This window comes from Triplophysa dalaica, chromosome 1 (genome assembly GCF_015846415.1).
Source record: "Triplophysa dalaica isolate WHDGS20190420 chromosome 1, ASM1584641v1, whole genome shotgun sequence".
NCBI classification, from domain to species: domain Eukaryota; kingdom Metazoa; phylum Chordata; class Actinopteri; order Cypriniformes; family Nemacheilidae; genus Triplophysa; species Triplophysa dalaica.
In genome coordinates this window covers 3,197,313-3,439,801 of record NC_079542.1, presented here as the reverse complement: position 1 = coordinate 3,439,801, position 242,489 = coordinate 3,197,313, and the positions used below count along the sequence as shown (strand labels likewise).

Below are 242,489 nucleotides of genomic sequence, written 5' to 3'. Positions count from 1 at the left end.
ATTCAAGATCACTTTTTAAAAACACAGAATTGTTTCATCATCCTAAAGGCTCGATATCAACACTCGTTGACCGGCGTGCGTGAACGTCTCTGCTGTTTTATGTGATTATTACTGTTACTGCATCTGATTGATATCATTTTTGCACCCTCCCCCTATCAGCTACATACCCCCAATGAATGTTAGGGTTTTTTAGACGTACCCATCTGCCGTCTCACAACTTCTAATCTTCGTTCTGCACACCCACTCCAACACGCACACACATATGCGTGCACACGTCCCAACAGCAGATCCGTTACCCAAGATACCAGGGATACGGCATGTTGTAAGACTTCATGTAAGCGCAAATGTAAACTTCAGACAATTGAATATTGATATATGAAGATATGTATTGTGCTCTGCTTTTGTAAAGTGTGCCCCACACACCTGTCTTATTTATAGTACTGATTTTATACAGTAGCTCTGATCCGAAACATGATCATTTAATCATCATTTCTAGATGTATTGTGGTAATTTCACTCCGGTGTCTGTTGAATTTCAATACAATCAAACTTCAGGAGTGAAGTCCATCCAGCAGCAATGGTAAGACAGCATGACAAGACACATGCAAATAAGCTATTTTATCGCATAAATATTAATTTTGAACTCCTAAATACATGTACAAATCTTTTTGTTAATACTGTCGGAGCCCTTTTTGACCCTACACATGAAAATGCATGTTGGAACTAAAATAGTGTTAACTCATGAATTCTTTGGAATACAGACTTACGGTTGGTCTCGTTTGAAAAAATAAAAGTAGCTGATTATTGCAAAAAAACACACACACAAAAGGTTTAGGTTTAGGTTATTGTAAAAAATGAAAAGTTTATGTTTTTCTTTGACTAGAAAATACATTTAAAAAATATGGGTCGCAATAAGATAACAAAAAATCTAAGCACACTCTTTATAAAAAATAATCAATTACTATCCCTACATAAATTATAAAAAAAAAAAATCTGTATTCTAGAGTCTTAGACCTTTCCAATGATATATTGTTTGTCATGATTCGAGTAGAAATTAAATTCACAATATTGACGCAAACTTAGGTGTCCCGTACACGGAACAGGTGACAGTAAACAGGCTACAGGAATCCAGGAACTTAATTTCTTTGGAGTATTTGGGATAAAAAATACAGAGCATGTTTTTTTGTTATTTTAACCTGTTTTTTTAACCTGCAGTTTTTATTTTCTGCACATGCAAATAGAAACGATATTTTGATTAGAAATTGGGAGAACTATTCCTAGAAGTTCACAGAACGAATTGTTATTTGACCTAACACACACAAAATGTTTTTCTGCGGCTTTATAAACACATTGCATTCAATACTAAGGAAATCTGTTGAAATCCATTAAAAAAGAAAAAAATTGAATAAAAGTGATTTACCAAATATTCATGTGTGGTTTTTGGTGTATTTTTTGTTACATGACTACATAGCAATGTGAACTTCATAAGTTTAGTGAATTTAAATAAATGTTTTTCTTGAGTCAAAAGAAAATGCTACAGAATATAAAAACACTCTTTTTCATAAATTATGTCAAAAATAAATTTATTGGATGTGAACTCTGTTTAGTCAACAGCTTTTTGTGATTCAGCAAACGCACACGGCCACATGACAGTTTTACTTTAATTCATTATAAAGCCCGGATCTTCAGCCAAGTAAAGCGAGGGGTGTAAATTAGATTGTGTTTGACCCGCTCCAAACCCTAATCCATGTAATGCCAGCGAGCTGAAGGCAGGGGGTACGAGCTGCTCCACATGATCAGAGAGAAAAAAGAAGAGAGGAGCAATAGAGGGGGAGGAAGAAAGACAAAGGAGGTGCAGGCGAGTCTCCGGTGAGGCCGAGAAGAGAAAAGAGAAGAGGAGCACGAGGCGGACACGAGGATGCTGGAAAGAGACCGTGAGCTGTTTTAGTTTCACGCTTACCTTCGCGCTGTCATATTCCCACATCATTCCGTTTCACTAAATAATATCTGAAAAGGGAGAGCGCCGCAGAGCTGGATTAATTGGCTTTCAGCATTCATAATTAAGACGATGCCTCAACATGCTGCTTGTGTATCGTCCTCCATTAATTTCCGATTGCTCTTGTCATTTTGCACATTATGCTTTTGCAACACCAAATGAAAGTGTGTCAGACGTTCCCTCCCTAATTCTCTCTCTCACTGTCTAATGAGAGATCTTTCAAAAGCTCGACGTTAAGGTGGTGTGGATAATTACTGGAAGAACAAAGAGAGAATCCGAAGATTTTATTGTTCAGAAGAGTGTGCCGGAATGGTTGTAGGGTCTCTCACTTTTGATTGCAGACACATAAGAATCCAAAAACACAAATGAGATCACGTAACTATCTCAATTGTTTCGTACAGACATTAAAAGGAGAGCAAATGGAAACTTTGTCTCAAGTCTCATTTGCGTCTTATATCTCAGATATCTGCAGTTATCTCAGAAACGTCTCCATTAGTTTCAGAAGAGATGTCAACGATGTCTCAAACTGAGTTCGGATTTGTCAAGTCTGCAATCAGAAGTCATTGTTAGTATAATACAATGCAAGTCGCTTTGGATGAAAGCGTCTGCCAAATGCATAAATGTAAACATATTGAATATTCACTCAATATGAAAGTCCAAATTATTTGAACTCCACAATCTACATTCAGTTCATCCTTCACGTATTTAATCAACAGTCTCCAAGTAATCTTAGGAGAAACATCTCAGACTAAATTGAAAAAGATAAATTCTTTAATATATATATATATAAAGTAAAGCAAAAGTCTCCATTCGCAGAAATATCAAAAGGATCTCAAGTGTGTTTTTTTCTGTCACGTGGGCCAAATGTCAAATCCCCTTTGACTTCAGAAACTCTGAGGGGGTTCATCTGAGGGGCTGAATTTGGAGGAGGGATTCGGGTTGTTTACAGGATACGCTCAACAATAGACAGAATTATTCCAATTTGCCGCAGGCGGTCAGCAGCAGCACCTCCCACTTTCCACACATCCTCTGTCCGTAGGGCGGACCTGAGACATCTTTGAGGAGAACGTACCACCCCAACTTCCACAATCCCCCTCCGGTTCAGAGGGTCAGCTCGGCCACTGCTGTCTGTATAACCCCCACCCATCCCCGAGGGTCCGGCCCTCAGATAGGACCAACGTGCGAAGCAAGACATCTGGAAGCTTTCTGACCTCCGGACTTTCGCAAATCCTGTCAGGCTGATCACCAGTGAACCAAACTATTGATGAATCTTAAACTGCACTTACTTCCTTTAACAAGCCAAATTTTTCGCGTCTATTTCAGCTATTGTCTCTCCCATGTGAAAGGTATAATAACTTGCCCCCCGAAATATCCCTGCCAGCTTCTAGACCCCGTCACGCAGCGCTGGGCACGTATAATTTAATTTGAATTCATTATGCTCTTCTGTTAATATATTCATGACTTCAATTCCCTGAGCTGTCCCACCACCTGGAGTGTCCTTCGTGATCTGTGTCACCGCAGCCCACTCCTCTCCGCTCGGGGCCTTGGGGGGTCCATGAAGGGGGGTTAAGGCAGAGGTCACAGTGGCCCCACGGTCCCCACTGTAATTAGGCTGCGGTGGAATGTGTTAGCGGGACCAGCTGGGACCACCGCGGACCCTCGCAGAGGTAAAGAGGGGGAGGGTGGGCACCTGCACCCCCACCTGATAAGAGACAAACAGAGCTGGATAAAGGGGTTCCTGGGGAGTTCACCTGGAAACAGACAAAGTGATCAAAGAGAGGCTTTGGCGTACGAGAGGATCAAGAAAGAGGAGAATGACAAACTGAGGCAGGATGAACCTGGCAGGGAGTGATTTGTTGGTTACTGCGATAAAGCTTTAGTGGAGATGAAATTTATGTTTTATGTATTAAACGTTGTCAGGTAAAGAAAAAGGAGACGATCGTTCAATAAAACTAAAGAGCTACATCATTTGAGTTCATATTAAAGTTCAGACTGCATGTTTCGAAAGGAACAGTTCACCCATGACATTTCTTACAATCTTGTGTATAAAGTATTAATGAAAAGTGAGAATATTAACTGACAAAAACGTCCAAAGTCTCAGAAAAAATACAGTTTAAGCAGATCACAATCTTTTTAGGATGACAATAAAAATTGCAATATTACAACCTACCCATGTGTACGCTATACATTTAATGCAATTTAAGAAAAAAGTCAAGCAAAGGTAAAATCATTTTCAAAACCATTGTGTCCGACAAACATTTCCATAAAGAAGAGAAATCACAGATGAGATCTCTTTATTATTATTTCACCATGACATTAAATAGGTCATATGACGCGGATAAAACAAATGATAATATTTGTAATATTTGTAATAATATTTTGATGTAATGATTTAAGGTTCAAAACCGTTTTATTTTCCACACACCGTGCATGCTTTTTACAAAACTCATCGCTCTGAAAAGCGAGGTATGCTATGATTGGCCAGTTTACCAGAGCGTAGGGATTGGTCGAATGCTGCAAGCGTGTGAAGGAAATGTAACGCCTCTTACCATATTTTGAAAATCAATTCATGTGTCTAATACATAAATGGACAACTTATAATACGCACCAAAGACACAGAAAAACACGTGTTCGCGCCATATGACCCCTTTAAAGAGATCAAATGGAGAGAAAATGAAAACCTTTGCTTACGTTTCTTGTGTCTCGGATATTTCTCCGGAGGAAAAGAGTCTCAAACCAGAAGAGATCTCAGCATTGTCTCACACTGAGATCCTGTTTACCAAGTTTATCCTACCGTACGCATTTTAACAGGAAACATCTGAAACTAAGTTGACACTTTGAAATTTATACATAACACAAGTGAGAACTCTCAAAACACCCTTAGAGCAACCTCTGAGCAATAAAAAAAATTATTTAAAAATGGCAGGAGACATCTGAGACAAAGTTGATACCTAAATGAAAATAAAATCTCCTGAGCTATAAAGGAGCATTAAATCTGTGTGCATGTGTTTGAACAGAAGCAGGGATAGGGAGGGTTGTGGGGGTGCATCGTACGCAGTGTGAGGCGGTCCGGATCCCCAGAATGCACTGGGAGAACAGTGCAGTTGTACGGGCAGCCTATAATTATAGCTCATTTACTGTCATTAATAGACATGGAGAGGGCAGAGCTTGATGAATGATGCAGGCCCCCCCCGCATCTGAACCTCACACTTTTACATCTTTCACAGGTCTGAGAGCCTCACTGAAGAGTTGTAATGCTGTAGTGTTGTATTGACCCAGTGCTGCATGCACAGTTAGTGTTCGTGTCTGTTATTCATCCCCAACACCCAAGAGGTTTCACCCTACAGCTACTGGAAATTATACATCATATCCTCCGGCCATGTTTTCTTTCTAATCTATGAGGGAAATATATTTGTGTGAGATGTGTGAAGTGTTGATCCCCCAATCCAATTTCATCTCTCTCTCTCTCTCTCTCTCTGTCTATGAAGATAAACAAAGTTGGTTTTGTACTCAAATATTCAGAAGACAGTATGTAGATTCATATCAGAAATGTGAGAATAAGAGTACAACCAGGTAAGGCCATGAACACACTTGACGTCTTTTTTTGACAAGAAAAAGTCGCCAAAAGCGATGTTTTATGCTGGAATTGGCCATTGGCCACAAGTCTTTTTGGATGACAAACAGAGAATGTCTTTGCAAAAACTAATAACATATTTAAAAATTTCAATAATAATCAAAAGTCATTGAAAGTGAAAGTTCAACTTACATTTATGCAAAACTATGCTCCAACTGCCATTTCGGACGGCATTTAATTTTTTCGAGCTTGATCCTGCTCGACCAATCACCTCCCTCGTGTTGTTACGGAAACGAAACCCTACTCGCTCGTCTTTGGTTAGCTTTGAAAAGGAGCTGTGAACATTTATTAACTTAAAAAGACGCCCTGAGCTGCAGAAAAAGAACGACGGTGCTGGCGTTTTAAAAAGCGCTCAGACGTGTTTTGAAAACACGGTTTACTCCACAGGATTATAATGTAGATCAGACGCTAGCAGCTTCAAAAAAGATGTCAAGTTTGAACACGGCCTATGCCATTGAAAAAAAGCAGCTCAAACCATTTGTACAAGATAAATTTGCAACATTGTTGATGGTTTTTCACTGGTCTGAGATTGTGTAGAGTTAACCTGATCTGACCCACCCATCAGTGGTCCACCTTATCAATCACCTAAACCAGTTCAAACCAACAATCAAAACCCTCGCACCAGGATCTCCTCCTCATTTTCCACACATGGTTTTCTTTTGACTCTTGCTTCGGTTGATCTTTACGTTGACGATAAATTAGCTTGTGTGTAAAGCGTTCTGATTTCCCCCGAGTGGGATCTCTGTCTCTCTTTCTCTCGCTCTCCCTCGATTCTTCTTCAAATACGCATCTATCTCTCAATCACAGACTGAAGGGATCTACAAGAATACTTTGTCATTCTGGAATCTGGTACTTCTTATAAAATGCAATGCAACTCCAAACTTTTCTGCAAGATCTGTATTTGGCAAATACTTCTGTCCAAAATGACAATTGAACCCATGACCGTGCAAATGAACTGCTCAATTGCTCTACAGGAACACTCGACATCATATGCACCTCAATGTCTTTCAAGTGCACGCGCCTCCTGTTCGAGAGAAACGTCACATTAAACTGAAAAGACTGCACTGGCTACACTTTCTTCATGTAAAGTGCGTGGTTGATGTCTCCAGGGCCTTTAAAATTCGGTAAAGCTGCTGAGATGTCCAAACCTCTGCTGGAGGTGTTAAAGGAAACAGCTATTATCAATTAATCTCGCCTAGCCTTCCTCTTGCAAAGACTCGGAGCATATGGTTGTCAGCCTCTGCTTTTAATTTACTCATCGTGTCTGCTGTGAAAACAGAACGAATCTTTATCTGAATTGCTGATTTAATCAGGAGTGCCAGAAGCCGCGGAGAAGACCAGAACTCCAGCGCACACAGCCGGATACATACTTCATACAGAGTATGGAAACTGACACGTGTCTCAACATCCGTCCAATAAACATAACCTCTCTCATGCAAACATAATCACAAATACAAACCATAAACATGGCTGTTAATAAAATACACAATAAAATACAAACATGCTCACAAGGAAAACAAACTTTACAAACTCAACCCCACTCACTAACACAACCAGTCCAGAAAGAGTTAAAACCCCTTAACATATAAGGGGCCATTCACACTAAAGGCATTTTTCCATTCCGATGCGCTACGTTTTCTTTATTTTCACACACGTACACCACGTTTTTTAAGACGGCGTGTCAAATTAAAAGAATGTCAACTTTTAAACGCAGTGCTTTTTTAAAAACTCATTCCTGAGCGCTGCGTCTCGCAGAGACGGGTTCTGTGTGAACAGGCCCTTACAGTTACTGTTAGTGTTAGTTACACAGTGTCTGTTTGATTTTTTCCTAGAAAGACTAAACGATTAATAGAGGGTTTAATGCAATACCGTTTGACAGGTTAAAAGAGAAAGATAAACTTAGATTAACAGTAAAAACACTCATACTTTACTGTGTGCTGTAATGTGTTAAAGGCTAATAATGGACTCTGCAGGTGTCATATATTACTGCATGCTGACAGCACACACTGCGCCGCACTTTTACTCTGGTACCGGTGTCTTAAACTCAATTATTTATTCCCAGACATGTGATTTGTAGAGCTACTGGAGCTGTGCCGATGTATTGGAAACTGTAAAACCAGGGGTGCCCAAGCTCCAACCTTCTTTAAAAACACTGTCTGTTTTGCTCCAGTAATTCTAGGTATCTTTTTAGCTTGTTCAAGTGTGTTTGATTTGGGTTGGAACTGAACTTTGCAGAACAGTAGATCTCCAGGAGCAGTATCCCTGCAGTAATACGTTTAAAATAAATACGTTTTTGGGCATTTTGTTTATTTTTAAGCATGTTTTTCTATAATCAGATAAGTAATGCTTTCAGAATTGTCACACTTATAGCGGTTCATATTCCTACAGACTTGATTTTTTTATAAAATAACTATTGCCTATGGTTTGTCATTTTTCCTCACAGAAATCCTGTGCCATCTCTCAAAAACTGTGTATTTTTTTTCTCACATCCCATGTAAATTTCCTTCAGCTTAAATAGAGAACATGTATGTGTTGTGTTTCTGATGTCTGGAAAATATAAACAGATGGTTCAATACATCAGCAATAAAAACATTCTCTGAGAGTTTATCTTTCTAGTTTGGACTGCACATCATCACGTCCATACGGCTGGATTAGTTTGATATAATATTACAAAATACGATTAGGGTAAAAAGATTGTTTGTGTAGTGGCATGGTGGGTGAAACACATGCAATCCAAATCTTTCATCAGACACACAATCTGTCCTTAAATGAACACATCTGTATTTGAGGACGGCAAAAATTCCCAAAATGTGTTATTATCTCATCCTTTTTGAGAGTGTAGATAGAGACCGGTTAGCGGAGAGGTTAGAGAGAGAGGTTAGAGCATCTAAATGACTAAAACAGGGTACCGTTTAGTTTAGTGATGGTAAGTCTGAATTTATAAACATGTAGAAAAATTGTATTTATATAATTATACAGCAGGTCTGGCATCATTACTCTTTTTGAATTCAACATGCATGTAGTCAACACTGAGAGAGGATTAACCTTCTGGGTAGGCCTCCCTGTTTTATCATGTACCTCTATACCTAAAATAGCAGAAAGAAATCCTTCAAAAACTCAAAGTGCAGAACTGAATACATAAACAATGTCCTTTGAAGTTGAGGGAAAAACTGTCAGACGAAACGACTGCGATCCTAAAAACGCAGCCGTGTTTTTAATGAAGGCGGTACTGCCAAAGTTATCACTAACTAACCTCCCTCTCTAAAACAGCAAACTTATTTTCTGAAGCATCTAGTTTAAAAACCTAGTCTGAATAATTGAACATGCCCACTGGCAACATCCCCACGTCTCAAAACAACCTCCGGTGCGAGCGACGCTCCAAAGACGGTTATAAAAACTAACAAGCTTCTAAACAACAGAAACCACGCACGTTTGCGCTTCCCATCACGAGAAACACAGGCAGAAAGCACTTTTATCTCCGTCTTGTGAGCGTTTTATCGGCTGAACTACTGCAGGGTTCCGCTTTGTGCTTTAGCTTCACCAAGTGCACGCAATTCATTCCTGAAAAAAGAAACGTCTTTAATTTGAAATGTTGTTAGAACAAGAGAATTGAGGGAAAGGAGGGGTGGAGACAATAGAGAGATAAAAACAGCGAAAGAGAGAAAGAGAGAGAGGGAGGCAGCTGTGAGGTTGTTGGTAAACAGAGGGTGGCCGCTGCGTGCTGTGAAGTCTGATTAAGAGCTGACCAGGGATCTCATTCACGCCTGTGGGACACTATCTCACCGTCTGCACCTGTGTACCGAGAGAGAGAGAGAGAGAGTGAGAGAGAGATAGAGAAAGAGAGAGAGAGAGAGAGAGAGAGAGAGAGAGTGAGAGAGAGATAGAGAAAGAGAGAGAGAGAGAGAGAGAGGGGGTGTGTGTCAGAAAGCTATAGTCGTGTAGAATCAGCCAAAGCAAGTGCAGAGTACTAGAAACGATCAAAGCCGAGCTCTCCATGCTGTCGACAGACGTCGAGATTGGATTGCATGTCCTTTAGATATGATTGTATAAGACTTCAAGAAGGCTTTTGTGATGTCATTTTAATCTCATCTGTATACGGAGAGAATTCCAGGCCGCGCATCAGACTCCGTGTCGATCGGGAGATCTCAATCCTCCTAACTAAGTCCGAATTGATCCAATCAAAAGAAAATCAATGTGATCTCAATGAGAGCTCTTGTGTCTCTCTTAACAGCCTGATGGATTCATCAGAGAACAATATGTGTTAATGAATCTGCGTCTTGATTTTCTCTTTCTATTGATTCCGAACAGTTTTCAGAGATCGGCCTATATGAAGAGTTAATTTGCAAAACGAACAACTTATTCACGTTTTAAAAAAGTTTACTTTTTTGTTGTGCATTCCATTGTTTTGATTAAGTAATAATAACTTAAAACTTAAACAGCTAACTACACTGCAAAAAATGACTTTCTTACTTAGTCTTTTTTTCTTGTTTTGCAGTAAAAATGTCTACACATTCTTGAATCAAGATGCATTTTCTTCATGAGCAAACTGACCTAAGAAAAGAAGTCTTTTTAGTAAAAACAAATGATATTCAATTGAATTTGTGCTTAAAACAAGCAAAAATGATATTTTTTTTGCCAATTTAAGCACAAATTCACTGAAATTTCATTTTTTTTTACTAAAATCAAGACTTATTTTCTTAGCTCAGTTTGCTCATGATGAAAATGCATCTTGATTCAAGAATGTTCAGACATTTTTACTGCAAAACAAGAAGAAAAGTCTTATTAATAAAGCGTTTGCGCCTGTGGCCGACTTGTTTTTTCAATTCTTTTCAACGGAAAAGACATCAGTTGACTTTTTTTTCGTGCTCAGCACTGGTGGCATGTATTTTTTCTACGATCAGCGCTGGCGTTCGACCAGGCACCCAGAGCTGAAAAATGCTCGGGCAGAACGCTGCAGCGGGCGTTTTCAGGCAACCTCCTGCTGTTTTCAGCCACATAAATGCCCCTCGGTGGACACTGCCCCTGACATTGTTTTTTGAAGGAAACTCTTGCTTGTGTTAAACAGATGATATAAATGTAATAAAATCTCATTTAATGATATGAATGAAACCCACAAATTGACAAGGTCACACTCCATAGCTTAACTATGGTATTTGTAGTAAAACTATGGTAATACGTATGGTAAAATAAATATTTAGTCAAATAAATATAGTCAATTCATGTTTCCTATAATCAAACCATTGTAAAAAATATATAATCACCAAATGCCGACGTATACATCTATAAACGTAAGCATGTCTCATGCCGTCAGATTTAAGGGACAGAGTTCTCCAGAATCTAATAATAATTTTGACGAACAAGTGCTAAAAACCACAGACTTTGAATCTATGTCTTGATGGCCGTCTGTCACATCACAACATCGACTCACACGACTATAGTAATGACTTCTTTTACTCGTGAGGCAGCGAGGAATGCGTTCACACAAAGCTCCTTCACCTTATTTACACATCGGAGGTCAGCGGAGATTAAAGTGGCCGTTTGGCCCTGACACAGCTCTCCACCTCAGCAATGAGTTCACCTTTCATTCAGACTGTTCAGTTTACCGTTTTAATGCCATTGAGCGTTACAAAGACCTCCAGTCTGACGCACAAAACCACACATACTGAAAGGGTATCTGTGTGTAAACGTGAATAAACAAGGCCATTGGCAACGTGCAGCTGTAAGACATTTTCGTTCCAAAGTGAGTCAGGGCCTTCCTGCTCCTCCCTCATATACACCGTCCACCTCTCAGACGCCATGATGTTCTGTGGAAGTGGACAGTAAACGTTGAATTCTCTGGCACGTCCATTTAATTCAGCATGGACAAAGCTGGTCATAAACGTACAGTAGATCCTTTAAAAGAGAACAATGTCAGAAAAATTATTCAAAATAAATAAATAAAATAAAGCAGCCTCTGAATTTTCACTTGGAGGTAAATGAAGCTTTTTAGTATTTTGCACGGGTTAGCTTGAACCTGTATCCCTACATGAGATATCTGCAGTGAATACCTACCGGTGGCTTCTGGTGTGTAAAATCTAATTAGCAAAACAAATCAGGCAAATAATGCAGAGCTCTTTTTTATTTTATTGGCTTTTTCATTGGAAGTTGCTGTTTCTCGCCACAAGGGTCCCTGCGGATGAGACCAGATGTTCCGAGCTGCACTTCCCCGCTCGCTGCCCTAATGTAATATTCATGGCCAAGCAGGCAGACGTTTATTTATATATATATTTCATCATCCTCCACAACAGCAGGCCATGCACAGAGCCATCCTCCTCTTCTCCAACTCTTTGTGTCTCTCAGCCTTCCAGTGATTATATTTCGCTGTCAAAAATACGCCTGCCACTATAAAACTGTTATTCGCTTGTATGTTGATCCATCACCCGTTCATCTTGGTTTTCTGGCTCTTCTGGTTTTAAAGGTTTATGGCGTGTACTGTGTGCCATCATGAGAACAGAAGGCAATAAACTGGTTTTAGTAAATCAAACAAATCTTCCGGTGACAGGCTGTGCGCACGTCTGGAAAACGTAAGCAGCTTTTTTCTTTACAAAATGACATTTTTGTGATGTGCTGTTCATCCTTCTGTCTCTTGAAATACACAATATGGCTTTATTTCCTTTATGAAACACAAGAGAGATATTTTTAAACATCAAAACTTCGCGCGCAATGTTCAAGCTCTTCTAAAGCCATGTCTTTGTGGCAGAAAAATACTTTTCAAAAAGATTTTTTCAGGCTTGTTTCAAATATCAGAGAAGTTATGAGAGATTGAGCTACAAAGTTTCTTGCATTCCTGCTGATAGACAAAACCCTTTTTGTTTTCTAAAAAGTACCCAAATGTAAACGTCACGAAGAGAAAACATCACATAAAGTAAATAAGTTGTTACTTAAGAATATGTGGCTCAATTTTGACAAAAATAGATAGCAGAGTTATCATAGTTTTATTTTATGAATTGCTTTATGTTGATTTTTGTTAAAGTTTTAGCAATTTTGTGTTTATGCTTTTGTCATTTCTTAATTTTTGGTTTATTTTTAATGTTGCAACTGTATATAAGATTAATTAGTTCTTATTTCAGTTTTTTTAGTTGTTGTTTATTATTATAATTTTAGTGCTTTCAATTGATTTCATCTTTGATTTGAACCACCATTTCAATTTTTCCTTTAGTTAAGTCTTTTTAATAATGTCTGTGTCAATATTTTATTTCATTTCAATGAACAGAAATGTTTTCAAAGTTTGAATTATTGTAAACAAGCAATCCTTGTCAGATGGTACCTTATAATTCTGGTGATGAATCTGGAATGAATGAAATTCACTTATTCATTAAACATGAATATACTGTGTTTTAATGTTGGTATTGAATTGCGTTTCATCTTTTTTGTCTTCCATAAAGAAACGTCACATGGGTTTCCAGCAACTGGAGTATTTTTTATGTGAGGTGAACAGTTCCTTTAACACATCGGTTCTGTCTCACTTAACTGAGCTTTCTATAGTAAATTGGCCCGCTGTTTTACGAGAAGTTAGCCGAGTAGCCTGGACCGTGTTTTTCCATCACGGATCCCACAGAGTCTGGTATTGGCTGACAGGTTGATCTCTAAATCTCCCGCTGGTTTGGACCAGTGATGCTCTGCTCCTCTGCTGTGCAGAAACAAGCTCAAGGGCCCGTCTCTCTGTCTGACCCAATATATAACAAGCAGAGTATGGTTACCAGGCCATGTCTCCTGAGAATCACGTGTCCAAACCCTCACGGTGTTGCTGGAGAGGTGAAGATGAGGTGGGATTCATGGGGAGCGATGATGAAGATCTGGAGAACTGCAAAAGGTCTCGGTGTCCAGATAAAGAAATGTAATGAAATAACCTTTCCAGACCCAAATGTGATATTTTACTATTTGAAAATACGTTCTGGTTTTATTGTGAATGATTTATTACTGAACATTATTCTAAGTAAAAAAATCTGTATCGTAATCATAAAATCTGAAATCACATGTTTCTGCCCAACATCCTATCATAGAAAGATGTAGAGATATAATCACAATCCAGTTAATTCTGGAATGGATAAAATCAAGCAATTATTTTTACGTAATTTTCACAAAAAAAATGCTTTAGTGCACATATGCAAAACCATCATGTCCATTCAAACGGGTGTATTTAATTTAAAGCCAAGCATCATTTTATGCAAATTCCAAAAAGAAATTGTTGGAAATTGATTTGGACGATAACTGTCGATAATAAAATGTCTGTCCAACACTATGGCAGAAATGATCCATGTACATGTATAATATTGACATCATATACAGTAAAAGGGACAGTTCGCTTCTGATAAAAAATATCAGAGGTCAAGATTTAAACCCAAACTAACTTTCAGTAAGTAAAATTTCGCAACTTGGACCAAAAAGTGAAACGGATTTTAAAGTCGATGCTGAGGTTGCTTATTGGGACCAATCTCACTATCACAGCGCTTTTACACTGAAATGATCTCGTGACCTCTTCCTTTGTACCACAAACAAGTTGTCCCGCCGGAGAGCGACGTGTTGAAAGCGAGGAAGAGCGAGAATTCGGGAGAATGCGAGCAGAAACAAGCAGAGGTCCACAGAGAGAGAGGCGATGAGGTTCTTGACTGCGGTCCAAGCCGACAGCTGACAGCCCAATCAGTGACATCATGTACGAGCAGATGTGAAGGCAGCTTTCCAAACGCCGCTCCACGCTTCCCCTCCTTCCTTTCTCTCCCCCTCCTTCAGTTGCATCACCTCTTTTCCTGCCCGCCCATCCATCCCTCTCTCTCTCTCTCTCTCTCCACCTGTGCGAGCGATTTCACCTGAGACACACCTGACTCTTCAGTCCACTGCTGCAGAATCTCCTCCCCACCGCATTCATTCCTAATTACCAGCTAATAAGTCATTACCGCTGTGTGCATGAGGGAATACTGGGGCCTGCTCATGCCATTATTAATGCTGGCACCCACCCGACCACACCATCCGTCCACTCCGAGTGGGTGGCATCCATGTGCTGGCATTGCACTGCTGGTGTTTGTGTACAAACAAGAAAACATCTACGACAGGGCCGATGAGTTCTTTTCCCATTAGAGAAGCCCACCTCTTACAAACCTGCCTGTAAATTGGATACATATTTGCACAAAATGTTCAGGTTTGCTCACAAGAAAGTGAAACCACAGATGAGATCTCACTAATGTCTCTCCTGGACATCAATGAGAACAAATGAGAACTTTTCTAAAGTCTCAAAGATTTAGACTGAGATAAAAAAAGTCAGAAATCTCACAAAAATCTCCATCAGAGTTTCAACAATGTTTCACACACAACTCTTCATTTCACACCTTCATACTCCAATTTTCTAATTTCTTTATTTCCCTTTGGCAATTTTGGGAGAAATGTCTGACACTTGTTGATCCTTAAATGAAACACAACTGAGAACTCCATCAAATCTGTCAGGCTATAAAAGAGCAACATCTGAACGATACACATTTTCCTCTGGGTGGAGCTAAACTCCTTAACCAGCCCTGATCTGGGACATAAACCGTTTCTACGTCTCACATAGTAGAACCGGGGAAAAAAACTCTTTAAAAATGAAAATTCTGTTATAATTTGCCTCATGCAGTCCAATGAACGTCCTGGGCTTTCTTTTTCATATAATGAAAGTGAGTAGAGTCTGGAGCTGTCACACTCCTAAATGACAAAAACAAAATAAAAGGTTTCATTGTAAGAGTCTTTGTGGACTAAATCTATTAAATGAACGTTACTATCAGAATGCAAGCATGTACCATGTGGTTGTGGACACATCATAGCCAAATGCATGTACCACACGTGTGTACAGAAGATTTTAGATTCGCATTTATAGGCATTTTGTACGATCTGTCAATCCATCTCAAAAAAGATGGGGTAAAGAGGAATAATAAACAAGAAGTTAAACATAAAATATATACATAAAAATAGAAGAACACCAGGAAAAATAATATGAACAAAAACAATTCAATACCCAATATCAATAATAACAGTACACAACAATACAAGTAGATATGTGTTTTAAATAGTTTTAGACTAAAGGATTAAGCATGTAAAATCTGTCTGTTGTTTTTAGAATTCACCAGCTACACAACAAATGCTATTTGTGTCCACTGTATGTCTTAAGTTGCACATTAGAGGAAAGCATTTGGGGGGGTACAGAAGACACTGAAATGATGAGAGAGAGAGGGAAAGAGAGAGAGAGAGAGAGAGAGCAGGCAGCAGCTGTGCTGGAATTAATGTCTGCATGCCAAATTAGAAACACCATGCATCTCCGTCAGAACAATAAAGAGAGGTGGGTGTGTGGGAAGGGTATACAGACAGATTTCGAGCACATCCTGCGGGTGACAGGAACACTGACTCTAACACACCAACACACACACACACACACACACACACAGGTAAATGATACAGCAGAGACATCTCTGCAGTGAGGTCACTGTGTACAAAACAGGTTATTACACATTTCACTTGGAATACATAGCAACGCCCTATCAACCACCCAAAACCTCCTAGCATTCACCTAGAATACATAGCAATGCCCTATCAACCACTCCAAACCTCCTAGCATCACCTAGAATACATAGCAACGCCCTATCAACCACCCAAAACCTCCCAGCAATCACCTAGAATACATAGCAACGCCCTATCAACCACCCAAAACCTCCCAGCAATCACCTAGAATACATAGCAACACCCTATCAACCACCCAAAACCTCCTAGCAATCACTTGGAATACATAGCAACGCCCAATCAACCACTCAAAACCTCCCAGCAATCACCTAGAATACATAGCAACGCCCTATCAACCACCCAAAACCTCCCAGCAATCACCTAGAATACATAGCAACACCCTATCAACCACCCAAAACCTCCTAGCAATCACTTGGAATACATAGCAACGCCCAATCAACCACTCAAAACCTCCTAGCATTCACCTAGAATACATAGCAATGCCCTATCAACCACTCCAAACCTCCTAGCATCACTTGGAATACATAGCAACGCCCAATCAACCACTCAAAACCTCCTAGCATTCACCAAGAATACATAGCAACGCCCTATCAACCACCCAAAACCTCCTAGCATTCACCTAGAATACATAGCAACACCCTATCAACCACCCAAAACCTCCCAGCAATCAACTAGAATACATAGCAACGCCCTATCAACCACCCAAAACCTCTCAGCAATCACCTAGAATACATAGCAACGCCCTATCAACCACCCAAAACCTCTCAGCAATCACCTAGAATACATAGCAACGCCCTATCAACCACCCAAAACCTCCCAGCAATCACCTAGAATACATAGTAATGCCCTATCAACCACCCAAAACCTCCTAGCAATCACTTGGAATACATAGCAACACCCTATCAACCACCCAAAACCTCCTAGCAATCACTTGGAATACATAGCAACGCCCAATCAACCACTCAAAACCTCCTAGCATTCACCTAGAATACATAGCAACGCCCTATCAAGCACTCCAAACCTCCTAGCATCACTTGGAATACATAGCAACGCCCAATCAACCAATCAAAACCTCCTAGCATTCACCAAGAATACATAGCAACGCCCTATCAACCACCCAAAACCTCCTAGCATTCACCTAGAATACATAGCAACGCCCTATCAACCACCCAAAACCTCCTAGCATTCACCTAGAATACATAGCAACGCCCTATCAACCACTCCAAACCTCTTAGCATCACTTGGAATACATAGCAACGCCCAATCAAGCACTCAAAACCTCCTAGCATTCACCAAGAATACATAGCAACGCCCTATCAACCACCCAAAACCTCCTAGCATTTACCTAGAATACATAGCAACGCCCTATCAACCACCCAAAACCTCCCAGCAATCACCTAGAATACATAGCAACGCCCTATCAACCACCCAAAACCTCTCAGCAATCACCTAGAATACATAGCAACGCCCTATCAACCACCCAAAACCTCCCAGCAATCACCTAGAATACATAGCAACACCCTATCAACCACCCAAAACCTCCCAGCAATCAACTAGAATACATAGCAACGCCCTATCAACCACCCAAAACCTCTCAGCAATCACCTAGAATACATAGCAACGCCCTATCAACCACCCAAAACCTCTCAGCAATCACCTAGAATACATAGCAACGCCCTATCAACCACCCAAAACCTCCCAGCAATCACCTAGAATACATAGCAACACCCTATCAACCACCCAAAACCTCCCAGCAATCAACTAGAATACATAGCAACGCCCTATCAACCACCCAAAACCTCTCAGCAATCACCTAGAATACATAGCAACGCCCTATCAACCACCCAAAACCTCCCAGCAATCACCTAGAATACATAGCAACGCCCTATCAACCACCCAAAACCTCCCAGCAATCACCTAGAATACATAGCAACACCCTATCAACCACCCAAAACCTCCTAGCAATCACTTGGAATACATAGCAACGCCCAATCAACCACTCAAAACCTCCTAGCATTCACCTAGAATACATAGCAATGCCCTATCAACCACTCCAAACCTCCTAGCATCACTTGGAATACATAGCAACGCCCTATCAAGCACTCCAAACCTCCTAGCATTCACCAAGAATACATAGCAACGCCCTATCAACCACCCAAAACCTCCTAGCATTCACCTAGAATACATAGCAACACCCTATCAACCACCCAAAACCTCCCAGCAATCAACTAGAATACATAGCAACGCCCTATCAACCACCCAAAACCTCTCAGCAATCACCTAGAATACATAGCAACGCCCTATCAACCACCCAAAACCTCTCAGCAATCACCTAGAATACATAGCAACGCCCTATCAACCACCCAAAACCTCCCAGCAATCACCTAGAATACATAGTAATGCCCTATCAACCACCCAAAACCTCCTAGCAATCACTTGGAATACATAGCAACACCCTATCAACCACCCAAAACCTCCTAGCAATCACTTGGAATACATAGCAACGCCCAATCAACCAATCAAAACCTCCTAGCATTCACCAAGAATACATAGCAACGCCCTATCAACCACCCAAAACCTCCTAGCATTCACCTAGAATACATAGCAACGCCCTATCAACCACCCAAAACCTCCTAGCATTCACCTAGAATACATAGCAACGCCCTATCAACCACTCCAAACCTCTTAGCATCACTTGGAATACATAGCAACGCCCAATCAAGCACTCAAAACCTCCTAGCATTCACCAAGAATACATAGCAACGCCCTATCAACCACCCAAAACCTCCTAGCATTTACCTAGAATACATAGCAACGCCCTATCAACCACCCAAAACCTCCCAGCAATCAACTAGAATACATAGCAACGCCCTATCAACCACCCAAAACCTCCTAGCATTTACCTAGAATACATAGCAACGCCCTATCAACCACCCAAAACCTCCTAGCATTCACCTAGAATACATAGCAACACCCTATCAACCACCCAAAACCTCCTAGCATTTACCTAGAATACATATTAACACCCGAACAACTACTCAAAACTTCCTATCAACCGCCCACTCTACACAGCAATGGCCTAACAACTGCTTAAAACATCCAATAAACATTCAGAAAACCTAGCAATACAATAGCCACTACCCAAAAATTTCTAGCAATCACCCAGAATCCCTTGCAGCGCCATTGCAGCTTAACTGCCTAGTAAGATAAGAACACAATAGCAGCCCTATTGAAATGGCCTGGCAATGACCCACAAAGTCCAGGCAGTAAGTCATTGTACAAAAGTAACTGTATGTGTTTTGCTTGTGTGCATATGAGCGCATGTTGGTGCATGTGTTGGTATTAGGTGTTGTGACCGCGGGGCCTCTGGGACAAAGTGACACTGTGATGGAGGAGTCCGAGTGCAGAGGTGTAGGGCCACCAGTCTGAGCGCAGTCCCCCCCCCGGGAGACGGCCCTGAATAACATTAGCAGCCAGTGGATCAATAATGACTTTACAGGCTCTTTCTAATGATACCTGCAGGGCACAGGGTTACACGCCTGGGGCCATGAACTGCACACCGCTGTGGCCATGAATAGTGGATGAGCGTGTATGTGTGCACAAACTGTATACAGCATTCTGAGAACTGTTGTGAATGTTTACTCGCTCGGGTAAAAATGGTTTGTGTATAACCGCTGTGTGTTTGTGTAACCAGAACATGTCCTGTAAAAATACTAAATGGAAAAGGATGTCCCAGAATGCACAGCACCAAACTTTTCAAAAGAGGCATGTGCATTTTTAAGAACGCAGCCCTACATCTCCGTTTCTGTTTTTTATTTCTAGCACGCATTGATGTTTCCGGTTCAGTTGTGTGTCACTAGTCTGAAGCTTTTCCAGTTCATCCCTAATGCAGAATATTCTGCATCAGTCACTTATGATGTAAAACGTCTCGGTTAAAATGCTTTCTTCCAAAGATGCATGTACACAGTAAACAGAAGACAGAGAGGAAGCACATTACACTTTAAAACATACTGAAGGCTATTGCATGTAGTATGAATTTATTCATCCACACAGAAATGCTTTGTGTGCATAATGGTGTAAAAGCTTACCTGGCCTGAGGGATGCAGAGTGCTGTGTGTGTGTGTGTGTGTGTGTGTTTGTGCGTGCACATGTGAGTGTGGTGTAAAGGGAAGGTGGGAAGGGAGATGTCAGCTGAAGGACACATGAGCATATGGTGGGTCGGTTTGGTGTGTGTGTGTGTGTGTTTGCGAGTTAAACACGATACAGTCAGATTTTTCAGCTAAAGCGAGACACAGGGAACAAAGCATATCTGCAGCAGGCTTAACGTAATGCGCACTACTGAACAATAGAAATAAAACAATGAGAGTTTTACACACTATTCAAGATTAATGAGGACGCTAGACTACAAAAGCAAAACAGTCACTGTTTCCAGCCTATGAGATGACTTGAAAACACAAAGCATCACTTATTAATGATCGACGAACAATAGGTTTGATTATTTACACCACTGTATATGTTAAAGATATAGCCAAACAAATGAAAATGATTTCCTTATGGACATCACTTCACTTTCTCTCTTCTCCAGAAGAATGTTGGTAACCAAAACGCTGAACCTCATTGACTTTCATTTTCTCAAAATATCTTCTTGAGAAAGACAATCATGACATCAATTGACATTCAACCTGTCTCAGCATTTTTGACAAATCTGCATTACAAGGAATCCAAGATTGATTCTCGAACGAATCAGGATCCTTGGTGTCACCCCAGGGCTCTTGACTGCTGCAACAGAGATGTGTAGCGTACGTCTAAGTGCTGCGGATTGGGAAAGAAAGCACTCTACATCCGAAATTACTAACAGCCCCTCTAAGTGCATGTAAATCTACAAACACACACACACACAATCATGCACGCAACAAAGCACGATGCTCTCAGCGACATAATCGCTCTGCGGGCACTTCCACCTTTCAAACATTTGAACCACGCCCCTTTAGAATCGCCCGGGGTCAACGGTTCACCCGCGCACTATTGATCACACAGTACAAGAGCGGCCATTTTGGCTCATGGATGTTTCGTTCTTTTTGTCCTCTGCTAAAACAAAGCCCTTATACACCTACTCCCCTCTTAATCCCCCCCCCCCACTCGGGACGGACCGATCACCCCCCCATCACACACACAGGCGCACGCTCTCCCTCGACACCCCCGGGAGGTGACATCTGCCGGGCCGTGCTCGGCTGGTTCCAGATGCAGCGAGCGCTCATTTCGATTCCATCATCCTCTTCCAATCAGCTCCTCTCTCCCCAGTGCAACATTAATGAGCCTCTTTCATTTGAATACGTAATTAGCCGCCCGAGCACTCTGCTTCACTAATTTCCAGACAAAAGGATCGAGGGGGGTGTGGGGGGGTAGATAGCGACGATAAAAATGAAAAAAGAATCCAACAACATTTGCATGCCAATTTAGCAAAGGGGGATGTTTTGCGTCGTGCGAGGGGGTTGCGGGTATTTTTAGGGTGTGTGTTGCGATCTCTTTGTTTCCTTCCGCTGTTCCTCTCTTGCGCATATTAAACCTAGTTAGCGGCCAAAACTATTTTAAGGTATCACGTACTGTGTGCAGTCACAGTCCAAATGCAAAGCTGTTCCAAAAGATGATACTTATCCGGAGTTATTATAGTTTTGAATTTATTTTGATTAATTGTTTTAATTAGCTTTTATTATTAGATTTTTACTTTTGTGTTAATTTATTTAAAGCATTTTTTTTTATATATTTGTTCATTTTATAATTCATTGGTTTATATTTTGTGTTTCTGTATAAGATGAATACATCTTTTTATTATTATTATTATTATTATAACTTTAGTGCTTTGAACTTATTTCATTTTCTTTAACATGATAATTTTCAGGTCAATGTTTTATGTAAATTCAATGAACAGCAACTTTCAATTTGATTAAACTAAAATTTCCTAAATCTAATAAGATATCTTGTCTGGCTAAATGGTAAGGTTGCATATGCTTTGAGCAATCCCAGAATGCATTGCGACAAACTTCAGAATGAAAATAGAAATGCAAATTTAATTTTCAATGAAATAAAATATATATGAGCAAAAAATATTCATGTTTTATACATAATGTTAAAAAATAAATATTATTATATATAAATGATTTATTTATATATTGAAACATATGTATATTATTTATTTATTCATATTAGATATATATATATATTTATTTATATATATTACATATTCATTTAATTACCTAAATCACACTTAAATTAAAAAAAAATTATTAGACATATAGCATACACACACGTCACATTTAATTTCAATATGAACGCACCAATAAAAAATATTTCTGTGTGTTCATGGAAGAAGAGCGATTGTGCAACATTTTAAAACTATCGCTTTGGTGGTGTCATATTTTTTCGTCTCATGAAAGCTCACTAGATTTTAAATCAGACCTTCAGTCTCACTAATAGTTCCTATCAATGTACGAAGCCCTCGGGCCGTCCATGTAAATGCTGACAAAACAGTCTGGCATACAAATAAAAACATGCAGCTGCAAAACACGGCAATGAACATCCCACTGGTCTGTCGCAGCAAAGGTCAGAAGAGAAAGAAATGATATATGCAAATGCACACGCAAAAAAAGCATCACACCTGCGCGTGATGAGCGGACGCTTTGAGAGGCGGGCATTTCTGCAGAGATACGGTGATACCCTGAGGTTCTCACACACCTGGAAGGTGCGGAAGAGCAGCTTCACTGCGGAAAGATTTCACTTTTTTTGCCTAATCGAATATTACTCACGCGTGATTGTGTGAAAGCTATGCCACACACACACACCTGTGCATGAATATAACACTTCTATGAGCATGTATGTCATCATAACAGCACATGTGTCGATGGCATGTCGTGTTGATGTGCGAGAGCGGTACAGTAGTGTCATTCCACCATATGTGCAGCGTTCTCACGTTCTCGGGTTGTGCACATGTGTGTGTTTGTGTACTGTACACAGTCTCTCTCAACTGGCTCTCCCTCTGGTCTCATGCCAACCTAGCGTTGTTGTCAGTCAGCTGGAAGCCAAATGGGCTCTTTGATCCTATTAGGGCCCGTGCCAAATCAACACTCCCCTCATTAGATCCAGCACACGCCAGCTAAGCGCACCGCTTTCCTTCCGTCCCGCAGCAGACAGACGGGCATCACCTGCATTCATCGATCGGCTCCATTAAAGCCTTCGTATCGATTATTGATCAATCACGGGGTGGACTGTAGCTCGATTTCTACGATCGCTTCTCTGGAGCTGTTCGGATCAACAAAACAAAATAAATTCATTTCACAAGCAGACCTTATTGAATTCACGACTTTCTGAACTGAACTCCAGGTGATGTAGATAAAACTGACCGGTTCAAATCAGAGGTGCTGACCCTCGCCTCGTGACAGACTGACATCATCGTGTGTTATTTACAGCAGCGGATGACCTCTCGCCGTGACCTCCAGACCACACGCAGTACCTGAGGAGAGAGTAAATGTCCACCACAGCTCCCCGGAGGATTCTACAGAGGATTTTTCCATGAATTGTCTAAACACACGCACACGTTTCCATGTTTTAAGGAGACTTTCTATAGACATGACTTTCATTTTGTACAAACTGTAGATTCTAAATTAAAAACACGATTTAGTTGTAGAAATGGAGAATAAATGTTTGATATCTCATTCAATGGTACAGACTTTAAAACAATATTTTTGTTGTTCTCTGAGCTGCAGGGATGAAAGAGTTAACGCACTTCTGGCGTGTTGTCTCTGCATCAGTGTACATTATATACTCTTCATTTGCATACTGCAGCGCAAGCTCAATTAAAATGAACTTTTAATTTCTTAAAAGTAAATTAGTTTTGCATGTGATGCGTGCAAATGTCGGGATAATGGCTGCTTTATAATGAGTGCCAAAGCTGAGCGCATCCGATAATCTCCAGCAGAACGGGGGGGATTGGGGGATTCAGGGGGTGGGCTCCACGCTGCACCCGCACTCTCCTCCCAGCACGCCTCTTTTCTCATTGTGACCTCCGGGCCAGAGGTGGCCTTTGTGTAGTGAGTGTAGCTGATGTCACGGCTGAACAGGTGCACACAGAGAAAGGATTTCGTTGTTGTGCCGCCAGGCTGCGTAAACAAACGTGCACTCCAGCCTGTCCACTAGCCGCCCTGGGTTACCATTGTCATCCCACGGACATAATGCTGCTGAGTACACTCACACAACACACACGTGCATAAACCCACACACACCTCGAGTGAGTGTTGAGGCCGTCTTGAAGGGATATTCACATATCTGACCCTGCAGGGCACACATGAGGATGGTGTGTGATGCTCAGCTGCAGGTGTGCTCGGTGGAGGTCTGCAGATCTACGGAAAGAAAGTGTGCTTTCTGAAACAGGTCTAGTGAAAATGATGCTGTTTAAACTGCACATATTTCAATGAGGATGGTTCAAAATCCATCTTGCAGACAAAGGTTGAGAAAAGTATTTTTTTGCTTAATTTTACAATGACCCGGGTCATTTTACCAAGGTTCATGTTGTTATCCAAATCTATACCCAAGAAAAATGTATTAATTAATGAATTAAGAATATAAAAGCAATAATTAATAACTATTGTTATTATTGTTGTTGTTGTTGTTATTGTTATTATTATTATCCATAATAAAAAATGAAATAGTACTAATAACAATAATAGCAGTAATGATAATAATATAGTAATAAGTGCTATTTTTATTATTAATAAAATATTTATTGTTATAATAATAATAAGAAGAAGAACAATAATAATAATAATAATAATAGTGAATTATTTTTATTTGTATTAATACTAAACACATTGATATTAACAACAATAATTGTTATTATTATTGTTATTACTTACATACTACTAATAATAATAATAATAATAATGTTGATAATAATAATAAAAAAATATCATTATCATCATTATCGTCTGTATTTGTATTATTATTATTATTATTATTATTTGTATTACAATTAATGACAACAGGACTTACTCCAAAAATGACAAAAAAGTAATAAGCAGTTTAAGAACAGAAGAAATAAAAGATCTGATGAATTAACAGAGAAAAATATCAAGGTTGTCAGATTTAAGCTCCTAAACCTGACTATGAATAGATAATCGTGTCAAAAAGTGCCACCCAATGAGAAAGCATGCCATCTTGATTGACAAGCGAAATAACCAACCACAGTTTGCTTTTTAAACTTACTGTCACCAAATGAGAATGCACTCATTTGCAGTCCTGCTACTTAAACTAAAATAAAGGCAAAACTAATCTAGAAAACCTTCTAATAAAAAGTGAAATGTTCAAAACTACATCAACTCTACTCCCATCCATCCCAAATATAGTATATTCACCCAAACACACATCCGCATTAAAATCTGCATGCATTTGTACAGTTTGACGATGTTATTTATCAGACGTGATGCATTCAGAGCGTGATGTGGTGAAGGGTCTGTCTATTGTTTCTGCATGGAGACAGTCTAGCGCTCGCTCATTCTCTCACCCACACAACACAGCTGCACGGGCCCAGATGAGGACGGCTGTACCTGAGAGGCAGTACCGCCACGTTCTGAATGCTGAAACCTAATCAGCTAATGTTGATAAAGGAGGCGGGGTGGGGACATCTGTTCACACAACACGACCCTCATTTGAATCACAAGATGAAATGACTCACATCTGGTGAATTGGAAAATATTCTCCAGCTCTTCTCCTCTCGACTTTTCTGCTTTCAGCTATGCCTGAATTAATTTGGGTATGGAGGTGGGTGACATTTGATGAAAAGCTCTACGAGTGTCCTACAGTCTCGGGCAGCCGAACCTGACCGTTAGCATCCAGTCTGGTCCACATAAAGAGCAATAGAAGTGAAACTCATTCATTTTCTTAAATGATATTAATTCATAACATATAAACCGCCATGAGTTGTGAGGTCGTGTTATTTTTGCATTCGTGGAAGCCGATGTGATTATCTTTCTTTCAAATCAAGTTGCATTGGTTCAACTTTTTAGTACTGTGGTATTTAAAATCTTAATGAAGAAAAACGCTTCCGTAACCAAATATGTTAAGGAAGTGACGGGTTAGAGGCAAAGAACAGTCCTTCCTCTTTTTAACCCGAAAAAAAGTGTCAAAACCGTGAAAAAAAGCATGCAAGCAGAAGTACAAACTTTCGCAACTGCATCCTATTATCTCTCTCTTTTTTTTAGAAATCGTTCTTAGAAATAACAGCCATGAAATCACACTGGTGACTGCATTCTCCGAATTTGGCAGGCCGTCTGAGTTTGAGAGCAGAATGGCTGATGGGAATGCTCACAGGTTTTATAGCTTTATGAAAGCACATCTGTGCTAACGGGACAATTCATTTGTGCTGAATGCTAACTGATGCTGCTAATAAACAAATAAGTGTCCATCACTAAAAGGGAACAGATTGCATCCACCCCTGGCATATGTTTATGAAAAGGTTTTGTTTTAACAATTCCAACATTCTTTGCTAAGACAGAAAAAAAGATCTCATCGTGCCAACAAAACAACGATTACATGAACATGAATGTGCATACCAAAGAAAAACAGGTTAAAAAGCTCCAAAGAAGATATTCTGTATTCATTCAGCATTGCTGCTTCTACACACACATATTGTGCAAGAAAGATGGAAACGTGTAAAAAAACTATTTATTATTAAATTATTGATAAAAAAACACAAACTACTCACCATACTATCACCCAAAATCGGCATATCTGTACTCTCTTTCAGCAAAAAACTTGTTTAAAAGGTCCATTGCATTCAGCGCCATCTAGAGGTGAGGTTGCGAACTGCAAACAAAGGCTCAATTCACTGCACACCTCTCCCTTTCGAAGCGCTATGGTGGCTGACACAAAACTAAGATGTGGCGACTTTATTCACCTCTGAAGACGTAGTCATGTACACAGTTATATAATGCATTTCTGTCAATAGATCATTTAAAAAATGACACACTGGACCTTTAAAGAAGTCTTATATATTCTTTACTGAGCAAAATTTCTTCCAAATTGCAACTTTGACTTAGTTTGTGTTTTTTTTCATTGGTAAACCTATTGCACAGTCGTGGCATAATCTCGAGATCACACTTACATTGTTTCTCATATGTGAAGAAAGTCAAATGAATTTGTGGCTATTCCCATGTCATTTGTACATTTTCATACAAGCTTATTTTTGATTCACATTATACAAATGTGAACAAAAATCACCCTCTTATAAAATAGTAACCATCCCCTGATCTTGTCCTCTTATGAAAAGAATTTTAATGAATTTGGTACGCATGTATTCATTTAAAATTGACTTTTTATCAGCATGTGCATTCCCTGGGATCGAACCCATGACCTCCCAACACGCTCTACCAATTTGGAGGATGCCATCGGTTTCCCATAAGATCAGGCTGGATCAAGGTAAATATCAAATCAACAATCGATCCTTTTATGTTGAATGTTTTCAAATTAAGCTGTACTTTTGCAAAAAACGTGAAACACACATGTCATTTTAACACGCTTCGAAGTACACGTCCCACACATCAAGCTTTGAAATGAGCTGAAGTGAAAGACAGGTATGAGCATTTAAGGTCTCTCTCTCTCGTTCTGTCTTTTCTTACTATGAGTGGTGAATTATGAATGGCTCGGTCTCTTCTCCTCGGGCAGTGAGCCCATCGTAATTGCATCCTGGACAGCTGGCATGTGGTGTTTCTGTTTGTCTCCATCTGTGAGGAGACATGTGTGAAGACATAGCACATGAGAACAGAAGAATACGAGAGGACACAAAGACGCATTAACACACATGTAGCATGTTTCTCACCGTAACGCAGGACCCTCGGATAAATGAAAGCATCATCCAATGTTTCACCTGCTGGTCAAGAGTGTGTGGCTCTCATAGTCATGTGTGTGTTTGTTTGTGTATTTGTGTGTATATTTTCTCCACACACGTGCAGTGATTAGCATAGCTGTGCCAATCACTGAAATTTACATTAAACCTGAAATTAATTTCATACTTTTTTTCTCTCTTTAATTATGCCGACATCTGCTGTGAAGCTGAGCCGTGCACATGAATTTTAATAACTCTTGATTTTTTTTCTCTCCAATTCCCTCTGAACTTTGCGGGAATACGGCTTTGTTGCTGATGTTTATGCCCCTCCTTAAAGACAAAGAACTGGTGGAGAGAAAACAGTGGCTCGTGTATCTCTAATTCACAAACTCTTATCCTCCGAGTATAAAATGAATCATGAATGCTGCACCTTCTTTGTGTTCACCGCCAGTTTAAGAACTGATATATAAATCTTGCATAAAACAATGCAATGGATGCTATTATCATGTAAACACTGGGACAGGGAGATCCGGACTTGAGTGGCTGTACATATTTAAATATGCCTTCAGAAGCTTGATATCTAAGTTTGCGTTACAAGTGCACAGACATAAAACCACTCAATGATTTTAGAAAGGAAATTCACAAATATACAAATATACATAGTTGATTGTTTACCAAATCATGGCAAGATAATAAATGTCAAAGTGAATAAATATGACGTGCAGATTTAAGGTGGATCCAAATTGATAAAGATGACATTTAGATGAAATTCTTCCATTTATTTACAGTAACGATACATTTTTAAAAAAGAGCTTGTTTATGAGATGTAAAAAAATGTAAAAATGCGTTGTCAACTTAAAAGTAATATATTAAAAGATTTAATACTAGCTTTTATATCTTTATATACGTCTTTAATCATAATGGCATTTTGCTTATTCAGCAGGGGGAACTTTCTAAAGACACGACTGGGAAAAGGCCAAAACAGGATAAATAATGGAGAGCAAAAAACAAATAAAGGAAAACAAAGATGCTATTTTTCTTGCTTTTTAAGGAAGAATATTAAGTAATGCATAAGCGTGATCAACGTTGGCCTCGGCTATTTATCAATGAAGTTATTATTTATGCAAGTGTTAAAAGGGGAAAAAGCCCAAACTAAGAATTCTATCATCATGCACTCATCCTCGTGTCCTTCCTAACATCACTTACTTTCTTTTGCAGAACACAAAAGAAGATATTTAGAAGAACGTTGATAACCAAACAACACGGACCCCCATTGACTTTAATTGCATGAACACAAAACCCCTGAGACATTTCTCAAAATATCTTCTGTTGTGTTCCACAAAAAAACATTGTCATATACAGGTATATGTTTTGAATAAATATTGACATAATAACATTTTCAAGGGTGTTATTCCTTTAACAAGGGATACGATGGGTCTAGATATTATCACAAGACTTAATATCACATCCACAGCTGTTCTGATGTAGTCTTTACACTACTGCAGTGAAGAATCACTCACTTGCTCCACTGGGTGCTTCTGTGTTCAGCAGGGCTTCATTTGTCTTTATTTCCATGTCCTCTCCTAACAAGTGTTTAAATAGGGCACCTGCCCGCTGCTTCAACAAAGCCACCCTGCAGACTGCCTCATCCCTACATGAACTCAGCTTCCCCTGCTGTGGACGGCCATTCATCACACACAAGAATAACAGTCAATGCTCACACAACAGGTCAGCCGTCGGGTCAGCTCTTTACCGCAGGCTGTAAAACAGCTTTGTTACATTATAGATGCTAATCACACACATACAGTCGTACTGAGAATGACCCGCAGAATCACAACATAAACACAAAACACTGTGATGTAACTAACGGGAGATATATGCAAGATTTAAAAAAATATTTAAATGGGAGAGTGTATTCAGAATGAGTTAACATTATTGAAATCGTATACAAACACTTTTGATCTTAAGGAGTCCATTAACATTTATAAAATTAGCTTTATACAGTACATACCGTGTAAATATTTATTTGTTTTTTATTACAAAACGAATACTTTATTTAAAGGGACAGTTCACCTAAAAATGATAATTCTGTCATTATTTACTTACACTCGTGCCATTTCAAACCTGTTTGACTTTCTTTCTTCTGCAGATCACAAAAAGAGATATTTGAAAGAATGTTGGTAACCGAACAACCGCGGTATGACATTGACTTCTATTGTATGGAAACAAAACCAATGCATTGTAAATGGGCCGTCGTTCGGTTACAACATTTTTCAAAATATCTTCTTTGTGGAGTTCTGTAGAAGTAAGTAAGTCATACCAATCCCCATTTACGAAAGTGATGCTACATACTTGCAACGCCTGTGGGCAGTTATATACACCAGGTAACAGTCTTATCTCCTTGAATGGTGGAAGGCAGATGTTTCTAGACAAAGATCACAATTAAATAGCATATTTCATATTTCACACTAGGTGATATGAACTGTACAGTAACTTTGGTTTGCCAAGTGTTAAAAATCATCTTCGCTATAGCGGCCATACTGAGCATTGCATTTCACGCCATTCATTGATATAGCAGTGGCACATCTTGTTAATATCTATTATCTTTGGTCATTTCAGGTTTGAAATGAAAAGAGAGTGAGTAAATGATGACAGAACTTTCTTTTTTTTTCTTTGTATGAAATGTTATAAACTGTTGAATAAAATGAGAAATAAATGACTTATATAAAATAGTGAAGAGAAAGCAGTCAATAGGAGGTCTGAATAGATGTGAACTCCCTCCATCACAATCTCAGGGTGTGACCTCAAGAATCTTCCTGAGAAAATGACATGAAGACATTATATATAACCATGACAATCATTAAACATAACATGAAATATAGCGTTTGGAGTTACATTGCATTTTTTAATGAGTTCCCTATTATTCTAAAAGGTGAAAAATATATAACATAACACTGCCACTTGTCATGTTTTAGTTTATTAAAACTCTTTGTTCCCCCTCAAACTTAATTTTCTCTGGCTATTATTTATTTGATGCTTGCAAAAATATTTTCATTTATATCTATGTATTTTTCGCAAATATAAGTGGCATTAGTTTGACTCCATACACAATAACAACATAAGGAGTGGCTCAGAGGTCATGGGGTCAGAGGTCCTAATCAGGTCAAACCAGTTAAGTGATTTTTTTAATGCTAGCTGGTTTGTTACCATTAGGGTGGCTTACGGAGCAAGAATACAGTCCTGGGCCCAAATTTAATAGTAGAAAACAGTCACAGACAAAACACTTGTCCGGGACCTTATGATCAACCAGCTCCACGTATCATGACTGGACCAGTTGACCTCTGCCCCACCAGCTGGCCGTCCAGCTGATCATCTATGTGGACCAGTTTGAGACCAGCTAGGCACTCCTCCCCATCAAACAAACCTCAGCTAACACATAAATAATCCCTCTGACGGCTGATGAAAGAGCAGCGGCTACCAGACATCCGGCCTGTGATCTCTCCTCACCTCAGAGCACCTGACGTCTGCAGGCATCGTCTGAAGGATTGAAGGTTTTTAAAGGCTCGACCGCACAAGAGGAGTGATGATGGGTGTGAGATATGGCAACCCCGCTCTGACAACTCAATCACGCTCCAGTCACACAAAAGATCTATTGATCACGTTCTTGCTCTCGCTCTCTGACTCTCACGTCCACTCAGGTATTAATGAGGAGACTCGGGGCTGTGGTACTGAGCTACTGGCTCTCTGCTCTCATCATCAATCTCTCTTATTCCTCCACCCAGAACACAGAAGAGACAATGAGACCCTGACGACGGACTCTCTGGCTGTATGTGATGTGAACATTACTGTGAAGAAGATATGAATGCTGCCGCGGGTTCGATACCACCCCTGGGCTCTTTAGTATTGTATTTTAGGGCCTGAACGGCGATACGTTCACATCAATAACACAAGTACGAGCTACACTCTAAGAAGTTGGGTCGAAAGGGGACGAGCCGTTGGGTTGTATATTAACCCATGAGTGGTTTCAAACCAGTGTTGGGTCAAATATAAACCATTTGCTGGGTTAGTTTAAACAATGGCTGGGCTCGTCCCAAAGTCAAAATAACCCAGCTTTTTTAAGAGTGTATGGTATTTGTTTACCGCGGTATAAAGATCTGGGAAAGAAAAGATGCCATCTTTGAATTCATTCCTAAAATCAATGAATGCTTCTGCATGTGAACATGTGTTATTGCATTGTGCGAATAAGTAAAAATGTATTAATATCAGGTTTTCACTTCACGTCTTGAACGAAATGTTTGATATACATTTTTGGATTTGCACGTAACCCCTTTTTCAACTTGTAAAAGTGATATATATTAAGTCCAAAAAACAAAACCTTGTTTATCTCATGTTATTAGTTTACTCGTTTGCAGGTAAACAAATACTAACCTGATATTTGATGGTTATCAGCACTTGTAAGGTTTACACAGGGCCACATGAAGAAAAAATATGTTTAATATCACCAGTTATTTATCATAGACGTAAATAAAATTTAAATGAAATAGAAACTAATGCAGAAGTCTCCTGAGAAGATGAGTCAGAAATCTCGCAAAGTCTCCATCAGAGATTCAGAAGAGACCTCAACAATGTCTCGCATTTTTTGGTCAAGTCTCCAATCAAAAGTCAATATTATTGAAGATCTCAATATGAACTCAAACATTTCCGATCAGATTTACCCGAATCCAGATGATTTGACGTCTACATTCATGTGACACCTCCAAACACATGTGTTTGATCACTTTATTTGTTCAGTTTTATTTTCTCCTATTTTAGAAAAAACATCGGAAGACAAAGTTGATACTGAAATGAAACACAACTTAGAAGCCCAACAAATCTCCTGAGCTAAATCCTGAAAGAGCTAAATACTAAAATCTTCCTCTGGGGAAATGGTAGACACTAGCCTCCATTAAGTCTCTCTCTCCTCTCTTCCATAATTGTCCCTGAATCCTCATAGGTCAGTTAATCTTGGGGGTGTCAGCATTCCTACATACAATTAAACACACCGCTGCTCACCACGTATTCCACACACGCACGCACACACACGAGCAGTCAATCCTGCAGGTTCGAGCAGGAGCAGATGCATTAAACTCTGTTTAGAGAGCACTGCGACCTTTTCCACTCGCCCCGGCGGCCCACTCATCTCTCCTCTGCTCCATCTGTCCATCACACACACTCGCTCAGGGGGGGCTGTCATCGGCCCATCAGCCTTCACAGGAAAGATCTCGCACCCACCCACCCAACCGCTCTGGTGTATCAGGAAAACACAATTCTTCCTCTCACCTGCATCTCTTTTGCATCATGATTAGCAACAAATAATACCACGGACATTATGATTTCAGGACTTTAATCTGTTATTATTAATCGCTGTCGTCTCTTCGGGACAGATTTTATAAGATTAAACCGATAATAAGGTATAAACATCCTAATCGCTCATTCGGTGATGCAACGCTGGAGAAAATGTGAGCACATTACAAACAACATTGCACAGAGAGTTTGGACATTTTGGTGCATATTGTAGTTGTAGCTTTTTAAAAGTCTATTACTGCCATACTGCATACTTCTATACAATAGTGCTTTGTAGATCTCACACAGTATACAAAAATGGGAATGCCACAGACAACACACACTCACAGATCCCGAGGATACACTCTTCCACACAAGACGATGTGAAAATATGTTTGGTGGGATTTCTGTACTAGCACTGTATTGGCGACTTGATAAATCGATGAAATAAATCCTTACAATTTAATAATAATAAATTCAGTGTAGTGTTAATGATGTCTGTTCCTGACAGAGTGTGTGTGTGTGTGTGTGTGTATGATGAATAATGGATGAGTGTTCATTAAGCTGTGTGTGTGTGTGTGCGCGTGTAAGTATGTGCGTGTGTGTGCCCCTCCTCTTGTTGTGCTGAGCCGCTGCCTTGTGGCTGCCATCTGGATCCATGCCACGACTGCCATCCACTACAGAGACAGAGAGAGATCATGAGACATCCAAAACAGATTTAAGCATATATTTAAAAAACATATTCTTCAAATAACATATTCTTTAAAAAAGAGATTTTTAAACAGTCAAATATAAAGAACTGACATTTCGTGACACTAGGGTTCTCATGTGCACATGATGCTGGGCTATAGCCCAGCCATCCCTCTCCTTTGCGTGAATATTTATATTATTTGCATTATTTATATTGAATATATATTTTTTATATTATATTATTATTTTCATTATTAATATTGGATATTTATTTAACTATTATATTATTATTTGCATTATTAATATTGAATATGTATTTATATATTACATTATTATTTGCAATATTAATATTGGATATTTATTTAACTATTATATTATTATTTGTATTATTAATGTTGAATATTTATTAAAATATTATTATTTTCATTATTAATATTGAATATGTATTAAAATAGTATATTATAATTTGCATTATTAATATTGTTTATTTATTTAAATATATTGTAATTTTCATTATTAATATTGGCTATGTATTTAAATATTCTATCATTATTTTATTAATATTATGTATAGAACATCATCAGAAAACCTTGTTTTTCAACGCACGCTATTTTAAGCGTTTCAGCTTGTGTCGCGTTCCATCGTGTCTCTGTTTGTCTGTGAGCTGCAGTTGACCCGTGAGTGCCAGACCCACAGCGGGCGTAAAAGCAAAGCGTGGGCCTTCCCATAAACCACATCCACGTCCAATCCGTGTGGAGCTGCCTGCTGTGTCAGCCTTATAAACACACCACAAAGTCAAAATGTGTTTCCATACAGATCGTCCAAAGCTACCTCAGACCTCAGTTCAGCTCCTCTAGAATCTTCACAGTAACATTTGCAACATTTGAATACATTCAGGCATATCACATATATGCTTGATAGAGAAAACAATCCCATAATGCATTGCAACAAACACACGGAGAGTAATGTGTGATAATTAAAGGACTATTTTATATATGTGTGCTGTGTATTTTAACATGCTTAAGTATGAGGGTGTCGGCGCGGTCACCAGACATTACATCATGCGTGTAAAAGTGGATTGCATGGAAGCATTCGCCGTTCTTTTCCTGCCGTGTTGTCAGTTCGTCAGCAGTTCTTCTAAGTCCTCTGCGTTTACACAAAATAATTTCAGCAAATATTCTGCGGATGAAATAACAGAGATTAATGAAATACGACAAGACATAATCATGCCACTTTGCGTTTACAGCATTGATTGTTATAGTATACATTACATCTATGTCAGTTTGATCACATTAACACACAATTATACAAACACACTACATTCATACACACTGCCAAAATACCAAGTATACAACACTGGGGGAAAATCACACGTTTGCCTGAAAGAGGGAAACCGTCTGCCACATGTCTGTTTATCTCCAAATGTTTAAGTGACAGAGCAAAATATATGTGTGTGTGGACCTGTTCATCTTTCCTTGTGGGGAGCAAATGTGAATGATTCTTATTTGAAAGTGTAAAAATGCAAACAGGCTTTGTGGATGTTAGGGGACAGAAAATACCATTAGGTCAGTATAGAAACAACGGAAGTGTGTGGCATGCCCCTAAGACACCAAAATAAGCTTGCATGTGTGTCTTTGTGTTTAAAAGAATAAACTATCTGTACAAAGTACATGTGAAATATTGTTTAAGATGTTTAAGAAGATGTTTGTAGTCAAATACATTCCCCCCTAATATCTATATGTTCAAGGCATATATTTATAAAGAAACTTAAAGGGACCGTTCACCCCCTCAACAATCTTTAATTCATTATTTACTCTCATGTCATTTAAAACGTGTTTTTGACTCTTTCTTCTGTGGGACAGGAAAGGAGATATTTTGAGAAATGTTTTAGTGGATTTGTGTTTGTGTATTGGAAGTCAACGGGGTTCAGTGTTGTCTGGTTACTAACATTCTTAAACATGTCTTCTTTTGTGTTCTGCAGAAAAAAAGTCATACAGATTAGGAATGACATCATGGCAAATGATGACAGAATTTAGATTTTTAGGTAAACTGTCCCTTTAAGGTGATACTACCATACTCGTCCTATCGTTTCTGTAGTATACATTGCAGTACACTGTGTACAATATGCAAATTTTCTGCATGCGTGAAATTCCCAGATGATCAAGTAATTTGCAAAACACAAACTAAACATTAGCAGCACACTGTGCATGTGAATCATACAGTATCCCACAATGCAATGCGCTCAACCTGACTCATTATTTGACTCCCATGAGTCAAGACAAGTTGGATTAATAATGCAAATCAATTTTGTAAGTAAAGTTAATGTTGTGACGTCACATAACTACACTGTTTGCTGGCTTTTCTTTATTATATTAGTTTTTTTTCAAAATAGTACAGTACAGTAGTTTATACATATGCAGTGTGCTATATTCTATTCAGAATTGTCGTTGTACACCAAATGAAATCTTCTGCTCCTCACAAACCACCGCGGGTTGTTTTACTGACTGTATGAATATTCAGTGTGTGTGTGTGAGAGACAGAACAGAAGTGTGAATGGGTATCAGGGCAGCAGTCAGAGCTCTGGCCGTAAGCCAGTGTGGGACAGTAGATGCCCCGCGCCAGCTGGCAGACCCCTCGTCCCATCTGTGAAGGCGCGCGAGTGTGCGGTGATCTCCGCTAGAGATCTGCTCATCCCAGACCAGATTTACTGAGGGAAACTCCAGCTGGACCAGACACATCTTACTGTGTGTGTTTGTGTGTGTGCGGGTGCATGTGTGAAAATTATTTCAAACCTGTGTCTCATGATGTAAATCATCATTTATTCACCTTAACGTTGTTCAAAACCAATATAAGACTCCGTGGAACACAATAGAGGATATTTTGAGAAATGTCACAGTGGTTTTGTATCCACACAACGGATGTTGATGGGGTTCAACGTTGCTGCGTTACCAACGTTCTTCGAAATATCTTCTTTTGTGTATCGCAGATGAGAGAAACTCACACAGGTTTGGACTCACACGTGGATGAATTTTCAGTTTTGGGTGAACTGTGCCTTTAAGTGAAAGATGTGCCACAACGCCGGCGAAACATAAAACAGCTTACAGAGTTTCAAGCTTTTATACTATTAGAACGTAACCATTACAAAACATGTGTGATATTGTAGCATCCACAAGTTTACTAATCCCACAATAGTCATTTCCCAGCAGACTGTGCCGTATATTCTTCGCCAGGCCGTACACATAAAACATTTTGAGTGTGTGCACGGAAAGGAACTTCAGGATGCCAGCTGCGACCTGCCTGAGGTGCTGCGTAATCCGCAAACACACACACACACACACTGTCTTTGGCATCCTTATCTGTGTTTTGTGTGTGCATCTGCCCTTGCATGCAGATGTGATGTATGTTTATATGGGCACATTTGCGTGTGTGCGTGTGTGTTAACGGCTCTTTAAAAGCAGCGGCGAGCGCAGGCAGATTAATATAAACAGAAGGTAATGGCAGAGGGAGTCTATATTTATTTTTTTAATCTTAAATGGTGCTTGTTTGTCAGGCTGGATGAATATTGAGTGTGAAATTGGGATCAGGGGCGACACATGCCAGTGCTCAGCCTTATCTCAGCGCTGCAGGCAGACGCAGCTGCATTATCAGGCATCCGCAGGAGCGCCACCTCTCTCCAGCGCTCTCCAAACCGCCGCGTTCCCTTTGTGTCGGCCTGGAGAAGCCTGTTTACCTTTCAGTGCCTTGATATTCCTATTAGAGTCCTGCTCCTATTTACTCGCTCCCTTTATGCTGTGTGCAGTCGCTCATTTCTCTTTCTCCTTGCATCTCTGTCTTTCTTTCTTTCTTTCTTACGCCCGTTTCGACCTCCCAAAACACCACTGGGTGGCTGGATTGGTCTCTGTGATGGAACTTGAGTTTAGACTTTCATATTCCTGTCTGTCTGTTACTCTCGCCATCTCTCTCTCTCTCTCTGCCTCTCTCTGCCTCTCCCTCTCTCTCTCCCTCACATTTAAGAAATCTCTGGATACATTCATTTATTTTGAAGTTCGCCTTTAATACGACTTAAAAAAAAACAAAAAAGACTGTACACACCTCTACATATATACATACAAGATGTATGTTTCTTTATGAAGTTTAACGTGCTGAATACATAACAGTTACTAAAAATGAGTCGTCCAACAAGTTTCATACGCAGTCGTCCATCAATGCTTGAGAAATATTGAGAAATATTAAATATGTAAAAATTTGAACAGTTTTTGTTTACATTTACATTTGTACATTTGGCAGGTGTGCTTTTTTCAAGCGACTTACATTGCACTATACTATACATTTGTTTTTGAGAATGTGCAACCTCTGGGATCGAACCCTTGACCTTGGCGTTGCTAGGACCATCCTCTAACCACTGCTGAGCTACAGGAAAAGCTTGTTTGTTAGCAATATACACTAAAACATTGATGCTACATGAAAATAAATATTACCACAATAATTAGCACCACAGAATTGTATAGTTTGTACAGTTGTATAGTATGTGTGTGTATATATATATATACATACAGTTGGTATATACATATACAGTATACACAAAAACAAATGTGCACACAATCTGACATACAGAATGTTTTGTATCTAAACAAGTGACGTCGCAATTCAATATGTGCCATTTTTGAAAACCGTGTAGTGTATTAAAACATGTTGCAAGAATATTACTTTTTTTATATCTGTGACATTCGCAAAAAAGCATGAGCATTATGATTGTGTTTTACCTTTATTTCTATCGGATTTCTGTAAAGGAAGGGTATGCGAGCGGAGCAGAGATGTGTGTTTTTGGGTGAATCAGTAGCTCCGGTTGTCTGGGGAGGGTTTGCTCTTCATGTGCGTGCTCTCCTGAGAGTTAATAGGACATATACCGCCTCAGGACCAGGAACACAAACCACGTTTATACAGTCTCTCTGTAGCAGAGGATCACAGCAGTCCGACAGAGAGAGAGAGAGAGAGAGGTCACAGGGGACAGGGTTTGTATAGCAATGAAAAGAGTTTTTCTGCATTTTTACATAAACAGTTTGACTGATAAAAATCATTACACAAATATGTTTCGAAATGTTTTCTAAACGCCACAAGAACAAGAAAAGGAGGTGTCGTGTCATTCATGTAGCAAGTGTGTAAAGACCGTGATGGCATTTCTATAGTGTTTGTTTGTCCTATCCGCTGGTGTGAAGGGTATTTAGATTTCTCTGGCAGCGGTCCTGGTTGGCTGCAGTTTGGCCAGCAGTTGTTTAATCAGAGTTCTTCACACCAGGCTTGTCTCCGGGCACACGGCCCATGGAAAAGCCAAACAAACACAACCACACCGAGCCATGTGGCTGGAAGGGGTCTGATAACCAAACAGTCTGAAGAAGGGCAGCAATGGACCCCTCAGGCAAGACGCTGCTCATGCTGTCCCGAGAACAGATGGGGCCACGGGGCTGAAGGTGCCGGGACCCTCACACATGAGGACTTTAGAGGCCTGCGTCTTTCACGCAAATGCTTTCCGAGCGCTTGCAAAAGTGCTGCTCTCCACATGAGAGGACTAACATTGGCACCAATATGGTTATAAATGAACGACTGTAAGAACAAAGAGGTTAGTTTTTGCACAGATGAAGGCTTTTCTACATCATTAGATCACATATGCATGAACTTGACGTCATTGTCAGATGAACAGTCCGTGTTGAGCGTGTCTATACAATATTGGTAGCACAGGAAAACACATTTTGCAAACACCCGCAATGCGATATTGAGATCCCACTCGCGAATCAATTACGTCAAATGACTTTGGGCTTCATTTTCTGTCCCACTATCGATTGTAGTTATGAGCCTGGACGCAGAGTCGAGCTAATTAAAGAAAATATAATTGATTTTATTTCACCCGTGGGCTGGAAGGAACCAGTTTAGGCAAACTAGATCGAATCAAAACAGGTTCCCTGAGCTGAGAATCTTTTAATGAGGGAACGAAACAGAAAATAGATTCCCCCACTTTTAAAGCACGTCATAAAATTTTCAATTCATTAATCATGCGAATAGAACATTGACAACATTGATGCATAAGAGAATATTTACACTTATCACACTTATATATTTTTATGTATTATTACATTTCTACTTGTGTTTTATCGTTTTATCATTATCATTTTAATATTTCAATCAATTTCAATGTTTTTCTAAATTAATACTGCAAAAAAATGTGAGCCAATCGGAGTAAAACTGTGTTTATAAAAAATATACAATGCGAGTCACATAAACATACGATTATTAGAAAAATCAAAAAGGAGATTGTACTGAAATGAATAAAATCGTTGAAATTTATACAAATTAGCCACATCGTTAAATTCTCATAGAAGTTTCATAACTTGTAAAAGTTATGAATTGCCATGAGATTGTGTTACTATACCAAGTAACATTGTCGATAAAGATGCACTGGTCCTAAATTTCTCCACAGATACCGATAGCCAGTAATATCTGCCGATACGGACTCTGAAGATTGAATTAATATTTCTAACATTTACATTTGTCCGTTCGGCGGACGCATTTATCCAAAGCTACATAAAAGTAGGAGAGCATATAACATTTTGTCAACACGCTAAGGCCATGCTATTAGGAGGATTAAAGCTAGAGTAAGCAAAGGAGAGAATGATACTTGATGAAGATCTTTTTTTAGACAAGAGACATAGACAGTTATTGGTTAACTTTCTGAACGTTTTTAATTCATATAAAGACTATTGATATTACAAATCAAACAGGTGATGTTTCTTAACATTTTCTACATAGAGAGCACAAATTCATTGCATTTTTCTGTCCTCTTTTGATTGACAGGATATATATCGGCCCTGATCATCGACTGTTAATAAATTATCTGCCGATAATGTAAAAAATTGCTTTTACTGACCGATAATGGCCGATATATCATAACATCTCTAATTGTCAATAAAGAGATCCTCTGCCCAAAAATTACAATTCTGTCATAAATGACTCAACCTTCAGTCATTCATCATGCCTATAGAACCTCAACATCGCCATCCACTGGCCTGGCGTGCATACTAAAGCGTTTTTATCCGTATTCCTGGATCGGTGTAAATGCAGACCGTTTTGAAAACGCTGTCATGTGTATGTGAAACTTTTCGAAAACCCAAAGGAAGAACTTTTTTTATTTGTTGTGGTTTGTTCAAACGTGGCCTTTCTTATTGTGAATAAACAAATAAAATATTTTGCATGTAGATGTATTAGGTTGTAAGCGCATTATTAAGTTTTCTTCAAATCGAATTTTATCGTTTAAATGTAAGCTTGCCTACATGTATGAAATAGTTCAAGGTTATGAGAACCATGAGTCCAAGTCCAAATGTTTGACTTTTGTGCACATTGAAGTTCACACATACTGTAAGTGTACATACAGTGCGTCATTAAAAGGGTTAATCTCTTTGTAAAAATTGTACCCACAGAGCCCGTCTCCCTCACACGGTGGGCCGTCATCCTTTCCTGGCCCTGTGGATGGCACACAGCTGCGAGGAGCCTCTTAGTGGGGAAACATAGCTTCCATCTGTCTGCAACCCAGGGTGGCGTCTATCTAGAGCACCGCATGCCCTGAGAAAAAGGTTCAGTGTGTATGGAAGACTATAGAGAAACTCTTCCATGCACCTGTTCCAGATTGTCCAACTCCATCCATTTGTCATGGTCATTTTGTGCCGCTAAAGGAATTTTACCCACCTGCACCTGGTTTAAATGGAAAAGCTCTTACGTGCAGAGAATTTCTCCCAGCGCCGTGTGAAATTATGACACTTGTTAACAGCATTTTGGCTGGTGGTATCCAGCGCACTTTGTAAGGGAATGCACACTTCTCGACATCTGCTGACTATCGACAGATGCGACGATAGACGTGTTGCTATACGCGCTCGCAGAGCCAAGCATGGACACCATCCAAGAGCACCATCAACACCAAGTCAAAGTGTGTGTGTCGCGTGAGTTTGTGTGTGTTAGATGCCGCACTCAATTTGGCAGGTGCGCATCGATAGACTTGAATTCGGGCCAAGCCGGCGGTGAAAAAACCAAGAGGGAGATAGAGGCCGTGCATCTGTGTGAGGTGACATATGGAGAGGCTTTAACTTCCAGAATTCGGTTAAGATCTTGAGCTTCTCTGGGCAAGTCTGAGCCAAGCAGGTGTGCGGAGAAATACCGGAGAGAATGAGAAAAAGTTCAGCCGGGGGCTGTCCAGGAGTCATTCATAAAAGCCATTTTTTCAGAGTCGGAAAGGGAGGCTTTAAAGAGACAGTTCACCTAAAAGTGAAAATGTTGTTATTTTTTACTCACCCTTGATAGTGACCCCCACATGATAGTTTTGTTTTACCTGTGAACACAAAATAAGAAGTTTAGCAGAAGGATTTATCATGTTTGGAGTCTGACTTTGCTTGATTTTTGTTGGATGACATGTGGAGGGGGTGGTAAAGCATTCTCCATTAGAAGTATCTGTATTTTTGTTACGGTTCTATTCAGGGCTGTACAGTTGGATATATATGTCGCACATGCTACGAAAAAAACGGTCTGTGCCAATAATCTATTTAATAGTGTAGCACGCGTGAGATAAAGTTTGGCAGGTGCATCAGACAGAGCCTCTTGTTTGTGTGAAGTGTGTTTGTTTTGATTTAGTTTCGGAAATTAAAACTTGTTTTCTGGCTTCATCGAGTCCATTGATCTAGAGACGTATGATCTGCGCGAAGCGGGAAAACATGGAAGGAATCACGAAAGCGGATTTCTACGATTTAAATATGTCCTCCACTTGTTCTGCGTGTCTACGAGCGAATGAGCTGCACACTTTAACATGTTACAAGCGTGACACTTGAACTTCATCCACAGAGTTGTTCTTAGTTTATTTTACAAGCATTTCACTGATTGAATGGAGCTACTGTCAAACACACCGAAACTCAAGCGTCTTCGAGACAACCCGCCAAAATAAAAATCTGCTTTATTTGAAGCAGATGATAAAATAATTAACTCATAAAGTTATAAACTGTAGGAAACACTATAGTATGCTTTTATTTTTACTATAGTAAGGTTCAAATATACTATAGTACACAAGAATTTTACAGCAGTTTAATGCAGTAAATACCATAGTTTCCAGTATTTTTATGGACAAATGTAGTGAAAAAAAGTTAACGTAGTGCCCTGGTTCTATCTAGTCTTTCTGGGAAGCTCATATTTACATTACTAGTTTAATGTAACAAATGACATCAGGTGTATCTTTCATTAGAAAAACATAAAAATATAAACTATATGCCAATGCACAACCACAAAACATATAATGCACTCTTCACGTTCCATTAAACCATCAATGTACCCAAAAATGTACTCAACTATACCCAGCTCAACCGTAACCCAACCATCCAGCTTGGAAGTGCTAATGGTCCACCCAAACCATGTAAAGCTGGATTTACCTGGATTTTACAGCAGGCCACACTTGGAACCTTCATCTTGCTTCATGTGAGCTCAATATGTGTGCAAATGGAAAGCAGTGTTATTTTGTCATCGAGCTCAGCTACCTGGTTAAAATCCTAATTAAGCTCTCGCCTGCGCTGACGCTCTATCTGTTTTCAGAGGAGAGCCTGTACGCCGCTGATATGCGGATCTCACTGAAGCGGCTGCTCCGGTCCGGTTCTGCCGTGGGCTGGAGGAGATAAGACACGCCGGCTGCTCGCATAACGCTCCCCTCCATCCTGACCTTATCGTCGGGAGCAAAGCAGGTCTGGGTCACAAACTGCCATCATCACACCTGTGCAGGAGACGACAGTAGAGCAGAGATTATAGAGAAATCATTATCTTACTTTTGCCAAAAAACGCATTTAATAGATGACAAACAACTGAGGGATACACATACACTTTACATACTATACACACACACACATCGGTCAGGCTGACTTTAAGATGATTGACATGAACCAACATCTGAGCCCAAAATGTAATAACGAACTTTTCAGTGGATACTAGTGGATTCATTTCTGTCTTCATCTTTTTAAGTGCATTTTAAATTTTAAATCGCAGTTTGTCCTGCTTTCTAGATGTGAGAATTAACATTTGACAATGAAACAGTTTATATTCTCTTGAAATGCTCAGTCTGAAGTTGGATGTCATATTTTTCCTATATCTAAGATTTGGAATGTGACATCTTAGAATATTTTATAAAGAAACAAAAATATAATGCTGAATTTGCGTGCAACTTAATAATGCACCATTTTCAATAAATAACATCGTACACATTTGTAAAAACCACCAGTTGCAAACATGAAATAATTATTTCTCGTCTATGCATTTTGTTTACTTAAAAATGGAATGTTTATCATTCAATATTTTCATTGTTCTGCGTGCCACGTTCTTTAATGCCTATTTCAACTTTTCCAAAAGAAACATTGGAGACAAACCGAGTTATGAAAGAGCATCTTCTGAGCAATAATACTGTCCTTTGCATACAGGCCGAGGAAAGTCCCTGAAATATTTGTGGTAATGGGGATAAAAAAAGACGCTACAGTCAGACCTCTGTTACATAAGTTCCACCTGTAACACATAGCCGAACTCCCACACACACACACACCCATACACACACGCACACACACACACGCAGACACACACGCACACTACTCTCATATCCACTCTGCTGGCCACCATCTGTGGGAGTTTGGCAGTGACAGCCGGTACATCTGTGTGCACATCCCCTTTCACTTCTGCGCTCAGTGTGTGTGTGTGTGTGTGTGTGTGTGTGTGTGTGTGGGGCCAGTGGGTCACAGCTGTACACAATCTAATTTCTCAGTAGCAGAAACCTAGCAGACTGTCCAGAGGGCTGAAAACACCAGCCTTTAGAAAAACATATGTTCATTTTAAACTCTCTTTTATTGTTTTACAATTTAGGTCCAGTATCAACAGTGGCGTTAAAAAAGCAATTAATATTTATTTCTACGTTCAGGAATGAGACTTTAAACTCTTGACCCTGAGAATTTAAGTATTTTTGCTGCAGATATGATTCTCAGATTATGAGAATCAGCTTTTTGGGTAAAAAGTGCCATTTCTTGGTTTTCATGTTTTTCACCTTCTGTTGAAATCCCTTAAATTTACAATAAAAGGGAACACCACATTTAGAACAGGAATAATAAGAGTCCTAAATCTCACAAATGTAACTGTCACTAGAGTTTCAGAAGACATGTCAACAATGTCTCAAAATGAGCTCAGATGTTTCAGATTTGCAAAAGTCTATATTTTTGAAGATCTCAATAGAACTCAAACATTTCTCATTACATTTTGCCAAATCCAGATTATTTGACCTCTACAATCTACATTCATTATGGACTTTCATGCATTTTATGTCTAATTTTTTCTGTTTTCCTTTTTTTCTAGGCAATTTTAGGAGCAACATCTGAGACTAAGTTGATGTACAGCTAAGAACACCATCAAATCTCCTAAAATAGGACAACATCTGAACAATACAGTTTTCCACTAGGAAGCACGATCTAAGTAATGCCCGAGCTACAATTCAACCAAGCAAAAACCTTCCTAAAACTAATCAGGACACCTTGGCAACCAAATAACAACGTTCTGGAAACTACCCACAGCATCCAAGCATCACATGATGTAAAACTCTGTTTTCTAAATCTGCTTTAATGCCAACTGCATAACAAATGTAAAGCATATGGGTCGGCAGAGTTATTCAGCAGAGCAATTCTGAATATTAATAACATCATGATGCAATAAGAAACAAAGGCTGTCTATGTTGCAATATGCCTTCAAACTCAAGAAACAAGCAATAGTGAGAGTGGAGGCGCTGAACCTGACCGAGCGTATGTTCAGCCCTGGAGGTGTCAGAGAGGAAGTCTGAATGCCAGGAGGGGCCTCTACTGTCCAGTAGGAAGAGGAAGAGAGATCTGCCCACAGACACAGCTGGATCCGGCCGGAGGAAGCCTGGACACGGCACCTCAGCACTGTTTATTTTCCTCTGGGGAACCGAGCACTCACATGGGGACAGGATACACATGCACGCATTCACTTACACTGTAAAAAAAACATATTTTTCAGTTATATTTTACAAATTTTCCATGTTAAATAAGTTTTTACTGTTTTCTTACAGATTTTTACGTATTTTTGAAATACGGTCAAATACCGTAATTTAAGTGATCGATGGTAAAAGCATGTCATTTTACAGGGAAAAACATAATTTTACAGTTTATTTCTGGTGCCCAGTAGCAAAATTACATAAGAAGATTATACATCCTTAAATCCTGTAATTTTACAGGAAAAAAACTTTTACGGTATATTTTTGTCGCTCCGGCTGATTTTCTTGCTTTTTTACAGATTTTTTTGAGAAATCTATGCGGGGGCATATCAAAGACTTGTCATAAAGTTTTTAAGGGCTAATTTGAATGACTACATGTTAACCCAAACCCTAATTTCAAGAAAGACAATTACAAAAAACATTTTTTACTTTAACATAATAAATGTAAACATATATGTGTATATCTAAGCTATTTTATGTCTTATTTTTTACTGTGCCTATTATTTCATGTCTTTTTATTGTCTTATAGCATGTTGTAAAGCACTTTTGGTCAACTTCGTTTTTAAACCGTGCAACATAAATAAAGGTGTGAAAAGGTGTATCCATTTTACATCTCAATAAGTGTGAAAAGTACAGAACTATTTCACAAAAATTAAACAATGACTATACTGTGTAACATTACATGTATTCATTTGCCAGATGCTTTTATCCATAGCGACTCACAAGAAGGAAACATGCTAAACAGTACCGTTAGTTTACAAGGCTGGAATAAAGCTGGAGTAAGCAAGGAAGATTGTGAAAAATATTAAACATTTTTAGACACGAGACATAGACAGTTATTGGTAATTCAAATACTGTAAATTTGGTACAGGTATGTTTTGAGCTGTTTTTTAAAGGTTGTGAAGGATGCTGGAGTTTGGGTGGAGGCTGGTAGTTCATTCCACCACAGGGGAATCAAATGAGTAAAAGTTCACTGAATCTATTACTGGAAATAAATAAAAACTGAATTAAAATTAATTACATTTATTAAATGTATTAAAATAAATATTTTTACAAATAAATAAATGAATAAATCATTTTAATAGCTATGAAAAAACCTAAAAAGCAAAAATGTATATATATATATTTTTATTAAATTAGTCTACAATTAGGCTTAAGTAATTTCTTTCCTCGTGGAGACAACAGAGCTCAGATGACGACTTTACTGAAGTACTTAGTTTATAGATAAAACTTTTGAAAAAATAAAATGCTTTCTCATCCTCTCAGTCACTTGGGATAAAATTGTCCGTTAAATGAATAACTGTGAATGTAGATAAAGCGTACTTGAAACATGCTACAGTACAGCCGCATTTGCACTGAGTAATTCAATTTCACCACAAGTACTCGACTGCATTACCCTCCAAAATAACACTTCCTAATAGTAACGTAGAACAGATACTCAAGTGCTTTACACCCCCCATGGGAGTTTTTGTCAGATTTAGCAAACTTGTAAAGATAACGTTGTCCCCAACGTATAATTATGTAAACCAATGCGCACAAATGTTGCCCATTTGAGTACAGTATCAACAAACACGCAGGCTAACCTCACTGCCACCCCACCACCCTTTCCTTGAGAGATATGACTGAGAGAGAGAGAGAGAGAGAGAGAGAGAGGGGAAGGGAGGATCATGCGCTCACTACATGCTGTCAGCCGTCACAGAAATGTCACAGCTAACCCAGAAGCCCATACATTTTGAAGAAGAACAGCAGCATTTTAAAGACTTCCTACACTAAAGGAAAAGGAAACGATTTGAGGCAAGTGTTCAAAAAAAGGCTTTTCTTTGACTTTCGGCATATGATTAGGTCAGATCTTTCCTACATAGTCTTCTCATCGGGTCGTGTGTGGGTTTCTGAAAGAGGAAATCTTACCTGTTTCCCAACAAGCAAGTGACCATCTCTCTGGCCGTTGGGAATATTAAGGGGTGTATTTGTAGAACTCTGTTAGCAGATGCATTGGGATGAGATGACTGGCGAGGTCCATGTGAAGAGACCCAACAGGTCAGGTGCGAGGAGATCCACCTCGACCACTTCATTCTACCCCACCGCTCTGAGTGCAACCAGAGTACCAACCGTCACGCTGACCAGCCAGAGGATGATCGCAGAAAAACGACCATTTCATCGATTAGCCCAGCATGCCAAGAGACAAACCCCAGGTGAGCACACTTACAGTGTAAACAGTAGGATTTGGACACTTTTATTGTACATAAAAATGTCATTGTGTCAGGTATATGGCTAGTTGACAACCATGCGTGTGTCCCATAGTGTGACATGTTGAAAACAAACCGTTGATAATCTTGAATATCATTTTTCATATTTTCATATTTTAAAAATGAATAGAAATCTCTCTCATGCTAGTTTTTATCTAAATTTCTTGCTGTCACGCCATAAGACATATTAACTCATTTATTTGTCAACTTCCCACATGACAAAATATAAAAGCGAAACTATCATTTACAGTTACTTTAAATTGGCTGACGTCAAAGTATTAAAGGTGACTTATGACAACAAGTTCACACAGGTGTCCTAGTTTATTAAAGGAGCCATGTTTTACTATAGAAAAAGTGTTGTAGGAATGTTTTCCTACACTGTTGACCATTTGTATGACCACAGTTTCACTACTAACACCAGGGTAAAACCATGGTTACGTTAACAAAACCATGGTTGAAATCTGGTTGCCATGGTTTAACCGTAGTAACCATGGTTTTAATGGTTGATGTTCGTAAGTGACACTTTGAAGTGCATCTATTGTTTTGTTATTGAGAATGTTGTACTATCACACGCTTTGCTTGAGAAATCTTTCCTTGGAATACACGCCACCTGCTTTGGTAATTTATTCATCCATATGCGCTAAAGTATGGATAAGTGTCCACGTTGCAGCAAATGGTTTTGGTTTTTAGTCTGTTCTTCATTCATCATGCCGCGTTTCGTTTGGATAATAGCCGATCACGTAGCAAACCACACTCTTCTAAATAAATGTGCTTCTCGATGCCACAGACTAACCTTTTTTGTCTAAATGGTTCCATAAAGAACCTTTAACATCCAAAGAACGTTTCTGTTTTACAAAAGGTTCTTCAGATCACAACAAGCTAAGAAAGAGATGGTTCTTTAAGGAACCAAAACCTTTGACTGAATGTTTCTTTTCAGAACCAAAAATAGCTCTTCTATGGCTGTGAAGAACCTTTTATGCACCCTTATTTTTAAGAGTGCTTGAAAGCTATCGAAATGACATGCAAATCATAAAACTGGCAAAAAAGGAAAAACCACTCAAGTCCAGCCGAAGATTCAATGCCAGAGGGGCACTTTTAAGCTACACGTTGTAGCCTTGAGTTTACCTCGCGTCCATCTGGAAATACGGCGTACAACATCTCACATTACGGCGACCGCTCTCGGCAATAATCAGCCGTGTGCATGTTTCTCTGATAAGTATATCATCATTAGGCTTAGCCATAAACATTTCTGTAACTCGGTGATAAAATGGCCAAGGCAAAGCGTTTAACGTCCCGAAGGCTCTGAAGCTCAAACACCGTGAGTTTGTAAACAGCACTGCTTTGTTTCATGCTACCTGTCCAGGTGTGTGTCTGTCTACTGAAGAAGAAGGGTCTGATGGGAGATGTAGTGAAGGGTTCGGTAATAAAGAGGTTTTTCATGTTGGCCGATATAGAAGCGAATGCGCTCACAGATGTACCGCGACTCAGGCACAACTGCAGCATTCGATAACCGCTTGTGTCAGAACGCTGGGTCCTTTCTCTACATCTTATCACATGCAGCATACACACCAGACTGCAGTTAAAAACACCCACCCACATATACAACAAGATGGGATTCCTGAACGAATAAAAAGAGAGAAAATGATCAGAACAAAGTGCCATTTCTGTGCTGTCACAGCCAGAGAGCTTAGCAACACTTATCCACAATTATTTGAATATGTAGTTTGGATGATGTTTTGGAGTCTCGGCACCAAATGTTCATGTTCGAGGTGAAAATGAGGACAGGGGCACTCATCTGTCCTCAAGTTTTTACCAGCCATAACAAAGACTAAATCAATATGTCCTCCAGTGATAATAACTCTGACTGAAATCCTGAAATGTGTTGCTGTACGGACACTCGTAGAAATGTTTCATTGGGTGTTAATGATGCTGCAAAACATTAACATCGGTACATGTCAGAGAGAGACAGACAAGATTGGTTTCAAGACACATTGATTATACACATACATAAAACCATGGTTCACAAACTTAACCAAATGAAGAGTCCTTTAGTATTTTATTTAACATCTTTCACCAAGATTACAAAACACAGACTTTCGGGGCTCAAAGCCTTTCTGTGCACTTCTTCTTTAAAGCACTGAAGAAGACTTGAGACCAAAATATCTGCTTCGTCTTCCTGGTAAAATAAAATAAAATCCTTACCATGCAAATCAGGAACTAATGTACGTATCAAACAGATATACACACCAAAACAAACTGACAAAAGCTTATGGTGCAAATTGCTTTGTGGGATTACATACTGTTCATGATGTCTAACTTCGTAAAATTACTTTTTATTCAAAGTTGTATTCAAAGTTCAGTGTATGAAATTAAGCGGCAACTAGCGGTGAGGTTGTGAAATGCAACCAATGGCTCACTCCAATCTCTTTCGAAATACTACGGTTGCTGACACATATCTTAAATGTTGTGACGTTTTCGTCCGAAGGAAATAACGTATTTAGAAAACGTGTTCTGTAAAGTACTGCAGTGACAACATGACGAATTCCATGTAAGGGGAGCCGCAGTGTATGTAGAAAAAAGCTCAGGTAATAAACACAACCCGTCATAATATAAGATCTCTGAAGACAGAGTTTAGTAAAATATATTGCATTTCCCTCAAGAGATGCTCCAAAAAACTTAAACTCACCTAATTCTTCACTAAATATCTATTATGTAAATGTATAATGACTTAAGACGTTTTTTTTTAAAAATGACTTGAAAACAAGACAAAAACACAATATGTAAAGTGTTGCTGTGCTAATGCCATTAATGAGACCAGTCTCTTCTTGTTCTTTTTGAATCGCAGAAGTCAAAGTGTTTTAATCGTGGTTAAAGTAAAGTTGTACTCAAATTGAAAACAGTACTAATAGGAAAGTAATTAAATGACTGTAATTACAGGCAGTTTTGCCTGTAACTTACTGTTATTTGATAACTACTTAACATTTTTCTATTAGTTCTGTTTACTGTTTAAATTAAACTTTTCTTTATTTAGAATTAGAAGACTTTTGATATTCTAAATGAGCAAGAAGAGACTAGTCTCATTACTGGCATTACGCTGCAAAAATTGAGTTGAAATAACCTAAATATATTTAGTCTCGTTTAGCGAAAGAAAATATAAGAACTAGGCTAGTTCATGTTTAAAACGAAATTGTAAATTAAATCTACAGTAAGATACTGGCAAACCTGCTGCAAAACTACAGCAAAGTGCACTTAATGTAAAGAATATACTATATAGATCTGTATATGTGAGACCACGCTACACAGCATTTATTGGACTGGAGAAGAGGAAGAGAAATGGAGACAAAACAAGAGAGAGAACAGTTATCCTCCCTATTTCCTCTACACCAGCTTTGTGGTCTCTATGAAGAACAGATGTTCACAACTTGATACTGCACATCAACCCCCTCTGCCTGCTATCTTCAGTCCCAGCCTGCCAACTGCCTGAACACACACAGAAACCCAAAGTCAGGGTTTAACTATCAACACGCACACCTGCGAGGGCACATCCACGCACAGATGTGCAAATGAAAACGCAACCATTTCTAAATTTCACACCATCGCAAGTGTGAAGAGGTCACACGTAGGAAATGCAGTCGCTTTTATATTTCAGTTGTTTCTCTTAGCCAGCAGTGGAACTGAACGGAGAGAGAACGGAAAATTTGTCTGCTGCCTCTCTTCATTTCGTTACAGAGGAAAAAAACTCAAGATTCACAAATGTGTCTCCTGCAGTTTCAGAAGAACTGTGCTCAGATTTGCTAAAATATCAAAGTCTGCTATAAAGAGTCAAATACTGACAACATCAAGTTATCTAAACTATTCCATCCACATTTATTTAAAGTATCACATTATTGTAGCTCAACATACATATTTTTCTCTCGTTGGGTTTTAAAAGAAACATCTGAAGCAGTTAAAACATATTGATAAGAGAACAAATAGAGATTAAAGAGATTGTTTACAATTAAAGGGATAGTTCACCCAAATGTGAAAATTCTGTCATCATTTACTCATCCAAACCTGTATGCATTTCTATGTTCTGCTGAACACAAAGAAAGATATTTGGAAGAATGTCAGTAACCAAACGGATCTCATCCCCTATTGACTCCTGTAGCGGGGAAAATAAATACTATGGGAGTCTATGTTACTGTCATTCTTCCGAATATCTTCTGTGTTCAGAAGGTTTGGAACCTTCTGAGAGTGAGTAAATGATGAGAGAATTTTAATTTTGGGGTGAACCGCCCCTTAAGATTTTCATGGCTCAAGACCCAAGCTTTAATTTTAAATCACTGTTATATGATGAAAATAATAATTGATTAACTTCAGGAGTGTCAGGAGAACACAACTAACATGAAAAATCTAATAGAAATGATAAAACAGAAATTCAGCCATTACAAACAAATGTAATATGTAGGCTATAAATATGCAGTACTGGTCCAAAAGTTTGTAAACACTTGGCTGAAATGTTTCCAATTATCTTAAAATGAATACAATAATAATAATATAGATCAATTTATTTAAAATATATATACATTAGGGATGTAACGATATTATCAATATCGTTTTATGGCAATACCAAAATTGTCTCAATTTGTTCGTGGTCACATGACTGTATGAAACAATAGGTCTTCTGGGCCTAGCATAGAGAATGTCCATCTGGTGCAATTATTTTATATTATAAAGGGATTTTCAGCTCATTTGACCCATCTCTTACATTTACATTACATTTACATTTAGGCATTTGGCAGACGCTTAAAGACGCAAAGACGCAAAGCGACTTACAGACACAAAGCGACTTACATTGCTTTGTCCTATACATTTTACATAGGTATTTGCAATCCTCTGGGATCGAACCCACAATGCTCTTACCACTGAGCTACAGGAAATCTCTTATACTACAACTTATACCTCTAAGCAACAGTTATGATTAAAGGATAAAGAAAAGAGGATGCTTATGGTATGTTTCCAAGTCATCATTTGTCATTTAAACATTTCAACAAATACTGCACCGTGGACTTTATATTAAGGTATTATCGTACATTGAGATTTTATTATTGTATCATCCCTGTTGTTTTCTGAAACACCTATGGCACTTTTTTGCAAGTCTTCATTTGTCTTTTTAAATATCGCTATAAATATTGTTTACATTACACCGGGGTATTATCGTACCGTGAGATTTTGTGACATATGTGACCCTGGACAACAAATATGGGTACATTTTTCAAAATTGAGATGCATACTTCAACTGAATAAAAAGCTTTCCCTGGATGAATGGTTTGTTAGGATAGGACAATATCTGGTTGCTAAGGGTGCCGAAAAATCGAAATATTGAGAAAGACGGTAGGAAATTAACAAAATATCTTCATGGAACATGATCTTTACTTCATATCCAAAAGATTTTTTAGCATAAATGATTTAATCATTTTGAGCCATACATTGTATTTATGCCTATTACTACAAATGTTCCCAAGCTACTTAAGACTGGGTTGGTCGTCCAGGGTCACATATATATAATTTCTATTATTTTTTTTTATATTCTTTATTCTCATACATTTATTATATATGTATTTATGTATTATTTATTGCGTATGCTAAACTGATTTGTCTGTAAAGCTGCTTGTGCAAAATGTAAAAGGGCTGCAGAAATGAAATAAAAAAACACTGAAATAAAATGTTATTTTGCACTCGCAATAAGCATAACATTCATGCAGAAAGACAGATGTTGCTGGAGCAGCCAGCTGTCAATCATATACTGTATAATCACACCACCCGAGACCAGATTCACTGTGGGACTTGAGGACACCATAACCGTGGGTTTTTGGTCCACTCAAACTGCACACCCCTGCCTCCTTCTTTTCCAGCAAAGAGTCTGGAGATGTGATTGTTAGACGCATGCTCAAGTGCATGGCGCAATAATCTGTTGTGCTATGTTGCATTTCAAAACGCACTTCATTATCTCCCTCTCTCTAACTCGCTCTTACTTCCCGTCCTGTCTCACATCCTCTCGTGCACTTCTGTTCTCTCACCCCGTTGAGAAACGGCAACCCCTGCACGCATTTCTCCACCTTGTTTAATCTCTGCGATTCAGGACGGCGATAGCCCCTAAGAAAAGCCGTGCACGGCGCCTCTCCATGTAAAATCGTACGACTCCATTGCTTGTTCCACCGCCTGTGGCCACCTTCTCATTAGATAAACTCCCTCTCCGAGCGGCGGCGCTTAAAATAACTTTCATTTACTGCTGTCTGTAAGGGTGACTCAACAGGGCCACTGAATGCCAGAGCTTCAGCGGATGAGGACAAAGACAGCGAACAAAAGAGCTGTGTTTCTGTCCGCTAGCACCCGGCCTTATCTCTTCCCAGCACTCTGGATGGCGACTGCAGCCACAGGAAAGGATTTATAATGTGCCAGTGACAAAAAAAGATCTCCGGGCCCGCACTGTTTCCCTTCACTTTCTCTCGAGCTGCATTTCAGACCGTCATTTCCATACGGACACAATAAACCCAATCAGACACGAGCATCTCTCCTCTTCTTCACCATCAGATGGAGAAAGAGAGAAAGGACGACAAGGACATTTTAATGCCACTAGGTGAAGGTCAATGCATGAGGGGTGGTGTAGGTACAGAGATAGGAGTTTATAATAGAGAGGTTTGAAAGGCGATCGTTTGGAAGAGAGCAGACTGCAGAGCTGTAGTCACATCAACAAAGACCTAAATGAAGTTCGGAAGATCTGTCAAGCGCTGACACTGACAGGCTGTCGACCGGCTTTACCCTCGTGAGAGCATCGTGCTGTCAATCAAATTGTCGTCGTGGCGATAAGAATCCCGAATGCCTCTTGCGCCGTTCGCTGTAACCGTACGGACAGAAACACAAACCCAAACAGATGACTAAGTGTTTTACTTTATTTGAAAGGAAAGTTCACCCAAAAATTGTGTCATCATTTGTTCACAGTCATGTCATTAAAATCTGTATATTGCTGGTGCTTCTGAAACCTTATATCTTCATATTTCGTGATTTTTAACACAAATCATTATTGTTAGTCACCCTTGTCACTGGGGTTTCGTAAATATCTAACAAATAAAAAGTTTTAAAAAGTGTTTGTCAACTTTGAAAACACAGTATGTAATCATTTAGTAATGTAAAACACTAAAAGAAATGATACTTTAAACAGACTTAATTCAATTATGGGGAGTGGTTCCACACAACAAAAATATGTTATCTCTACTCAAATACTTAATGTGTGATGAACTAAATTGAATTGAGTAAACTTAAACAACCATGTCGAAATAGTGTCCAAATAACTTATTATTTTGATCCCACTAAAAGTAGAGATAACATGTTTTGATTATGTGGAAGCACTGTCCATTATTGAATTAAGTTAAGATATTTTATGACATTCTTGCCTTGATGCCCGATGACTCCTGAGATAGGCGCACTCTCCCCGTGACCCGAGGTAGTTCGGATAAGCGGTAGAAAATGGAATGGAATTTTCTGACATAGCTGTTATTTTTAACACCAAACAAGCAAAATATAGCTCGTATTGTTAGGAGTTAGCCATGAAGTTGGTTTTATTAAACCTATTGCATACCCCAAGTACTTGCCTTTTTTTATCAAAGCATCGTTAAATGTTCCTTTAAAATGTAAATATTTAGATAAGCCAAAGCCGTGCTGTTTTTAGTCCGTTTAACGCAATGCAATTGTGTTTGATCATAAAACCTAATACAATGGTGTTAAAACAAAATGAATTGCTTAAATAAAGTGAACAGTATCGTAAAATCGTTTTTCCTGAAAACTTCAAATTTGGAGATTCAAGGTTTTGTTCTCTTTCTTCTGTGGAACACAAACGAAGATATTTTGAGAAACGTCTCGATGGTTTAGTGTCCATGCAGTGGAAATCCAGTGTTGTTTGTTACCAACGTTCTTAAAAATATATTTTTTGTGTTCTGCACAGGAAAGAAAGTCACACAGGTTTGGAACAACACGCACACAGGACCTGCATTACATTTTTAGCGGTTTTCTGACACATCACATGTGAAATCAAACACACAGCTATAAATGTTTATGAGAGGTTCACACACACAGTAGCAGGAGTGTGTAAACAGCATGTGTGATCTGAGCGGGACCTGGCATGGTAAGACACGCAGGGCTATAACTCCCCTGCAGGGAAGAGGGCCATAAACACTCCATCATGTCATCTATCTGCCTGACAGACGGGAGTTCAGCCCGTTGAACTGAACGTTGTAGAGAAATACTGTAAAGATTTCAGGTATATACCACTTTGGAGGAAAGTGAACAACGCTCGTCCAGATAAACTTCCTGTTTTCGTTTTTTAACACTGCACAAACGTTTGAACATAATACAACCAACGAACGATTTACTGTATATACATATCAAATTGTTAAACTAATGGTTTGCCCCAAAATGAAAATTCTGTCATCATTTACTCTCAAGTTGTTCCAAATCTGTATACATGTCTTTAATCTGATGAACACAGAGAAAGATATTTGGACGAATCCTTGTAAGCAAAGATTTCTTGGCTCCCGTTGACTACCAAAGGAAAAATGTAAATGTTTGTTGAAAGCGCCGCAAACCTGTTTGCTTTCCTATATTCTTCAAAATATCTTTGTTTGTGTTCACCAAACCAAAGAAATTTACCAACTTTTAGTATTGAGTCATTTAAATAAAACTCTGTTTTTATATTTCCTTGAACATTCAATATGGACATCCGAGGTTTTTAGTTACAGAAACGATACATAAATTAGTAAAACATTTCTAAGAAAACGTTATGTGAACTATCCAATATGGACAAACCCAACTGTTGGTTTAAAACCTAGAGAAGGTCAATTTGCGTTTTGCTTCATAAAACTGAATGAATAAATGGATGAATAATTGTAAATAAGACCCAACCATGAGTTAAAATGAAATAAATCGTGTGTGTACACAAACTGGAACACTGTCTTTAAATGTGAATTATATTTTTGTTCAAATTCTTCAAAGATCTTTGCTTTTAATATTGAACAATTAACATCTTTCAGCATGTCTGACTTCGATGTCTTGCAAATACCTTCTTAAATCTCTTCTGAGACTACTGGCATCATTTTCTCCGTAGAACATCTTTCTAACTTTTTCAAGCCTCTGGGTTTGTGTGTGTTAAACACTGCGATATCCCGAATAACCGAGCTGGTTTTGTTCACCTCTAACAACCAAAAGCCCTTCAGCATCTCCTCTCAACCCGGATCATCCCTCACATAACATCACCTCAGTCTCTCTTCGCTGTACTGTACGGTTTAAAATGAGGCCGTTGTCTGATTATCTGTGTCTCTGAAACCGCTGACCTCGTGCTTCAGAACAGTCCCGTGTTTCAAGACCGATAGCATCCTGGCGTTTCACGCGATTAGCTGGAGACGTTTGCCCTTGCCAGAAGAGCTTAAACTGACACTTGCGTTAATGTAGAAAAATCTTGAAATATCTGAGAAGCGATTGCATGTCCACAGCCGAGCTGACCACATATCAGTATGACGGATTAAGAATTATGGATATGGAGGACTGAAAACGTGCAGGATTTGTGCGACCCGTACGAGAGGAGGGGAGCAATGAGCGATCCAGGTTTTACAGGATGTCTCAAGGCTGAGTTTTGATCTACTGTAGTTGGAAATCCAGTCGGCATCAATTCATTCACAGACATCACAATCGTACAGATGGTGCTCTCGAACAGCACGTTGTTTTAATGGTGAGACAATAGAAGGTACAGGGCAGCTGCATCTGTGTACTTCACACGCCCGATTCATTCTCCAAGGTCCGAACAGCGCTTTCCATGTTTGTTTACACGCCTTTTACATCCCTACATCTCCGAGTGGCGGGTTAGACGTGCAGATGCAAGTTTCTCACAGGCTCACCTGCAGTGACTTCATCACCAAATGGCTAGATGATGGTTAAACAGTCAAAATTTAAGGGAATCAACTGAACAAAACACAAGGAGGGGAATTCGTCTGTCCATTTTTTCTCCGAAGCAGCTGTATTTAGACCATTTTGCCAAGACCACGGCAGAAGAAATCTTCTGCACTTACGCACGAACGGCAAGAGGAATAAAGTCATGATCATATTCAAAAACAGCTTTAATGCCATCTTAAAAACATCTTCATAGCCGGTGGAGCGTGCGGCTCGTAGAATCACTTAAGTAACCATTCAGCTATTTAACTGCAGTGTAATAAAACCACCACTGATGTTAATCCTCAAAATACAGAGATTATAGTTTATCCACACCTAATAAGCAGTATACAGGACTTTATATACACTTTAAAAGTCCTTGTTATTTCAATTTGGGTAAAATATGGACAAACCGTAAACGGGTTGTTTTAACCTATGGCCGAGGCAAAAATTGTTAGTTAGTTGAATGATTTATTTAATCTCATCTAGATTTATTTATATGATATTGGTTGAAACAACCCAGCATTTTTTCCGTAAACAGAGGCTCAAGAAAGCATGCGGACATGTGAATTAGATCGCAAATCGTATTTACAAGAAAAATATCACAAATGCACATACTGTATCATTCAAAGCATTTTGCAAAAGGAAAATGTGTGTTAATGCGATATGATGAATTTCACCTGTTTTTATTATTCTGCTGGGACACACCTGTGTAAACAGGACATCTTTATCCCATCAAAAATCACCCTGCGACCTGCTGGTTAAAAGTCATTAAAAATATATACATACTTTCATTAGCTGTTTCTATACAGCTCGTATAATTTCTAAGCATCATTGTGACATTTGGTTGTGTATTTCTATTAAATGAATGCACTTTAAGATTGTAGGGCGTCTATTTATGCGCTTTGATCTAAGGGAAATACAATGACCGAAGTTTCTTCAAATATCAAATAAATTTCTTCGAAACATTCTTCGAAATATCTTCTTTTGAGTTCTGAAAGAAAGGCAAGAAAATCATGAAAGAATTGCGTGAACTATCCCTTTAAGACATGGCAATACTCTCCAAAGATCGCTCATAGGATGTAAAAACGAAACACAACAAACTGCTTCTGTAGAACACAATGCTCGTTTACTAGTTATGTTTCAAAAACATCACACCTCCCATCTGATTTCAATACCCTCGTTTGGGTACCAGATGCCTGGCTGTCAATTGCCTGATGAAAGCGAGAATTTGCGCTTCGGAGCTGATGCGGGGAAACAGCGGCCCCTGGGGGCGCTCTGAGGGGCCTCATCCCCGGCAAAGCCGGACCATCAATACGGCTCTCCTGAGAATAAATCTGACATTTTTATCAGAGACGGGGACGGTGCTTATGATCCCTTAAGAATTGCGAAAAAATGTGTGCACGTCCTAATTATGTTAATAGCAGGTCTATTATAAGTGTGGTATGAATTATATTAGGAATCGTCGATATCTGAGGGGACTACAGCAGAAGGGAGCAGCGAGGGAGGCAGGCTGTCAGCTCGTGGGTCTGAGAAGCTGTCACACACACACAGAGAGAGAGAGAGAGAGAGAGAGAGAGAGATAGAGAGAGAGAGAGAGAGAGAGAGAGAGAGAAGGGGTTAGGAGCGCAGGAGCACGCATCTCCTCTCCAGATGGTGTTTTAAACGCAGACAGAAGGGTCATTAGACAGCACACCAGCTTCCAAAGCACTGACAACAAAACAACAAAATAAACCAAAACGCGAGATGGTTCACAGAAAACAGCCTCAGTGAGCTGCAGACACGAATAATGTTTTTAACGGAGCGGTTTTGCGCGTTCACTGTGAGGAGAGCTCGCGGAGAACAGTTACCGGAGTATTAACGCGAAGACCTCCGATACCCTCCGTCAACGAATCGATTAAGGAGAAGAGGACTTTTTGAAGGATTTACCACAGACAACACGGTTTCCACCGCACTTCTGCTCGGTAAAATCGGTTTATCCGACACGGGGAATCGTGGACATCTAACGTCACTGTGGAATACGAATGTAAAGCGCATCATACGCGCGATCCGGATGGAAGGACTTTGTGATTTTTTGGGGTGAAATCCAAGCAAACTTTTTCGCCTCTCGGTGCATTTTTATGAAGAAATTTGTAAAGGAACGTGATACCAAAGTCTCGCTACTTTAATACTAAAGCTCCGCTGTTTTTGCTTTTCGCGCGATAGATATATTTTCCTGAAATTGAATTACCTCATCGTTTTTATTACTACCACGTAAACCAATCCAAAGGAGTTCGGGACTGTTTTCTCTCCTAAAACCTGTCCGATAAACGGCATGTTTATGATTTTCGGTCATTTTGGGAAGTTGCCGTTTCGACGAGGATCGAGGCGTAATAACCGCCGTTGATTTCTGTGTTTATTTTTCGCGTGGATTATTTTTGGCTGCAAACACTTCTGTTTGACTTCGACCTTCACAAAGTAAGTATTTCGGGACTATTTTTAATACGTCGTTTTTTCGTTTAATATCAATGTTTTTTTTTCTAAAGAGAAGCATGCTGGACTGTTTTGACGATGCATTTAACGCAGGACAGGTGTTATGGAGCTCAACAATAACAGAGATGAAAAAATAAGCAACGCAAATACACACAGTCATAATTGTTACGTTTAAATGTTATATGTTGTGCTAGATATAAATCCAGCATGTTTTTAATACAAGCAAGAAAATTGTGATCAAGCACGTTTTCTTCGAACATCCTGATAACGACCTAAAGTTACTTTCATAAAATTGCATTGATTTATTCGGAAATGACATACGCACAAATATTAATGTACAAACAAAACTATGACTCACGTTGTTTATTTTTAATAATAATATTAAATGTGTTAGTATTTCTTATCTACTTGTCAAATCTTGATCTAAATACTGAAACCTTTGGATTTAGACTTTTGAGAGATTATCAAATCCAATATTGTACTTTTGGTCCGTTCAATAATAATTGTTTAATATTTTCACAGGTAGTCTCAAAATCTTCAAGACCAAATAAAGACATATAAGTTAACCATATGTGAGAAACAAACGTATAGAAATGACAGCCTGCATGATTTCAGGATGGGTTTATTCTCATTAAAGAGCTTTAAGCATCTTATAAACTCTGTGCTTGTACATTTAAATATGATAAATCTTCTATGATCGTAGCATTTAAAATGTAATCTGGTTTATGATGATGAATGGTTCAATACAGCACTATGTGCCCTCTCACTTATAAATGCACTGGCAGATCAAACCACAATTACTGTTCTGTTGCCCCATCACTTAACTGTCCTTCAATAAAGCCCCATCAGCATATGGTGATGTTACTGGCCACCACTTTACTTTTTTAATTGACCCTGGTAAAGATCGGCTAAATTATAAATGAATAGACAGCGATAATTCTCCGCAGGTGAAACCGCGCGGTGACCACAGACCATCCCCAAACATTACCAGCCCTATATAGCTTTTACAGGCACATGTCCCTGCTGCATGCACTAAAGCACCTCTGCTAAGAGAAAGCCAATCATTAATCTCTCCGAGTGGTTATTCAATTTGTTTTCATGGCGCTGTGAGTAGATTTATATGGAGGTTGTCAGTATATGGGGTTAAGACAGATGGCCGTGAGGAGATGCTGCTTGGCATTGGCTAGTGTGTTGATGCGAAGATGCTGGATAGCTTTTGCAGCTTCTGTGATGACCAGAATCTTGGAGTCTGTGTGAACGTAAAGCTCAATAGGAAGTTACAAAAAGCAAAAACAATCCTTCGCAATGACGTTCAATAACACTGACCTCTATAAAAGCACAATTATGTGAAAATTTGTTAAATTAATGTATTCCTTCTTGCTCAGTCGGTAGAGCATTGCGGATAAAAGCGTCGGCCAAATGCATAATTGTGACCAAAGATGTAGATTGATATATTAAATATTCGTGGATCTAGTTTTGGAAACCTGCAAAAATCCGCTAACACTATGATGCAGTCGATGTTGTCACATGGACAAACATCAGTTTGTATGGCTGTGACGTAGCTTAAGTTTACTAGTACCGGACGCCCACTTTGAGGTTAAGAGATGGTGTCCCCGTGTCAGCGTCTTGCAGTGGGAAGAGGGGACGTGGTGTGCGCTGGAGGTAATTATTGTAATTTGAGTGCGGTTGCAGGTGAAGTTTGCCGTCTCGTAATTAACGCGAGGAGCAGATGGCGGTGGGCGGGAGATGAGTGCAAGCAGCCGGCCGGCTGAGCTGCGGGGGGGGGGGATTGGGAGGGTAGGAGGAAGAGTAAACTGGGGGTGGGGTCAGGTAGTCATCAGTAAGCACAGCCACCTGATCGGCCAGGTAGCCAAACAATCACCTTTAAACTTCATATGTGGTAAAACAGTGACGTCTATTCACACTTAAAGTGACAACGTTTCAAAAACGCTGTGAATGTAAGAGAACAGGGTACTACACAGCTGCGATGATAACAGAGAGGAACGATATTGATCACAATGAACGATAATGTGAGAAATCTGTTTCAATTTAAAGGGCTCGTACGTTTAAAATGTGAGCGTGCGAGCTTAGAAAGAACAGAACACTTTCATTCCTGTGGATGCTAATATAGGTATTGTTAAATTTATCGTACTTTTTTATATATTTTTTATTTTCATTACACAAATAAAACTTACATGTACTTACTGGTACAAACATTGATAATATTACACTTAAACGACTTACGATTAACAAATAATGATATTAACATTTTACCGTATTACATTTTAAATGTATCGTTCTTGGTGTAAATGGATTTGCAGTAGCCCAACGACAGATTAACTGTAAAAAATTTTTTTACAAAAACTGACATTTCATTACAAGTGCGAAATTGTTTTAAGACATTGGGGAAATTTACCAAGATAAGATCGACAGCCTAGTTTATTTGCACGTGCAAATAAAATCTTTATTTTAGCACTAGTTTCATAACAAAAATTGCGCAGATCCAGTAAAGCCAACAAATTAAGTGTTAAATGCAATTTGCAGTGCATGTCCTATTTTACAGTTCTAAGTGCAGTAGGGCGTGGAGGACGCAGCAACTTTACCGAAACTGCACAACATCACTCCACAACAGCATTTGAGAGCCCTGAATCGCCTCTTGAACTAGACGGTGCGTTTGGATGTACGCCAGGTTATAATGCTTATCTCCATCATTTGTTACATTACTCCAGCCACTAGAAAACACACGCAAATGCTTCTTTTAAATGAAAATTCATTCACTGCCTGCCAAACTAGTTGCGACACGAAACATGCAGTGTACATAGAGGTGAAAGTTCGAGTCCAGTCTATATCGAGAGTGTTTTGTTGTCAAAGTGGTAAAATTGGTAGAGCATCTGTATACTCGCATTTGTTGTCGTCGAAGCCGTGGTGAAGCAGGTAGTGCATGAGCTCACATGAATACATCCCCCATGTCATGTCGACTCTCATTCTCAGTATTCTTAATACTGTAAATAAAAGAAACAAATCCCTCGATTATTCCTCAAGAAACCTATTCATTTTCTTGGAATTGAGCTCATTATTTATTCCTACAACCAAGTGATTTCGTGCAACTCAACACATGTAGAGCACGCTTTGGGATTCACGTTGTAATTGTTCTTGTTTTTTTCCAGCCATTTTTTCCAGCCATCAGCACCGATTGTAATTCCTAATGCATTAATGCTATAAGCCATTACATAAGTCCAGAGCAGGTGGGGACGGGTGCAAGCTTTAGAACGGAGGTGTTTGTGCAGTACCTGTTTGTTTATTCGTGTGCATCTTCAAAGGAGATGATCCCAAATGATTATCTGTAGCTGGCAGTGGAATCATTATGTGTCGTTTATGTCCTGGTGTGCACGAATGAATCTCAGGCTGGGAAAAAGATTTTGGATCATTTCCCTCACTGTTACAGGGGAAAAAAACAAGGTCTTTTTTCAAGAACCATGCTGCGAAAGTGTAAGAACTGAAAATGTTCCTCCTTGACTCACAGCCCAGTTTAGTGAACCTATAGAATATGTACAGTACATCTCAGGGTGTAGGAATCCCACTGTACACCCCGTCCGGGCCGCCCTACCGTGGCAACGCCGGGTTCCCTGCAGGAGTGCCAGCGAGCGAAAGCTGCAGGGACGAGCGAGGGGCAATCGTCATGGTTTCGGTCCTGTTTATCCCAGAAAACAGTGGGAAAGAGCACAGCGGCGCGGTGAGCACATGTGTTTGACATTACTGTGACATGCCGTCTCTCGAGAGAGAATGGGAATGTCAGAGAGGAGAGAATCCGGCCAGATCCCAAACATCTGGGGAAACCAAAAAACACATTTACGCCACATTGCAGGAGCTGGGAGTTCGCTTTAAGAAAATACACCACACTGCAATCAAAAACACTCGCTCTTCTCCACTCTGATATGTTCTCATCACATGTGTTCTTAGCTTACCCTTTAGGTAGCTTAGCCAAAAATATTATTTCTGTCATCATTTATTTACACTAATGTCATTCAAATCCTGGTGTTTTTTGTGGTTTTGTGTCAATACAATGGAAGTCAATGAGGGTCGATGTTGTTCGGTTGCAAGATTCTTCAAAATATCTTCTTTTGAAAGAAACTCATAGAGGTTTGAAATAAATTATGACAGAGATAAGAGTTTCCTTTAGAAAAACATGAGATGCACAACATTGCAAACTCAAAATTTTTCTTTGCTAATTCTTTCTCAGTAGCGCTTTGGCACTATGGATCAGTACAATTATGAACAGTGTGACTCCTGAAAATTGTGTAAAGCAAGTCAATAAATAGAAACTTTGAGAAAACTTGTTATTTTGTGTGTATTATGCCTCGTGACCGTGTCCTCGACTCGTTTCTCTGTAACGAAGATTAAATCTAATCTAATACGAGACGTTATAAAGCTCATGGAGAAATGGGTTCCCACTGTGAATTGGCTCGTTTCATTGGATGAAAACTCTTGCTTAATAAGAAAGGGGAGATAAGTCCTCGGCAGAAGTGTGGTTTAGAAACTGGAGACCAGCTGCGGTGGTGGAGGGGTTTATTAATCAAACTGTGTGCAAGTTCATATCGCTACTTCTTCCTCTGATAAAGCCAGTTTCTCTCTCTCTCTCTTTCTTTCTCTTGCTCTAAGCCAGTTAGATATCACAGTTCTGAGTTCTGCTAACTACAGATGAAGTTCAGTTATTAAGCCCTCACATTCTCCTCACAATGGTGTTAAAGTATCGAGAGGTGGCTCGAGGCTGGATCGCGGCCTGGAGACGTACCATGTGGCGTATTTGCACAAATTAAGGCGGCCGTTATCTCGCGGAAACAGAAGCGGAGAACCAGACTATCCTGTCATTCTTGAAATGGGTTTGAGCGCAGTTTCGGTCTCTTGCGAAAACCGTAATCTAACACAGAGGGCTGTCTTCAGATAAGCGATTGTTCCATAACCAGGTATCAACCATGAGGATGTTTCATTTCCATCAAGAACGCTTTTAAAGTGAATGGAATGGGTTGAAATGGTTTTTAATGACGTTCCAGATGGATGGAGGAATATGTAAGAGGGTTGTTGCAAAAAATCCTGCGGAGACTTTATAGACGTTTCATGGACTGGCTAGTGGCTAATAATATAACTATTTACATTTTAATCGATTTATATCCATTTTTATTGATATTTTATTGTATACAAAATGTGTTGGACACACAACTTGTTGAATTTGATTGAATGTTAATTTTATTAAACATCATGGGTCGTGTAACTTTGTCGCATTTAAGTTTAGCCAAGTAACGATTCTTCTTCTGGTAACCCAAAATAAGAACCGGCTTAACATACTTTTAACTTACTAGCTAATGTAATTTTGTTTGAAACTAAAATACAGATATATTCATTTCAATAATCAAAATGTAATCGTGTGCCTTAAAGCAATGGTTCAGCTTCAAATTGAGAAAAAAAATGTCAACATTTACTTGTCATTTCAAACCTGTGTGATATTATTTCTTCTGCAAAACAAAAAAGAAGATATTTGGAAAAATGTTGGTAACGAAAAACCGTGTGTCCCCATTGACTTGTATCGTATGGACACAAAACCAATACAGGTCAATGCAAGTGGGGACCAACAGTTTTCTGTTACCAACAATTTTCAAAATATCTCTTGCAGACACATTGCATTGGCCTGTTATTAAAAGTATTACCCCACCAATTACACATCAATCGTTGAGCGGAGGGTCTGAAGTGTCGTCCAGCAGTTTGTATCTGTGACTCGCTGCGGGGCGAGTAAAGCCGAGCAGGAGGCTGGAAAGCATCCGAGAGATTTCAATTAAAGGATGTGATTTCTCTAGGTCTGTAATGCTGAACAAAAGACAAAACCATAAAAAAATCACTTTGCACATGGTACCATGGTAATACTGCGTTATTGGACGATTTGGACTTTTATGTTAATCTTACATAAAGCTGTCCAAAACAAAATGTTTCATTATAATCCCATTTTTCTGTAGCATATCTATTGCTTTTACACCCTTGTAATGCCATAGTGTTTTTACACTATGAATATGATAATTATTAAATACTACTATGGTATACAAATCATCTGACCATCATTGTAGATTCAGTACATATGGAGAGCATATACAGTAGATATATATATATATTGATGGATGCATTCTGATTATTCGTGTGTCTCTGTGCATGCGGTGTGGTGGGCAGGTTTCAGTCTTTTGTGCCCCATAAATCAGCTCTAGCTGTAATGACACAAGAGCCAAAGCAAACAAGAGCACTACTGCAGCTGGCCATAGCCTGAGAGAGAGAGAGAGAGAGAGAGAGGCGGCAGCTGTCAGGCCCGGCATCGTGCACCTGTCACACAGGAAGTCAGGGCCTGCCACTATTTCCTGGATACGCCTCCTCGGCCAAACACTTCTGCTGTTTTCTCCGAGGAAATAAAGGCGAGAGAAAGAGAGAGAGAGACAGACAGAGAGGATATAGTCAGGGATGTAGGGAAGAGGGCCAGTTACGTGTCTTTATAATATACACATACTGAACGTATAAATATGCTCGTAAAGAAAAACACAACATACAATCCAATCTATAAAAACCGGTTCTAATCTAGATTAAAAATATTAAAACTCACCTGCACAGGTAACAGTCACTCATGTGACAGGATGTGACATCACCGCTAGCGCAGTAACAGATGGTAAGCGCGGCGTTATAGCCTCTCTTGTTTTTCTTCCAGTCATCTGAGCAGTGGATCCGTGTGTTGTGTTTGGCACGTGTCCTCTTTGTTTGTTAGGATTGTCAAGGCGGGTCCTCCGGAGGGCTCCTGTGTCTAATTCCCCAGCCGCCCCTCGCACTGCCTGTATGCAATTAACAGAGTAATTAAAAGCTTGATGAGCTAATTGGTGTTGGGTGAAGCTGCAGGTGTTTTGATCAGGGAGCTTGTTTGTGGAAGTGTGGAGAGCAAACAGATTCCTGTCATTGATCAGTTTGGCTCTTTTCACCCGCTATTAAACTTATACGCAAGACGAGCTAGAAGGACTATTCGTCAGCTTCGGTGGGGAAAACTGCCATCGCTCTGTTATGATCGTAAAACGAGTTATTCTTTGTCTGAAAAGTGAGCCCACAGAATCTAAATAAGGTTTAATTCTTATGTGTAGCACATGCTTTAGTTTCACATCATGAACCAATTAGGCAAAGGTCTTTTTTACCCACTTCGTAAACGTTATCGTATATTTGGTTAAATAACACTGTTAGGTGTTATATGTGCTATTTGTGAATTAGTAAATGCATTTGCTAACATGAACAAACAATAAACAATACTTCTACTGCAATTAGTAATGGAAATTTCCAAAGCAAGCCATGCAATAAAACCCTCTAGGAGGCAAAGAATCAGGACGTGTTAAATCCTTTAACGCGTGGCTAGCTGTGGATTATCCTGTTTATACCATGGTCAAGATCTAAAATGACAATATACATTTTGTCATTCTTGTTTCAAGCTTAAACCTTGTTCAATTAGTAAAAAAAATTGATCTGAAAAATATTTTATTGTGATGAACGATTTTTATCGGCCGAGTAGAAAACGCAATAGAAATCCATACATCCTTTCTCTCCTTTCTTTAGACTTTTCTTTTTCTTGGGCGCCCTAGCTTGTCAACTCTCTCTCTCTCTCTGTCTCTCTTTCTCTCTCTCTCTCTCTCTCTCTCTCTCTCTCTCTCTCTCTCTCTCTCTCTCTCTCGCTCTCTCTCTCTCTCTCTCCCTCTCTCTCTCTTTGAGCTTGGGCTGACAGATGTGTTGGTGACGGCTGTATGCCTGCGGTGCTCCTGGTCCCCAGGTGTTCAAGCTGTGGCTGTGTGTGCGAGTCTATATGACAGTTATTGATGTTCAGGTGTGTGAGCTCAGAACAGGGACGCACCGTAAACACACACACGCCCCCCGCCACAAACTCAACCGTCACTGCTCGAAACGGAAAAAACAAGCAGGGTAGACTCTGTGTGTAGGACGGAGGTCTTGAACTGTGAAACCAACCTAAACATAGAGCACGTGTTTTTGCGAATCTCACACGCTCCGTATTCCAGCAGAAATAATGGTAGACCGGTGCCCAGCGCTGTCCTAACACACTCCAGATGGGCCGAGCTGGGGAGTTGTTCTTGGCACGTCCCGGATCGGCTGAATGTCACAAATACTTTCCTTTATTTAGGAATGGCCCGGGCCGGGCAGCTGAGGGAGAACGGGAGGGAGGGTGCATGGAGCAACATCTGGATTTTATTAGCGGCCATCGGGAGAAATATGAAGAGGAAGTTTTAACTCGCTCGCCTTTTGGGAAAGCGCCGGGCTTTACAGAACTCCGACCGCCGATGACGTCGTCCATGCGGGGTACAGATGCCATCAGGACTGCAGTGTGATTATATCAATAACAACAATATTTGCAGAAAAGAGAAAAAGGGAGAATGCTTAAATAAACTGGTAGCTTGTGCTTTTGGTGCAGGTTACAAAAGAGACTATAGGTTTCGAGGCCACGTTTTTACAAACAAACAAAAATGTAAGATCTGTAAAGATCTTTCTTCTTAACCTATCATTTAATGAATTTCTTTGATTGAATGTTGTACCAGAACATCGAGCCAGGAACGACATATAAATAATCTGTGATTTTATATTCATAAATTGTCCCGATAAGCATTTAGGACTGAAACTCACAGAAACATACGTCTGCTTCCCATAGCCAGATGGCGATGAGGGAAACTCTCTGGAGCTGTGACGAGAAAACAGTCTTTACGCTGTTTAACACGCTCTGTTACTGTACTGCGGTTTAACATGCGATATTTTCCCTGACCCCAAGCATACTTTCCCACACAAGCATACATGCGGCAACTGTACGTATACGGGGTCTCAAGGGTCCGGCCGTTCAGCCTGTGATTAAATAGCCATTTATTGCTATCCGAATGTTTGTTTTCTCAAAACGTATTTGCTCAGCTGACCGTGCAGGCTTGGCGTCACAGTGTTCATATGTGTGTGTGTTTTGCCGTAGTGTAAATCATTGAGTCGAAAATAAGCGAGATAAGCTGGCCAATCAGATTTAGAGACAGGTTTGTCGATCTGTTCCGACCCTGGTGAGGTGACTTGTTGTATACTACCTAGATAGGCAGCTCCCTTCGAATGAACCATCTTAACCGAAAGTTTTAAGTAATATATATATATATATATATAATAAATGCATAAAATACAAATAATATAAAATAATAATTTTAGAAAATATATAATCAGGATAAATAGGTTGTTTTGTTTGATATTTATTTAATATATTAAAGAACCAACTTTTCGTTCAACTCGATTGTTAATATTTACTACACTCATTGCAGTGTATTCTGGGATTGCTGCAATGATTTTGGGGACAGGTATATATGTTAGAGCTTTCACATCAGGTGACTTGTTGTCTACTACCTAGATAGGCAGCTCCCTTCGAAGGAAGCATCTTACCTAAATCAGACATTATAAATGACTGATTTGAGGAATATATATAAAAATATACAATACAAATAATTTACAATATACATATTATAAAATACTGTATAATCATAATAAATGGGTATTTTTGTTTAATATTGATTTTTTTTTTTTTAAAGAATAGTAAAGAACCAACTTTTCTCCTTGCAGTGCATTCTGGGATTTCCGCAATGATTATGGCCACAGTTAGAGCCTTCACGTAAGGATTCTGTCAAGGATGTTTTAAAATGGTCTTGCTACGCAGTTCTCCGATTTGAAACGGCTAATAACATACATCAGTATAATCATACATTACTTATACTGACATGCAAGGATGTCACAGGACTTCATGGGTTGATGACAGACTCACGCACGTCTTGCGATGTTGTCCGCTCAAATCCGTGGACATCGTGGTGATGTCCGTTTCATCTTGGTGATTTTTTTTGCCGTGGGTCACTGACCGATGATGAGCAAAGGGATTGCATCGGGACGGGTTCAGAAGTGCCGTCCAGGGGTCGAGGGCTGTAATCTTGCTGTTTTGATGAGAGGCCTGTGTTTGTGTGGACTCACAGCGGCCTGATGGGGAGCAGATGTGGGGAGACAGGCGGTCGGGCACAGAGCCAGAGCAGCTGGGAGAAATTAAAAACAACAGCATTCCTAGAGACTGGGGGAATTACAGGGGTGGGAGGGGGAGCTGATGCGGGGACAGGGAAATAAAGCCATGTGATGTGTGATGTGTGTGTGAGAGAAAGAGAGAGAGATAGCAAGGTACTGTACTTGTAAAAATGAATGTAAATCAGTAATGTTGAATAATAACCATGAAACATTTTGAAACGCTAGGACGGATAATTAGCCAGTATAACCCTCACACACATTTATTTAGCTGACAAAGTAAGAAATAACCCAAAGTTGTTTTAAAAAAAACTAGATATGATGACTGAATGACTTTGTATGTCACTACTTTTAAGAAATACAAAGAAATGGTGATTTATTTATGAATCATTTTACCTTGAGGATGTCTCATGAGGAAGGTTCTAGATGAGTTAACACAAACACACACACACACACACAGACAGACACGCATTTCACAAATACTTATCTCTTTGATATCTCAGATATTTCACAAACACTGAGACAAATCACACAAATATGCAGACAGACACAGACACACATCTCACAAATGCACATCTTTCTCTCTCTCTCTTTCACACAGACGCGCACACACACACACATACCTCACGAACATTTCACAGACACAAATTTACACACAAACAGAGAAACACACAATCTCCAACACAAACACACACACACACGTCGCAAATGCACACAGACACATACATAAACATACACAAACTCATCTCACACAGACAGACACATCTCACAACACGCACACACACATACATCTAACAAACCCAGAAACACAAACACGTCTTACAAAAACACAGGTCACAAATACAAACAGACACATACATAAACATACACAAACTCATCTCACACAGACAGACACATCTCACAACACGCACACACACATACATCTAACAAACCCAGAAACACAAACACGTCTTACAAAAACACAGGTCACAAATACAAACAGACACATACATAAACATACACAAACTCATCTCACACAGACAGACACATCTCACAACACGCACACACACATACATCTAACAAACCCAGAAACACACACACACGTCTTACAAAAACACCGGTCACAAATACATAAAGACACATACATAAACATAAACAAACACATCTCACACAGACAGACACATCTCACAAATGCAAACACCTCCAAACACAGAAACACACATATTTCAAAAACACACAGACACACACACACGTCTCACAAATACACACACACCTTCAAACACAATGACAACTATTTAACAAACACACACCTCACAAATGCACACAGACACACACATCTCATAAACACACCGCCAAACACAGAGAAAACATATATTTCATCTCACACACACATCTCACAACTGACACACAATCTGTTTAATTTACAGCAAGCAGGATTCTGGTCTTGTCATTATAAGATGTATTCGTGTGTTTTTGTATCTTTTACTGAAAGCAACTGTCTGATCTCCACACACGCTCCCAAAAAAGCCGTGGAATTACAAACGGGAGCGTTTCTGCGGTGCACATTTTTTCAGTCTGATTATAGCACTCGACAGCAGATGGGCCAGGTTAGTTTGAGCGTGCGTTCTCCTCCAGACGTGGTGCGCGCTGTGGAAGCGAGACAGACCGCTCTCACATCATTACAGAGACGCAGCGTCGAACATCTGCAGGAGGTCTCATCATCTATCTGCTTTATTGATCTCTCAGCACGCCTTCCTCTCGCTGATACAGATATGATATCAAACACCCGGTCACAGAAATGAACATTTATTGCTCAGCGGTGGGTCTTTCATAGCTCCGGAGACTCAATGGAGTTGTTGTGTTCGAGATCACGTTCGTATCAGATGTTTCTCTTAAAACTCCTTGGGGGAAATACAAATGAGACTATTGTTGACATACAAGAAGAGCACAGAGCTATAAATGCAAATTCATTGATATATTTGCATTAAATGGAATCAATTTGACACCACTTCAGTTTCTAATCAATGCTGTTTAGAAGAAACATATTCTCTCACTCTCTCTATACTTAAACGCAAGTCTCCTGTCCGTATGGGAGCACAGATGGCCACACCGGGGCTTATACGTGGACTTTCCGATGTATTAAAAGTGAAATCCATTGCTGTGTGTGTGCGTCCATCCTTTAGCCGGTCAGATTAATCAGATATCTGTAATCTCATGGTGGATACAGGCGCTGCGGAGCAGACTTGTCTTTCTCCGGCTCATGTCGTCTCTTTTCCAGCTCAGTCAGGTCATGGCAACTCCCCAAATCCCCGGAGAACGCACGAAAGAGAGAAAGAGGTTCCCTAAAGAGCAAATTAAAAGTACTGATTATGGCCTGTTTTTCTGTCAGGACGTTTAAAAGCAGCGGTCCTGAGAGAAATGGGTTTTATTTTAATTTTTAAGCGAACAAAACATAAATCACAGAGACGGGACACTGTTACCTCTTCGTGATTTTCCAACTTTCCATTTATGAGTTTGGTAAAAAAGCAAAGCTAACTGTCTGAAGTGAATACACTTCAGAACAAAATATAGGACTAATTTAACTTGTTGTTAAAAATAGCAGTAAAAGAGTGATTTATCAGCAAGGAGCGACTATTCTGGGATCGTCGCTATCAGCTGATATAACGCGCAAGATTAAAGGGACAGTTCACCCAAAAATAAAAAGTCTGTCATCATTTGCTCACCATTGAGTTGTTCTAAATCTGTTTACATTTCTTAGTTTTGATAAGCACAGAGATATTTGGAAGAATGCTTGTAATCAATCAGATCTTGGCCACCATTGACTCCCATAGTAGGGAAAGAAATTATTCCGGTTGAACACAAAAGAAGATATTTTGAAGAATGTTGGAAAGCAAACAGTTCCAGGGCAATTTTGAAGTCCATTGCATTCTCGAAATTGAGAAACGGCCAAATAATGCCTTCCAGCATGTTTCGTTTTTTAAATACTTCACAGGTAACGTTTTTAGAAGGTCGGCTAGTGTTTTCTCAAAGTAACGTTACCCAGTTAAGTTAAAAGAGCATTTTATGAACATATGTATATATGTCACTGCTAAACATCGCTATTCCTACGTTGTTAACTGAATGTTTAAAATATGCAGAAATAACTTTTTAAACTAAATGCAAACATTGGCAAAACGTTATTAGAACATATATTGTTCGCTGCATTAAAGTGAACCCTGTATACGCTTCTTAACAGTATTTTGGGTCAAATATTAGTTTCTGCTCAAGTTTGTCATCCTTTAGGACTATTCTTTCAGATCGACTAAAGTTTACGAACGTGTACAGAAAGTAAAAGTGTAGATTTAAGTGAAGTGCGTCGGTGTGAGCGCTGGTCTTTGTTTTTAATGGTCCCTGTGTGTCTACAAGCTGCTGAAGTGAGTGACAGATGGACAGCGAGATCTCTTTCTACCTGTCTACATTTGGCAATGACAGAGACAGCAATGCACGGAGCTGCGCGGCGTTAACCCCACACAGCAGGCCAGGCCTATTTTAGTCTGTGTGGCGTTAGTCTTAATACCTTGTTATGTTTATTGCTCAAGGGGCACCAAACAGTTGATCTGTAATGAATTTCCCTTTTTTACATTTTATCTTTACTGTTACAATCACAATGTTCATCAAGTCTTTTAAATGATGCACTATTGATATTGGAAGAAATTTCAAATGTTTGCATTTCAAGGCATTCAATATTCAAGATCCTCTTTACTCAATGAGTGCTTTTACATCCACAAATTTACTCCGGTTATGCTTAATAAGCTGATAACAAGTCAGGTCATGTAAACGCGTAGATGGGTTTTATTTTTTCAGGGAAAGCTTGTAAACTAGTTTTTTGCCCATTACTGCGATTTTGCGATGCATGTTAACGCATTTACCGGTTTGCTCTCAATTTTGTTTATGTACGCATGTCTGAAAGCGCAATAGTAAAAGTCCCTGTAGTGGAGTAGGCGGGGAGATCGGGAACATATAATTTATATATATTTGTGCATGTTAGCGCACACATTATTGTGTTGTTTTAGTCTGCGTTGACTTTAGTGAGCAAAGCAAATTTTCTTAATTTAAGGGATGTTATGCAACTGCTCGCTTGTTCATAGACAAGTTGATATTTCTCCTGGAAAAAGGCAGAACGTTTTACTAGAGCAATAACAACAACAAGAAGAGCAAAAGATGCACATTAGGTGTGCCATTTTGACCCTTTTTAACAGCTAAGAAAAGTACATGCTAGCTTCAAGATTTTCTTGCTAACAATCGTGAGATTGTCGACGTTTACATGTGTTAATCTCGTATTTATTCCGACATGACACAAATGCTGCACAAAAATCAGATGTTCACATTTTCGTGCTTCAGGCAGATTTTCGGCTTTCAATAAAAGTAGAAAAACTAATTTTCGCATCTTATAAGGAGATGCTATACAACACCTTCCCCTCTTCAGGACCCCGTGCCCAAGCGGCCCTAACCCGCCAATCGTTCCCTTACCCTGTCACCCTCTGCAGCTGTCACCCCTCTAAGGTCGAGAACCAATTATCTGGCTGTTAGTAGTTTGGCTGTGACCCTGTAGGTTTAGTTATTTTTGCACATGACATCTCGGCCGGGCAGGGGCATTATCCGAACATGGCCTGGGCTGGTGGCCCTGCACACAGTCCGGGTGTTTCGGAAGGTCTATCTGACTGAAGGTGACAGTGGAGAGACATGCAGGCAACTGATCTACAGAAAGCGACAGCAGAGACAAGAGGCGCCTGTCAGAGAGCCGCTGCTCAACACATGCTTCTGTACACACACACATACGTACATACACATACACGACAAGCATGTAGGTTCAGAACAAATGCATATGTACCATACCGTGCTCAGGAGATTTGAAGGAGCTTCAGTTGTGTTTCATTTAAGTAATGACTTACGTCTCAGATGTTTAAAACAGAAACAAATGAGACTTTAATGGAGTACCTCGGAGATTATGTTTTTTAGGACTTCCGGTTCCATCACCCCATCGCCCCAAAGTCTATTGCTTTTTTAAATGGGTTTTTGATAATTCGCCTGAAATAAAGTCTGTAGCTGGGTAATTCCAACGTTATGGACGTGACATTTTGCGTTATGGAAGTGACATAAAAATGCTCAGAGAATCCATTTCTTACGAATGTATTGAACCATCTGTTTATATTTTACTAAACACTTGTTGATAGAGTCTAAACATCAAAAATTGTCAATCTATGAACAAATTTTCTATTTTAAAAAGGGAAATAAACACGTGTTATGGATGTGACAAATCTTTTTTGTCAAGACGACAAACTTCTGTAAAATAAAATGCACAATCCTGAAGCAATAATACCCAATGAATGGAGAAGGAATGGCTCTCTATAGAACATGAAATTGTTATTTTATTTTAAATTTTCATGTGTCCATTTATGAGGAATGTGTGCGTAATGGATGTGACAATCCTGAAAATGGCTCTTACCTGTACCTATTTGTTAAATAAAACAAATGCCTTACAAATTTGATGAGAGATGTCACATAGGTATTTGAACCGCCAAATGTTAAAATCTGTGCTGTTACCGTTGTAAAAAGTGTTAATTTTTTCATGGTAAGGTTGGCTTTTTCACAGAATTCGTTTTCACATTCGTCAATGGAGACTCTAATTAAATAAAATAGATATGAGACTCAAGAAAAAGTTTCTATTTGCAGTCCATGGAATCTCGTTGATGTCTATGAGAGATAAGAAGAGATTCTTCGCTTATGGGATGCTTTATCCTGCAAACATCTAATCTCCAAGGAGCACATATTATAAAACAATACGTACACAAAGTGCACTGTAAATCACTTTGGACAATAGCGTCTGCCAAATGATTACAACATTATTGTTGCAATAAACACATTTACATTTCTATAAAAGGATTTAAGGAGATTACTGCACAATATTCAAAAAAAGGCAGAAAATAATAATAATACGTGTTTTACACACATTGACTTGATCTCTCATTATGCTGTCAGGACTCACTGGAATAAAGTTTTCGTGGCATCTTAAATGTTTTCCTTGAAGACACGAGCCAGACGATCTCAGCAAATGTGAGCTGTCAGCGATGATGTTGTGTTGTAACCTCAGGACCGTCTGCTCCTGCAAAACAAGATATTGATATTTAATAAGCTGTGAGACATACCTACATATATATATAGCATATACAACTTTCTATTACATACACGAATACGATTTGGATATTTTACAACCATTATTACACTAAATTATAACTAATCTTAAAGCAACGCATTCTTGACAACATTCAAAACATACAAGTCCGTCAAATTCTGGCTCGACCAATAGCGTGAATTTGGGGCAGGACTTTCTGTATGATGTACGGGGATGAGACGGTGGTAGTGTTTGGGAGATCTGTGTGAGCAAATCACACTTTAAAGCTGTGCTTTGACACTGAAGGTTGTCTGGACGAGACTCGCTACCACATGACTATCGCAGTCTAGGCCGACGAGAGCGAAAACAGGCTTGCCATGTTTGGTCCCGTAGCGAGACGGAGGTTGTCCGTGTTAACGCTGCCCTGTTGAAGTGTCCGGGCCCGTGATAGACAGCAGCAGATCCAGCTGCACATGTCACCGGCTGTCAAGCGTCCGTCCATGAGCGGACAGCAGGCGGAGAGCGGGCGAGAGGGTTGGAGGGCGCTGATGGGTGGGGGGGTCCCGTCAGTAGCAGCTGAGTGGGAGAACAGGTGTGACTGGATGTTTTCAACAGCAGTGACATTTACCCTCTACCTCGGTGTGCCAAAGCCACACTTTATCTCTATCGGTGAAGACTGCGCAGATTTACTGCTATGAAACTTTATAAGTCTGTCTGAACGCTTCGTTAAAGGGGAACTGCTGGGAAAGAATGTCACGCGCTGTGAACAAGACACAACATATGCGTCGAACATGATACGAGTGCCATCAAGAATATAGATGTGTTTGGGTTCAAGCCGTGGCGTAGCGGTTCACACGGATGCCCGTGTGGTTCACAATCACAACACACTGCTTTAAATGCAGAATTCTTTCATCGCTTCATCTTCATCATATGAAGAAATCATACACAGATTGTTTAATGTCCGATTTGATGTTGTCAGGTAGCCCTACACGGAAGGCTGAAACGATGCCCGATTCACCTGCTGATGTCAAAACCCAGCCCAGGTCGACTCCGCCCACAATGCCACCTCCACCCCCTGCTGTCAGCCAGGCAGCCAATCGCACCGCATCCTTCACGCCCACAACAAGTAAGTGCACCTGATAAAAACACAGACATGAGAGTGAACTTGCAGGATTCTTAACACCCGGAAACAAAACAGCTGTGATGTGACGACATGTTTCTCTTATGTAACACACTTTACGCAGTTACATGATCGCAGTATTTCTTGAATCATGACGTACCAAAATGTGTATAATGGGACGCATTCTTTACTGCATTCTCTATAGTGGGGATAAGCATACTTTAAACTTCTTTCATGTTGAGTCAGCAAAAGCTGAAAGACGATCAAAAAACGTAGTTTGCAGTCCGTTTATTCACGCTCACGTGGTTGAAAACCTGTACAGGTATATGACTCTTTATTGTGTAGAACACAAACAAAGATATTTCGAGGTTTTGCGCCCATGCATTTGAAATGGGTTTGGGGTTTCATCTTGTTTCTAGGGCTGTTCAACGATTAATCGTGATGAATCGCTTCTAGAATAGACGTTTGTGTTAATATAATAAATAATGTGTATATAATATAATATAATATAATAAATGAAAAGTGTCTGTGCACAACATTTATAAACAAATTCACGTCCGCATACATCTATGTATTATGGAACTATTTGCATGCATATATCAATATTTATCTATAATATAAACTCTTAATTTAAAGGGCACATGGTATTGAATTCAAAAACAGAGGTTTTGATAGTGGATTAGGTAAAAATTATAAATAGCCTAAACATTTATTCAATATTTATTTTTCTTAAACATATATGCATGTGTTTGAAAACGTTTCTGTTTATTGAAATCAAATGAAATACAGTGTTTTCCTAAAAAACGCTTGGAAAAACTAAATGAAAATTTTTAATGTTGCCTCAAAAATAAACTGAATAAGTTTAACACACTAAAATGATAATAATAAACAAAAACTAAAACAAAAATGTATTGATCTTACGTAGCAACAAAAAAAATAAAAAAATAGATTGTAAAATGACAAAGGCATATACCTTGCTAAAACTTTAACTAAATTAATAAAAGCTCATTTAATAAATTAATAAACCTAAAATCAAAACTATATAAAATGCAAAATGATATGCACAGCGCACAGACATATAACATGTAAACACAAACTTCAATTAATCGCGATTAATCATTGTACAGCGCTACTTGTTTGGCTACCAACATTCTTCAAAATATCTTCTTCTCTGTTCTGCACAAGAAAGAAAGTCATACAGGTTTGGAATGACATGAAGTGAGTAAATGATGACCGAATTTCCATTTTTGGGTGCATTGTCCCTTTAAATATTGAGTTTTGTATGCACCATTCGCTTGCAATGCATTGGCCTAGTTGCATAGAATATGTTTCTGACCTGCATATTAACATGATTTAAACAAGCATCTTTATTAAATCAACAAGAGCAGCTGTCACTTATAGCGTTCGTATAGCACAGAATGCCCTTGTACCGCGATCAAGTGCGTTGGAGAATGTTTTTGTCGGTTCAAGCCATTGTCTGAGTGTGCGCGTGCTCCGGGTACACAGCGAGAGATTTGTTTACCTCCTGCGGGGGGATTCACGGGCAGCGTCGGTGCTTGGCAGCTCTCACTACCCTATATAGCAATGATGGGCCTTGTTGTTTCACCTGTTGCGCGGGTCGCAGCGTAGCCCGCTTGCCACTCTAAAACCAGAGCACAAGTGCGGGAGTCACATGGTAAACCCACATGTGTCCCTGTGCCTGGAATGGCGAGATAAAAAGGGACAAGAAAGAAACGAAAGACTCTGTGTTCTGCAACATGAAGCCTCGCACATCACATACACACACAGCTGACCTCCCGATGCCCCAGAGGATTTTGGGCCGTACTGGGATCTAATGTTTGATTATCTGTGGTGGTCAGATAGCTTTTTGGGCACACGCAACGCAGTTATGAGAAAGATGAAGGAATGGATGGACGACGTGGATGTGGCGGCCTGGCCCTGTGAAAGCTGCAAAATTGTACTTTCAGCTGGTGGACATGTGCACGGCCCGATTTAGACACACACCTGCTGTCGGAATAAAAGTAACCCGGGCCGGTGGGCTATTTTTGGGACCTCTTTAACACGTTCCTCTTATAGTTGTATCTTAGTGAGTGAGCGAGCAATGGTGTATGTCATGGAGATAGATAGTGAGAGAGAGAGAGAGAGAGAGAGAGAGAGAGGGGTAGCTGATGGTCCGACAGTGTGTTCGCACAGAAGAGAATGAGACGATTGGAGACCAGCGCTCTGCGTTACGGTCCCGGCGTTTCCGTCGTATCGGTGTGTTCTCTTGCGGTTCTCGGAATGCATGTGCCCTCTCCGCGCAGCGATGCAGCTTCCTGGAGGACGTTTCCCAGGGGCGACGCGGAGAAAAACAAGAGCAAAGTTAGGAGCGACATAAACAGTGCTAACGCAAACAGTGTCCCTCTTTCCACAGTGTTGAATGGGAGCAGTCACTCTCCGACGGCGCTCAACGGAGCTCCCTCTACGCCCAACGGCTTCAGCAACGGGCCGGCCACCTCCTCCACCGCCTCCCTGCCCACCCAGCAGCTGCCCCCCGCGTGCGGGGCCCGACAGCTCTGTAAGCTCAAGCGATTTCTCACCACGCTGCAGCAGTTCGGCAACGACATCTCGCCCGAGATCGGCGAGCGCGTCCGGAGTCTGGTGCTGGGGCTGGTGGTGAGTGCATGTTAGCTGTTTGCTTTTATCCGTGTCGCTCTACTCGGATTGTTCAATCACACGCTGTGTCCTTGCAGAACTCGACTTTAACCATCGAAGAGTTTCACTCCAAGCTTCAGGAGGCCACCAACTTTCCCCTGCGGCCCTTTGTCATTCCATTCCTAAAGGTAAGAACACACACGTTTATACAGATCCTCTCCAACTTTCAACTCTGAATATGAGGTCAAGTTTGCTAGGGCATGTTATTTTGTCTAAAACTGTCCGACCAATCACAGCATGCATTTTAAAAATGATCTTTAATCAGTTATTATAATCTATTTAGTTATTATTAGGGTTGATCAAGAATGCGTATTAACGTGATGCAAACAAAAGTAAACAAACAAATGAAGAGTTTGGTTCAAAATATGAGATATCTTTGTTTTTAAAAATGTAAAAAATCATGTTTTTTGTTATGTTTTTATACTGTTAGTTAGCTGTATTTTTTTTCTTAGGTATTATGCCTTAAATCAAAACAAACCATCTGGTGTTTGATTTATATTAGTTGGAATGCACAATAAAAAAAAATCAAATATTCCTGAACCGGACAGAGTTCTTCCTTGCATTTCGGTCCACATAATAAATACTGTAATATACATTTACTATATTTAACCGCAGTAAAATTCCTCGATACTATTCTTTGGTATATTTTTCAAACTATACTACAATAGTTTACTAAAATTTCCTATAGTAAATGCTAGACTTGTGCGAAGGTTCAATGTAATCTATAATAAAATTCGTTTTACAGTGTTGCTATTGACAACAGAACGCAAGTCTACTTTGCATATTCAGCAATATATTATTTGTGGTTTACTTTAAGCGATCAATATCACGATAACGCCGAATTTCAAGTTCAAAGCTCCAGGAAATACCGTGATACAGCCGGCTCTGTCACATTTGTTGTAAAAATGCGTCATTTTTTTCATGTCGGCTCAGTTTGTAGAGCATTGACACAAAGGTGTTGGGTTTGATTCCCAGCGAACCAAAAATACTGGTGAGGAATTGAGTGCTTTGGATAAAGGTGTCAGCCAAATCCAAAAGTGTATATGTAGTTGAAATATATAAAACATTTAAAAAAAATAAGCTCTTGTTCTTTCTTAACATTTCCCTTTGTAGCACACACAAACATGACTTCATCTCCGGACTGATAGACCTTGACTCTCAGACGTTGCATAAAGCAATCTAATCCAGCTGAAGTTTGCTTTTTGAGAAAGCTCTCGTCATTTTTGTCTGCAGTACGCTTTAGATGTCATGTGAAGGATTCGTGGGCGTGCCGTCTGAGAGCACTGCGCTAGAGTTCTTAAAGTCTCGCATTATGCGTACGAGGAGCTCTTCCTTATGGCGCACCATATGGGAAGAGGGGGGGCCTTTGAGACAGACAAGCAAAGAGACAAACAGAGGACGGAGCTGGAGGTTGGCCAGCGTCAGCACACTCTCTGTGTTTCCCTAAACGCATCTACACGCTTTTAACACGTAATAATAATAATATGTGCGTATATGAGTGTATAAGTCCAGTCGATGAAGTCCCACCCACCGTCTCTGCACTGATCTTGTGCTCCATATGGCCATCGTTTGCAATTCATTAATACTGGCACGCCGGTGTTTACCCAGAGTGCTGTGGGCCAGAGAAGATTTCCTGGCAGATGTTGGGGTGGGCGCTGTAAGCTGCTTCTGTTGTCTGCGCTTTATCCCTTTTTCTCTATGACACAAACACACACAGCCAAAAAAAAACTGTGAAAAAGTGAAAAAAATGATTCACAGATACGTTTCAGCACAAAAACATATTCTTATGTAATGATTTATTTATAATTTTCAGTAGATCAAATGCAAATCGCATTATCACGACTATCCTTGGAAATAATTTATCTTGTTTCCTTCCATAGATATATGAACATCGATCAGGTCATGCCCACGTTACCTCCAAATAGAGAAACCTGGAAAAGATACCAAAGCTTAAACATACTTCAGCAATCATTTGGTCTATTAAAAATGTGTAACTACCTATAGACGGTTTGAGTAGCAATGACATAAACAAAATTGATGTGGCCCAAACACAATCTCCTGTGGACCTCCGCAAAGAATCAATAACTGTTGAGTAGTTTTAATGTAATTTCCTACAGTTAATAAACAAGAAAATATAAATTAATATAATAAATAAAATAAAATAATTTGTTATATTATAACCAAACACAGACCGGAAGTAAACTGAGATTCCACCTCAACATAAACACACATGTACGCAAAGACTAGTGACAAGGAATATAAATGTTTAAATAACTGCTTTTAAATGTAACGATCTGTCTTTAAATATCACCACAAAAACAAACATTTTAGTTAATGCATGTTTATTTGGCCTTTGTGGTACTGGACTGAACACAAAACGAGTGTCCATTTCTGACGCTTACTATATATAAAAAAGAGAGTCTGCATTCTGGCAATAAAACAACCCTGTTCACACAAAGTGCTTTAGTACTGCGATATCGTACATGAAAAAAAGTACAAGTTTACTCTTTTAGTCAGCGTAGGATGCTCAAAGAATGTTCTAGTACCAGAAGAGCCAAAAACCAGCGACTGCGCTATGAAACTAAGCTAAGACCAAACGCTAACATACTGTATATCCATTGGATGGTATAGAGAGAGAAATATATCCGCATACTCATGAACAGGACAAGCAAATGTTTGCTATGGAAAGCGTGTGTGTAAGTGACATACAGACTACCCATAACTGCACATATCTCATGGTGTGAGTGTTTTATTGAAAGCAGAGCGCCGGGGCACACGGCACCCAGCACATTGTTCACGGGCTGCTGTCAGAGGCCTGCGGAGTGTTGATACTTCACATCTGTATCACCAGCCAGCTGCGGAGCGTTAAACTGACAGCCAGAGAGAAAAAGAGAGCGAGAGACGGTTCATATGAGCACGGTGGGCCGGAGAATGTGTCTGCTCAATCTCACCCTCTTAAACCTGCTGAAAGCAAACACGAAGTGTCGGTCGCCAGTGTATCTTGTGTTTTAAAATCCAGGGACGGACTATTTTTAGTATATCTTTAGCATATACTATACTTTTCTGGTCAACCAGCTTCGACCGCCACCAAACTTTGCATGAGAAAGAAAACCACAGATTTGTTTAAAGGGACAGTTCACCCTAAACTGAAAATTCTTCGAGTTGTTCCAAATCTGTGTAAATGTCTTTGTTCTGTTGAACACGGAGAAGATATCTGTAAGAATGCTTGCAACCAAACAATAATTGGACCCCACTAACTGCCATAGTATGAAAAAATAACCCGGTAGTCAAAGGCCCAGAACTGTTTGATGTCCTACATCCCTCAAAATGTCTTCTTTTGTGTTCAACAGAACAAAAACGATAAAGTGATTTTTCCTACTATGGGAGTCAATGTTGATCATTGATGCGATCAAAAGTCAATGTTACTGAATATCTCAATGGTCTCTCTCTTTCTTTCAGGCTAACCTGCCTCTCCTGCAGAGAGAGCTTCTTCACTGCGCCCGGATGGCCAAGCAGACCCCAGCGCAGTATCTGGCCCAGCACGAACAGCTGCTGCTGGATGCCAACGCCAGCTCGCCCCTGGACTCCTCCGAGATCATGCTGGAACTCAACGAGCACGGCAAGAGACGCACGCCGGACAGGTACACGACTTCCATGTTTTTGTATTATATACACATTCTCTCATAAATATCTACAAAGTCAAGCAAAGAGCAAAAATGCAGACGGCTGCGGTAAATGTCAACACAACCTTGCCCAGGGCAATACTTTCTTCTGTCTGGCTTTGAAATGCACGCACGCTTAAATGTAATGAGTGGGGGGGCTGGACCACACAGAGGGAGACCGTGAGGAGGGGAAGGTGGAGGTGTGCCAGGTGGTGCCGGCTGTCTGTGATGGGAAAACAGAATGAGATGGTCTAAACGTCACACAAAAACAAAGCAAACACGTCTGTCCCCTTCAAATGAAATGGCAGCGCAGATACATTTCTGATTCTAGAACAGCTCGTAACTGGAGTCAAGCCTCTTTAATGATTTTGAAATGATAGTGAAACAAAAAAATTATACTCTCCGTACTCATGAAGCAACACTGAATATTTCGACATCGTAAGTGTAATGTCACTGACGGGCGGAAAACTTGTATCACCATATTTCGTCATTTTCGAGTGTGTAGTTCGAGTGTGTCGTTTTTTTCAAGGTCGAGTGTGTAGTTTTTTCGAAGATTTATTTACAGAAATGCAATATATTATACATAACTATGTGTTCAGAGGTGAATAAAGACCTTAAGTAATGAAGCGTTATGTTTATATTACCTTAGAATGAGCTGTTTCTGTCTACATACACCGCGTGTCCCCTTAAGTGGAATTTACCATGTTGTTTCTACAGTAGCCCTAAATGGAGAAATTGCTCTACAGAACGAGTTTCGTAATTACGTTATCTCCTTCGATAAAGAAGCGAAAATGCGACAACATCTTTGTTCTCTGCCAGACACCGTAGTGCACCGAAAGGTAGCCGTTAAAATCTTTACATCGCTTCTATAAACATATTTCCGACACTTGCTTGGTCAAATATCAGAAATTTGGGAACATTTTAATAATGAAACATGCAAGTGACTCGCAATATAGAAAATGACAAGACTTTGTCAACAGTGTTTTGTTATTTTAAATATATCGTTTCTTTTCTATTTGATGAAAAGTAGCGATTTTGGACAAGGTTTCCACCCGTTGACATTATGTTTCATTGTTTTAAATTTAAAAATGTTTTGCATCAACAGATTTTTTGAACCGCCACACTGAAAACAACTGAGATCAGCCAGTGCAATGCCACAAAATGTACGTTCACGAAAACAATCTCTGAAAAAAAATTTGGTGTTACTCCTCGAATGAACATCATGAACAAAGAGATATTTTTAACTAAAAAACAAGTATAAAAACTAATTAAAATCTCATTAAAAACTCATTTTTTCAACGTGTCGACAGTGACTAATGTAAAAATCATTTGCAGACACAAGAAAGTTTTATCAGAATGATCACAACATTATTTAAAGCCGCAATCCATAACGTTTGCAACTCTTTTTCCGTCTCTGTAACATAAAATCGTATATAACTTTACACGCCTACCTTTATGTGCGCGTTTAAATGATGTCAAACTGACCTTGAAAATCGTGCCTGAAATTGTTTTTGTAAAGTCTCCAGTGTAAATCGGCGTAGAAGACGAGTTTAAACATCAATGTTTTATGTACTTTCTCAGCCTATTTATGTTTATTTTCGAACCAGAAAATCATACGAATTGCGGCTTCAAATAGGTTCCATCCAAATAGACCACATCACCACCATATGTTTCCATGTATGCTTTTAATATGTCTTGAAATAATAGCTGAATTAGATATATACACATACTGTATGTCTCCATTGGATATAATTACGTATAACTTTATTTAATACTACTGTGTGAATGTAATATTCAAAATACTGATGGAATTTTAAGCACAAACAATTTCAATTTCTTTATTTGTTTATCTTCTATGTTCTCATCCGCACTGCATCATGTTAGTTGCACTGTAGCTGCCCATATGTCACAGATGTGTCCAGATGGTGAAGTTGCTGAACCCCTGCTTGAACTGATCCGGGGGGGGATAGACGGATAACTAAAGAGAGAAAGACAGAGAGTGGGTGGGGGTAGAGCAATGGGCAATCTCTTACTATAATCCATACACCTCCATCTCTGAGGCTTACCGTATCGCGACGGGAGAACCAGCTGTTGCTCTGATTTGTGGGATATCTGCCCAAGAGATGCCACTATGGGCTGAAAGTATTCAGGGTGTTAATGATGGGCTGCTGAACGCACACGGTCAAATCTCAAGTGCTGGAAAACAGGCTAAGCCGCCACACGCGTTTATTTTACGCTCGCGTATGGAAGAGAGACGCTTTCGACCTGAATGTCTCGGCTAACCAGATTATTATCAACACTGCGACGTGGGCCGGCCAGATGGCTCCGAAACGCCAATGTCACTGAACATCTGCCAAAGGGAGCAGCTCTCGCTGTACAGCAGCTCAGAGGAGAGAAAAAGAAGGAACGGGAAAGATTAAGAGGTTGAGGTTTAACTCCGGTTTCTTGGTATAGGAAGGCCAGAGTCCACATATGGCTCACAGCTGGCCCCGACATTTGGACACATGAGCTCAGAGAAAGAGAGAGAGCAGTGGGTGGGATGGATTAGACTGCAAGCATGCAAAATCACGAATGGCCTTCTTAAGTGTCTTTACGCTTCTTTACCAGGACCAAAGACGGCGCAGGTGACAGAGACGGTCTGCACGTGGAACATCTGGCCAAACGGCCGTGCACGGTGAGCCCCAGTCAACGCTTCAGCCCCAGCAGCGGCCTGCCGGCTCACCCCCCACCCAACGGTCTGTCCTCGCACCAACCCAACGGCCTGCCGCATCCCAACCCTCCGGCCCCGCAGCATTACCGGCTGGAGGACATGGCCCTGGCGCACCACTACAGAGACGCTTACAGACACGCCGAGCACAGGGAAGCTCGGGACCGCCACAGACAGACAGGTACAACGAAGCTATAAATGACCTTGTTTATAATGAATGCGCTTTTTTCTTTTCAAAGGATGTCTCAAGCATAAAACTTACTACATTTTGTTAGACACATCTGAAAACAAGACTTATGTAATTCTCGAGTCTTATGCACGAAAATGCCATTCCAGATATGTGACTTTAGTTGATCAAAAACATGTCATTTTATATTAAAATGCCATCAGTTTATCTTCTTATGTCGCACATTTTTTTGTTTGTTGTTGAACTACAAAGTACTACAATTATTTAAACGTTTTGATTTCATTGATTTAAGTCATGTGTTCCTGCTAGCTCAGTGGTTAGAACATGGCGCTAGCAAGGCCAAGGTCATGTGTTTGATCCCAGGGATTGCACATACTCCAAAACAAATGTTTAGTATAATGCAATGTAAGTCGCTTTGGATAAAAGCGTCTGCTAAATGCGTAAATGTAAACAGTAGTGCAACGTCAAACTGCACAATTACATGTCTTTCGTGTCATGTGCTAACATGTCACCGTGTTTGTGTTGAAGCGGTGCACGGAACACGTCAAGAGGAAGTGATTGACCATCGGCTTACGGACCGCGAGTGGGCCGAGGAATGGAAACATCTGGATAACGTATGTTTGTCTAGAAGCTTCATTGTTCATTTAAAGGGACAGTTCAACCCACAAATTAAAGTTCTGTTATCATTCACTCAGCTTTAAAAATATCTTTGTTTTGTTGAACAAAAGAAAGATATTTAGAAAAATGTTAGCATCTGACATTTCTGTGGCATAGTAGGTAGATAAAATAATTGTATTTTTTTCTTCTGTTGCCCACAAAAGAAGATATTTTAAGGAATTCAAGAAAGCAAATAGTTCTGGGGCACCTTTGACTACCATTTTAATGTTTCCTACGATGTCCCAGAAGTGTCAGTTGCCGACATTCTTCAAAATATCTTTCTTTGTGTTTAACCGAACAAAGAAATGTACACAGGATTGGAACAACTAGAGAATGAGCAATTCATGACAGAATTTCCGTTTTCTTGTGAACTGTCCCTTTAAGAGAGTTGAAAACCTAGCTAATGTTGATGGTCAACCAGGTCAAAACCCCCTTATTAAGACCAGCTTAGACCAGTAAGTGACCACCAAGAAACCATGTAAAACCCGTCATCTTCCTTTCTGGATTACAGTAAGACGTTTACCACCATGGCGCACACACTCAAACACACATTGAATAAAGAAGCCACAGCTGGAGTGAGGAAGCCAGAAGAGGAAGTTCCCACTGCAGTCGGCATATGAGACGAGCGCTGCAGTCTGTGGCTTTCCGCTGGAGCCCATCCAAAACTGAAATAAATACAGCCAACAACATACTCAGGCAGAGAGGAATGACATCACAGGGATGGTGTTATTGAGGAGGGAGGAGCAAGAGAGAGTCTATAGGAAGAGAAGGGGAGATTAATAGTTTTGGCTTCTCACGTTGGCAGCACAGCTGTTGCAGAACTATAGCTGCCGTGATGTTTAACCAGTCAAACCATCACTGGTACTTCCATCATTACATTATCCAGTCTACTGTATAAAAAGAGCAATAAGGACATTTTCAACTCCCAATGCATAGTCTTGAGGAAACCATTATGAATTATTTACAATAAACATCAATATTTCAAAACCTCACCGACACACACGCCTCTAAGCATCTGTTTTGGCCTGGTCACATGTGATGTTGCTAGGATGATGTGACATCTTAAACAGTTTCCAACCTCTTTGATTTTCTTTTCTGTAGCTGTTGAACTGCATCATGGACATGGTGGAGAAGACGCGGCGTTCTCTCACCGTGCTGCGACGCTGCCAAGAGGCCGACCGTGAGGAGATGAACCACTGGATCCGCCGCTATAGCGACGTGGAGGATATGAAAAAAGGTGGGAGCTCCGCCCAGCGGCCTCCTCCTCTTCCTCCCCACCACAACTCTTCCTCCTCCAACACTCCTAACAGCAGCGACACGCAGCCGCTAGGTACATGCACCGCTGCAGATGCCGGCGCGGATGCTCGCCACGCGGCATGCCACACATAGTCAGCATGGTGCTATTAGGAAAAATATGGCCTTGAAAAAAGTGCTAAGAAAAGTTGATTTGGAGAAAAGCGTTTAAATGTAAAAGATTAAATGTTTCATACTACCACTTTTTGGTGTGTCACGGCACTGGTAGCTAAAGATTTTTGGATATGAATTTTATCGTTGTGTTGTTGTTTACGTGTGAGGGTGTATGCATAAAAAAATGTCAGAGCGTCAAAGAAATATTGCAATTACAATATTACAATTTGTCGTTGTTTTATTTGTAATATATACAAAATATTGATTATCACGGTTATTAATATCAAAACCTATATACTGCGACATCACCATGTCTAACAAAGTGTCCTCTTTTGTAATGCTTCCACAGATATCCACAGAGATTTCCTTCACCGGCCGGCTTCAGGGTACCTCCCCGAGGAGATCTGGAGGAAGGCGGGTAAGTGCATTCGGATGCTGGACCGTCTACTGTCCTCCACACACACAGACACAAACATACACTTACAGACAGGGCCGAGCAGCCTTAGTTATGCAAGGCGAGTGAGGCCGTAGAATATCATTTGTGTTAAGCGATCCCATCTGCCATGAAAGACAACTTCAGTCAAGCTGCAGTGAGAATGCGGTAACTGCAGCAGTCAGCAGCAGTGCAGCGCAGGTAGGGACGATAAACACGACCCTGCTCGGAGGGACAGACATCTGTGAAGGACATTTAAAATCTGTGTTTGTTTTATTACTATAGAGAGATGCAAAAAGAGGGCAGGAGGTGTGGGTGTAAGTAAGCCCGGATGTCTTTTATAGGTCACACACAATACTGATGGGGTCATCCCGAGCACAGGTGGTGTCACTTGCCCAAAGGGTTAAAGGGCACCACCACCCGTAACATTGCTGTTTAGTAAAATCAATATGGCGTTTTGCATTCATGATGGCAGAAGGAAACTGCTGTTGTCTACGGCACATTGCTTAATTTCACTTTGAACAAAAAGCATTTTTAATGGCAATTGTTTTTCTTGCAGGTGCCACGAGTATCCAACTCACACCTGCACTAAAGCAACTACAAAACAAGCAGGGTGAGTACCAGCGCCCGGATTACACCCAAATCACCTCTTTGTGACACAACTGAGAATTTAAAGAGTTTTTATATTTTTCATACCAAAGTATGGATCTGTTCTGAAACTCCAGATACATTTGAGAATAATTGTCTTATCCTTTTTCTCTTTACTCTTTCACCTGCAAAAGTTAATTTTTTTTTACACTGCATTTATTCTAATGGTGTTTAGGAGAAAAATCATATATATTATATCTCGTCTGTGCTTATTTACACAATTCAGATTTATTTCTTTAGCACTTTTCACAATTTTGCATTTTTTGCGAGCTTTATGTTTGATTAGTTTTAGGACAGAGAGTAGCGACACAAGGAAAGTAAGGAAAAAATAAGCACAAAAAAAGTATTTTAGTTTTATTGCATTTTCATGAGATGTACATCGACGATACTTACTGTCAAAATAAATCCTTATCGAACCGTTATATCATTTTAATGTCGCTCAAATAAAATTGCCGCAAAAAATAAATTGTTAGCGAATAAATGTTTAGGGCGGATAAAGCAAAATAAACAAAGTATTATCAGATAAATAAATAAATGATGACAGATGAAGCAAAATAAAGTTATTGGAAATGACATTTAAAAAAAATACAGTCCGAGAACAATTTATTTATTTTGCTTTATCCATCCTAAATATTTATACCCTAAAATGTATTTATACAAAGATGTCTCACTACAGCAATAACAATAAATAATGATGACGGATAAAGCAAAATAAATAAATTGTTATCGGACTGTATTTTTTAAATACTCATTGCTGTGTTAAAAACAGAAACATTTTTGAAAAAAATCTCAATGCCAAAAACAATGACAGATACAACAAATCCTGAATCCTGAAGCATCCCGGTGGGATTAAAACGCTAATATCGCCGCCCCGTGTTTTCCATTACGTGCAAATTGCTGCTGCATCTGCTCCCGAGTCTCCTTGATAAAAATTAATTAAATTTGCAAACTAATTTTAGTGGTGCGTGCTCCGTTGAAGCAGTCTAATGTTTTCAAAGATACTGAGGAAAACACACCAGAACCAAAATGATGAAGAGAAAAGAGAAGCGGTGAAGAATGAAGCAGGTACAGGATGTTAAAACGAGAAGTGTATGTGTTGTGTGTTTGTGTGTGTGTGTGTGTGGGAGGTGGGGAGAGAACAAACTGAATACTAACTAGCTTTCCAGCTGAGACAGTAGTGATGTAGATTTGAAAACACACATGCACACACACAGTCAGTAGCCTGAGGCAGAACTCCATGGAGAATTGAATGGAGGGTGCGTTATGACAGATATTTATGACCGGGCTGCTCACAACCAACTGTCTAGAGTAAACACACTATGGGGCAAAAAGTGTAGAGCCAAGACATATGAAAAATGTGCAGTCTGAACGTGTGTGTGTATCTACCCCCTGCAGCAAGAGACATGCATCCACAGAACTCATAGCATCCTGACAGATTGAGAAATCTTGCACCGCGTAACACAGCAGCTCTGTTCTAAAAGCTGTCAAACTACCACGCTGTCTGCTGCCTACATAGTGACATCTACCGAAATACAATCTCTAACGTGACCAGTTTAACGGCTCTGCATAGGAAACTAAACGGATGAGAGACGTGATTCGCCGTTTCTAACATCAATAATTTGATTTGACTGTACTGGAGCTCAGTGCCAAGTAAACAGCACGAGCGTGTTAGAAAAAGGTCCAATGGGATGCTGATGAAAGAGCATGCTGTTAAAGCGATAGTTCACCCAAAAAGGAAAATTCTGTCATCATTTTTTCACCCTCGTGTCATTTCAAACCTTTGTGACTTGCTTTCTTCTGCAGAACACAAAAGAAGATATTTTGAAGAAAGCTGGCCACCGAACAGCACTGGACCCCATTCACTTCTATTGTATGGACACAATCAAGTGAATGCGGGCCAGTTAACAATAGTCTTCAAAATATCTTCTTTTGTGTTCTGCGGAAGAAAGTAAGTCAGATATTCACATGATGATTTATCATCTATCTAAGCTCTAAACTATGATAAAAGTAAGCGTTAATGCTTTCATTGCACAGTACGTTTGAGGGCGGAGCTAGCTATCAGTCGATGGAGAGGATCAGAGATGACGTATTTTTGTAGGCTAACCCGGACCATCGCGCTGGTCCCCTCGACCGAAAGCCTATGCATTTTTCCCATTGACTTTTGGAAGACCGCAAAAAATAACCTCCGTGATTAACAAAAGTTTTGTTTACACATTATGTCTATCAAGATACTTTTTACAGATCAACACAACATTTGTTACTTTCAAAGCCGAAATACAATCGACAGAAGTAAACACGAGGCTATAAACAGACTACACTTAAGGTCGCTCGATATCAACGTCAACACCACCAAGCCTCCGACAACTCTTTCGAACTTTATTAAAAACTTGTTCCCTGATAATTAATTAGTCCGTGAATGAATAAATCTACCATTTAAGAGATTTGTGCCCATGTGTCATTATTTGTTAGATTTATATGTGCAATGTCTAACGTCCCCGCCAAAGGAAGTAGTCGCTTTTAGCAAATTGTTAGCTACCGCCATTTTTAAGACACAATAAAATCAAAAGAGAATATATCTGGTGTGTTTTATGTCATAGAATAAAGAGTGAAAATACTTGGAGGTTTTGTTTACCGGAGAACTTATTTCGGCCGATTTACCACAAACCAATTCAAAAATATCTATTCATTGACTTTGGAGTGAGGGAACCAGGGCCTAAAATGCTAACTCGCTTCCGGTTTTTGCATAGAAAATATACGTCATTTCTGAGCCTCCATATAGCAACACTGTTAAAGGCGTTTGTTCTGACAGCAAGATGGCAGTAAGGAGAATGTTGATTATTTGCTTCTTATATCAAGCATTAACTTCACAAAATTATGTTAGATTTCTCTGAAATCGTAATGTCAACAGGTTGTAGCATTTTGCTTCTTAAAGGGACAGTTCACCCCAAAATTAAAATACTTGAGAATCATATTCATTTTTGGGTGAACTATCTTTAGAAGTGAATATATCTGAAGATAATTGTACTGGAATCATATAAAAAAAGACTTTTGAAGCACACATGGCAGAACAATGCTGTCAAGTGTTTGGAACATCCATCTCATCCTTTCGCATGCCTTTAAATGCCGTCTAGACAGACAGCTCACTAGATTCTATGACTGCAGAGCTTTAAAAAAATTGTGGGTTAAAAATGACGCAGTTTAAGAACCCTAATTAGTTGCAGGATTTCTATTTAAAGCTGAATCCACTCACACCTGCTCGACCTACAAAAGAAACACACATGAAGCATTTACTCACAAATAATGACATTATCAGAACAAGTCATCCTCCCCGAGGAACATTTAATTGGCTCTTTCATTGCTCATGAGACTTGATGGACTTCTCGGTTATGTTTCGGATGCTTCTAAATACTTCAGGGGAAATAAAAATAGACACAGACGAAATTAAGGGACCAAAAACCTTAAAAATGATTTCATTGTCTTTTCATTTCAAACCTTCATGACTTTTCCTCTTCGGCAGAACACAAAAGATATTTTAAAGAAAGTCGGTAATCGAACCCGTTCACTTTTATTTTATTGACACAAAACCAATGCAAGTGAATGGGGTCCAGTTAACAACATCCTTCAAATTATCTTCTCTTGTGTTCTGCTGAAGAAGAAAGAAAGTCAATGAGGATAAATAATGACAGAATTTCCATTTGTGGGACGAACTTTTTAATGGATAACATGCAGTTAGAATGTAGATTTACAAAAAGAATGTAGTCCAGATCATATTGGTTCTAATGAGAATTTGACGAGTGCATTTTTACACCTCTGTCTTTGTTGGCAATTCTAGAGAAAATCTCAAGAGGAGACGCTCATGAGAATACTGGGGTCTTGAAATGCTGTCTCAGAGAAAAGGCTGACATAAACAGCTGTAAACGTGTCTCGTATCACAAAAAATATATATAAAGCCGATGTTATTAGGCAAATAGGCGTGCTTGTGAACAAACATTTGAGACATTTGCTGCCATCAACGCTGCAAATAATTGTAACCCCAGTCGTCGGTATCAATTATTAAAAGCTTCTTTTTTCCGACAGAACGTTTTAAATCTTGGATGATGTACATCTGTTCGCTGCAATGAAACATGCTGAAAGCTTTAAGTGCCTCAATAAAGGATGTTGAGATGAATGGCAGCGGGGTTTAAATGTTTTACCGTTTCTCCTGACGTTCTTTCCTCATGTGCAGAAGAAGCGGTGAACGAGGTCAAGAGGCAGGCCATGTCTGAGCTGCAAAAGGCTGTGTCGGATGCCGAGAGGAAAGCGCACGAGATGATCTCCGCCGAGCGTTCCAAGATGGAAAGAGCGTTGGCCGAAGCCAAGAGACAGGCTTCAGAGGACGCGCTGACCGTCATCAACCAACAAGAGGACTCTAGTGAAGTAAGTACATCAAACGTGCAACAATAATGGTTTCAAATTCCTGGTTTTGCAATCATAACACAAAGCGTCTTAACCTTCCCTCCTGCAGAGCTGCTGGAACTGCGGTCGCAAGGCCAGCGAGACGTGCAGCGGGTGCAACACAGCACGCTACTGCGGCTCATTCTGCCAGCACAAGGATTGGGAGAAGCACCATCACTTATGCGGCCAAGGCCTGCAGGGTCTCCCCGGCAACAGCAGTGTCCCACTCGGGACGCCTTGCACCACCTTGTCCAGCGCTCCTCCAACTCACTCCGAGAGCGCCCCGCCGGGACCGCATTCTCTGGTCGGGCAAACCAGCGGCAGTCCCAAGGAAGCGAGTTCCAGCAACGTCTCCCGCTCGACCACGCCGGCCACGCCTGCCCTGATGGATTCCTCGTCCCGTTGACTGAACCTGACCCGCCCAGCCACGTCTACTGCTGCTATGGCATCCTTCATACGAAACAAGCCGAGGAACGTCTATCATACTTAGCCCTTCCCTCGACACATCGACCTGGCGTATTTAAGCTTTCTCCATCTCTAAAAAGACTCAAGACTTTTAACAAACCGTTGCTCACAATGAGATCTCTTGTGATAAGTTCAACACAAGCAGGGTCTGTTTTATCGGATGCCACCAATAGTCACATTTTATTAGCGCATAAGGCACTGACAGTTTTCGACACGGCCTCCATAACATGCCCTTTAAGTGAGGAATGCTCTGTGGTCATGGGGCGGCACTGTGTTGTGAACACTTCCCAACGTGGGATTTTTGGAAAGGACTATAGCACGTGGTTTGGATTCCTCCGAACGAACTGACAGGCAGCTGTCGACATCACTGTGGAACGAGAGCACGCCGCCCCTCAGAAACTCTTCCAACGCAGAGCTACTTCCTCCCGTTATTTGCAGCATTTTTGGCTTTAAACACAACGAAAGAAAAATCCAAACTAAAAACGCAATGATGAGAAAAGCATTAAACCTGTTAACTACCTTGCTAGCGAGCCAAGAAAACTTACACCAGACTCACCTCTCTGTACTGACGTGATCCCAAATGAATTTTAAATGTAAAAAAACAAAACGTGATCCAAACCTTTTTATTACACTGCCAAAGTTACGAAGAAGCACTCATCTTGTAACCAAACGCAAACGACTTCACCTCTTCAGCAGTTGAGCCAGTTTTACAGGCCGCGGTGACCGGACCCTCGAACCCTGAACTCAAGCGCGGATCCGACGCAGGAGGATCGCAGCCTGAACGTTGAAAACGGCGTGAGAACAGAAGAGGCACGGATGAGTACACGTAAAGGCTTAGAACGGCAACAAAGCTGCCGTTAACCTCAACGGATCGTACACTAAGAAGTTTGGTTTTCCTAAAGCTCTCCGACTGCTGAGACGTTTCATTTCGTCGTACGACGTTCCCTCTTTTTCCAAAGCATGACGAGACTCTCGCGAGACGGCCATAGACTCGGTTCTCTTTTCTGTCGCTTTCTCTACCTCCCGCCATGTCGTGTATCGCTTTTGTCTCCTCCGAGCAGATATTCGTGAAGGGATCAAACATCGCCTGTAGATATTTCTTTCTGTTTCTGGATGTCTCTGTCTTCGATATCTGCTTGTTTGTGCGTGCTCCAGTAGAGGAGCGCTACTCTTTCACTTGTCTTCTTTTAGGTTTTCGCTAAGCATCGGACAAAAAAAGGAAGAGAAGCTGTGTTGTACCTAACGTTGGATTTGTTGTATCGCAGAATCCTCATGTAGAATAGTTTATATCGCTCGCATTGTAAGACAGTGAGAGAGTGGAGGTGCAATATGAAAAGAGAATTCAGCTACTGAATGGAACCTCAAAAACGGCCCTTAGGGTACCATATTAATATAAATATACATAATATAAATATATCTGAAATTACCACAGTAAATTAATGTGAATGTACATAGTATTTAAAAAAAGAAGAGGTCCAAAAATGAGTTTGCCAAATAACAGAAACCTTTAAAAGTATAATGTCTAGACTTTGATTTCTCTCCATCTAAACTTTTCTGTCTGAATCGAAGCAGTTGTAACTACAGTGTGCATTTTGCGAATCCTGTGTAGTGGGCGCGATCCGGATTAGCGGACGAGACGTTCACATTACCGGTGATCTGGATTGCTGCCCCTGCGGTGTTTTGTAGCGACACTTACCCAGCTCGGCCCTGTTCCCAGACTCAAGAACTGGCTTGTACAAAATGTCACCACAGTGGTCCAACACATCATTTGCACACGCAAACAACAACCTAAACCGTAGAATGTCGGCGGTCCAACAGTCTAAAACCAGAATAAAGCTAACACTTTGATTTGTGCACGTACTTCTCATTTGGCCATCTCGAGTGTGTACATAAGAGTAGCTTACGAAATCCCCATGTGCCCTTCAAAGTGAGTGACACGCCAGTTCGTATGGGTCAGTTACGAATTTCAACTTGCTACTATATATGAATCTGATATTTTGCGTCCTGAACGCATGACGCACCTCTGATATGGACCAAACTTTAAACACAAATTGCTCGTTGTATCATGAAGATGTTCGATGCTCACTGAGGTTGGATTTCTAAAGTAATGTTTGAAAATAACAGCTACACAAGACCTCGCAGTTCGTCTCATTCTCTCTCCCCGCATTTTGATGAGTTTACCCATCCTCTTTTTCCACTAACTACCTCCTGTGAACTAGTCCACGAGAGCCTGACGTGCTCGGAGAATGACATCACTAGAAGACATGCAAACCCAGACAAACCATCCTAAACTCACGCAGATCATTCAAAAAACACCCACATCTTACACATCCATCTATACAGGGGTATTTAAACACATCGTTCCAACCGATCAGATGTTTTCAAACATCGGTGATCAAGCACACAAACGCAAATACTTTATGAAGCGCAATCCAGATGTGCGATTGTGCATACTTTAACTTTCTTTCGAGTTTCCTTCGCATGTTTGTGCTATGAGATCAGATGTGTTATTATTCAAGGCTAGAGCTGTAAACACGAGGCAAGATTCAATTGAAAAATTGCTTTATAAGGAAGACTCGCTATATACGCAGATCTCGGGTAACAAAAGCTTCGTGTTTGCACACGTTCGCAGAGCATGTTTTTCTCCCTGTGAGTTTTGTTTTAAGTGGTGACATAAACATATTTCATATAATGAATATCCAAAATGACGAAAAGCACAGACCAAAGCAGAACCGCACATTCACAGATCCATCACAGAAGCTGTCTGAACAGATTGTGGCGTACTGAAATCAGTTGTCGACTATGCCCATAAACCAAAGCATACAACATAACTATGTTCAAAGCACAAGATGATAGCAAACACATAAGAAACAGAGTTGTATCATTAATCCAAGCCAGGAGTGAGCTTGAACATGTAAATCCAAAGCATCAGATACGACTACAATTGCTTGTAACATTTAAGCCGGCCTCAACGATTTCATCGTGCGAATGACTTAATGCGTTCGCTTACTATTCATGATTTTGCTAGAGAACTTACTTGAATCTCATGAGCTTTAAAACAACACCATTGGCAAAGTCATTGCACAGAAAGTCCTTTTGCATGTCTGCTAGTAAAGACTTTAAATATTTGGCCGTTCCGTTTCTAACCAAAATCAAACCAAATAGGAGAAATTGTGGATGTCACTGTGTACTGTATCTGAGGTTCTTTGGCCATCATTCTCCAAGCACATCTGCGGGTCTCTGGATTCGGTCATTTGGTCACGTCGCTGGACACCTGTTGGACAGCCGCTACGTTCATTACATGACACCGTGGGAGAGAGAAAGAAAACATCTTTCACATCCACAAACACACTGACTGGTCATGGGTAAAATGTGTCTCGGCTGTAGTTACGATCTGTTCCGCTCAGAAGCTTTGCTGAAAATAATATGAAGTCATGATGAAGGTTGTGTTGGTCTACTTAGGTGGTTTTGTGCACTTGTCGACTGGTTATGCTGGGAGATCAGCCGAACCATTCTAAACCACTGAAGACCAGCAAACCTAAGCAGTTGTTTAATCAAATATTGTTCATCTTCTGTTGTAGTTTATGAATATTAAAGCTGTAGCATAAGTGTAAAGTTAAAAATTCATTTTAGGGACCGCAGTAAAAAACTCCAGTTGGACTGAAAATGGCGAACACACAATAAATGCCAAGAGAGAACAATTTCTCGAAGACAAAGACTTGGTTCGATGCATTTCGGCAAACATTATATACTGTACTGTGCAATACATCATTACAGGCAAAGGCATTGTTTCTGTAGGAAAGGTTGGTTTGCTGAAGAAAATGTTGATTCGTTTTTCTCTTTTAAAGTCCTGTTATCATTCTAGATGATGTGTACTGTGCCAGGAGAGTTTTATTTATTTCTTGCATGCTCTTTAAACCTCTTTTGCAATGCCCCTCACCCTCTTACTGTGCGCATTGTTGGTCATGTGACGCTGTAAACATTCTGAATCAGGTTATTGTCTGTGTTGAGATACGTATCTGTGTAATTAAAAAGACAGTGAAATATAACTCGGCTGATCTCGAGTGCATTTGTTGTGACTCTAATTCATGAAACAGTTCGATTGTTATTCTTGAAAGCCAAAACACTAATGATACAGGTCTATGAACATCCATCAAAGGTTGGATTGTTATCCAAGGTAAGTTGAGACCACTTTATTAAAAAAAATTTAAGTAATATTAAATCAATATGAAATCCCCTTATGAAAAGGAATCTTTCTCCAGTATAATACCCAAATATCCTCAAGTTGAACATACCAAAATAATTTTCACTCGCAAAAGCTAATTTCTATTCTTTGGGAATAAAACTTATGGGAATTTGTGAATTGATTCAAGTATTTTAATTACTGATAAAGACAGATATATTGCCATGACCGGATATAATAATATAATATATTTTTTCTATTTGGCCGAAATACAGTACATTAGCATTTTATTCAAGCCACAAATATGCAAAGCAGGCATTTGTCACTTAGTAATGTAACATGACCACACTTAAATAAGTTGTATAAGGTGGATGAGATAATTGTATAGTATGCAAGCATCAACAAATATATATTTTATTTTATTTATACTAAGCCATGTTGAGCTATCCACAATTAATGTGATCATGTGTGGACATTTTTATACGTTCAATTCTGTTTCAGCAATTTTCTATGTCTCTCATTTATTTAATCGTATTTGTGTTATATCGGCATCTTATCAGCCAATCAGCAACATTGCTTTCTTAATGTCCATATCGGCACCGGCCATTAAAAAACCCATATCGGTCGACCACTAATTTCAATAACACAAAATATAAATTTGAGAAAAATCTAGTTTCCAAAAAATGAACCCTTGCAAAAATCAACCATAATTTACTATTAAATAAAAAATGTGTATAAAAGTTTAGTCATGGTAACCACCAGTGATAGCCGTAACTAGTTCCAGTTACTGTAATTTACATCAAAATTTAAAGTCTAACTTTAAAATCTGTGCTTTAATGTATAATTTTCACATTTATAATACCTTGGTTGGTTAATAAGAGTACTTTATGTAGTTTAATATTATTTAGTTGAATTAATTAAATAAGCTGTTTCATGTCCATCCTTGAATCACTTAACTAATCAAGGTTGATATGGAATATAGAAAGTAATTAGTAATAAGTAACTAAATACATTTAGGAGAGAGTCATTTGTACAGCAATCTAATTACACTATTGAATATGTAATTAGTAACTAGTCATTAATTACTGTCAGAGTTACTTACCCACACACATAAATAAAAAAACACACATGGTGACCAATACACCAACACCATGGTTTACACAACCGTTTTATTGTATTAAATTATTTACATGATAAAAAATGATGTTTTGTGCGTTTAATATTACACAATCTCTCATTTATAAGAATCCAAAATATTTTATGAAATCGTAAAGAAATGTCATTTTCTCCATGCACACAACTCAGTGACACCACACCTGACTTCACCTGCTGTTGATTAGTCGAGTCAGGTGTGGTAGTTTAGCGTTTGACACACGAGCAACTTCAGGACTGATGTTGAAAATCAGCGTGGACCAAACAGGTACAATTTTAAGTTGTATTAAACACTTGGGCTGAATAATGTACTATGTTAATATCAACAACTTAATGTTCTTCACTATCCAGATCAATTCGTGAGATTTGGAAGTCGAGTGACGTGCACGTATCATATCTACATATCTAATCACTCGGCCTCCAAACAAGGGAATCACGTAACGTTAACTAAGGCTAAACTAGCAAAAACATTTTACTTAAAGCAAAAAAAAGTACGTTTATTATTTGCATTAAATATTTCACTACACGCGTCCAATTGCTGTTTCTCCTACACTAACAGGTTAGCGAGTAACGACGTCATCGTATTTTAAAGTATCACACTAACGACAATATATTTTTGGGATATGCTTCTAAATCCACTTGAAACTAATTAAATTTGTATCTGTTAGTCATGAATAAGGCCCACATTTAGGTTTTAAAATGGTAAATAAATATCATTTCAGAAGTTGCTTTGCGCATGCGCACACTGAACTACTACTTTCGTTCGAATTCGACTCAAACCCCCTCGTGCATCTGTTGGCGAATCGATTATCGATTATTGGTCTGTTTAAACATTTTAGTAGTATAAAATAATTGACAGATTTAATCGGTACTTTGAGCTCACAAATTACATTTAAGCTCTGAATGGGCTGCATCTTTTTAATTCCTGCGTTTTGTGTGCTATACTTGAAGAGTTGTGTTCATGTTTTTTGAGTTAATTATCTGTATTTTTTATTTAGTTATTTGATTTTATTCTAGTTATCTCATTTTGTAACCAAATTCTTCGTTTATACTCTCTAGTGAGACTATGCACATAAATGTTTACGGAATAGCATTGAAATAAAATGAAATGGGTGCAGAAAGTAAATCAACAATTTAAAGAAACTTGTGGATATGAGACAACATGAATTATTTGTAAATAATGACAAAATGTTTATTTGAACACTAATTATAGAAGTTATAGAATTAATAATTGTTATATTTGAGTATAGCATGTTTTCCTGTACCTAAGATTGGTAAAGCAATAGGTCATGGGTTTGATTTCTAGGAAAACATGATAAAAACATATTGAAGTCACTGTAGATGAAAGGATCTGCCATATGTGTAAAGAAAATGCATGCATGTATTCGCCCTTGCACATGCTTTGTGCCACATAAAAAGCGGATGAGTTTGCATGGAAAAACATCTTGTTCTTTCAGGAGCTGGATGAGATGGAAATGGAGGACGGCACGCAGTATGAGTTGGAGAGACAGTTCCCCTACAGCCCTCAGGCAGGTGAGCAGACAGCTGGCCCGCACCTGAGCCCCATCTGCTGGGCCAGAGTGTCTCATCACTGCCCAATGAGCTGTGTCCCAGAAGGGCTGCCCCGCCGCCCGGGGTGGAGCTTTACTTAAGGATAGATCCACTCACACAAGAACAGCTTTCTGTGACAATCGTGAAGTTAAACGTTTCAGAGACGCACAAAATTCCTGAACGGTCCTTTGGCAGAATTCTGACATTGCTCTTTGTCTTATCTAATGTTTGCAAAAGGGCGATGTCTCATGCTGTAATGGCAAAAGCATGTACTCTTTTATTTTTTGAGAGAGCGTAAACTATGTAGGGGAAACTTGAGCTAGTTTTTGTTACAATATTCTGTCAATGTCTCTGTAAACACGTTCCCTGACGTTTTGACCAAAAGCTAAGCACATTCAAACATTGATGTTTGGGGTATGTTAAATGTGAATCTCAAGTCTTGCTTACACAGAAGATTCATGTAAAAAATTTGACATAAATTGCCACTGCTACAGAAAACGTATTTGTATTTTTACATTCCAAATCTTATGAGATAAAACACTTACAACAACTAGCCCCAGTCTCCTGTTTGTCACTACAGTTTCTTGTTCAAAATATAATGATAAAATGAATAATCTTGCAAACCCTTACAGACTTTTTCTTCAGCATGACCCACGAGGAGAGAATAGATGCTGACAGAAGATCTATCTATGTGGGGAATGTAAGCTTACCTTCTTTCGACATCAGTTATTGCAAGATGAACGGATGCAGTGATTCTGGATTTGTTGCACATACACCGGCGGGGTAGATTACGATGAATCCCATCATGCTGTTTTTTGGCCAACAGGTTGATTATGGAGCGACTGCGGACGAACTGGAGATGTACTTCAACAGTTGTGGCCATATTAACAGAGTAACAATCCCGTATAATAGATTCACAGGCCATCCAAAAGGGTATGTACACATGGGCTTTCAAAGCACGGTCACTCAAGTTTTTTTAAGTCCAGTTTCTGTACCCGATAGCTTTGCCTACATCGAGTTCTCAGACAGGGACTCTGTGCGGACAGCCATGGCTTTAGATGAAACGCTTTTCAGAGGACGCCTTATTAAGGTGAGAAACGTTATCCAAAACAGTGCAAAAATCCGATCCGCTTTTTGGTTTGTGGTGTGAACAAACCATTGACTGTGATGTTGGTTTGCTTATGAAGTGCGTGTCAAATATTTAGGAGAAAACAGATTTTCATTCTAGCATTTGTGTGTCATACAGGTGCTACCAAAAAGAACCAACGTCCCAGGTTTCAGGACTACAGACAGGTACTTGCGAGGAGGCTGGACCAGAGGACGTGGTTACCGGCCCTCGAGACTTTACAGCCCGCTCAGAGGCTGCAACTTAATTAGGTCAGTTAAAAACTAGAACAGTGAGTTTTAGAGAAAATAAATGTTGTTTTACCTTGCCCTTTATATACACCTATTCTATAACATCAATGGGGAATCATAATCTATATCTACGTCTCGGAGGGGAATATGGGGAGAGATTGCTTTTAGGTTTTGTTAAAAACTAATACAAAACTTATTGTTCAAAGTGGTATCATACAAGTTTCCCTTAAAATCATTATCAACATGATGATTCCTTGTAAATCATTCATTTGAAATGTAATGTCCTCTTTAATAGCTGATCTTTTTGTTTTAGGGAAAATGGAGGAGCCCATCCTTGGATTGATTCTTTTTGATATTAAAATTTCATTTTTTCCCCCATTATCTTCAGAGCACTTCTTCGTGCTGTTTGTTTTGTTTATATTTTGATCACGTTCAGTATGATACTGCAAAACAGAGACGAGACCTATATTGAGTAATTCTATTTTATACCATTTATTTCTTTACAATATTGTGCCTGTGAGAGGCTGTGAGACGTCTTGAGAATTTCAGTACTTTATTTCTGCTTTCTCAGCTTACAATGTTAATAAAATCAATATTATCAAGTCATTTTATGAAACAAATGAAAATGTTCAACACACACACACACACACACACACGCACTATGAACATGCAAATCCTTTACTAAATAGAAACAAAATTAAATGTATATACAGTTGTGTGATTTCAGCAGGCTTGGACCATCATAGCAGAGACAATGCTGTCAAAAGCCCTGGAGAGAATAAAATAATATTAAGAGGATCAGTCCGTACACAGCAAACACTCAAGAGTGCACATTCACTCAAATGCACTTACTTTGATTGAATTTTATCGCCAGGATTGTAGAATGGGTTACACATTACATCAGTGAACGAGTTGTGCAACTTTCTGAACATCTGAGGACAGAGTGAGAAATATATCACAAGCTGTCGCATAACTCACTAGTGTCAAAATAATATATAAAGCCTAGAAATCAACACTGTTCTCGCTAGGTGGTCATTTGCACAGTTTTTAATTCTAAACAGTTGTGTAACTCACACTTCTGATTTCATTGTCTCTCAGAGATGTGTTGGATGAATCTACAACAATGACAAACTTGACCTTAGAGTTTGTCACATAACCATATCTGTCGTTCGTGTTAAGGTCAATTTAATTCGAGCATCATTCAAATCTATTATACGTCGAAGCCTTAAACCGCTCAAATATAAACGATTTGTGGTCGACTGATTTATATCATATATAAACTTGGAACATTTTTATTTACATATCCATAACCAAATATTTGATCCGCTTGAAAGCCTGTATATTAATTATTGAACTGACACAACTATTAATCAGCCAATTATTCATCAATCGATGGTTATAAAGGATACACTTTGTAGTCTTCCGTTGGATAAAGGAGTCCCAGATAAAGCTCCCTCTGGTCAGCCAAAGCTTTCCCCACACCTGAGATCTTCTCTTCCACAACATCCAGAGAAGTGTGCACTGTGTAGTGAAACTTCAGCTCGCCCTGTGTGGGCACACTGCGTATGTATAGTGGATAGTTCTGCAGACATCAATATATTGTTAGAGGCATTCCTGATAACATCAAACAATTGGCACATCGTTTAAATGCAATTTGTTGTGCAATAAATGTGAAAAACATGATTTGTCTATTTGCCATAGTCATTGCACCACATCTTTACTCCAGACACTAACAATAACAAAATAATCTGATTAACTCAAAATATTAGCTATTCATAAATAAATACAAATAATCCCTCATGAAAGCAGACAAAGATTTGATTAATATATGTTTCGGTGGATTGAATTCCATATATATTGCAATTGTAATGCAACAAATATCAAACTTTAAACTTTAGTTACAGTAGACTAGTAAAACACAAGTAATATGTGTTTAGTAAGGTTATCATGTTGTTATTATGTATGGATATCACAAACATAACTATAAACTATTGCTTTCTGTAGTAAAGGCATAATGTAAACAAACACAGATGTTAAGGAATACGATAAAAGTGTCGCTGTGAAAAAACAATGAGGTACATTACTTTTACACGTCAATTAAACTAAATTCGTGTCATGACATTAACGTTAAGTATAAATATGACATTTACTAAACATACACGTAAGCGTCATAGCAAACCGTTCCCCCTCGCGACGCTTTAAAACGCAATAAATAAATGTAAACATGAATAAGTTCCCACAGATTCATCCTATTTGATAACTTCATCCCGTCGAATCAAAAATGTGTCACTATATTGTAAAACGTTCAATATTACCGCTCACCTCCTTCGCGATGACTGCTATGCACACCGCCATTACGACGCGAACAAGCAAATCACGTGACATCAGGTCGATCATGTGACTTACAGCGCCTCCTAGTGCCGCGAGTCCAAGCAGGGCTGCGCAGATTAATTACAGTATGACATCAAAGTACCGCGCGAGCAAAGCACAGTATGAGTTACTCTCGCGATACTTTGTTGCACTATAGCGAAAGGTCTGCGCAGCTCCTCGTGAAGTCGAGCACAGCTCTTTCCTTGTTCTTGTGACTGTTTGCCATAGTCCTCGTGATTCGTACAAATACATTTAGCCATGTTGACTAGTTAGCAGCGGACTTAGCATTAGAGTTGCAGTAATTATGTGAGAGAAGTTTAGAATGGCTCGTCAGACTGTTGTTTACGTGTTATGTGTAGTTTATTATGTGTGTCAGGCTGCTGCAAACACGCATCCAAACATCATCATCATGCTAATGGATGATGTAAGTCTTCATAAATACCTGCCTACGGACTAAATACACTAATATAAGTATCGTTTACGAGTTTTTTTCTGGTTTGCACATATCCAGTTTGCTATACAATTGTCTCTGTCAATACTGTACATACATGTGTGTACAATGCATTGCATACAACTTGTTTTGTTATTATTGTGGCGTATGTTGTACTGTGTTTAGAAAATGATGCTCTGCAATTTGCAACATGGGAACAAAAATGTATTAGGATGCAAAGACTTTGGAGTTATGGTTGATATTTTGACCTGAACTGTGATAAATATTATAAATCAAAGTGTATTCTTTTAGTTTTGTGAAATCACATGCTTCAATTATAAAGGGGCGTTAAAACGTTTTGTTGCACAGGAGAAAAGCTAAATAATGGTTATGAGGATGGAATAGATCAGATCTTTACCTTGTTTCTTTCTGCAGATGGGTTGGGGAGATCTGGGGGTGTTTGGAGAGCCCTCTAAGGAAACACCGAACTTGGATCTAATGGCCACTCAAGGGATGCTGTTTCCAAACTTCTACACAGCCAACCCGCTCTGCTCCCCCTGTATGTGCTGTTTTTATGCTTTACTGATCACTATTTCTTAAATTGTATGCAAGACCATATAGTATACAACACGTTAACGCTGGTCGGCAACATTATACATTATATTGGCTGTAATGGATGCACAAATATTATACATTAGATATAATATTATATATACACATGTATTTGTATATGTGGGGAATTCCATTTCATCAAAACCTATTTTGTCAAATATAGCAGGCGATATTCAATAGACACCACATGCACTGTATAGTGTGCACATAGAAACAGTTGGAATAGTATAGCAAAAATACATTTTCTTCCTTCTTTATAATTATAATTCCACGCGAGCGCACGAGGCGTGTGTCTGCATGTAACAGAGAGGGCAACTTATCATGCTAATGTGGATAATACCAACAGTGTTGAAATATGCAAATGATGCATAATTGAGGAGTCGGAATGGACTTGCTACGCGGAGCAGAGCGGATCATTAGTCCTCTTTTCATTTCAAATTAATTTTTAAGCAAATAAGGCTTAATCAATTGTTAATCTCAAATGTGTGAGATGAAGGTGCTCGGGGCAACTCTTGCTCTCATACCTGCTTCTGCACAGACATCTTATTATAGAGCATTCTTAATTAGAATTTTAATCAGGAAGTAGATAAAGGAGAACGTCCTGATCATAATATCCACCGTCGAGCTCTTGTTCCTTTCGCTCAAAAGGATGGTTCTTCCAAAATTAAAAATTCTTCCTCCGTGGAACACGAGAGAAAAATATAAGAAGTTCCTTTTATAAATTCTTCAGTGTGTCAATAGTAAATATTATATTTCAATGTGTCTGTATTTCACAGCCAGGGCAGCGCTGCTTACCGGTAGACTGCCTGTGCGAAATGGATTCTACACCACCAATGGTCACGCTAGAAACGGTATGATCATAAACCATTAACCTCTTTCCACGGTACTCCATCACTGTTATCACTTTATCTGCTCTTATGGCCTTTTGCGGTGCACTGCAATAATGCTTCTCTCTCTCTCACTCTCTCTCTCTCTCTCTCTCTGTCTCTCTCTCCCTCTTCCGCAGCATACACACCACAGGAGATTGTTGGTGGAATGTCTGAGGATGAGATTCTGCTTCCAGAACTGCTGAAGAAGAAAGATTATGTCAGCAAGATCATCGGCAAGTGGTGAGATGTTCCACCAACATCAATCATCACCATAATGAAACAACTTATGTGCAGAACGAGATACTAGTGTACTGCATTTCACTTTTAAAAGCTGCCATCCTTTATTTTTTTATTTGGGTTAAAAATAAAGAAAAATCCTTTTGATGTCTTTTGACTTTAACCTTTGCAAAGCTAACTGTGTAAATATACTGCAATTGTATATTTTTATCAGAGATTGCAATAGGGAGGCAAAAGTTATGAATTGCAACTGTACTTTGAATAGTATTTAACACCTACTGCGCTAAACGTGGAAAATATGCTGGTTTGTTATAAAATATATTATACTAAAACCCACAGGCGCAGAGAAAAGTTTAGACCATTCCAAATGTTTATTTAGATGTATTGTGGTCATTCCAGTCCAGTGTGTGTTTTAACAAAATCAAACCTCAGGAGTGACAAAGTCATCCAACAGCACTATGAAAGATGACCGCATGTCAAGACACATGAAAACTGTTAATCCAAATCCAGGTTATCATATAAAAATATATTATTTTCAAAGTTTTCTAAATACATGTTCAAATATTTCTCTCAATTCCTAAAAGTGAATATGAACTTGTTTTCTCGGCAGTATTTGAGGTCTGAAAAAAATACAGAGCATGTTCCTCCAGTTCACATTTTCTGCAAACAAATACAAACAGAAACAATATTTTTATTAGAAATTTGGGAGAAATATTGATCATTTTACCTAAACACATACTGTACCTATAAATATTAAATTCTGGAAAAACTGATAATGGTCTAGAGCTATAGTCTAATATGTGTGATTTTATACATAGGCCTACTGTAACCTCAATCTTATCTCTTACTTCAGGCACCTCGGTCACAGATCTCAATACCTACCTCTCAACCATGGTTTCGATGAATGGTTTGGTTCACCCAACTGCCATTTTGGCCCTTACAATAACAGCTTCCGTCCCAACATACCCGTCTACAACAACTCCCTAATGAAAGGAAGGTAAGCTACACGTGTAAAAGAGTAACTATTACAATGCAGTGTGTAACGTTGCCGTGTGTGAACGTAAGCCGTCTGCCAAATTGTAAAGCCGAAAGTTATATTGATATATTATTAAACCTTTTTTTAGTTATTGGCCTCCGGGGAAAAAAAGGAGTCGACTCTGAATCACGCGAATGAGTCGTCTGTCGTTCTTATTTCAGTTCCAGGTCAGATTTGTGTCTTCGTTCCATTTGCGACACTGTGATGCTGTACGGAGTAGACCAATCACAGCAGATTAGACTATCTGACCAATCAGATCAGAGTGGGCTGACAGGAAGGAGGGGATTTAACTCATGAATCGCCAAACGAATCATTTGAGAGTCCGTCAAGAAGTCGCACTAATAAATAAAATAAAACCTTTTATTAGAAAATTAAAGTCTTTTTACACTTAATGTAAGTAAACTTGTTGTTGGACACTCCATAAACCAAATTAGGACCTGAAAAATATTAACTCTTTCAGATCAACAACGCTGTTTATCAATACAATACTATTAACTAATCCACAGTTGTAAAAGCTAGTTTGTATAATGAACGGCTTCACGGACACTCAAGTCTGAGGCGACGCACTTTTGGCCTTCTCATCCAGCGCTGGGTTCAGCTGTCATCCCTCCAAATGGGTTCATAACATTTTTAATTTTCTCTCCTGCCTTGCCTTTGTTTGTACCAGCTGTAACGTAGTTTCTCATTTTCTGCCCATTTGTTCCCTCCAAAACAGCCGTATGTATATTCCGGGTCATTGGCTCAGGCGATTGGGCTAGTTTTGCGCTTAGCAGTGGGTTTAATCAGCATGCTGCGTTCGAGCCTGGCCAGACAAACACACAAAAACACCCAAGAGACGACAGGTTGTGTTTGCGGTGCGTTAGGACACCTGGAACAGCCGAAGCATAAGCGAGCTCTTTCTACAGCTCCACGCCTCGGCACGTTCTCATAACACGTTTGGAAATCTTCGGAGACGCAATCTCGCAATTTACCTCTTCAAACACGCGCCGTAATCGCACCCGGGGCGGCACTCGGTTTTAAACTCGTCGTTTGGAACAAAACCCACATGGCGTTGAAATGAGAGCTTGTAGGGAGGATGGAGATGATCGGTGTGTTTTGCAGGTATTTCGAGGAGTTTGGGATAAATGTGAAAACGGGTGAATCCAACCTCACCCAAATCTATTTGAAGGTGAGTTAATCAGCTCATTGGCTTGTTTCACGTTTATTTGTGCGGATCGGTGCCGTCGACTTTGACAGGTGCGTCGTGGGAGATCGCTGATATGAGTTTTTATTCTGTCTGTCTTCAGGAAGGTCTGGACTTCATCTCTCGACAGGTCACGGGCCGGCAGCCTTTCTTTCTCTACTGGGCTCCAGATGCAACACACGCGCCTGTCTATGCCTCAAAAAGCTTTCTGGGAAAGAGCAAGAGGGGGCGGTACGTATGTGTTACTATTACTATTGCTTACTGATATATTGCTATATCAGATGATAAAAAATGCCATGTACTAAAATAGACGTTAAAAAATATATCAAAGGCCTTAAGATGTCCCCATCGAGGATAGTGGCAAATAAAAAAAATGTAAAACTAGAACTAATTAGTAGTTGGGATGAATGTAATTAGGCTTTTAATTTGTCACAAATTGATCCTGTTGTAAATATGACAAGATTGTTACACTTAATGACAAGGAAAATCATTGAAAAATGTTTTAATTTTGATATTTATTTTTGCTCAGAAAAACAAAAACAAAAATGCAAGTAAATTAAACGTAAAACATTTTAATTCTTTTCAGTATTACTCATTGTTATAATGCTTAAACCCTATATATATATATATATATATATATATGAAGAATTTCTTTCCAAAATGAGATAACTCAGTTTTTAAAATCGTTCATGTTTTTTATTATTTTATCATGTTTTATTGTGTTAGTTAGATGTATTTTTTTACATATAGTTAACTGCAGTCTGATTGATTTTATTTGAAAAAATTGGATCTGAAAGAGTTAAACTGTATTTAAAAGTGAACATGAACTTGTTTTCTTTGCAGCATCTTTTCAGTTATTTTGACCTGATTCTCTAGTTAAAATTTTCTGCGAATTAATGCTAATGTATGTATTTTTAACATTTTGTAAAAATATTGTTAGCAGTTCACAGAATGAAACAAAAATGACGATTTAACTAAACACATACTGTATCTATAAATAGTCCATTTTAAAACGTTTTTTTTCCGCAGCGAAGGAGGCACGACTGTAGTCCCTTATAAGAATCGTAACAAACTCATAGAATATAAAACCAAATATTAACAGCAGCCCAAATACAACTGTACGAGTTGTCGATTTTCATGCTCTGAGGCGAACAAGCTTCAGGCTTCATTGGTAGTCTTGTCTGCAAGCTCTTAGTATTCAGCCCAGCCTCTGAAAATACTGGGGCTTCAGTAAGCATACGTTTCTTCAGAATGCTAAATGAGTTTTGCATTGACAGAGGAATGGATCAAGACTGCGGGGTATTAGCCAGGTGCTGCCAATGGAGAGATTTAGCCACATCTTAAAGTTTTATAACGGCAGCACATCTTACTGAGAAGTTTATCTGCTGCTATATATCACACACATCTGTTATAGGACAGCTTTCACACGAGGGGGCTAATTTGACAGATATGACTGGGTTTGGGGTACTTTTTAGTAGTTTCGTGGTACTTTGTCTCTGAATAATTATGTGAAGAAGTATGTTTTAACATCAGAATTTTTATGGAGGTGATAGTTTTGGGAAAGCCTGTTAGTTTATCGTTTCATCTTGACAGCTTTGCCTTCGAATCCTTTGTTGTCACTCCAATATGTTGATACGTTCACTGATGTTCTTCAGTAAGCTTTCAATATTTGTATTTTTAGCTTTCAATATTTTAATGCTATCGGGTGGCTGGATGTATCGGAATGAAACATAAGTCAGTTTTAGAGTCAATTTTCATTAATAAAAGGGAATATGTTCAGGAAACAGTTTTTTCGGACAGTTACACACTTAGTCATATACTAAACATCCATCAGTTTACAAAAAAGAAACTCTTCAAACATCTCTGTTATAGAGTCAAATAAAATATAGATGTAAAAAATCTAAACAAAAATCTGAAATGCTTTGAAACCATCTATAATAACTTGTGCTGGTGCGTGTGTCTTGTAGTTACGGCGACGCAGTGATGGAGCTGGACCACAGCATCGGACAGATTCTGTCCCGGCTGGTCAGTCTTGGAATCAATAACAACACGATGGTGTTCTTCAGCTCAGATAATGGGGCAGCGGTGATGTCCGGACCACTTGAAAGTATGAAAACACTTCAAATATGAACGCTTATAGAATAGTCACAGATTTTTTTATGACTGTTTAAATGCCAAAGAACTGAGTTTGTTTTCTATCTTCATCCTCAGGTGGCAGTAACGGCCCGTTCCTCTGTGGGAAGGAAACTACGTTTGAGGGTGGCATGAGAGAACCAGCCATTGCCTGGTGGCCTGGCAGGATCCCAGCTGGCACAGTAAGAATCGGGGCGTTAAAGAGACAATTCACACAACAATTAAAATTCTGTCTTTTTTATTCCCCCTCATGTCATTCCAAACCTGTATGACTTTCTATCTTTTGCAGAACACAGAACAAGATATTTTAAGAAATGCCTTTGTGGTTTTGTGTCCATACAATGGAAGTCAATGGGGGCCAATGTTGTTTGGTTACCAACGTTCTTCAAAATATCTTCCTCTGTGTTTTTTGCCTAAGAAATAATGTTGCGAACCAGTCAATGTCTCTTCTTCAATATAACTAAAATAATCTGTAAGGGAATCGAAAGTCTGAATTCTCGCATTCCTTACGGTTCCTTTACCCGCTCTCTCTGTTTCATCCCTGGAACGTCTGTGTGTTATTTTTTGCCATGGCAGACGCCCCCTTTTCCTGATCCACGTTAGAGCGGGTGCTCGGCAAATGACTTTTAATTGTATTAGGGGCAACTGTGACAGGGGGCTGTGGCGTGGGGGATTTCTGGAGGAGGGAGCACGGGAGCCGAGCTAAGCCTGCCCCCGGCTCATATCTGAGGGGTGTGTGGAGTCCTGATAGCGCGAGGGAGAGGGATTGGGAATGTCTTAAGCGGCTAATCTGTTTGTGTGTTTGCTGAGGTTGGATTGAGCTGTAATGAGGGCTTCTGTATCTGAATATGCCAGGCGTGCCGGATAAAGGACAGAAAGGGAGACTGGAGAGGAGTGCTGGGGTATGTGGCTGGGACGGATGCCGCTTTGCTGCCAGGTGTCTGGCCGGTGCCAAAGCAGCCCTGGTTGGAATTTGCAGGTGTTTCACACTGTTCGTGTTTGCTTTACGGCTGCAGGCTGGATTTAGCCATTCCTGTATGTGGGGCTGGCGATACGGCTATCTGCTCTTTCTCCCGCGGGAAGCATTGATAGCAGTATTTTCACCCTCCTCCTCTTTGAAAATGCTTGAAAGAACATTGGATCATATCATTTATAATAATTCTCACAATCTTATGAAAATGATTTGATATGTTTAAAAGAATACTGCAACTTTGACTACTCAAAACTTTCTCCCTAGTTTATATTTTTGGGATTGAAGGGTGGTAATGATGTAGGGAATGAACACAACGTATGACACTATGAAGATATTAAAGCGGCCCTAAAACACGGGGTTTCTGCCAATGTTTATTTAATTGTGAGTACCTATAGATTAGTTTTACATACTTCGTATCTTCGAAGAGTATTTAGTTTGATCACATTTATAAAAGATAGATACAGCTGTACGATTATTTCCGAAATCATACGCCGCTTGCGGGGGGGAGGGGTAGGCTGAACCAAAGCACATTGCCAACAAAACACAGACATCAGTTTTACTCACCGCATGCATATCATGTCCGGCATCTTTTAGCGCTGGGACGGCTCCATATATTAGTTTTAAACTATCTTCAAATCCAGCGTTATATCCACCGTTTATATAACATTCATCACCCAAATGAAGTGAACAAACAAACACCTGAACTTCTCGAACGTATGCTCTCTCTCCTGCTTACTAGTGAAAGTGACGTCTGCACATGCTCCTTCTCCTGCTCTCATGTGGCCGTGCCGTGTGCTTTTCTAGGAGACTTGTCCAATAAGGGACTAAGAAAAATAGTTTGAGGTTTGATCAGACAAGAATGTAACCATTTTTAAACCAGATTTAGTTTTGTTTTGTTTCTTGTCGTAAGTTCGAAGTGAGGTTGGAAAATGTTTCTGCAAAACTATTTTTGCTGTTTTGTCTATAAAACCGTTAATAGCATTCTTAGTAAATCTAAAAACTTTACATTGAGGTTGTTTTTGTAGTAAATGCATTAGCTAACATGCACAAACAATGAACAAAGTCGTTTTACAGCATTTTCTTATCTTAAATAATCGTATTACAATAAAATTGTTTGTTTTTTCATTCATGTTAGTTCATTTCAGTGCTCGGAAAGAATCATGTCTTTTGATGGGTCCCCACCATGAGATGTTTTATTTTGGGGGGTGGGGCAGGACCAAAAAATATGAAAACTTATTTTAAAATAGTTTAAATAGAAGATGCAATTCTAAATATATTATCGGTATGTCTCAGTGTACACTCAAATAGCCCATCTTGTTGAAAATCAACTAAGATTTAGACAATATTAACAGTATCTTATCTGCTCCGATTATACTCCGAATTACCACTTATAGGGGGTCCCTAATGCCTTAAGGACCCCTCATTTAATTTCTGTTTGTTGTTTTATTTTGTGTTTTAATACGAGCGAGATTAAAAATGGTCTTGCACCTCATGTAGTTCACAAATGCAACCTTATAAAAATGAAATAATAAAATGCCTGCATGACTTCTTTAATTGGTATAATATGATTTTGAATATTCTGATCTTTTAATATAAGTCATTCTTTTCTTTTGATGTTTTTAATAACTTTAATATCCTGAAGGTTTTGATTAAGTTTTGGCAGCACGTCATCATTTTTTTCCATGATGAGAGCTGTAGTTGATCCAAAGCTCCGAATGAGAATCAGAATTGACAGGTGCGCTGCGTCACTCTTAATGTTCTCATCCCAATCCCGCTGCTGTTTATCAGTGTGAAGACACATGAGCTTTCATCAGACGGACGGAAACATCCTCAAGTGCTTTAGTTCAATCCGTTTCAATGCTCGGAGTCTGAAAACATGAACCACAAAATATATGATGCTTACAGGCCACATCCATATGAAATATTATTTAAATATCTTTTTTTTTTTTTCATGGTCAGATGAAAATTTATAATACAGCACGCGATGCTTATGGACCTTCCTATAGCTTCATATTCAAATGCATTTATTTTCACTCACTCTCGTGAATTTCTTCGTCCTGGTACACACCAAGAGATGCTTTCAGTTGGATGAGAAAGTCTCTTTTGCAAATCCTCGCATCCTAACCGTATCAAACGATGTAGATATCCCTGATTTTCACCACACTCACCAAACTGTTCCGATTCGACACATTTGCAAAATAACAGTGTGAACGGTCACAGTCAAAGATCAGATCTGAAAAGCAAATGTGTGCAGTGTGAGCAAAGCATCAGACTGCGCTGTCTGCGCAGATAACTGCGGACACAGAGAAACAGGCGAAGGTGAAAACGAATTTGAGATAAAGAAGTATTCGCTCCCTTTTCCCCAGCCTGCCGTTTTGTGCGTTGGTTGGATAAGAGCAGCTGGTGGTTGCGGCTAGTTACCTTTATTAATTGTTCGCTTTGATTTCTGCGTTCCCGTGTGTATATGTATGTATGCTCGGCGTGCACGCGTGTGTATGTGTGTGTGAAGTCTCAGTTTGGAGATAATGGAATGTACTGGCTGTCTGAATTCTGGAAAGATGAAGTAGGCGGTGTGTGTGTGTCTGTGTGTTTGTGTGTGTTCACAGCAAAGCCAGCTGCTCGGAGCTGATAGCGCTATCTGATTGTGAGCGTGCCGTCTCCCTCAAAGGGCCGCTCAGGAGAGAATAGAACGGAAGATCAAGGATGACAGCCAAAAAATGGCATTTTATCGGAAAATAGTTCAAAGTTTATAAATAAAATAAAGCTTTTTTCCAGCAGGACTGGGGAGGACAGATAAAGCAGCGGTTTTCTCTCTCGCGGTGTCTTTTCTCTTCTTCATTTACAGAGATGTTAGTGAGGTTTGTAATAAACCTGCGAGCACAGATTAGAGAAGCACGTCGTCTGGCTTCTGCCCTCACCGCTGAAGGATGCTTCTGCATACGTGTCTACTGTGTGTTTATGTGTATCTGTGTGTAGTGAAATAAGATGCAGATTTGTGAAGCACAGATTACACTTAAGAAGTCAATCTGTAGGCAATAACATATCAGCCAGCCTTTGGTCACTTTGACAAGTCTGAGAAGTCCAAATGTTTTTTCTCATTTCCACCAAATCCTTAAGCGCTCATTGCTGCTTGCAGATCAGTGGGAAATATGGTGTTTACGAGTGGGAGCTTGGTATAGATGATACAAGTTGTGTCGTGATGCCGGATGTGTAGATTTCCAAGGTGATGCATGATTTTGCAAAGTTGATACAGTTTTACATGTTCTATTTCCATCATTTTAAAAGTATGATGTCGAAACTAAACATTTTTTAATCCTATAATTATATGATTAACTCTTTCACCGCCATTGACGAGTTATCTCGTCATTTAAAAAATATGGTTCCCCGCCAAGACGAGTTATTACCGCAATCAGTGTTTGTACTGTTGTACAGCAGGTGGCGGTGTTACACACCTTTGGAAAAAAGTACAGAATTCCAGAACCTAGAACGTATATGTTTTAGCGGTTTTTAATGATTTTCCTGAGTGTAATCTGGGCGGAATCTGTGACAAAAAAACTTTAATTATCTCAGCTGTTTAATCAAAGTGATGCATTTTTTAAGAAACCTACCCAGATCTTTGGAGTGTTAAAAAACGAACAAATGAAGAATATGGTTTCTTTTGTTTAAAAGCTGAGACTCTGTTCTTTCATTTGTGTCCATATTTTCTTTACAGAAAATTTACTGTGAGACAATAAAGTTGGGTGAAAATGTTCAAAAACGTTTTTTAAAAGAGGCTGGCGGCGAATGAGTTAAAACGCCAAAAAACAGAATAAAATGGATTCCCATGATTTTTGTAATAGGCTACCTGTCTGGGCCCTTCACAGTTTATCTAAAAAATGTAGAGTTATTTTAAATTAACCCCAAAAATGTGTCCAAACAATGGGTTAAAACAACCCAGCATAAGTAACAATCCAGTTCAAATAACCTATTATTTTTAAGAGTGCATCGTAATGTTTTCATTCATAGTATAATTTGATGTGGCATATAAATGCATTATTCATAAACTCCACATGAAAACTGTTTGCAGTTCTTTCTGTTTTAAGAATGGATCAGAAAGTTAATTTATAAATTCATCCTTTCTTTGAATATTGTCATTGTAATTTGCATTTTATTGGAATTCTTTATTGGTTTCATTTGCTGCTGACATGTAAAATAATTGTCACAAATGATCTACTTTAAAATCATTAAATGGATGAAGACAAAAAGGGTCAGCTAGATTTTGAATAAGGCAATAAAGAATGCCAATAAAAATATTTAAAACCGCACAAATTTTGTCTAATATAACGCCTAGGTCTTTAACTGTATTTGTTGGAGTAACAGTGCAGCTTTCAATTTGCAGGCTGTAATCGGAGATATTCGGTTTACTTAATTTTGGTGCTATAAGTAATATTTCTGTTTTGCTAGAGTTTAAAAGGAGGAAATTACTAGTCATCCAATGTTTTATGTCCTCGATGCACTCTGCCAGTTTGGATAGCTTAAAGGAATCATCTGGTCTTGATGAGATATATAGCTGAGTATCATCTGCATAACAGTGGAAGCTAATTCCATGTTTTCTAATAATGTTGCTGAGGGGCAGCATGTATATGGAGAAAAGCAAGGGTCCTAAAACCGATCCCTGTGGTAATCCATAATTGACTTGCGTAAGATTTGACGATTTCCCATTTAAATGGACGTATTGATATCGGTCTGTTAAGTAAGATCTGAACCATTGCAGTGCCTGTCCCTGAATACCGATATAATGGTATAAACGATCTAGTAGTATTTTATGGTCTACAGTATCGAAAGCAGCACTAAGGTCAAGCAGGACTAAGAGTGAGACGTTTCCTTTATCTGAAGCAATAAGAAGGTCATTTGTAATTCTAACGAGCGCAGTTTCAGTGCTGTGATGCGGTCTAAAGCCAGACTGAAACTTTTCGTGCATGTCATTATTTTGTAGGAAGGTACACAGTTGAGTTGACACTACTTTTTCTAGTATTTTAGACAAGTACGGGAGATTTGAAATCGGTCTATAGCTTCCAAGTTCATTTGGGTCTAAATTTGGTTTTTTGATAAGAGGATTAATTACAGCCAGTTTAAAGGGTCCTGGGACATGTCCTAGATTAATAGACGAGTTGATTATGTTACAAATGGGCTCAATTACAGCAGGTAGTAACTCTTTTAATAAAGTAGTCGGAATGGGGTCTAATAAGCATGTCGTCGGTTTGGATGTTGCAATAATTTTAATTAAATCTTCCTGATTTATAGGAGAAAAACACTCTAGCTTTTCTTTTTGGGTGACGGTTGAAACTAATTCTTCCGACAAACTTGGAGGTTTGGTTTTAGCTATGTTGTCACGTATTATTTCGATTTTCTCTGTAAAAAATTTCATGAATTCATTGCTACCAAGGTGCGGCGGAATACCCAGGTCAGGTGGAGTCTGTTTGTTTGTTAATTTAGCAATTGTACTAAATAAAAACCTTGGATTGTTTTTGTTATTTTCTATGAGGTTACGGAAGTGCTCGGCTTTTGCTGCTTTTAGTGCCTTTTTGTAACAGCTTGCACTCTCTTTCCATGCAATTTTAAAGACCTCTAATTGGGTTTGTTTCCATTTTCGCTCCAGTTTACGCGTTTCTCTTTTTAGGGCGCGAGTGGTGTTATCATACCATGGTGCTATGTTCTTTTCATTTATCCTTTTTGACTTCATAGGTGCGACCGCTTCTAATGTATTAGAGAAAATAGTGCCCATGTTGCTGGTCATGTCATCGAGCAATTTTATATTCGTTGGAAAGGTTATTAGAGAAGTCAGATCTGGCAAGTTCTTTACGAAACTATCTTTAGTAGTTGAGGTGATTGTTCTACCTTGTCGATAACGAGATATACAACTGATTTCTGCAGTGCGCAGAAACTGAATACAGGAAAAAGTTCAGCAAGTCTGTTTAAAATGCACAATAAAGTTCACTTTATGCTTTTGTTATTACAGATCGTTGCTGTCCTTCGGCAAATTGGCATACACTGAACTTTTTAAATGATTAAATACTTGTGAAATTTGACAAGCACTTTTTATTGGTTAGACATTTGCATGAAATGATTTATGGCAAAAAAGAATAATCTCAAAATATGGAGATACAAGGTTTCAGAAGGACCGCTGCGATCTCCCAATTGTTTTACTTTGCTTTGTTACATCAGCGCAGACCCTTTCAAAACCAGCGTGGTTCAAGCGCATGATTCACTGTTGATTGATTTATCTAAAGTTTCCTAACCTGCCATGTCAGTTACTTCTGTAGCATCTTCTGTCTCTTGTCATTCACTTTGTTTTACTCTGTTTCATTTCTACAGGTGAGTGCTCAGTTGGGCAGCGTGATGGATCTCTTCACCACGAGTCTCGCTGTGGCCGGTCTTGTTCCACCTGATGATCGCATCATTGATGGAATAGATCTTAGTCCCGTCCTCTTCAACAACTCACTCGTGAACCGGTAACTTGCTTTTTATTTCTACAGCATATTTCACAATGTCATTTATTGAAATGCACCTTAACAGAAAATGTATGAGAAGAAAAAAAATGATGATGATATAGCAGTTAATTAGAAAAACAGACTGGGAAACCCATGTGAAAATATGAAATGTCATCATGTAGTAATAAATTAAGTGATGGCGAAGAGTGATACATCCAATAAGGTGCTATAAATATAAAGGTTTATTGTAAGCTCAGCTTGGCAGGGCAGTTATCGTTTGTCTAAACATTGTGAATATATTCAGTGCTGGATAACCTGTTTAATTCATATTATCTTATTAATATTTATTTGATTTTACATATATTTAGATAAGCACTATGATATCTATCACGCTGATTTCATACCGCACACGTACGCAGCGTGTAGGGAGAGAAGTGTTTCCCATAGGATTTTGACAGACTTGTGGCACTGGTGACGTCACAAACTAATTAGCATATTTGTGACGTCATCACATCTTGTTAGTGTTAGCACTTTTTTTAACGTCACAAACCAATTAGCATATTTGTGACGTCATCACGTCTTGTTAGTGTTAGCAATTTTTTGATGTCACGAACCAATTAGCATATTTGTGACATCATCACATCTTGTTAGTGTTAGCACTTTTTTTAACGTCACAAACCAATTAGCATATTTGTGACGTCATCACGTCTTGTTAGTGTTAGCAATTTTTTTGATGTCACGAACCAATTAGCATATTTGTGACGTCATCACATCTTGTTAGTGTTAGCACTTTTTTTAACGTCACAAACCAATTAGCATATTTGTGACGTCATCACATCTTGTTAGTGTTAGCACTTTTTTTAACGTCACAAACCAATTAGCATATTTGTGACGTCATCACATCTTGTTAGTGTTAGCACTTTTTTTAACGTCACAAACCAATTAGCATATTTGTGACGTCATCACGTCTTGTTAGTGTTAGCACTTTTTTTTAAAGAATGGTTACTTTAGTCTGAGTGACAATGCAACAGCTAATTTTATTTCCACTGCCTCTGAAGTATTAAGTATTTGTGTACCATAACGCTCGCAGCGTTTGGTTACAAATTGCAGCCAAACGCCATGACTTCGCACACGAAGGCAGCCCATCAGAAAGAGATACCGCCAGAGTGGGAAACCCTGGAGAGCGTTGGCAGCGTGTGTCCATTGTCTTTTCACACCTGCGGCGTATGTAACACGCCTGGGTACAACGTACAATAATGCAATTTTCGTCAAAATGATCGATGCACTGCTGCTTACGCGTCGCTTCTGCTCCGCGAGCATGCGCTGCTTACGCGTGCAGTATGAATGCTCTCATCTGTTACAATACATGCTGCTTTCACACAGCTTACGCGTGCGGTGTGAAACGGGCGTTAGGGGTGTAACAATACCAAAATATTGTGATAAAGAAAGCATTAAGATATGGATGGAAAGCTATGGAAATATATATTAAATTATTTTACTTTTTTTTTACATTTAGTAATTTAGCAGATGCTTTATCCAAAGGCACAATCACATAAAATTACACGTTTCTCTGTTTAGACTTTACCATCCGCTCCTGTTTCTTTTGCCACCGCAAACCAAGCCGCTTCTCTCTTTTTTTTTTCGCAATCTTTTAAAGTTGTGTTGTAAATAACAGGATGATGTTGACACTGCTACAATGAGCGATTCTTTGTACCGAGAGGTCACGCCATGATTTCATGATCTTCTATTGGTCTCACGCACTCATGTGATGCAAATTTGCAGGTCGGAGTTCACCAAACTTGAACTTTGCTACGCAGCGAAATATTTCTGCACGAGCTTGTGTTTCCGGTCTGTCACATTCGCATGGAATGGAAATCAATGGAGGGAAAATTAAAGTGTGACCGCGGTTTTACAGAGAGTTCAGGGAACAATACATTAGGCAGTTTACATAAAGATGGTTTAATTAAACCTGGTTGTCCATTAACAAATAAGGAATGTTAGAAAAATCTGTCATTTAAGTGTAGGTTTATTGCTTTTAATTTGTTCAAATACCGTGATGCAATCGCATTTGTAATCCAGTATCGTGTATCGTTTCAAATCATGAGCTGACATATCGTTACACCACTAATATCTGTAGTATCACATTGCCCAGCTTTCTGTTTATTTGTTTGTTTATTCACAGAAATGTGCAACGGTTAACATTTACATTAAAATACAAAAATGAAATAAAAGTCAGTGATTGGCTCATAATGCATCCTCAATGTACATTAATACTTCTACCATCGCAGTTGACATGCAACGTATTTACAGTACTTATATTGTGCTACATCACGGCCTTCCTTGTGTTCAAAGCCCTCCACCTTAGACACCAGAACTTAACACAACATTCCCATTTCACACCCATCAGGCCCATCTACTATTACCGTGGCAACCAGTTGATGGCAGTGCGGGTCGGTCAGTACAAAGCTCACTACTGGACATGGAGCAACTCATTGGAGGAATTTAACAAGGTCAGTGAGACTAAAATCCTCTCGATTTCTCACCCTCCCGTCCTGTACGGTTTGTGTATCCGTGCCTCAATCAAGTCATTTATACAGACAATAAAACATTTGAGGTTTTTGGTGGAAACCCTATTCACATTTTCCTGTGATAATAATCTCGACATTGTCTTACAGTGCCTCTTAATACAGCGGACGCAGCATTCTGCAAATGCACATTAGCACGTTAATGTTATCTCAAAAACAATGCCTTATCAAATTGACTCGAAGATCAGGCAGTAATGAATATTAATGACGCTAATGGAGCAGGGCCACTTCTGCGAACACGCTTCATCTATTAGCGCGCAATCCCTCATCCTGCGAGCTGCGTTCTCTTCCGAGCCCTCGGGACGCATCTCGCTGTGTCTCGTGCACACAACGTTCGCTTTGTTTCCCATTGAAGTCACGTGTAAATGGCGACCCCCGTTCGCCGTCGGCTTCTTCTTCAAATGCTAGGGTTTGTTTTATGCCCCATCGGACGCTTAAATTGCTCCGTCCTGGATGGGCTCTGAATCAATAGCAGCCCCCTTTATCAGCTCATGTGAACTGAAGTGGAACTTCACGAATAATGGCGTCTGATTGCTTGCGAGCTGCCAATCGATCGCCGTTCGCTCCGAGGACGGAGGAGGCTGGAAGCTGAGGTCCGGTCCAGACGGTTAATGTGTTTTCGGGAGGTCTCACCTGGCGCTTTTGAGTCACGCACACATTTAGAGGGGCTCGGGGTCTCTCTGCCAGGTCAATGCATCTTTAATTTCAAAGGCGACGGCGCTGAAATTGATTTGGACGGTTGTTGGGTGTGACGTCAGAGATTCGGCGTTAAACATTTCGCACGTATTTTGGCAGCCATCCACGGCGCTCTCAAAAACAAGGCGCTTTCGACCTCTGGTTTGTTGTCTGTTAAAATCGCTGGAGATGATGGCTTAATAGTATCGGTCACTCGGGTGAGTTCCTCTTGAAAGCCGCGCGGATCGGCGAGGTGTGAAATGAGAAATTTCACAGTGTAAGTGCTCTGCATCCGACCGTCCTCAATGGCACGCTTTCCAGAAATAATGTGAAGTTTTTCAGTGCGTATTACCTCACCTTAATGTTAAGACGTATGAGAACTGGATTGTGTATTCTTCTCTTAAATTACACATCTCAGTGGTTTCATAATGCTCAATGATTAAAACGCTGGGCTTTGATTGACAGCGGAGGGCGTGGCTTAGTGTTGTTGTAAAACAGGGTTTGAAATGCGATGGTGAAATATCAGTATGTGGTATACACTATAAGATAGTTTTGTATTTTGTTTTGAACAATTCAAAATTAATAAAAATAATTTCAAAACTATCAATTAAAAATGAATGAAAGTTCTTTAACAAATACACAAGCTTTTATTAATTTTTGTATAATTTAATTCACTTATTAGCAAGGTTTTATTAGTTTTTTCTTATTAACTTTATTTTATAGTTTATTAATTTATTTATTTTAGAGCCATAATTCAAATTGAAAGAGATTATTGTTAAGACAATGTTTAATTTTTTTGAAATAGTATTAAATATGTAAAATATTATAAGATTTCTAAATATTAAGGGCTTTATTTTATTTGATGTTTTGAATTTAAAATAGTCTTAATCCTGGTTGGCACGATGGATTGAATTTATTTTATATTTTTTTGTTTTCAAACCCACAACATTCTTGTTGCCAATGCAAAGCTATACAGAAACATCGCATTTACTTTGATTTTACAAACCGATGAGTCAAAATGATTTCCCATGATACTCAACACAACAGCATGACTCAGACATCATCTCAAGAACAAAGATTCTTGAGGATTTATTTTTTACGATGTGGGTATTTTCATGGGTGATCCACCTTCTCTTTTTTTTTTTTTTCAAGTAGCCTGCTCTGGTTTTTCATCTGCTCTGCATTAATAATGGAGAAGAGCTGTTGCCTCGGCTCTTTGGGCTCAGTCTGAAGCTCTTTCTCTGGTTCTTCAGGGATTTGGCCTGTTTCATGCCTGTAAAATCACAGCGCGCAGACCGCTTCAAAAGACAGAGAGCACGAGCAGACCAGCTCATAGGAGACCGAAAGTGTGTGTGTGTGTGTTTGAATAGACACAATCCTTATAGAGTCACAATTCCCCTTAAAAATGCCCCCCCCCACCCAAACACATGCTCTTGTGGAGAACATCTCAATATTATGAGATGCTCATTTGAAAAGCACTCATCTCGCCTCCCGCTGGGCACAACACTTGCAAATAAAGCCCTGCGGTTCTTCTGCCAGGTACAATTCACAATAGCCTCGAGCTATGACCGTAAACACACACACACATGCATCTTGAACCTTCCTTATTTGTAGTTCTGGTGTTGTTGAAAGGAATTCTGTATCATTATGGCTTTTAGATTTTTTGAGATTGCAGTCGATGCTTCGGGCTTCAACTACTCATTTGCATGCAAGAGCTTTATAATACTAAAGATTTTTGCAAACTTAGTATTATTTATACTTCATGTTCTTTTTAGAAAAAAAGTGTATTTTTATAGTTGTGTACTTTATGTAGTGAGTATACTTACAGTATAATTGTAAGTGTTCTATTTCAATCGTTTAGTTTTTAAACTGGCCCAATTTTGGTTGATAAAACCATACATTTAAGTACATTATATTTTGTAGTACACTTTGAGTACACAACTTGTTTACTACGTTTTGCGTTTGTACTGCATTATTATTAGAGAACTTATAGAAAATTGATATTTACTAGTTTGAAACCTTAGTTATACAAGCACACTTTGAAGTATACGCTCAGTCAACTACTGGTTGATTCATTTTATACTACAAGTATACAAGTTATCGTTTAGTGAACTAAACATTATACTCACAGTTTACTAATGTTATTTTGGCACTTTAAGTAAACTGTATACATTTATGTGTACTTGAGTATTTGGAAAGTATTTAATAGAGACTGCTTAAAGGTCCAGTGTGTAATTTTTTGAAGGATCTATAGACAGAAACACAATATGAGATATGTAACTATGTGTTCAGAGGTGTATAAAGACCTCACATAAGGAAGCGTTATGTTTTTATTAGCTTACAATGAGCTGTTTGTGTCTACATGCACCGCGGGTCCCATTACGTGGAATTCGCCATTTTGTTTCTACAGTAACCCTAAACGGACAAATTGCTCTACAGAGTGCGTTTCATATATACCTTATCTTCCTCGGCAAAGAAGTGAAAATGTGACGACAACTTAGTTCTGTGTCAGCCACCGTAGTGCTTCAAAAGGGAGGGGTGAGCAGTGGATTGAGCCGGTGGCTGCGATTCACAATATCACCGCTAGATGGTGCTACATTTAATACACTGGACCTTTGATTAAGGATAAACACAACTATAAGCAAAGTGCACTTAGAATACTTCATTATACTTTTATAGCAGACCCATGTATCCTTAATAATAAACCAAATACTTAGACTTTTCTGCTAATATACTAATACAATTTTAAGTATTTCTAAAAAGTTAATTGAAAGTATGCTTTTCTAATTATAATTTAAACGAAATATTTGAATTGCACATGGAATAAACATGTTTGTAAATGGAGCTCAAGAGGGCTCGATTCTATATATTTATTTGAGCACCTCCCCATTTGAAAACCATTTTTACAATTTACTTTCTGTGAAAAAGAAAGATGTTTTTGGTGCTCAGGTGGTGTAGTTATTTTTTTAATATTGTAGTACAAGATAATACAAAATGTGTACAAAACATACACAACTCATTGTACAAGAGAGCACAAAAGTTGTTTAAACATACACAACTCATCATAACAACAACAAAAATAAAATAAAAATTACATAAAATATAACTTGGGGTATAATAATGAAGAATAACAATTTATGTCAGGGGAAAAAATACATAATATAGTACATAAATGAAAATGACATAGTGCTTTGTAAGTCTTTTTTGCCTTTTTGTTTTTTATATTGCTTAAAGTTTGTCCATATTGTTTAATTTCTCTTGTTAGGTGTTGTAGTTTTGGGGTATTTAGCGCTATAGGAAGTGATCTCATCAGCTTCTGTTTATCTCCAGTAGGGTGGATATTAAACCCAGATCAATGTTTTCTTGCCACGTTCTCCAAACAGGGTATAAACTTCTGCCCTGGTCAGGAGGTGCCTGGTGTCACCACACACACGCAAGAGGAGCACGCCATCCAGCCAATCATCTTCCACCTGGGGCAGGACCCCGGGGAGAGATATCCAATCAGGTAAGGTCATATTTAATCTTGAAATTTTGATCTCAATTCTTTTTACATTTTAGCCGTCAGCATCCCTTCTTTGCGTGTCAGTGACAGCCTTATACCCGCTGAACAGTACAATCACCACCGTCTGGGATTCTGTTGTGGTTTTATATCTTACACTTTCTCAAAGAGAGACAGAGCGATTAAACATTAATGATGTTTTTCATCTGCTCGTCTCGGATCTGTTGGACTTGAGCTTCGGTGAAAGATTCATCCAAACAAAGTAAAAAAAAATCAATAGCCGCGTTGAGCGCCCGAGAGGTGAGAGCAGCTAGTTGGCCATCTTCATCCTGATTCTCTTTCCAGTGTGCGGTAGAACGGGTCAGAATGACCCCCCGTCCCCCCCACACTCGTCCCCTGTGAAGGGATGTCAAGAGCGGTGACCGTCTGCTCTTCATGCACCCAGCTGGAGCGGCCGCTGCTCATTAATCTGTGTCTACAGCTAAACAGCCATTTAAGATGATGTAGAGCCTGTCCGCACACATACCTCCAGTATCAGCAGACTGACAGAACAGACACACAAACACACCGTCACCTGTCACGACGCTCACGGCAGGGCCGGCCCAAGCCCACATGGGGCCCCAAGCAGATTTAATTTGGGGGTCCCCCTATGCCCCCAATACAATCGTCTTTGATTATTTGCACGCACACCCAATTTTATTATTTGTAGTTGTGTTTGCCATATGGGCGCTCATTAAAACACAAACACATAAATCTTGCATTTCATGTGTATTGTGATTGTCAAAACATTTGATAATTTCATTACTTCCAATTTTAGGTGAACTGTCCCTTTAAATTATGAGCACAGGCCATACAAAGGTTGTGGAATTTATCGTTCAGTGCATTTAAGTATTTGCAATGATTTTATTTAAGAAAATCATGTTTATTTTATTTTAACCACAACCCATAGACACCCTTTTAAAGCCTACAGCCCTTGAGGATGACGTCATCTTTTTTTATTTAGTGTATATACTTTAACCATTAAATTCATTTACAATATGCACACAATTAGTCTTAATCTTATCCCAAATAAAACGCTGAATTGACAGATAATATATACGACATGAATCAGGGAAATGACATATTTTAATCTAAATCAGCATGTCGTTTGCATCAGTGAATACTGTCGGATGTTCAACATTTCTATGGTAACACTAAACACTTGTCATTTATTTCATGTTTTAATCACTTACAGTATGACGTTTGTTGTTCTGTACTCTTTCTTGCCCCCTAGTGGCGGCCCTAAACAGGTTCTGTCGCCGGGTCTCTTAAAGACGTCTTTAATGTAAAGATAGTCATGTTGAATCTTGTTTATTCTCAAACATTTTTGGCTCTACTGAGAGATTTACCAAGCGGATCAGAAAAATCGTTCCGTGTATATGACCCGAGCCCGTACGATGCTGTCCCCCAACTTGCGCCCGCATCACCCGGCCGACCTCCGTCGGCCCGGGGCTGATGTTGCAGACAATTCATGTCTCATCCGCGGCCGACAACCACTTCAGCCCTCAATCAATAGTCCTCGTACAACTGCTCAATTTCCACCGGGGGACGGGAGGGGTATTCGATTGCCTCTTCAGCTCAATTCCCTCGACTTGCTCTAGCTGTGTGTGCGTGTTTGACTCATTTTATTCATTCCCTCGGTTAGATTTGTTGGTGTTTGTGCCGTGTGAATACTGATTCAATGGCGCGTTCCTGTTTGAGAGTGGCGTTGTGTGCGTGAATGGCTAATCAGTATGGTGACACACCTGAGCAATGCCCCTGCCCCTCGGGTGTCATGCATTATAAATCAAAAGACTGTATTTGCATGCATTGTTATTAATAAAAGACGCAGAAAGGAAAGTGAGGTTGAGATGCTAATGAGCCGTGCTGACTGTGGATTTTCTATTGTTTGTCTAGACTATAGGCATAAATAAACATGTTATTGTTAATTATTGATCAGGGACCCGGGGGCATAATACAGTCAAGACGCCATACGTGTGCAGGTGAACGTCTCTGAAAAGACGGTCAGATGTTGAGCGGTTGTGTGATCACATCTTACGCTCTTTGAATTGATCAGTTGTAACTGAGAGAAGATGATGATATTTTGGGGGTTTTGAGAGGAACCAGGCAATAATCACGCTCGATCAGTTCATTTTAATGGAGGTCTTAAAACGTTGGTCAAATCTGAACAACAATTTTGATGTGTGTGACCCTGTCTGTGAAAACATCAAAGTTTGAATTCAATTATTCATTTGGTTGTGATTTCATTCTTTGACATTAAAGATATCAGTGCTATATTTTTATATTCTTAACATTATGAAGGATAATTTTAAGTGAATTGTAAATCACAGAAAATTACTAGCTGGGTTTTCACATGCTGGTATGAAGAATTTTTATATACACATCAAGGCTATCTTTTTGTACTCAAAATAAGACGTTGAAAACATTTCTGTTAATTGAAATCAAATACAATATTGGCCTAAAAAAACGTAAAAACTTAAACTAAACGAAAATTTAAATGTCACCCGAAATAAACTGAAATAAAAATTAGAAATAGTTATAAATTATAATAATAAACTACAAAACAAAAAAATAAAATAAAACGAAAATAATCGTATAAATTAATTTTATATAGCATCATAAAAAATCTAATAAATATTTAAATGACAAAAGCATTAAACTAAATTTCTAACCATGTTAAAATCTGAAAATAAAATGTAATCTAAAATATGAATAAAAGTGAAAACAAAACTATAATGACTCTGATTTATAGGATGGTACATTGACATGAAAAAATAAAAATTTAAATGTTGCCTTACTAATAAACTGAAATTAAATTATAATAATAAACAACAAGTAAAATTAAAGTAAAAATCGGATAAATGCGAGATTATTATAGCAAAAAAAAAGAATTAATCACAAAGGCAACATAACAAAATTGCTAAAAATGTAACTAAAGATATCATAAAAAATCTAAAAATAAAATCTACTTTAAAATATGAATAAAACAAAAACAAACTCTAATGACTCTAATATGTAAGATGGTTAGTTGACATGAAAACAAAAACAGTATTAAACATAATTAGTCCTCAAAAACTTTTCTTGAATCATAATTTCATTTCTTCTCAATACACAAAAGTTTTGTGTGTGTGTGTTGGAGTAAAATATGACCCTGATGTCTGAGCTGTTGGCTCTGGTGATGTTGGTTAAACCTCTTCACCGCTGATATAAAGTCTGTCAGAAGTGTTGTAATGTGTTCTGGTGGACAGACGTTGGAGGTGAAGTGTGTTGGTGAGGGCTGATGGAGGGAAGAACAAATGCTAGTGTGTCCCGTGGGAATGCAGAAGTGAGGTGCGCTTCGGACAGCGCCCGGGGTAATTACACTAATTGACACTTCAACCCCCTGTGCACACACACGCATCCCCTGGGGACCAATCAGAGGGCTGCTTTTGAGAGCAGGGGACAGGGCGGACACAGGTGCTGCCTGCAGTTGTATTACGGCATAATTGCAGTGGTGATATTTGTCTGCGTGTGTTTCTCGCACAAACACACATTCTCTGAAGGCCATTAAGCCTACAGGTCCTATCGAGAGAGGCGTTCTTGTGAAACCATCAGGGTCCCACAACATAATGAGAGGACACGCGGACGCTTCTGTGGAAGTGACGGCCCTCGGGGACATGTTTGTGGGGGTGCATTGTGTGTTTTTATGGTGGAATTGACCGTCTGTCACATATTTTTCCATGCATTGTCTTTTAGTAACCATGCTTGAGTGAGGAATGAATTGAAAGTGTTTGATATTCTGCGCTGATGTGATGCTGTAATGATGGCTTTTAAAAGAACAGAAAGGAGATAATGACAGTGGAGTAATCCAAGAGCATGTGTTTGTAATGGTTTAAACTTCTTCATAGATGGGATTGTTATTGTTATTTTCCTTTGTATATATATTTTCTACATATATTTTCTATATTCCGCTCTGTGATGCGTAGTCTTTGGAGTAATAAACTCTTGAATTTACTGTATATAACTGTAAAATGTGCATGTTTTAGTATGTATGTTTTTGTTTATCTTGGAACCCTAAAAAATACTTTTGCATGAAGAAATGAAGCCATTTTTCGACCATTATGACATTTTTAATGGTTTCGCATTAGTTGTATGATCTCTTCTGCCCAAATATAGCAGTTGGGCAATTCCATTGTTTTATGAATGAGGCGTTTTGCCTTATGGATGTGATATGGAGCGATATACTGAATCAGCTGTTTATATTTGACTAAACTCTTGTTCAAACATCAGAAAAATATCAGTATATGCACAAGTTTTCTATTTAAAAAAAGGGAAAATAAACATGTTTATGGACGTTTTTGGGAGACGACAAACTTTGTAGGAACTCTGTGAAAAAAATGCACAAACCTGAAGTATTCCCAACAGGTTGAGAAGGGATGCCTCTTCATTGAATATAAAAATAGTCACTTTTTTTATTTTCATGTGTCTGTTTATAAGGATTTTGTGAAGTATAGGATGTGACAATCCTGAAAATGGGATTTATCTGACTAGGAAAAATCATGCACCAAAAAAAAAAAAAAAATGCTTTAAAAACTCAAGAGAGACCTCACATGGGTATTTGAACCACCAAATGTTAAAATCTGTGCTGTTAATATGGTAAAATCCTTTGGTGGAAACTTTATTTTTTTCATGGTTTATGTTGACATTTTCAAGGAATTGTCCAATAGTGTTATATAAAAATGTTGTAAATGTACAAAGAAATATGGATACAAATAATTGTACTTGTACTGTTTTCAAGAGGATGTGCTCAAATTTCATGAAAATGTCACATTGATACTAATCTTTAATAAAATGTTTCATATGTTTAATTGGGGTTAAAATATGGAAAACCCTCATGTTTACGCGAGATTCATCGAATGCAATGCTTCTCTCTCTTTTAATTTGCCGTTCAGTGTTTTGTCTGAGGAATACCGAGATGTTTTGAGATACGTGACAGCAGTGGTAGAGCAGCATCAGAAGGATCTGATTCCAGGAACGCCACAGCTCAACATGTGTGACCTCGCCGTCATGGTGAGATGATTATTATTATCCGTTGACGGCGTGTGACACATTTGTCTAAGCATCTGCTTCTACAGATCTGATTTAACATTAGACAGGAATCATCTTGATAAAACCAGTTGGTTCTTAACAAACCCCTCTTGACTTCAAATGTGATGAGTAAACCCGGGTTTGTCAAAACCAGCAAATTCAGAATATATATGTAATATTTGGCCAATCTAGTGCTGTGCAATTATCCATTAAAACCATCAATTTAATCAAATATTATGCATTTGAAACTTATATTTTAATAAATTAAATGAACTATTATGTATTAGGTGCCATTAAATACACTGAAACTGTTGAAAATACATGTAAGGTTGGTTTGGAGACAGTTCAATAAAAGCTAGTGGGGCAACAGTGCCATCAAGTGTTCATTTGTGGTAAAAGCAACAATCAGTTTTATTTCTCTGTACAATGGAGGCAAGTGAACTTTATTTCCCTGTGTTTCTCTATCAGAATTGGAGTCCTCCCGGCTGTGAGCAGCTGAACAAATGTCTCAAAGGACCCGAGTCAAAGCCATGGAAGTGTGACTGGCCACATTAATTTATACAGGAAACCCACAGAAACATTCATCAAGGGACAAATCCCATCTTGAAACACGTACAGATCAAATTTTACGCCCTATAAATACATCATATTTTTCTTTTAAGGGAAGATTAGGTTTTCACTTTCAATCATTGGTCTCTTATGACATTTAAACTGAGCTTGACCTTTGTTTCTTTTCACATCAGATATTATATCATAGTAGTTTCGATAGAAGGCTGTAATTAAACAACGAATTGTCTGTACATTTTAATGTAAATACATGTGCTGTATTTAAATATGTATGTATGATGTGATTTTAAAATCAATCAAACGTTCTTAAAAGCACCCTTTATTCTTACTTTTTAAAGTCGAAAGTACCATTTTTCACCACATAGAACCATAGATGATGTTTTTTAAAGGGACCAAACAGCCAACAGTGGTTTTTGTACTGCATATGACACCTTTATTTTTATTATGAACTGTAAAATAATAATAGGATTATTGGATGAATTTTATGACTGTTCCTAAAAATCAAAATAAAGACCTTTTTCATTCAAATGTTGTTTTGGGATTTGATTTGAGATCGGTTCATTTCTATTGTCTTGAGATGTTAAGCGTCACCTTGAGCAAGATACCTGTGCTACAAGAAACCCAACTTTATGATTTTGTTGATCTTAGCAATAGACTTTTTGAAATTCTATGAATAAGAAAGCTATCATAATCAAGCATTTATGAGATTTGCAAAGCATTATTTTATATTTTTATATGATAAACAATGAAAGCAATTGGAACAACATAAGGACAACGAAAAGCATTAAGTGCAATGAAAAGCTAGTCTCATACAGCTCACAGTATACAAAGCTAAGGTTATATATAGATAAAGGTAAAAATCAATATATATTCAATCTATAGCCTATGTGCGAATATACACAAACATACATGCTATACAATCTTGTAAGTACGTCTTATAAGCAATTACATTTTAAGAGTTTCTTATGGATTTTAACTATATCAAGATCTAAACTTTTTATAAAAGAGGTCTACCTTCATAGAATCACCGAAAACATAATTGTTTGAATCTAAGGATACATTTATGCTAAAAAAGTCAACTCAAAATATTTTACAATACGCACAATCCCCAAATAAATTTCTTCATACTAATGACCAAACGAGAAATTATGGGAAATACTCTTATTATACTTACAGAGTTTGTTATTTACTGGATAACATTACGGCTGAAGAAGTGAAAAATAAATTCGTCTTCGTCGTGACGTCACGCGACGACGACGCATGTGCAGGAAGCGCCCGCTATAGGTGGACTCGGTCGGCACGTGGAGGTCAGTCATCCGGTGTCGAAGTCCAAAATCCCGCAGCGCGTCAACGATGGCAGAGAAACTGGACCTGATCGTCCGGTGCATCAGAACTTTCAACGACTTCCCATCGAAAGGGATTCCGTTCAAGTGGGTACAAAATACATCATTGATCTATTAAAATTGAGCAAGATGTGGTTGTTGTGCAGTAATGAAACGGAACAGAATATTGTATTTAGATGTGATCTTGTGTGTAATGTTTCCCTGCAGGGATATTTTTCCCATCCTGAAGAACCCAAAGGCTCTGACTGCAGTCATTGATCTGTTTGAGGAATATGCGAGAAACACGCACCCTCACGTGGATCTTATAGTGGGTGAGTTTGATTTGATGTGGGACTTATTTAAGCTTTTATTACGACCAGAAGATTAGATGATGTCTTATAGATAACATCCAAGTTGCGAGACCTCTGATAGTCTTCGTCAGTGAAAGTTATATTGAAATATCTGTTGTTTTTGGGTCAAAGGGCTTAAGCACAAAAACGTGTTGTTCATTAAAATGACTTTTGTTCTGTTTAATGTAATTGCGTCTGTTTTTCTGAGCAAAAAATACATATAAATGTCCTCCCGAACTTTGTTAATAAAACATAATTATGACATTTGACAGTTTCATTTTAAGAGCATAACGAACGTGACTGCGCATGCGCACTTTTGTGACCCACAACGTTAACCTCCGGTACACGTTCACACACAATAGAGCGCCTGTAGATTATTTCTGATAACAATCAAAATAAACCGAGAAGAACCGTTGTTCGGCTAAACTTGTTTGAGCGATACCAAGTTCAACCGCTAGATGTCAGTGACGGTTTCTTTAAATGCGACCACATACAGGACCCATTCAACACATTGTTTATGTAATAAAAGAATACGCAATAAAATTCAACCACTCGTTTATTTACATCAATTATTATACAGGAAAATAATAATACACATCAAATAAAAATGAATGCATAATTATAGTGCATTCCCCGTACACGTTTGATATGTGTGATCCCTGGGATTAAACCCATGACCTCCTACAGGACCTCGTAGACCTTTACAACATTCTGAAAGTTTAGTTTTAAGCTCATTCTGATGTGGGTGTGTTTTGACTTTAATGTTGTGGTGGTTCTGTTTCAGGACTTGATGCTCGAGGATTCTTGTTCGGGCCGCTGCTGGCTCAGAGATTAGGAATAGGATTTACTCCCATCAGAAAGAAAGGGAAGCTGCCCGGGCCCACGATATCAGTCTCTTACACTCTGGAGTATGCAACGGTGACACGCTGTTATTCTGCATTGCTCTTGTTGAAATGCACGTCTCTGGTCAGTGTTTTATTCTGTGGCATGTTTTCAGGCTGAGGCCGAGATGCAAGAAGACGCCGTGACTGCAGGACAGAAGGTTCTGATCATAGATGACTTATTGGCCACGGGTGGTGAGTTTGTTTCTCCCCCCGTCTGCCATGACTGAGATTGATCTTGGCACATATGTGTGATCAGGACATATTTGGATGTCAGTGGATGACAGTGACGAGCAGCTCCACGTTTTACCCAAAGTTAAAAAATAAACCGCACTATTACATGTGGTATGGAGCAGGTGTAAATATCTTTCATACTAACAGAAATTTTGAAAATACGGCATTTTCAGGAACCCTAAAATTTATGTTTGAATGACTTTACACAAAAATCTGCTCTGCTCGTGTTTGGACCAAATGTGTGTCTAAAAAGAATCACATTTCTGCCTGATGGATGTTAGAATCGATCATCTGTTTCCATAGACTTGATGAAGGACCAAAGACATATCTAATGAATATCCCGAACACTTTGGTTCTTAAATTAGTCTTCATACCATTGTCAGCAGCTAATATTTGTTTTTCAGGAACCCTGCAGGCAGCGTACGAGCTGGTTAAACAGCAGCAGGCCGAGGTCCTGGCTTGTCTGGTGGTGATTGAACTCAAGGATCTCAACGGAGCCGACAAACTGAAACCAACCACTGTGTTTTCTCTCGTAAAATACTGAGAGCAGTTATTCTAACATTAGTCCATATTGTACAGATGTGATTTATCTAAAAGTTTCAGTTATAAGCATATGTCTGTGGGACAGAGTCGTGAAAATTTTCAGAGGCTTTGCAACAATTGTGATTAATTTTACTGGCTGAAAAAACACTTCCAAATGAAGAAACTCAGAAGAATCAAGCAAGAAATATTGAATTGTGGGAACATGTTTTAATATTCCTGTGCAATTGTAATGTACAAAATGTGAGAGGTAGAGCTACAAAGGTGCCTTGCGTGTACAAAACTCATGAAGAGGTCACACCATAGTTTGCATGAACTTATTTTTTGTTTGTTTATTGTACATTTTGAAGCATGCTGTCAAACTTGAATATCTTTGCGAACTAAGATTTACATTTTTACAGATGCAAAATGTTCAAGATCTACACAGACCTGGACATTTACACCAACAGAAATTCCTTCAATAAAATCTTCAACGGACATTAAAAACAGTCTTTTATAAAACACCTAAACTCAGATCTAACATACAAAACTAAGTTTCTCACAGTCTGAAAGTTCAGATTCAGGTACGATCCGGAATCAAATATTGCACGTGGTGTGATGATGATGATGATGTTTGAATGTCGTCAGCGCCGCTCCTCTTCTCTGATCTTCTGATTCAGTTTATCCAGCACGATGTTCAGATCTGTAGTCTTGTTCAGTTTCAGATACACGTCCTTTCTGACTGGATGAACTTTTAACCAGTCAGGCGTCAGCTCGGCCAGCAGACGAAGATGCGTCTCCATTTCATCTGAGATGAGAAAGATGTTACTTCATAAACTACCTCACGACGTGCACATGTAGACCGTGTTTTCAAGAGATGTCACTACTAACCAGCACTGAGAGGAGAGCGGTAGCTGGAGATCATGCGGTTACAGGCCAGCTCCATGATAAGAGCCGGTTTCTTCTCTGCCACAAACACGTTTCTGAGGATTCTGGCCAGCTCCGGCAGTCGTGACATCTTGGACAGACGTTCCTCCTGCTGCGGGTTTCGTGTCATAACGGCATGAAGCTTCTGGGCCTCTTTGGCACGAATCTAAGAAGCGGGAGATTTATATGATCAATGTTTTAAAATCAATTATGACATCGATGTGTAAAGGCCGTTTTTCAACTCACCCTCTCTAGAAGAGACTGAGAAACACCTTTCAGGGCGATGGGCGTCTCTGTTGGGATCACGACAGGTTTGGGTGCCGGTTCGGGCTCTTTCGCGTGTGCAGTCTCTGCTGTTTTCAACGCCATGTTAGCCAAAGCCTTTTCCATCTAGAACAACCAGAACAGATGTACATGGACATGTTTACAGAAAGTGTCAAAACTGAAATTCGCGTCACTAAACTAAAACAATATTTTTGAACATTATGAACTTCTGGCCCAGTCCATGGTCAAGCGTTTACCTTCGGTGTCATGAGAGCTCGAGCTTTATCCAGCACCTCCTGAGCGGTGGTCACTTTCTCGGTTTGAGGCGGCTGTGGCAGGTCATCGGGTTTGATGTTGGGAACCTCGTCCGCGTTAAACCTCGGATGCCAGCGGGTGAGTTTGTCATCCGGGACGACGACGGGAGGATTCAATGAAGCCAAAAAGACCTGTACCAAATCAGAGATCAGAATATATAAAAATGCACAAAACCTTCTAGGATTCTCACGTGGAGAACATATTTGATTTAAACTCACCTTGTGATGTCCCTTCACGATCTCGACTAAGTTTTGGTGAAAAATGTGCCGCCTTTCCAAAAGCCGAGATGCGGACAACACTGGTCGAGCACCATTAAACTCTGGAAAATCAAACAAGCACTTTTTAAGTACCAGAATAACTTTTTATGTATTCGAAAACTTAAAATGGAGGATTCAAGCAGAATTGGAGACATGCAGTCAGACCTCTGGAAGTCTTATTTAACTAATTAAGATATGTAGTCACAGCAGAGCTATCCAACCTTTTATAAAACTCGTATTATTGAAGGCTAATATAAATCGATGAATTCATCTGGACTGAAGCAAAATATTACAATAAAAAAAACCACATTTGGTCAAATTCGAACCTTGTTCGATGACCGGTTCCACTGTGAGCTGATGCGCAGATTTCTTCCCAGTGCCACTGAAACAGGGAATGTTTTTCTCCTGGCGAAAGATATAAGCAGAAGGGTACACGGCCTTAATCTGTCCCAGATGGCTTTCTTCAAAACGCCTGGAAAGAAACACAGATTAAGTTTAGATTCCATCGTGTTTGCAAAACCAAAAAAAAACTGAGTGTTTTGGCAAACTGTCTTACTTGTGCATCATGTCCTGAACCCCCTGCTTGATCTTGGCGAAAGTGACAGTCTCCGAGCGGTTGAAGAGCATGCCGACTATAGTGTCCAGACTGCGAAACATCTCCACCAGTACTTTGTATTTATAGGGTAGGGCGAGACCAGGAGGGACGTCCTGAGCGAGAGTGTGATAACGCTGATAGGCCGGAAGCTTTTCCCTGAAACCAAACAAGTCATGCGGTCACACAAATGTGTTTTATAAAATTTGCCAACACCAACCGAACGCAAATCTCGACTCACTTCTCTGGACTTCCCGGCGGTGCCGGAGTCGCTTTGGCATCCTGTGCAACCCGCTCGGCCTTCCTCTGCTGAACTTTGGCCGAGATCTCACGAGCAGCATCGAGCCGGGCCTTCAGCTCAGCGAGCGTCGATACAGGAGCAGGTGAGGGAGTCGCCGCGAGCTCCGATTGTCCTTTCAGCTTCTGCAGTTTGGACTTCAGCGCCGCCACATCTTCTTTTGAAAATGTTTTCTGTGAGAGCGAGAAAAAAGTTCAATGACGCGACCGGACAACACCAGGAGGTTCGGCACAGGCGTGATGGACCCGATGCGTTACCTTGACCCTGGTGGTCCGCTTGGACCTATCGTCTTCCACTGTCTGGCGTACGGGAGATGCATTTGTGTTATGGTTTACAGTGTTTTTGGACTCTTTGCTGGTGGTTTGTTGACGGAGCGGAGGAGTGCTGCTGGCCAACGCTTCACAGCTCTACATTCATAAACACAGCTTTATTATTGTATCTTATATTTATATATGTTTATATGTAGGATTCTCATTTTTATTGCTAAATCTAATTGGAGAGCCAGACAATGAGATCTTAAATATTCCGTTGAAGTTAAATCTTACAAAGAATACAGTAAATATGTGACCCTGGATGACAAAACCAGTCTTAAGTAGCACGGGGAAAAATTTAGTACGACAAAATACATTGTGTGGGTCAAGATTATAGATTTTTCTTTTATGGCAAAAACTATTAATATATGAAGTAAAGATCCATGCAGAGATTTTTTTAAATGTACTCCCTTACATGTATAAAAACTTTATTTTTGAGAGTTGATGGCTTGCCACAGTGCATCTGATTAACAACTTCTAACGCCATTTTCTCAATATTTTGTTTTTTTGCACTTTTTAAAGGGTTGTATCTCAGCCAGATGTTGTCCTATTCTAACAACTCATACATCAATTGAAATCTTATTCATTCAGATTATGTAAAAATCTCAATTTCGAACTATTTACCTGCAAGACTGGTTTTGTTGTCCAGGGTCACATATAGTGTCGGCCTTTATATATAAGACAACCCTATATAAATAGATATTTGTATCAGAACATATGTATCATATTTACCTGCTCTTTGCTGTCCTTTCCCAGCAGATCCAGTTTCTTTCTCGCGCTCTTGGTGCTGGTTTTCTCCGCCGGCTCGCGCTTCTGGTCGGTGTGGAGCCGCTGACGCTTCTTGGCGCTGCTGTGCAGTTCGGCTGTGGACGCGAACAACACCGAACAAACATCGAACTCCTCGGACCCTCTTTTGGGAGTCCGGGGGCTCGCCGTTAGTACCGCGTGCCTCTCATCTCGCGCGTCTCTTACCGGATCCGCGGCTTCTGATTGTAAAGCCTCGTCGATGACTTTGAGAAACTCCTTCTGGACGCATCTCTGCGGCTCCGGCGAAGCGGGAGGTCGCGTCGCGTTGCGCGAAGAGCGTGTAGCTCTGCACGAAGTCTTCGGTTTGACGATCGCAGCCGATTCCGCAACGTCCACGGACACTTTTTGTCCCTTGGAGCGGAAAGACCGACCGACGGTTCCCTTTTTACCCTGCGCAAAATAATCGGTGACTCGGGCCTGGGCCATACTGCGGTGCGTGAATGAAAACCCTGCAGCGATTGTTGTTGTCCCACCGGAACTGCCTTTCCCGTCTCGTCCTAGATAACTTTCGCGCGAAATCGGACCACGTGACTTATGTAGGCGGAACAGACGTTTTAACCCCACCCTCTGTAAAGCCCCGCCCTTTCCACTGATCAAACGCCCTATTCACAGAGGTGTCTGATAGCGTTAATCATATGATTTAAAAACAAGACATATATTCCGAAGAACAGCTCAAATACTCCGTTTTACGGTCTTTTGTCATATGAAGTTAATTGAATTTTATTTTTATTACATTTTATAACCCTCTTTCAATGCATTTATTATATAATTGTACGCAAACCGTACACATAATGGCTGAATATTTGTAAGCTTTGTTGACACGATTTTTCTACAGCACTTCATATCCTATTAGATTTCTAATGATAATCTTAAATCTATAATTTACCTTATTAGTAAGTTTATTTATTTGTTATTTAGCCTTGTTGTGCAAGCACTGTTGAGCTTGTGCAGAGGCAGCAGCTTTTGCCAGAGGGGAACTGGAATCCCCTGGTTGGGCCTGGGTTCCCCTGAGGTTTTTATTCTCGATTGGAGTTTTGGGTTCCTCGCCACCGTTTGCATATTGTTTTGCACTATTTGCCTGGCCGGGGGGGCTGCTTTAGAATTCAGAAGTTAGACATAATTAATATTGCATATAAGAATTTATAGTCCGTTTAATATTTGACCTGTGGTTCTCTCTCCTTTATCCCAAATGTGTGCTTTCACTGTGCGTGTGTGCGAGTGTGTTTGAGTGTGTGCGTCTATGTGTGTAAGTATGTATGCATATTGTGTGTGTGGAGCATGTGTATGTCTGTCTTTTGTTGTTTTCACTTTTTTCTTGTTTTTACAGGTATATGACAGGTTTTTCTTGTAATCAATATGTCTCATGTACTGCTTTGTAACAATGAAAATTGTAAAACGCGCTATATAAATAAAGTTAAGTTGAGTTTGTTACAAAGTCTACTATTCTTGGATATTATTATATATTGTTTCTATTTATGTAATCGCTTGATTGTCGTTTCGTGTGATGTTGGAATATTGTATTGTATTGCAAAGTGCAGAATAAATCAATCAAATACAAACCCATCAATCAACAGCTATAACGACCCGCAAATGGCCTATATGTATTTAATTTCTTTAACATAGTAAAACGTTATGCACACATTTCATCATTATTGCTTTTGGATGTACTTTATTATAACATTTAGAGTAAAAGTCTCCAAAAATGAGAGAAACACGGAGGTTTGTCTGTGAATAACAGACCACAACATCACACAGCAACCTCAGAAAGAGGCCTGTTTGCAAAAGTTATAATTACACAAAGTCACCACTAGAGGGAGCTAACGCAAAAGAGATGACCAGTCAAAGACACTTATGGCTTGCTTGAGAAGAATAGATTCCATTTATTTACTTTAATTAATATAGTCGTGTAATTATGAATTATTTGGTCACGTGAAACCCCACAAGAGAATAAAGTGTGATTAATGCAAAGTGAATCAATAAAAAGTGAAGGAATTGATGAAATATACAACCACTGCTGCATGTTTAAATTCCAGTGAATTTTAGGCGCGTCCCCATGTGATACTGAAGTCGCGTGCACGTGAATCACGTCCAAACGTGTGAACTTCAGCAGTTTGTTCACATCATTAACATTAATGCAGCAGAAACGTTACAAAAACGAGCATGTTAACACAATATAGACGTAAACGCTTTGCGTGGCTATTATTTTTCGAGCTGTCGTGTTTTTCGAGCCGTCAGATTCGTGCGCTTGTCTTGTTTTGTCAACGTCTGACTGAAAATACGGCTTTGTAAACAATAACCAAAAGTGTTGTTAAACTATATACGACTGTCATCATTCGATCTGAAAGTTAAACTAAAGCGCTTATTTCTCTGAGTCACAGAGTGAGCGCGCGCGACGCGTCGTGTTTCTCCGTGAAAAGTGACGTTACGGCAGTGAGCGTTGGCACAGAAGTTATCTGCCGTCAGTGGGAGTTACTTTCAGAGAACTGTTGGACTGCACGAGCTAACGCTCAAAACTCTCCTCGTGAGTTTGTGACACTTCGTGGACATAACACAGGCGATCGTGGCAGATGTTGTTCTCGGTTTAACAAATGATTCTGTAAGAGCGGTGGACGATTTCGTCGTCGGTGAATCACATTTTCCACGAAGATGTACAGCGAATAATGGACTCTCGCGAGGCAGCGTCTCAAGTTTTCCTCTCGAAAAAGTCGCGAATTGTCAACAATATTGAAATAAATAACGCTTAAGTGATCTGACAACGTCGGGTCTTTAAATCGACGCGTTTAGTGCACGCTGCGCTGTTTGAATGTTTATAAAACAATTAAACTAAATCGTGAAGTTGATGCGCGACTTTCGCAATGTAGTTTTTATGATCTATGATCTGTGAATGGTGAGAGATGGTCGTCGCGTGGATTTGTCTCGTGAGAGGAATGTGAGTGGACGATGGAGCTTCAGGTGTTGTGCGCGCTGCTGTACTGCTGTCTGCTGCCTGTCTCTCTATTGGCGGGTAAGACTTATATAAAAGTGTACTTTATATACAATAAACGTATGGGGTTGTATGCAAATGACGTAAAGATGACTGTTTAAGTAAAGACACTTAATGCTTCTCAATTTTGGCAGAGCGTTGGGTTGGCAACGCACAGAATATGGGTTCGATCCAAGGGCGCACATCCCTGCCATGGTTTTATTATTGTAAAAGTGTAGTCATGATTTTGGCAATTGCTAACCATTATTACCAGTTTTAAAACAAATAGCATAAAACTAGTGGGGTATAGTGGTTACTATGGTTTTACTTAAAAAAAAAAACCTATGGTTACTTTTGTTAAAGTATGGTTAGTTGTAAGGGATACAAAATACAACTTGAATGCACTTAAGTCTTAATAAAAGTGTCTCCCAAATGCAAGAATGTAAATGTTCACTTTTCTCCAAGGTTGGTTTTCTTGATTTAATATCTAATCTTTAAGGGTTTGTATGAGGACAGAGTACTCTGCGATGAAAAGGATTTCATAACTTGTTGAATGTCGTGTTAAATATTTACGTTGTCTGGTATAATTCGGTGTTTACAGTGAATGGGTCACAGATTTGGGACAAGCGGTATACAGCGTGTCTAGACTGTACCGTACATGGGTTGTTGACAAGTAACACGGGTCAACGTTTAAATGAAATTAAACGAACATAACATCACAAATGAAGGTTAAATATATACATTTGTGGGAGATTTTTATCATCGTTTCTTATATTAATTTTTTAAATGTTATTTGTTGCTCACATTAAAGACACAGAATGGGATTAAAAAATGGCTTCTTTGGTTTATGATTTCATATGCTGCATGTGTGACAGACAGGAATAAGAAACGTTTTTTGTTGTGTTAGATGACAGCAGAGCTTGTCCTGTGATGCTGGTTTATGGTTTATGTGAAGGAATTTGTCTCTCTGAACATCAGCTGTAACGTTATGTTTGGGAATAAAAGATTGCAGGAATGTGTTGTGTTGAGACTGCAGTGAGTGAGCTCACCTCATTCATCAGGTGTTTGTTTAAGAGACACGCCCGAACAGCGCACTTCCCCTGGACCTAAACTTAGTAGATACATGATACATTACAGCTTCATTCTCTCTCACAACTGTTCTTCTTCACCCACTCTTCCATGTTTCTGCATTATTTCATTTCATCCTTGTGAGTCAGAATTCTTTTGTGTTCTGTAAACATCCCGTGGTGTCATCCTACACGGTTAAATCGGCAGCGTTAAAAATTGTCAAATTAACACTCATAGTGTATATATAACCCACACTCTCAAAGTGTGGATTATACGCTGCAAATTACTTTCTTCCTTAGTCTTTTGTCTTGTTTTCCATAAAAAACATCTACAAATTCTTAAACCAAGAAGCATTTTCTTGATGAGCAGAATGACCTGAGATTACCCCATTGGCAGATTGTTTGCTCGTTTTAAGCACAAATTCACTGAAATTTCATACTTTTTGACCAAAAACAAGACTTGTTTTATTAGGTGAGTTTGCTCCGCAAGAAAATGCATTTGGATTCAAGAATGTTTCGACATTTTTACTGGAAAACAAGAAAAAAAGACATAGTTAGAAAGTCATTATGTCCTCACTGCGAGAGTTAATTTGACCTTTTTTAACACTGGCAATTTTGCTGTGTAAGTTATTGCGATCCTGTTCTTTGACTCATGCCGTCTGTACTCTACATTTCTTATATTTGATCCATTTTGTTTACTTGATACAGAATGAATTCAACATATGGCCCATTAAAGACAGCCTTTTTTGTTTATGTATGTCACATGGAAGAAAAATGGGTCGCACACACTGTTGCATGTTGAACTTAACTGTTTCCCTCAGGCTTTACGACTAAACATTGCGTGACATTTCTAAGACACTAAGAACGAGCGTATTTATAGAGACAATTCATGACTGTTTGTCTCTCGCAAACAACTTTCTGCAACCATGTAGCCCCTCGCTGTATAACTTCAGTCCTGGAGAGACCGCCGACACCCTGCCTGGAGTAACCCGGGGTCACTAGCTCCCTTTTCAAATTATACATGGTTTCTCCCATTGTTTAAAATGACTTGGGGTTAAACATTTATTATCCTCGGCTGTAGTGTGGTCTGAAAAAGCCAGCTCTGTGTGGCACTTTTTCCACACACAGCATTTCCCCCCTGAAGTGGAGTGGAAAACCCGAGTTGGCAGAAGTCCTGGTGTGTTTCATGTATGTAAAACTGTCCCGCGCAGGTAAACGTTAGCAGTACTAGCGGCTGACAGGATATTTGTTGAACATGTGGTTTCTCGTGTCATGTGGGACTCGTGTGGCACACAGGAAGAATCGAGACTGCATCATGCGTCTTGGGTTCTCCTCAATCTCAAGCATGCGGTCAGACAGATTTTAGCAAGGTCTCCACGTGGTTTGGTATTGCAACAGTGCAACCATTTATTAGAGTTCAATACTACAGCTTGCAGCAAACTTCTTTTCTACAGTTCTTTCGTTTTGCCATGAAGGAGGGCGACCTTATTACATTGTTGTGGTAGCAGCACGTGCTACCCATTCTTCTGTCACTGTACAGAGCACCACAGAACAGCATGCCTGCTGTTGGCTCGAAGCTGGAAAGTTTGCAATGCGATAGCATTTGATATTTGAAATGATTAATTTTTTCATCTGCATCAATATAAAATTATAGAGAATACAGGTTTCAAGGTATACAGAGGTTTGAGTCTAGGTTTCAAAACCATTAAGATTTTTTGTGATACCATTTCTAAGGTATAAGCTGCGTTAACACAAAAATACATAATTAAGTGATGTAATGCAATGTTTGATGTTTAGGCCTAATATATGAGCTATGACATTTTAAGGCTTTATTTTTTCCATGTCATATGCTGTATTTTCTGTAATGTTGGTTAAAAATAAAATCTATTTGTGTCCAGTTGAAAAGTTGTTGTTTGTATACGCAGAGATTTGAAAAAAAAATACACATTTTAGTGTTGTAATTGCAATACCGTGAAACCGTTACACTTTTGCTAAAGGTTATCATACCGTCAAAATCTCATACCGGCCCATAGAGACTATAGACCTCTTCTCAAGATGTAAACACTCGTCCAAAAGCACTTCCGGTTTCAGTTTTATTATTTTTAAATCTCACATATATAATTGAAACTTTAAGATATTCGTTTAAAACTTTGATTCGGTTGAAAGTGTTCTGTTAGTTGGACTTTGTTCAACCATTGCGACCAGAAGTTACTTTGGAACAGCTTTGGTTCAGCGTTGTTTTTGTCATCAAAAGTGGTCAATACGTAACCTTTTGAATTTGTAAAATCATTTAGTTTTTGCAAAATATTCTGATATGCACATTTGCGATACTTCTACAATTTCAATTTATTGTAGAGACCTAACAAAAGTAACTAAACGCCTTAGTTTGGACCTTGTACACTCATTTAATGGATTCTGAGTATTTTAGTGCCGTGTCTGAAAGTGAGAATGAAGGTCCATCCTGAAAGCCAAATCTTTACTCGTATAAAACAATATGGTATGAGCAGGAATACTTGAACACGAGAAGAAAAAAACACGTATTAGGATTACTGTATTACCAATGTACTCATTATGTAAATAGTTATTCCGATTTGACTTAAAGGCAGATGGTAACAAACTAAAGTACGGTAGGTGTAAAATGTGGTATTCAGTCGTCAACTTTATACCTGCTGGGTTTAATGAATTGATGGGTTAAGCACAAAATAAAGCACCTTTCTTATTTATATAGCTATTTCGCTTGTGCACACATCCCCAGTTTTCTTATTTGCGTCGTACGTTACACGAGTTCAGTTAAGTCCACTTTCTGCAACCGGACTAAAGTGCTCCTCACCACCGTCAGTGTATCAGCACAGAGGCAAACTCACTTGTGTACAGAGCTCAGCAGTTTTGCGGTTCATCCTCTTTAACAATTCATCGTTTGGCTTATTCCTGTAGCTCCAGGGAAAAGCATTATACACTTTTGTAGTCTCTAATGTTTGTGACCAGACCCAAGCAAATGATCTTTCTGGATATACTGTACCTTCTAGTGAATAAGCTAGAAAAGTGACCCTGCAGTTATTCATGTCATAACGTGTTGTGTTTGTGTATTTTGTCTGTACAGTTGCCTAGCAGAACACGCAGTCAACAGTGCATGATTCACTGTATGATGAATCTTTGGATTGAATTTTTTTTTAAAGACTAGAAATATAAATTGCATATTGCCATCAGTTGCTTTCGTGAGAGAAGCCGTCATTAAAAACGTGGATGCATATTGGCGAACTTTCTTAATGCCTTTGATATAAATGTGAACGTTATCAGTGTTTTGGAGCATAATAGTTTATCAATCTAAGGGGACATTTTACTCAAAATTGAAACTTCCGCATAGTTTCTTTCAAACCTGTAAGATTTGAAGCCGAACACAAAAAGAAGATATTTTGGGGTATGCTGGTGGTAACCACACAACATCGACTTCTGTTGTATAACCGCAAAATGTGTCATTTCTCGAAATATTTTATTTTGTGTTCCGCATAAGAATGAGTCATAGCAGGTTTTGAATAGACAGAGTTTTTATTTTTGGGTGCACTGTCTCTTTAAGGATAACATCTTCATACTGCTTCATAAAATCAAACACCTTGTTGATAACAACATCTCACCACGTGCTACTGTGGTTATTAGTGGTTACACTGTGGACCTGAAATGAAACGGCATAGATGCTGATTAAAGATCGGTCTGAAATAACTAACTGTCAGTGTTTATTTCACATCACCTCACAGAAGTGTACGCTGATAAAGTCCCCTGCGACCGGGACTCAACAGGAGCCCAGTGTTTTACTGCTGCTAGCAGCCGATCATTGGAAAATGGTAAATTTTCCATCAAAACAGGATGCAGGTCAAGCCGAGGCTCAGGGCTTCCACCAACAATTCAAAGGTCATTCTGTTGAAGACCCATTGTTACTTATGAACGTTTGTGTGTGTGTGGTGATTTCTACATGAGTCGTAAAACAATGTACCAGTTGCTGATCTAACACGAAAACACACTTGTTTGTGTTTCCTTCACCTGTGAGCAGAACTTCCCAAATACTCACACACTCCGGAAATGCTCATGTGATTATTCCAGCATTTCTGGAGCGCCAATACAATCATCAAATCATAATATTACTTCATTTTATTGTTAGGCACAATGTTCGATTTTTGATTTTGTGTACATGATTTTTTTTTTTTTTACATATTCTAAACCCATAAGCTTTTGTTAGCTGGGAGTGATACATTTTTAACGCTCCTTTTACCTCCGCCCCATCAGGTATGCAGCTCTTTCTCTTTTTTTACTCCTTTATCATCATAAATGCAGTATAATTATACGTCACAGTTTTTTTGCCGGAAAGAGACTGGATGAAAATATAAACCTGAGCTTTTGCCTCGTCTGTAATTAACGTCTGAGAGCTTGTGGTGGCATTTCGCTGCTTTTTCTGTTTGGGAAGTGAAAATAGTTGGTCTGCGGTGCTTTTTAAAAATGTAATTCAAGCCGATGAGCATATAGCAAGGCCCAGACGTCTGTACGAGCCTGGAAATAGAAACGGACGCGTTCTGTTTAAGCAGCATATTGCCAAAATCGCTTGTGATGTATAAAATATGTTCTCACACGCAGGTAAACTAGCACACTGTGAAGACATTGTTCTGAATGAAGTGTGTGCGCTCTGCTCACTGCACACTACACACTAAATACTGCCTACTATTTTAAGTGACACCAATTATTTTCTCTTGAAGTTTAACAGAGAATTTCAGAATGGCCTTATTGCTCAACACACATGTGCTTCATCATTTTAATGATCGTTTGGTTTACCATGATGAAATCAACACATGATGATGAAGATTAGCGAGGTGTTAATTGTGCTATCAAGGGTTTTAACTGTTGTTTTGAGTGTTGAAATCACAGATGACCCTCGTAAAATTAATAAATTGGCAGTTGGGAAACAAATAATGTGCACTGAAATTGCATAACAAGCAAATAGATCATTTTTACAGTGACACCTTTTGATTAATTTGTTACTTTAAGCAGTTTGTGGGAGAACTGGCTGGGATAGTTCCATAGACTCGATGATGTCATGACTGCAGTGATGTCATGCTTATGCGTTGCTCTATGTTGTGCTTGAGTCCGGTTTGCTGACCCTCGAGTTGTTCCAAATCTGTATAAATTTCTTTGGTCTGCTAAAGGCAAAGAAATATATTTGGAAGAATGCTTGTAACCACCAAACAGTTGTTGGCCACCATTGACTACCATAGTAGGGAAAATAAATCCTATGGGAGTCAGTGGGGGGGATGAGATCTGTTTGGTTACTGACATTCTTCCAAATATCTATCTTTGTGTTAAGCAGAGCAGTTTTTTACAAAAAGCAATCCGACGGTGATTAAATGATGACAGAAATTAAATTTTTGGGAGAACTGACCCTTTATAACAAGGGAGATTGCAGAATTTATGAAGTTGGTTTTGAAAAAAAGCGTTAGTTTGCCAAATGGCTATAATTATTATCGATTTATAAAAAAAAATCTTGTTTATATTTGCTATAGTGAAAGTATCATTATACACAACCCAGACATCTGCTGTCTGTGAGTTTCTCACTTCGCAACTTTAGCAGTACTTTTTCATGGTGGTCCAGCCGTAGAAATGTAGACGTTTGTTCCTACACGTCGACACGTCTGCCATCTTGGAATGGTCAACATTTCAGTTGCTGTCATCACTCACAGTAAAATCAGTAGGTTTTCCAAGGTGCCACAACATTGCATCGATTTTAAATGGGATAACCTTTCACGTGTGAGGATGTGTTTTTATATGTATTTAATCAATATTTTAGGTGCTTAAACTTGGGTAGTTTTTTATTGTTGCGTTAACTAATGAGATTAAGAATTTGAGTTGGGGCATCGTCTATCGCCGATGGCTGACAGACATGACGATGTTGAGCAGGAATCATGATTTCAACAAATATTTCACTTTCCTCTAGGGTTGGGAATCTTTTGAATTTTGTCGATTCCGATTCTGCTAATCGATTTTGATTCTTATCGATTCCCAGTTTCGATTCCACAGTTGAAGTAAAACATTTAGATTTCAACTAGGGTTGGGCGATGTCTACCAAATTGGCATCGGACGATGCCTACAGTGAAACATAGTGATGGACGATGACAACGGGGGGGCGAGGGGGTGGGGCTATATCAGTTTGCTAGATGGGCATCTGCCAAAACATTAAATACAATTATATCAGTGCTCCAGACTGCCACCAAATCGCGTTTTGCGACCAGTTTTCAAAGACGGCGTACTTTTAAACATGTATTTACGCATGTACGACCTGCACATTTTGAATTTCTTCCAATTGATCTTTCACATGGAAAGACAGGTAGATCTTGAGTCCACCCATGTTGGCTGTGTGTGATTAGTTAACTGCGCGGGTCACGGGTCATTCATGTTTCCCGCTGCCATTATCGACACGCACAGTTCAGGTCCTCATTGACCAGTTTACACGCACACATCGTGAGCGCATTACTACGATTTACTGTTTGCTGATGTGACTCATAAACGTATAAAAAAGTTTTCCATCTTCTTGTGTGCTCGGGTCATTCAGAGAGAGGTGAGATGTGCGTGGCATTCCGTCAAAATTCTTCACGCATGCATCAACAAGCCCTTTGCTTTTTACTTTCACTTCCAGCATGTGCCGCCTGTGAGTCTGCTTAGATCAGATCTCGAGACAATATAAACCAGACTGACCACTATGCTACCCTCACAAATTTGTCTTTGTAAGAGGCAGTTTAATGAAGGATTGCTTCATTGTTCTGCCCAAGCCAAAGATTTGGGACTGAGCTGTCCCTCACTGTGTGACTGTGTGTGCTGTCAGCATGAGAGTATCTGTCTGAGCGCATGTGAAAGAGACATTATAAGTACGAAAGATCAGCATGGGTTTATGAGACAGAGGTAAAAGTGAGACAGTCTCCTCTGTTGTAATAGTGAGGGTGTGTTATCTCTCAACTCCACATGGCGAGACTTGCTTAGATATCTCATCACGTCTGCGCGGCTTCAAGGAAGACTGCATTTATACTGCGGGCGTCATGCAACAATGTATTTTGTCTCAAACGTTTATGCTTAATTCAAATGTTCCAAACTGAGCTTACATTAAAAGGAAATTTTGCCTAAAATGAGCAGCTTGTCACACCACGAGTGCTAGTTTTAAGATTCAAATCATTTTTGTGAATTTGTTTTGTTGTACCTCTTACTTTTACCTTTATATCACACTGTTTCCGTTCAGGGGAAGTTTCTAAATGAAGTTCTGAAGGCCGTAAGCATCTGTCGAAGCTCTTTCTCTAATTATAGATTGAAAAACTGTTTCACAAACGCTGGCGTCATTGCATGTCAGGACACAGAATCGAGTTTCAGCTCATCTCTGGATCTGGTCTCATGACAGTTGATGATTCGTGGACTGGTTCATGTTTCCTCTTAGATGGAGATCTCATACAGTTTCACACATGTTGAGACGTTTTGACTTTCTTTTGGTCTCACGCAATGTCGTCAGAGCTCACCAAACTTGAACTTTGCTACACAGCGAGATATCGTTGGAAGGGCCTGCGTTATCGGTCTATCGCATTCCCATGCGTATGAATGGAAGTCAATGGAGGGAAAGGTCAATTCTGACCACGGCTTTTGGCATGGTTCTAAACGCTTGTATTTAAACCATACTGCAATCGATATTTATTTGTATATGTTTGCGACAATACTGTATTGAAATATCACATAGTTAGCTCATTTATGCGTTATTTTATCATCAGTATAATGAGTGATAAGCTTAAACGATCCTTAAATCATGATGTGCTAATAAAACGTCATACATCGGCTAGGTCTTTGAGGTCTTCCGATCAGTTACTGCTAACAGTTCACAGATCTAGATTAAAACCCCGTTTTAGTTTGAAAAGCTTTAGGGGTTGCGTTTCTTTGTAAACGGAGTCTTTAGAATACGCAGGCGTGGTTACACGCATTCACTTACTGATTGGGTCGTCTCGTCTGTATCATTGCGTTTGCTTCCCTGATTCGTTTAGCCTCTGTCACATGTGCCATTACGCTACCTGAAGTGATGCCGGATGAAATCAAACAAGACTAACATGGATTACTTCATCTAACGTTATCCACACGAAGACTTCCTTGCTTTACCTCGCCATGATGTTAATTTTGTACTGGTCGGTCTGTGACAAGTAACCAACTATCATCAAAAAACAACTTTTGTATGCTTATACAACTGTTAACATTTGTTTTTGCATTCTCAGCGTTTCTGAATGGTCATGTGATATGCGTTTTCAGAAGTGTATAGTATAAACACCGATTTTTTTCCTTAGACAACAGGCTAATGTTTATTTATCCGCTAACGTGAGCTGCTTGCATTATGTGATATGCAACATAAAGTCAGTCAAAAGAAACCAGCGCTGTTTCGATCAGAGATGCGATGAAGTGAGTCATATTGTTTATTAAAAGATGGAATGACATGCTAAAAAACAAGTATGTGATTTGCATGATTGAAGAAATTTTTACAGTTTATGTAATATGTCTTTTTGAAAGATTTGTCTCAAGCAAAGACAGACACGAGCCTATAGCGGTTTTATCGTGAGCTCTGTCAGAGCATTTCATTGGTCGAATGTACGGAATGAACACCCCCTTCACTGAACAAACGATGAGACTGAATGAACTGGTACATGTCGTTCATGGTCTAACATTCATGTGTTACAACAATGCATATCCAGTAGTTACTCAACTTTTCTGAAAAATAAAGGTAATGACCTGGTTTAATTTAATTATATATAAATAATGTTGAAACAGTTAAATCTTTGTATGGAACATTTAATGAGTTAATCCAGATAGATTTTAGTAGACTAATATAATGTTGATTTTGTCGACTAATAGACCTATAAAACTATGATTAACTGGGATGACTACAACTGCATTTTAGTTAAAAGACTATGACTAAAACTAAATCAAAATTTGCTGTCGAAATTGACCCTGATCCTAATTCTTATTTCGGTTAAGCCTTAAAATGTTAAAACTCTTTATTAAGTTGTATCTGCAACAAAATAAGTTACTGAAATTGTTAATATTATGAAAATAAATGTTATTTGAATTGCAGTTTCATTTTAAAATTTTGTTCAAAATATTGAGATGTGTATCGTATAGTGATCCCAGCATCAAGATATGTTTCAAACCGTGAGCTGAGTGTATCATAACACCCCTATTGACTACCATAGTAGGAAAAATGTAAATGGTAGTCAAAGGTGCCCTAGAACTGTGTACTTTCCTAAATTCTTTAAAATATCTCATTGTGTGTTGAACAGAACAACAAAAAAAGATACAATAATTATTCCTACTATGGACATCAATGGTGCCCCAGAAATCTCGGTTGCTAGCACTCTTACAAATGTCTTTCTTTGTGTTTAACTAAACAAAGAAATTTATTCAGGTTCGGAACAACTTTAGAGCGATAATTCATAACAGAATGTTTTTTGGGGGTGAATTATCCCTTTAAACTGCATGATTTATCACTTTTAAAAGAAAGGTTTTGATAGGTTTAGCAGTAATGTCTCTTCGTGCCTCGTCGAACACCACTAATAATAACATGTATTCGTTCTCTTTGATGTTAACTGTATAAGTGCAGATCTTAGATGAGACGGGACCTGTTAGAAATCTGAGACCTTTGTGGTGTTGTCCTGTGATCCAGCTTGTGCGTTGTAGCGTTTTGCATTCATCCGCTAAATTCTGCCCTTTAATGTCTTTAGCAAATGTATGATTTCATGCCTGTGAGAATGCGTCTCTGAATCAAAGAGAGACACTGGAGAACTCTCAGCGGTATCTGGAGTAAAAGCCAGATATTCTCTGGGAACTGCAGTGCTGGAAGAACATCACACTTCATCTCTAGATCACATGCTCTCGCGCCCCTCCAAGAACTGATTTCACCTCCAAACTTAGTGTAAACACTTCTAATGATTCAGAAAGGGAACTGAGGGTATTTCTGCATAACTGACCAATACAGAATTAAAATGCGGATTATTTGACACTCGTAACGGGGGGGGGGGTTGTATGAAACTGGATTAATAAGAGGAATAGAAGAGGAAGGCTTTCTTGTACATAGCAGTAGAATGAGATCACCGGTGGTGAGAACAGATGCCTAGATCTTTTTACAGCATAAGAGCCGCCCATATCCACATGTTCTTAAACATCTCGCGTTCGGAGAATCATACCGTTGGCTTGGCTGCATTTATTTTTCCATGTTTCGCTTTCCTCGATTTGTGGGCTAAAGGGCAGCCTTGGTTCGTAACAGCTTCTCGTGTGGTTGTCATGACAGCGGGAGGCACATGTGTGCCGTGTTTATATGAAATTGACTGCTTGTGCAATGCTAATCTGCGCAGACAGCTGCGTGTTTAAGTTGGCTGTGAGCTGCACGGGTTTACAACGAGAGTTAGAAACCTCAAGTCGCTATTTCTTTGTTCAGTTAGCGCTGTTGGTGATAAATGCGTACGCAAATTGGTGAGCTTGTCATACGCCAAATATAACATGATGGACAACCCTCAGGACTAGATTTTCAAATAGTTTTATATACTGCCCTGTCGTAACAAACCATACATTAATGGAAAGCTCATTTATACAGCTTTCAGATGATACGATGTTATGACTGGTTTTGTGGTCCATGGGTCACATATGATGAAGGTATTTGATGTTTCCAACACACTGTCCAACTCAAAACAGGTGGACAACTCTGTGAATAAATGGTGATGCTGGTGGGACGCAGGATTGGGGGCTGGAGCCAATGCCAGATAGGTAACGTTGAGAAGCTTTGGTCTATGAACGCTATGAACCATATGGAAAGACTTGCAGACGTCACGGTGACATTGCTGACAAGCGGATACGTTGCTGTTTATTTTCAACAGTACATGCTGAGACATAAGAAGACAAGACTTCATCTTTGAGTCTGACCATGAGCTTCGCCGTGACTGATTAAAACGTATTCATGTGTTTAGTCCACAGGTATGAAGGGCTGCAAATGCATGTTTAGAGACAAAGGCCTTTTAATGAAGGAGTTGGGCATGCTAAAAAACTGATGTCTGTTAGATACTGTATGAATATGCTCAGATGTCAAAAACATGAATTTCTTTCATTTACTCACACTCATATCATTTCAAGTCGATATGACTTTATTTCTTTTGCAGAACACAAAAGAAGATATTTTGAAGAATGTTAGATGTCAAACAACATTGGTCCCCTTTGACTTCCGTCGTATCTCAAAATATCTTCTTTCGTGTAACACATGAAAAAAGAGTTGCATACAGGTGTAGACATAACCAAATCTTACTTAATGGCGCATTTGACAAAACAAACACACATTTGATGTCTGGTTTGATCAGGGTTTAGCTTTTCATTCTCCTTTTGTATTTGTGTCCATTTAGGTTATATAAATAAAAAATAGTTTCAATAGTAAAATGGTTTGTTTGAAAGCTAAAGAGCAATTTCTCAATGTTTAAATACTTCCTCTCCTTCCGCTCTAGTATGCACAGACAGCTATAAATAAGCCATTTATAGTGATTTACTGTAGTTAAAGTGTAAACACTGCCATGTTTTTAAAACATGTTTGTTTGACTAGCCCAACACGGCGACGTTGACTCAACTAATGGCATGAGTTTGAGGCGGGACAACCTGTTTGTTTACTAATGACAGATGGGTGATTGTTCAGAAAACTTTTGTAAAACCTTTTATTTTGGTGACTGCCACACAAATGACAAAGCCTGTGAGGATGTGCACATCTGGGGTCACAGGATTGGAGAAGTGAACTAAAACGAAGGATGTGAAATTAAATGAATGAATGAAAGAAAGTCATATGTTCAGTCATGGTTGGTCTACACACACATTCAAGTAGTCTGGTTGTGTCTCGAACAGGTCTGTCCTGATCCCAGTCCTGTGTTGGTTTTTCCAGTTCCTAAATTACCATAATTTCCTACAGCCATCCAGTGTCATAAAGCAGTTCAGTGCTGGACAGAGCTGTCATTCTCAACACACTTATGACCTCCGTCACACTGAAACATTACAGGACTTTCTCTTTGATAGCTAGCGAGACTTCTGAGTTATTTCGTTGTTTCATATCAAGTTTATTTTAGTTTACTAAAATTAAACTTTGAAAAAAGTCTCTGTTCATTGAAATTAAATCAAATATAATAAATAAAAACTAAAATAGAAATTAATTAATATTATATATCAACAATAAAAAGCATGTCCCAAAATTGCGTAAACTTTATCTAAAATTAACATCAAAACTGAAGATCTAAAAATTGAAGCTTATTTAAAATATTAACCAAACTAAATAATAAAACAAAAATCAAAACTATAAAACAACTCTGTTTCATATAAGCAATGACTTAATGCAAAGCATAGCTCAAATAATTTGGCTTTTGGAAGAATCTGAAACATTTCACGTATTTATAGCGACTATTTACAAAGTTTTTAGAGACAATAAATTTTGGAGTTTTTCCTGGAAAAATATGTCTAGGTGTTTATTAAAATCTCTTACTTTTGTTGATTTGTAGATGTTTGTATCTCGACAAATCTGAAAAATATATGTTAGTTTGTAATATTACTGTAGTAAACATTTTTCATTACTGTTTGTTTAAAGAAACTTTATTTAAATATTTTAAAACGGGGTTATATTTAAAGAGACAGCTGAAGAGACAGGTACTTGAGACTAGAGTAAGCAATGGAAAAACTTAGTTCGAGAGAAGATGAAAGGGAACAGCCAGAGAGAAAGAGAGAGAGAAAGAAGAGAGAAGTGTTATTTCTAAGCAAACCACTGCTCTGGATTGAATATGTGTTCACTTTTTATAATGAGTCATTCATTTTTTGTACAGAATGACGTGAGTGACTGACGACATTCTCATTCTACAATCTAGATATACAGTAGATAACTGTACACTCGTCGCACATTTTAAAATGTGTAATATCGTCTTCAAATATAAATATTTAATATCTTGGACCTCAAAGCTGCAGGCGTAAATTAAATGGTGCAAATGTCTCTCCTTTTCCTTTCTTGTTCAGTGCAAAGACATTTGAAATAATTTGTGGTCGATGAAATCCGAGCGTGTAGAAAAATAACCGCAGTATTTTGCTACTGCTTCCTTTTTATTAGTGTTTTATCGGCCCCTGCTGTGCTCTTATTAGATCAGAGACACTGGTGGAAACCAGAGAAATGGTGCTTGCAGTGAAAACACAGATGAGCCTTCGATGACATCATCAGGTCCGGTGCATTCCTGAGAGATTCCTGTCCTCCTTAATTCTGTCACATTGCGAGAAACCCGATATTGTAAAGTGCTATCAAAGAACCACGCGTTTGCACGTGTACCTCAGAGATTTCCGTCTTCTTAGTTTCCCTCCATTAATAGGCTGTTTTTCTGGTGAAGTCATGAGGCCGTGCGAGCGACCTTGCTCGCGGAACACTGAACGTCTTTGTTCCTGCGTAGTTGCAGCTCGCTAGTCTTCAGCTCTGTGAAACCTTATGGACGGTGGCCAGAGACGGATTTGTCAAACAAAGGTTTCAGTCAGCGGGATGTTTTAAGATCGAGGGAAGCAGTGAAGCGCTGGGGACCCTGAAGTGTTATTGGGATGGACTGGAAAATACGTGTCAGGGAGAAGCCTTCTCTTTTGGTCTCAGCAGGGGACAGGGAACTCCCTCATGCCTTGGCAGATCCTCAAAGGGATGGGAATTATTCCCAGAATGCTTGGCACCTGGTCTCTCAGCTTGATTGGAACAATAAGAGCATCATCAACATGATGAAAGATCTGCGCAGAGGTCATTTTGAACAAATGGATTCGTCTGTTGATTCTGTGAGATGAAAAAGTAGTAAATATTATTGCCGTCTACCTCATAGTGAGGAACAGATAATCCTGCCAACAGATGAAAAACTGTTTCTGTCAAGTCGCTTTTTTTTGCCGTACCACAAGACATTTTATACATTTACATATTTGGAATAAGCATGCACACAAAAAAAATGATTTGCATTCAAAAGGAGCATCAAGCGATTCCACGCAAATATGTTGAGTAGTTTAAGAATGTAGTTTTGTGAACAAAAGAAATGAATGTACTTTTTGAATAAATCCAAACCATTTATATTGTACTAGTTATGTCAAGTTAATTAAACTCAATATTTATTCTTCTCAACGGTACTTTTTTTTGTCATACATAAATTAAACATAGACTACTGCATGTAAGTCTTTCCTGTGGCTCAGTGGTTAGAGGATGGCGCTAGCAACCCTATGGTCGTGGGCTGGATCCCAGAGGATTGCACTTAGTCAGAAAAACAAGGGTATAGTACAATGCAATTTAAGTCGCTTTGGATAAAAGCGTCCGCCAAATGCAGAAATGTAAATCAAAACACAATGAGGAAATCAGATTAATGCACAGTTAATGCTCCTTGAATAATGCTTTAACTTCTCACAGCCTAGGCACATGTACCACTCTTATAAACAATAGTCACCCTAAAACTCAAAAATACAACAACCTCAATGAATAAATGATAAGATTAATGAAAATTAAACACATATTTACTGAAAAACACTTAAAATAACACAAAATGTGGAAATGTACTGCCTAAATGCAGTCTTACGCAAAGCATGCTCGGAACTGGAAATCCCCCTCAACCAGTCGTGTTGAATTAACTTGTTTATATTAACTAAACTGAGCAGTAGTTCAAATGTTGTAAGGTTTGGCGTTTTACTTAATTTTGAAGAAAACACTGTCTTGGTTTGAATGATGAAGGCCAGACTGAACATACAATTTTGACTTTATAATACTACATAATGTTTTGGAATTGGTATTCATATGATGTTTCTGAGATTTGTGTGGTCTGTTGGAGAATGTTGTGGAAGTGTTTAATGTACAGCTTGCTTGCGTTTATTTTTAAAACATTTTTATCAGTTAAGTCTATGAACCATTTAAGAAGACAAATAGGAGATTATTGAACAAAAGATCATTACTTACCAACTCAAAAATACCTAGTATCAATACCTAGTTTCACAACACTAGCTGAGAACTTTTGGGTATGTTGAGCAAATTAATAAATGTAAAGTCAAATCACGGTTACACCACAAGACATTTTATAAGGGTATGGGCAATTTATCTAGATAAAAGAATTCACTTAACAAAACATTTGAATCTGCATTTATGTTTACACCATATTTCTAAATATAATATTTCACCATATATCCAAATAATGATACTGTCTTAAAAACTGGCCTGCAAAAACGTTTACTTGTAATTGACCCGTGTATGAAGAGGTTTTCGAATCTCAAATCTTCCTTTTTTTATGTCTTTCTATCTTTCTCATTTTAAACTAGTCAATTACTAACTTTTCTTCCTTTCTTTCTTTCTTTCTTTCTTTCTTTCTCTCTCATTTAAAACCAGTAAATTACTAACTTTTCTTTCTTTCTTTCTTTCTTTCCTTCTCATTTAAAACCAGTAAATTACTAACTTTTCTTTCTTTCTTTCTTTCTTTCTTTCCTTCTCATTTAAAACCAGTAAATTACTAACTTTTCTTCCTTTCTTTCTTTCTTTCTTTCTTTCTCTCTCATTAAAAACCAGTAAATTACTAACTTTTCTTTCTTTCTTTCTTTCTTTCTTTCCTTCTCATTTAAAACCAGTAAATTACTAACTTTTCTTCCTTTCTTTCTTTCTTTCTTTCTTTCTTTCTCTCTCTCATTAAAAACCAGTAAATTACTAACTTTTCTTTCTTTCTTTCTTTCTTTCTTTCCTTCTCATTTAAAACCAGTAAATTACTAACTTTTCTTCCTTTCTTTCTTTCTTTCTTTCTTTCTTTCTATCTTTCTCATTTAAAACCAGTAAATTACTAACTTTTCTTTCTTTCTTTCTTTCTTTCTATCTTTCTCATTTAAAACCAGTAAATTACTAACTTTTCTTTCTTTCTTTCTTTCTTTCTTTCTTTCTTTCTTTGCTTCTCATTTAAAACCAGTAAATTACTAACTTTTCTTTCTTTCTTTCTTTCTTTCTTTCTTTGCTTCTCATTTAAAACCAGTAAATTACTAACTTTTCTTTCTTTCTTTCTTTGCTTCTCATTTAAAACCAGTAAATTACTAACTTTTCTTTCTTTCTTTCTTTGCTTCTCATTTAAAACCAGTAAATTACTAACTTTTCTTTCATTTCTTTCTTTTCTTTCTTTCTTTCTTTCTTTCTTTCGTTCTCTCACATTAAAAATCAGTAAATTAAAAACTTTTCTTTCTTCCCTTCTTTCTTTCTTTCTTTCTTTCTTTCTTTCTTTCTTTCTTTCTTTCTTTCTATCTTTCTCATTTAAAACCAGTAAATTACTAACTTTTCTTTCATTTCTTTCTTTTCTTTCTTTCTTTATTTCTTTCGTTCTTACTCTCATTTAAAATCAGTAAATTAAAAACTTTTCTTTCTTTCTTTCCTTCTTTCTTTCTTTCTTTCTTTATTTCTATCTTTCTCATTTAAAACCAGTAAATTAGTAACTTTTCTTTCTTTCTTTCTTTCTTTCTTTCTTTCTCAATAAAAACCAGTAAATAACTAACTTTTCTTTTTTTCTTTCTTTCTTTCCTTCTTTCTTTCTTTCTTGCTTTCTTTCTCTCTCAATAAAAACTTTCTTTGAAATTACTAACTTTTCTTACTTTTTTCTTTCTTTGTTTCTTTCTTTGTTTATTTCTTTCTTTCTTTTTTAAAAGCCAGTCAATTAAGAACTGTTTATCTATCATTGTTGTGTAGATTGTTATCCTGTCAACCGTCACTTTATTTAAAAAAAAATTAAAATCAAAAGGCCGTGTCTACCTTGCTAACGTTTGTATCTGTTTTTTTTCCACAGCCTGCATCTTTCGTTACAACGCTCTCTCTTTAGTTTACCTTCTGTACCTGCTGCTATTACCATGGTTTCATTGGCCCAACAAACAGACATTACGAGGTAAGAGAGTTTGATGCATTTTTTATGTTGCAATTTTTTGTCTGACAATAAGAATGTGTGAATTGCAAAACGGTTTGATTGCGTCATGAAGAAATGTGTGAAATGCTTGTTTTTATAGCAGCTGCTCTCCAGAAAAAAACTATTCTATGATAAACCAATAACCCCAAGAAGCAGTGGGTAACCAGAGTATTTCATAACGGCTAAGAATACGGCTCAGCCAATCAGAATCAAGGACCAGAACTGACCGTTTTATAATTTCATTTATTTTTTCATGTGTTTTATTATTTGTATTTTAAAGAGTATGCTATGTTACATACAATTGAGAATCATTAACCTGTCCCTCTCAATCTATTAAGTGCTGGCTCTATGACCATGACGGTCCATTATAAACTATTATAAACCACGGCCCATTCATTCCTGCAGTACTAGACATCACAACAGCACAGAATTCCACAAAGCCTAAATGTAGGATAAACAAAATGCTCTTTGTCTCTTTTATCTGGGAGCACCTGTCTCTGATGCATAGAGTTGTGGTGTTTTTGGCTGTGTTCTGGACATTGGGCAAAGCTTTGAGAGGATGGACCACACGAGACAGAGACTCATTTATCTCTGGGCTGTGTTCCAGAGCTCTCCAGCTCACAGTAGGTGATCACTAAAACCACTTCCTACTGAAGAGACAGGACTGCTGGACAAATGTGTTGGCAGGAGATCACTGATAAGGAGGTTTAACAGGGTGCTGAAACTGGGATGATGGTTTAATGATGTGAATTAAAGATGTGTTATGTTCAAACGGTCAGCATATTCAAACCTGCATGTCTCATGTAGCACAATCAAGTAAGAGAAAGTTAACGTTTGGAATACGTCATATGGGCAGAATAACAAGTAAATAAAGAAAATATAAATTTTGCTACTTGTCCAGTTTACTTAATTGAAACATTAAATTAAATAATTAAAAGTTAATTCATTCTTGAATTCATGAATATATAATTTTTATAGAATTGTTAAAACTGGGCAGAGGATCAATAGTCCCAACATGCCCTGTGGAGAGAATTTTTTTCCATTTATCTTGGAGTTTGTCATATTTTTCAGTTTTTTGGTTACCATTGTTAGGAAAATTAAAAAAAAAAAATCTCTAGAGCTCTGTTTACTTAGTATATTCTGTATAATAATGATCATTGCAAGTTGATTTAACATGATTTAAATCATGTTTGTTTAAAGGGGGGATTCACCGGAAATACGTGTTTTTTTGTGTCTTTGGTGTGTTTTGAGTTGCCCATGCATGTATTAGACACCTAAAATTGCAAAAATGAATGTGTCTGAACAAAAGATGTATTTTATTTAGAAGTGACTGCTCACCCAGACCTGTATGGAATGCCTCGTGTAATCACACCCTGGCGAATCTACGTCAGTTCGAAACACGATTTGACTAAGACCGCCCAAATGTATACGAAAGTAAGGTGGGGGTTCCTGTCAGTACAATTGAAGAGGAACCTGATGTTCTGAATATGGTAAGAGGCCATAAATTAAATTTCCGTGCAGTATTCGACCAATCACTATGCAGTAGTGAACTGGCCAATCATAGCACACCTCGATTTTCAGAGTGATGAGCATTGTAAAATATCAGCACGTTTCAGAGAGGCGGGAAAATACAGCATTCTTTAACCTTAAATTGTGTTGACACATTGTATTACATCTAAAGCAAACAATAAAATTAGTTTTTGTCGCGTCAAATTACCCCTTTAACATAAATTAGGTAACTTGAACATGACTAAATTATGCTGAGTTAACATAACTTTGATATGTTTTAGTAGTGAAAAGAATATATTCTGCAAAAATCTTTCTGATTAACATAAAAATAAGTTTCCAACAGATTTCTTTCAGTATATATTCTTCTGAACAAGAAAAGTTGAACTGCTGCATTTTCCCGTGGCGAATGTGTTTTTGTTTGTGGTGGGCTCTGTACCAGATGAGGTGGTCTTAGATTTCCCCTTCCTTGGTTTCCAAAAGCAGATCTGCCAGCATTTTTCTAATAAACAAATAGCGTAATTCCTGGCTTGCAAATATTTTCCATATCAACAGCAGTAAGTAGGCTGCGAGTGTCTGTTTTTCGGCCGTGGATGATTCGCTAGACTTTATGCTTGTACTTCACACATCAGTGTTCACTTTTGTTGTTATACTCCTTAGTTAAGGCGCTTGACCTTGTTATTTTGAGTAGTGAGATAAGAGTAGATTAAAAAAGACCTCATGCCTGCCACCAAAAATAAACGAAAGTAAGGGCCAGTTTGTGTCGTTCCATAAATTGTGGAAATCCTGCAGCTACTAAACGCTTGAACGTTTACTACACACTGTCAAGGGACACATACAGCAACCAGTGTGAAAGATGTAAATAAACAATGGTGTTCTGCACGCTTTTTATACCAGGAATAATCTGGCACTGGGAGAAGTCCCGCTTAGGAAATCCCCGCCGCATTGAAACGAAAGCCGACAGTGTAAAGTATTAATGGTTCTAATGAAAACCATCTCGCTCGCTCCCTGCCGTGGATTAACTGCACATACTGTGGCCTGGAAAGCTGAGGAAAGCCATAGAAGTTGTAAACAATCACGGGCGGCGGCAGCCGAGAGCTTTGGAAAATATAGTTCACCTCTGCAAATGTTAGCCAGGGTATATTTGGTATATTTCGTAGTCACACTTTCCTCAGTTATTTAAGGCCATAAAGTGTGGAGCGTGGAATGGTTTGCGTTGCTTATTGACCTTGTTACCTTTTGACCTGATTGTAGAAAGTCACAGCGGGATCTTTGTCTTTGATGGTGTGAAGGAGTGGCCGTCATCAAATTGAGTCTCAACCTCCTGTCTGCTCAGACTGTCTGATGCATATAACACACGAGTCATTTTCATTCTTTCTGACCTCTTTCTAGAGCAAAGAATGCAGTTTGCCTGTCACACTCCTATTGAAGAGAGATTTTCTTTTTCTCTTATGTTGCTTGTTGCCAGGGTGCGTTGAGTGATGGGTGGTTTCTAGGGGACCAATCTGTTATTAAAATATTTGGTTTGGGTCTTGAAGTATTTTAATAATGATTAGGGTTGAACTGGTTTAATCTTTAATGGCCGTGTTGTTCTGGATTTTCCACACTGATGCACAGCGGTATGTGAGGGGGCGAGACCTTCCGCATGCTTTTCCACCGCTATACGTGGGAGAGATATGATCCGGAAAGTAGGAGAGCTCTCTGGGGTGGGTCTGCCACGTGCCCCCCGCTGCCAGGGTCAGAACTCGGGTCACTCTCATGCCAGTTACATAAGATGATCTCGGTCACTCCTACATTGACTTGCTTCACCACTGGGATCCTCTTGGGGAAATTAAGTTTGTCTTCGGTTCACATAAGTCGTTTTAAAAAGGACTTCATGTGATCGGACTTCATGTCATTAACTCTTAGCTGCTTTGGATGAATATTTAGTAAACTTAGATTCTTGTAAATGATGGCAATCATATGGACAAAGCACAAAACTAAGAAAAATTCTCAAACATATTCTTTTGTCAATTTTCAGCAATAATACATAAATGAATAAAACATTTTTGAAAATGTATTCATACAATCGTAAAATGATTTTTCATCTCAAATTAAAATACCACAATTCTTTAATAGTATTTATTTTTCATTTTGTTATTTATGATTTTATACACAATTTAAGCAACATTTAGTGCAGAGCTTCAAACTAAATAATTAGCCAGCAGATTTTCTCGGTTAGTTTATTATGTTTAGATTTGATATTGCTTGATGGATGTGGAAAGCAGCGATCTTTTCTGCTGTAAGACTTTATCACGCCGCCTTTGTGTGCAAACGCTTTCATATTACATCTCGACTGGTGAAACTCTCAATGCGTAACTCATTCTCAAATGTGCCGTTTTACTGATGGAGTAAACAGAATTTCCAGGATGTCATAAACTTTTATTGCTTTAAATTGGTCACCTGGTTGAAACCGAGAGCTTATTGTCTTTGTCTTAATGCAGTCTGTGCAAGACTAGATTATGTTAGCTAAAAAATACAGAATTTGATATACATCGCGATTATAGTGTAATGTCCTGACATGCCAAAACAAACATCATGTTTAACCGCTGGATAAAACTCTTGAGTAATCTAAAAATCCGCCGCCGCTGATGTGTGAAGCTTTTTCGTTGCTTTCTTATGACGGCTGCTATTCTTTTCCCAGAGATGTTTTGTAACCCTGAACTTTTTTGGGGTGCGTGTGCTCATTTCAGGTGTGCTAGAGCCCTGATTCCTGTTAAAACGATCACATTTGCACGTGTAAAAACACACAAACACAATTACAGTGATTTTGGTGGAAAATTTCGTAACGGCCCACAGGTTTCACTCTTATTCCAGGCAGAGGAAGCTGATCTGCGGCCAGCAGAAATGCCCTTTCATTGTCGCTGAAACATAAATGAACCTTGACAGAAACATTTGAGCCTCGATCACACATATACTGGAAACTGACAGTCAGGTTGTATTATACAGAACTGCTTGACTGTGAAAGTGCTGTTAAACCTCTGCCAGTCTTATAATATCATCATTTTTACAGCGTGCATTAAGCAGCGGTGCATTTCCATCAGTGTCTATACAGTAGATGCGACCACAGACCTCATTTGAGGGTTGACTTTGTTGACTTTGCAACTTTCTTTTGGTTGTAGTGCCTGCTTAGCATCACTATAGCATTATCTTTGGTGCCTATAACTGGTCCTGGGTCCTTATCATGCCGCCTGTTGAGGGATAATCTGCAGATACTTCAGTGATGTGATTCATGATTTGTACTTGTTACGACATAAAATGTGTCCCTTAGACAAAGGCTTTTCAAACTGGGGTCTGGGGACACCCAGGGGGCCTCCAGAATGTTGCAAGGGGTCCCCCAGAAATTTTCTAGGAATAAAGATTAAGCAAAAAACGCTAAAAGTCCACAGTGTTTATCTGATTTTTTGCTATGAGTAGTTTCCAGAATTATTTATATTTGATTCTTTCAAGTGAGTTTTTCTCACTTTAGTTTCTTTTTTCTTTTTTTCTTTAAATGCTGGGCCCTGTACAAGTTATTCATTGGGCCTGCTTTTGTATTCTGCTTAAAGTTAAATATTCACACATGTGTCTGTGTCTTTTTTTTGGGTGCTTACCATGTAAATGTTGCAATTAAATGTTACAAGATGTTCTGCAGAGCTCATAAAGTATTGTTGTGACCACCGTTACTGATCCACACGTGAGCAAATATGATCAGTCAAAATCTGACAATCAATGAGATTCTATGAACTAGTTTTGTGCATTTTCTTGTTTGTATAACAGTCATGGAATGTTTCTTTATCTGCCGGTGTCTTCTGTTTTGTGCATTGTCTTCATTAGCCGTCTTTAGCTTTTTATGCAATGAAGATTCCCATTGTGTTTGAATGTTTTTAATAATTGGCATTTTAGCAATTTCAAGGAATATATTCCGTCCCTAAAAAGTGCAGGCGCTCCTTGTGAGGAGCTCTTTTCAGAAGGTGTCGTTACAGACGCCTGTTAGTCGTGTGATATTTATAATTAAGTGCTGCAGGTTTTGTCCATGCACATCCCAGAGATACTGTATGCTCCTCCTCGCTGCCCTGTCTCTGACTGCCAATAATCTGTTAGTAATCGTATTGACGGCTTATTTAAACTGAAAAGCTTCCATGTAACCTTAATCGATCCAAATGTAATATTGATCGGATTGGAAGGGACGGTGTCGACTTTAAATGATCAGATCAATAGTATCCAAGTGTTATATGCATATCATATCTGATTCAAAAATACCTCGGACGTACGCAAAGGGAAATGGCACAATATTATGGGATGGCAATGCACATTATTAAGGGAATAGGGTCATGCAGTGTACATTTGCATAACATTACATACTCTAAAGCAAAAAAGAAAAGTGTTTTGATAAATTTAAAAGAAAAAACTCCTTAACCTCTTTATGTGTCCGTGTTTCCTCCAGGCAACATAACTTGTTTTGGACTTTTAAATGCCAATTAATGGGTCAATCGTTTTAGGAAAGAAGAGCTCAAATACTAATCAATGAATGTGCAAAAAAGTGTTCGCATGACCCGCAGGGGTAGTCCAAAGATTTTTTGTACCTTCTTCCATCAATAAAGCATGAAGGATACAGACATTAAAATACATAGAAGTACATGTAATCAAATATTTTATATGATTGCAGTTTTTGGGATAAACATAAACAGTACTTTTGTAATCCGCCATTGAAGTGAATACTATGAAAGAAAATTTTTCCACTATAATTTATAATAAAAAAATGACTATGAAAGCGTAAATTTCAGGGTTGGGCACGAGTACTCTGATGCGACAGCGACGATCGGTTGATGATAAAAATTGTCTATAAATCATTTTTTAAAATAAAATTGGTTTGATTGTTTACTTAATCTTGTCATAGTTTTATCAACGAAAATTTTCGTATCAGTATTGTAATTCAAATATTTTCATTGTCACCATTAGGGACACGCCCAGCCCTGAAATTAATCGAGTACTTGTTTTTAAAACCTATCAAGTACTCGAAATATAATATGATCAAAAATGCTCTTCCCGAGTCACTTTCTTAATTTTATTGCTGAAGTATGAATAGATTTTTTTGTCTATTCAAAATGTTTCAATATTTGTCTATATATTGAAAGATCAATATTCTGTTCAATATTTGTGTGTCTTGTCTTGTGTTGATTTTGTTTGTTCATAATACTGTTAGAATAGCAACATGCTAATGTCAAACTCTGTTGGAAATGGTTTGTCAAGTTCCTTGTGTCTTTTGCTGTGACACACAGAACGTTCCAAATCAAATTTTATTTCAGCTTTCTTATTGTCAGAGCCGATCTTCTTTCTATCAAATCAATTTTTTATCGTATTTCTGTTTGTGTTTTACAGGACACACTGGACGATACATCAAAGCTCTGTTTTGCACCAGTCTGGTGTATGTCTTGGCACACGTCTGTCTTCAGATCTGTCTCTTTACCGTCCCCGGCCTCGACGACGCGCTCGGACACAACTGTAAGTCCATCTTACTTGTCAATGAATCACGACAGCAAACTGGTGAAGTAATGAACATTTTGATTTCGCAATTAAATGAAGATTGCTTCATTTTAAAATAAAGAACAAGAAAATAAATGTTGGTTTTCTGTATCGTTGTTTAATCATTATTTTTAGGACTAAACAACAATAGTGCCTTTATACATAGGTGTAAGTGTACGAAACTACCGTATGACAACAAGATATGATGTTATGCACTTGGGATTTCATTTTGAATAAATACATGATTTAAAATGCATCCAAAGTACAAACTTTGTTGGTGTAAGCACATTTCATACTCCGTTCGACCAACCTCCCTTTACTTTCATGAGATAATATCGAAGCATTTAAAACAGCCGGAATAAGCAGACTCACTTTATGTTCATTTGCGGTTTGGACATCGTCCATCGTCGAAAGCAGGACTTCCACACACCTACTTTGACTACGTTGAAATTTTCAGGGTAGTTTTGCAAGGGTACATGGGGTCGACTCTTCTTTTATGATCTTCTAGATCTAGTGTCCAGCACTTAGAACTGTGACTCACTTTTCTCCGGTGATATAAACTCTCTCTCTCTCTGTCTCTAGGCAGCACATGGGAGACTCTATCGAGACACATCGGCGTGTCCAGGTATGTAGAGAATGTTGAGAATGAATGAGGAGTCTATATATGAAAGGTGTCACATTGACCCCTTTAAAAATGAACAGATCACAATGTTGAGGTTGTCGAGGTCATATACTGGATACTTGGCACTTTTCAGAGATGTGGTGCATATTTGTTTCCTTTCGCTTAAAAACGACTAATAAATCAACATATACAGTGTATATATATATATATATATATATATATATATATATGATAAATAACTTCTCCATACATGAAATCATGACACGCATGAATGAACAATTTAATGATATTCAATTAATTCTGTATTTATATTCTGTAAGTAACTGGGTTTCAGAAAGACAATATATATAAATAGTATGTTAATATGATTATTTAATATTTTATTTGTAGAATATTATTTATTTAATATTTATATTCAATATACACAAATATTTTTGTGTTGACTTATATTTTCACATCGTATTTACATTACACCCTACAGTATCTTTGTAAAGTGTCACAGTTATGAGAGCAGGTTGTTCAGGCCTGTTGTGATGTTGCCCCTGCAGAATGCCCCTGGAAGACCCCTGGGGTGTGGTGTGGCTCCTGACCCCCGATCTCGGCATCTTTCTGGTCTCATCGGTCACTTTGATACTGTGCTGTCGTCTTCTGAAGAAGAGGGATGAAGGGTCTGTACCTCAGATGTCTGCTCTTCTACACGAGGTGAGCTTCTGATGCTGTATGAATATATACTAAGGGCCAAGCCTAGGGTCACCCCCTCAGGGGTCCCATAGATTGTTTTTTAAGTTCTCAGGGTGTTGCATGAGTGGGAGAGAACTAGATGAAATGGTTTTGAAAGATTGACTTTAAACTTTTTAAACACACTGGCCCAAAGACGTATTTTCACGCAAATTAAAAATGAAAATTCCGTCATCATTTACTCGCCCCCTAGATGTTTCAAACCTGTATGGCTCTCGTTCTTCTGCAGAACACTTATGTTAGCTTATGTTAAATGCCTTGATATTGGACATTTTAATGCAATGAATTCAAGTGTTAAATGTAAATGTGGGATAGTTCACCCCAATATGAAAATTGTGTCAATGCTTACTCACAACCTTTATGCCTTTCTCTCTTCTGCAAAACACAAAAGAAGATATTTCTAAAAATGTTGGTAAAAGAAAACCTTTTGGTCCCCATTGACCTACATTGGTTTTGTTTATTTAATTTATACAATAGAAGTCAATGGAGACCCACTGTTTTAATTACCAACATTCTTCAAAATATCTTCTTTTGTGTTTTATATTTAGTTTTTCAGAAGAGAGAAAGGTATAGAGGTTAGAAATGACAAGAGGGTGAGTAAGTGATTACACAATTTTCATTCTGGGATGAACTATTACATTCTATACTTGAATTTATTGCATTCAAATTTCTAATTTCAAAGCATTTTACATAAACGAACAATCAATTTTGTCAACAACTTTTCCCTTTTTTAAAAAGGCATATACTGTATACAGGATATTCAAGCGGGCGTCAGACATGGGGTTTCTGTCAATCTCATATTAATCTTGAGTACCCATAGAGTAGTATTGCATACTTCGTATCTTCGAAAAGTATTTAGTTTAATCACATTTATAAAAGATAGATACAGCCGTACGATTGTTTCTGAAAACATACGGCGCGTGCGGGGGGGGAGGGGTAGGCTGAACTAAAGCATGTGCTCACCCATTGTCAACAAAACACAGATATAAGTTTCACTCACCGCATGCGGTTCATGTCCGGAGTCTTTTAGCGCTGGGACGGCTCCATATATCAGTTTCAAACGATCTTCAAATCCAGAGTTATATCCACAGTTTATATAACATTTATCACCCAAATAAAGTGAACAAACAAACACCTGAACTCTCTCTCTCTCTCTCTCTCTCTCTCTCTCTCTCTCTCTCTCTCTCTCTGTCTCTCTATCTCCCTCTCTCTCTCTCTCTCTCTGTCTCTCTCTCTCGCACACAAGTGAGAGTGACATCTGCGTATGGTCCTTCTCCTGCTCTCATGTGGCCATGCCGCGTGCTTTTCTGGGAGGATATTCCAATAAGCTCGCTGGGGGAGTGTATCGACCACAGAAATACTTTGTAATACGCCCAACTAGCTTTCTGACAAGTTGACCATGTTAAGCATTAGAAGAAAGCACGTTTAACATTGTAAAGTCAGAATGCATAACACATCGTTGCAGGGCCGTTTAACAAGTTTATGTTTGTTAATTAGCTTGTGTTTGCTGTGCTATTTTTCTACAAAATAAAAGCTGCTCGCTTTCATACAGAGAAGTTTCTGAATTCTCATGTGCTGCTTTTGTCAACATGTTCGTGTTCATCTTTTATTTTCAAAGTTGTGTTTTGAGGCTGTTTAAAAGCAAACAAATGAGAAGCCCTCCAGCACAACTGCATACTCTGTTATTGTTTGCAGTTTTATCCCTGATATGTGTTCTTATTACTTTTTAAATGCACGGACACTTGTTGCACATCGGTTTATTATTGTAGCATCGATTTTTTCAGATTAACCTGCTCGTATAAAACAGTGCGGTTAGTTGTTTTATATGTTGGTCGGACAAACCCTTCCTGTCTTAAGTGTCCAAAATATAAACGAAATGCATCAGACAGAAAGTGTGTCTCAATGTTCGATGGACAGAAAGGCCCCTATTTGTAACTAGTCAAACATTATACAGAATGAAGAAAAAAACAATTTAACTTTCTTCCAACGGATCAGAGCACAGAGTGTTTATGCCCCAAAAAATGGTGTTTAATAGGACTGAACATGGAAATATTAGGTCATGCTGAGCTGAGTGAGTCTGTTTCTTGCTCAGTTTGTAAGAAACATATGTAGAAACAAGGTCACATGGCACCTAAAGTTTCAGTTTTGTTTTGAATTTTGTAATGAAGACGATCATACGTACTTGCTCATTTTGGCACAGCCCAAAGACAAAGTTGTGAAACTGAATTTGCATTAATGCTCAAGGCTTTTTCGTATTGCTCATATGGGATGTTATGTGAACAAACCTCAAACCTTAAGCGTTCAACAGGGCTCTGCGTTGTTTGTGCGTCGAGTGTCAATGACCCTTTACTTTATTTTGAAAGTTAAATCAGTCATTTATAACAAAACTTAGAGGAACTCGTGGGTTATCTTGTGACCAAAACTATTTCTTAACTCTTCTTCACGCCATTAAGTCTCAATTCTCTTTCACTCTGTGTTGTTTTGGCCCTGTGATGTTTTATGAGCTTCTCACACCCACTTTTCTTCTTTTCCATTTCGCTCTGCACCCTTCCAGCATTGCTCAGCGACCCAGACTCTGACAACTTCCTGCTGCTGTTGCCAAGGCAACAACATCAACAAACATTGGCATGCCCGCTATGTGTCATCTTAGAAAAATAGATCCTTTATAAGATCAATTAGCAACAGAGGCCCAAGTGCCGAACGAGACACGTGCTGGAATGTACTAACAATAGAGACGCTTTCAGCACGTGTGTTAACTTACATGTGACGCCTGCGGGAATAGGTTTCCCGGGATAGCTGCAGATTGACCTGCATTTAACGTTCTGCTGCTTTTTTTTAGTGAATAATAATAAACAAAAAAAAATGGGTTTGTCATGTCACAGTGCAAAGTCAGTTTTGTTTAAAACTTTTGGGCAATTCCCGCGTTATGGACGTGACATTTTGCGTGATGGAAATAAAAATGCTTGAATTTGTTACGATTATATTGAACCATCTGTTTATATTTTACTGAACCCTTGTTGATGGAGTCTAAACATCAAAAAATGTCAGTCTACGAATAAAAATGATATTTAACAAAGGGAAATAAACATGCGTTATGGATGTGACAAAAAAATTACGTGTTTTTAGGGAGATGATAAACTTTGTAGGATTTCTGTAAAATGAAAAGCACAATCCTGAAGCAAGAATACCCAATGAATGGAGAAGTGATGCTTCTTTATAGAACATCAAATAGTTACTTTATATTCATTTTCATGTGTCCATTTATGAGGAATATGAAGCGTTATGGATGTGACAATCCTGAAAATTGCTCTTACCTGACTATAAAAAATCAGGCAGTAAAAATAAAATAGAGAAATCACACATGGGTATTTGAACCACCAAATTCCATTGTAAAAACCGCCGGTAAAAACTAACATTTTTCGTGGTAAGGTTGACATTTTCATGGAATTGCCCATTTGTGAACTACAGCAACAACCTGCTTTGAAAATTGTTGCTTTAAGAACATAATTTCAACGTTGAAGAAACGTATTCAAAAGCCTTCCATGATTTGAGTTGTCTCTACTTCGTACTGTGATGTGATGTACACAGCAAGATGACACTATCCTCAAATCTCAGTTGCTGAATATTTTGAGTGCTCAATACAAGTTCTGTTACGTCGCTCTATTATTATTTACAAACTGTTTTACATTTCTAAGGGATATATTTTCATTCATTCTTTATATTGTCAAAGCTTTAAAACAGACACTTAATCGGTGACATAATTGCAATTATTTAATAGACAATTAATCTTAAACCTAATATCATAATCGTGACAGCCCAACACGCCTTGCGAGGATGAGAAATGCTTCTTCAGTTCTGCGTACATCACAGTCTACATTGTATTACAAGAAACTATTAATGTTGCCTTTTTGTGCATCTTTAATGCAACAAATAATTTACAGTGTTACATTTTTGTTTGATTCTGGTTAAAATAAATTATGGAGTTTCTAAAATGGAGGTTTAATCCTCAGACTGTTGAAGACATTGAGCATTCATTGATTTCTAATTCATTGCAGAAAGTTGAATGCTCTATGTACTAGGCTAAAATTCAACACACATTTATATGATGTCAAAGACCACACAACTTCCGCAATTTCTCTTCCAGGAAACAGATTTTTTGTTTACGGCTTCCCGATTCACTGACCAGCAAAGCTTGCATGGATTATGGCATTAATTCTTTTGAATCCATGCTTTCTTTTGGTGGTCTCATACTTTGGATACACTGGTGTTTTAACAAATGTTTTAAGCTCATCTTAAACGCAAAACATATGAGACTATCCACGGACTTTAATCTTCATCATTTCCTTCTTTCTTTCTTTCTTTCCGTCTGTTTGTGTGTTTGCTTGAATCGGTGGATATTTGGATTCTTTCACACACAGGTGGGACTCATTTTCAAAGTGTTGGCCTAGGGCGTCCTGCTGATAAACGGATGATGTATGTGTGAAAGTTCAAAGCACACAGCAGCATTTCACTTCTGAAAGATTTTCTTTTGCTAAAAATATCTGATGATGTAAACATGCTAGTCTGGCTCTGCAGGTCTGAGCAGCTATGAGTGCTGTGACCATCAGGGGCTAAAAAGTACACAAATCTTTGGCACACTATCTTCACACACTCTCAAACATCTACACACACTTGCACACACATATTTTCCCAAACATGCTCTTACACATGCTCTCTCACACTAAGACTCACGCTCTCGCAAACACACCTCTCCCACACTGTGCACTAGTGCTCACACACATGCACCTGCTCTCTCACACACATATTTTCTCACATGTACATGCGCTTGTCATTTACCCGCTCTCACACTCAAATACACCTGCTTTTACACTTCTGCACACAAACACTCGCACACGTACACACGCTCTCACACACACTCGTTCATACATAAACTGTGTGCACCTCTCATACTTGAAGAACACTTTCTTCTTTTATCTTCTGTAATTTAAGTATCTATTCAATATTTTATATTTCAAAATAGTTTTAGACAATTCTATTTCCTAATCATTTCCTCAATTTCCCACAATCCATTTTAGTAGTTTAAATGCATTTATATATATTGATGTTAGGGGTGTCAACTTTAACGCATTAACCCATGGGCAATTATTTTTTTCAGATTAACGTGGTAAATATTTAACGCAATTAACGTTGGTTTATTTTGTCAAAAGTGCCCAAGAAGTTTCCCTTTAAGAGAAAATATAAGAACCTCCATGTTCGCGGGACAGAGAAGCGCATGGCAGAATAAATATGGCGAAAACACTGTGCATGGGCCAATTCTGCCCATTGGAGAATCCGGCCCTGTTGAATTGTCATTCCAGTCTACTGTCTGTTGAATTTCAACAAAATCAAACCTCAGCAGTGACATAAAGTCGTCCAATAGCAATGGGAAAGACTGACAGCATGACAAGACACTTGAAAACTGTGATAAAAAATCAGGTTATCACATAAAAAATATTTTTTATCTTTTCCTAAATTCATGAAGAAGTATGACTGTTGTATTGCTTTAAAGTGAAGATGAACTTGTTTTCTTTGCAGTATTTGAGGTCTGAATTTTTTTTCTGTTATTTGCATCCGTTTCTCTAGTTTTAATTTTCTGCAAATAGAAACAATATATGTACTTGAAATTCGGGAAAAAATACATTTTTGGGGCCCTATCATACACCTGGTGCAAAACAGCAAATAACAAATGCATTTGCGCTCATTCATGCGCCAATGGGTGCATTTTTGGCGCGTTGCTATTTTGAGGAACTGAAAATAGATTGCACCATAGACCAACTCAAACCCGGTCTTAAGTCAATGGGACTAATATTTTTTTGTTATTTAAAGAGCGCGTTAGTAGAAACACAGACCCAAAATGCGCTTTCTTTATTACACCGAGGGAAGCACAGCTGCACTCAGATATGCCAAATATAAAAATGAAATGGAGTACAATGTAAAAGATGATTATTGTGGACATAAAGATAAAATTCCGGCTTGTCCTGTAGACGTCTTTCCTATCTGGAGAAGCATCCAGTCTTTGCTCATGCAAAGTCCGCTGTGTAGATAGCGAATCCGTCATGGTGCGGGCGCAACTGGCTCTTAAAGGGAATGCGAGATGAGAATCTGATAGGTTTATTGCACTTTACGCCCCAAAAACACCCATTACTCATTAAGAGAATCGGGACAACGCCTTTAGTCCATGCGCCCGGGCGCGCCGACCCTTTTCCCTTTGTTAAACTAGTAAAAGTGGATTCAGACACGCCCTGAGTGCACCTGCGCTTTTGACCATGCGTGTAGATCCTGAAAATAGGGTTCTTGAAGTCAAAGAATGAAACTGAAAACTGACAATAATTTTGAAATGGTCTCTTTATTTTTCCCTTAGCTGTCTCAAGCGCGTTTAGTTCAGGTGTATCCACAGGTGCACCAGCAAAGCAAAGTTGTTGAAGTCAGATTTAAGACTGGCATCCCACAACCCCTATGTTTCTCTTGTGTCTGTCGATAAAGGAGGACGAAACTGAAGATGAAAATGAGGATGAGCGAACGATGTCCTGCAGTGAGCCGGAGGATGAGGAGGGTCTTTTATCCAGCAGTGGAGCTGCGCAGTTAGCCGCTCGGCTGCGTGCCACAGCTCAGAGATTCTTCAGAAACATGGGCCGCGTTGCAGCCGTCACGCTGCTGGCGCTCGCCGGTAAGACAACTCCGACTGAACATGCAACAAAACACACAACAGCCAGAGGAAATAAATATTATTAGTATTTTAAGTTTATGTATTTGAAAGTGTTTAGTGAGGACCCTTAATGCTATGTGACATGTGAAATCTGGATTGCGTGTAGAAGCGCTCACAATCGTGTACTTGTGTAGAGACCGGCATGCGGTAAAATCACAACATGTTGGCTTTGTGGTTTACAGGTATCACCTTGCCGTCCGCCTTCTCTGCCTTTTACTTCCTGCTCTTCATCGGCGTGTGCACGTGGTGGGCCTGTCACTTTCCCATCAGTCATCTGGGCTTTAACACGCTGTGTGTGATGGTGGCCTTCTTCACAGGTGGACACCTGGTGTGTCTTTACCTGTATCAGAGCTCACCTGCACAGGACATGTTCTCCCCGACGGGTCTGTGGGCCAGGTAATGATCAGACGCGTTGTCAACACTCTCTTCACGTTTAGCAGAAGTCGCAGGATTTTAATTTGGATAGTAGCTCAATAGATATAAGCATCATTTTTATTGCCTTGCTGTTGGAGTGGAGGTATAGGATGTGTTAATGCAACAACATTTCTATCAACCAATGAGATTTTAGGGTTTGGTTTAGGGTAAGAGATGGGTTAATTTTCAGCATTAAATTAATTACAATGGTTTAAAAAATGTCTTCTGAAGTGATAGCCTTTGGTTTGTTGCTGGTAGGCGGACTGATGTCTGTCACCAGAGCCGATCCTTCCTATACGCAGACTACGCAGGTTGCGTAGGGCCTCTGTACCACCAGGGGGCCCCTTGAGTACCCAATCAAAAACACTTCAATGTAAACAAGACGTTTTTTTTATAACTTGCGTATTCAACTTTACAGGAATCATTTGGAAATGTCCTTTTCAATACTTCATTTATTTAATTTCTTTATTTGGTGTCGGACATCATGTAGTGCGTCTTTACATATGGCCATGGCATCAAAACAGAGCTATCCGAGCAAAAGAACAAGAAGGCATGTGTTTTTGTACTATATTCAAAGTCTTATTTAGTTATGGCAAATTATACAAGTATAGACTTACAAATTCAGTTTTTATCTACTAGCATAAAGTTGGTTTGACGTTCGATTGTCTGAATTTAGGGACCGTTTAGCAAGTTCCATAGGCTACATATTAATATACAGGTTTCTAACTTGCATTTAAAGAGGATGACTTACAGTCACAAAACCATTCATGTGAGTCTCAGCTATAATGCAATCCATTGCATTTCGTTTGGCCGTGATATGTAATTTTTTTGTCATCACAGTATATTCGTATGTTTAGCTTCCTTGAGTTAACTATATTCATCATGTTTTATTTTTGGTAATAACTCATTTGGTTGGTAAAATCACACCACATTTTCGTTTTTAAGTTCTTTTGACAGCTGTGTTAACGGATGTATTATTTCTAAGAGTTTACATTTATGTTTGTCAAAATTTTACTATGACAAGGACCCCCACAAAGATTTATTTAGGGCTCCCAGACGTCTAGAAAAAAAAATGAAATTCAGCCGATTCATGTTTCCTGTGCTTTCCTGCAGGTTGTTTGGTCTGAAGGACATAGTCAGACCCGGAAACTGCTCATCTTTTGGTGTCACGCTCAACGTGGATCATGACTGGCCGGTGTACGTCAATCCAGGCATTCTTCTACTTCTCTACATCTCTGTGACCGTTGTGCTGAAAATCAACAGTTACAGTCAAACCCACGAAAACAAGGTGCTTTAACACACATTTACATTTAGACATGCAGAGATTCTGCGGTGCAAAACTTTTTTCAGTACAATTATTCAAACATCTTAAAACAAGATATATTTACATAAGATGCAAAATGCTACGAGATATTGAACTGAGAAATATATTGAAACGTTGTGATGTTTAAAACAAGAAAAAGTATTTTGCCAGTGGTCACTGCGAAAAATGTATTTAATGTAAATATTTTGGTTTTAAGCGAAAATATCTTGTGTCAGTTTGCCGTTCAAGTAAATGAGTCTTTATTAGAGAATGCTTCAATATTTTACTACAAAACAAGACAAAAATACCAAGTGAGACACTTTCTGACAGTCTACAAAAAAATCAAAAGGGAAAAATAGATTTTTATTGTTTAAAGCAAAAAGTCACTTTTTATATATATTTTCAAAAATTAAATGTTAAGTGTTATTTTGTGCCTCAAGTGAATATATTTTGTTCTAACACAATTATGTAAAACATTCCCGAAACATTTTTTGCTCACACTTCATTTCACAGAACTTGGTGGCCTCGAATACGCTCCAACTTAAATTGTGTCTTAAATTGTAAGACATCTACAAATATGATGTTGTGTGAGGAGCTGTTATTTACAGAAAATACATGCATCTTCTTGCACAGTTAAATAACATTTTCCATACTGTTTGTGTGTGTTAGGATTAGTTTTGCGGTTCATATGTTAAGGGAGGTAATGTGTTTGTATGTGTTGAGACCCGTGAGGGTGGAGCAGGAGTTAAAGGAGATCAGGTTGAGGCGGGAGAGGAGGTGGAGCTCAAGCGCTGGGATTTGAGAAGAGAAAGTTTTGAAGATGACACACAGGTAAGATTAAAGATCTCAATCATCTTCTTTAAAGCATCACTGTTTCACCTAAAACAACAATGTTTGTTGTTTGTTCGTTTTAGCAAATTCTTCTGACCTCAGGAGAGTCTCCTCTGTCTGAATCACTGGCATGTAAAGAACCTGTGACCAATGGATCAAGCCAACATGACATTGGTAGGCAGAGAAATCTTGAGTTTTCTTTTGAACTGGAAGATCCTATTTTACAAGGAGGTTCATTCGTATGCATTCATTCTCAGCCCAACCCCAAAATCTCAAAATTCCTTGTACAATAGAATTGCCATGAGACTGTGTTAGTTATGAGAGTTAAAGTGTAATGTTTGTGTGTGTTTGTACAGCAGTCAATGGAGAGGCCGAGGGTGATAATCCTCTTCGCATGGTGGGCCGACTGATTTTACAACAGAGTTACATCTGTGCACTCATCGCAATGATGGTAAAACAAACGTCACTTTTTTTCATTCCACAAAAAAAGGAAATTTAACCTAACCTCGTTTTTACAAAGCATATCATGAGCACAGCGATACTTTTTCTGGCAAATATGAATAATGAAGACAAATGCGATGACGTGCTAAATAGTGCAAAATGCAATTTGTGACACCTCAATGCTTGAAATGATATTAAATCAATTAAAAAAAACATTGAACAACACAATTATAGAACAAACATTCGTGTTTCATTATCGTGGAGTATTATTACAACTTATAAAACCAAATGTGACCCTGGATCACAAAACCAGTCTTAAGTAGCACAGGAATATTTGTGGCAAAAGCCACACGGGTCAAAATGATCACAAAATCATTAGAATATTAAGTAACGATCATGTTCAATGAAGATATTTTGTAAATTTCCTACCGTAAATGTATCCAAACTTTATTTTCGTGAGCGGATGAGAAAAATCGCTAACAAAGATGGCCGGGCGTCTGAAACATCACTCGCTTCTATCAGCTTGTTGGGAATTATCCACTCAAGTTTGGTATATGTTAAGCTTAGAAAATTTCTGCTTTCAGCCAATAGAAAGCGTTAAAACAAACCTGTGTTTTCATAACAACGGCCTGATGAACAACTTCAAAGATTTCGGTGTTTCAAATAGTTGTATCTCGGTCAAATATTGTCCTATCCTAACAAACCGTATATTAATGGAAAGCTTAGTTATTCAGCCTTCATGTGATCTATGAATCTCAATTTCTGAAAAATTGACCCAGACGACTGGTGTTGTTGTCCAGGTGAACCATTCCCATGTTGCAATATTTCAGTATTTTTCAAAGTGTTTCATTTGATCAGATATCTAACAGCAGAATTATTATTCCAACCACTGAATCAGTATTTCCTACCCAAGCATCCTTTAGGAATGTGTAAAGTTGTATATTTTGTACAGGTGTGGAGTATAACGTATCACAGCTGGCTGACGTTTGTGTTGCTGCTGTGGTCATGTGTGATCTGGATGCTGCGTGCCCGTCAGCGCTTCGCTGCTCTCTGCTCACCCTTCATTCTTCTGTACGGACTCGTTCTTTGCTGCCTCCAGTACGTCTGGGCCATGGACCTCGAGACGGAACTGCCCAAACACATCGGCACCATGAGCCTTCGACAGCTGGGTCTGGACCGGGCACAGTACCCCTGTCTGCGACTAGGAGCCATGGTGAGGACACCACACGCCATAAAAGATATATTTTCCATGCTTATCTTGTTTGTCTTAAGCGCTCTCTGTTATGTTGCGCCATCGTGTCGAGTCAGGTTATGACACCGTGTAATGCGATAACAATTGCAAAAAAGAATGCAGAGACTGTTGGTTTGTAAGAGGGGTAAAGCAATAAACCTTCTAGAGGATTCTTATTATTCTCTTGAGAAATGCTGATAGCAAAAACATGTTTTCACATGTTAGATCCCCCACACAATCACATGATAGGTCATCGTTCTCATGAAGTTACTTAATAAAGTGTGGGAAAGTGTAAATAGTGAGTCATCGTCTCTCTCTCTTTCTCTTCCCAGCTGCTGTTCACGTTGACATTTTGGCTTCTTCTGAGACAGTCGGTGAAAGACACGTTCAGCAGGAGGAAGAGGTCGAACGTCCCGCTGCAGGAGGTCACCACTGGAGGTGCAGCACACCTGAATCTCCAAACTCATGAATTTCACTGAATCATTCCAGGAATCGTTTAATTCAGCTTTATCAGACTTCCTGTGGTTTTTAGTTATAATATTAGCTAGTTTTTAAAAACCAAAAACTTGATCAGATCAAATGTTCTTCATGATCTGAAGTGTGATGCCAAAGCGGCACGAAAGCGGATCATATGCACCGTTCGTATAGCCAAGAACAGGATGAGCTCTGTGTTTTTGTCCCAATCGTTGCTTTTTAATCAGAGCTAAGGCCATCGCACATTGAGTCCGAAATTTCCACATCAGATATGTGACCTGGTTCGATTATCTGCGTTTTTCGCATCCGTCAAGCACTTCACATCCGCCTTTTTAACAATTCAGAGACACCGTACAAACCAGAGCCAAACACGGAAAAATTTCGGACTGTATTTGCAAAGACTTTATCAGTTTCTGTTTTTGTCTTCCAGGAGGTTCCGGGCGTAACGAGTCCATTCTGAAGGTGCTGGGTGGGCTGGTGATGAGTCTCTATGCCAAATACTGGATCTACGTGTGCGGAGGAATGTTCATCATGGTCAGCTTCGCTGGAAAACTCGTGGCTTACAAGATCGTCTATATGCTGCTGTTTCTGCTCTGCTTGTGTCTCTATCAGGTAGTCTAGTCATCTTCGGCTTCATACACATGTTCTTTGAAGGGATCTGAATGAGAGATCTTCTGTCTCTGTCTTTAGGTGTATTACTCTCTGTGGAGGAGGTTACTGAAGGCTTTCTGGTGGATGGTGGTAGCCTACACTATGGTGGTGCTCATTGTTATATACACCTTCCAGTTTGAGGACTTTCCTGGCTATTGGAGAAACTTCACTGGATTCACGGAACTTCAGTATGTCTAGCACACACATATTTTTCAAATCTACAAATATAAATTTCTTACAAGGAATTATATATTAATGGGAAAAAATGTAATATCTACACACCTGTTGATTTATTTCAATCTGTTAATAAATATCTAGCTTAGTTTCAAATAGTTTTAAATCTGGTAGCTAACCAAATAAATTAAAAATAATAATAATAAAAAAATACATATATTTATCAAAAAATATAAATGATAAATAATAGTCATTTATCTGATATTATTTTTTGTCGAACACAAAACTAAATAGTATATTTTTGGGTCTTTTATAATATATATTGAACAGTACATAATATTTACAAATAATAAATAACAATAATTTAGCAATAATTGTTTTCTGTCAAATACGAAACATATTACAAAAATGATAAAAAAAATATTTTGCTTTTTTATAATATATCTTTAGTAATAAATGATAAAAATAATTAACTGTAATTAAGCTATTCTTGTTTTGTCAAACGCAAAACTAAATAAATGTACTACAAAAATAATTGTTTATTATTTCTCTATAACAACAAATAATAAATATAATAACTATAATTTAGCTATTATTATTTTATGTTAAACGCAAATAAATGTATTACAATGCTAATTATGTATCTTTATTATAATTTATCTTTAACAACAAATAATACATATAAATTGATATTATTTATATGATCTATATCTGTATATCTACATGTATCTCTGGCCATCTCTGTTTAAAATGTGAATTTTACATACTTGTCTTTGTCGAACTTTACAGATGATAGTGATTTGTTTTATGTGTGCTGAAGTCAAATAACATTAAAGTTCAATTTCCAGAGAAATTATTCGCGGCAGTTTTGATTATAAATCATTTTTATAAGCTTAAAGTTGTATGGAGATAGATTTTGATGTACTTGTTTAATAACTAAAAAAAAGTTTTTATTTAATATTATCATTTATAAAAATGAACGGTATTTACAGAAAGCTCTTCCTCTGTGTGTTTTTCTGTACCTGCAGGTTGTCTGATATTGGACTGGAGACGTTTAAACTCTCTGAGCTCTTCAGCAGAATTTTGATTCCAGGCTTCTTTCTGCTGGCCTGTATTTTACAGCTGCATTATTTCCATAAACCCTTCATGAAGATCACAGATCTGGAGCACGTCAAACCTCTGCACAGGCATGAACACACATGCATTCCATCCTACAGACATTTACAATCATTTCACATCAAAACACTTGAAAGCTTAAACAATGTAGCAGTTATTGTCTTAAAATAAAGGTCCAATTGGAGAAACATCAGATACGCGAAGAGATCTATTAATATTTATATGATTATATCTGTGACAGTGGTGTTGTTGATCGTCCCATAGGAAGAGAGGAATAGACAATCCGGATTTGGTTCAGTCCACAGAGGAAGGGACTCTTGAGGAGGAAGATCTCAACAATGAACAGGATGATGATCCATCAGAGGCGGACGGTGAGGATGATGAATGCTGCTTTTTGAATAAATCTGAGATAAGAAATGTTGGTTAGGGTATGAAAAGTTTACAACAAACTATTTGTATTTACGTACAGAAACGTGATTTTTTAAACTCTTAGGTTTGACATTGTGTCACGGTAGGGGTTGCACAAACTAATTGACAAATCGCGAGTAATGTGAATCTTTACAGATTAACAAAACATTTGTTAATTTTGAAGCTGAAATACAATCGACAGAAGTAAAAAGCTAACACGATGCAACAGACTACACGTAAGGTCGCTCCATATCAACGTCACCACCACCAAGCCTTCTACAACTCTTTTAAACTTTATTAAATATGTGTTCCCTGGTAAGTAATGGCTCCGTGAATGAATCCTCATCTAGGATTGAAGAGATTTGTGCCCATGTTTCATTATTTGTGAGCTTTATATGCGCGATGAGGTCTAACCAAAGGAAGTAGTCGCTTTAGCAACCTGTTAACAACCACCGTTTTTAAAAAACACAAGTCTGTTATAACTGGTGTGTTTTATGTCATAGAATAAAACGTGAAAATATTTGATGTTTTGTTTACCACAGAATTTATTTCAAGCGTTTTATCAAAAACCCATTAAAAAAAACATAGACTTGCGATGGAACCGGAATTCCTAACATGCTAATTCGCTTCCGGGTTTTGCATACAAAAATACATCACCTGCCTATTACACGGTACTATTGAATACTTGATTCTGATTGGTCAGTTGTGAAGGCGTGTTTTTCCAGTTTTTAGCTAAACACAAAGCTATAAATAATAGAGAATAGTCTTTCCAGAGCTGTATTTGATATCTTATTGCATGTCTTTCCTCAAAGATGATAGAAAAAGTTTTTCCTCATGGAAGGTTTCAATTTGTTACAAATTAGCTTATACAATTATTTAAAATCTGCGTTTTATGTGCAATCAAATGTTAATCTAGCAAGTAGCCGTAATTATCTGTTACTTTAAATCATTTTATCAGCTTTGATCACAAAATGTTTTTATAAAGTGCAAAAAGCACACGCTGATATTATCTGCTTCCGATGTTGACTTTTTGGATCAATACGATGAATGATCTGATGTTTACGTACTTATTGGAAAATAACAGGTGTCTAATATCGTCATGTCTGTTCTTGCTTCATTCTCAGAAGTGATACCCAGTAAGTGGGGTCTGGTGATGGACAGACTTATCGTGCTGTTTAGAAAGTTCTCCGACACGCTGACCCACATTCAGAGTTTCATTTGGAGAGTTCTGGAGTTTCACATCGTGAAAATCGTGGCTTTTTTCGTGGTGTGGGTGGCACTGCTGGAGGTCTGCACACACTTCATGTCATGCTGATGTTATTTCACATGCTTCTCTGAGCTCCATCTGTTTCTGTCTGTAATGTTACGAGGTGATAATGTGTCAGAATTTCACCTCCTCTGGTTTTCATCTTTCACCTGCAGCCGACTGCAATGAATCTGGTGCTGGTGGTTTTATGGAGCTTCGCCATGCCGTACGCCCGTTTCAGACCCATGGCCTCGTGTCTCTCCACCGTCTGGGTTTGTGTCATCATCGTCTGCAAGATGCTGTATCAGCTCAGCGTGGTCAACACTGCAGAATACTCCAACAACTGCACCAGGGTGAGACGGGAACCCAAACACATACTCGAAGTACCTTAAAGTCCCTCTGAACCGGAAGTTGCGATCGTGTTTACTTACGTATTCTGACGCATTTCCGAGTGAAACTGAATTTGCAAATGAGAAAGCATTGTGGGCGTGGCTTGTTTTTTATTTCCTGCGATTTGATTGGATGTATAAAACAGCCGTTGCATTTTGAAATGGAACTGGGAGCAGACTTACATTTGAAGGAGTTAACGGCTGCTCCGCCCACTAGAGGGCGGAAGTGCATTTTCAGATTTTAACTGAAGATTATGAGGGCGCATTCATTTAAAATAGAGAATGACCCACATTGGTAAGCTATTTTTTCAATATTTCAAGAAAAAGCAGGAATTGCTATTTTAAATTTCAATGGGAGTTATCAAAAGTATAACACTAAAAATTAAGAAATAGAAGAAATAATATAAGACATCAGGAAAACCCTGTCCTGTTTGAGCTAAGAACCTTTTTCAAATCATACGGACGGTTCAGAATAATTATTTTACTTCTATTAATATCACTTCCGGTTAAATCGTCTAAAGTGTTTTAGTTTAAATTAGGGCTGTGCACGATTAATCGAGGTAACCAATAAATCATGCTGAAATTAAGACGGCTTCAATTATGCAGGGCATCGATCATTTTTTTATGCATAGCTTGTGCGTAAAGCACGGCTCTGGGATCAGTAGGTAATGCTGTTCGATCTAAAAGCAGTGCAAGTTTGAGTCGCTTATAAAGTGCCTTTAAAAAGCAACAGCCATCAAACATGATCCTTATAAATATATTTTATTATCATGACAGTGATAAAAACAGGTCATTGGGCAGTTCCTAGAACTACATGTGTTATGGTCTTCTTCTGCAGTGCGTATTTTGAGTTTCTGCACGAGAGCGCCCTCTGGCTTTCGGGTGCAGCAGCATTTTACCATACTTCCCTCACAAGCTGTGCATAAATCAGATGATATATATTTCAGATAATCGTGCACAGCCCTAGTTTTAATGCTCGAAATAAGGTCTTTGGTTAATACAAATCAGTAATACATCACTTGTAGATGAAGTTCTCATATGACTCTCAGACACAAAACATCTCACAAACATCTCAAAAGTTAGTCAAAAAGCGGACAATTCCTAAAAGGATATGGATAGACATTCAATCATAATGTAGAACTTCATAACTGAACGTGTGTTTAATAACGTTTGAAAGAATAGAAGAAACTTTGAGACATTGACACCTTGTGGTCATTGCCTGTCTACTCGGACAACGACGCTGAATTATAAATTAAAACCGACACATAAATACATCATCTCTTGGCATCCTCACAGAACATCTTAGCATGTGTAAACACCACTAACAGTTGTAATGTAGTGTACACACACGTTCTTGACACAGTTCTGTACTCCTGCAGCACGTCAGCTGGTGTAATCGTAATAAGAATTATTTACACACGAGTCCTGAAGCAGTGTGGGTACGGTTAACCTGTTTATTCTTCTGTTTAATGTGTTATTGGGAAGAGAAGTGGACTGTTGGCTGTGAGCTCTGTGTTTACTGCTGAAACAATGAGTCAAGTTTTCTCCTCAGGGTTTATGCTCTTGTTGAACTGTCGAACGGTTTACATTGTGCAGTGGCGTTTCCATCACAGCTGTGAAACCTCACTTGTGTTGGGTCTCGCTAAGAACCCATCGCCTTAGTCACGGTTTTCATCTTTGTTGATGTTTCCCATTAGTCATCAACAAAGGTGATGAGAGAAGCAATAAAATGATGTCAGGGATTATTACACCAAACATTTGCTTTGACTGTGTTGTATTTATTAAATAGCTACAGTAAAAAACAACCACACTTAAGAAATACACATGGATATAGGATTGTGTTTTCATTTAGCTTAACTAGTTTATTATTTTAAGCCATTAAAGGGCAAATTTATAAGTTTTATTTGGTCAGTATAACATGTGTTAATGCGATCTGTATTGCATATGTCACTGACGTTTACCAGATTTTTAACATTAAAAAATAACCATCAGGGAACGTTACTTTCTGGTTATTTTCTGGTTGCAAAAAATAAAACCTGAAAAGAGCTTTCTTAGAATGTTATTTTTTGGTTCCCAAAAAATTAACCAAAAGAGAACCAAAAACTAACGTTAGGGAAACGTGTGTGCTGGGTGCATCCATATACTTAATAAACGTTTACATATCAATTAAAAATTGCTAAATATAAATAAATGCATGGTTATATTCCCTAAATATGTATACATATATGTGTATATAAATACAAAACTAACATGCACAGACATACAGTATATAAGATAAACACAAACGTTTATTCTGGATTTGATTGATGACGATTAATCCTATTATAAATATAATAAATAAATGTGTCTCACATCAGTTTCTCTGCCATCAGCATCAACCTAAAACTGAACGTATCTTGTTAAATTATTAAAATCATTGAGTTATTGAAAATCATTGCAATCGTTGATCAGGTAAGCTACATTCTGTATTCTGCCTTTAAAAAATAGGTACACTATCATCTAAAAACATTTGTGACCTTGGAATAAAACCTTGCTCTTACATTTTTTTTATGAACCATCACTATTGGTCACAGTTTATATACAAAAACAGAGTAGAAATAAAAAATTGTATTTCCTGTAAAGTGTCAGTTTAAGAAATACAGCTTTATGTCCGACAGCGATGATTTTCTGACCTTATCGTTAAATCAGCCAAATCATAACGATCATGCTCAATTAATTGTAGGAAGCATTAATAAATAAAATTACGATTAATCATGCAGTCCTAAACGATAATATGCCGTTTCATGTCATTCAGTCACTATAAGGTTGATCTTTTCTCTGTATTGTAGCCATTCGTGAATGAGACGAGTCTGGAGCCAGAAGAAATGCTGAACTCCACACTGTACAAAGCACCCGTGGATCCAGCCGAATGGTTTGGCGTTAGAAAAGATGCTACTGTTCTCGGTTACACTAAGGTGAGATTCACACATTAGGTTTGTTCAGATAGTGTTAAACTTCAAAATTTCATGATAATTCACTCACCCACATGTCAGTGTGTTTATTTCTTCTGTCGAAACCAAACTGAGGTTTTTGAGGAAAGCTTTCCAGGGTTCTTAATCATATAATGGACTTCAGCGGGGGGCTGTTGCTTAAGGTCCAAATTTCAATTTCATCGCCGCTCTAAAAGGCTCTACACAAAACAACATTTATTTAAAAGCCTCGGGCTCGTTTTTTTTAATTGACGCGCCGCTCTAAACACTGGCCGACCAATGAGATTGACGCTTTTGTTCACGTGCCTGGAGCTGCTGAAGTTATAGTAAAACACGACTTAGTGGCACTCAAGCAAAAATGGTTTTGCTAATTCGTCTTATGTGTGACAAGCGAGTGTCAGAAGCATAAAGTTGCTCAGCGCCACCTTGTGTACAGCGGTGTTTCTGTTTTTCACTAAGCCCCATATGTGTCAGCAGTGAATTTGCACGTTCACTCGGCTCATTGGCAGTGAAAATCGTTTAGGGATGAACGCCGAAAAATGTCTCGATAAACACGTGTGATTATCGTCCCGGTGTGTACGAGCTTTTATTCATCGGCTGATGTCGTGTAGGGCCTTCTGAAATTTAACCTTAACCAACAGCCCCCCGTTTAACCCTGGAAAGCTTTCCTCAAAAGCCTCAATTTGGTTTCGACAGAAGAAATAAACACACATGTGGGTGAGTGAATTATCATGAAATGTTCATTTTAAATCGAACCACTCCTTTAAATAGAAGTGACTGTTGAATCTGTCCATAAAGACTGCACTTCAATTGACTGGCATGCCTGTGCTGTTCTGTTAGGATCATCTGCTGGTCCTGATGCTGCTGGTGTTCGAGGCAACGGTGTACAGGCATCAGATTCATCACTATAGACAGAAACAGCGCACACCTCCCATCGTACCAGCCATCCTTCCCCAGGCCACCCGAGACACGCTGGACCAGAGTCTCCTTCACTGCGTCAAATACCTGCTCAACTACAGCTTCTACAAGTTTGGTCTGGAAGTATGTGTTTCATCAATCCCGCGCAGAAATCCTAAAGGAATAATGTTGGAATTTCTATAGGAATAATGCATGATGTTTCACTTCAACTGAATTCTGGATCTGTTCCTCAGGACAGCACAAACTAATGATGATCTTCATTATCGCCATTATAGATTTGCTTCCTCATGACAGTGAATGTTATCGGCCAGCGTATGAACTTCCTGGTCATTATTCACGGATGCTGGTTGGTGGTCATCATGGTGCGGCGGCGCAGAGAAGCTATCGCCCAGATCTGGTCCAAGTACTGTCTGTTTCTGGTTATTTTCACGATCTATCAGTACGTCCTGTGTGTGGGCATCCCTCCTGCGCTCTGTATAGGTACCTGAATATCATCATTTCACTATATACTGAACTCTATGTACCTTTCCATAAAATTCACACCTAGGTGAAATAACCTGAATAGTTTTTAACGTATCCTGTCCCGTTTGACTGTAGATTATCCCTGGAGATGGAGGACCAGTGTAACCATCCACTCGGCTCTTGTCAAATGGATTTACTTACCTGACTTCTACACCATCCCCAATTCTAAGAACCTCATCTGTAAGTGACATCTTCATCACTGCAACCTCAAGAATATTAATATCATTACCAACTTGTTACCTGACCGTCACTCGTATCCCCCCGGACACTTAAGCTGCACTTAAAATTTTAGTTTGTTTATATGAAATGTTCAGATGGGAAGGTACATTTTTCTTTCTTTATAATATTAGCCGCTTGGTTTGATTTGTTCTCTGATTCGAGTGTGTTCGTTATTTGTATTTTTAAATCTAGTTTTGGCTCTTGAAAGTGATTAAAGTTCCCGTGAACCGGAAGTTGCGATCGTTTTTTACTTCAGTGTGCTGACACATTTCCGAGTGAAAAGGAATTTCGAAGGCGATAATTAGTGGGCGTGGCTTGCGTTTTTCACTGCGAATTGATTGAATGTTTGAAATGAAACTGGAAGCAGACTGACAGTTGGAGGGGAGGAGTTAACGGATGCTCCGCCCAAGCCGTCTAACATAGGTCAATTAAAGGGGTGATTCACGGGAAATACGTGTTTTTCTTTGATGGTTTATAAGTTGCCCATGCATGTATTAGCACTTAAAATTGCAAAAATGAAAGTGTCGGAACAAAAGATGTATTTTATTGAGAAGCGAATGCTCACCCAGACCTGCCTGAAACTTCTTGTGTAACCACATCCCGGCGAATCTACGTCAGTTCGTAACACGATTTGACTAAGACCGCCCAAAGGTGGGCGTACCTGTCAGTACAATTGAAGAGGGACCTGATGTTCCAAATATAATAAGAGGCATTACATTTCCGTGCAGTATTCGACAAATCACTACGCACTAGTGAACCGGCCAATCATAGCACACCTCGCTTTTCAGAGCGATGAGCTTTTTAAAATATCAGCGCGTTTCAGAGAGGCGGAGCAAAGAGGAGATAAAAACATGCACGATATGTGGAAAATACAAAGTTTTTTAACCTTAAATCGTGTTTACACATTGTATTACATCTAAAGCAAACAATAATATTTGTTTTAGCCCTTTAAGATGGATAGTCAATTCAAGTGCATTTTCAGATTTTAATTCACACAAATAAAGAAAATAAGACCCACATTGATAAGCTATTTACTGTAAACGTTGCATTATTTCATGAATAAATAAGAATTGTCATTTTTTTATTTCACTGGGACTTTAAATGCGTAGCTTGTGCGATGTGTTGCAGCGGATTTTCTTCTGCTGATGTGCGTGTCGCAGCAGTGGATGGTGTTTGAACATGAGAAGAAGGAGGAATGGATGGTCATGGGAGGAGAGAACAAAGACAATCCAGATCCAATGGAGGACATGCCCTTTAACCCCGCCCCCAACTTCATCAACTGCAGGTGACGTCTGATTTGTGCTGAACAGTTACATGTTGTTTCACCTGTCAGAATCCAATGGTATGGAATGAAAAAATGGTAAAACAATTCCTCACTTCACAATACATTTCCGCAGAACACAAAGAAGATATTTTAAAGAACGTTTGGTAACTGAACAGCACTGGACCCCATTCTCTTCGAATGTATAGATACAAAACTAATGCAAGTCAACGTGATCCATTTAACAAAATTCTTCAAAATACCTTCTTTTGCGAAAGTCAGAAATGTTTTTTGGGCGAACTTTCTCTATACATAAAAATTAAATATAAAATAAATGAAACCAAACACAGGCTGGAAGTTAACTTTGGGCCAGGGTGTCCGTCTGATGAAACGGTAAATACTAGAGAATATTTCAGCATATTTCCTCATCCTTTTTTTCGACTGTTCTTCCTCTCTCTCTCTGTGCAGATCCTATCTGGACATGGCTAAGATCCTGGTTTTCCGCTACATGTTCTGGTTTGTTCTGGCTGTGGTGTTCGTGACCGGGGCCACTCGGATCAGCGTGTTCGGGTTGGGTTATCTCCTGGCCTCTTTCTTCTTCCTGATCTACGGTACGAAGCTCCTGGTCAAGCGGTCACGTACGCGTCTGCTCATGTGGGACTGTCTGATCATCTATAACGTGGCTGTGATCGTCTCCAAGAACGTTCTGTCCGTGAGTGAGCAGAGGTGCATTTAACCGACTCTCATCCGCCGCCATATGATGTGTGCTGACCTGTTGTTCTTCTGTCAGATCCTGGCCTGCGTGTTTGTGGTGGAGTTGCAGAAGAACTTCTGTTGGGTCATACAGCTCTTCAGTCTGGTGTGTACCGTCAAAGGCTACTACGACCGTAAGTTGATCAACGTACCAGCGAGGCACGAAAATCCCCACGTATGAAATTCTCATGTCGACACGCCCTCGTGCCATCCGATGTGTGACTGCGTGTTTGCGTTGTGTTTCCGCAGCTAACTCCGTGTGTAGCAAAGAGTGCTCTCTGCCCGTGGAGGAGGCGGGTATTATTTGGGACAGCATCTGTTTCTTCTTCCTCCTCCTTCAGAGGAGAGTCTTCCTCAGTTTTTACTTTCTGCACGTGTCCGCTGACCTGCAGGCATCAGCACGTCAAGCGTCACGGTGAGAACAGCGCCACCTGCTGGACACCAGGGCTCACAAGTTTAGGGACAGTTCACCCAAAATGAAAATTCTATCTTTACTTAATCACCCTCGAGTTGTTGTAAATCTGTAAAAAAAGCATTTGTTCCGATGAACCCAAAGGAAGATATTTAGAAGAATGTCAGTAAACAAAGTGATCTCATCCCCCATTTACTGCCATAGTAGGGAAAATAAAAAATATGGGAGTCAGATGAGATCTGTTTGGTTGCTGACATTCTTCTAAATTTCTTCTTTTGTGTTCAGCAGAACAAATAAATTGATACAGGTTCGCTACAATCTGAGAGTAAGTAAATGATGACAATGATTTTTTTTGTGGTGAACTATCTCCTTAAGCACTTAAAAGCACTTTGTGTTAGTGTATGACGTGTTTTTCTGTCATGCGTGCAGGGGTTTCGAGTTGTTCCGCGCCAGCATCATAAAGAACATGCATTTCTATCAGCAGGGCGAGAAGAAATCCTTACAACAGCTGAAGGAATCGTGAGTTGTTGTTTTTTTCGACCTGATGCAGAACATGACAGCGTCGCTCATTCTCGATTTCTCTCTGTGGTTTCTCAGGATGAATCGCATAAGTGACAAACAGCAGAAATACAAACAAGGACGTAAAACGTCTGCCGTGGATGAGCAGCCTTCAGGTACAGAACCATCACGCCGTAATAAAGTGGTTTATTGATGGGACGTGTGATCACACGTTCAATCTGTTTACAGAAAAGCCTCCGACACACAATCCGCACGCTTAATTCATGTTGTGAGATACACAGAAAATAAACAGAGAATCTGATTTTAAAGAAATGAAAACAATGTAGAACTGTGGTTGCTCTTTTAAAGCTCATGAGATTTTTGAGTTCTCAGTTACGTTTCATTTTTGCATCACTTTAGTTTAAGGAGAAAGAAAAACTGAAGAAATGAAACTGTAATTGTTCAAATGTTTTGTTTAGGTAATAATCTGGATTTGGGTAAATTTGATGAGAAATGTTTCACACATTTGTGTTCTTGTCACAGACCCTACCAAAGAATCCAAAGAGTGGCAGTACCCCTGGAAAAACCATGCGACTGGTAAACTCACTTACAGTCATGTCAGATCAGAGCCACAACTGAATTATGGGTGTTTTTCGTTGGGCGAATAAAGCAGTTTTATTTTGATGATACAATCCCTTATTTTATACTTACATGAGTCATAGATCAATCTGAGACCCTGTTCATGATCCAAGAGTGTTTTCTTTCTAGTGTTGCATTCTGGGGAATATTACATGTTTGAGTCTGACAGTGGCGAGGAAGACGAGACTCTTCAGGAAGAAAAGAAGCCTCAAAAAATGACTGCGTTTCAGGTAAAACAAACACATTCTCAACCATCTTCAATCTTTTCAGTATTTCACATACAGCCGCAGAAATAAACGCTAAGACCATTTTGAAATGATTTGACAGTGTTTATTCTGTGATTTACTAACAATGTTTCTCTCAAATTTCAAGTAAAGATATTGATTCTATTTGCATTTATTTTCAGAAAATTAAAACTGGAGAAACAGGTTAAAATAACAGAAAGGTGCTCTGTAGTTTTTCAGACCTCAAATACTGCAAAGAAAACAAGTTCATGTTCACTTTAAAGCATAAGAACAGTCATATTTGTCTGTTGTATTGCTGGACCACAAAACATCTAGAAAGGATGATTTAAAACGGTCTCTTAATTTGTTCCGCGGTGTAAATGGCTTTCATGTTTTCTAAAGGTGAAAGAAATGTAATTCTAAGTGGCTCTTAATAAAAAGTGCTTTTTTTGTCCTGTTGTTGATCACAGTTAGCGTATCAGGCCTGGGTCACCAACGCAAAAGAAGCCCTGAAAGATCGTCAACAGAGACAGAGAGCTGAGAGAAAGATGAAACAGACACAGTCACAGACTTCAGGTTAAACACAGACACTACAGATATTTACACCAGAGCATGTTAACAACTTTACCACAGTAAACTGAGGTGTTTATGTCTCTATCAGCTGATGAAGATGAAGATGGAGCTGTGCTTGATGTTGATGCATCACAAGAAGAGGAGGAGATGGCAGAAGATACAGAAGGGTTAGGTAAGAAATCTACAAATTATTTGCACATTTTTTTATTTATTTGGCACATTCATCTAATTTAATTGATTTATTTGGCACGTACATTGTTTTGCACATTTATTTAATCTACTAGGCACATTCATTCAATTTATTTTGAACATTTATTTAATTCATTTGATGTATTTAGCACATTTATTTGATTTATTCGGCACATTTATTAAATGTATTTGGCACATTTAACTTTGCACATTATTTAATTAATTTAATGTGTTTGTTAATTTATTGGATTTATTTGGCGCATTTATTCAATTTATTGGATTATCTGGCACATTTGTTTAATTTATTTGCAGATTTATTTAATTTACTTGATTTATTTTGCACATTTATTTAGTTTTTATTTAATTATTATATTTTATCGATTTGCTCATCACATTTATTTGCACGTTTATTAATATTTGTTAATTGATTGATCTGCAGATTTGATTTATTTGGAACATCCGTCTAATTGAACTGATTTATTTGGCACATCATTTATTTTTAGCACATTTATTTGATGTATTTAGCACATTTATTTGACACAAACATTTAATTTATTTGCACATTTATTCGATTTTTTGGCACATTTATTTAATTTTTTTATTTATAACTTTTTAATTGATTGATCTGCAAATTTGAAAACGACAGTAATAATGCAAGAACATGTTTTGTATATTTCTGTTAAAACTACTTGCACATTGCAGCAGAAAACGTTGCCAATTTATCACAGCAATCTATTTTGAGGTGACGTTGAATTCCTCTCTTATGATTTCAGCAGTTAAAGGGAGTGACATAGTGCAAAGGATTCTGGACATCTTGAAATTCCTCTGGGTGCTTTTTCTGGCCATGGTGGACGGCTTTACCATGTGGCTGAACATGCTCACCAAGCAGTATGTGGAGACCTCCATGGTTCTCTGTGAGGAACGTTACCCCTTCATCCATAACATCAGCCAGGTGAGTCTCTTCTCAGACACACTCCAGAATTTACAAAACAACATTAGAACCCTTGTTGTGCCGTACACAGAGACCCTCCAGAGAGACGATGGAGGACCTGCTGTCACAGGACAGCGAGAACCTGACATTAGAAACAGGCCTCGATGAAACCGACACGGACAATGTGCGCTACAGCAGCGACGCCAAGTGAGTCTCACCCGTCCAATCACTCACAACACCCCTCTTACAGTCAATGTGATTGTGTGTCCGTGAGTAATGCGTCACATTATCCTGCAGTGTGGTGGAGCTGGAGCCGTTGAGAGGTCTGCCGAAGGCTCGTGAGTTTAGCAGCACGACGCTGGACTCAGAACTCACGCTAGAGCTCGATTCAGAACCGTTTTACAGTGAACCACCTCGACGATCCAGAACCGCCAGTGAGCTTCTCGCAGAGAGGTACTTATACAGTGTTAAAGCACATGATAGTACTGAAGCGTCTCTTATCATGTCTGTCTGATCTTCTACAACTATTAATTGCTGTGGGATATAAATCTGGTTATATATTTAGTGGAACTTAAAAATAAAACACAATGTTAGGAATAAAATGCAGATTGAAGTCAAATTAAATCATTAAGGCATTGATTTTTTTAATTTGTTATAAATTCACACGAAGAAATGTAAAATGTTCTTCAATTATAAAATATATATGCATTTTATTTTAGAGTGAAATATAACCTTAAAATATTCTTAACAGGCTTTGTGAAGGACACCCGACAGTAAAAACGTCTTTTGTTTCAGGCCGCCGTGTGTTGAGGAGCTCATTCAGAGTCGTGAGTTCTACTCGTCTCAGAATCGTCTCCTCAAGCTGATGTTTAGTCTCTACAACGTGCTGGCGGCTAATTCTGAACTCGTCTGTTATTTGATCATCGTACTGAACAACCTGGTCACAGCATCCGTCATCTCATTGGTTCTTCCAATACTGGTGTTTCTCTGGGCCATGCTGTCCGTGCCACGACCCACCAAGCGGTTCTGGATGACGGCCATCATCTACACGGAGGTCATGGTGGTGGTGAAATACCTGTTTCAGTTCGGTTTCTTCCCGTGGAACACCGAGTATGAGCTGAAGTTAAATGAAGACAAGGCCTTCTTCCCTCCTCGTATCCTGGGACTGGAGAAAACCGATAACTACATCCGTTATGATCTGCTTCAGCTACTGGCGCTCTTCTTTCACCGATCGCTGCTCCAGGTAACATAAACCAGTTAAACAAATGCTGGATGTCTCAAAGGCCCTGTGTGCAAATTTTGGGGGAATCTATTGACCTGAATGCAATATTATAAAGACCTTACATAATGAATTTGGGTCGTCAAACGGGTCTGCCTTCAACAACAAGTAGCCTTACACAAAATAAGTTTACTTCAAGTTCATTTTAATGAGTATACCTAAAGATAGGCTTCTTCTCAAGATTTGCAGAAACTGCATGTGTAGTAAACAAGAATTGTGTATTTTTAATTGAGTATTTCATTTCGAGCACAGAATGTCATTCGTCCAACTCGTTTTTTTATCAAGTTGACCATGTTAAGTATGAGAAGGCAGCACGTTCAACAGTGTAAAGAAGTCAGAATGCAAAAATAGCATGCTTCCCCATCTTTAAACAAAAATCAAGTATAGTTATAAGTATTCAGTACTTTATGAAGTAAGCACCAGTACTAGTATACAGTCATTGTACGTGTACAGTTTCAGTATTCTTTTGTATTCTGCTTTTTAGTTTATAAAAGTGCTTTTAATATTCTTTAAATCTAGAAGTAGTCAAGTTTGAGTACACAACTAATAAATCATTTCTGGGAAGTTTATAATGTAGTCAAACTTTTACGTACTGTATAACTTTGTATTTAGTAAGTTTTAGTGCTATATTTCAATACTACTTGAGACTGAATTGGCCCACTTTTTAGTTTATAAAAGTGCACTTTTATGAATACTTTAGTGAAACAGCAGTACATTTTAAGTACACGAATAAGTAACTACATTCATACGCAGTATAAACTTTATCCAGTAAGTACTTTGTATGTAGTAAGGACTAGTACCACAGTAGTGTACTATTTTAATACTTCTTGGCACTAAATTGGTGCACGTTTAAAAAGTGTATTCAAAGTAAACTTTGAGTACACAACTAGTAAACGGGTTTTTAAGAAGCTGAGCAGAAGGCTGGGAAGAAGGCTGAGCCAAGTAATATTGTCTAAAACAGTATAATTATTGTTCTTTGTTTTGTGTAAATAATGAAAATAAGCAAAAGCATGTTTCAGATCATTGTGATTTATGTTCTCAGCGTTACGGTCTCTGGGATCACGAGGGTCCACTGGAGGAGAAGAGCAAAAGCTCATCTGAGGACAAGAGTCAGGATAAAACAGAGGAGAGCATCTTTCAACTCTCAGAAGAGGAAGACAGTCAAACGCAGGCGGAACCGCAGACTGAAGTGCTGTCAATCACAGCATCAGCGGAAACGCCCACCGATGGAGAAATTAAGAGCGACCCTGAGCCAAACTTCAGCCCGCCTGCCATCACAGACACCCCGGATACAGCCACAGAGGACGGACAGAAGAAACGAAGCTTCCTTCGCTTCCGCAAGACCAAACAAACAAAAAAAGGTCAGAGGATGTGAAAATAGCTGTTTGAGAATGAAGGTTGAAATGTAGTTTGACTTGCATGCAATTCAAAGATTTAATAAAGGATTAAAGTAAAACGCATGTCTTCTCTGGATATCTCTGGATGTTCTCTCGTGTGTCTGTAACATTTTGCCATATTTGTAGAATATTTCTATGAAACACACAAAGTATATTTGCAGAAAATATCAAAAATAGTTTTGACATACTCTGTCCGTCACAGACACTACAAAGAAAGAGTCCAAGAAGAAAAAGAAGTCCAAGAGCAAACTCAGACAAGAAAAGGGCAAACGACTTCTGAACGCTGTTCAAGGAAAACTCAAGGCTCTTTTCTTATCCGTGTAAGTGAAGCAGGAAGAGATGCACATTCATGATGGTTTGAAGTGTGTTTATTTGATCTGGTGTTGTGTCTTTGTGTGTGCAGAGTGAAGAACGTGTACAGACCCACCTCTGGCTTCTTCAGAGACATCTTACACGCAGAGTACCAAGCAGCTACTGATGTCTACGCTCTCATGTTCCTCACCGACGTGGTGGATTTTATCATCATCATCTTCGGTTTCTGGGCTTTTGGAGTGAGTACAGAGAACTTCACACAACAACAAAAATACAAAGCAAGCTTTCTGATCCAGAGGAAGAAAACACAAGATACAGAATTAAGTTATATAAAAAGATATAACTGATTTTACATTACCTGTAAAAACTATAGAAGTGTCTGTAAAAGTGTAATTGAAATGTATTTATAAAATAACATTTTTGACATGATATGGGGATTAATTGATCTAATCAGTCACAAATTATTCAAACATCAAGTTTGTCTAAGAAATGACCCCCAACAGAAATAAATTAAATCATTATTATGTAAAGAGACATTACAAGAAGTAGAATCAGAAAGAAATACTCTGATTCAAAATCTATTACACAAACTTTTGGACCATGATTTTTGGGGGTCGTTTTTTTATATCTATAGCCAATGCCAGTATTATGTAAAATTATGTTAATATCCAGTATCTTACTGGTACATTTTCTTTTTTTTCTTTTGTTTTTAGGTGCACTTAAATTTAGATAAATTTTTTTAAATTCTTTTTTTTCTTATGATAAGTAGCACAATTTTATTAGCTCACTTACTTCAGTTTACTTAATTAAACAATATACTCTGTGGTCGAATTATAAAAAATGTTGTTCAAGTCAACAGGACTTTTATTTTGATGGGACGCCACTAAGAGCGTTTGTTTAAGTTAACCGGTCTTTTATTTTGACGGATCGCCGCAAATGGTGTTTGTTTATGTGTTTGTGTCCTCTTGCAGTGAAACGCTGGCGCTGAATTTGCTGTTGTACAGCAAATTCTGTTTTTATGCCTGTATTTCTCTATTCCGTCCGCGTTTACTGCATCGCAGAAATCATAGGGCTTTATGTATGTCACGTGACGTATCGGTCTTTGGTATCGATGCGTCATTACGAGTATGAGCACGAGTTCATGAGCTTGGTATCGGGGTGATACCGATACTCCACATTCCTATTAGAAACCATTATGATTCAACATTTTGTGTCGTGCCATGGTAAATAAGAAAGTAAAACTGCCAGTAGGTGGCGGTTAATGTCGTTGTGATTCATTCGTTCAAACGGCTGTTTCATTCAGAAGTCCAGATTCGTTTAATACCGGATTAAAAAAAGAAACGTCACTGTGTCTTTCTCGGAGACGAAAAACTGAAAAATCAACATTATATTTACACTTGTTATATTTGGGACTCGTGACCTTGCACATGTTACTTGTGTGACATAGCTTAACTATTAAATGTACTGTAAAGTTAAGACAAAAACATGTATACCATTTTAGGGACGTCGTGACTGTAAACTTCATCACGCACTTTTGTTGTCATGCATCATATTCATCATAACTGTTTAAAATGAAAGATGACCTATACATAGGTCTGGGACAGGGCGAGTGTGTTTATAACTTCAATGTCTTATTTTTGATCATAATCTAATTAGTCTAATCAGCCCTGATTTATATCAACATGTTTCATGTTTCAGAAACACTCAGCCGCAACAGATATAGCTTCATCTCTATCTGATGATCAGGTCCCAGAAGCCTTTCTGGTGATGCTTCTCATTCAGTTCAGCACTATGATCATCGACCGAGCGCTCTATCTCAGGAAGAGCATCTTGGGGAAACTCATCTTCCAGGTTATACTGGTGTTCGGGATCCACCTGTGGATGTTCTTCATCCTCCCAGCTGTCACTGAGAGGTGAGGACGAAGAGGATTATCTGATAGAAAATCCACCTAAGACCAGTTTTAAGGCTTTTTACACGTTGGCTTTATTTTCTCAGGATGTTCAGTCACAATTCGGTGGCACAGCTCTGGTATTTCGTGAAGTGCATCTACTTCACGCTGTCGGCGTACCAGATCCGCTGTGGATACCCGACACGGATCCTTGGAAACTTTCTCACCAAGAAATACAATCACCTCAATCTCTTCCTCTTCCAAGGGTGGGCAAATATCTCCAATTTCTGTGTTCCCTTTAGATTTTATTGTGACGTTATTAAAACATTTTTCTGGTGTTTCCACAGTTTCCGGCTTGTTCCCTTTCTAGTGGAGCTGCGGGCGGTGATGGACTGGGTTTGGACTGATACCACACTGTCTCTCTCCAACTGGATGTGTGTGGAGGACATCTACGCCAATATCTTCATCATCAAGTGCAGCCGGGAGACCGAGAAGGTAGCGTCATATTTTGGATCCGATAAAGTCAAGTTTATCATTTAGATCTTAATATAATATATATAAATTATATTTCTATAATATATATTATATATTATGGGGGCACGGTGGCTTAGTGGTTAGCACGTTCGCCTCACACCTCCAGGGTTGGAGGTTCGATTCCCGCTTCCGACTTGTGTGTGTGGAGTTTGCATGTTCTCCCCGTGCCTCGGGGGTTTCCTCCGGGTACTCCGGTTTCCTCCCCTGGTCCAAAGACATGCATGGTAGGTTGATTGGCATCTCTGGAAAAATTGTCCGTAGGGTGTGAGTGCGTGAGTGAATGAGTGAGTGTGTGTGCCCTGCGATGGGTTGGCACTCCATCCAGGGTGTATCCTGCCTTGATGCCCGATGACTCCTGAGATAGGCGCAGGCTCCCCGTGACCCGAGGTAGTTCGGATAAGCGGTAGAAAATGGATGGATGGATATTATATATTATGATTTGTTTTCATCTTTTTGGCAGAAATATCCTCAACCGAAAGGGCAAAAGAAAAAGAAGATCGTCAAATATGGGATGGGCGGTTTAATCATTCTCTTCCTTATTTGCATCATCTGGTTTCCGCTGCTCTTCATCTCATTGGTCAAATCTGTAGTGGGCGTGGTTAACCATCCGGTCGATGTCACACTCACAGTGAGGCTTGGAGGCTACGAGGTAGAATACGTTTCACCCGAGGAACTTGTACTATTTCGCACATTTGTTTCTATTATGGCTTCATTTGATCTGCGTTGATTCTTGTCTATTTTCAGCCAGTGTTCACGATGAGCGTTCAGCAGCAGTCCATTCAGCCCTTCACCGAGCGCGAATACAATAGTCTCACAAACCAGTTCAGAAAAAATGCTGTAAGTAAATATCTATATGTTACATTTCTGTATTAAACAGCAAAGTATCTAATTTAATTAATTCATTTTTTTGCAACCAGTGTTGGGCAGGTTACTCTGAAAAAGTAATGAATTACTAGTTACTAGTTACATATTCAATAGTGCAATTAGATCACAAAAAGTATTTAATTACTGATTACTAATAACTATCTATATTCAATATCAACTTTAATAAGTTAACTCTTTCACCGCCATTGACGAGTTATCTCGTCATTTAAAAAAAAGGTTCCCCGCCAAAGACGAGTTATTACCGCAATCAGTGTTTGTACTGTTGTACAGCAGGTGGCGGTGTTACACACCTTTGGAAAAAAGTACAGAATTCCAGAACCTAGAAATTTTAGCTGTTTTTAATGATTTTCCTGAGTGTAATCTGGGCGGAATCTGTGACAAAAAACGTTAATTATCTCAGCTGTTTAATCAAAGTGATGCATTTTTTAAGAAACCTACCCACATCTTTGGAGTGATAAAAAACAAACAACAAAGAAAGAAGAATACGGTTTCTTTTGTTTGAAAGTATTTTATTGTTTTCCATATATTCTTTACAGACAATGTACTGTGAGCCATTAAAGTTTGGTGAAAATGTTCAAAAACGCTGGCGTAGGCTTATTTTTTTAATAAGGCTGGCGGGGAAAGAGTTAAGTGATTCAAGAATAGACATGAAACAACTCTTTTAATTCATTCAAATAAATCAAGTAGTATTATTAACTCAACAAAGTATTAAAAATGTGAGAATTATACATTAAAGCACAGATTTTAAAGTTAGACTTTGAATTTTTATGTCAATATTACACAAGGTATTTAGTTGAATTACATCAGAAGTAACTGTAATTAAACTACAGAAAAAAATAAAAGTAATCCCTTACTAAGTAATTTGTTACTGTAATTTAATTACTTTTCCCTTGAAAAATGTATTAAATTACAGTAACTAATTACTAGGTAACTAGTTACACCCAACACTATAAAGTTCTGTTTGTTCAAACTGACAGAGAAGTAAAAGTTACGGGTTACAAACAAATCTAACTTTATTATTGAGAGTTACCCGCACTGATCTGTGTCCACAGGTGGCCATGCAGTTTATAACCATGTACAGTTATGAAGACATTGTGACGGCTAACATTGAGGGCAGCTCAGGGTCAGTGTGGAGAATCAGTCCTCCCAGCAGACAGGAGCTGATAAAAGAGCTGACCGGCAGCAACGGTGACATGACGCTGAGATTAGACTGGAATTTCCAAAGGTCAGTCAGAAGAGTGATTCTGAGTTTGCACGCTTCTCGAGGAGTGAATACACTAATTGTGCTCTGGTGTCTGTTTGTCTAAAGGGATCTTGGGAAGGGAGGAACGGTGGAATACACTTTTGACAAGCACACTATCAGTTTGGCACGAGGGAACCCGGTGAGAGCGGAGCTGGCTGACCTGCTGCTGGGTAACCGCACAGAGCCTGTGTAAGTCTACTGAGACGGACATCTGGTGTCACATTTGTGTTTTGTTTGTTGCATGTTAATGTTGTGTTGATGTGTTGTTTTCAGGCTGATACCTCACATGTTTCCAAACTACATACGAGCACCGACCGGTGCTGAAGCTAAAACAGTCACCCAACTGTACGATGGTAAATACTCGTTTCCTTGAAAACCAATGCAGTTGTTTTGATTTGATTTGTCTTATGTGATGCTACAATGTTTTAATCTTATATGTAGTTTGTATTTTCTGAATGATCTTTAACGATAGTTCGTTGTTCATTTGGAGTCATTGGGTTTACTTTAAAGATGGATATTTTGGCCATTGTTGGAGTTTTGCCACGTCGACCCCACATAGGATAACATGACAACATTTTGAATGAAATGATTCATTGGTGTTTTAACTAAAGAAAGGTTGCATACATCTGAGATGGCACGAGGATGAGTAAATGAAGAGATCATTTATTTTCTGTGTTTGGTCAGGTGGTGAGGACGGATATCAGGATGTGACTTTGTCTCTGATGAGAGACGCGTCTCTGAACGGAAGCGGCGCACCGGAGTGGTGGGACATCAGTATCGCCAACTGCCGAGAGTCATGTGACGTCTTACCCATGATTATCTTCAATGACAAAGTGAGCCCGCCGAGTCTGGGCTTTCTTGCCGGATACGGGTGAGCAGAGAGAGTTCTTTTCATCATCGTACAAATAAACATCAGATGATGATTAAACCTTCTATGCGTGACATTTTTTACGCATGCCACATGTTTGCTATTAAAGTATTACATTGCGTTTCTCTTCTCTCAGGATTATGGGGCTCTACGTGTCAGTGGTGTTGGTCATCGGCAAGTTTGTCCGAGGTTTTTTCAGCGAGATCTCTTACTCCATCATGTTCGAGGAACTGCCCTGCGTGAACCGCATCCTCAAACTCTGCATGGACATTTTCCTGGTGAGGGAAACCGGAGAATTGGAGCTGGAGGAGGAGCTGTACTCCAAACTCATCTTCCTGTATCGCTCTCCAGAGACCATGATCAAATGGACGGCCGAGAAGACTCGAAACTGAAACAGTGTTTACAAAATTCCCGACGTTCACTAGGCTTCAAGGCCGGATGGATGCTTGTGGCATGATGGATCGTTCAACGTCTTATGAACTTCAAGAGTCTATAGTCATTCGCCAACGCTGTGGAGCTTCCCTGACGGACAGTAAAGTCTGAGTTTGTCTCTTTGCACTCAGAGTTTCGAGACGTTGATCATTTTGATTGAACTGAACTTTAAAATCAGCGTTAACGTGACAGAGTCGAGCTGTAGGGACCTGAGGACACTACATACAGACCGGTGCGCACACATCAGACATGTTCTGGTAGGACCTGGAAAAGCAATTCAGGATTCGTCACTGAATCCAGGTCATATTTCATCACCAAAATCAAAAGAAAGAAAGGTTTTCATCTCATTTTTTTGTCAATTCTATCCATAATGCAGACTCATGACACTACAACAAATTCCATATGATGTACAAACAGTTTACAATCTAAAAACCCAATGTCTTGTTACTATTTTTGGAGGGGTGAAATGTGACCCGGTGCATGTACTTTTGTCTGTTTTCACTACTACTACCAAATTGTTTACAAGCCAAAGAGAGCCATTTAGTATTCTTTCTGGTTTTAAAATTGTGATCAAGACAACACTTGAAGACATTTCATGTGGTTTCCTGATAATCAAGCTGGTCAGGTCACAGCTGTTTTACTCTAGGAAGAAAATAATCTCATTCGCTGCCTGCTGGAATGCTACGCTTAGCCATCTTGGCCATCGGGATGACGTCTAGATTTGAAACATCTTGTCGTTGTAAATGTCTTAAAGTGCACACGTCATGTAATTGTTGCGCCGACTTTGATCTGTAATGGCTGTAATGATTTTCAGTGTGTGGTTACACAAAGAGCATGTCCTTCAGAAATCATGAATGTTGCCTGTCTGCACAAATAAATGACTATTAATGACGGCGTCTGCTCTCTGTGGTCAAATATAAAGCAAAATTATTCTGCTTGAAAGAGATCAATGTTTAATGTTCTGAAATGTTTTATTCACTTAGAAATGACAAAGTAAATGGTTTAAATAGAATTTTAACAACTATTACGTCAAAGAAGAATCCAGAGATGCATTATAAAAGCAGAAATGAGAACATCTCGTGTAGAAATAAATCCTTTTACATTCAATCCAAACATGCTATTCATCATCATCATCATCATCATTCAAAAGATATTCGCTGATTTGCATTTTCATGCGAGATCTGTGGAGAGATACAGGTAAGACTTGAGCACATGATACAGATCAAACAGCATCACCCGACCAATCAAAAGAGAGCATCAATTCTCACCGTGTCTCACGTTTCTCAGCTTCTGTTGCTATGTACGGCGGCAGTGTGTTTACTGCTTCCTGAAATAAACCACAAACTCACATATTACTCGTGTTATTTATGTATTTAAAGGTTAAAAAAAGAATAAATGCATCCTTCACACATGGATAAGTAGCTACAGCATCTGAAATATACGTGTTTCAGTCTCTCAAGGTTAGAAAAGTATTTTACAGTGATTCATTTATAGAATAACAATAAGTGAATAGATGAAGTAACAAGAATTTTGTATTCTTCTCTAAGGTAACATTAGATCTTTTGATACACATGTTATCTCGGCACAATTCAAATTCATTTCTATTTGCAACGTACAGAATTCCGTTTTCCGGTCCAAGCATCTGTTCATTTCAAGCGGAGCTAAAGCTAATGGCTGGAACACACTACAAGACTTCAAATCTGAGAAGATTTTAACTAGACATCATAGACTTGAAAGTTTAAGATCAAATCTGCAAACTGGCACAGACTTGCTTTTCACAATTTCTGTAAGCATCTTTACGGTACAAACACATGACCGACAGTAGAGACCTGAAGGGAAAAATCTAAATGATGAAATATATAAGAATGCAAGGTATTACAGTGATGTAAGAATGTAAATTTATTTTGACTTAAAAAAAAAAGTTGCGGTTCTTTCTGACTTCTGGACTCCACTGTCTCTGAAACTATAGGACGCTGGATAGTTCACTCAAAACGAAAATTTCTGTCATTATCTCCCCAACTTCATGTCTTACCTGTATGGCTTTCTTTCTTCTACAGAACACAAGAGAAGATATTTTGAAGAACGCCGGTAACCAACCAACATGAGCCTTCCATTGTATGGACACAAAACCGCTTCACATTTCTCCAAACATCTTCTTTTGAGTCATATACAGATTTCGAATGACGCGAGGACGAACAAATGACAGAATATTTTTGGGTTTAACCGTCCAAGTGCAGAGGATTTCTGTCAAACTCACCACATCTTTGACAGTGAGTCTACAGCTGTAACACAAAAGAGTCTTCAAGTCCTCATACAGAAGAGACCTGAAAAACATTCAGAAGAATCACAAACGTCAACGCACATCTTGATTTCTTTCAAAGACGACTAGAAATGGTGTCTCCCCTTCACCTGTTGTAGGAGCACGAGCCTGTGGATCCACAGCCCTGACCTTCAGCACAACACCTTGCAGCGTTCAGGCCATCAGAAGATTCCTGAGGTTTGATCTGAGACAACCGCTCGGACACCAGAGTAGCATGGAAGGCGGACGCTTCATCTGGGGAAAAACGATTAAAATAGGTTTCGCTGGTCAGCATAAACGATCATCTTTTATTCGCTATAAAACAACAGCGTCGTTAGCGTCAGCAGCTACGTGAGCATAAATGTGGTGTGAAACTTACCCACATTAGTGTCTATAGCACAGAGACATAGCAAACACTTGGAGGCGGGTTCTTGACTCTGTTGAGGTAAAGCCGTACGAAGCTTCTCACTTGTTCTGGAAAGAAACCAGCGAGACGATATTCAGATCAACTCATCTCTCGGTTACCAAGACGAGTGTGATGAAAGACGGTTGTGTCACCTGTAGATGGTGCTAACAGTCGAGGGAAAATCTGACTGCAGCTTGGTGACGAAACTCTCTGTTAGACGCTGCATACTGGCATTATTATGAGTCTGTGAGTTCAAGTCAAACACGTTTAAACAAATACGTCGTCCGAAACTTCAGAAATCAAAGTGCTGAGAATAAGACGGAGGAACATTATTCTCGCTGGGACGACACTTACTTTGGTGTCCAGGCTGGGAGTAAACACCGAGATCACATTAAACATCCTGCTGTAGAAGATGATCTCTTTAGATGAATAGTCTCTCATGGGCCGCACGATCACCACGTCCCCGTACCGCGCGTCTGAGAAACCCTTCAGAAAAATCTGACGTCAGCTCTAAGTGTTCGTGGCGTTTAAACACACCGTGGGTTTAACGGGTGGATGGAACGTTACTCACGGTGTCTGATGCCAGCGCCGCTCCACGACCCAGAGCGATGTTACTGAGCAGCTTTACGGCCAGACGTGAACAGCTGTCGCCCATCATGACCTTTGAGTAACCGTTGACACGGGCCGTGTGCAGGATCAGGTGCTGTCTGTTCCAAAACACAAGCAGCTCGTGAAAACCCTCCAAATGAGAAAAAAGCACACACACCGTCCTGTACAATAATCACCAGCTGGACATACACAGTACACGCTGCACAAAAACGTGTTACACATACATATACAGACAGAAAGACAGACATAGACGGAGACTCTTGTTTGTTTATTCAGATGCACTATTATAGTTATTTAGTTTAAATGGTTGGATGTTGTGCTTCATCTCTGACTTCGAGGAGAAGTTGAATGTGCCGGCTTAAATTTTGTTTAATATTTGCCTAATAAATGACAATTACATTTTAGTTGTGACGTTTTTTGTGTATAGATACAAACAGAATACACTGATAAAGAGTAAAGCGCAGTCTTGGGTCAATTATTCTGTAAAAGTAATGAATAACTGATTACATATTCAATTTTGTAATTAGATTACAGTGCAAATTAATCCCTACAAAAAGTATTTAATTACTTATTACTTTTTATATCCTACATCAACCTTGAATAGTTAAGTGATTCAAGAATAGACATGAAACGGCACTTTTAATTCATTCAAATAAATAATTTAAACTACATAAAGTTGTATTATTAACTGAGCAAAGTATTGACAAATGTGAAGGAAGACTTTGAATTTTTAGGTCAATTTCATTATTGCGCTCACACATATTACACACAGTATTTTTTTAATTAAATCAGAAGTAACTGTAATTAAATTACATAAAAATCATAAATATTATATTAAATGAAATATTTATTATATAATATATATATATATATATATAAATTATAAATAAAAGTCATTTACTTATTAAAGTAACTGAATTACAGTAACTAATTGCTTAGTAACTAGTTACACTAAACACTGATCATGACACAACAATACTTAATACTGCCAAAATATGAATGGACATACAGTACAAAAATAAGAAGAATAAAGGGGTCGGTCGAAAACCTTAAAGTATGAAATTGTTTTCTTATATCACAGAATCAGAGACAGAGACAATTCAGTTCAATTCACGTTTATTTAAGTGAAATCTGCTGTGACATTCAGTCTACCGGTCAAAAGTTTAGGATCAATTGACAAAAATGTTTCTCATGATCTGAAAAATCGAAAGTGTATGTTTCAATGTTTGAAATTTTTATTGAAATATTTTATATATATATATTAAACCTATATTTAAAACTGTTATTTATGATAATCACATGCTGTGAAAGTGTCTGTATCTCTTCAGCTGTTAACCTTTAATGTGACTCACATTCTTAAAAGGACCGTTCACCCCAAAATTAACATGTTGTCATCAGTTGCTCACCCTCAGATTGTTTCAAATCTAAATAAATTTCTCTGTTCTGCTGAACACAAAGGAAGATATTTGAAAGGACATCCTACAAAATAAATTTCCATAGCAGGGAAAATAAATACTTTGAGAGTCAAGGCGGGATGAAATCTGTTTAGTCACTGACATTCTAACAAATATCTTCCTCTGTGTTCAGCAGAACAGAGAAATGTATACAGCTTTGCAACAACCTGAGGGTGAATAAATGATGACATAATTTTCATTTTTGCAAGAACTATCCCATAGATTAAACAAAGATTCAGTTTTGCCGTTATGACTCAAAACACAGATCAGAGCTAAGGGACAAAATGAAAGAAAACCAGCAGTGTACACAAAGAACATTTAGAAGCTGTCACGCCTTATGTTGTATGTTGAAGGGGCGCCGCCATCTTGGGAGGATCATACTCCGTTGCTATTACTGTTTTGATATGTACAGTTACTTGTATTGTTTGATATACTGTATGGAGAAATTGGAATTGTTTCCTCTGTTTGCGACTCTGCGTTTAGCGATTGCAGTTTTAAACACAGCAAGACTGACAGACCATAGTTACATTTCCTAATCAAACAAGCATTCACTGCATTCAACGCACTAGCAGCCATCTTCCCAAGATGGTGCAACCTTCAACACGGATTGATGTCAATTAACAAGCTCTATACATGACAAAGAAAGCTAACAAAGATGACGGACCTATAATAACTTGGATACAGGAACATATTGTGCCAAATCAGATATTGGTGAGGTTTGAAGAGCTTCTGAGGTCAGATTCACCCTCAGAAGCTATAGCTGATCTACATGTGTTTTCTAATACGCCTAATATTTAAAATGAATATTTAAAAAAACAAAAGCAACATAGACACGGGTGTGAACCTTACCTTAACGTGTGCAGCATGTCCTCTTTAGCTGTGAGTGTTTTGATGGATGAGAAGAGTCTGTGTAATGACAGCGTGTGTTCAGGTGAGCACGCAGAATCATCTAATCTGAGCTGATCCACACCGCTCGTCACTTCCTGTTTCTCTCTTATAAACCCATCCACTGCCTCTTTATAGCTGGCATCAGACCGGTCCGGATCAGATGTCCTGGGCACCAGGACAGAAGTGGGCAGACTGAAAACCTGAGACAAATTCAAAAGCACAATGTTAATATTCTCAGATAAATATCAATTCACTGAATTTATGGATGTTGTTCAGAATGGAATCTCACTGCGCATATTTGTGCAATTCACACTGTATACCGCCAAGTGTTTCAAACATGTCTTATAAAGCAGTATGCTAGAAAAAAGTGATCTTAGCACATGTGTTCTTAGGTTTGTAATTATAAATCAGAATAACTTGTTTGTGTTTTAGATGTCAGCTTGTTTACCTGCTCCAGAGGTAATATGAAATAAGGAAAGCCCGTCTCCGTAAAGATCTTCTTTAGTTGAGTGACAGATCTCTGCCTCTCATCTGAACTCAGACCACATGCTCCGCCCTCTGACGAAATAACACAAAGTTAAAATTTGAATCTTTTCAATAGCGCTGTGCTTTTAATAGGAGATTCATCAAAAGTTAATCATAGTCGTCCATTTGGGCCTTAAACAATTACAAAAACAAAACAATCGTGGCAAAATGAGTATTGTGCTGCATTGCGTTTTGCAAGAATCCTCGTTTCCTTTACAGCAGTTCAGATGTGCTATTTATTTACATTTACTTTTCAGTTTAATTCAAATTGAAAATACTATTTTCTTTTTTTTCCATGCAGTTTTAAAAGTCTGTGAGTAATCGTGTTAAATGATCCGTGATCTCAATGTTGGCCAAAATAAACGCGATTATGATTTTTGTCATAATCCAGCAGCCCTACTTTTCAATGCCAAACATACAGTGACTTCATAAGGAAAGCCTATAGTCTGGACATTACGCATTACCATCTATGTATATGATTCCAGGCACAAATCTCAGCTTTTTGGGAGCTTCCCGACCGAGTCCCTGCAAAAAGACAGAAGAAAACAAATAAGAAAAGGAATAATTGATGTAAATAGTTAAGAACATCGACTTGAGTATATGATGCTGCTATGATCGGTTTTCTGCTCATACTTGACAGAATAGTAGACTATATAAACAACACACACAAATCAGAAAATCTGCGTTTACCTCTTGGACCTGCGAGAGCATAGCGCAGGAGGCGGATCCGCCGGACACGGCCAGAAGAACCTATGAAGAACTCCACCGTGTCAATGTGCACGTCACAGAAAGAGCAGATGAATGAGTGCATTCACACTATTTACCTTCTCCTGGGGGAAGATGACACGGTTCTTTCCCAGCATGGCACGAAATTTGTGTATAAAATACTCTTTGAAGCATGACCTAATGAAGGATTAGAGATTGATCTTTAATAGTGTGCAGCTTCATAGTAAAGATGAGTATTCTGACATCACTCACCGACAAAAGGCATCACTGACTCGTATGATGAGCACTGCAGTTTCCCCCTTACACTTCACACATGTCTTGTTTAACCTGAAAAATGTGTTGATATAACAGTGTTCATTTGGAGGTGGGATGGAATGAATAGTAAACAACACTTAAGTGATTCAAGTAACATCACAGACAAGGCCATCACCCTCACGAGACAATATTTTGATGGTAGTTATAGTAAAACCTTTGTTTATACACCATGGTATTGATGGTTAAAGGATATTTATATGATATTACATGTTTTTCACAGGTGAACTTACGTTGGCACAGGTGTCTTCTCCTGAATATTCTCCAAACCATTATACTCCTCATCAACCTGACACATGATGATATAATCAGACACACACGGACTAACCGACACGTAAACACGCGATCTTACGCAAGTTAAAACTAAAATCAGCCGTACGAACGATTATAACTCGATCCTGTACGTCCAGATATTACAAAAATGCTCAACATTTACACCAACGAACAGCGAAAAAAACATATCGGGAAAAATCTGACTTCACGTGCGAACTGCGAACTGCGTCTTGCATACTGTGTGCTGCTGACACCGTTTGATGACGTCAACACAACCACGGCCACGCCCATCCATTTGCGCTGCCGGACGTTTTTTAATTTCTTATTAAACGCTTAGAAAATAAAAAGATAGAAAAAAGGATCAAGGAAGGGTAAACAAATCGTACGGACAATCAGAGAAAGAATAAATAAAAATAAATAAATAAATAAAAACGAGGGCTTAAATTCCTTAAAATAACATAAGCACAAGGAAATAATTGAAATAAAATCATCAAAATAAGAGCATATATCTAAGGTTTCTTACACGAGGTGAATAAGTATTTTATATCATTATTTATATCTTCTTGAAAATGTTAAAACGTGGGGTGACTCAAATGTCTTACATTTGTTCATAAAATATTTTGCAAGCAAAATAATAAAGTTAAAGAGAGGCTGCCTGACGTTTTACATTAACATTTAGCCATTAAGCTTTTATCCGAAGCGACTTACAGTGAGCTCAGGGAGCAATAAAGCGACATTTCACACAGGAGCAATAATACAATAAGTATCCAAGTTTATATATATATATTTTAATGTTAACATTTTATATCACTTTTATTTTGCATTAATGTTGTTTTTCAGTAACATGTGTGTAATGTGTAATATATTGCATCCCTTTACGCCATCGGTCTCCGTTCACAGAGCGTAATGTTTGGGAAATGTCGTTCTTTCAACACGTACGCTGCGCAAATGCTCACCGATAAAACTACAACGCCCATCGTCCCCTGCGCGTAATCGGCTCGAAACCGTTCCTTTAAAGCTACCATGTAATGTTTACTTCTACGGAACAACGGCGTGTCCTCCTGTGGTAACTGCACTCAGTCAGATGCTGCATCCGATGCGGTTGAAACCCGTTACTCGCTCGGCCATACGTTAAAGCGCGGAATCCCGTCGGCTGAAGGCGCATCGGGACCGTCGTCGGTGGTTTATCCTGCGCCAGAGCTCGGTGTTCGTAATGGCGATGTTCCGCAGTTTTGTGTCCGCTGCTCAACTCAGACAGCAGCATCAGCAGCAAAATGGAGCCGCTGCAGCCGCACCTGGAGAGAGCCTGGAGAGCCAGTTCTCCTGTCCCATCTGTCTGGAGGTCTACCACAAACCCGTCAGCATCGCCAGCTGCGCCCATACGTGAGTATGATGTTGTTGTTTTTTATTATTTACATCACGTGTTTTTATGCGTTTATAAGAGGGGAATCATTCTGGAGGGTGTGCTTTAGGATTGACATGTATGCATACTTTTCAGTGCGCGATGTTTTAAAGCATGACGTTTTTTTGGTATCTGAGTGTGATAACACACGCATTTCTCACATTGTGTTATTGTTTTTTTTATTATGTTAGCGAAGATCAATTTGCCAGCATCACACTTTTGAGAGAAACAACACCGATGTTGTGTTTACATCCTTTTGTGCTCGCGCGACACCAAAACATCGTTTTTCTTTTGTCAGCTGCGCGATGTTAACATGGATGCTTAATAGTGACATTTTAACCTATGCATTTACCCAATCGTGAGCTTATACTTGTGCATTATATTCTTTTAATATTCAGACTTGGTAGATACACTACAGCAGTCTTCTGGTGTTTTTGGCGTTGTGTTCACGTGACAGCTGAAGAGAACAAAGCGAGAGATGACGCTGAAGTCCGATTCGCAAATCGATCGTTCATTTGAATCGGTTCAGTCGTTAGATTGCCTTTAATTTGTTCACTTGATTGTTGGTGAGTATTACACTTTGTATTTAAACAAATCTTAAAACAGTTCACAGCCCTGTTGAAAACAGAAGCCATCACAGACATTCTAATGCTTTTATAATGAGACTGAAATGGTCTCTGTTGGCGGTATGTCATCTTTTGGATGTAACCATTAAATCCTATTGGAAAACCCGATACATCCTGAAATTTTGCAGGGCGACAATTTTTGTCGAAATTATGTAACACAACAGGGTCAGATTATTACAGAAATAAACATTTAAAAAGCTTTCCTGGAGCTCAGTGGTAAGACTATTGCGTTAACAACGCAAGGTTGTGGGTTCGAGCCCAGATTGCAAATACCTATCTATAGGATAAAGCAATGTAAGTCGCTTAAAAGCGTCTGCCAAATGCATAAATGTAAATGTGAATTGCCTTGATTGGTTATATAGAGGCAGTTTAGCTCATGTGTTAGGTTTGATGTTATTGTGTTCATCTGTTTATTAATAGTACCAAACCAAAAGTCATTCATGCATTTGTTTAATCTCATCAACATGGATTGTGTGACGAATGAAGCTTGTTTTGAAAATCACCGATAAAGCTTTTCAACCGGATGACTGGCGAGAGTGTTATTGGGTTGAGATGGTGTTGAGCACATTGGGACCTCCCCTGCCCTTTTCCTGCCCCTGCCCTTTTACTGCCCCTGCCCTTTATCGGCTTTTTAGAAAACTGACTGTTTGATGAGAGAAACACGGTAACTTCACACAGCTGTTTCACTGCTTACAGATGTTTTATTTCACGTGAATTGATTCAATTTTAGTGTCAAATTGGAATATTAAGTAAGTTGTCAGTAAAGCAGTGTGTTGGTGACAGCTGAAGGCACAATAAAGTGTGAAGTTAGGATTTTTAACATGATAATAAAGAGAAATAAAAAGTACGGAGTAAAAAATATGCAATGCTTTTGTCCGAATTTTCTGGTTTTAGAGGTCTTATTTGTCAGTATGATCATTCAAGATAAATATCCTTACTCGAGGTGTTGCAACATATAATACACCATAGACCATAACTGATATTATAATCTGCGATTATTGTATTATAATAACTCATTATGATAATATAAATATCGTCGTATCAGTATGGTTGACACATTAACATAGTTATAGTGATTATGCGTCGCCCATTTAATATTTTGTTTAAAGAACTACAATAGTTACAAACTTTCTCTTTGCCTTCCTTGTAGTTACAAAATGACATCATTTATAACATCATTTCTTTGATTTCAGTAGATATTGAAGCAATATTGGAATTGTTTTGGCTTCTTTAATCGTGTCGTGAAAATCTTCTGACAGTCCTAATCCTCACCTCTCTTTCGCGAGCCGTATGGTGTGGGATAAGTTACAGACCAAAGATGTTTGTACAAATGCTTCATAAGTCCGTACGGTATATTAGCACTTGTTTTAGTGATGTTTACTTTAGTTTGAGAATGCCGGTTGGAAATCTGTGTTTTATTGTATTTCCGGTTCCATCTGTCGATCATTGTTGCTCCACACATTTATTATTTACATAATCATTTTCTAAAGCACTGGCTGATCTAAAATTGTTATAAAACCGAAGGCTCTGGGCAAATCTAGGTAGGATTCATCCATACTCACAGAGATATAGGTGAGATAGTGGCTCATTGATTGAAGTGGATTTACATAAATAATGTGGGCTGGATTTGGTGATGCTCTCTTCGGCTGTTCTCTAAACTGCCCACACTCGCATGTAAACACTTTAATAGAATGAGCAACGCCACGGCTCATCTCAGGAGTAGGAGGATTTTCCTGAAGATTAATCCTTTTATAGCCTTTGTCCTTTTCGTGTTGCTTTTCTTTATCTTTCAGAGTTATTAATGGCATAAAAAGATTGTGAAGATGCCAGGTTCTGGTTTAGTTTTGCAGATTATATTCTGCCGTTATTATTATTTATCCTCATCATGTTTTACTGAAGGTCTGTTTGTCACACAGAACTGTGGTGTGATTTTATGAGACTATATTTTGCACATGAGTCATATGGACATTTTTGTTCTTTGTTATGCAGAAATGAAAGTTCTTTGTGTACCATGAATAAAAAGAAATCAAACCTTTGTTATATGAGCGACATGAGTGTGACAAAATGTTCTGTTCATTTCTTCGGGAAAATTTGTGTATTTCTTAAACCCTTAATGTCTAATGAAAATAAATATTTAGATAAACTCTCTCTCTCACCTCATTGACACCTGTTACAGCTCGAAGTGGTTTGGTTCAGAGCCCAAAGTATCTGTTTAGCAGATGTTTCAGTTTATTTAAAACACAACTCTTTTTATTTTTTGATTATCTTCCTTTTAAAACCCCAATTTCCTATAAATCTATTGCAGTGTTTTTGTCTGACTGGAGAAGAGTGAATAATATAAGATTTTCCCATATAATAGAACTCAAACAGACCAGGAATCAGAAAAGTGGATCAAAGATTTTAAATGTTATAGTACAAGTCTTCTTAAGTCGTATAGACGTATAGGAACTTTAAGGCGGATGTACGTTTTTAATGTAAGTGCTGATAAATTAATTTCTTTGGCTGCGTCCGAAATTGCAAACTGTGACAGTAGGTACTGAATTTGAATAAGTACCTACCTATCGGCTGTTAAAACAGTACGTTCTATAAAGTATGAGTGGGAGTCGTTTTCATTGGTTTCGGACATACTACGTCCGTCATGTTTTATGGTCATGTGACCCGTATGCTCTTTGACCAAGGACGTATTAAAAACATCCTACAAGTGAGCGTTGATAAAAACATAATTTAGACTCAAGAAATTCATTTATTGGCATGTAGGTTAAAAACAGCGTCCGCCTTGAGGTTTCCCGCGATATTTATTTGATTTACTTTTGAAATTTAACCGTTGCTCAGCTCCAGTGGCATGATGAGGATAGATAAGTGTCCATCCGATCCAGACTTTCTCTGCGGAAATAGTAGACAAACCGGGTATTTCTCGCCTACTGTTTTTTTGCATACTGAGGTTTCGGACATACTTTTCATGTGTCATACTCCTTTTTGCCTACTATATAGTATGGAACTATGCCATTTCAGACGCAGCCTATGTTTTTATCAATGCTCACGTAGAGGTTGTTGTTAATATGTCATGCGGGTCACAGTATGTCCGAAATGTATTCATACTTCTCCCACTTATACTAAACATAGATCAACGTACTGTTTTAAAGGCCAATAGGAAGGTACTTATTCAAATTCAGTATACGTACTTTCACAGTATGTGATTTCGGACGCAGCCTTAGACATTTGTTGTGTTATGGCATTTTCCATTGTGCGTTTATTCTAGAATGGTTTGTTTCTGTAATGAATGCCTGACATGTAATAAAGGCTTCCATGTGTATTAAAAAGCATTTCTGTCACCTCCATATTCCATCTCTCATCGTAAAGGACTTCAGTGCTTTCTCACTCACAGCGTAAAAGTCCCTTTAGACTACTTGCTCCTTTGACTCCTACATTTGTTGTGTTTTTGTGCCGTTATTCAGAAGAAAAGATAGTGTGGTGTCAGATGGCTGGTGTAGAGTCGAGTTGAGATCTGAACGTCCCCATTTCAGTGACAAACTCCAACTCAACACGCTCTGGAGTTCAGAAGCCTGTTGAATTATTCACCAAGAATCCGTTTGTGTTGACAGAGGAGATGCTAGAGATGGTCGAGACTCGAGAGAGAGAGAAATGCTTCAAATGATACACTGTTGAAAAGACTGAATTAATAATTGTACTGTTGCGTTCACTGTTTAAGAACGTCTCCGATGTTTCAAAGTTAAATGGTGTGAAACACGTTTGTGTTTGGTATTATTTGTGTATCTGACCTCGATAACATCATCTCTTCATCTTTCCACTGATAAAAGCATGCAGATGTCTGCTGTCTTCAGAGGAAAATCGTATACAGCTGACAACATGGAAATTCATGTTTGCAAACAGAACGAGAAACAATAATAACATTCACACACCAAGACATCAGGAGGTGAACTCACAGTTCTTCACATCACTACCACTATTCTTCAACGCAAGGCTTGCTTCAGGCAAAGATGAACCATTTTGTTATTTTTTACTCACCCTCATGTCATTCCAACCTGAACTATTCCTTTAAGACACCTTTTCAGAAATGCAGACTGCACATCAAAAAAATGTGGGTCAATTTTGTTTTTACTTGCATTTGAACAAAAGTGCAATAATATTTTTGTTTTGAATCTTTTTTTTTGTCGTTTTGGGAATTTTGTATGTTTGATGGTGTTTAAAAGCTCTTAAATCTCTCCAGTTGGTCGGTTAAGAACAGTTAACCCCATATTTGAGCAGTTGGAGATTTACAGTATGATTATTATTTTTCTTCTGATCGAAAAGTTAGTCAAGATTGCGGTGAAAATTATGGACGATTGTAATGGTTACATTGTCACCCAGAAAATATATGTCCATGTCACATGAAGTGCATTGTGGGATACCGTGTAAAATGTGTTCCCTTATTGCATACTGCTAATTTTTCATATTGTACTTAGTCACCTGAGTATTTTGTTCATATTGACAATTTTTATTTCGTGCACAGAACACAAACTGCATACTATTTTTATTTATTTATTTTAGAGATGCACCGATTTCTCCTCAGATACCGACTATTCAGTGTGAAATTTGGCGATACTGATTCTGAAGATTGAATAAATATTTCTTAACTTTCTGAATGTGACCAATTCACATGAGGATACAGTCACAGAATAAATTAAGAGACCAATTCAGAGACGATTTCAACTGATTTAAAAATATTTCTACTGTTTATAGGTACGTTTTTAGGGAAAATGATCGTTTTTGTTTCATTCAGTGAACTACTGACAATATTTCTCCCAAATTTCAAATAAAACATTTGCATTTATTTGCAGAAAACAAAAACTGGAAAAACAAGTGAAAATAACAGAAAAGATGCTCTGTATTTTTTCAGAACTTAAATACTGCAAAGAAGACGAGTGCATATTGACTTTTAAGCAATACAACAGTCATATTTCTAAATGTATGTAGGAAAAGTTACAAAGTTATTTTTTATGTAATAATCTTGATTTTATCACAGTTTTCATGTCTTGTCATGCTGTCAGTCTTTCACATTTCTGTTGGATGACATTGTCACTCCTGGGGTTCGATTTTGTTGAAATTCGATAGACGCCAGACAGATATGGCCACAATACATCAAGAAATGCTGATTTGAAATTAAAATTTGGAACGGTCTCTTAATTTTTCCACGGCTGTATATTAATATTTGAACATGATACTGGTGATGTTTCTTAACATTTTCTAAACACCGAGCACAAATCTATACACTGAGCATTTTTCGTTCCTCTTTTGATTGACAGGATGCCGATTATTGGCCGATATGTCCGTGCATAAATTTGTTTATTTTCTGAAGTTTATACTGTTACATAGTGCTGTTTGAGGAAACCGAGTCTAAAGAGGTTCGATTCCAAGTCAAGACCGAGTCCAAATGAAACGGTTGAGACAGAGACGGAAAAAAGATGATCAAATTAGGTCTTTTATTACTTTAGGTAAAGCAATTTCACCAAAGTCACATAAAGCAGAAGTGCAACTTCAGAGGTTCAGTCTTCTTATTGTAGTGTAACATTCACATTATGGGCTGCCAATGGAAATAGTTCTCATTCTCAGCTTGTTGACTTCAACTGCATTGAATCAACATCACTTTTGCAACCGCAATTAATGTTGAAAAAAAGTTTCAACAAACCATCACAATTTTGATCAGTATTTGCTTTAGTTGAGTTTTTGATTCTTGTGTTTTATTGTTTCCATTCATCCATTCCAAACCATCCATTGGGATCAGCTGATAATGATTGTAGTCTTTGTGCAGTTACCAAAATGATTGCTCATGAGTTTGTGTTATTGATTTATGAGTATTGTGTGACACTTCAGTGTGAGATTAATTTACGAGTATTGTGTGAGATTAAAGCACTGGTTTGGTTTATTACGCGTCCTTGAATTGACAGAAAATATGCACACACACACAAAAAAAACCTTTAAATTGGTGAATAAATCAGACATCAAGAGTCGGTGTATGAAACTCAACAACAGCGACGATTAACAAAAGAAAGCTTCATGCTGCACGGCATACTGGGTAACATCTAGAGACAAATATCATTCATGACTCCCAGAATCCATTGCAGTTCATCTGAATAAATCTGATGATTGTCACCATTGTTGAGGCTTGTATGATGAGTGTTGATGTCAAGAAAACTTTTGGTTTCATTTGGCACAGTGTCTAAAAGCTGGTATACACTACAAGACTTTTGCTCAGGGTTGGTTTCCCGAAACCTTCGTATCGCTACGTCGCTATTAAGGATATAGCGTTACCACTCTTAAGGTACAATTTAAGAATGACGTAGCGTTAAGAAGGTTTCGGGAAACCCAGCCCAGAACTTTGCCAAGATTTTCAGTCTTGAGTTGTTGCAGAAAGTCTGCGCCAGTCTGCAGATTACCATGTGTTGTTTTCTACGCAAACGTTCAAAAAGTCTGCAACTGAATGATGTCTAGTCTTTAAAAATCTGTTTAGATTTTAAAAGTCTTGTAGCGTATTCCAGCCTTTACAGCCTTAAACATACAGTATATGCTTCATAAATGGTTTTGTTAGGAAAGAGAAAAAAATCAGAGACCAACTAGAACATTGGGCGAGTCCAATGACCAAGTCCGAGTGCAGATACCAACGAGTCCAAGACGAGACTACAGAAAAACGTCTCAAGTCTCAAGCTCTACAGCATTGTCAGATTCCCATTCAGTGATGTATTCGGGCTCTGATTCTCCTCATGTTTACAGACCAGTAGATCCTTCTTTCTCCTGAGGCAAGAGATCATTAAGCTGAGAAAAACACTGGGATTGTAGAGAAAGAAAAGGAAGACCGGACAAGCCTAACTCTCAATCACCACCTGTTTTCATTTTCTCTGCTAAACTCCAGCACAACAGGGCAAGACTGACGCATGCTGCTCAAATGTACACCTTTAAATAAAATGATCTGCCAAACGCACTGCTGTCAATTTTAAACAAGAGTGATGCTAAAAGCAGAACATGGCACATAACAACACATTTGCTCCAGAAACGGGGTCAACTCACACCAAATGAAATATTCTGACACACATGATGTGACTTTTTTCTTTATGTGTTTTTAAATGATACGTTGACATTTAAGCATTTGGCAGACCATTTTATCCAACGCGACTTGCAATGCATTTCACTATACATTTGGATTGAACCCATAACCTTGGAGTTGCCAATGGCAAGATTTAAAAATAAAGGACATTATAATAGCAATGATGTGTTAGTTATTGAAATCTATCATCTATTATGTTAACATGTATGCATTTGGCCGACATGTTTATCCAATAATAAACGCACAACCTTTGGGATGCTAATCTGTATTAATTGAACTACAGAAACGCATCTGTTGAATGTTAAAAAAGCATTTTAAGTTCATCTCTCCCTTTCGTGTCAACCTGTGAATACTTTTTCTTTTTTTTCTTCTGTGGTTTGTGCTTCCTGCGTACGTGACCATAACTCAGCGGTGCCAAATCCAGATGTTTCATCATCACAGCATCACGCATCTCTCACATGAATGAACCTTGCAGTGACTTTAACAGCGGTTCATTCCCCATGAGTCAGTCACTTCTGTAGATGCTGATGAAGCGACTCTCGCTTGGCCCTGGATTCGACAGAGCCATAAAACACAAGCATAAGTCTGGCGATAAAACCCGGAGTGATTCATCGCTCCTGCGCTCCTATAAAGTCTCGTCTCATCCGTCAGAGAGGTGACAGATCTGCCACGGCGACTTCACAGCCCTTTTCTTCCCCGATGTTTCCGTGTATTGAGATTCTTTGCTGAGTCACGCTAGAATGAATTGTGCTGGTCCCGATGGTGCGATTCGTCAGCGTTTGTGTTCTGTGCACCAGCCAGAGAACCTTTTATCAAAACTAAACCACCTCACCTGAGACTTTAACAAGAAGTGGCATAACCTACTGAGAATTGTGTTCAGGTCACATTTCATCCAAATATTGAAAGAACCGGTAAACGTTTACTTTGAGAACGATGGGAATTGCACAAAAATGCTGAAGTATGATGTCTGCACGCACAAGTGTGTATTTAAAAGTGTCTTTTGATTAGGGCTGTCAAACGATTAATCACGACTAATCGCATCCAAAATAAAGGTTTGTGTTTACATAATACTTGTCGGTGTACGGTACATAATAATTTTGTATTTTAAAGCACATTCAAATACATGGATATAGATAAAATAAAAATAAAAAAAATCATTTATTATAAATTGAATTAACACAAACGTTTATTTTGGATGCGATTAATCGCGATTAATCATTTGGCAGCCTGATTTAATATTTCTTTGTGTGAGGTCTGTTTACTGTTTTTTTGTTCTTTGGCCACTACACAGCAGCTCAGGTGACAGCATCTCTAATGTGTTTTGTTCATGTGTGTTGATAGTTTCTGTGGCGACTGTCTCCAGCCGTGTCTGCAGGTCACATCACCCCTCTGTCCTCTCTGCCGCATGCCCTTCGATCCAAAGAAAGTGGACAAATCCTCCAGCATGGAGAAACAGCTCTCTTCATATAAGGCCCCGTGCAGGGGCTGCAGCAAAAAGGTGATTTAAAGCAATCCAAACACCAATCCGGCTGTCAAGCTGTTTCATTGACATGGGAACCACCTGTTAAACGTACTAAAGTGACAATTTAATGCTGAATGAGATGACTTGGGTTTTCACAGATTGAGTCATGTATCGCTCTTTTAGTAATGTAATTTCCACAAAACCAGTCATAAGGTTCAGTTGAGATTTATTCATCACCCGAAAGGTGAATAAATAAGCTTTCCATTGACGTATGGTTTGTTGGGATATAGGACATATTTGGCCAACAATTTCAGGAATCTGAGACTGCCAAAAATCTGAATATTGAGAAAATCACCTTTGAAGATGATAATCAGAGGCGCGGTGGCAGACCATTGCTAGGAAGAAACAGGTTTATTTTACTGCTCTCTGAGGGCTGACCGCTGTTATGATGTTGTGGAGAGTAGACGAACCAGAAAGCAGAAATTGAGCTGCAACAACGAATCGATAAAATCGATAAAAATCGATTACTAAAAAAGTTGTCAACGAATTTTATAATCGATTCGTTGTGTCGCGCGACGCGGAGACGTTTGATTATTTAAAAAAAAAATGTGAGCGCGGAGCGGAGTGAACACACTCTGTCTCTCTCGCGCACTGATGCTAGCAGAGTTCGGCGCATCATAGACAGGGCGGAGCAAAAATAAAATAAACGAGCGGAGGAAAGATACATGGCGGAGGCAGAGAAATCCGCGCGACCCAAGTCATCCAAGGTGCGGGAGCATTTCACACTAAATAAACAGAAAAGGTGTGTTAACTGCAAAATATGCAAAAGCGACATGGCGGGAGCAACGCGGCAATGATCCAGCACCTGAAACGCAAACATATTGGAGTCTTTAATGCGGAGTTCAATAGCAGGTTAAGTCACTACAGATTCCATAATTTGAGGTGTTTTTTCAGAAAACAAGACATACATTTTTATGCTTTTTCATGTGTCTAGTACATGTTTCCTGTTTCTTGATTTAATACGTCCTTGATTTTTTTTATATTTGGACTGACAACAGGACAAAACTACTACTAGGTTAGAAAAGCAATTTTTGCAGTGTATATTCTGTGCTTTGTCCCATATAGGTTATTATTGACAAATATATTTGTGTGTGTTGTACTTTTTAATTTAATTTTAAAGTTCTTTTATAGCACTCGGTCATCTTAAACTGTGTTTAAATTAGTGGTGGGCCGTTAACGGCGTTAACGCCGTTAACGCAGTGAGACTATTATCGCGCGTTAAAAAAAATGTCGCCGTTAATCTATTCTCAAAGTTGGGTTGGGAGCTGGGTCTATACTACGCAAGCTATGATGACTTTCACCTTGATATTTTAGCGCGGATGTATACCAGCTTAACTGCACTGTACGGGGCGAGAACGAGATTTTTCAACACGCGTGATTCGCGTCATTCGCGGAAGCAGAAGCCGCCTCATCATCTCATAACCAGGGCTTCATTCGCGTCCTTAGCGCAGCCTCATCATCTCATGACCAGGGCTTCATTCGCGTCCTTAGCGCAGCCTCATCATCTCATGACCAGGGCTTCATTCGCGCGATTCGCGCAGCAAGTAGGTCTATTGGCTCTTTTCATTAACATATAAATCACTCGCGCTTGAGGCGCCATTCGCGTTTGGTCTGAACACAACATAACGTTACTGTGAAATTACCGCATCATACGTGACGTGCTAACATGCTATGAAGCCGCCGGGTTTGCTTCAGGGAATATTAATTTTTAAGAAGCTTCCCAATAGAAACATCGACAAGACTAAGGTTGTTTGCACCTTGTGCAATGCGGAATTGGTTTAAAAAAAAACACTTTCTCTCAACAGGTAGTGGTCTAGCTTTAGTTGAAACCAGTAACTTTGTATTGAGATCTAATGCATTATGGCTCCTGTATGACACATCTCTTGTTGCTCCCTCACTCTTTGTAAATCGCTTTGGATAAAAGCGTCTGCTAAATGACTAAATGTAAATGTACTGTAGGAGCTCTTCCAGTCTCAAGTACCACCTAAACGGAAATCATCCCTTAGCTAATGCGGAAGTAAACACAAGTTCATCTTATTGAACATAATTTAATTTTCATCACCAATTATCATAGTAGAACAGCTTTCTCAAGCAGTTTGTGATGCATTTTGGAAACAGGAGATGAGCCCCTGGTCTAATGCGCCACCTGGCTTGAGAAACCCGTTCTCAAAGACTTACTTTTAGTCATTATTTGGGTAGCACACATATTCTGAATGCCTTCGGCAGAATTCAAATGAGCCATTTTAATCTAGATTAATCTAGATTAATCTTGGAATTAATCTAGATTAATCTAGATTAAAAAAATTAATCTATGCCCACCACTAGTTTAAATGTGGTGTATAAATCAACCTTGCACTTATCACAATGATGGTAATGATTTAATGAACAAGCTTCAAGTGAATTTGAGAGAGAGTTTGTGTGTTTGTCAGAGTGAGAGTTTGTGTGTGCATCTGCAAAAGTGTGTGCATCTGCGAGTGTGTGGGTCTGCAGTGTAGTGTAGAGAACACGTTCTTACATTCAAACAAATCCTGTTAAATTTTCTGATTTGTATTGTTCTTTATTTTTTTATAAACTATTTATTGGTCTGGCAGCTCAGGAGGCACTTTTATTTAAAAAAGTCTATATATTTGGCAGATGTAAAGCATACATGTGTATGTTTTTTGTGTTAGTCCGTTTTTATTTGATTTGATTATTATTATAACAGCTCAGGGATGTTCAAGGAACAACATGTTTGTGCACTTTCTAAAGATTTTAGTTCTGTTTTTGAATAAAGGGTTGGAAATGAATGCTTTTCTTGGTTTTTGTTTTTATCCGATTCATCGATTAATCGAAAAAATTATTTACAGATTAATCGATTATTAAAATAATCGTTAGTTGCAGCCCTAGCAGAAATTCTAAGCTCTTTATAGAGACCAAGATTATCTTATCTAGCGAAACGTTCGGTCATTTAGAAAAAACATAAAAATGTGTATGTTTTATAAACAAATGCTCGTCTTGCTCTGTTCAGCAATGCGTGTTCATGACTTCACTTAATACGTACAACACGTTTAACTTGTAAACACCGACTCGGACCTACAAGCGTGACCTTTTCAACGTATTTACGTATTTTGTGAAGTCAACACATTGCAGAACAGGGCTAGCATTTGTGTTTATAAAGCATATACTTTTATTTTTTAGGACCGATGGATTCACTAGATAAGACCATTATTCATCATCTGGTATGGTTTAAAGCCCTTTGAAGCTGCAATGAAACTGTAAATTTGACCTTCAACTGTTTGGAGTCCATTGAAGTCCACTAACCATCAAAAACCTTTATTTCTTTTCTACTAAAGTAACAAATACATAAACATCTTGGATGACATGGGGGTCAGTAAGTGATCTAGTGATCTGAAAAGTAAACTAGTCCTTTAAGTGGGTAAATCTCAAAGAGTGGTGCAAATTTGTAGGTGTGTTTGCGGCCATTTTTATTTGCGATTTAGCTGCATCCACTCACAAATGGATCACAAAAGTAACATATTTACGGTATAGGAAATTTACAAAAAATCTTCATGAAACATGACCTTTTCTTGATATCCTAATGATTTTCGACATAAAAGAAAGTCAATCATTTTAACCTATACAATGTTTTGTTGGCTATTGCCACAAATATTCCCGTGCTACTTATGACTGGGTTTGTGGTCCAGGGTCACAAATGTATTCATTGGAGTTATTTTGAGTAATTGTTAGAGTTTCCATGACTCCTGCGGGCCTTTAAAATCACTTGTGAAAAATTGTGTGCAGGTTTATCATAACTGTGGGAGCCTTGTAGAATTCTTGTCCTGTTTAAATAAAAAGATCACAAAGTAAATTTACTTCAATTGTTAAAGGCCTTTATTACATGGCGCTCTGGAATACTTGATTGGGCAATCACTACATTCGAATGTCAGATATTCCAAGATAACAACTGCTCAAAACGAATAACACAATGGCAACCCGGATGCTGCAAATCATTTTGACAGGCACAGTTTAATAATACACAAAAGTTACATATCTTTTAAAAATAATATGGACAAATAATTCAACCGTTGTACAGACTGCCAGCTGTTATCACAGAATAACCCTCTTCAGTGTCCGTGTTTATTTTTGCAATAAAGACTGCCTCACTGTACATCATCCTTTACTTGATCGCTGTGTCGACATCTTTCATAATATTTTCTCTTCTGAACTTTAGGTCACACTGGTCAAAATGAGGTCACACATCTCCTCTTGCACAAAGGTTCAGGAACAGATGGCCAACTGCCCAAAGTTTGCGCCAGTGGTCCCCACCTCACAACCCATTCCCAGGTAAACATCATCACCATCTGCATGTCCACATTGACACAAAGATGTTGATCAGTGACCAGGCCAAATCTAGAATCTTATCTATGAGTTCCTATTACTCGCTGCACCTGGTTAGGACACATCGTACCGCAAATGCGAATTGTGTTTCTTTCTCCTTCCTCTAAAGAGCATCCGATTCCACATGACTCAAGTGAGACGCGGTCTTATGACTCACGACTTTCTGAAGCTCTCGCCGCAATCTGAAACAAGCCAACGTGAAATGATATGTATCCAGGACGCGCTTGGTTCTCAAGAGACGCATTCTTCTCTTTAGGCCTGCACACAGATGCACTCAGATCTAGAGATGTCAAACTGATGTCTGAGAGCTGTAGACAGACACTGGATGCTTTACGGAAAGGAAGCCGATAGAAGTCCAGTTGTGTGCGTGTTTGTGTTGTGATTCGCTGTTTCTTTGAAGCTCTGGAGGAAGAGATCTGTAAGAATTCATGAGCTCTTCAAAGTCGAGCGTTTTGATGTTTTCTCAGGGCGGCGCTCTTGCATCATGACTGTTTATCGCAGCCGTTGTGGTAACGCTGCACAAAAGTGTGGAGTCATGCACGTCATGCAAACCCATACGACGTCCTGAAGACGCTTCCTGACTTACACTGAGGTGTTAGGACAGGCTGGTGTTGTTGTGATACTTAAGAGTTAGCGATTTGATGTAAAATTATTTTAGGGGTGTAAAGCAAAAGCGTAAACAAAAGATGAAGTAAGTACTTTATGTTGAAGTGCTATGCTGACTTCTTTACAATATGACGTTTAATCCTATTGGTTGTGCTACCTACATGTGACTTGTGTCAGCATATGTAATGTTTATGTGTTTTTTATAATTTTTTTATTTCAACTATTCCTTAAAACTATATAAACTATTCAGTTTTTATTAATGTACATATAGCAGGTTTATTGAAACCTTTAGTGGCTTAATTTTTTTTACACGATTCATGAATTGAGTCTTTCGCTAAACCCCTGGGCAACATTTTGCGTTATGGACGTGACATAAAAATGCTCAGAGATTGAATATGTTACGATTATATTGAACTATCTGTTTATATTTTACTAAACTATTGTTGATCGAGGCTAAACATCAAAAAATGTCAGTCTATGACAAAAAATTATATTTAAAAAAAAGGGAAATAAACATGCGTTATGGATGTGACAAAAAAAGTCAAGTGTTTGGGAGACGATAAACTTTGTAGGATTTCTGTAAAATAAAATGCACAATCCTGAAGCAATAATACCCAATAAATGGATAATTGATGCTTCTTTATAGAACATCAAATAGTTACTTTATATTCATTTTCATGTGTCCATTTATGAGGAATATGAAGCGTTATGGATGTGACAATCCTGAAAATGGCTCTTACCTGACTATGAAAAATCATGCCACCAAATGTTCAAATCTGTGTTCTTACCATAGTAAAAACCGCTGGTAAAAACATTTTTTTTTTCTGTTGTAAGGTTGACATTTTCACGCCATTGCCCCCCTACCTTATTCTGTATGTAGGTTTAAGATTTAGGAATGAATTTGGGTGACGCACGTACGAAAATGAAGCCAGGTATTTGGAGGAAAAGTTTTTGAAAAAAATGGCGGTGACCTCATCCAAACATGCTAAGAAAATAAATTATTTAGAATTTTGTGCACAAAGGTAGTGTGCTGCTTAAAGTACCCGTGAACCTGAAGTTGCGATTGTTTTCAGACAGGCACACAGGTTCATACACACCCACAGGGATAAAACACGACTCCACATGCACAGAGCACAAACAACACATTTTGTGTATTTTTTTTATTAACAATTTTTTTATTAACTTCTGCATCGCATGCAAAGGATTACGGGTTATTGTCGTCTGCTAAAGTTACTTATGCTTCAAAAGTGGACATCCCATGACGATGTTACATAAACAATTGTCTCGGACTTGCTCTTGATGGTGTGTGATAAGGGTTCAGATTCTTTGCTGGTTTTATTTCTCAGTGGTCATGCTATTTGAGCTCTTAACTTTTCTCAGCTTCATTTATTAATCCAGAGACGTCTCCGTCTCTTCAATTCTCTGTGCTGTTTAAAGATTGGTCAAATATGAAAAGGCTTAGGAGGCAAACATCTTTCAGGGTGTTAAAATGGCATGACTGGTGTTCACCTGAAGGTCAAAAATCTGCCGACTGTAAAGATAATTTATTTGTGGGTTTGTATGGATTTTATTTTCTAATGGCTTATCCATCAAATGTATCCAAGGCAAAAAATAAACCCGAGGAACATTCTTTTGGGGGGGTTGGTAAAATGTAATTTATTTTGTCAGTACAGATCGGTCAATGATAATATAAACCTAAGGTTGTTAAGCTATGAAAAATGTTTTGGAACAAGCCACAATCAAAAAGTTTTGCTAGAAATTATGGATACAGTAAAACAAATCAAATCTTTCTACAATCTCAGCCAATTTGGATTTATTTTGTTGTAATTATTATACAGTGTGTTTTATGTCACAGAAAGTTCTTTGATCTGTTCTTAAGCATTTGCAATATTCATAAGAGCACAGATGAGTTTGTTACGTAACTACTGTTAGATTTGCTGTGTAACATTGTATAATAGCTTTCAATAACAACATTAACAAACATTATGGTGTTATGCTAAACACGCGCTGACCTAAATTCTTAATGAACCTTTGCATGTCCTTCAGGCTGCCACTGTATTTTCTATAGAAAGACATTTCCATTTGAACGTGCACCTGAATGTTTAGTGTTGTTAACGCCGTATGCTAACAACTTCATAATATAATGAAAAGCGTTTCACATATTGAAAAGCAATTAAAGGTGCAGTTTGTAACAATTTTGCAGCAAAAATCCTAAAACCACCAGGCTAGTGTTATATATTTTGTTTAGCTGTACTTGCAATATCTTAAATGTTTCCAACTACTTGTAAATTGTGAGGAAATGGCCAGTTTTAAACAGTGACACGGGGCTTTTCAGTCGCCTGTCAATGGCGTCATATCCGCGTTCCCCTTTGTTACCGCCTTTCAAGACGTAGAAACCGCAAGACATGAGTGTCGTGGACAAATGCGGAAGTAGTGTCTAACATTTAGTTAGCCACTAGCTTTTTTCGAACAGTCCATCATTTATGCACCACAATTTGTCGCAACATTTATAAAATATTAACTCATCCGCTAACATGATTTCTCGTTCCCGTCTGATTGATGACCGTCAGCGGTCGAGTTTAAGACAACAGATCCCATCATTCCATGCGCCTTCACCGCGCCATCAAGTAACACTATTGTTGTTGTTTTGATCGTGCGCCCTCTAGTGGCGTTTTTTTACAAACTGCACTTTAACAAAGACGAGTTTGTGTCATAAACAGTACCTTTAAAGACCCCTAGGGGTGTTCAAATGTATGTATTCATGTTAAATGATCTTCTTATTACCGTCAACAGCAATATTCCAAACCGTTTCACATTTGTGTGTCCGTTCTGTGGTGCCCGCCACCTGGACCAGCAGGAACTAGTGAAGCACTGCATGGAAAACCATCGCAATGACCCCAACAAAGTTGTGAGTTTCAATTACCTAGTAGTGGATCCCTTCCGTGAGTAAGATGTTCAGATAAAGTGTGCGTGTGCTTATTATTATCGCGGGTAGAACAAGTTCTCCTGTGGCTTTTGTTTTTAGGTGTGTCCAGTTTGTTCTGCGATGCCCTGGGGCGACCCGAGCTACAAGAGCTCTAACTTTCTGCAGCATCTTCTCCACCGGCACAAGTTCTCCTATGACACATTTGTGGTGAAATACACACAGCATTGATCCTCAAATATGCGTGTAACCTTCTATTGGAGACAGGTCAAGTTCTTGACAGATTTCATGCGATACACAACCTAACGTGTGTGTGTGTGTGTGTGTTTTCGCAGGACTACAGTATTGATGAGGAAGCAGCACTTCAGGCCGCTCTGACCCTTTCCCTGTGTGAGAACTGAGCGTGACATCCACATCCCCAAACTTCATCTATCGAACGTTCAGTCGTCATCTGTCTGTTTCCTCCATTCCTCCCGTCATTCTACCTCTCTTCTGCTCCGTACTTCTGGGCTTCGCCCCCCCTCTGAACACTTCAGCAGACATGTCACTTCCTGTGCCGTAGATGGAGGGGCTTCTGCTCGTTCATCATCGCCATAACTATCAAAAGCATTTGAACGTGCACACAAATAGCCAGAAAAATGGAGATCGATTTCATTGTGCTTGTTTGTGTTCTTCCTTATTTCTCTGTATCCAGATTACGGACGGATTGCACGGACGGGCACAGATTTTTCTTTGAATTGAGGTCAAGGGTAGGTCACTTAAAACCGTACACGCTTATCTCCTTGAACCAGAAGACGAACGGCGTGTGTCCAAATCTGATGGTGTCCATTTTAAAGTAACGATAAAGCTTGATTTAAAGCTTCAAAATTTGTCAAGAAAAATATAAGATGGGTTTAATTTATTATGGGGTGAGCTGTCCCGTTAAAATGGACCGAGTTGAGTTCGATTGGCTGTGCTTTGGTAGAGCTCTCATCTCTAGGTAATACCAATACAGAAAAGAGAGGACGAGAGACATCTTCAGTATCATTTCTGGATCTCTCAAAGGCCATTTTTAAAGCAGACTTGTTGCGAATACTTGCACTCGTCACACATGTTCCACGTGTCTGAATTGTAGTCTTGACGTTCTTTTATGCTTCAATAACAGATTATTGAGTACATACTCCGCTCTTCACTTGCTACAGTAATATTTTCTATGGAACATCAGATAAGATAAAAATGTATATTTTTGGAAAATGTTTCCCTTTTCAATGGTGCGCTGATTATAGGACCGTATGCTTGGAAATATGTGCAGAATCAGTTTATCCTTTAACGTGTGAATCGGTTCATCTGTGTGTCGCTAGCTTGTGCTGCCTTCAAGCTCGTCTGGAAATTTCGCTGGACCGTTTCGTATTCATATAGTCTCCCTGTCAGATTAGTCACAAAGACATCAAGTTTGTTAGCAGCAATAGTGTAACACATTTTTTAAGACTCTTTATAACTTAGTGTTTTATTCAAAAGTCAGACTGAAAGTCCGTCCGTGTTTGTCATCTCATAAATCTGATAATTCCAGTGTGATTTGAAGGCAGCACAGATGTGAGGAAACTTGACAACCTCTAGAACAGAAGTGGACCATTGTGCAGTTCTTATGTTTGGCCACTAGGTGACGTTAAAGGTTTAGGGACAACAGTGAATCTCAACCCTGCCTGTTTCACCTAAATCAAGTCTGACTGTCTCTGTGGTCGAGATGAATCAGGTGTTTGATGAGGACACGTCTAAAACGTGCTCCAGGACAGGGATGAAACGTTATTCAGAGATAATTCACCGGCTATGTTCTGAATGGACTACTATCATACTATTTCTGTCAAAAGTATGTATACTGTGTTCAGTACGCAATGTTTTCTGAAAGCTTAGAAGAGATAACCTGATGACCCATCCCTACCCTAATGTGCAATATATAGCAGTGCACATTCTGAGGATGTTGTTTCCCAGAATGCAACGCTCTTAACTTCATTTCAACTAGATGAGCTGGATGTAGGTTTGATGTGGTTCAGTCAAAACTGAACACACGTTTCACCAAATGTTTTTGACGCCATGTGAATTCAAACGCCACTGGTGTCCCATAACCAAATCTCTTTACGTCGATTTGGAGTGAAAGACTTAAATTTACACTTGGCACAAAGTTGGTATTGAATCTTTTGAATGTAGATGATATGGATCACTTTTTTGACTGCCAAACATTGAGACATTTAAACATAAAATCAGATTAATGTAACAGCAGTTTTAAAATGATCATTTGATATCATTCCGCTTTAATAGTATTTATTTTGCTTCTTCTAATATCTGCCAGTGCAGTGTTGAGCATAAAGTTAGTATTTCATTAAGAACATAGCCTCTTTCTTTCAGATTGATCATTACTGGTGTATAGTTTCTGTCCTTTGTTTGTACGAAGACCTGCGTCGGGATGCACGGATCTGTGATATTATGTTTAGGATTTGAAGAACATTTGCATCGATTCCTGTAATTTCCCTGGTTAGGTAGATATGTTTGATGCTGGTGCATCATTCCATGTTTGATATGGCTTTGATAGTTTGTCCGATGTAGGGGTTTTGGTATCTTTACGGACCAGTGGAAGACCGTTTGGGATAGAAAACAATTATACAAATGATTTCAAACAAACATCTGTGTTACATAAGAGAGTTGTCGTTTTTAGTACTATTCGTACTAATAGAGACATTGTGGTTATTTCCTTTTCGTGAATTTATTTGGTCAAGGTTAAGCGTGTCACAATCATTCTGATCTAAAGCTCCACAGTTCTCGATCGGTTCGGTTTGGAGAGATTCAGCTTGACTGAGTTAAAGATATGTGAACTTTGTGACGGTCTTTCACTCTCATGAATATCTTGCAGTCGGTTTCTAATCATTTAGAAGGTTCAATGTGTAATCACTTAGAGTGATCTTCTCTGTCTGCTTTTCTTAAAGCCAGAGTAGAGTGCGTACTGATTTCTTTACACTGTGTCCTAACCAGGCGTGATGCGACTTGACGTTTAGACTCCTACTACTCCTAACTAGTTATGACAAGCAACGAGACTCGCTATTTTGTAGCTTGAAATTCAGAGTCCAGGAAGTATTATAAACTCTGTATAGACCGTTGTTAACCACCACGCAAATGTGTAGGGCCCATCAAGATTGGGGGGCCCCCCTAGTGGCTACAAGCGGTAAAATCATGTGACGCTTGATTGAGCGCACGTATGGAAGCGGCAAAGCGAAAGAAGCAAAAGAATAGAAATCGAATACTCAATTTACGAATATAGCAAAACAATGCTATGAAAAGAAACATGAAAAGAAGAATCTTGCACCTTTTACTTTCTTACAGCTAAAATCATCTGTGTCAATCTGAATAAAACAAAGGACCTTTCACCCCAAAACCAAGAAGGTTTATTCTTATAACAAACTGTAGAGAGTTTTGTGCCGTTATTTGGTTCAACATAAAATAAATCCAGTTTATATTTGTACGTATATATGTCTCATTAATTCCATGTGCTCAATACTAATGTGCAATTCAAACTAAAATGTTAGGCAATGTGTCTCTGTGCCTCAGGTCTTAACTTTGCTTAGGGCCCCCAAAATGCTAAACACACCAGCATACACAACTTCACATTTCTAAAGCTTTCATGACACTTGTGTGAACGCTCAGACTTCTTGAAGGACTGATGTGTTTGCTGGAAACGTCATGTCCCATCTGGTTATGACACAGTACTCGATGTCTTTTGTCCTTTGGCGTATGTTTGTACCCAACAGTGGTCCATTCAATATTGTTTAGGGTCTTCTGGATATTTTAGGAATGTCCTTGTTGGTATTTATTAGAAGTTAAAAGGTGTATACAGTACTACATAGAGAGTATCAGAAATCCCAGATTCAGTCTTTTGTAAGCGTGGTGTATATAAGAAGCGGGATTTGATTGAAATTGCTGCATTTTTTTGTGGCTTGCATTGAAATCGGGGTTTTAGCTGAGAAGCATGTTAAAAAAACATCGCACTTTAAATAACTCAAATGTCTTTTGATGATCCAGTAGGAATTTTGTTCCAGTTATTTAGTATTACGAATTGCCAAGTGTGTTTTACATGAGTTTGTCGTGTCTTTCTTATGTGATGAAGGTAACTCTGTGTTCGGCAAAACAATGAATCGTTTATTTCACATTATTCAGAAATGCTGTCACTTTTCCGTGACGATGAGTAATATTGTATTAGCATGTAGGCGCAAGAGCAACAGCGGCGAAATGAACTCGCCTCAAACGTTTGCTGGAGATTTTGTGAGTAGTTGCCAAACAAACATGTCCTCTTTCGCTGCCATCGTGTTTGGCTTCTTTTACACGCCCGTCAGTATTTTATGATCGCGCACTGACAGAATGAGGATAATCGGTCAGTTGCGATGAAATTGAGTAGAAAGTAGAAAACGACAATGATAATTGACTTTCTCCTGTTTTTACTTGATGTTTTTGACTTGTCTAAATATCTCGCTCAAACAATATTCATGTGCACAGCTGTAGCATAGTTTGTTGTTTTTTTTAAAGTGAAACTTTTGATATTGTACAACACCGCTCTCCAGTTCTGATGACCTTTGAGAATGACCTTAAGATGTATATTTTTCACTCTTTTTGTATTGTAACATCAATGCATACTGTCACTGTCCGCATTTCTCCAGTTGGTCAACAGCTGTCCACCAAGCAACATGGACAATAAAGGATGGCTTGCGATCTGTCCGTATAATGAAGTCATCACACAAAAAAAACTCATAAGTGAGCTAGAACCCAATGAAGTACTGTAGTGACATTTGGAGTACTTTGGAATTGTAAACGTTGGATGCTTGATTTGCTGGCACACTGTGGCTTTAACACAACAGTGATGTGACCGTGAATTCTGGGAAACTCGGACAAAGAGTTTTCAAACATTCCTGAAATGGGAGTCTGCGTTTTTGTGTGGGGGTTAAGTCTTCAGGCTGAAACTGCTGAGTTGTAAAAGACGCCCAAAATGTCCCTGTGCAACCGTCGCTGGACAGCAGGAGCTGTCGGGTCGGGCCAGTGTTTGTTTGTGTGCTCCATGTGATTATGCATTATAAATAATAATGAGATAACAATAATAACAATGCTGAGCGTTCGGATGTTAATGACGGTGTGCATTTTTGAAGCTGTAATACTGACTGAGGTTTAATAACATACTTACAGTGTATTTGTAGCAGTTTTCCCTTAAATAAACACTGATGCACCCAGCTTTCATGACCTTGTCTTTTGTGTAAACATCATTAATGGGAAATGTGTGTCATTTTTTTGGTAGGATCTATTGACAGAAATGCAATAGGCCTACACATAACTATGTCCTCAAAGGATCTTGCATAATGAAGAGTAGGGATGTAAGGATGCCCTCAGCTCGCGATGCGATTTAATTTACAGAATAAGTTAAGGAAGATTTAAAATGAACAACTGCCCTTTTATAATTTCTCTAATGCTGCACAATTCTTTTTAAAAAAAATATATATTTAATGTCAAATAACGAAACTAAATGGCAGTTTTAAAACAAATTCCAAATCAAATCAAAAATGAATAATACAAAAATCTCTTTAATATAAACAAACCCATTCCTTTGTGCTTTTCATAACTTTATTAAGAAATGTCAGCAGATCCACGTTTACCAAGTTTGTAGAAAAACACAGTCGTCACATATTATAATCGATTTTCAGTTACGTCGTATAGACTGACCAATTGACAACACGGCACGTGCACTCTGAATCCAGCGCTCGTTTGTTGAAAATAAACAATATTTTTAATACTTCTTCTTTAATATTGTGTAATTATGTGTTATTTCACCTTGTTTTTTCACTTTACTTGGTATTAATAAATGGAATATATCATAAAGCAAACCTATTAACAAGTAGCTGTTTTTAAACATATTAAAACATACCTTCCTATAAACTAAATTGTCTTTATACTATATTTTATCCATCTCAAAAACATATTTATCACTGACAAAAATAGGTGAAACAAATGAAAAGTTTGGTTCAAAATTGTGTTATTGTGTTAGTTAGCTGTTTTAGTTTTAGTTCTTATCCCAGATAGCACAATCCATCGGGTTTACGTCTATTTGACGTCTGCATTTACATCTGCAAGATATCTGCAATACATAGTTTGCTCATCTGCAATACGTCTCGGAGACGTCTGAACGTCTGTAATACGTCTGCTAAATATCTGGAGATCTGCTGCGTAAAAACATCTGCTAAACATCTTAGAAAGAGCAGCTTTACATCCATTCTAAATCATAAACATCTTAAAGACATCTTCTAGATGTCTATATGACGTCTGACATCAGACATCTCCGAGACGTATTGCAGATGAGCAAACTATGTATTGTAGATGTCTGTAAGATGCAGACGTCAAATGGACGTGAGCCAGATGTATGTGTGCTATCAGGGTATGGCTTAAATCAAAACAAACCAACTGCAATTTGATTGAAAAATTAATTAATTAAAAATCATGATTTTATTGTGCATTCCAATTAATATCGATCAAATTGCAGTTGGTTTGTTTTGATTTAAGCCATAATAACAAAAAAATTCAGCTAACTAACACAATAAAACATAATAAAAACAGGATGACATCATAATAAAACAGGATTTGTCTCCCAAATCCGAGGTGTTTGGAACGTGAGGTTGGAAAATAAGAGGATGGATGTGTCTCCGGCTGACAGGAACACTTTTCTAAATGTGACCCCACTGCACCTGTTCGACAGGACGTGTTTTCCACAACAAGTGTCTCGGCCCCTCCTGAAGAGCAGATCTGTGCTTCTGGAGTAACAAGTGCAACACATTACTGTCACACACCCTGTCATATTTATATACACACAACACTCGCTGTGGAAAATATTCTGTAAATGCCATGAGGTCCCCTGTAAGAATATCTCCCTCTAATATCTAAATATAGGTCAGCTGTGTCAGATATAGCTGCTGGAATTGTAATAGTGTCACTGTGAAGTGTGAGTGTTGCTTGTTTTAAAAAGATTACCCCACATGTTTGCCAAAATTGTTTGTGTTGTGTAGTAGGCCTATAGGCTTGCCATGGCATTGTTATCTTAAAGTTTATTTTTAGCACTTTTCACATTTGTTGCAAAGCAGCTGTGTAAAACACATTGTAGAACAGACAATTTAGACAATAATAATAATCATTTACGTAATAGTATATTAAGGAAAAAAGTATATATTATGTAATAGACAATATGTGACCCTGGATCACAAAACCAGTCTGAAATAGCACAGGAATATTTGTGGCAAAAGCCAACAAAACATTGTTAAAATGATCGACTTTTCATTTATGCCAAAAATTATTAAGATATCAAGTAAAGATCATGTTCCTCTGAAAGGTTTGGAGCTTTCCTACCATAAATACATCAAAGCTTTATTTTGTGAGGAATATGCTATGATAAGGACTTCATTTAGACAACTTCAAAGGCAAATTTCTCAATATTTGGATCCTCAGATTCCAGCTTTTTTAATAATTGTATCTTCGTAGGTACTATCCTAACCACCAACATATCAAAGGAAAGTTTAATTATTCAGCTTTAAGATTTTATTTTATTGTCCAGGTTCACATCACATACAGTATGATAAAATAAGATGTTTAGAAACGTAATGAATAATCGTCTCAATACAAAAGTTCTAGAGATAAGAAATAAAGATTGTACTGGTGGGGTGGCGTTAGCTGCCACGTAGTCGGGTCAAAGGTGTCTCTGTGGAAAAGTGTAAATATGACTCATTAGGTGAATTGGAAACTTCCACTCCTTGGCCTGGTGTGCTTTTGTTGATCAGAAATAGTCCGGCAGAGCCTATTTTTTGCCCCGTCTGAAGCAGTTTGGGGGTAATCTCACACTCGCTCACCCTGACTACAGCACATTTATAGATCTGGACGTCTCTTTTGTGGAGTCACTGTGGTTATAGATAGAGGCAACAGCATCAGCTGATGTAAACGTCATGGAGCTCAATGACGGGGGTCAAGATCACATCTGCTATTGAGAGCTTTTGTTTATGCACTTCTTTCTCGGTGTGTAATGATGCAGTTCAGGTGCAGGAGCTTCAGATGTTTTCTTCATTAATGAGCTTTGCCTCATCTTGGTTTACAGTCAAGTTGGACAAAGTGTGATGTCAAACCTGCACTATATTTGTTTTGAAGCACTCTGAGTCTTTTAGTCAGAACTTTCAGTATCTTTTATTATTGTTGAATATTGGCTGTGTGTGGCTGTTTGTGGCTTATTTGTGATTTCTGAATTTCAGCAGTCATGGTGTAAATGGAGTCCTTCAGAAGAGATTTTAATATCTCAAATCGTGTTGAATTCTGCTCATATAACAGGATTATGTGTTACTCGCTGTCTCAGGCAGGGGGCGCCAGAGATCTGTGAGCAGGTTACAGGGAGTCTTTGAGCAGATAGTGTGGATTTTTTTGAACTGTGACCAGTGTTTGTGTTTCATGTACATTTACACCTATAGCTTGTCATGTTTTACATAAAACTTGAAATTTCAACTTTTTAATCAGCTACAGGAACCTAGTCAAGATTTATATTAAAATGACTTTAATAATATCTCATCATATTATTATACCTTGTACTTTAATAATACCCCAAAAAATAAAGACAGCAAGGATAGTTTTACAAAACATAAACATAAAAAAAGAGATATCATGAATTGTCAAACAAAGATTTTAACAAAGAGTGTCATAATATTTAACGTGAGTTTTCATCAAATTACAACTGTTGCTTACACCACAATAAATATATTCAAATTCATATTAATGGTAATGTAAATGAGTAATTACTGCAAAAAAACACTATCTGTATTTGTGAATGTTTCACAGCCACCTCACAGAAGTGGTTCAGAGAAGTGACTTTTAGTCAACACTTAAAGGAACAGTTCACGCAAAAATAAAATTCTGTCGTTATTTATTCACCCTCAAGTTTTTCCAAACCTGTGTGAATTGTGTTGTTCTGCTGAACACAAAGAAAGATATTTGAAAGAATGTATGAAGACAAACAGTTCTGGGGAACTTTCCTATGGTGGTCAACGATGGCCAAGAACTGGAAGCATTCTTCCAAATATCTTTCTCTGTGTTCATCAGAACAAAGAAATGTATACAGATTTGGAACAACTTGAGGGTGAATAAATGACAGAATTTAACACTTTGGGTGAAGTATCACTTTGCCAAAAAAAGTGTGAACTTACCCTTTTAGTTTAAATAAAAAATAAGTAAATGGGTCAAAGACATAAATATATTAAAATATATAAATATTAAGTGAGCGTGTTACATTTTATTGTGGTTTAAATAGTAAAAACATTTAGGATAGTTGAAAATAAAAATTTGGGGTGAAAGTAGTTAGTCTTTTAACATGTCATAAATAGATTTTTATGTAAATATGCCTGACAAGAGTGTTACACTGAAAGATATTTTAGTGTGCGTCTTTTGTAAATCAGGGAAAAAATTATATTTATTTTTTGCTCAGAAAAAATAAAAATGCAATTAAATTAAACATACAACTTTTTCATTTTTTAGAACAACAACATTTTAAAGCAGTATTACACTTGTTGTTTTTATGGTCAAACCCTTTTTCTCCTTTGTCCTAAAGCACATGTCTATACATTTTCACACAATGGAACATCCATACAGCAGAATAGATCATTTTATTATTACATTATTCTGAGTATTTTGGAACTATCCATTGTTGGACATCGGTATAGTAAACAAATTTAATAAACTAGTTATAGTGTGAAAAGAGGATATTAAAACGGGTTTATTTCCTAAATGCACACTGCAGTGCCTAAAATGCCCACATTAAACTAAGATCAACAATCACGTTAAAGTAATGACAGACATCATCCACATGTTGCATTTTAAGTGCCTCTGTATTTGTTGTAAACAATGAAGACTGGACTGTCAGATCAGCTGTGTGTGCCCTCTTCAGTCACAAGAGAGAAGCGTAATGACCACATCTGAATAGACGTCTAACAATCTCCTCTTGTGGGGGGCTTCTTTTACACTGAGAAAGGGGAACCCACCGTAGACCCCCAGTACCCCGTACACAATTGCTTGTTGCCAGGGCGATGGCTGGCTTTAAGAGGTGCAGCTTCGAGACTGTCGTCAAAACACTGAAACTCCAGGGTGATGTTTGCCTCTTATGAAGCATGCAACCTGCCCGCAGTCTAGATCAACACCTGCCCAGTGCCCGCCAGACCTCGACACGCAGGTGGAAAGGCTCTGTATTCAAATATATCACTGCCGCTGACATCTTTAGTGGCATTCTTACCAGAGGACTGACTCACTCCTGAGAAGTCTGTGGATGTGTAATGTTTATAGAGCAGATCTGGTTTGGGTTTGTGTGGAGTTCAGCAGCAGGTGTTGTAATGTTCTTGGGCTCATTAAAGACACACATCTTCTGGTCTGTCTGTGAGTTCGTACCCTTAAGTGTCTCCATCAAGCTTTGTTATAAAGTGTGAGGGGTCGTCTGCACTGACCCTCTGTGCTCCATCAAGTGCAGGACATGTTTCTACAATATGTTTTGAAGCTTTCATCTATACAACGGCTTTCGGGTCTTTGTGCTGGACATTCATGCAGTAGGAATAGTTCACCCAGAAATTCTCCAGATTTCAATTGAGATCTCTTTAATATCTTTGAACACTTTTTCCTAGTCGTTGATGAGATTAAATGGAGAGCAATTGGAAATGTTGCTTTTTTTATGTCTCAGATATTTCTTTTGAGAAAAAGAGTCAGAAATCCATCTCACAAATGTCTCTGTTATTAGTTTCAGAAGAGATGTCAACAATCTCTCAAAATGAGCTCAGATTTGTCAACTCTACAATCCAAAGTCAATATCGTTCAAGATCTCAATATGAACTCAAACATTTCTCCAAAAATCCAGATTTTTAATGTGTTTCTCACACAAAGCTGTCATTGGTTTCAGAAGACTTGGAGTGCTCACTCTTCATCTGTCCTGTGTGAGGATTCTTCAGGATTCCTCTTGGACATTCGTCCATCCGGCTGAGCAGATCATGACAGAATATTTTGGTTTCGTTTGAAAGATACATATTTTACAATAAAACAGGCAGACTGTCTAATATATATGTATAGGCTCATACGTTTAATTCAACATAATGATTCAAACATATTATAAAAAAGCAAGGGGTGTTTGTTGTTTAGTTACTGTAGTTTAATTACATTTCCCTTGAAAAAGAAAAATAAGGGATTACTCTTACTCTTTTCTCTAATGTAATTACAGTTACTTCTGATGTAATTGAAATAAATACTGTGTAATATATTCAACAGTGAAAATGACATCAAAATTGTAAGTCGAAATTTAAAATGTGTGGTTTAATATATCGTTCTCACATTTTTATATTTTGGTCAATTAATAAGAAAAGTTGATGAAGTTATTCATTATTTATTTGAATGAATTAAATAAACCGTTTCAGTCTATTCCTGAATCAATTCTGATCGAGGTTGACAAAGGAAATAGAGAGTAATTAGTAAAAGTAACTTAATACTTTTTGGAGGAAGTCATTTGTACAGTAATCTAGTTACACTATTGAATATGTCATAAGTGAAGTCAGAACTACTGGGTTTTGTTTAACAATACTTAACTTTTATTTAGTTTCTAAAGCACTTTTATCAATTTTGAAAAGCAGATTCACCATAGATTTTTAACCAAACAGTAAAGAAATAAGAGAAACACTACACGGGGGGGGGGGGAAGAAATGATCCCTTATAAATAAGTGTACTTCTTTTTATGTTGACCTTGGCAAAGTTTGATTAAACTTTTAAGTATTCTTAAGTACTAATACTATTAAACTTGTAAATGTATTATTTCAATACACCTTGAGACTAAACTGGCCCACTTTAGTTTTCAAAAGTGAACTATTAACTATAAGTGTGTATGTTTCCTTTCAAAAAATTCAGAAAAGTAAAAAAAAATTGGTTGATTTTTGCACATTTCAACAAACTTCTTTTCGTTTTTTAAGTGATGAACAAGCAGGAAAATGATCAAATGAAAATACCTCATTTAAACTGGTGCTAATGTGAGATTTCGTGTTGGCACAAATGAGATGCAGCGCTCTGGAGTGGCGTCACCCCATGACCTCTACAAACCAATGAGGTTAAAGGCCACAGAAGTGAAAGGCAAACGCCGTAATTAACCTGCGGAGGAACCGGTCCAGTTCTAGGATGGAAAATATGAGGATGGATGTGTCTCGTATGGGCTGACAGGAACGCTTTTCTAAATGTGACCCCACTGCACCTGTTGAACGGGACGTGTTTTCCACAACAAGTGTCTCGGCCCCTCCTGAAGAGCAGATCTGTGCTTCTGGAGTAACAAGTGCAACACATTACTGTCACACACCCTGTCATATTTATATACACACAACACTCGCTGTGGAAAATATTCTGTAAATCTTAGTGGCTGCTCCCAGGTCCCCTGTAAAAATATCTCCGAGCCCACAGCATCCGCTTGATAGACTAAATATAGATGGACTTAATGTTAACGGTGGCTAAAAGTAGCAGATGGGATTGTGATAGTGTGCCGCTATGCAGTGGAGTTGTTGCATGCTTTTTATAAACAGAAATCTCTATATTTATGCCACAAACGCTTGAATTAGAAGCTGTTTATCCCTGTCAATCTATGCTAAGCTGTATGATCATGATTCAGACATCAACCAGTTATAAATCAATGTTTAAGACATCTGACATTGCCGTTGAATGAGATTTAACCAGTTTTACCCACAAGATGCCCATAAACTTAGGGCCTAAAATTTGATATTGGTATTGTACAAAAACACTATTTTAAAACACTTTTATACACTTAATGTTTTTGGAGAATTCAAATAGAAATATTTGAGCTACTCAGATTTACTGATTTAAACGGTATGTTTAATTAATTCCACAGCTTTCAAATGTACTTACATTTTTTGAGTGTACATTTTCACCAAAAAATTGAGTAAATCACAGTTAAACTTTTTAGTGTGTATATATGATAACTTGAAGCAAAAATAGTAAATCAATCAAAAATTTTAAAACAGGAAATACTTTTTTTTAGGGTGTAAGTTGTTCTCTCTCTCTCTCTCTCTCTCTCTCTCTGTATGTTTTTTGATAGAAAGGTTCACTCCTATATTTACTTTTATCGCTATACAACAACATTA

The 242,489-nt window shown here is 38.6% G+C and overlaps 9 protein-coding genes across 15 annotated transcripts; 6 read left to right on the top strand and 3 right to left on the bottom strand.

Moving 5' to 3' along the window:
- The first annotated feature begins 47,755 nt into the window (after window positions 1-47,755).
- Window positions 47,756-99,449, top strand: cbfa2t3 (CBFA2/RUNX1 partner transcriptional co-repressor 3). Of its 5 annotated transcripts, none has more exons than XM_056755718.1 (12): window positions 47,756-48,281; window positions 77,966-78,112; window positions 80,520-80,761; window positions 80,839-80,928; window positions 84,260-84,441; window positions 87,070-87,350; window positions 87,885-87,970; window positions 89,115-89,250; window positions 89,770-89,838; window positions 90,413-90,466; window positions 94,727-94,917; window positions 95,006-99,449. In XM_056755718.1, exons 1-12 carry the CDS (start codon window positions 48,077-48,079, stop codon window positions 95,339-95,341), a joined length of 2,019 nt encoding a protein of 672 aa, XP_056611696.1. In that variant the 5' UTR covers window positions 47,756-48,076; the 3' UTR covers window positions 95,342-99,449. The 5 variants fall into 5 exon arrangements, with proteins under 5 accessions (XP_056611696.1, XP_056611688.1, XP_056611707.1 ...); XM_056755710.1 differs by having other exon boundaries at window positions 89,115-89,343; XM_056755744.1 differs by having other exon boundaries at window positions 48,102-48,281; window positions 77,970-78,112; window positions 89,115-89,343.
- A 1,423-nt stretch (window positions 99,450-100,872) lies between these two features.
- Window positions 100,873-104,092, top strand: pabpn1l (PABPN1 like, cytoplasmic). 2 transcript variants are annotated; one of them, XM_056755836.1, is made up of 7 exons: window positions 100,873-101,003; window positions 102,193-102,268; window positions 102,919-102,986; window positions 103,113-103,219; window positions 103,289-103,376; window positions 103,533-103,663; window positions 103,956-104,092. In XM_056755836.1, the coding sequence occupies exons 2-7, from the start codon at window positions 102,205-102,207 to the stop codon at window positions 103,993-103,995; spliced, it is 498 nt and encodes a 165-aa protein (XP_056611814.1). In that variant the 5' UTR covers window positions 100,873-101,003; window positions 102,193-102,204; the 3' UTR covers window positions 103,996-104,092. The 2 variants fall into 2 exon arrangements, with proteins under 2 accessions (XP_056611814.1, XP_056611824.1); XM_056755846.1 differs by lacking the exon at window positions 100,873-101,003 and adding an exon at window positions 101,512-101,555.
- An 18-nt stretch (window positions 104,093-104,110) lies between these two features.
- On the bottom strand, window positions 104,111-106,060 carry trappc2l (trafficking protein particle complex subunit 2L). Its single transcript, XM_056755854.1, has 5 exons — window positions 105,965-106,060; window positions 105,052-105,224; window positions 104,717-104,804; window positions 104,495-104,574; window positions 104,111-104,411 (listed from the first exon to the last, which is right to left on the bottom strand). The coding sequence occupies exons 1-5, from the start codon at window positions 106,037-106,039 to the stop codon at window positions 104,366-104,368; spliced, it is 462 nt and encodes a 153-aa protein (XP_056611832.1). The 5' UTR covers window positions 106,040-106,060; the 3' UTR covers window positions 104,111-104,365.
- Window positions 106,061-106,202: 142 nt separating this feature from the next.
- galns (galactosamine (N-acetyl)-6-sulfatase) lies at window positions 106,203-132,909 on the top strand. The gene is made up of 14 exons (XM_056755789.1): window positions 106,203-106,436; window positions 106,878-107,001; window positions 107,831-107,905; window positions 108,061-108,163; window positions 109,014-109,157; window positions 110,298-110,364; window positions 110,483-110,610; window positions 112,347-112,486; window positions 112,591-112,694; window positions 119,840-119,976; window positions 122,363-122,465; window positions 126,599-126,720; window positions 131,685-131,802; window positions 132,289-132,909. Exons 1-14 carry the CDS (start codon window positions 106,335-106,337, stop codon window positions 132,373-132,375), a joined length of 1,554 nt encoding a protein of 517 aa, XP_056611767.1. The 5' UTR covers window positions 106,203-106,334; the 3' UTR covers window positions 132,376-132,909.
- Window positions 132,910-133,666: 757 nt separating this feature from the next.
- Window positions 133,667-136,191, top strand: aprt (adenine phosphoribosyltransferase). Its single transcript, XM_056755823.1, has 5 exons — window positions 133,667-133,817; window positions 133,938-134,041; window positions 134,844-134,977; window positions 135,057-135,135; window positions 135,579-136,191. The coding sequence occupies exons 1-5, from the start codon at window positions 133,741-133,743 to the stop codon at window positions 135,716-135,718; spliced, it is 534 nt and encodes a 177-aa protein (XP_056611801.1). The 5' UTR covers window positions 133,667-133,740; the 3' UTR covers window positions 135,719-136,191.
- A 146-nt stretch (window positions 136,192-136,337) lies between these two features.
- On the bottom strand, window positions 136,338-139,947 carry cdt1 (chromatin licensing and DNA replication factor 1). The gene is made up of 10 exons (XM_056755756.1): window positions 139,390-139,947; window positions 138,604-138,753; window positions 138,290-138,519; window positions 138,013-138,207; window positions 137,783-137,928; window positions 137,418-137,518; window positions 137,142-137,330; window positions 136,867-137,010; window positions 136,585-136,786; window positions 136,338-136,501 (listed from the first exon to the last, which is right to left on the bottom strand). Exons 1-10 carry the CDS (start codon window positions 139,888-139,890, stop codon window positions 136,338-136,340), a joined length of 2,022 nt encoding a protein of 673 aa, XP_056611734.1. The 5' UTR covers window positions 139,891-139,947.
- A 1,464-nt stretch (window positions 139,948-141,411) lies between these two features.
- Window positions 141,412-204,140, top strand: piezo1 (piezo-type mechanosensitive ion channel component 1). Of its 2 annotated transcripts, none has more exons than XM_056755689.1 (50): window positions 141,412-142,468; window positions 160,356-160,451; window positions 167,376-167,498; window positions 168,102-168,144; window positions 168,690-168,843; window positions 175,402-175,585; window positions 175,807-176,020; window positions 177,152-177,326; window positions 178,065-178,172; window positions 178,256-178,346; window positions 178,529-178,623; window positions 179,566-179,826; window positions 180,177-180,282; window positions 180,749-180,930; window positions 181,009-181,157; window positions 182,172-182,330; window positions 182,524-182,630; window positions 183,792-183,955; window positions 184,090-184,266; window positions 187,131-187,256; window positions 188,112-188,312; window positions 188,465-188,669; window positions 188,787-188,891; window positions 190,059-190,215; window positions 190,660-190,903; window positions 190,982-191,078; window positions 191,194-191,359; window positions 191,786-191,875; window positions 191,954-192,030; window positions 192,398-192,451; window positions 192,623-192,723; window positions 193,188-193,293; window positions 193,379-193,462; window positions 194,256-194,431; window positions 194,502-194,617; window positions 194,708-194,863; window positions 195,206-195,653; window positions 196,732-197,050; window positions 197,289-197,406; window positions 197,490-197,637; window positions 199,097-199,311; window positions 199,395-199,553; window positions 199,635-199,782; window positions 200,282-200,470; window positions 200,566-200,658; window positions 201,759-201,931; window positions 202,016-202,138; window positions 202,223-202,302; window positions 202,634-202,820; window positions 202,954-204,140. In XM_056755689.1, exons 1-50 carry the CDS (start codon window positions 142,405-142,407, stop codon window positions 203,207-203,209), a joined length of 7,569 nt encoding a protein of 2,522 aa, XP_056611667.1. In that variant the 5' UTR covers window positions 141,412-142,404; the 3' UTR covers window positions 203,210-204,140. The 2 variants fall into 2 exon arrangements, with proteins under 2 accessions (XP_056611667.1, XP_056611660.1); XM_056755682.1 differs by having other exon boundaries at window positions 141,413-142,468; window positions 194,253-194,431.
- A 60-nt stretch (window positions 204,141-204,200) lies between these two features.
- Window positions 204,201-211,011, bottom strand: ctu2 (cytosolic thiouridylase subunit 2 homolog (S. pombe)). Its single transcript, XM_056755798.1, has 15 exons — window positions 210,702-211,011; window positions 210,409-210,483; window positions 210,255-210,333; window positions 210,121-210,180; window positions 209,895-209,955; window positions 209,354-209,463; window positions 208,867-209,105; window positions 206,526-206,661; window positions 206,309-206,440; window positions 206,107-206,198; window positions 205,928-206,022; window positions 205,659-205,803; window positions 205,507-205,573; window positions 204,518-204,576; window positions 204,201-204,430 (listed from the first exon to the last, which is right to left on the bottom strand). Exons 1-15 carry the CDS (start codon window positions 210,764-210,766, stop codon window positions 204,367-204,369), a joined length of 1,479 nt encoding a protein of 492 aa, XP_056611776.1. The 5' UTR covers window positions 210,767-211,011; the 3' UTR covers window positions 204,201-204,366.
- A 303-nt stretch (window positions 211,012-211,314) lies between these two features.
- Window positions 211,315-232,530, top strand: LOC130428008 (E3 ubiquitin-protein ligase RNF166). Its single transcript, XM_056755811.1, has 6 exons — window positions 211,315-212,124; window positions 221,210-221,366; window positions 225,601-225,713; window positions 229,167-229,281; window positions 229,399-229,506; window positions 229,632-232,530. Exons 1-6 carry the CDS (start codon window positions 211,955-211,957, stop codon window positions 229,695-229,697), a joined length of 729 nt encoding a protein of 242 aa, XP_056611789.1. The 5' UTR covers window positions 211,315-211,954; the 3' UTR covers window positions 229,698-232,530.
- The last annotated feature ends 9,959 nt before the right edge of the window (window positions 232,531-242,489 follow it).

Coding starts and splice junctions, on each gene's coding strand:
- cbfa2t3 (XM_056755710.1), top strand. CDS start 48,077: ATGCATTGGGATGAGATGACTGGCGAGGTCCATGTGAAGAGACCCAAC. Junction 80,929..84,259: donor TTGTCATTCCATTCCTAAAG/GTAAGAACACAC, acceptor TCTTTCTTTCAG/GCTAACCTGCCTCTCCTGCA. Junction 94,918..95,005: donor AACAAGAGGACTCTAGTGAA/GTAAGTACATCA, acceptor TCCCTCCTGCAG/AGCTGCTGGAACTGCGGTCG.
- pabpn1l (XM_056755836.1), top strand. CDS start 102,205: ATGGAAATGGAGGACGGCACGCAGTATGAGTTGGAGAGACAGTTCCCC. Junction 102,269..102,918: donor CCCCTACAGCCCTCAGGCAG/GTGAGCAGACAG, acceptor AAACCCTTACAG/ACTTTTTCTTCAGCATGACC. Junction 103,377..103,532: donor TCAGAGGACGCCTTATTAAG/GTGAGAAACGTT, acceptor TGTGTCATACAG/GTGCTACCAAAAAGAACCAA.
- trappc2l (XM_056755854.1), bottom strand. CDS start 106,039: ATGATCGACCTGATGTCACGTGATTTGCTTGTTCGCGTCGTAATGGCG. Junction 105,225..105,964: donor TAGCAGTCATCGCGAAGGAG/GTGAGCGGTAAT, acceptor TGATGTCTGCAG/AACTATCCACTATACATACG. Junction 104,805..105,051: donor CCAACGGAAGACTACAAAGT/GTATCCTTTATA, acceptor CACGAACGACAG/ATATGGTTATGTGACAAACT.
- galns (XM_056755789.1), top strand. CDS start 106,335: ATGGCTCGTCAGACTGTTGTTTACGTGTTATGTGTAGTTTATTATGTG. Junction 110,365..110,482: donor TCACCCAAATCTATTTGAAG/GTGAGTTAATCA, acceptor GTCTGTCTTCAG/GAAGGTCTGGACTTCATCTC. Junction 131,803..132,288: donor TGTGTGACCTCGCCGTCATG/GTGAGATGATTA, acceptor TTTCTCTATCAG/AATTGGAGTCCTCCCGGCTG.
- aprt (XM_056755823.1), top strand. CDS start 133,741: ATGGCAGAGAAACTGGACCTGATCGTCCGGTGCATCAGAACTTTCAAC. Junction 133,818..133,937: donor TCGAAAGGGATTCCGTTCAA/GTGGGTACAAAA, acceptor GTTTCCCTGCAG/GGATATTTTTCCCATCCTGA. Junction 134,978..135,056: donor ACACTCTGGAGTATGCAACG/GTGACACGCTGT, acceptor GCATGTTTTCAG/GCTGAGGCCGAGATGCAAGA.
- cdt1 (XM_056755756.1), bottom strand. CDS start 139,890: ATGGCCCAGGCCCGAGTCACCGATTATTTTGCGCAGGGTAAAAAGGGA. Junction 137,519..137,782: donor GGAACCGGTCATCGAACAAG/GTTCGAATTTGA, acceptor TTGATTTTCCAG/AGTTTAATGGTGCTCGACCA. Junction 137,331..137,417: donor TCGTGAAGGGACATCACAAG/GTGAGTTTAAAT, acceptor GATTTGGTACAG/GTCTTTTTGGCTTCATTGAA.
- piezo1 (XM_056755682.1), top strand. CDS start 142,405: ATGGAGCTTCAGGTGTTGTGCGCGCTGCTGTACTGCTGTCTGCTGCCT. Junction 180,283..180,748: donor GCAGGAGGTCACCACTGGAG/GTGCAGCACACC, acceptor TTTGTCTTCCAG/GAGGTTCCGGGCGTAACGAG. Junction 181,158..182,171: donor ACTGGATTCACGGAACTTCA/GTATGTCTAGCA, acceptor CTGTACCTGCAG/GTTGTCTGATATTGGACTGG.
- ctu2 (XM_056755798.1), bottom strand. CDS start 210,766: ATGTGTCAGGTTGATGAGGAGTATAATGGTTTGGAGAATATTCAGGAG. Junction 209,956..210,120: donor TGCTCTCGCAGGTCCAAGAG/GTAAACGCAGAT, acceptor GTCTTTTTGCAG/GGACTCGGTCGGGAAGCTCC. Junction 205,804..205,927: donor TGCTATAGACACTAATGTGG/GTAAGTTTCACA, acceptor GTTTTTCCCCAG/ATGAAGCGTCCGCCTTCCAT.
- LOC130428008 (XM_056755811.1), top strand. CDS start 211,955: ATGGCGATGTTCCGCAGTTTTGTGTCCGCTGCTCAACTCAGACAGCAG. Junction 212,125..221,209: donor ATCGCCAGCTGCGCCCATAC/GTGAGTATGATG, acceptor GTGTGTTGATAG/TTTCTGTGGCGACTGTCTCC. Junction 229,282..229,398: donor GCAATGACCCCAACAAAGTT/GTGAGTTTCAAT, acceptor TTTTGTTTTTAG/GTGTGTCCAGTTTGTTCTGC.